This window comes from Aedes aegypti, chromosome 1 (genome assembly GCF_002204515.2).
Source record: "Aedes aegypti strain LVP_AGWG chromosome 1, AaegL5.0 Primary Assembly, whole genome shotgun sequence".
NCBI classification, from domain to species: domain Eukaryota; kingdom Metazoa; phylum Arthropoda; class Insecta; order Diptera; family Culicidae; genus Aedes; species Aedes aegypti.
In genome coordinates, this window is record NC_035107.1 from 257,532,001 (window position 1) to 257,820,358 (window position 288,358).

The 288,358-nt window shown below is 39.1% G+C and overlaps 3 protein-coding genes and 2 long non-coding RNA genes across 31 annotated transcripts; 4 read left to right on the forward strand and 1 right to left on the reverse strand.

Moving 5' to 3' along the window:
• Positions 1 to 1,751: 1,751 nt before the first annotated feature.
• On the reverse strand, positions 1,752 to 2,724 carry LOC110674091. Its single transcript, XR_002498637.1, has 2 exons — positions 2,509 to 2,724; positions 1,752 to 2,443 (listed from the first exon to the last, which is right to left on the reverse strand). It is a non-coding gene; the product is annotated as an uncharacterized LOC110674091 (long non-coding RNA).
• A 1,971-nt stretch (positions 2,725 to 4,695) lies between these two features.
• LOC5567294 (chloride channel protein 2) lies at positions 4,696 to 172,632 on the forward strand. 26 transcript variants are annotated; one of them, XR_002498647.1, is made up of 12 exons: positions 4,696 to 5,349; positions 15,202 to 15,463; positions 38,505 to 38,842; positions 151,937 to 152,044; positions 161,052 to 161,217; positions 161,289 to 161,919; positions 162,001 to 162,102; positions 162,176 to 162,410; positions 162,475 to 163,815; positions 163,874 to 163,970; positions 170,878 to 171,416; positions 171,714 to 172,632. XR_002498647.1 is itself a non-coding variant. In XM_021837639.1 (12 exons), exons 2-12 carry the CDS (start codon positions 86,667 to 86,669, stop codon positions 171,726 to 171,728), a joined length of 3,156 nt encoding a protein of 1,051 aa, XP_021693331.1. In that variant the 5' UTR covers positions 85,436 to 85,737; positions 86,550 to 86,666; the 3' UTR covers positions 171,729 to 172,632. The 26 variants fall into 26 exon arrangements, 1 of the variants encoding a protein (XP_021693331.1); XR_002498656.1 differs by having other exon boundaries at positions 15,230 to 15,463; positions 161,036 to 161,217; XR_002498646.1 differs by having other exon boundaries at positions 15,230 to 15,463.
• On the forward strand, positions 77,196 to 77,695 carry LOC110674092. Its single transcript, XR_002498663.1, has 2 exons — positions 77,196 to 77,299; positions 77,366 to 77,695. It is a non-coding gene; the product is annotated as an uncharacterized LOC110674092 (long non-coding RNA).
• Positions 172,633 to 188,145: 15,513 nt separating the features above from the next.
• Positions 188,146 to 202,201, forward strand: LOC5567287 (lipid storage droplets surface-binding protein 1). 2 transcript variants are annotated; one of them, XM_021837641.1, is made up of 7 exons: positions 188,146 to 188,328; positions 188,525 to 188,649; positions 188,724 to 188,921; positions 190,329 to 190,542; positions 200,823 to 201,268; positions 201,605 to 201,715; positions 201,867 to 202,201. In XM_021837641.1, the coding sequence occupies exons 1-7, from the start codon at positions 188,325 to 188,327 to the stop codon at positions 201,996 to 201,998; spliced, it is 1,230 nt and encodes a 409-aa protein (XP_021693333.1). In that variant the 5' UTR covers positions 188,146 to 188,324; the 3' UTR covers positions 201,999 to 202,201. The 2 variants fall into 2 exon arrangements, with proteins under 2 accessions (XP_021693333.1, XP_021693334.1); XM_021837642.1 differs by having other exon boundaries at positions 188,163 to 188,328; positions 188,724 to 188,909.
• A 12,841-nt stretch (positions 202,202 to 215,042) lies between these two features.
• Positions 215,043 to 234,374, forward strand: LOC5567286 (NADH dehydrogenase [ubiquinone] 1 subunit C2). The gene is made up of 3 exons (XM_001651667.2): positions 215,043 to 215,286; positions 215,354 to 215,497; positions 234,183 to 234,374. Exons 1-3 carry the CDS (start codon positions 215,136 to 215,138, stop codon positions 234,230 to 234,232), a joined length of 345 nt encoding a protein of 114 aa, XP_001651717.1. The 5' UTR covers positions 215,043 to 215,135; the 3' UTR covers positions 234,233 to 234,374.
• Positions 234,375 to 288,358: the final 53,984 nt, after the last annotated feature.

Below are 288,358 nucleotides of genomic sequence, written 5' to 3' on the forward strand. Positions count from 1 at the left end.
TCACAAGACTAATAAGAGCAACGATGGACGGTGTGCAGAATAGCGTGAATATTTCGGGTGAACATTCCAGTTCGTTCGAATCTCGCCGGGGACTTCGACAGGGTGATGGAATTTCGTGCCTGCTGTTCAACATCGCGCTAGAAGGTGTCATGCGGAGAGGCGGGTTCAATATCCGAGGTACGATTTTCACAAGATCCAGCCAATTTGTTTGCTTCGTGGATGATATGGATATTGTCGGCAGAACATTTGGAACGGTGGCAGACCTGTACACCCGCCTGAAACGTGAAGCGACAAAAGTCGGCCTGGTGGTGAATGCGTCAAAACCAAAGTACATGCTGATAGGCGGAACCGAGCGCGACAGAGCCCGCCTGGGAAGCAGTGTTACGATAGACGGGGATACATTTGAGGTGGTTGATGAGTTCGTCTACCTCGGATCCTTGTTAACGGCTGATAACAACGTTAGTCGTGAAATACGGAGACGCATCATCAGTGGAAGCCTACTATGGGCTCCAGAAGAAGCTGCGGTCGAGAGAGATTCACCCTCGCACCAAATGTACCATGTACAAAACGCTAATAAGACCGGTGGTCCTATATGGACATGAAGCATGGACCATACTGGAAGAGGACCTGCAAGCACTTGGAGTGTTCGAACGAAGGGTGCTTAGGACGATCCTTGGCGGAGTACAGGAAAACGGTGTGTGGCGGCGGAGAATGAACCACGAGCTCGCTAGGCTCTACGGTGAACCCAGTATCCAGAAGGTTGCGAAAGCCGGAAGGGTGCGCTGGGCAGGGCATGTTGCAAGACTACTGGACAACAATCCTGCAAAGATGGTGTTCGCGTCGAATCTGGTTGGCATAAGAAGGCGAGGAGCACAGCGAGCGAGGTGGCTTGATCAGGTGCAACAAGATCTGGAGAACGTGGGCCAAAATCGAAGTTGGAGAGACACAGCCATGGACCGAGTAAATTGGCGTAACATCGTTAACGATGTTTTATCAAATTAATTGATGTAACACCAACTAAATAAATAAATAATCACGCTCTGTCTAAGTTGTTCTGCACCATAAATACTAAGCAACCATGATCGATATCACTGCCAACCTAGCAAAGAAAATCAATCTTTGACATCGCCTTTCTTGTGAAAAATCTTACCGCGTTTGGTGTTCCCGCATTTCATATTTGCTTTTTAAACGCACACAGCAATATAATCCTTATCAAGTTTATTTGAATATTTTCTTATTTCTTCTCAATATGAACCTCTAATTGAACACCACAGCCGTGACTGCTCGAAAGTTAATACTTTGATCGCGTCGCTTGCTCCTGCGGGGGCGAGTTATAAACATATGTTCGTTGTACAATGCGATTATCAAATAATATAGCGAACCCAATTAGGCGTGAATACATCATGAATCCTATCCCCATCCTTTGGTAACTACTAGATACTTACTTTATTCTACTAACCAATTATCCTTTCCATTTCAACTGTGAAGATGCAGAAGATTCTTAGGTCTCTAGGAACAATGGATATCTAACTAACATTCCTTCCTTTCTCCGATGATCGTAGGGACGACGCCTTTATTGACTTTTTTCAGCTCTCGGTTTGTGCACATTAGATATGGTAAGCTAATCCGAAGTCCCATTCATTGAAACTCTGTGCAACCTCGATTGATCTGGTAAATCACGTAGTAGCAACTACGAATTGTACGATCATCTTATAGTAACGTAAATTTCGATATAAAGCGACAATTCGTGCTTTTCCATTTAAATTTTATGTATTCTTTATTGTTCATTTTGAATTGAATAGGTTGGATTTGACACTAATTGATCCATAACTGTGGGGTCATTATACATTATTTGAACCTTATTGAAAATTAATTACACTATATATTGATCATTGATATTCTGTTTCATTGCGTTGATTTTCGCATGAATATATGAAAAAAAAAACCCTAATGAATATTTATTGTAAATAGTACAAAGTTAACCTGTATCGATAATGATGTTGCCATTGCAATAAATCCATTCACGGTCGAGGCTCACCGCTGTTCAGCCAGTCGGAAAGTTTTGGTTGATCCGCGCGATTGAACGTCGGTCAACTGACTAATTCACGCCATCGTACCTAACAGAGCCAACCGCAGAGATCGTTGAATCGAGCCATGGAACGTCGCTGAAAATGAAATCAACTCTTAGCGGGTATGATGTCAGTAAACTTGAATCGCACGGAGCCTGCCAAGTGAGAGAGTCGACGTCACATCGATGACGACACGTAGCGATCTCTTCGAAACGGCAAATGCAGCTTTCGTTTCCTGATAAGATATGGTTGTGATGGTTGATTCGTTGAGAACAAGTGGAATGTTTTTTAGTCAATGTCCAAAACTTTTTTGCGAGTCCAGGAAGTTCGAATGAAATACAGGAGATTTCGTTGCGTTCAGACACGCAAACCAGCTGTGCAGAAAAAGAACGCCATTAGAAATAATACCTATTCTTTAAAATTTAATTTCGACACGAACATAGACTGCAGTCATCATCTACATGATCGGAAGAGGAATCTTTCAACTGGCATCACTCGGAACTGCAAGCACGTAACAAAAACCTCAAATAACTGACCCTACCTTATGTTTGGCTACCTAGCAATCACGGTCTTTGAGTTATCAGTCGTCAGCCAGCAGTAAAATAACAAGAAGTGGCGATCGTCGTCTTCAACGCCACGGATGAGCGAAATTTGATTGAATTAAGGGTATGCGATATTCGTTTTTTTCATGTCGATACGAAATGAAGCTATGCCTGATGATATGAAGGATGAGTTCCATGAGAGCCTAGATAAGGCGTACTGAGAGTGTCCAAAACATAAAACAAGAAACGGTCGTATTTTGAACCTTTTAAGGAAGTGATTTCGGTTTATGTACCAATTTGTTATTTGAACTGCGTATACTGGTTATGGCTTTAAGACATTTCGTCGAATGACATTTGGTCGAATGACGTTTGGTCGAATGACATTTGGTCGAAAGTACATTTGGTCGAAAGGACATTTGGTCGAATGGACATTTGGTCGAATTGCTTTGGAACATTTATTTTGGTCGAATGACGTTTAGTTAAACGGAAATTTGGTTGAAAGCTTATTTTTAAATGGTTTATTGAAAAATCATTTGATCATTATGCCAAAATCTAGGATTTCGTTTATTATTCAACTGAACTTGAACTTTTAGGAAGCAGTTTTTAGGTACATTGACTGAAATATTTAGCTCTAGTGAATTTATTATTCTTTGAAAATATCATCATTCTTCAAGCTTTTATATTATTACTCAACGATGTGAACATAATGTTTTCATTATTATTCTTTTGAAATGCCAACGTTCTTAATAATGAACTATTGATCTTCATTTGATGGAATAATTAAGAGAGAGTGCTCGGGATCTTTCTTTGAGTTCCGGGTTTTGCAGCTTACGGACGTGGGTAAGATTTTTGAATGCGGAAATCAAGATTAAAACGCCAGGAAAAAAATGCTTTAAGGAAAACCTTTATGACGAAGTAAATGCTAGGTGTCGGTAACTCTCCTTATGGCCAATTGGCTTATTGTGACTTGCAGCTTAATAACTTTCCTCAAGTAAATATATGGCTGTGCTGGCAGTATTGATGACCTCGGGTAAAAAACAGAGTTTGCTGTAGAAGGTATGTTTTATTAAAAATGAGAAAAAGGGCTAATTCTATGTATCGGGTAAGTGAATAATAGTTGACTGAGGAGACAAAAGTCGGCTTGAACACGCAGAACATGCCTGAACAAAAAAGCAACATGAATCATTAAAAACCCAAGAGCTTGATCAATATGTTGGAAGAGCGTCCATCAAATTGAATAAAAAATGTTACTAATCGCATAGAGATTGTTGGTAAAATAGCTGATACGGTTATTCAATCACTCTTGTATTAGCGCCAAAATGCTACTCTAGAAATATTCTATGCTTTCTGTTGCAACTAAACCTTTTCGACCAAATGTCCATTCGACGAAATGTCCGTTCGACCAAATGTACTTTCGACCAAACGTCATTCGACTAAATGTCATTCGACCAAATGTCTTTCGACCAAATGTCATAGATTCACTGGTTATAGCCAAGTCAATTAACATGCCAAAATGTAGAGAAAAACTTTGAGAGAAAAATGCTCACACGTCGAAAGTAATTCAGTTATAAGCACTGTTTTTCATTATTATGGACCTCTCAATACATTTTGGACACCCGGCATTTACATTTGATGGAAGACCAATTAACCGTAGGATCATTGTATCAAATAACACCAATTTACGGAATCATTCGAAATAGTGCATACCCTTATTGAGTACGGTGCGATCGCGTGTTTTCTGTAGAGAAAACGGGATTAAAAGAGAAATGGGAAACTGATCAAGACCCGAGCAAATGTAAACTTGATCTGTGGTTTACAGACCTTGCGAAACATTGAGAATTTCCAAAAATTAAAGATTTTTTCAAGCCGTACAATCAGGGGCTATTGATCTATCTAATGTATGATGGCCAAAGTCAATATTTGGACCTATTTCGCTTAAAGCTTAATCAGGCGATGCTTCCGCATAGACTAAAAATCAAAACGAACCTCCATTGGTCCTCAAAGTTTCTTGTTCGGGGTGACTCACACCACTTTTCCTGCCGCTGAGGTTGTGTTTGGTTTGGAAGGAATCACAATCGTCGTCACGTCGTCAGTCGCTGCACGGACGGACTTTGGATCGGTCGTAAAGGTGTAAACCCTTCTGCTTCTGTTAGCCCGAAAGCGCGCGTGTTTTCGTTACTTCGCCCTTCAAGTACACTAGCTACCGGTAGAACTATATCGTCGCCCATCATTCGCAAGGGTTTGTGGTATTGTGTGTATTTTGCTGAAATCGCTTGCCCATTATCACGTAGTGTCGCTTCGCTGCGGACGGTCCATTTCACGGTGGTTGCAATTTCACTGGATCAGCAATTTTCGAGAGACGAATTCAAGCGGCCTCCAGAACATTCCATCGGTTTCGCGCGCGCCCGAGTTTCGTTCTACTCTCGATCACTTCACGGTTGCATTCTTTGGAAAAATGGAAAGAAACTGAATCCATCGGGATCGAATTTCTAGGTTGCAAGCACTGTTTACAAAACAAAGCGCTAAGAAATGTGCTGTGGAAGCAGTCGAGTCTCAACTTCGTCGTAAACATAGTGTGAAAGTGAGCTGTTGGTCTGCAGCAGAGTGTTATCTCTTATCCGATGAGAATTCAGCGGTTGGATGCAGATTATATACAATCTGAAGTGAGGGACTAATAGGGTGTACCAGAAGAAAAAAACAATAATGGTTCGATAAGTCATGGTGCTCAATCCTAGAATGTAAGATATGCTTATTTACAGTCCTTTTCGTAAACATTCTAAGTCGCCACAATTTTCAGAAATTACACAACGATTTTCAAAAATTGCAAAATAATGGCGAATGCATTCCGATATGGTTTCTAATACCCTCGAGTGGTCTTTCACGAAATTGCAAAAAATGTTGTACGCAGCTCTTTGCAGAACTAGATTTTTACAGCACTCGCAATCGAATGGACGACTTACTGTAAAAATCATCATTCTGCGGCTTGTTCCGTAAACTACCATTACACAGTGTAACGAAAATCGTGTCTCAAGAATCATTCACGAGACGTGACGGCGACAAGACATAACACTTATCGTTCTTACAAATCGTCAAAAAGTTTTAAAAATTATCGACGAAAAGGTAATTTTTAAATTTTTTGACGATTTGTAAGAACGATAAGTGTTTTGTCTTGTCTCCGTCGCGTCTTGTGAATGTCGTGTAGTTCTTACGTTAGTGCAAACTATAAAAATGAGTAGTCTCAAGAATCAAATTATGTTTCTCTAGTAGATTTATCTGATCTGATGCCGTTCTCAGAAACGTTCCAACACGTCACAACTTTTAGTAACAGATCGCCAAAGTTGTACAACACACTGGTTTAATAATGTTTACATGAAATTAAAAGCACTTTTTGAAACCAAAAAAAAAAAAAACTGTTGAGCATTTAAAGTATTATGAACTTTATTAACAATAAATGTTATACACATGAAATTTTAAATCTGTAGCAAATTAAGCGACTAATAAGCGGTTTCTTCACCACCGCTTAGTCCCTAAACCCGGTTTAATCGTATGGGTAAACGTGGTTTATGGCTTAAGGTGAAACATCTCAAAATCCAAAGATGGCCGGCACAATGGCCGACTTGTGCCCCTACTCACGATTTCACAGGCACAAAACTGGAGAAATAGTTGGCACACGTTTCTGATCTTCTTATTTTAAGCTTTCTGCTAGTGCAATCTTAGAAGTTGATTCAAAACTGTTTCACCTTAAGCGAAGGTGAAGAAATCGGTCCTTAGTTACTTTCAAGCTGGCAATATTGCATGCAAGTTAGGCCGGAACAAATTAGAAATTTTACTTTTGTCTCCCCCCCTTCAAAATTTTCAAAAAGTCAGAAGGGGAAAATAAATAAATTTTCTTATTTTCAGTGTTGATTTTCATTATTTTTCGTGTTTTTTGCTAGTTTTGCAGTTTGTCTTTACTGTATTACATTGATTAGATAACAGGTGTTATTGGATTAAAAGTCCTCAATCTGTTTGTTTTACTGTACTGTAACAGTATGGCCTATGAAAATAGATTTTTTGCAATTCCGTTGTATATCATAACTTTTACTAACAAGAACTTGATCAACATTACGGCCTACTTTTCCAACCAAGAGAAACAGTGCTGAAATGTGCTACTTTTCAGCACTAAAAACGGTATCGAAAAGTAGCACTTTTCAGCACTGTTTTGGGAGATGTCAAATCAATATCTGATTGCCTTTATACGTCATTTATTGAACTGCTCTATATCTCTAAATAACTTTGTCAACTTGGTCTGGTTGAACATTCATTGTCATTATAAGCTCTATTCATGAGACTTTCAGCCCGTGGCTGGTTCGTCTCCGGTAAAAAAATTGTGCATCCGTTTGAAGATCCGAATTGAGTCGTATCGGATCGTCAAATGGATATAAAGTCAGGGGCTATTTGACTGTGATGGATTATGAGTTGGAATCTGTTGGAATAGTATCGTCTTGTGGACGATCACTTCATGCCGACGAGTTCATTCTTGCCAGGAGCTTAATGTGGCGGTTCGTGCAGGCAATTGAGCACAAAATAATAACTTTGATATTGAAGGAAAATTGTATGCAGCGTCTTACCTGAAAATGGAATCGGCAATGGACCAATGCACGCGTTCATTCTTTGACGTTTTAACGGTGCCGTGTTATTTATGTTACCATGGCAACGAATGAATTCGGCACCGCTCAAACGTCAAATTAGTGAACTCGTGCATCGGTCCATGGACCAATGCACGAGTTCACTACTTTGACATTTGAGCGGTGCCGAATTCACTGGTCTCCATGGTCACATAAATAACACGGCACCGCTAAAACGTCAAAAGATGAACGCGTGCATTGGTCCATGGAAGTGGGAAAATATGTGACAGTCATTCCACAGCCTACCTGAGCTTGAGCTTGAGCTTGATTGGCCGCCCGTGGATGCACTCCAGTATCGCCAGATCAGCTGCACTTACACAAGGAACCAACCGAATGACTGCTTGGGACTAACAGGCATCCTCAGTGTATAAGTGCTGGTGATCTTCTATTTTTAGGCAACAATGGCACCTGCCACGTCAGAATGCAGACCAATGAGGGGAAGGGGGAGGAATTGATGATGCATTGAACTGACTCCCACGTAGACCGTATATTCCACTGCATCCACGTCAGTTCATGCGGGAGTGTATGGATTGGAGGAAAAGGCATGGCAGAGAGGTTTGCTTTTGTGGTTAGCAGACTGCCTATGTATCAGGCGTAAGAAAGGCGTGCGCGTGGAAGTAGGAAGCGTTAGGGAAACGGTTTCTTGTCCGTCTCTGGTTCTAGCGTTTGCTATGAACGAATAGTATTTTTTTTTGGGTGTGATATATTTAGAATGGAAGATAGAAGCAAGTGAGAGATATACAACTACTAAAGTACGAGGAAAGGGAAAGAGACGGGCCTGGGATTGAACCCATGACCTTCTGCATATGAAGCAGAAGCGGTAGCCATCAGACCACCAACCCCGTCAGTCATTCCACAGCCTACCTGATTGAGGAAAAGTGTGATGTTACTACGCATGAAAGCTCATGTGGGTTTTCTTGAAATATGTTTATGATCCAAAAAATGATCTAACTATAACGGCTTGTTTCGTAATTGCAAAAAAGTTGTACACAACTCGTTTCAAAACTCGATTTTTTCAGCACTCTTCGTATTTGTCCAACTCGGCAAGCCTCGTTGGATAAACGTACGATATCATCATTTTGCAACTTGTTGCTTAAATAAATATTTTATGATTTATATGAATTCTTCTTCTTCTTGGCATTATGTCCCCACTGGGACAGAGCCGGCTTCTCAGCTTAGTGTTCTTATGAGCACTTCCACAGTTATTAACTGAGAGCTTTCTTTGCCAAAGTTGCCATTTTCACATTCGTATATCATGCGGCAGGTACGATAAAAAGACACGGACACCGTCTTCAGCCATTTAGCTGCACAGACTGTAATCTTAACACTAGACAACGGACAAGCATGCTCCAATGGTACAGCCGAGAAACATTCTTCACGAAAACTTTCAATGGCTGCAGCGGGAATCGAACCCACACCCCATGACACGATACGCTCATTGCCTGACGACACTAACCGCACGGCCACGAAGCCCACTTCGGCCTTTAATGCCCAGGGATGTACATGTTGGACCAAATTGAAACAATCTAAACATGATTTCAAATTGCATATAAGTGCAACATTTTCGCAGTCTTTTTGAAATTGTTAATAGCTAGAGTACAATTTGAAAACCGTTTTATGAAAAATGTTATGCGATCGATGTTAAGAACAATAATAAAAATATAGTGTTTATTACTAAAACATTTCGTTTTGACGGGTATATGTGGCAAAACATGGTTTTTCACCATATGAGAATAAAAAATGATAAATTTCCCTGAATTTCAATTTTATTATTTTTTGTCCCCCCCTTGACACATTTTGTTGGAAGGTGACAAAAGAAGATTTTAAGATTTGTTACGGCCTTAGCTGAAATAGTCAAATATTAAATTTGGATTCAGCAACCCTCAATTAAGTAAATACACGGATAAAAATCTGATCCCCACACCATGATTTACAAATCATGAAATTCATAAATTGGTTAGGTCATAATATCAGGATCACAAACCATGGTTCCTGGAGTCATAATCATGATTCCTCATTAGCGTAACATCCAGTGTGAAAACACTACGCGGCGCACTTTGCTTCATCTCATTCGTATCGATCACTCCAAATTCAAGATAACGAAGTAGTTGAGTGGTAGAGTACGTGGCTCACAATCGGAAGGTTCTTGACTCGAATCTTAATGTATGCTATTTTTACCTTTTTTTATTTTGTCGATCATAAACGGATGCGCGACTCAGCATTTTTGGCATTTGAATCATGATTCCGAGCAATCAGCTACAAAAACCTAACGCGTGTGTTGCGTTACGGCAATCTGACTCATGATAGGGTAACCAATATAATTTGGACCCCTATATATTTTGGACCCCCTTGGCCATTTTCCTGCAATTTTCCCAGTTTAAATCGAAAGACCAACTCAATTTGCATGCTATTTAGGAAGATAGAACATGTTCGTACTTGCATCAACCGTTTGTGCAAAGAAAATGTGTTTATTTTGTCTGAAATTAATTTAATTTAATCGGTGCATCCATGCAACCGTTACACCACGTTACACGCAGAAATTGAAGCCGTTAGATATTTTTCAAATGTAAACTAAATCTATTTCCAAATTTCTGGACAAACAGCGTAGAATTTCTTCGGTTTTCCATTGTCGTTCGATTGATTAGACTATGGGCAAGCATACTATACATCCAGTGTCATGGACTTTGTCGCCAAACGATAAAAAAATGCCGGGGGTCCAAAATATATACTTTGAGGGTCCAAAATGTATTGGTGTGTCCAAAATAATGAAAAACAGTGCTTCACAATTCAATTATTTTCGACGTTTTTTGGATCCTACATGTCCGTTTGGGTATTTTTCTCTCGTAGAGGAAGTTTTTCTCTACATTTTGACAAAAGAATATGATTTGGTTACGCTGTGCAATTAATTAATTGGGACACAATACTAAAATCACTTCCTTAGAGGGTCCAAAATACGACCGTTACCCTATCATGAGTCCAAATCATGGTGTATTTTTATAAGACGAAAACACGCTGGAATCACAGACAAACAGACGTCACACTCTCATCATTGTCCATCGACCACCTTTTAACGTTCGATTCAAAAATATGGTAGGTGGCCAATCCGCCACCTGCAGCGCTCGCATCGTTTTTGTTCGCGTTTGACGTTTATACACTACCGCCATCTGTTGGCCTGTCGGCCAAACACATTCATTTTAGAATTGGGCGTTCATGCCCTCGTGACTATGATTTTGATCAAGATTTGTTCTAAGTGTTACGTCTGTTTGTCTGTGCTGGAATCATGATATCATGAATCATAATCTTGTTTTTGGATTCTGATTTCAACCCGTGTAGCGGTATTTTGGTGCTTGAAACAAAAACGTGTTCCGCAGTGTTATACAACTATTTGCAGACATTGCAAAGTAAGAGTGAATGCATCCCGATAAGATTTTTGATACCCTTAAGTGGTCTCGTACGGAATCACAAAATAATGTTGTAAACAGTTTTAGGCTGACCATAAGCTAATTGGATAAAAACTGGAGAAATCAAGAACAAAAACGAGACAATCATAAAAGACGAAAAAATGCTCTCTTGGATAAATCTCTGCTTAATGATTTCTGGAAAATATCGAAAAGTAAAAATTTCACTATAAAATTTCATTCCAATGGGTTACATGCATGCCCTGATTTGCTACTCGCCACACCGTAACGCACATGTGCTAGTTTCTATGCAGGAAAAATCGTTAAAAGGTAACCCGAAAAATATGTGTATGGCGAAATGCATCTAATGAATTGTTTCTCAAAATTGGAAACTATTTTCGAAAAAATATTTGGTACCGGTTGTGCGTGATGATGATGGCTATCACGCCTACCAAATATTTTTTCGATTAAAGCTTTCATTCACAAAATATTTGAAGTTAGATGCCTTTTCCCATACAAAATAAAATGAGAAAACTCCTGCTGATCAACTGTGGGCACTAGCAAAGCAGGTAATCCATTTGCAACTCAAAAAAAAAGTGTATCCTGGATTGGCAGATTTTCTGTATTAGCAGACAAAATCTTCAGAGCGTGTCTTTGCTCCTACTTTGGCAAATTTTCCCGCTCAAATAACGGCTGTATTGTAGTTAAATTTTAAATTGAAAAAATGGTCGATTTGAGCATTGACACTTTTTATCATGTTTGACGTTCACTTCGTCGACAAATTTCCACTGGAGTTTTTCCTTTTGAAAAGTTCTAACACTAGGGTTGTTCTTATCTGACTGTTCAGGAGGGACAGGGAAATCAAAATATACACAAAATTTGAGTTTAAACCAAGGGCTGTGACGAAATCTAAAACAAATGTTCTTTTGGACTTAAACCAACGAAAAACATTCGAAAATTGAGTAAACATGTGTTTCTGGCCTAAACTTAAGCGTTTGGTACTAACATTGGAACAGGGTTTTAGGACCCTATTAAAATTCTGGTAGATATCGATATTTTTACAAAATTCAAGTCGAGAACAAAGAGCAAATGGTAGAGAACACTCAGCCGACCGGAGAAAACTGTCATGAGTATCAGGCTAATGGCATGAGCGGCGGTGAACGAAAAAGGGGAGGCGAAATCGAAGTCGAATTCGCAATCCACACCTAGAATTATATGAAAGACCGATCAATATACAGCGATTTTTTTTTTGTATTTGTATTATGTATAATTTTTTTTGTATTTGTATTATGTATAATAATGATTTTGAACTAATGGCTAATAAGAAGCCTTAATTAAATATGCATTTTCAAAAACTTTTCCTTGTGATTCACGCATTTTGGCGCCCTTCAGACTGGCACCCTCGGCGGGTACCAACCTGACTAGCCACACGCTACGGCTCTGAGTGTTTATAACAACGTTGTGAGTGACGCAGCTGAAAAAGTTAATAGCACTCCTTGAGCGTTTGTCTTCCAGAGATGGGACACAAGTATTTCCACCTTGTGTCCTAGTTAATAATCTTTGGATTAAGCGCCATTACTCACTCTCTGAAACAGGAAGATAAATTGACCCTAGCGTAGATTGCATTGAAAATCAGCAGTTGAATCGGAACAGACTCACTAAATCCGGTCATTTCTCTTAACACTGAATAGAAAAGCTGTCACCGCAAGAAGTTCCAATCGTTGAAAAGTGGAACGCACATCTATCATAATTAACGGCATGAGTCCATCATAGACTGGCTCTTGAACAACGCCCCCCCCCCCCCCCCTAGATATGTGGCTTAGGATAAGAAAAAGATCTCTCAAAATTTCAACTCAATTCGTTGCGCTACCAGCTGGCTCAGAATGCCAAGTACACTAGTTGACACCCTAATCAACATAATTGCAGAAGGGTGTTCTGGATTTAAGTTTATTTTCATTTACATTTCAGTTGTTGACAGTTAGGCTTAGATCAGAACTCCATGCATGTGCCTTGCGCAGCAACTCGCCCAGCTTCATAGGTGGCTATGATACGTCTAGTGGGAACCATCATGCTATGTTGAAGAAATATAAAATAGTATTGCAGATCTACTTCAGATTGGTAAACAAGATTCAACTTCTTATGAGCTTTTATTGGCTTTACTTGGTGAACGCGATAGTACTCAAAGTGGAAGGGAGCAAGGAAAGTAATGAAAGGATACGATGGATAGAATCGCAAGTGAGCGATAAGAGAAATTAATAGAAGTTGAAAATTAACAGAGGGCCATATGTGAACAACACAATCGAAACGACAAATTGTTACCTAACGTTCTGGTCTTGAACGGCTAGATGTTGTAGTGTTGGTCACTACTAACCAGAGCTGGGAAAAGTTCTGAAATTCACACTACCGTAAGCAAGCGTAGCAAATCACAGTCAGCGGAGCCAGTGAAACTCACGCGTTTCGCTGCTGTAGGTAAAATGCCTTGAAAATAGCAAAACACCCGTTGCTAAGGGCAACCCAAAACTACTATAGAAAAATATTCTATTTCCCGCATTTACAGCCTTCAATGACACTACTGATTTAGAAAATTCATGTACCCAACATAGTCTACTTGATGAAATTCACAATTTTGAACTACTGTATTAGAAGAGCCACGTGATTTTCGCAAAAACTCAAGCCTACTACTATTACCATTCCCAGCTCTGCTACTAACCCTAGACAGGCAAAAAATTGTCGCCTCGACCTGTGAATTATATTGTTCGGCCTAATTTACAGTTCTATCGATCTATGGCATATTTTCGAGGTGAAAGCCGCGTTACTTATTGGATTTTTCGCGCCTCGTCTCATATGCCCCTAAATCGCCTAAATAATCTTATGTGAATCCAAATAAAAACTATTTTTTTTGCCGATTTCTTGCAGAAATTTTCTACACCGATTCCCGTTTGAACTGCATACTGCGATCAGAAAAATGAGCCTTCTTGATCGATTCCTTGCAAAAATTTCCCATGCATCAAGATAGGCCAAGAAATTACTTTTCAGGCTTTTTTTGCTGTCTCTTCTGTCTGAGATTTTTAGCTCTGGGCTAGTTCATCTCGGGACCAACGGCTTACTTCCCTTCCGGCTACGAACGATCAAGTGCAAATTGATTAGAATTTTTTCCAATTATTCATCTGATAACCTTTTATGAAAATGCAAAAAAATGTTGTACGCAACTCGGTGCAGAACTTGATTTTTATAGCACTCGGCAAGCCTCGCTGGATCACACGATTCGTGCTGTAAAAATCTTCATTCTGCACCTTGTTGCGTAAACTACTATTTTGCAATTTCTCATCGTAATGGGCTGTTTTTCATCACGCCAATCTGTCATGAAACGGCCTATGCAGTATGCAGTGCGGGAATAGTCATTACGCAACTGAAACCAGTGCTGTAATGATTTATTACACTACGCTTTCTCATTACGCAACTGTTTGGAGTTGCGTAATGAATCATTACACAACGATTTTTCAGAAATTGTAAAATGATGGTGAATACATTCCGATATAATTTCTGATACCCTCAAGTGGTCTTTTACGAGATTGCAAAAACTGTTGTACGTAACTCGTTACAGAATTCGATTTTTACAGCACTCGTTGTAATTATCCTACTCGGCAGGCCTCGTAGGATAAATTTATGACTCGTGCTGTAAAAATCATCATTCTGCAATTTGTTCCGTAAACTACTATTTTGATGCTATAGAATAGTATTGTATGTGGGAATAAACATTGGACATACCTAATGAAGTGTGCATCAATTGGTTCTGTGTAGTATACAGAATTTGAACTAGTGCAGTAGTTGTTGAATTGCCTAGCTGTGAGTCAGCTGCTGGCAGTGAGAATAAAGTGGTTTCGTTTCGATCGCGTAATCCAATTTTATTGGTTGAAATTTCTGAAGACCTACATGTATTATATATAAGAAATTTTGTATGGATACTGTAGACATGTTGAAAAAATCGGTTTATATGATTTTTTTCTTGCAGTTCAAACCAACTTATATCGCAAATCAAAGTTTACGTCCTATTCTGCATACTTGGGGACTTGCATGAATAAGAAGACTTAAAATATTTATACAACCTTGGTGACCTGTAACTAAAAATTGTGACGTGTTGGAACATTTGTTGGAACGGCATCAGATTAAGGAACCCCACATTATTTGATCCTAGGTACACGCAAAAATGTTATATTTGTTACGCTGTGTTGTTGAAATCTAAAATTCTAATGCCTTAAGGCAGTGTGCAATGCTTATGAAATCGATTTTATATAGATTTTTGAAAGATCTGTACACAAAAAATTGAAGTTTTTATAAAACAAATATTAAAAAAAAATAATCAAGTTCGAAAACATCTGCACAAAACGTCAAAATATAACAATTATCATAAAAAAATCACTACATTTCAAGAACAAATTCTTCAAAAATGCTCTACTTGAATAAGTTTATTTTAAATTCTGTGGTTGAGCACTTTTTGTTCTTCCATATTTTTGACACACCCTAGTGACTACTGTTCTATGCTATATCTGCAGTGAAGTATCCTCGGTTTTGTGGGAGGTACAACTTATACTTCGATACCGAGTCAATTGATTAATGGGCAGTTTATCGCGAATTGGAAAATGTCATCGAGGCCAAGTTCAATGCGAGGAATTAATTACAGCCACTAAACAAGATTCCGCTAAGCGGCAATCAGGTGTGTGTAGTCGATGCATCGGTCGGCTGGTGGATTCCACTTGGTTTGCGGTTAGTGGCTTCGAGTGTTGAAGGTAAGTGGGGCGTTTGCCTGGGCATTTTTTTTCCGGGGAACGAAGGTGATTTATGCAACGTAGTAGCAAATGCAAATTGAGGAGGAATGGGTCAATAATGGGCAATATGGGTCAACTGATGAAGGGATTCTTGTAACTTTCTATATACAAATCAACTTGAATTCCTTCTTACTAGCTTTGAGATACGATTGAATAACATTCATTACAATATGATACTAGTCATAAACATGATCTGTAAAAAAAGCTTAAATTTCTTGAAAACACAAATTATGCCACGCTAAATCTTGACTTTTTCGACTGGGAGGGAGCCCATGTCACGCTTTTTATATGAGCAATCCAAATTTTTTGTAAAGTTTGTCACGCTATATGCCTGATCTTCCCCCCCTTGGGGCGTGACTTAACTTGAGTATGACCCCTTACCTCGTCGGGGCATATTACCCTGAGTTACCCTACCTATAAATGTAGCATTGATATGCCAAATAGATCTCAAGCTCATACATCGGTTGCACTAGACAATTATTTATACGATAATCTCTCCTTTCAACTACCTAGAATGGTTCCGCTAGTAGGCATAGGGAGGATGGGGGCAAAAAGGACACTTTATGATATATCGGATTGAATCATGGTTGATTTACACAATTTGATATAAGTAATTCAGTGTAAGTGCATGCTCACCTTTTGTTTTCAATGACCTATATTATGGGATTTAGCAAAATAAGGAACCAGGTTTGAGATTTTTTGATAATGTCTCATCTTATGAGGGTTTCTAGCGAGGCACGTACCGTAATATGTATTTATACAAACTTGAACCAGAGCTTAATTCAAATTAATCCTGGGTTAAATATAAGAAAATTGATTTGAACTTTGTGAAATTGGAGGTAGCAATTCTGCCCCGGTTGGCACACTTGTCCTAGGCTCCCCTACGTCAGTACAGCACCCATCGTTGCTTAGGTTTCACTTAATTTACCACGCGACAACGTTCTAGCAATTGCATTGATTAACGGTAGATAATGGCTTTAAATAACCTTGCCTATTCTACGGTGAAGTAGCATGCGACATGCGACGAGGGATGACGTTGTATCCAGTCTACAACGAAATTCTTCAAACGCTTCGTAGTTACCGATCTCTTAATGTCTGTGACGATGATCATTATCTTTATAGTTTCATTGGGATTTTCTTCTCGTACGAAATCTGATGCGTTAGCAATTTGTAGGTTGGTTGCATAAATAAAAACCTCTCAAAATCGAAGCGTATATGCATAGCAACAGTTTTAAATCGGTAGATAAACGTCGATCGATCATCGATAGCAAATCAACGGAAATAGAGTATCTCCATTCGATTACGTTACTTACGCTAGCTAACACCAACACGTCGATCAGTGACCAATATTGCAAGGTGCTAATCAGCTTAGCACCTCGGCGCGGCCATTACTGGAATATGACACTTCCATGCTATATAGTTTTGAATTCCGGGGGCAGTTTGAATTCGCACGTTCTCAAAACATCTGCCATACATACGTGCACTTCTGTTGCAATGTGTTTGTAGGGGAAAGTGGTACAAAATGCAGTATTGTCCCATCGTGCAATGCATGAACAGCCAATTCACACTAAGTTAAGATCAACTTGCCCAAAACTGAATTTTGATCATCTCTTTAATATTCTAAAATATCTACATAGCATCTTTTTCAAATATGTAGATATTTGAGAAGTGAACGTCATAACCCATAACTTTTATGTGTTACTCATTTATTTGAACAAACAAAAAACTCTACTTATTCTCACGGAAAATAACAATACAAAGCATTAAAATTTAATATTTTATGCATGGGGACCACTCTGTAATTAGAAAAGGATACGGTGTATTTTGCGCCAACTTCTCATATAATTCTGTCATACAGGCAGCACTCAAATGGTTTGAGCTGGAGATGACCGTAATGGCATATATGTAGTAGAACGAGGTTGTTGTTGATAATTACTCGAGTTCCGTGTGTAAACAAACGCTGCCCCTCCAACTGGTGATAACAGGCGGGTGGATGTGGGATGTTGATTTCGCGGATTTGTTCCAGGCCTGAAAGGCTCTATGTAGCAGTGATGCCGAATCAAATCTTCGAAAGAGATCACATTTTGATTAAAAATAAGTTTATTCTATCTTAAGTAATTGAACATCCCAATTGATTAGGTCGTTTTTAAGAGCCTGAAAATGCTGTAAATCAATTGAGTACTACAAAAGTTGAGCCGTTCAGCAATTTCAATGTCAGTGATACTATGACACCACCCCGAACGCCATTTTCACGAAAGCATACCATTTTTCAGATTGAATCGGATTAGAAATTAGGCAGAAATCATAATGTTTATGGAACCATATGATTTTTTTTTGTCATATGACTCATTTCTTCCTGGTCTTCTTATCCAGGAAAATATGATTTTGCTGTCTCATCAACAGTTTGTATCGTTCCACAGATGGAATTTTCCAAGTGTCTCACCTATTCTTCAATTCATTTGCTGATTTTATATAGCATGGGAGCACAGTCCAACGCGTGCGATGGGAAAGAAGTGCTTATCGCCGATTAATTGTATGCAATATTGCCTTATCAGTGGTAGGGTGTCGGGCTTGTTTTGGTTGGCCCGAGGCTTCCGCTACTCAAACGGTGAGTCCGCTAACCCTTTTCCGAAGAAACAAGTTTACTCTCCTATGCTGGAAAGTTTTTCATCCGTTTCAGCGGACAACGTCATTGTTTGTAAATCTTTTTTATCTCCAATTTTTCCAACTGCTACAGTGCTAATAAACTTATAAATGCCTGATACACGCTGAGGACCGAGTATATATGATACAATTAAACGAATATCAGCAGCAATATCACAGACAAAGCATTAATGCCATAATTGGTACCGTGTAAATCAACTAATACCGACACCTCCGAGCACGTGTTTACGCTGCCATAATCAATCATCTATTTGTCGTTTAAATAGGCGCAACAAACGACCAATACTAGGCTGCCGTTAGGTGCAATATTGTCCCATGTTCCAAAATGTAGAACCGACAATTAAATGTTTGAAAAAAATTAACGCCTTTATGCGTCGTATTGGCCAGGTTTGTGATAAATTTGAATAAATTCGTTGCAATAGTATGTTTGTTTTATTGTTTTGTATTATTTTTTCCTTATATATTCGTGGATAAATTTGATGACCCTGGAAGGATCGATTCCGCTTTCTTCTTTTTTTTTTGCTAGCCAACTGACGCGTTTTGGCATCAGTGTTGTAGTTTTACTTTCACTTATTTCTGGTACTCAGCCTTGTACTATCGGAGAATAAATAAACGCAATTACAATCCAAGAAGAGACTGAATATATTTCCTGACTATTTTAATTGAAACATTTTAAATAATCGTAATCCTTCTACACTAGGGTGGTTCAAAATTTAAAAATGTTTGAAAATCTAGTCTCCCATATCTTCTTTATCATCTCTACCATAAAAACAAAATTCAGTTTTTTCGGTGGTGATGTAAAGGTGGCCAAAAGACAATGTAGTTTTATATGGAAATTACTATTGAGAAATTTTGAAAAATGCCAAAAACTTGTAAGTACTATAATGTGAGTACAAACATCATCTCATGGTTAAAACTCATTCTTCAAATAATGAAGAAGGATCTTTCTGAAGATACAAATGCTTGAGGAGCTATTTCTTCGAGATTTTCGCAGAAGTTTGCAGGGTTGTAATCCTATATGGAGCTAAGTAATAGCAAATAAATTCATGAGTATCTCTTCTCCCATCCGTCGGATTGATTGTTCTCTTCAGTAACTTACGTTATTATAGTTTGAAAAATGAGTTTTCATCATGAGATGATAAGTTTGTACCTTCATTCTAGTACCAACGTGTTTGGAACATTTTTCAAAATTTCTGCATAGTTATTTCTATAGTAATCTACATTTTCTTTGGGCCGCCTTTGAATCACCACCGAAAACGCTGAAAATTTCACCGAACGCTACTTTTATGGTTAGTATGGTAAAGAAGATATGACTTTTTTTTAATTGTGAACTGCCCTACTCTACACACATGTAACGACTACTAGTCACCGATCCTACAAGCCAAAATACGAACGCCCAGGATGGCCACCACAACCTCAAATCATCAACATATGGGCAGAGACCAACGGCATTACTTCCATTCCGAAAGAAAGACGTGATCAGAGAATTCACCACAGAAAATCCCGACGGCATCGACGAGAATTGATACTCGACTGACTGGAGTGAGAGGCAATCACGTTCATCACTACACCACCGACGCTGCTGTTTCTAAATTTTACTGGTTAACGAGCAGAAAATTTCTGTCGTTCGACACGATATTGACTAAAAACAATACCACATTCTTCATACTGCAAACAAAACATTTGTTTTGATTGTCAGATTTTCAGGCGAATCCAGGCCTAACCCTTAGTTAATTATAGAATTTTATGTACTCAGTTTTTGAAACTTCTTCAGAATTTCTGACTTTTATAGGAATTTTATTCTGATTCCAAAATCTGTATCACCTTTGTGTGTAGAGTAGAGTGGGGCAAAAATTCGATTTCATCTAATCAGTTGATTCTAAATTATCGAGAATTTCATATACAAAGGGCTTATAACGTGTTCCTCGCCACATTATACAGCCAAACCTCTTTTTACGTTCACTTTTTTTTACGCTTCCTCTTTTTGCGCCCCTCCATATACGCTCTAAATTCCAACTTACGCTCCTGCCTGATAACAACCCACGAGATTCATGTAGTAATGTGTATCTCTGGAACGGGACATCGATTTCCGTCATCTACTCATCGGTCCCGTTTCAAAAATACCTATATTGCTTGGGTTTCAAGTGATTTTTCCAAACCGGAAGTCGCTATCTTGGATTCATAATGGCGTCAGATATCGACTTCCGTCATCTACCCATCGGTCCCTTTCCAAAATACCAATATTTCGTGGGTTTCAAGCTATTTTCACAAACCGGAAGTCGCCATATTGAATTCCAAAATGGCGTCAAACTTTGGTTTACATCATCCCTATTGATACTCTTGCGAATTACCACGGATAAACCCCACCTCTTCGCAAAACTTCTCGAGAAAAAAATGAAAAGCTATATAAGCCATTTTACGAGACGTTCGGATGACGTTTTCTGGCGGACCGCTTATTGTTATTCTATTAAAAACTAGCATGATATGTGAATGGCGCTGGTAACATACACTCCCGTGCATAAGTTTGGGTTCACCCCTTTAAAGACATGCAAAAGTGTTCTGTCCATATCTCTGTGATTACACGTCCAATTGAAACACTCTAAGCCGAATTCGAAAGGCAAAGAGTTATTCATACTTCGTATGTATTTTGTCAAAAACATTCTTTGAACTTTGTATACTAAATTTGAACTTAAAGTTGTGACATTTTTCAAAAAACGCACTGAAAAATCATATCTAATTTCCTCAGCATTGGATCGACCAAAATTTTAAATCAAAGTGTCATTAGAATCATAATCTTATATTCTTTGAAGAGACCTCATGAAATTATGGTGGAAAAATCTGGAAAGTGTTAAAAATCAATTAAACAGTCAGTCAAGTTATCGTGCAAAAGTTTGGGTTCATTCCTCAGTATGGTGTCCCGACCAGACGGAAGAAACAAGATTATAACAGGATGTGTTCCCTTGATATATTTTTTTTTATATCACCAGTTGTTATAAAACATGTACCGTTAGTAGTTAAAATAACAAAAATTCTAACAAAATTTGTACCAAAATAATCTAAAATATAACACATTTTGTTACAATTATATCAAAAATATTACTGAATGTGTTGCAAGGATGTTACAAAATAACAAAATTATTGCAAACTATGTTACTGTTTATGACATCGGATGTTATTTGCCACAAACTTATAAATGCGATGTCAAAAATATAACAAATCTTGTTATAAATGTGTTATTAAAATTATAACAAGTTGTGAACAAAGCCATCTTGATAACAAAGTTCTTTCAACTTCTGTTATTTTTAACTGTGGCTGATAGAAATGTGTTATAATCTTGTTATGCGGTTCTGGTCGGGGTATCGTGCAAAAGTTTGGGTACACCTGAACTTACTTAAATCTGTGAAATCTCAAACCAATGATGTACGCACCATTATATGCGCTCGAAAAAGCTATTGAAATCGGTTGAAAAATGGCAGAGATATTGACAAAAATGATGTGCGTGCGGCTCAGGTGAACCCAAACTTTTGCACGATTTGCATCATACTGAGGGGTGAACCCAAACTTTTGCACGATGACTTGACTGACTGTTTCATTGATTTTGAATACTTTCCAGATTTTTCCGACGAAATTTCGCGGGGTCTCTTCGAAGAATATAAGATTACGATTCTAATGACACTTTGATTTAAAATTTTGGTCGATCCAATGCTGAGGAAATTAGATAGGATTTTTCAGTGCGTTTTTTTGAAAAATGTAACAACTTTAAGGAAAAATTTAGTATACAAAATTCGAAAAATATTTTTGTAAAAATACATACGAAGTAAGAATAACTCTTCGCCTTTCAAATGCGCCTTAAAATGTTTCAATTGGACGTGTAATCACAGAGATATGGACAGAACACTTTTGTATGTTTTTTAGGGGGTGAACCCAAACTTATGCACGGGAGTGTATGTGTTGGTGATGACGTTTTCGTCTCTTTCTGTATTTTTGTTACCAGGTTACATGTTTGATGTTACCAGATAAAATAATTCTTCCCTGCCTGCTGATTTAAATTTTACGGGGGAAGATTAAAAGCTCGATGCAAGCCGTTATTGAATGAGCCCTCCCAAATGTGGCGCTAGAAGAAACGTAAATAAGTGGGCCCGCCAGCAAGTTTCAAAGCTGGTATACAAACAAAAAACATATGATTCGAAACGTCTCATAAATGGTTTATTGCGCTTCTAATTCTTTTTACGCTCAAAATTCGAACTTACGCTCCCTCTTTTTACGCTCCGAATTCAAACTTACGCTCCCTCCTTTTACGCTCCGATTCTTATTGCACTCCCCCAGTTAGGGGCGCAAAAAGAGGTTTGACTGTATTCTGAATTATCAGCACTCTCTTAGAATACAAATAATAAAATGAAATATGAAAATTCGTTTTTTTTTGTGCTGTTACATTTTCCCTTGGTACTATACGAAACAATAAAGGAATAATATTTTCGATAAGGTCCCATATTCACTTTTTTGTATTGTATAACGAATTCTCGATAGTTTAAAGTAAACTGATAAGATAAAATTGTTTTGCATATTGAGCTTCATTGAATTCAGAGAGAATTGTGGCTTTCACTAGTTTTGTTTTATTTGTAAATGTCACGCAATATAATTTAAATTAAGACGAGAAAATGCTTTTGTTAGAAACACTTATTTTCATTAAAAGTGCCCATATCGCAATGTATGGACTGGACAGTTTGTAGTTTAAACAATAATCTATCTTGAGACAAAATTTTATTACAATAAATAATGGCCATATTTTTAAATCGACTTTAAGTTTTGAAAACCATTGTTGTTTTTTTTTTCAAATCGGGCCACAAATGAGATAAATTTTATATGGAATTCTTAGTAAACTGATGAGACCTTACTGATTCGCATATTGAGCTCCATTGGCAGCTCCAAATTTGGTAGAAAAACATGTTTTCATATAAGCAAGAAAAATACCAGCACCGAAAAAACACTAGATCGGTATCTATTAAAAGTTGCTAAAGGCGTAAAGCATAGAATACATTGTGTAAAACTCATAAGGCCGGAACAAATCTCAAAATCTCCTTTTGTCACTTTCCATCAAAATGTGTCGAGGACCCCGATTGCAATAAATAATAAAATGGAATTTTACCTTTAAAAAGGTATCATTTTTTAATCTCATATGCTGCGAAACAATTATCACGTCATTTTTTTTTCATAACATTGGTTGTCATGTAACATTTTTCATAATTAGAATTTTCATAACAAAAATCTCCAGATTTCTTACCCATAATCTTGGGTTTTTATGAAGAAAATACTAAATTGATAAAATCAACATGAGCAACCTTCATATTGTATTCAAAATAGTTACAATATCAAAAAACACTGCGAAAATGTTGCACTTAGAACTAGAAATTGAATTTAGATTATTTCAATTAGATATAACATGTACCTTTCTTTTGATTGAAAAATATTTCACTAGTTTTGATTTAAATTGAAGAAAATTGACAATGTGAGATATATTGCCCTTCTACGCCCACTTATGCCATATTCTTGGCAAACCTGTCCTGAAAAGCAGCTTTAAAGGCAGAAGAAAAACGTTCAAGAAAAATCCCAAACCATTGGCATTTACAAACAGATTTAAGACTTATAAACCAAAAACACCTGTTATCTCATGTAATATCGTAAGGACGAAATACAAAACTAGCACAAAACACGAAAAGTAGTGAAAAAAATACTGAAATCAAAACATTTTATTTATTTCCCCCCTCTAACTTTTTGAAAATTTATAAGGGGGCAAAAGATAATTTAAAATTTGTTCCGGCCTAATGCGAAACCATAAAAGTGAAAATTTAAACTAAATTACAACATCTTTATAATCCCACTCTCATTTAGCCTCAGTATTGAGACTAGAGAGGGGCAGCCGATTTGATCCTCAAACATATTTTCAGGCCAGTCATGTAGCAATATGGACTATCTGTTGCACCAGGAAGAGAGCCTTGCAGAGGGTTCCCAATCAAATTTTGAAAATGATTCTGAAACTCCCTCCCTGGTATAGTACTAATGAGTTACATAGAATATCGAATGGAATTAGTATTGATTATGAACAAAAATCCTTGCAATCTTCTATTGCTACGATAAATACGTTATGTATATGTCTTAGGTTAAGTTAGTTTAAGTTGGTTGGTTGGTCTCTTATAAGCAGTTGAAATCAACTCATCTGTAGAAATTCTGAACTGCTACGGTAAATAATATGTAATATGTTGTTAACAAATGTTACTAAATGCTTAATTTAGTTTTACCAAATTAGGATAATAGTGATTTCTAATACAGAACACCTAGATATAAGAAATGAATGTAATGTTTGGAATGATACTAATGAAGAATTAAAAAGAAGGGCAGACGATTATTTCGAAGAAACACAAGGTCACTTGCACAAGGTCATTGCTCTGAGTAACGCAGGAAGGGCACAATACTCTGGAGGGCACCCTGGTACTCCACCCTAACCCCCTAAACATTCATTCTTAGGCACGGTAAGCTTGAAGCCGTATGAATTAGGGGTCACCTGTGAGGTGGACTTTTACCCACCGGAAAGGCAGTCCGTAGCGTTAATTCTTAGCCAATTGAAAAAATCTGACCGAGAAAAGTAGGTTAACATTGATGGTTAATTCCTGACGTGCCCAAAAAGCCAATAAGGAGTGATAAAATTCATTTTTTTAATACTGTTGGCAAATATTAAATATTTTTCATGGTCATTTAACTTTATTTTGTCAAAATATTGAAAGGTTGAAATATTGAAAATATGTGTTTTGTATCTCAATACCTCTCTAACTCGATAGTCTATCCAATATCATCATTACTGTATTAGCTACCAAAAATTCCAAATCGTCAAAATGTAACATGCGACAATTGCGCGTAAAACGGTAGTAGGCGCGAGTTGACTTAGCTCGCGTTTGATCGTCCGTAATATCGATAGCTTTTTTCACACCGGCTAGCGAATCCCTTAACAGACGTAGACGCGCTTAGTCCTACAGTGACTGCCCGTCTATCCGGTTGTTGGATCGTCGACGCATTTCGCAGTTCCGATCGTTCACGTTGCGGTTGCGGATCGGTTGTTGGGGGGTACATACGGTGTGTGTGTCGTCATTGCCGCCAGGTTCGCCGGTTTCTCACATAGCCGAGACGCGCGATACGCAGTAGTGTTACCTGTCATCACGCCGGTTGTAGTTCCAGTTTCAGCGACATTCCTCGCTCTTTTGGGTCAGTTAGCTTAGCGCTTGTAAGTAAGTAGCGCCTACTTCGAAGCAGCCAGACGGCGTTGAACAGCTGACTCAAGGGTGGCTTTGATTATATGGACTGTATGGCGGCGCGGTTTAGCGGTGAAGCGGATCAGTCAGTTGATCGACGTTCAATCGCGCGGATCAGCCTGAACTTTCCGATTCGATGAGCAACCAGTCGAGGCGCTTCGGTAGTGAATGGTCGATTTTTATTGCTGGAAGTGTTTCTGGCTGACTGTTAACGACTTTCGAGGGAATTGTAGATTGTAATTTAGTAGTGACAAACAAATGTTTTTCAGTGCAATAGAAGAGCCGACAAGTCTAGTCGAGAAGTTTGATCTTGTGTGCTAGTATTCAACGAGTGTTGTTTTTTTTTCAAATAGTTTTGATAGCGTTCTGTTCATCCAACAGCTGAGAGTAGCTGCTCATTAACACCAACAATAACAGTGACGGAACCAGTAAAAGCTACATCTGAGAGCAATTGGGTCGACGCAGTCGGAGTCTGTTGAATCAGTGATAAGAATAAGTAAGTCATCAACAGTGTTTCCTCATGGCTCAAGTTCACGCTACGATTCAGATACACGCGCGAATCGACGAACGAAGTATGTTTTTCTTCCACTCAATGGAAAAGCGGCTAGTGTAAGAAATTTTCTTCCAAGATTCCAAGGTCTATTAGCTGTCTTTTTATATCCCTTTATTTTTAGCATGTGCCGCTTTGGAGCATGGTTTGTATGTTGTGTGCGATGAGAATAGTTTTAAGAGGACCGCCCTGTCCATTTGTAACGTTCGTCCAATGTAAATTATTCGAAGCGAAGAACGTTACGCACTTTGTTTTCGATGATGTTTATTTTGAACCGGTTAATCTACAAAGGGACCCGATTTCTGGAAGAACATGACTGATGAATGTTGATCATAATTTACATATCTTGATTGTCAGAAGTAATTAGAGGTAAACATATAGTTCTCAGTTTATAAAAAATAGACAATTGATATGAATCAAAACACGTGAATTGTGCACATTTTGAGTATAGTATAGACACAGATATATCCTCCAATGTTTCAACAATGAATATTTTATGTGATTGTTTAGTAGTGGCTTCACCCAACTACCTCGAACGCCATTACCCCGAATATCACTACCCGTAACGCCACTACCCCGAATAGGTCATTACCCCGAAAGCCATTACCCCGAATGGGTCATGATCACTACCACGCCACTACGCCGAATGACCCATTACCTCGAATCGTTCTTTTTTTTTAGGTGCAGTAATTTGTTTTGCTAAAAATGTCAAGGATACTGTAATATGGGTATGATGATGGCTCGTATGTATGCTTCTCGAGAATTTCCCTTTCTTATGATAGCTGCTCTTTCGAGTTATACAGTTGATGATTATTATCTGCCTATTATTTGATTCAGAGATTTTTTTTTATTTGAATACAGGTCATTCCATCGATTCATGTTGTTATAATGATGATGTAATTCACACTTCTTTTAAAATAGGCTGTTCTTTTGAGTTATCGCTAAAAATACTATATGCGCATATTTTTTTTTTAAAGAACGTTTTAATTTTGTATGAAAACAGATTGTTCTCTAAGATTCTTGTTGTTTTGATGGTTTTGGCTATGTTATTATTTAGAGGTTGGCCTTCGTTGATATCGAAGCTGCTGTAATTTATAGAATAAATTTTCCCTTGTTTCAAATATGTTGATCTTGATGTTGATTTATGTTGTAACAGTCATGTCTCTTATGAAACAACTTACTAGTTTTTTCCAAAGAGAATTATTCCAATGTCTTGCGTTAAACAAAACTAAGCTTTTCCTTATTAGGTACTCTCCTCTTAGCTCAAGCCTGCCCAACGTACGGCCCGCCGAACCATTTTGTGCGGCCCGCGAAGAGCTTGAAGATTCTTCTTATATCTGGCCCCTTCATTGCTCTAGAAACTCTAAAACTAGATATTTGAAGATTTCAAGGATTATTTGAGTAGGCTGATTGTATTGAATATTTTATTTTGTAGATTCTCTACATTTTTTATCTATACACATTTGCTTGATTTCTTTATGTTGGAAAATGTTCCATTTAAAAAATACTAATTTTCATGAGGGTTAAATATGCACGAAGAATCTCGCCAATAGCATTCTTCACTATTATATGGACGAAACAGAATGTTCGAACATAAGATGTCGGCAAAAATATTAAGGCCGATCGCTATCTTTTTAAATTATAAGTTGGGTTTTTAAAAACACTTGAGCATGAATTTTAAACATGAGAAAGATTATTTCCAATATTAGGCAGATCCAGATGCAGGTTAACAGCTTTTAAAATTGAATAAAGGATTTTCAGACAAAATTCACGGACGACATAGACAGGATTCTCACAAAGAGATTGTCACAGAACCATAGTAGGATTTCACAGAATGATAGCAATGACCATCACCGAATACTGGATATTAGTATGCAAAATTAGCTTGAGCTATTCTTAGTGAATTTCTTACAGAATTCTGAGTAGGACAGAATTCTCCAGATTCTAGATCAGGATTTTATAATAACTTGAGATTCGGGTTCTGCGGAATATTAAGGACCATTTTCACAGAATCCTACCCTGGAGTATCGTAAAATCCAGAGTTTCAATCTTATATAAATCTGGTCAGGGTTTTTCAAACAACACAAGATGAGATTTTGGTAAAATCTGACGAAAATTTCTGTTAGTATTCTGATGATGATTTTTATAAAATGCTGAACAACATTCTCCCAGGATTGTGAAAAATTTCTAAAAGAATCCTGAGCTGGATTCAGGAGTAATCATAAGCATAATTCTCACAGAATTATCTAGATTACCGTAAAAGCAAATACTATTGATTTATTTCCAAAAGATTTTTTTGTTAATTTTATTTCAACCACATTTTTTTTAATTTCTGCATTAAAAATTCTTTGGCCCGCCACACAATATTGTTTCTGAGATACGGCCCGCGGTTCAAAAAGGTTGGGCAGGCCTGTCTTAGCTAGTGTACTACAAGTATTTTCACATATATTCACTGAGAACTTTATTTGTCAATTGACCACTTTTATATTTGTTAAGTTGAGTGACTAGCATGGTTTAGCTTAGCTTAGCTTAGACTGACTACACATATCAATGGTTGCTATTCCGTGATTGACCGAAGTCAGTGAAAATGCACAAAGAATCAACTAGAAGTTCAGCTGGGATTGGCCATAATCTTCTTCAGTGTGCATAATTCAGTGCCTCTATTTATACAAGGTCAATAACGGCGCCGGCCACGTCCTTGCAGTCAGGTGGGATTGGGGGAAGGAATGTTAGTGTGTAACCTTTGCTATTTGGAGACCGTGTTTGCCTCTGCATCTTTACAAAGGTTACTGGGAGGGATGTTTGTTAATGGGGAGGATCGTTGGGTCAAAGGATTCACTTTGATAAGCGATTAGACCATGATAAACAATGATTTGTGAGATATATACATGCTTATACGTAAATATAATTGTTCATATAATTTCTATGTAGAGGAAAATTATGCCGACACTTGAGGTGACGAACCATTCAAAGTTTGTTGAACAAATACCTAAATGTAACATTCCTACAGCTGACAGTACGAAAGCATGTGTTATTATATTTTACTCATTTGAAAAGAAACAAAAGACTCAATTGGTTGGGACATCATAGAACACTCTTATTCTTATGCCGACACTTACAGTGGCGAACCATCCAAAGTTTGTTGAATAAAGTGAACCTTTCGCAAGTCTGCACTTGTAGTGTCGAACCATTCAAAGTTTTTTTAATTACAAAAATAAAGGTATATAAGGGGTGTCCTGAAAAAAAAAAAATGTTAAACATAAATAAATCATGAATCAGAGTTTGTGACGACACTCACAGTGACGAACCATCCATAGTTTGTTGAAACATCATATTTACATCCCACCATTGTAACGATTAAATGTGCAGTCATACATATTTTATAGATTAGAAATAGTAGCATGAAACGAGCTCACCAATTGATCCGTTATCCTTGACTGAGCAGCCACAATCCACTTTCAGCTTCACTCGTTTGCTCGGCTAGCACTCAGAAAAAAAAAATAAATAAATAAAAATTTTTAACTTACTCCAACCGAACTCCCCGATCACGCCACTTTTTCACTTACGAGATCGACGCGCGACATGTTTGATCCTGCCCTCGTCGCTCGCTCCGGCAAAAGCAAGCGTCAAGGTCGAAAGATCAAACAGAACTAACCGATCGCGGCACTTTTTCACTTACTCTAAACGAACTCCCCGATCACGCCACTTTTTCACTTACTAGACCGACGCGCGACATGTTTGATCCTGCCCTCGTCGCTCGCTCCGGCAAAAGCAAGCGTCAAGGTCGAAAGATCAAACAGAACTCTAAGTTGAGTGACTAGCATGGTTTTGCCAGATTAACATCAAAATTCATCTAAAGGATCCCTAAATCAATGCGACTTCGTTGTGTCGGTTATAAGCACTGATAAGTTGTGTCGACGAATGCACAATATTACCAGCGTTTCTATATAACAGTGAAGCAATTTTTAACGGTTGGTTTAGTTAACTAACAAAAACGTAACTAATAAATATTACGTTACCCATTGAATGATTAACTATGGTAAACGCATAAAAATACTCAGAAACAATATATCCTACTCTTGAAACCTTATTATTACTGATTGCATTACCTATTAGGTACTATTAACTGTTAACTACTATTAACGAGCTGCGTGGAAGAGAGCTGCTTATAAGAGACGACATTAATGCGATTTCGAGTTTTTAGTAGCTTTAATTTTCATATGAGATTCACCCTTCTTTTTATAACAGACTGTTCTTTGATGCAATGTGTGTATGCGAACTCAAACTCAAACGTAGTGATTGATTGTGCAAAACTCAAATCATGCACTAAACTCTTAACAAAATCAAAGTTTGATGCCATCGTCTAACTCAGGCTTGCTCAACCTTTTTGGCTCTTTTTTCGAAATAAATGGTTGTGCATCCGAAATAACAGTTCGATCTGAAAAATGTTTACCTCAAAGGGATGGTACACAAATTATGTCACGCTAAATTTCGACTTTTTCGACCCCTTCCACCCCCCCCCCTTTGTCACGTTTTTTTGTATGAGTCCTTCGAAAATTTTATAAGGCTTGTCACGCTTGGCTTGACCTCCTCCCCCCCCCTTGGAGCGTGACGTAATTTGTGCATGAACCCAAATGAAATCTTAATAATATTAATCCATGTCTCTCTTTTTGTGATGCAGACAAAGACAAAAATCAGTCCGGCCGCATTAGTTTTTTTTTATTTAACTGCAGCATTAGTGAAAACTTTGATATAAATTCTAATTTTTGTAAATTCATTTGTCAGATATGGCTCCAGCCCATTACCCCGAACGCCATTACCCCGAACACCACTACCCTGAATGGGTCACCACTCCAAATGACACTACCCCGAATGGGGCATTATCCTGAACGTCTCTACCCCTGATGAGCCATTACCTCAAATAGTTCAGAATGGTTGAATTACGTTAGGCCGAAAGAGTCGTTAGGCCGAAATAGCATTTGATCATTTACTACTATTTCAAATGGCTAACACATGTTTTTTTCTTTCTTTTAATCAAAGGCTATTCTTTATAGTTATATTTTACAGCGGATATTGTGAGCTTGCCATTTTTGGCCTAATGACCCTTTCAGTCCTACAACCTTTTCGGCCTAACGGCATTCGGCCTAATGGGATTAGAGCTCGGCTCGCTAGTAACCGAGGGTGCGTAAAATACGATATTAAATTTTCTACTAATCCATATGATTATGGATGAGCTAGCCTTTAATGATTTCAAAAGAACTGTCGAAAAATAAAACATTTTAAATAAGTTAGGCTGATGAAGGGGAATTGATTGAAGGTATAAGCTGGGCTTTCTTTTTCAGTGATGCTTAAAAGGCCATAATTTTGATTTACATGTTCAATTTTTTTAATCATAGAGTTTTTGACAGGCTATATTGTAAAATTAAGGTGTTTTATGTTTAAATTGTTATTGGAATTCAGCTAAAGAATTCCACACACCAAATCGATTTTTTCGCCGTAATGTAGCTGGAAGGTCGTTGTGATTTCATCCTTGTGTCTCTACTTGCACATGAGTTCCAGCGCTTCTATACTACAACCCAGTGAATTTGGTCCAGTTGGTGTTCTAGATTGTCCCCAAGATCAGTGATTACAGCGGCAGAATCATGGTGACCATGCATTGCTGTTAATACAAAAAAAAATGTGGGCGAGAAAACTGGGTAGCAGTGGCGTATTGAGAACTTGATGAAATAGGGATTTCGGGTAATTTATAGCTTTTATTCTCATGAGTAATTTTACCTTCTTTTTTAAAATAGGCCCTTTTAGGGCTTTTCAAAAGAGGCCGGGTAGACATAGACATATTAAAATCATAATTGGTTGTACAAATTTTGGATCACACGCTGAAATCTCGACAAGATAAGCGTATAACGCTGGCAGCGGATCATTAAATGGATCAAATTTACGTGGAATATTCGATACACTCCCAATTCTTCCAATTGTTAGACACAGCAATAGCATCTTTGATATGTTTCTGACGTTACTTCCCCACTGAAACAAAAACTGCTTCATAGCCTAATATTATTATGAGCACTTCCACAGCTGTTAACTGAAAGCAATGTCAATTCATAATTTTTGCATATGTACGTTGTGTACTTCTACGTATATACTCTATGCCATGGAAACTCGATAATTTAAAATTTTGAATAATTCTAAACCGTCAGATTTGAACCTGTCATCCTCAGCATTATCTTATTGCGCGCTTAGCGCTATGGCTGTTCAGTCGTTGAACCAGCAAAATGACCTGAAAATGGACACTCTAGGGTGTACGGATTTCGATTCAAAACATGTCATTTTAAAACCCATCATTTAAGGTTTCTTCTCAACTGTAGGCTCATATAATATTAAACATATCTCAAAAATAAAAGTGAAAGTTATGAAAAACAACTGATTGGTTGCCTATTTTATATCCACATTTTGTTAGCAGAGGGTTTTATTCGACTTCGTGCTTAGGTTTACGGACTTCGGTCTCACACGGTATTTCATATTGGTAAAAAACATTACATGGTCGGTCTGGAAATTTTATGAAAATCAAAAACTCTATCTTAAGACAAAGTTCTGAATAACCTCAATATGTTCAATTCCAATTTATCGAAAGCCTTTACGATTTGTCTACTTGAAGATTTTAAATAAAGAGTTTTTGGCTTATGTGGGGATATTATAAGTTGAATTTTGGAAACTAGGACAATTCGTTTATTTTAACAAGTATGAAGAAATTATATCTTAACTTTTTTTTACAATCTACTACAGATGACACGCAAGCTTCGTCCTTGCTTCTTGTAAATTATTAACTATTCCTGTTGGAGCATATGGTAATGTTAGTGGCTATGAAATTGCGATTCCGAGTTCAAGTCTTAATTATACACAATTATTCATCACACAATTTCAATTTCAGCAGGACCACTTATGAGCAATTGTAATTTGCTAACGCAATTTAATATCCTCGATACTGTGAATATAGAATTTTTTTTTTTGAATAATTTTTGATTTATTGCTGAATGAAAGATGGTTAAGCGATTGTTAAGCTTGCTATGATTGCTTTTTCTTCTAAAAATAGATTTACCTACAACAAGCAGAGTTTTCTATAAACGCATATTCAGCCTTTTGAGGCACTTTAATTAAGCTGAAAGCTGAATAAAATCGTAAAAAATAGATATTTAGGAGCTGAATAAACGAATGTATAGGCTATGAACAGCTTTTGTTCAAACAAAGGCAAGCATGAAACGAGCTCACCAGTGGATAATCCATCCTTGACTGAAATTACAATCTCGGCTTCAACACGCAAAAGCTGGAATATAAAATCACTCTAACGACGCGCGAAAATGAATTATTAGGCTTGGCACTGCCCAGCAAAATGTGGAACCGAGAAAAAAAACTTCTACTTCAGCGCCGTAGAAAAAAATAAACCTACTTGTTTATGTTTTACGAAGCACACTGTCGACAACACGCAAAAACGAAAAAAAAACTTCCACTCTGGCGACGCAAAGTAAAAACGAACCTGCTTGCTTAGGTTCCACCAAACACACACACACACACACAGCCGACAAGACGCGAGAAGAGAAAAAAATCGAATCTGGCGACGCTCAACAAAAACAAAACCCGCTTGCTTTGGTTTTACCAGACGTACTTTACAGAAATCACTCGATTGTCATTAACATGCTGCAACAGATTGTACCCCGTTTGGCATAAAGTCGTTTGGCATAAGGTCGTTTGGCATAAAGCCGTTTGGCATAAAGTCGTTTGGCATAATGGTCGTTTGGCATAATGGTCGTTTGGCATAATGGCCGTTTGGCATAATGATTGAGTTAGAATGAATATCGGCATTTCGAAGCTTTTACCTTGATCACCACTGAGCCCATAGCAAAAATTTTTCGTAGTTTCTCAATAAGCGTGGTGGTCGTTCAGAGACAATCCAAGCTGGCAAAGAAAGTTCGCAGTTATTAATAAAGGGAACGCACATATTTTGCTGCAGATCAAGCTCTGTCTCAGTTTGTACGGAACACTTGATGAAAATTACTTAGTAGAAGAAGGAAAAATTTATTTGCAAAATATTAAAAGCTCTTATCCAAAGATCTATTATTGCAGCATAATGCAAAAATAGCCTATATACGAGAGCAGATTATTTTTCGTTTAAAATGTTTAAGGCTCTAACACTAAATATCTTCTCACAACATAACTCAAATGAACAACACATTTTTGAAAGAAAATATATCTGGTAAAACTTTTGAACGATTTGATATAAGTTTTAATTTTGAAAGTGTACACCAAAAACACTGTCTATTATCGAAAGAAGGGAAAATTTGTGATTGAAATAATATTTTTGCAGCATATCTTGAAAGGAGATCTTGTGTGTGCAAAAATATATGTTGAATATTTATAGGCTCTTAAAAAAATATTATTCTTCTAGCACATCTTGCAAGAATTGCGAAATATATAAATGGTAAACATTTAGCTTGACTAAATAATAAAATTTAAAACAGTATAAATACAAAGAACAGCCTATTTTTAGAAGAAAGCAAAATTTATGATTAAATCAAGGGAATATTGGACGCCATAAACTATTGCGGCATAATAAGCGTTAGCGTTAGCGTAAAACTATTAGCGTTAGCCAAAAACTATTAGCGTTAGCCAAAAACTATTGCGGCATAATAAAACGAAAAGACATCAAAAATTGCGTTCAGAATCATAGCTCTTGTCCTACTTTTCCCCGAATGTCGTTTCTCTGAATGTCGGTTCCCCGAATGCCAGTTCCTAGAATGACTCGTTTCCCCGAAAAGTGATGCAGTTTAAATAGGTGCTATAATAGTCTTTAGTGGCTGGAAGGTGAACGAGCAAGAACGATAAGCAATCAAAAGAAGCAGGTATTCTGTCATTCTTGGCTATACACATGTTGGCAAAAATATTGAGGACGGTAAAACTCGAAAGAACCGCCAATTAAATAAAGAAGGGTGCATATTAGATGGCCAGTTCGTTCACCACCCTGAAATGTTTAAAGTTACGACAAGTATGAGTGCCACTAACTTTTCGGGGAAGTGGTCTTTTTGTTGAAGCGGGATATTCGTGGAACTGGTATTCGGGATACTGGCGTTCGGGATAACGACATTCGGGGAACCGACATTACGAGAAAAGTAGCACAACCCATCAAAGTAACTGCAGTAATCGATTTCTCTTTTCGCTGATAGCTTGAGCAGATCAATGTTATCAACTGCCGCCATTATGTCAGTTGGGAACAACAAAATATCTAAAAAATAAAGAAATTTTAAAAGAACAGCCAATGTATAAAAGAAGGTGAAATTTGTTTCAATTTCAAATCAACAGTTTTTGTGCCTATAATTTGATTGCATCATATTTAAAAAAAATGTTTGAAAGAAGGGTAAATTAGTGCTAAATATATCAAAATCTTCAGCGCAAAAAATTATTCCAATAGCGAAACTCAAAAGAAAAATCAATATTTGAAAGAAGGGTAATTTCTGCATAAATTATAAAATATTTTTGACAATAACTTTCCTAATATGCTTTAGTTTATTGAAGATCATATGATTGTAGAATAAAGTGACATTCTGTATCAATATTGTCAATTATTGACTCCACAACAAGCCTGATGTCATCAGAAAGATTCAATTGAAACGTAAAAACGAATCTCATTTTAAGAAATTCTTGGTTTCAGACTCATTATGCCAAACGACTATTATGCCAAACGACCATTATGCCAAACGACCGTTATGCCAAACGACTTTATGCCAAATGACCATTATGCCAAACGCCTTTTGCCAAACGGCTTTATGCCAAACGGCTTTATGCCAAATGACCTACCACCGCTGCAACAAAGACATTGTCCTTTCCTATTCTTGTTGCAACAACAGTTTGTCACAAATTGAACGGAATATGACAGTGATCGCTCACTGCATGCATATCGATTTTCCACGCATTTCATCTCGATTTTCAAGAACTTTCTAAATGTTGGTAAATATTGCAACATTTTCGAATAACATTCATAAAACAAATTCGATTTTGTATTCAAAATAACAGATTAATCACAAGTTGGAAAGGTTGCAACAATGTTGCCCCATATGTTTGTCATGACAAATTTTCTTAAGATTATATCCCAATCCGTAAAAGTGGGACAAACGGTTGTGAGCGCGCTTGTTTTGTTATTTGTTTTGCATCTGTTTCAATGACAATTTCATTCACTGGTTGAAATTGAAGTGATGTCTGAAGTACAGTGGAAATATTATACAAATCAGTCCATACATAACTCAGCTCTAACTCTTTAAATATGCTTTTTTCAATAGAAAATCGAAAAAAAAGTATTATCCAATATTGTACATGAAAAAGTAGAATAATATTTCATTGTAATTTTATTCCATGCAATGAAGGTTCGACCGAAAATTATAATTGCTACGTCTAGAAACAAAAGAGAACTATTACTTTTCGAATCGTAATCAAATTCTATATTATTTTGGATGAAAATTTCTTACTTGAATAGCATTTGAACTACTGTGATATTTATAATTTTATACACATATTTTGCCCCTCTTTATCCGCGTTCGCGACTCTTAACTATAAATAAGTATCAGATTTTTCCTGCTTCCTTTTAGAATTCCCCATATTAAAAAGTGTGGGTGGTCGTACCATTATCAGAAGCAGTATAGATTAGTAAATCAGTTGTCACGCTAACTGGTATCACGCTAAATTGTTATGGTCAAGTTGCACCTCAATTGTCTACCGTAGGCATCGTATCATGGCCTGAGCCGATCTCAATCAAGCAACTCACAAAGTCTTTGATGGGTTCCATGGCGAAAAGTGTGATAAGCAAGAAGGAGTCGGTCACACTTATTGGTGGTATTGTGTCTGTGTATATCTTCCAGTTTTGCGGTTGCCCACCTGATAATGATGGGGATGATTGATGGACGACGAATGATACTTGGTATTCGATACACTGAAAATGATAATCCACATATCGTACGTTGAAGTAATTTAAAATATTTGGGTACCAAAATTGCTTTATAAGTTTATGTTAATAAATTTATTGATTTGGAATCGATCAATACTTTGAGATATGCACATGATTTGTTGGGCGCCAAATTAGAGGATTAGATTTGTTTTCAACTCAAGCTTTTTACTTGTATTCCAAGTGGTTTAGAAATTTGTATGCTGAATGCGAGTCGCAAAACTGTCTGGTAAACCAAAATATGCACAATTTGCATGGGAAACAATTGACTGTATGTTACATAATAATTTGTTGTATGTCTTTTGTGCTTGAAGGGTGCGATTGATTTACTTGTGCGAATAATTCGAAGGTTGCATATATAATGCACATGCGTAGCATAATACATCGCTTGCGCTGCTTTTGGGTTACTTTTCGTATTCGCTTGCTTGTCTTTCAGGTGCTTGTTTATTACTTTCCTCTCTTAGTTTTTTCAAGCTGATACCAAAGCAGAAGCAATTACGAATAACAATACGTTAAGTCTTCCTACCAATTTCAATCCGTTCAACAAGTGCTATCAGCAATCAATGTTATCGCCATAACTCGCATGTGTAATGATGATAGCGCTCGCATACACAGATTACTCGTCAAAGGCCTGTTGAACGGGATTTTTGAATGGCGCTGTCACATGTTGCAGCTAATTAGAAAATCGTACTTGACTTCCAGCTTAGCGAACTTTTGTGTGCTTTGCGTTGCCACCGTTTACCCCGTAAGCAATTGATTTATCGTATTATCATACGTCCGATTCCGATTCACGATTTACGAAGATTTACAAAACGGGTTATGGCATTTGAATGTATTTACATTAAAATCTTCTTATTTTGGCTTGCATCTCAATGAAATTTATCGACGGCATGTTCATAATTTTCAATTCAAATATATGCATTATTGATAACACTAGGCATCACTGGTTTCAGCAGTTTCACGGTTTGCAATGAATTCAATAGATTTTGGCCCGCTCACTTTTCGAAAAAGTGTTATTTTATCACAACATCTCGCTGATGGGATGTTATCATGTTATGACGATATCAAATTTAGTTATTTAAATGACATATCAAAATTATTTTATAATCTAAATTTGACATAATCATCCCAAAATATCATTTTTATTCAAACAGAGCTCACTATAAAAATATATATATATATACCATACATCCAAGTCCAAACTTAAGTCTCTAAGCTAATTTAATGGTCATTTTAAATGACAACATTTTGGCTATGATTGACCCAAATTTCTCCTGTAAGAAAATGGGCCAGAATTTATACAATTCATTGAAAATGGTCAAAATGCATAAATAAATTTAATTCTGTTGCCTAGTGTAATTGACGTTAAAGTGATGGGTCAGTCGCGTGATTCCCTGTCCGATGAACATACTTATTTTACAAATTTACATGCATCCATATAACATCACATCGCAAATTATATCAATAAATTATATAAAATTATTGTGTTTATCTCTTCCGCAGGAAAACGCCGTTGAATAATGGAGGTCGTCAGTTGAAGTGATTAAAGTTATGGTTCGAATACAGTATACTGCAGTATGTTCTAATACGTAAAAAAGTGTCATACCGTGATAAGTTGAAAGAAGTTGCCGCTCCGTGCTAACAACAAGTGTGAATATCAAGTGGATGTGATATTGCCGGAACCTCCGGCGTCCTTCAGCATGATGAACGGGAAGCCAACCACAGAGATGAGCCTGCTAACGGTTCCAACGAAGATCATCCCCACAAAACAGCCCCTCTCCAGTCGAGATGCCGTCGAAACGGACGACGAGGAAGATGGGCTGGGGTACACCCACACATTGGTAAGTGACCGGACAAATTTGCTCATTAAATTATTGCAGATTACATTGTAGTTCTGGATCATATCGCTAACGAGATCAAACCAATCAGACCCTGCGCCTAACAAGCCGACATAGATGGGCGCGTGACTATTTGTCGAATAGGGGAACATGGGGCAAAAGGGTCAGACCATTTTGAATCACGCCTAGAAGGATTCAATTTGTAATTTTTGCCAAATGATGTCAAAATATGATTTGCCACTTGAAACCTTGAAGATAAACTCATAGATTTTCTCTTATTTTCACGGTGAAATTCAATCAATTTTTAAATTTTTACGATTATAAGTTTCCACGCTACGGCGTAAACTCATGGAGAAGCTTGGTTGTTGATTATTTGTTCTCCATACTAAATGGTGCACTAATCCACCCATTGGGTCATTTTGATCGAGGCCCATTTTTCAACCAACTTTTTGACACGATTTAAAATCGTGCAAATGCTCAAATTTGGGAAATATTTTCATAGTGATAGCTAGAAAATATTTTATAGTTGCTACAACAACTTTGAACAATTTTAAGATGACCGTATCAGAGACGAGAAAAGGACACAAGTCAAGAAAGTGGCACTTCGAGAAACTTTGCCCTATTATTTGCCCCCTTCGATCGTGAGTTTGTCGTTCCTAGAGTTTGTACATTAACTTTGATCGTGTACCCGTGCGCCATTCACCGAACTGAATGCAAAACTGACACCAATTCGGTAATGAATGCTAATAAAATTAGGTAATTAGCATTGCTGGACACCAACAATTGGCCACATGTGTTGTGTAGGTGCTGTTGTTCGTCGGAATTCCCAGTTATTTATTTAGTCCTTGCCCCGATTTGCGACAATCTGGTAGATTAAGGTTTCTGTCCATATTTTGTTTTTGTTTCGTTTTTTTTAATAGGGAAATTTGACATATATGACACATTAGGGTGGGGCTTATATCCAAAAATCTTTCGTAGTCAGGATTTACAAAGTGGAAAATGATCATCGGTCCCAAAATAACATCCTGTGAAAAAATGAGAATTTTTGGTGAAGGTTTAGAGGTGGCGCAAAGGGCGTATGTGCAGTTTTCCCATTTTAGTGAACTCTGAAAAATTTTGGTATGCTTTTCAGCTTGTTTTGGTGATTTTAGGACCCTTAAGGGCAAAAAATCGCCTCAAAATTACGATATCTCCACTCATTTAGATGATATTTGACGAAATATATTTTATGCATGCGATTTTTGGCCCTTGAATAGGTTACAATGACTGATTACTATGAACCCGAATAAGAATAGCTGGGGAGGATTCCTATGCTAGTAGAATGGAACAAAGGGCAAAGAAGAGTGATAGAAAGAACAAAGAACACAGAAGAATGTAAGGTGGGGTGGGTTAAACTGCCCCCCCCCCCCCCGGTTTCTGATGATATTATATTAGAATCAACTATGGAGCCGTGAAAATATCTCGGTTGGATGTATGAGATGTGATTATATGCAAGTTTAACACTCATTTAGTATTTTAGAATGTCCGTTTGATATAACTCCAGCAATTGCTTTTATAATCTGAAAGAAATTACAGGGGCGCCCAAATCCATACAGGCTCAAAATCCGTACACTTCATACAAATAGAAGGAGTTTTATATGAAGTGAAAGGGTTTAGATTCATTTCTTAGGTGTTCGGATTTTGATCCAACACAATATATCCTTATTAGGTAAATTCATGAACGATTTTTGCTTTCCAGCAATAACACTTCTTGTTAGAATTTCCACAGGAATTTCTGGATGCCTTTTCAGCAATTAATTGCGTTTGGGGTTCCAATACTTCACTTTCGCCACAACACCTTCAACATAACTTCGGACAAACGAAAATGCAGATGAAGTTCAATACATCGTTCTACATCTGTATTTGAAATCGATGTGTATAAACAACAGCAGAAGGAAAAAAATCGGTACACGCAAAAAAAATTGTGCGGTAAAAACTACCATTCTAGGGGGTTAGCTTAAGCGCTCGCACCGGCAATTTTCAGCAGACCAGAAATGCGCTTGATTTTACCATGTCTGTAGTTGAAATCAGATTGTTGTAAATTATTTCTGTCAAATGTACAAGTAATGCGGTGGGGTATACCGTAAACATAGTATATTGGTCTGAATTTCCATGGCAGTTTTAAGAATGGGCGTAGTCAGCTAAAATAGTTATTTTTACCACAGATTTTTTTCCCGTGTAGTCAAAATTCAAATTGGTACACGAGCTTCTATAGGGTGCAAGAGATAAAGCACTTCAGGTTGAAAACCTCTCAAATAAAACCAAAATTAAGTCGTCACAGTTCTGAAACATAATTTTTAGGACAGAGCTACATGAAGGAATTTTCACAGGATGTCCTATGTATATATAAATAATTATATAAATTAGTTATGAATTTAATAGATACTGCGTGAGGCTGAATTTCCAGGATGTAAATTTTGCAACGGTCCCTTTCGATAAATTGCTATTATCATTCAGAAAAAAAAAACAACCAAACGATTATTGAACTAAAGCAGTAAAGTGACGTGCATTTATCTATATCCACCAGGAGAATAATGATGAAACTTCGCATGGAATTAAGCCGTTATTGAAATTTTTCCATAAAGTCCTATAAAGTTGCAATAAGTTCCAATAAAATCGTATACATGGGTCGAAAACTAGAGATGGTTAAAAAATTGGTGCTCTTCCCCTACTTGAAGAAAAATTGCTCGAAATATTTCTGAAGTAGGTAATATTAAATAGAAGTCAAGGGGTCGGACCTGGTGTAGTGGTTAGAACACACACCTTTCACGCTGAGGATCTGGGATCGAATCCCATCCTCGAGATAGTCACTAAAAATTTCAGTGGTGAAATCCTTCGGAAGGGAAGTAAACCCGTTGGTCCCGAGATGAACTAGCCCATAGCTAAAGAGCTAAAAATCTCGTTAATAAAGATTGAAAAAAAAAATGAAGTCAATAAATATAATCATCGTTTTCTTGATTCCTCAGTTACGCTCAAGACATCACTAGTTTCACCCTCCCACCTGTTTAACCCACCCCACCTTATTCTTCTGTGTTCTTTGTTCTTTCTCTCATTCTTCTTTGCTCTTTGTTCCATTCTACTAGCATAGGAATTCTCCCCAGCTATTCATATGCTTATTCGGGTTCATATTAATCAGTCAGCGTAACCTATTCAAGGGCCGAAAATCGCATGCATAAAATATATTTCGTCAAAAATCATCTGAATGAGTGGAGATATCGTAATTTTGAGGTGATTTTTTGCCCTTAAGGGTCCTAAAATCACCAAAACAAGCTGAAAAGCATACCAAAATTTTTCAGAGTTCACTAAAATGGGAAAACTGCACATACGCCCTTTGCGCCACCTCTAAACCTTCACCAAAAATTCTCATTTTTTCACAGGATGTTATTTTGGGACCGATGATCATTTTCCACTTTGTAAATCCTGACTACGGAAGATTTTTGGAAATAAGCCCCACCCTAATGACACATCTTCTATCATTAATGAATCACGACGACGCTGAAAACTTTTCAAGTTATGCTATTAAATTCGAAAAGCTCTAAGGCGGCATCCATAAATTACGTAACGCTCAAGGGGAGGGGGGAGTAGACTCAAGCGTAACGACTCATACAAAAAATAAATATTTTTTTCATACAAAAAGCGTTACGGAGTGGGGGGGAGGGGGTCAAAAATTTCCAATTTTAGCGTTATGTAATAAATGGACGATCCTAATGTTTCTCATGAGGGTTTGACAACTATTGAAGTTATTAAAGACAATTCGATATTTTTGATACTATTATTTTTTACCATTTGCGCCTCTTTTGAGTAAAAATAACGCTCTTATACCTGTTTACAGTTTGTCACTCTCGTAGGTGGATTCCTTATTCAGGTTCGACTAAGCTGGTTCAATGATAGATCACATTGATTTCTCAATTAGTTTTCTTGTGTTTTGAATCAATTCGGACTAGTAAATGAATGTTAACAGAAAAGGTTTTATGTAAACGGAGACGAACCAGCCACTGGCTGAAAGATAAAGATAAAATAATAAAAAAATAAGGTTTTATGTTGATTGGCTATGTAAAACGGTGTATAATCCACTATGGATACGTCTGGCGTATGGCCAAAACTAATGCTTCTACCCTACTAAATTTGACCATATATCGATATTCTAGCGTAGCAAATTTTTGCATTTACATAATGTTAGGTGTACCATATTTGGTTGTACATAGCTGTATTGCAGACCCATAAGGAATAGGTACCCTTAGCTATGACCTTGTACAGATGAGAATTCCAGTTTAAAATCTTATCTAAAGTAACTCCAACACATTAAGACAAACTTACACAGAATTTAGTACTTGATAGAATACAACAATGCACAATGGTCGGGACTAATTACACTGTGGAATACGTTTTTGTCTCAAGTACCAAATTACCGCTATTCACGGAATTGAAGACTGCTGAATCCATTGCCATCCCAAGTAACAATAGTAGCTGAATAATAGTTTATTCAGCTGAAGTATGCTCGAGAGTGATTTTGTAAACTCTTATTCAGCAGAATTGTTTGTTGGGATTGCCGCTTTCAAAAATATCATAGCACGTCTAGTTTTTTAGATATTGGCTACTGAAAATGCCAAAATTGTCTATTTCAGCCAACTTGCTGGCAAGTTTTCCAGCCTGTATGGCAATTTATTTTCTTTATTTGCCACAGAATTCAAATTTTGTGTATATACAGCTATTCCATGAAAAACCGATCTACTGGGTCACCGAATTCCGTGAAAATTTTCTATTTTGTTCCTTATCCGAAATAAGGATACACGTGTTTTTTTGGATTTTTTGATTAGGGTAACCATTTCCGAAACCAGAAAAATGCAAAATTTTTATTTTTAAAGAAATAATAACTTTTGAACCGCTTGGCCAATTTTAAATTTTCTTGGACGAAATGAAAGCTAAAGATTTTGACTTTTCAAGAAAAATAAAAAAATCACAAGAATTGTTTTTTTACATGAAAAATAAAATCAAAAATTTGCGTTTTTTCGTGTTTTGAAAACCTTGGGACAAAAGGAACTATTGCTGTTCCTCTTTTTTTTTTGAAAGTTCAGAAAGTTTTACGTTTACTGTCAAATTTTTAGCGATTTATGTTCTTTAGTTTTTAAGATATTTTTTTAAATAAAAAATCAGTCATTTTTATCGGCACACACTGTGGGTCTCAGCGCATAAGATTTTGTATTAAAAAAAAACATAACTTTTAAACAGATCAACCGATTTCCAATCTTTTTTTATGGAATGAAAGATTAAGATTTCAACTTTTCAGAAAAAATATAGAACTCTGCAAAAAAAATTACATAAAAAAAATATTAAAATTCATAGTTTTTAGGAAATTTTTATATTTTTTCATGGAATAATTCTTTTCTTCAGGGTTTTATATTTTTTCTGAAAAGTTGAAATCTTAAGCTTTAAAAATAAAAAATGTAATGCGCTGAAACCCACAGTGTGTGCCGATAAAAATGACTGTATATTTATTTTCAAAAAAAATAATATGTCTCAAAAACTAAAAAACATACATCGCCGAAAATTTGACAGTAAACGTAAAATTTTCTGAACTTTCAAGAAAAAATGAGAACTCTGCCAAAAAAATTACATAAAAAAATATTAAAATTCATAGTTTTTAGGAAAGTTTTATATTTTTTCATGGAATAATTCTTTTCTTCAGGGTTTTATATTTTTTCTGAAAAGTTGAAATCTTAAGCTTTAAAAATAAAAAATGTAATGCGATGAAACCCACAGTGTGTGCCGATAAAAATGACTGTATATTTATTTTCAAAAAAAATAATATGTCTCAAAAACTAAAAAACATACATCGCCGAAAATTTGACAGTAAACGTAAAATTTTCTGAACTTTCAAGAAAAAATGAGAACAACAATAGCCCTTTTTGTCCCAAGGTTTTCAAAACACGAAAAAACGGATTTTTCTTATTTATTTTTTCATGTAAAAAACAATTTTGTGAAATTTTATATTTCTTGAAAAGTCAAAGTCCTTACCTTTCATTTCGTCCAAGAAAATTGAAAATAGGTCAAGCGCACAGTGGGACGAAATAAAAAAAGTGGGACATGTGTGTTTGTGTTAAAACTATTGGGTTTAGCGTTTTGACATGCACTACAAAGTTTTATAATTTATTGGGTACTTCATTTAGACACTGAAAAAAAATTGACTTAAGGTGATATACACTGCGAAAAAAATTACTTTTTTATTTATTGTCAAATTGAAAACTGCATGAGGAGTGCGTCAAGAAAGCCCGAGCTGTCGTCCGTGTTTTTTTTTCGGGTCGCGCGCCTATTTTTTTTTTCTGAGTGCTAGCCGAGCAAACGAGTGAAGCTGAAAGTGGATTGTGGCTGCTCAGTCAAGGATAACGGATCAATTGGTGAGCTCGTTTCACGCTACTATTTCTAATCTATAAAATATGTATGACTGCACATTTAATCGCTACAATGGTGGGATGTAAATATGATGTTTCAACAAACTATGGATGGTTCGTCACTGTGAGTGTCGACACAAACTCTGATTCATGATTTATTTATGTTTAACATTTTTTTTTCAGAACACCCCTTATAAACCTTTATTTTTGTAATTAAAAAAAACTTTGAATGGTTCGACACTACAAGTGTAGACTTGCGAAAGGTTCACTTTATTCAACAAACTTTGGATGGTTCGCCACTGTAAGTGTCGGCATAAGAATAAGAGTGTTCTATGATGTCCCAAACAATTGAGTCTTTTGTTTCTTTTCAAATGAGTAAAATATAATAACACATGCTTTCGTACTGAAAGCTGTAGGAATGTTACATTTAGGTATTTGTTCAACAAACTTTGAATGGTTCGTCACCTCAAGTGTCGGCATAATTTTCCTCTACATAGAAATTATATGAACAATTATATTTACGTATAAGCATGTATATATCTCACAAATCATTGTTTATCATGGTCTAATCGTTTATCAAAGTGAATCCTTTGACCCAACGATCCTCCCCATTAACAAACATCACTCCCAGTAACCTTTGTGGAGATGCAGAGGCAAACACGGTCTCCAAATAGCAAAGGTTACACACTAACATTCCTTCCCTCAATCCCACCTGACTGCAAGGACGTGGCCGGCGCCGTTATTGACCTTGTATAAATAGAGGCACTGAATTATGCACACTGAAGAAGATTATGGCCAATCCCAGCTGAAATTCTAGTTGATTCTTTGTGCATTTTCACTGACTTCGGTCAATCACGGAATAGCAACCATTGATATGTGTAGTCAGTCTAAGCTAAGCTAAGCTAAGCTATTGTCAAATTGAAAACTGCATGAGGAAGTATTGTAAGCGCCATCATTTCATGAAAGTTTGTCGAAGACGGAAAAGCTCTACCTACACTGACGAAGTTAGAGGATAAAAATGATGGGTACCCCCTTAAAACTCATATTTTACCAATAACTTCTAAATTTGAATTTCTACATTTTTACAATGTTCTACAATGTTTAACTTGCTGTAAAAATACATATTTTCGCCGAACTCTTGTAAAATTGCAAGTAGTAGCAGCTAGTTTTTGCATACCTTTTTAATATATGCACAAATAATTGCGGGGTCTAGCGGGATCCATAGCAGTTTGTTTGATTAAAAATTGCATAGCAGCAGCTAGTCCGGATTAGATTAGATCTAAATATTGATTGATTTAAAAAATTAATAAATCATGCCTTGAATTTTATATAAACATCGTCAAATGTCATTTTTGTTACGCTGTGTTACCGGTAACAGTCGGCTGGCAGCAGATCAAGGATGACCCTAGGTATCCAACGCATGGCCAAAAATCAGTGCAAAAGTTTGATTCTGTCAGAAAATGAATCAATTATGTTTGATAAAGGGCTTGCTTTTGTTGAGTTAATTCTCTGAGAATGTTCTGAATAGAGGGACTTTTGTAACTTAATTGATTCCTTTAGATGTATCTGAGGAAACAAAACAAGAATTGTATCACAATCGATACTATATTGCCCCTTAATTACAATAAAATTATTCGACATACTTTACTCTAGGGATACTGGTAATGTCACAGTAGATCTAAAAACTAGTCGCTAACAAGCGTGACGATTAGGTTATTCACGTATGAATAAACTGATGAACACAAAATATTCAATTCAATGAAAGAATAAACGGGGACAACCGTATTAACCGTCTACCAGTTGAAAATGGGGGATTAGCTCTTATAGATGTAGAATCAAAAACAAAACCATTGTTCATTAAAAATTTAATTTTTGTACCAGGAGAACAACCGGTAGACAATTTTATGCTCTCTCAAAAAACAAACACGAAAGTTACACGTAATACTCGCGAGTGGATAATAATAGCAGAGGAAAAAAGACAATACGATCAGTCCAATACATGCAATCGTATATATAAAAGCTTGATAAACGATCTAAACATAACTCCTAAAATAGAATCAGAATTACCCAATCTCGATTGGGAAAACATATGGCAAAATATAAATAATGGATTTTTATCCACTGATGGTAAGCATGCTATGTTTATCACACTCAACGACATTGTACCATATAAAGATAAGTTGCTCCGTAATAATGTTCGTGGAACGGTTTCAAATTTATGTGAATCGTGCGGAGAAATAGATTCGTCCAAGCATCGTATCAAAGAATGCGTTACTTCGAAGAAAGTATGGACATGGGTAACGCAAGTAATGAACAACAGAATGCGATTAAAAATCAATGATCCGGAAGAAATGATATGTACAAAAATAAATAAAAAGGCACCAAATCAAAAAGCAGGGCTGTATCTGTGTACAGAAGCAATGGCTTACAATTTGTTACATTTCGGTTCTGGCTCACTTTACCATTTCCAAAGTATAATACGTGATAAAAGATGGAATAACAGAAAACTGTTCAAAACACATTTTGATAACTTTTTGAGCATTTGTTAAAATTAGTTGTAAGTATTGTAACGTTTTGAAATAGGTCTCAATAAATAAACAGATAAAAAAAAACCGTTTCAATTCAGGGTTATAGGTAAAATCGTTGGGAGTGGCAGTGCTAAGAAAGTTATTGCACACTCCATTGTTGTTCTTCTGGAATGGGACAGGGACATTTCTTTCCAATGGGCTGGCTCTAAGGCCTTGGTTTGAGCGCCATTGCTCGCTTTCTGCAACGAGATGAAAACTTATTTTGCCCCTCTCCCACCATATAGGGACCGCATACTGTTTTCCACAAATTTAAACACATTTGGGTAAAATAATAAACAGGATTTTAAAAATCATAGTATATAAATTTAGATTAAAAATTATAATATTGAGTGTAAAAAAACGATCTCACCGGATTTCAGTAGTGTACCAACGTTTGAGGTTTTTGTATTCGAGGCTCTGTCCCAGTGAGGACACTAGTGTTTGGATTTTGATCCGAATAAGCCGATCGAACCATATACAGAGAGTGTAACAGTTCGCGAACTATAAGAGTTCGTGACACATCGCATTCGGAGAGCTATATGAATGTAAACATTTACTCTCTCGTTTGGTACGGGGCACGAGAGCGTTCAAGAGCAGCAACTCTCACAGACTGCAACAGTATCGAGCCATTCGGGTGATTTATGTTTTGCATAAAACTGGTAATAACTTTCATCTTTTCTGGTAATGCAGCCTTGACCAACCTAATTATGATCGATTGCACCATTGAACACCTCTTTGGTTGCAAACATAGCACGGAAAATGGAAAATATTCGCCTCTGTTTCTGGATCAGAATGAGAGTGGTTCAGCGAATGTTACAAGTGTTGACACACAGTGTTCCGCCGTGGGTGATGTGTGTCTGTCTTGTTTTCGTTCATAGCTCGTTATCTTCCACGAACGATAAATGTCATGCGTGTTGTATGAATGCAGGTGGATCAATGGGATGAAATTATGGCTCGTGTGTCAATGATCGTTAAATTTTCCAAAGCCTGGAGGACACAATGTCAAGAAGAAGAAGAAGAACAATCTCGTCAAAAATCGTAGGGTAACTTTACTGAAACGGAATCTAACAACATCTCTTTTGAAATCCGATACTATCCACAGGGCCTTCCTTAGCCGAGTGGTTAGAGTCCGCGGCTACAAAGCAAAGCCATGCTGAAGGTGTCTGGGTTCGATTCCCGGACGGTCCAGGATCTTTTCGTAATGGAAATTTCCTTGACTTCCCTGGGCATAGAGTATCATCGTACCTGTCACACGATATACGAATGCAAAAATGACAACTTTGGCAAAGAAAGCTCTCAGTTAATAACTGTGGAAGTGCTCATTAGAACACTAAGCTGAGATGCAGGCTCTGTCCCAGTGCGGACGTTAATGCCAAGAAGAAGAAGACTATCCACAGGGAATTGAGCTGACAATTCCTAGGAAGATTTGCCAGATTTATCAAAGTTCTGCCGAAAATTTTGGGGAATGACATAATAGGGGGTTTTGGGAGTGAATATAATAATTAATATCCATACAATTTTAACTGTCCTCAATAGCATAACTGTCCTATATGAACATGCAATAGCTAGCGGGATTTGGGGCAAGTGTGCCACCTTAAGCAAATTGTTCTCTAACTTTATCTAAAGCTTAAAAAACCCACTAATTTAGCCTCCCGATGTTAGTTTAGCATGTTTTCATAAACACTATGTCATTTAAAATGAAAAAAAATTCAAAAAGTATTAGTTTTGGAGCATTTCAAAAATCATCCAAAATTACCTAATTTTCAACACTATGGGGCAAGTGTGCCACCCATATGGGGCAAGACGGCCAACGAATGAACATCGCATGTAATTCTACTTGTAATAAAAATTTCTTTATTTTATATTGATATTACTTACAAAGCAGAGACTTATTGATAATTTAAAAAATATTTTGAAGTTTACCGTCATAAGGGGATGATTTATAACAAGGGTCATTACATGCGGAACTCTCTACTAGTCAATTCGAATAGCTCAAATGGTTATATTTGTCTTCATTCAATACGATATATGAATTACCCTTTTATAACGGAGGATCTGTATAATATTACCCTGGTCACCCCTAAATAACGGTAAAATATTGATGAATATAAGTAAAACAGTTCTTAAAACGCCTAAAACCATGATATTATCGAATATTTGGAGAAAAAATCACTTTGGGAGCAAAAATATTCGCTATTCCCCTTCTACACTTCAGAAACTACTACTGGTGCCTCAATTTGGTTCATTGTTATGATTTTGTGGACGATGTTTACGATTTAATATGGAAGGTTTAGGAGAGGTTCAAATGTGACGTCCATCGTTTTTCAGGATTTCTAGATCCCCCTGTCCCCTCAGTCTCGCTTTTACCAATTCCTAATACATGTACTGTCACACTTTCATAGATCCACCCCCTTCCCAGACGATGGACGTCATATTTGGAGGCTTATGGACAAAACGTCGAAAGACAAAACGTCAAAAGGACAAAAAGTCGAAAAACAAAAGGTCGAACATTTTTGCTTGGTGGGAATTTCTTCCTTCTTTGAAAAAATATTTTCGACGTTTTGCCCTTTTCTTTTTTATTCTTCGACCTTTTGTCCTTTCGACCTTTTGTCATAGATTCTATTTTGATTACCGTAATCCGGGTAATATTGATCAGTTTTTAGAACATTTCTTAAATATTTAATTCAAAAATAGAAATGTTCTGAGTTATATATTTATAAAACAAGTACTGCCACCCATAGCTCGTGACTATATACTGTATTTTGTTTTTTTGAAAGATTTAAGCATGTCTACAAAAATGTTTAATGTGATTTTTTCATTTAGCTGATATGGGGTAACATTGATCATCCATGTAAACAACGTTCGGTAATATTGAAAATGTTGTTACTTACTTAAATCACGGCCCCTGAAGCCGAATATGATGTTCAAACGCTTACATCTCATTTACTTTTAGAGTTATATTAAAATTAAAAACATCTTGAACAGCGGAATACACCTAAGGGTAGGCAATTTCCTAAGGGAATTCTACATTCCTAACAGTAATTCGTTAATGTTGCCTAATTGAACATACTTATAAAAATTTTGACAGCGGAATTGTTTTTGGCGATGCCATTTTTAGTTAGAACCGCATTTTCCTTGCTCATATCGCTTGCAAAACCTATGTGAGACGTGAATCTTCGGTAGTGTCATCATTAACCATTGAAATCATTATTTCGCAAACTTGACAAATTTACGCATAAAGTTAACGTATTTTTTGCAAAAATCTTAATTTTTAATAGCTTATAAATATAAAAAAGAGAAGCAACATTCATGCTTTGGAAATGTTTCATCATTAAATGATTATACCAACTTATTACGAAACGAGTCATTGCGATCAATGTTACCCCACTGATCAATGATACCCCGGATTACGGTACCCCTTATCTGTAGCTCGAGTAGTGAAATTAAGTAGAACCCCAAGTAACACCAAATACATCTTTTTGTGCAGTATTAATGATATATTGTTATACTGAAGCTCTATTTGAGTATTATATAACATCTTGTGTTATATATGAGCTATAGTACAGTATTCGAAAAACATGTCATGCAAGATCATGAATTAGAAATAAAACAAAGGGTCTAGGTATTATTATAGCTTCATGAGCGTTAATATAACTTTTATCAGATTTAAACCGCACATGTTTACGTTATCAAAACGTATGCGCTAAAAAGTATTTTGAACTAGTTTTCAATAACATTCAAACACCATGAAGATGCATTAACATCAGGCAAGTTGTTCATATTGACCCGGGCCATTCTATCCCACTCCCGTACGACGATCAAAGTTTTGTATCTTAATTTTAAATGTGACAAAAAGACAATTTTCAGCTGGTATAAACTCTACAAACCATTTTACACCTATCAAAGTGGAGGCTATATAAACACTTCGCACGACTTTTCCACACTTTTACAATCAAACATACGATGCCACAAAAATTTGATGAAAATTTAAAAAAAAGTTTTCACCCGGTCTCGAACACGTGACCTTTGGATTCAAAAGTCAACACCTTATCACTACACCACCAAGTAATGCATAGTAGAGCTGAGATTGTTCACCAATATAAATGCAAGCATTTTATACAGTAGCACATGCTCTGTTATTCTTCGAAGTCCATCATCATCACAGCTGAGCTACAGCGATTGCATTCGATGCTGTTCGAGATTGACATATGATGTGTTACAACAGTATTATAATCCTATTGAAAAACATCTTGTGGTGGAATACAGTCATTGTAAGGTTTGATGATTACAAGTTGCCTCACAACGTTCAATCAAAAAAACATATGTTTCTGATGCGTATTGAATACGTTGATTATACAAGTATATGACTTACCTTTCTTGAAAATGAGATGCTAAGTAAAACGTCAGTAGCGCATTATGAACACCTGTTTGAGCCAACTTGATGGTTTGAGATTTATATATGTTATTTTTACGTCTCAAATACGTTGTTCAAACAAACTATACAAGCGCTTCAGTTGCCACGTGGCACGTACGAATGCAAAGTAAAAATTTGCCGGGGGCAACATTGACGGTCGAAAAAATTGCCACGGGACAGTATATAAAGTCGTTTGATTTATGCTGTCCGAATGTTAATTTGAGAAGTGAGCGCAATATTGTGATTATACACAAGTAGTGTATTATTCAGGGTAGTTCCGATTGATATTAATGCGGATGTTCTTAGTAACATGATTTTTATATAATAGTTTAGAATATTTAATCGATAAACATCCGAACTTTATTTGACGGCACTGCAGGCTTCGTGAGGAAGACACCATATTGTGTTTCTGACATTGGGAATTGATCCGCTGAAAAATTCTATGATGGCACACATATTTTAGGATAGTTTGTTTTGTTTTTCCATTTCATTGAGGCGCATGAATTTACAATTAATAAAATTGAACATTGCACGATAAATCAGGAGCCGCACACAGTTTGAGTACACTATTGGGAATCAACAGAAGAAAAGTTAATAATCACCATAAGCAATTCGTGAAGAGAAAATAAAAACATTCGCTTTCATTATTTTGATTTTGTTTTGAACTGGTGCTATCAAAACAAAAAAAGATGTAATTTGTAAAACAATACATCTTCTTAGCTTCAATATAACAAGTAAGTATTAGTGATGCTATTGAATACATCTTTATCACATAATTGTATGTTCTAATGATGTATTGGGAAACATCTTCTATGACACGAAAGATGTTTTATAAGCCGCCATTTTTTGCGCTGTTTCGGTGATATAAGTGTACAAAATAAAGTTATCCATATTCACCACAGAACCTACTGATTTGTGTGAGTGAAGTATTTTATTCATTTATAAAACAAGTTGTGTTATTTGGGACATCGGCAGCTGGTTCGTGTCATGCCTTCAATATTGTTTCCAGAATGCGTTACATGAACGGTCACAACCAAAGATAAGAATTCAAGTTCAACTTAAGCATGTTAATTTGAACAGTGATAGATTGGCTTCTAACAATGGTTCGTCAATCTCTTAGAAGTAAAATACCATATCTAGTGAACGAGCTTTGGGGAAGCGGCTTGACAAAAAAGTGGCTCCACAGTTTGTGTTTTCGTTTGCGAATGGAATATTGAATAGATAGAAAATGATCTATGTTACTCTGAGTTACGGTATTGTAAACTGGGGGTTAACATTGGTCAATATTTTAGACCTCTTTTTAATTGATTATTTGTAAATGCAAACATTGCATTTTTTTAACTAGAACTGCTATGCATAGTTTACATCAAGATATTGTATTTTTTATGTGAAAGTTTCAAACATGTTTGAGTATTTTATTTTTTATTTCACTGATTTGAGGTTAAACTTGGGGTGAAATTTATCCGGTTAAATTTGGGGTAACATGTATAGGTGTCTCAAGAATGCTCAGCAAGTTTTAAAATAGTGTTACTAACTAAATATTTTACTTCTAAATCCGTATACAGAAGCAAAATTCTTTCAAATCCTGTATTGTTCATTATTATTGTCATAGGTAAAATGTTTAAAAGTAACCTTCATTCCACTAGTATACACATTAAACTACATCAACTCATCTTATCATATGATGTAACCATTAAATAAATTGCGGAATGATTGATGAAATAATAAATAATCATGCGAATCAATTTTTTGAATGTTGATTTTTTGAAGTAGAATAAAAGTTTAATTTCTGCAAAAACTATGGTAACTAATAGTAATCAAAAACACCAGCCATAAATTAAAATGGTTCATTTGATAACATTTTTTGGACTGTTTCGTTGGTTGCTGACCACTGCCCCACAGTAATGACGTGAATGTAGACCTGCGATGCGATTTTGACGTCACTGTTTGCGTGTGCTTCGCTTATAATTCTTATCTTAGATAGTGGCTCTTGTTATTGGCCTAATTTTAGGCGCATTCGTTTCATTTTTACAGTCAGTAACATAATTTTATAACCAAGGCCTTTACTTAATTTTTTTTAAACGGGAAAAGAAGTATGTCCCGGGTATTTGATCATTGTAGCCAGTAGCAAAACTTGGAAATGATCTATTGACCAAAATCAAATTGGGATCTTATTTTCTTTCCTGGCAGTTTATGGACAAGGTAAAAACTGGAGTAACAGTTGTGTATCTCAATCGAACTTGCAATATTATTAGAGCTTCTTGAAGAAAGTTTTTCACATGCCTTCGGATTCTTTGTTTTTTTACAAGAAGCTCAATGCATGCAATTTCACATTAATTACTCGTCACATTTAATGACACCGGAACACGTCATATTTTTTTTAGCAACAAGTAATCCTTCAAAACCGGTGCTTCACCGGATAGAACCAATATTACCTTGATTATCCGGCTTTGCCGAGATTTCAAGCCAGGTCAACCTTCGTTAATAATTTTACAGTAATATGCATTCACTGGAACCGGAAAGTGCCAGTATCGGAAGAAAATCCCATCAAGGTGGGAATAAACATTGACACAACAGTTGCAGTTCATTTCCATCGCCACCACCCTCACCGTCCCAAATTACCCCGGCAAGTGTGAAGAAATTGACGTGACGCAATGCAATCGATGCACGTGATCGGTCTTACATCGGTCCGTCGCGTTGCACTGGGGGGACTGGAACGTTTCAAAACAAGATGAGCTCATCTTTTCGAGATACGACTAAGGGGAAGCCTCGTTCCCGTCGCTCGTTGCTGTTCCCCATCGGCGACATCGGCGAATCGGTTACAGATTTATCCCTCGATCGATCGAGATTAGATAGCAACCAGCCACGAGCAGGAATTTACCTTGCGCGACGACCGGTGGATATTTGATCGCGTCTAAGCATGGCTGGTAGCGGGTCTCTTTTGAGAAAGAACGATAGCGATTATAACAAAACTGGAGTTAATTTCATATGTTTTTTCTGCTTTTATGTACAGTATATTTCATAGAAATTCAAGGTAGAATTATTTCACACTAGCCTATTGGACTTCATTGGTGAATATGTGTTGATAGACGCTTCAATACTGATTCACTACAGATATTTTGACCCCACAGCACAGACAACGTAACTTGTTTTTTCGCACAGATAGAATGTTAAACACAAATATTTGAAAATATCTTGAGAAAATGCCAGGCTAAATTTTGTAGGATATGAGTTCTCTTAAGTTCTTATTTTTAGAACACTCAGTCTCCACCAGCTCTGGTCAAAGTAATGAACCCCTCGATTGAACCGCAATCGCTACTATGTGCCGCTTGGCGCGTGTAAAATGCAAGGCACGCAGTGGTCGGCATTTCCGTGAGACCTTTAATTTGCGCACTGAAATCGGTGATGCGCGGTGGCGGTCTTGTATGTGGTACTTGAAGGTATCCAATGGCACATGTTCGGCAATGGATTTTTGGCGAGCACGTTCAAATCAACAGCGGGGCGTCCGATCGAAGGTCCACGTGGCAATTTGATTTGGTCGCGATATGGCGTTGTGATTTTGTTTGTACAGATATGGCAAAAAGGGTTCTCTGAGTCGTCATTGCATTGTTTGCCAATCGCCTTAGCCAACATATGAGCCGAGCATATTAAATAACTATAATTTTCCATAGGCGGCTATCTTCGGTAGTATTCGTAGAATATGCAGCTGAAAAAAAACAGATTCTACTTGAGATTAGATGCATCCTCAATATGCAATTAACTTGTATTCTCGTTCTTATTATACCTGCACCCAAGTGCAGGTTAATGTGTGATCCTTCATATATGCCATTTTTCTAGATTGGTATTGGAAAACAATACAGTTGAACAAAGTCATCTTGGTTTTTAGTTTCGAAGAAAACGCTAACCAAAACTGCATCGATACCCCTGGTTTTTGTAAACACAAAAATGCACTGGACCGTCACTATCCACAATGGTTCGAATCGACAATTTAGCAGAATCCTTAATGTATGTTCTCGTTGATTTTGGACATATGATTCCTTCATATATGTTGTAGGTTGAAATTCTAAATAAAACATTTTATGAGAACGCTGTAGTTCAGCACTAAGTTTAGTCATAGGAGTGGGCAGTGGATAGTGGGCGATTATTGATTCAAACATATGATACTTAATTTATCATATTATTTTCATATTAAAATAAGTTTGAAGCATTGCAATGTGTTCCAATTCATAGTAAGCTATGATCAACAATGTCAACATTTAAATATAAAAGAAATAAAAATATGTGTGTTCAACCAACAGTCTTATATACAGTACTGGACAGAATGAAGTACGCATTTGCAGTTTTTACATACAAAACACAAGTTTTGAGGCTTGGATGTTGGCTTCTAGTGCTTAAATTGATATGAAATTTCCACCGCAGCTGGAAAGTTATTTTAAGTTCAGAGCTTTTCATTAACAAGTTTTTGAGTTAGAATAAATCGGCAATTTTCACAAAAATGATTGAATTATCAATTAGAAATAATTCTTAAATGGGAACACTAGAAACATTCCGTTCTGGAAAAATGTCAAATTTGATTAAAAATACAAGTTTGTAGAATAAGATTTTTCAGTAAAATTGATTGTTTTCAAAAGTATTTCAAAACATCTAATGCGTACTTTATTCTATCCAGTAATGTAGATTAGCAAAAGTTAAATTTAAGTAACGAGCTATTTATTGGGCCCAAAATATTTTTTTCAGTAAGTCTTAAAAAGAACATGCCCCGTGTAATACGGATATGATTAATATATTTAAATTTGTCCAGCTTTTTCAAAATAGTATGAATACATTCCTAGTGGGTGTTTCGTAGTCAAATAATGAGGTTATACAATAAACAATACAAAATTATTTTGAAAATATGTCTTGCACTTTGTACACATTTTGGGATAACAAAATGGAAGAAAAACCAACTGATTGAGTTAAACAAAAAAAAAAAGTTGAAAGCTTTCGACAATTCTCTTTACCTTACGCCTAAAGTTGAACGACTGAAAACCATTTGGACACCCAGAAGCTATTTTACGTGGAAACCTCCAACTCTAAGGAGGGACTAAACAAGCTTGAAGTTTGTATGGAGAAAATCGACCAAATATATTAAAAAGGGTCCAATTAAATTTTCGACCATACCGTGGTGAATCAAAATCCGGACGGGACCTATATCCGTACACTGGTGAAATTCAAATATTTCAATGTTAAATATCTTTCCAAACATAAGAATATTATTCCTACGATTAATGTCAACTTTTGTTGACCATTGTATCGTGAATTGTCATCAAGTTAGCCTTGTAAAATATTGATAAAAACAAAAACAAATGTTAGCTTCACTCGGACGTGTTGATTTGGAAAATTTACGAAAACCGGTGATACCTATTGTATTTAATGCATCACCACAATTCGACGATTCAAAACGCGTTTATTGAGTGCTAATCTTGTGTGCTGATGTTTTGAAGTGATTTGTTTGTTTTTTTTTCTTCCTGTTGAATTCAATAGTTTCGAAGAGTGTCCGGATACTGGTATGTGTGGTTTTGAATCCGGACGCAGTGCTTCAGCATCTAACTTTACAAGGCTCATCAAGAAATATTACATTATAATTTTTAGAAAATCTGGAAAAAATGGTGAAAGTGATATTGTTGTGATTTTAAGCAATAATAACTGAAAATGAGTGTAAATTAATTGTAATTGTCGGGGAGTATAATAACTGAAAATGAGTGTAAATTAATTGTTATTGTGAGGCGCATATTACAGTATCGTTTGAAGTCTTAAATTACAACCTTTTATGATGTTTCAGATCATACATCAGATGAAAAACATTGCAGAGTGTCGTATTTCTCATGTATACCTTAATGAGCTAGTGTGCCATGCGATATTTCATATCGCAGCTCACAGATTATTTGAGACACGAGATGCGGATACGTACAAAAAATATCCTAGTGAGCGAGTCTCATGAGACATCTCGTGAGACTCGTTACATGCGCTTACTAGGAGTATTTCATGCAGTTATGTTTGCCTAGTAAGGGAATCTGGGGTAACAAGCGCCCTTGAGGCAAAACGACCCAAGGTGCCCTTTTAGGGAATTTGTGCAGTAATTGAAAACAATTTTTCATCCGGGACTAATAGTAAAAGAAAAATTCGACGGAAGATGTCTAAATTTTTCCAAAATATTCATAGAAACCCCAAAAAGTCGTTTTGCCCCGCGGGTGCCTATTACCCCAGATACCCTTACAATAATCCCACGGAAGCATACGGCTTCGATCTATGACGATGCTTCCTCGGTGGTAAGCACAAGTGCTTTTTAGGGACGAATGACCTTCGGGTTAAAGTCCCTCTCAAACAACAACAACAGCACAAGTGCTCTAGAATCCCAACCGCGTTGAATGGAAATGTCAGCCTTTTAAACTGTTTGCGGGCAGTTTAATCCATGGTTTAATCAGGTTTAATCCCTTTTTCTTGCTTCTGAATCTTTCGTCTGTGAGTCTCTAATACGCTGTCACATTGAGACTTTCTCATGAAACGGCGCATCTGCATTGGCAGTAGAAGCATTAACCTCAGAATGCTAATGTCGCTGCTGTTCGTGTTACCAACATCTAGTTTGCCACGCGCTGACAGCTTGAGTACCGGTCCTCAAAGTGTCAAATAAATTTTAAAATCATCCACTACAACATGGCATCGACCAAACAATGAAAAGATACAGTTTAAAGTGATAATAAACTAATTCAGTTTTGTGAGAACACCGCCATTAGCGTTCTACTACTAATATTTCTATTGCATTGGTTCATGTGATCGTTTGAGCTAGTACATTGCCACATAAGATCTAAAAAAAAAAGTGTCTCACCATAGCACGTGCACAAGCGCGCGGATATTTTTGTGCGCTCATGGCAAGCTGTTCTCAAGCTCTTGATATGAAACGTGTATACATGATGTCTGCTGGTGTGGTGGGACACCTCTCACGCTGAGGTTCTGGGATCGAATCCTATCCCCGAGATAGTCACTTATGATGTAAAAGTTATAGTGGTGACTTCCTTCGGAAGGGAAGTAAAGCCGTTGGTCCCGAGATAAACTAGCCCATCTTGCAAATTCAAAAGTTAACTGGAGGAGATTTTTTGTTTCATGTCATACATATGTCAACTAAAAACGCATATATAATTGTATCCGACCAAATAAATACCTGGCCATTGTCATAGCGGTATCCGGCAATTTTGTCGTTTGACCGAACGCCATTCGGCCGAGCGGGTCGAACAAAAAAATCAAATTGTGTCAACGCTGATGAGTAGGATTCAAAAGTGTGTCCCAATAACTTAGCAGATCAGTTTGGTTTGTTGATCCGTTAATTTAGGACGAAGTTATTGTAGTGAACGAACGACGATAGAATAAAATTTACATCTATCCGTTACTGCAATGGTTACTAGAATGAATCGATACGCTTCAAATCAAGCCAACCGACTCGAGGCTGCACACACACAATCGCAACATCGATAAACACAATCACTCCCTCTCTCGCACCGCATCTTCCGACCACCGAACGATTTCCTTCGTTCAGTTTTCACGTCAGTTGCCTGTTTCCACTCCAATTCGTTTAGTGATGCTCAGTTAGTACACAGTTCGAACGAAACGTGTAAATTTCTGAGACATATAATGCACATAATTGGAGCGTGGTATATAATGGATATTTACATGATATGTCATGTAAACTTCAATTATATATCATGTAATCCAGCAGGATTCTGAGTGATTACATGACATATAACATAAATTTACATGATTCCTGACTTAAATTTACATGACGTCATGTTTACATCGCACAAATGAAGTTTACATGACGTGTAATCTTCATTATTTTTAACTGTGTAGGGTTAGTATGGTCAATAGCGTTAGCGTTAGCGTAGTTACGGTATACTTCGTAGATTGAATACTAACAATATTCATGTTTTTTTTTTTGATAATCTCATCCGGATTACTTTCAGAAGCAAGGTAGGGGAGTAAACCTTGCTTCAATCTTAAACAAGATAACCAAAAGCATGAATATCGCTATTCCCGGTCACGCCCATCTTTATCGTAACTTGGAACTCGGGGAGGAAATGTTGATGTAGCACTTACTTAGCGAGAGGCCACCGACTCAGCGACACCCTCATAAGTGCTACGGAGGTGGAGGTTGGGAGGGATAAAAGGTCATAGGATTCGCCTGAAAAGCTAGCGATCGACCCAAGGCATTGTTGTTTAAGTGTTTTGAAATTTATTCTTTTGAATGCTGGCAATCAAAAGATGGATTTTTTTTTTATTTTTTTTTATTTTAACAGTGTTTTGCGAAACAACCCAGTGAACGATACAATGATTTATGTAAGGCTATCCGCTCATTAACAAAAAAAGAGCGAAATCGATCCCTCCAGGGTCATTGGATCAACATAAAATGTATAAAAAAAAACAAAGAAAAAAAATGTTTTAAACACGACCGAGGTAGAGGTTCCATCTGTTTCCTATTTTGCAAAGCATGAGCTATCTATTTTGCGTCATCGCATCAAAAAAAAAATTAAAAATAAAAAACAATCGCGTTTTAACTAGAAAGCAAAGAAATATCCTGAACAAATTAAAAAAAAAAAGATCAATCCGTTCCGTGTTAATTCTAATTCCATATATTGTCGTGAGGAACGAACGCGCCGATTGAAAAAGGGTATATACAAAACAAAACAAAAACATCATCCAAAAGTAAATAATCGGAACAAACTCACCAAATCTTCTAATCCAATTTCGAGCAATATCTGCTTCCAGCACGCTTTTTTGTGTGACGTGAGACCAATCCAGAAACGGTTTTGGAACCTCCACGAACACTTCCCAAATTGCATTCCAACGAAATCACACATTTTGATGACAAAAATGCATCATAAACTTAAAACATTGAAACATTCCATCAAAATCCTTCAAAACACCGAAATTTTAAAATAACTAGTACCGCACATTTTTTCCAACACCCGGTGGCACCCGTCTGAGTCAGTATGGTTAGTATGGTCAATCATCACATACACGTACAAAGGGAAATCTACCAATTTAATTTCACTTTCCTATCATAACCACTACAGTTATGAACTCGCGTCAAGACCTGGTTGTTTCGTTTCTGGGTTACCAACGGTGTGCTAGGGTTTAGAGTGATTTTCATCCAAAATTTTTCTTTCTTCCAAACATAAGCTATTCTTTCGATTTATGCTGGTTCCGCAACAATTGGCGTTAAATTCCAACGAAGTTACGGTGTTTTATTTCACCGAACTGTTCAGCTGTTGAGATTACGGTGAAATTCACCGTAAGAGCTTAGTGTGTAGAACTATGAATTAATTTACTTAGTACGATTCGGAGCATTGAAGCAAACCGATGCTACAGAAGGACGAGTAAGTCGTAAACCATTTCAGTTACTATCAAAAGCTGACTACAAACGCTATGCGAAAATCTCTGCTCGCAGTTATCACCACTAGCAGATAAGTGAATAATTTCTTCTTCTTTCAGCATTGACTGTTCCTTGAACTAATACTAAAGAGCTGTATATCAATCATGATCTACCTTCTTTATAAATAAGCTGAATATGTTCTTTGAAATTCAGCTTGGAAATTCATTACAAATGCATGCTAACTGTAGTTCACTGATGTGTTCAATTTCGGCCAAACGACATTCGGCAGAATGACCCTTTCGCCCAAATGACGTTGGACCAAGTGGCATTCGTCCAAACGGCATTCGGCCAAATGGCATTCGGCAAAATGGCATTCGGCAAAATGGCATTCGGCAAAATGGCATTCGGCAAAATAGCATTCGGCCAAACAACCCGGAACCGAGCAAAGGAGTGCTTTTTTCATGATTTTTTATTTATGCGGTAAAGTGACGCAGGTTGTCAAACATTTTCTTTGGGGAGGAAAGGGGTCTTGAGAGGAAAAAAAAAATTGATCCGCATAGAACATAACAACTTCGAATACAGTTCAATTGTTACCTTCACTTTACCAGCCCCGCTAAACTAAGGGGTCGTCTATAAATTACATCATATCACTAATAGAGAGTAGAATTTATGGAAACGCGATAATCCATAAAAAATATCGTAGTATCCATACAAAATAGATTGGGTTTCCAATAGCAAAATTAAGCATGACGCAAATATGGACGCTCTTTTACGCAAAAAATGGGAATATAAACGTTTAAAATATCACTTTAAAACACTTCCTACATCTCATACCCTAAGTTCTCTTCTGAGACTTCCTCTTGCTACGTTATATTTGCTTAGATAATTGATCGTATATTCAAACACGTATTTTAGTTTTCTTTCAATATATATTTTTTATCGTTTTTTATCGATAATTAAGGTTGCTCTGGTTATACTGGAGTAGCGACCACGAGCGGCCAATCAAGTTCAAGCTCAATTGATGATTAAAGTGGAATATGTGGAGCAGCTCCTACTGCTGTCTCTAGCTTCACTCATGTTTCTTCAAATTATCATATTATGTTTGAAAAAAAATTTCATATTCATTTGTATTTAAGAGTTCAAATACCTACACCGCGTAAAATCGAGTCTCTTTTACTCTCTTTCAACTGGTTTAAGGACAAAATGTCGAAAGACAAAACGTTGAAAGTAATCAATTTTCAGCAGCGGTTTGGAATAGGTTTTCCACATCTTGTTTGATTAATTTTGCTATGAACAACGTTCAGCACATAGTGAATCATTTATTCTTTCGGGAGAGAATTATTCGTTTCCTAACAATTTTCTCCTTTTGATGTTTTGTGGCATTCGACGTTTTGTCTTTCGACATTTTGTCACCCAACCCTCCTACCTACGTCCTTTACTGCTAAAATAATCATATTTTTCATGATAATACTAAATTATCGTACAATTACTTGCTACTAACTAAACTAACTAACTAAAACAGAAATCGCGAATAACATACTCTGGATAAATGATTCTTAAACTCCGGATAATCGAGTCAAACCTGTATTTGTTTGTTGAGGATTTTTTTTTATTATCGGACAAATTGGGCCGGCGGCTCTCCGATTTGTATGAAATTTTCACCAGAGGTAGTGCTCGTGGATACATGAACAAAAGTGAAATTCAAAAAAATTATATACAGTGGCCTATTTTCCCGGAAAACTCTTGATGAATTTTCACGATTTCCCCATAAACCTCAAACTTTAAAAATTCATATCTCCTGAACTATGCATCGTAGAACAAAAGTATTTTAGTGAAATCGAAAGGAAATTTCTTCAGCAATACATTAAAAATATGAAAAGAAAAACATTTCTTGGAAAATTTTTCATCATGGAGAAAATTGTCGGAAAAATAGCGGAAAAACTATCTTCTGTATCATGAAAAATTTTCGAAAAAACGTTTTTTGTTTCATCAATCCATACTCTAACTTTCATCCATAGACGCCAAAATGGTATCTTTTACCGTTTAGGCGACAGAACTGAAAAAGCGATGACCACCCGCACGCTTCCCATAGGAAAATGTGTTCTATTGTGTGCCTCATAACCGTGCGCTAACGGTGGCAGTAATTAACACGCATGTAATGCAGTGAACCATCCTTTCCGTTCCAGTCAGAAGAAGTTTTTCGTCCATCGGAACACTCTCCATTGGACTGGAGTTCTGTTTGATCTTTCGACCTTGACGCTTGCTTCTGCGGGAGCGAGTGACGATTGCAGGATCAAACATGTCGCGCGTCGGTCGAGTGAAGTGAAAAAGCTCCGCGATCGGTTAGTTCTGTTTGATCTTCGACCTTGATAATAGCTCTTTGGCAGTGCGTCAAGAAAGCCCGAGCAGTCGTCAGTTGTTTTCCCTCTCGGGTCGTGCGCCTATTTTCTCTGAGTGCTTTTATAAAGCCGAGCAAACGAGTTAAGCTGAATGTGGATTGTTGCTGCTCAGTCCGTCATCCGATCAATTGGTGAGCTCGTTTCATGCTACTATTTCTAATCTATAAAATATGTATGACTGCACATTTAATCGATACAACGGTAGGACGTAAATATGATTTTTCAACAAACTATGAATGGTTCGTCACTGTGAGTGTCGACATAAACTCTAATTCATGAATTATTTATGTTTAACATTTTTTTGTTTTCAAAACACCCCTTTCTTTTTATCTTTATTTTTGTAATTATAAAAAAAAACTTTGAATGGTTCGACACTACAAGACTTGCGAAAGGTTCACTTTATTCAACAAACTTTGGATGGTTCGCCACTGTAAGTGTCGGCATAAGAATAAGAGTGTTCTATGATGTTCCAGCCAATCGAGTTTTTGTTTCTTTTCAAATAAGTAAAATATAATCGTCCTGATAGCTGTAGGAATGTTACATTTAAATATTTGTTCAACAAACTTTGAATGGTTCGTCACCTCAAGTGTCGGCATAATTTTCCTTTACATAGAAATTGTTCATATCAAATGAAAATATTATATTTTCATAAAAGCATGTTTATATTTGACAAAAAAAACTATTTATCATGGTCTAATCACTTATCAAAATGAATCCTTTGACCCAACGATCCTCCCCATTAACAAACATCCTTCCCAGTAACCATTGTGGAGATGCAGAGGCAAACACGGTCTCCAAATAGCAAAGGTTACATACTAACATTCCTTCCCCCAATCCCACCTGACTGCAAGGACGTGGCCGGCGCCGTTATTGACCCTGTATAAATAGAGGCACTGAATTATGCACACTGAAGAAGATTATGGCCAATCCCAGCCGAACTTCTAGTTGATTCTTTGTGCATTTTCACTGACTTCGGTCAATCACGGAATAGCAACCATTGATATGTGTAGTCAGTCTAAGCTAAGCTAAGCTAAGCTAAGCTAAGCTAAGCATCGGAACACTCTCCATTGGTCTATTGGGTGTTTTGTATGTTTTGTAGTGTAGTGGTTCTTAACAGGTTTCAATATAAAAAAATGTTTACTCAACTCCCCCTTACTCGATAATTCGTATCCTTGTTCGTATCTCGATAAATATTTAAATAACCATAGTAAAAGTTGGTTTCCATGGCTACCTGGATCGCAGTTGAACAGGATTTGTGCTTTGTAAGTCGACACCTCCCTCACTCGATGGTCATTTTAGTATCGCGCTATGGAGACTTGACTATATTGTTCGAATCGTAATCTAGGCTTAGAACGCCATTTTTGGATGGCTTTCTCAGTCTGGTTGTCGAAAAACAAATATGCACGTATATCGCCTCCATTTGTACGTATTAGGCCTTTTCGCGACATCTCATACGTGAAACTTTGAACATATAAGCATCGCACAACGCAAAAGGTGATTTCATTACACGTATATTCTGATTGTCTGGGTAGTACAGTGGTTACCAAACTGCGGTTCGCAAACGGATTTTGTAAAGCAATGTGATGTGGCCCGCAAGTTGTTGTTTTTTGATGACCAGAAGCATATTGTTTTGTTCTTGTCACTAAATTTTGAGCATTCGGTCATTGGCATGATTGTAAATTTGTCTACGTTCCTTCATGTTGTGTATTTTGATGTTTATCGGGAGTTGATTAGTGATGATGTTTTGAATGCACTCAGATGGCCCGCATAATCTGTTAGACCGAGAACCCCTGTTCTAGTATATTCATTTCGATATGTATCTAAGCAAAATAGTTAAAAGACTAAACTTCTCATTTTTAGAGTTACAAATTTCCTATGTATCATAACTCACCACCAGAGGCGACCGCTTGTTCTGGTATTTCGTGCCAGATGGTCACCAGTTGATAATTATGTGAAGTGGTCGATAGATTTTCAAGGAAACTATTCTAAATTTGTCTGTATATACTAAATAGTCAGGGATGTCGAAAAACTGTCCTTTTATGTTGAAATTTATAAAAAAATATTTGTAATTTTCAGAATAATTTTCAGTGAAATAATGTTCTCAAAAGTTTAATTTCAAACAATAAAATTCACTCCACTAGTTGATTCATTGTTTTCATAATATATACATATTAATGAATGTTTTGTCTATTCTTGCATTGTTTCATTACTAAGCTCCAAATATTGCAATAAGGTCCTAGGTAAGTTACCAACGGGTTATAAACCTTGATAGCGTACAGTGCTAATGTTTATGAACAAAAAATAGTTGAAACGAAAAATATTTGTATCTTAACAAATATTTTTCGAAACTGTAACTATTCCCGAAAAAATTAATGCCGTTAATACATAATGAAAATCATGCCTGCCAAATATGTTTTTGATGTTTTAGAGGCCTTTCCCCATTCAAAACAAAATAATTTAACTTCTGCTGACCAACTGTGGACATGAGCAAAGCAAGTAATCCATTGGAAGCCTTTGTCAACACAGATTTAGTATACTAAGAAATAAAAATACTATATGAATCATTGGAAATGCATAATTTGTATGGATGAACAAATTTAATTTCGGTAGCTGAGCAAATATTTTACACGCCAGTCAGACTTATCGCCAACCGCCCGCACACACCTTTGCCGGTAGCTACCAAAGTCCCTTTGTCTATGTGTCCAATTCGTCTTTCGCTTCCAATCTTTTTGATTTTATCAATACCATTCGAGATTTACTCCTACTGATACGACATGAAACGATTTCTGCAAATTGATATTTATTATTTTTGATATATCGGATAAGATTTTGCGGGTGTCGACGGTGCCGAACTCCCTCACAGTCATCGTCCGGTTATCGGTGGGCTCGTGCCGGGAGCTCTCCTTCGCATCTGATATATCGTGAAACGGTCGTCGATAGGATCTGCCCGCTGTAGTCCTCCTCTGGGTCGGTTCAATGTGATTCAAAAAAAAAAAAAGGCGTACGGTCGAAATTTCGGAGCGGGCCTTTCGATTCGGTTTGTGAGAGGCAACTTTCCGGTATTACTGAATTATGGGGCGCATCCAGTTGGAACGGCAGCAGTCCGGCAATGGCCGAAGCAAACGAGGCAAGTTGAGCCCAATCACGGAGCAGCTCTTGGCGGAGGTGGGCTATCAAGGACCCGGAGACGGAATGGATAGCAACGAAAATACAGTAGGTTTCAAATTTTGCAGCATAGGTGATCAAACGATCAACGCTTTGCACACTGTAGATTTGTATCGTTCGTTGTACAGCAGTGGTACCCAGTGGATACTAGGGGAAACTAATTTTTCAAAGAGAGAATTCATGATCCTCTCGTACTCTCACATAATATTCTCTGGGCCTTATCCACGGCACTAGATAGCAAAACAAACCGTAGGTCGAGACGATCATCTGTTCATTTTATATCCAACCAGCTGACGCAAAGCTGATGCGAGTTTCTGTGCACTCGATCAGCCGTGTTCGGCGTTACAGCCATTCGTTTCGACTTGCAACGGATAAAGTGGCAAATTAATGAGCTGTTTCGCCGTACCGTAGCCACGGGTACAATAGAATTGCAAACAATGACAAGTTTTACCATTAGAACAAGAAAGGCCTATTTGTTTTCCTATTCTAGAATCTCTTCTACGATAGATTTGGTTTTAACCGACTCTAGTCACCTTTGTGACCAACTGGTTACACACGCTGATTTTGATTCTGATTCTGATTGCAATACAAATATCACATGAAGAGATTCTCAATCCTGTCAGCTCCAACATCAATTATTTAATAGCCGGCTAGATAACATATGAAACTTACATTGAAAGAAATCTTGATCGATTTCGAACAATGCTCTCGGAAACATTAACAAATTCCATTGTTGAAAAGATCCTGGACCGACCGGGAATCGGACCCAGGCACCTTTAGCATGGCTTTGCTTTGTAGCTGCTGACTCTAACCACTCGGCAAAGGAAGGCCCCAATCCAATTCTGATACATCTCCTTCTTCTTCTTCTTCTTCTTCTTCTTCTTCTTCTTCTTCTTCTTCTTCTTGGTATTAACGTCCCCACTGGGACAGAGCCTGCTTCTCAGCTTAGTGTTTTTATCAGCACTTCCACAGTTATTAACCGAGAGCTTTCTTTGCCAAAATTGCCATTTTCGCATTCGTATATCGTGTGACAGGTACGATGATACTTCATGCCCAGGGAACCACTTGGATAAGGAAGGCCCCAATTATGAATAGATCTAATGTTCCAATACACCAGAAATGTTTCAAGACATGAATAGTTATTACTACCTATGCTATCAAACATTAAATTATCGTTCTGGTCATCAGACTGCCGATATCATACGACTTGTGACGATATCTGAAACGGAAATCGACCCTTTCTGTTGTTACATTACCTAGCCGATTCGCGCCAGACATCAAATGAGCATTTAATTTTTGCGTTGCAAAGGCAAACAAACGCTTGCCAGCGATAACGGAATGGAACTTGTCCCGACCCGATATAAAATTTATATCACGTCGATCGGCACTTACTAATCCCTTAGAATGTAAACCATGTGCCACCCGCTATAATTAGGTAGCTGGACAGCATCGTTAGCTTAGCGTTTGTTGCTATTTGTGATGGGACCATGCCTCGGTTGCGTATGTCTATGATTTGTTTATTATCTTGTTTGATTTTCGTACTAAACAAGTTGAAGCTTATATTTTTTTATGATAAACTAGTGGTCCCGGCAAACTTCGTCTTGCCATCAAGTAGGCTGTTGAAAAATGCTATGGATCGTCCCATACAAAATGAAAGTTCCGTTCACGCTTGTTTTTCCGACTATCCCGGTGAATATCCTGGGATTTCTATACACACAAACACGTCGGAACACTTGACGAACAAAACGGAAAAAAAATCATTCAAATCGGTTGACCCGTTCGGAAGCCATTTCGTGACATACAAACACCACTCCATTTTTATTTATATAGATTTAAAATTATATCTTCATCGATCATATTTGCATTGATTGTAAAAACAAGGCACTAACCAATAAACTTTATCAGTGGAGAGTCTAACATTCAATCATGCTTATCTGACTGCAGGTTGATAGGTATTACGCCCAATTATTGGAGAATTTTGATTTATTCGATTGTTGCCATGTTCGTTTGGAGTTAGGAAAAAATTTGCGGCGGTTGAGACTAATTTAATTAGAAAAATTGTAGCAACTTTAGTTCTTCTGTGGATTTACGCTATTTACAATGAGTTACAAAATAAAAACAAGAACTGTTTCCTAAAAAAAGAATTCAAATCATTCATGTTCGCAAATTTGGACAAAATTTAAAACCTAGGAAGGTGAAAGCGCTTCTCATCATCTGCATTGGTTATCACTTGGTCACATTATTGATATGTCGTCGAACTTTTATTCAGATTGTAAAATAAGAAACAAAAGTTAGTAAACAATTAGTAAGCATTCCTAGCGGAATTGATGGAAATATCACTTCATGAGCCATTGGAAAACTTTTCTTGAGTAATTTGTAGAATTATATTTAAGGGAATTCCTCAAAAATTAATGATGAAATCTCTGAAGTAATTTGTGGAATTCGATTTAAAAATATCCTGGTTCGATTCTTAAAGGAATCTTAAACAAAACTAATGAAAGCACGGTGTGCCAGAAATCGTTATAATTACAAAAACAATGTCCAAGAATTTGGCACCTACCATTTGAAAGTTATAGCATTCAAGCATGTTTTCCGTGAATTTGAAAATATTCTAACGAGGGAATCGAGAGTTATCGTGATTTGAAGGTTTTATGCTATTTTGCAAGGGATATCCACATTAGAGTGATGCAAATTTTGAAATTCTGGAAATGTTTGCTCCCCTATGCTTAAACGGTTTCTCTTATGGTAAATAGCATTCTCCCAAAGTTTCTAATTATTTGGAAGAAATTTGACTGTGCACAAGCCATTTTCAGTTTACATGGAGATTAATATGGAAAACGCCAACATTTTGTGTTCAGCCCTCTATCTCTTTATCATTATATTTTATGGAAAAGTGAACAAACTCTTCTTATGTGAAATCCTTCTAGCTACAACTCCGCCGAAGACCACATTTTGATTGGACGTCAGGATAAATTGTTATTCGCGATTACAAAGTGGGTTTGTTTTTTACATGCTTCATCAACTGGTCGGCGTTAAGTCAGAGTGGACCAAGTGACATTTTTGATATTTTGAGAAAAATGGGTTCAAAGTCTAACGCTCTGTAATTTTTGAACTCGTTTAAATTTTGGTTCAATATTTCTACACGTCTTTATGTTACTTTCAAACAATATAATGTGAAGTGATAATCATGAAAAATCATAATCCAAACCTGTAATAGAACGATTTTTTGATGGACTACGTGTACTTGGTCCACTCTGACTGAACTAAAGACCACCGTTCAGTGAGTTGGTTCACTCTGACTGAACAATTTCTTGGAAAATAACAATCATTTAATGCTTGCATGGTCAAATTGGGTGCATATCTCTAAGATAAACAAATTATCAAGACCCTTCGACACCAGTATAGTGAATTCCTAAATAAACCATATAGTAAATACCAAAATCAGTGACATTACGATAGCTTGAAAATTAAGGTTTCGCAGGATCAGGGCATTGAAGACCAGAAAAATTCGTATATGCGTTCAGTCAGAGGGGACCAAGTGAAAATCTTGAGTACCGACCAAAATATGCTGGTTCAACAAGCGGGTCCTAGGACATGCCATACATACACCATAGATCTACCGAAAACTTCTATCGGACTCTGAAATTGACTAAAAAAATGCAGTAATCAATCATTTTATTGCTTTTCAACACTTGGTCCACTCTGTCTGCACAGAATTTGTTGCAATTTCTGACCACCCATCCAAATATGGTAAATAGTCAAAAATAAAAATCAAATGCATCGAATTAAGTAATATTTATAAATTTCTATTGATGGATAAGTAAAAGAATGATTCGATGTCGAAAAATCTGACAAATCTCCTGAAATGTTTTTCATTTCCTCGCATTCCTCAGCGCGCTGATCATTTTCGCTGTTATGGTAATAAGCACTAGGTCCATTCTGACTCACACTTTTATTGATTTTTGTTGATCATTCAAAGTAAACTTATTACATATCTCTCGCAGTTTGCAGCATTCTTCAAATCTGATCAAAGTGTAACGGAGGAAAGGTAATTTCGCATCAAATGAGAGAATAATCCGATTTTCCCAAGTTTTGTACTTGGTCCCCTCTGACTTAACGGCGACCAACTGCTCGGCAGGCAATAGTGGAGCCACTGGTAGGAAGAATAGATCAAAGTAATCCATGCCACTATGTTCTACAGCAAAAAGGCAGTGTTGCTCTGAAAGTAATGAAATGATCATCTCAGCATGATTTAGACTTTGTTATCAATAATAACAAATTATCCTTACGTTCCTTCAAAATGTGGTCTTCGGCAAAGTTGTAGCTGGGAAAATTTCACATGAGAAGAGTTTGTTCACTTTTCCATAGATTATTATGACTAGCAGTTAGAGGACTGAACACAAGAAGTTTGCTTTTTCCATAGTAATTTCTATATAAACTTCAAATGGCGTGTGCACAATCAAATCTCTTCCAAATCATTCAAATTTTGGGAGAATGGGTTTCAACATAATTGACACTGTTTAAGCATAGGGGAGCAGAAACTCCAAAATTTGCATCAGTCTAATCCACATGCTTCAAAATATTCCCTAAAACATGTGATATCCAAGAATCTTCTCTGGAAATTTTGAATTTGAAATAATTTCGTCAAGAAAATCAGAAGTTACAGGAATGCTATGTCTTTCGAATGGCAGGTGCCAAATTCTTGGACATTTTTGTGTGTTAATAACGGTTGCTGGCACACCGTAAATGATCACCAAAAGATATTTGCTAAGCAATCAAAAAATGATTTCCTGAATAAATCTTTGAAGTAATACCGGAAGCAATCTTTGGGCAAACACTTGAATTACTTTCGGAAGTAAATACCGGAATAAATCTTAAGAAAATGCACTTGTCGTAATGTCACGAGTAATATTTGTTGCAATTCCTGTTTGGTCTCTTTTTGATCTCATTTCGGTCTGTTTTTGCTTTTTTTTAAGTATGAGGTCTCTAAAATAGACAGAGTTGGTGATCTGCTTTATAAGTAGAAAATCATGGGTTCAATGCCAGGCCCGTCCCTTTCCGCGTACTTTGTAATTGTTTCTTTCACTTGCTGATATCTTCCACTCTTAATCTTTCACACTTAACCTATTTGTTCTTTACGTTTTCATTTTTCCATCATTATTGTACGCCATTTCTTACGACTGATAGGCAGTCTGCTTACTTAAAGCAAGCCCTTCTGCCATTGTTGCGATGCGCAGCAAACCCCTCGTTCGGAAGGATCAAGGTAGTTACAACAGGGCATCTGTATAAGATAGGAATTGAGCCATTTTACGAAGCTGGTCAAATGACAGGATATCTGGGAGAATGCAATCATCGTCATCAGTTTTCGCGATGATGGTGGTTGATGACTGTGCGCATTTCTAGCATAACTTTTCATCCAGGCGAAAACATAAATGGAGAAAAAATTATTGAAATATTTCTGATCACAAAAGTGCCTTTTTATGTGCAATGGGTAACAAAGAGGTACCGTCAAACGGGGCTTCTTTTGACATTATTTCCACATTCTTCAACTTTGAGGATTTGTAGCTCTGTGAATAATGGATAGATTTCGATAATTCTTGCGCATATTTAAGTTGCATTTGTAAGTAACCAATGTGCAAAATATGAGGCAAATGCATCAATAAATAAAAAAGTTGCTTGAATAGCGAAAAAAATGTGTCCTTCAAGACAAAAAAGGGGCTACTTTGGACACTTTTAGAAATTAATATGTTTTGATAGTAAAATGATTTCTCATCATAAATTTCAAACTGATTCTATTAATTTTCGTTCATTATGGTGTTTTCGAATGTTTTTCAATGATATACATTATTTAGAAAATTGTAAAGCTTAAAAAACTACACATACCTATACAATACTTTTCACAAAAACATGCTATTCATAATTTTTAGTTTGCATGATAATATGTCAACTTTACTTCCTTTTAAATGTCAGCTAATAAATAGCGAATTATGCTTGATTGTTCAAGTTGATGCAAACGAATTGTGTAACTATCAAGTACTGCGATGAATAATTAGCTTTGTACAGAAATATTTGTTCTGATTCTTACTGTTATATGAACGATATGTAGAAGAATCTAACTAATTCCTGTAACTAAAAGTGATTTTTATTCCAAATACAAACCATGAAGTATAAGAATAATGATTCACAAGATCATAAACAATAAAAGTTTGCTTTTGTTAGATGCATTTTGGCTCTTAATAGTTTTGAGATGGCGTAGTTTATTTCAGCAGTTGAAGGATGCCATTGCTTTGTATAGCAGATTCATGTACAATATGACTGAATAATATTTTTTAAGGATTAGGTGTTGAGCTTACTGTTTATACGAGTTGAAATATATATGTTTTACAATTATTTACTTTTCTTAATCCTTTTGTTTATTTTTTATTGTGTTGTAAAATATAGAAACCAACACTTTATATTTAAATATGAGTCGTAAAATTAGGACATTTGATCATTTATTTTTCTGAAAAACAACTTTCAACATTAATTTATCACAAATTTCTTTGAATCATGACGATTCGATAGTTTTGTGATATTCCCAACAACTTTCCACGATATGTGGAAAATTCATACAATGTTTACATAGCAAATGTTTTGTAGCTTGTGAATATTTGTTTGGACTTTTTTGATATATTTTCTTGTTTATCCTGTTATTGTTGATGTTGTTCCAAAAAATATTCATGCCTGATTGTTGAACATAAATTGGTTAATAAAAGTGCTGAAGACACAAAATGGCTCAGATGAATATTTATGCTGGAAATAAGTCCAAAACGTGAGTGTCCAAAGTAGCCCCCGGAATCAAAAGTAGCCCCGTCTGACGGTAGCTGATACCGTAATTTCGGGTGAAATTGATCATTTTTCTCGTTTTTTTCTAGTCTGTTTTCTATAATGTTAACAAAACCAAACAACTAAATGCAGGAAAACAAGTACGAAGGTGAGCCTCATCGACTCATGTACCGAAATTTTCTAACAAATGTCATTTTAGTGTTAACAAATATCTCTAAAATAAAAAATCAGGGGATCTCATTTCGGGGTGAAATTGATCACTTGTCAATGCCATTATTATTAGTTTTCAAAACAACTCTTACCTGATAAATTTGAGCTCCCTGAATCCGAATATGCTTGTCATATTCTTAACAATGCAATATTTATATAAATAACGAATATTTAAATTCCAAGATTTACGCAGAAAACTCCTAAATCTATGCAATTTTCTAAGGAATTCAATGATATCTAACAGAAATTCAATTATTTCAACCATATGAGCTAATTGGTACGAGTTTAGAAGATGAAATCTGGTTTGGGGATATATCTCAAGCATCCTCACAAACTTTCAGGTTTATACCATGTTCAAATCCTTGTTTAGAAATAGAAGTTCTGAGGTGTTTGTCAATACTGCACCGTGCACGATTTTGAAATTTTACATTATTTTCATAGTAATAAACATTCTTCAACTTCAAAAAAACTTCACAACACATAATTCGACAATAGTTACGACAAACAACGTTCATTTACTGCAGCTTACATTGATATTCGTGCTCCATTACGAATAAATAAAATCGTGTGATACGATGATCAATTACACCCGATTTTACGGTACAATAACTAGGTGTAATGTTGCAGTAACGAACATTTTTGGATCTCTTTTTTGTCATTTTCTCCATGTCCCCGTTTGGTGAGGCGTTTTTGAAAATCACGCTGGATTCAATCCCAGGTCTCCTGTCAATTGACGCCGTGGCGGCGATCAGCTGTTCCGAAACGTGTCGTAAAATGGCCATAGCGTAACTATCCGAAACTGAGATGAGGAGAATTTGATCTGTCAAACGGGATGATAAGCAGAATAAGTATATTGAGTGATTGAGCTATTTCTTTATTAAATTATTTGGACTGGTATTGTTTTATGTTGAATTATATCTTTTTTATGCTCTTGAAAATAATACATTTGCATCTAGAATAAGACTGACTTTTTGCGTTGTGATGAGCTTAAGACTAGTCGCACTGAACGATAATATTGGCACTGTCGATCCGATCAGATCGTTATTGCCACTCATGTTACGAACATGACGTCGTGGATTCGATGGAAGCCTGCGATGCTTTCAAAAAATCATGGATGAGTTGACTCACCTTTTTGACTCATTGTCTCATATTTCCACAGTTTACTCACACACGGCAATAATTTCTTGTTAGTCTGTTAAAATTATAGTAATTCTTTCTAACGTAAACAACAACATTCGGGTTTCACGAGTTTTGACGGGTTTTGCGACTGAATCATTTTTACGGTTTGAGTTGATTGTGTGATTTTGCAACAAAATCTCAAACGTGAGATTTGTGAAGCAGATCTCTAATGAGTTTGCACTCACGGGAGAGCGTATTGATTGATATTTGAGTGTGAGTCTATCAACACTGGTCGAGCGTCAAGAAGCAAAGTCCAAAAGGAAATATTGCCATATCACTGGAATCGAGGAAACTAGTACGTTTTAGGTTCAGAATGCCCACACCGTCGAACGACGTCTGCTGCCAAAGCAATCCCGTATCGAGCGCTAGCTGAGCGATATCCTTAAGGCCCAAACGCAATGATAGCGGAACGGCAACGGAATGCGGAACCGGTTCGCCAGCAAGAATCACACCATCTCGACTGAGCTGTCAATGGATGAAAGTGAGCCAACACTGAATCGACAAGCAAAGTATAGTTCATGCTGGCGAACCGGTTCCGCTTTCCGTTGCCATTCCGCTATCATTGCGTTTAGGCCTTTACTTGCGTGGACTTCCAGTCGCCGACTGTGAACGCGCCGAGACTAAAATTCTCATCGGAATTGACAATTTGAGATTGTGCATTCCACTGAAAGTTCGTGAAAGACAAGGTAACGAACCCGTCGCCGCAAAATGTAGGCTGGATTGGCCGTTTTATGGGTATAGCGAGCGTACGTCATCACCAACAGTCTTAGTAAACCAGCTGCTCGAGATGTGGACCATGAATTAAATGAACAACTGAACGTTTTTTTTTCTCACTGGATCAGCTAGAATCAAAGTCTTTCTTCGATGTCCCGGAGTCAGTAGTGGACCAAAGTGCTCGCCAAAATATTAGCAGAAACAACGCGCAGAATTTCTAAGAGATTCGAAACCGGTCTTCTATGGAAATTCTCCAATATATAATTTCCAGACAGTTTTCCGATGGCAGTCAGAAAACTCGAATCGCTGGAAAAGAAATTATCCGAGTGCATCAAAAAATGAAAGAATATTTGGCTAAAAGATACTAGGGGTATTCACTTAACAGCGTAAACTGCTGCGTAAGTCCTGCTAAATTGATTATCTGAAATGTTTCAAGATATTGCGTAAATAAACAATGAAGCATTTCAGAATGTTGAAAATCAATCTAAGAATGCTTTGGTAATATCAGTATGACAGTTTTGAGTTCAGTACCGTTTTGTCTCAAATTCCGAACAGACTCATATTCCGAACACTCGCTTTTTGTATTGCTATTTGGTTGAAATGTTTCGCTGAAATATGTCACCAAATAACAAGGAAATGGCAGTCAATTGCAATTCAATTTTAACGTCTCTAATATAATTTATACCGCGGGAGTAGTGATGATTCTCTAGTTTGAGACCAGTAGAACGAGCTCAGATAAATAAATTTGCGAAATTATTCATTTGAATACGATTTATTCGTGCTGTTCGGAATTTGAATCAAGGTGTTCGGAATATGAGACAGACTGAACACAGTGTTCGGCATTTGAATCAAAATGTTGTTCCATACTTTCACGTGAAAACAATACTGAAACTAATTAATTCAACATTATTATTGGTACACCCAATAGCTAAGGGTTAGACTTTGCAAGGAAATTAAAATTTACAGAAATATCAGCCAATGTATGACAATCATATGCATTTGAAGTCACTCTTGGCCTTAAGTGTTCGGAATATGAGTCAAAACGGTATTTATCAGGATTCTAACGCGAAATTTTGTTTTTCTTTGGAAATAATTTGTATGTTTTCGTTTATCCATTTATTACTTGAGCTTAAAAAAAATGAACAATCTTTCCCAGGTAAGTTAATTTGTGTCTTCTCGTGTATCGTGTAAGTGAGACAAAGAAAGATTAAATCATTTATAGCTCAATGCGGGTGCCGATGTCCTGTGGATGTAACAAGCAAGAGAACCTTCAATTTGGAGAAAGCGTGCCTGAGGTTCCAAATGCAACAATACTATTGCCTTCGGATTTATTTGGCAGTCAGAAATAAATTAAGACTAGTGCATATCGAAGAAAGTGATTCGTGATTGATTTGTTATATTTTAGACAGACACCGGAAGCTACAGACCGAGAAGATCTTCGACAAACATTGCTAATGGTCACAGTAGCGTTGCTACCAAATGAGCTCCTAGGCAGTAATTTCCAATTACAAATAATTTTATGAAATAAAGTATTATATAATGTTGCCGTAAATAATATTTGCCTTATTTTTTTCCTTGAATTCAAACCCACAAACATTATTTTAGATTCGAATCATACCGCTTAATGTCCAGCTCTGTGGTAAAGCATTTTTTCAACTATCGCCGATTCCCGAAAACTTCAAACGGTTATGGTTGTTAGAGCCATATTGAATATGGTAAAATAATTACCATAAACCATTTTCCGTAGTGTTGTGGAAATATGCGGGCGAAAAAATGCTGAGAACTAAGGATTACCATTAAAGATGGTGTGGAGTTTTGTAAACGTAATTCAACTTTACAATTGTGTAAGAGGATAGGTTAGATTGACGCATCAAAAGCGTTTAAAGGCAAAACAATGCAGATCGGGCTGTCTCTCTCCCACAGATTACAAGAGCGAGTTGATGATCTGAAGCTAGCTGCAAGTACCCGACGAATTATTCCTGCAGTGCATTTGGCCAAATCATGCTGTACATCGAACTTGGTTGTTTCCTTTAAAATTTCTATAAGCCAACAGCTAATTATTCAAACTCAACCAGTTCGACTATAAAGTGTGATAAAGATGAGTAACTTGTATTTGAAAGATTTGATTTCCCAAATTGAATCTAAAACATTTTTTAGGCTTGAACAACAACTTGACTTTCTCAGCGGACGACTAGATCATTCATCTCACATTTGACATTTGGAAGGAATATTTCATGCGAAATATTTCATTCCTGAATATACGCAGAATTACGTTTTACGCAGTTTTAAGGGGACACGGGAGACCGTGTTATTTTCCCTATCTTTCGTCTCACTCTAACAATAATCATCAAAACTTTGTGGAAGCAAATCTCGAGTTTTAGTGAACCGATGAAGCTGAAAATCTATCGGGTTGTGCACTGCATATATAGAATCATCGTGATACATTTTTGCATCGATATATGGAGTGGTTCTTGGGATTTGCTTCTTGAAATGGATAGGCTGATTATGATGACGTCCCGTGCGGCCTTAAGTGAATACCCCTACTGTCATTGAGCAAGCCCGAAAGAACTCTGTCCATGTTAAGGAGAAGTAAGCCGTCATTGAAATTTGTATGCGTCGTTGATGATTGTTGCTAATTCATCGCACGATTCCTAATCAAAGAAAATCAGTTAGTTTTGAACTGACACAGTTGAAAAAGTATCAGCATACTTTATGCATGTAAGCGCATGCAGTGATACTTTTTCAAGTCAATATAAACGATCAAGACTGAGTTTTATCACTTTGAAATTGCAAGCTGAAAAGTAATCATTGCTGCCAAAACGAATGACGGGCTACTTAGCCTTAAACGGTTGTGGTGTCTCCCGTAGCGTAGTGGTCAACCCAAAAAAGCCGCACAAGGTGCGGATCGTCTGTGGTGCGTCAGCTGAAATCAACAAAGTATCGTTTAATTCGACTTTGCTTAAGGTGAAACATCTCGGAATCCAAAGATGGCCGGCACAATAGCAAACTGAAGAGAGAGTTAGCAAACGTTTCGGATCTTCTTATTTTACACTTTCTGCTAGTGCACAAGACCAACATAAAAAGTGCACTGCTGTTGGATGATTTTTTTCGCGAGATATATGCCTTTAAAGTTTTAGTGCAATCTTAGAAATTGATTCCAAACTGTTTCACCTTAAGAGGCCAGAACTTGTTGTGGTCCTGTACCACTTCCGAGAACACAGAATAGCAGTGACCGGTGATATAAAAGAGATGTTTCTCAGGCACCTCATTCGACCCCAGGATAGCCAATCGCAACGTCTCTTGTGGAGAGAAAGCTCTAGAGACGCGCCGTCATTATACATCATTGACGTTGCAACCTTTGGGTCAACTTGCTCCCCAAGTTCGGCTCAATTCATGAAAAACACAAACGCAAAAGAACATGGAAACGTTCCCTAGAGCGGCGACTGCGATCATCAAGCATCACTATGTAGATGATTATTTGGACAGCCTTGAGATGGAAGGAGAGGCAATCAAGTTAGTTAATCAGGTGAAATTCATCCATCCAACGAGAGGTTTCAATTCACGCAACTTTCTGTCCAACTCCGACGCCATTTTGTTAGGAATTGGTGGTGTCTCACAGGACGCTGCCAAGCAGTTAAGTCTTTCCAGAGCTGGTGGGGTCGAAGCCGTGCTTGGAATGGAATGGAATCTTTCCAGGGATGTTTTCGTCTAAACCTTAACTCCTGGTCAAGATTTCGTAAAAAATAATTCAACTACACTAGAAATGCTCAGGGGTCTTCCTTAGCCGAGTGGTTAGAGTCCGCGGCTACAAAGCAAAGCCATGCTGAAGGTGTCTGGGTTCGATTCCCGGTCGGTCCAGGATCTTTTCGTAATGGAAATTTCCTTGACTTCCCTGGGCATAGAGTATAATCGTACCTGCCACACGATATACGAATGCAAAAATGGCAACTTTGGCAAAGAAAGCTCTCAGTTAATAACTGTGGAAGTGCTTATAAGAACACTAAGCTGAGAAGCAGGCTATGTCCCAGTGAGGACGTTAATGCCAAGTAGAAGAAGAAGAAGAAATGCTCAAACTCGTCATGAGTCTCTTTGATCCTCTAGGATTCGTGACGTTCTACCTAATCCATGGGAGAACTATCATTCCAGACGTTGTCACAAGGATGGCGACAATGGATCAGCTTCCTACCGTTGTTGAATGATCTAAAAATCCCTCGATGCTATTTTTGAAGCCAAATGGATGAACTTAAACAATTGCACGTTTCCGTTGATGCCAGTGACACAGCCTAAGCTTGTGTAGCGTACCTACGGTCATCTGGAACGCAAGGGATAGAGTTAGCACTTGTGGGTTCTAAGAGTAAAGTGGCGCCACTAAAAGTCTTCTCCGTTCCTCGATTAGAGCTCATGTCAGCAGTGTTAGGTGCTCGTCTGGCGGAGTCTGTGGTTACCGCCCATTCTTCCAAGGTAGCAAAAACTTTTCTTTTGACGGATTCTGCCACTGTCCTAGCTTGGAATAACTCGGACCGCAGGAGACCATAAGTTTCTAGGAGTCAGCGTCGGAGAAATCCTATCTCTTACAAAAAGGAATCGATGGAGATGGGTGCCCAAAAAGCAGAATCCAGCAGATGAGGCAAAAAAGTGGGGTAACGGTCTGAAATTTGATCCTAGTAGTCGTTGGTTCAGCGGACCGCCCTTTCTCGCCCAGTCTGAAACAGAGTGGCGGCAAAAGCCATAAAATTACCTTACCCCCAATATCTTACCGCATGAACTGGCTTAGATGCAGGGGTATATCCGGTCTAATGTGGGCTAGTTTTAATGCAACATACATTCCTCCTTCTTCCCCTCATTGGTCTAAATTCTGACGTGGTAGGCGGTATGGTTGCCTTAAAATAGAAGATCACCAGCACTTATACACTGAGGGTGTCTGTTAGTCCCAAGCAGTCATCTTATTGGTTCCTTGTGTGAGTGCTGCTGATCTGGCGATATTGGAGTAGCAACCATGAGCGGTCAATCAAGCTCAAGCTCAAGCTCCAGCCCGACTCAATCTAATGCTCGAAAAGATCTTCGATCGGAAAAAAATCGAGCTCACCACTCTCAACAAGTTCTTGCTGAATAGACGTGCGTTTACTCCCTTTCATATATAGGTCAAGGATGAGTGATCTACATTCTACCATTCAGTATGGGTGTATCAACAGCTCAGATTATTTCGCTTCGCACAAACGTCTCTCTTGTACAGTCACTTCAACGCACGAATGGTTACATTTTTTCTGCGATTTTTACTTTACAAAAACAAATTTGATGTTATCGAAAATGAACGTCCGGTGTGTTCATCAGCTGGGAAACCCTTCAATCAAGGCCGTCCGTAAAATTCCGCCTTAGTCACATGCATGAACGCTATCTACCGGCATCATACCGAAAGGCACTCCGTGGAAGATTTGGGGGGACTCCAGCATGATTCTGTGTCACCATTACCGCGGGAGTAACAACAAATTGGCGCTGATCGTATCTCGCCAAATATTGATAGAGAAACGATGTCGAACACGCGCATTACCGCCACCTCGTTCGGCAACATCATCTCTGTCTAGTCTTGGTACACGGTCGGGAAGTTCGATTCGAACAGCGTAAACGGTAATTAACGGGCACAATTTTCAGAACCAATATTGACTTCACGATAAGAAGACCGCTCGCTAGTTAGCAAGTCCGGTTCTAATTTGTGTTCCGATACCCGAAGATCGCGATCTATAAAACAATTCCAGCGCCAACGATCATGTTTAGTAGTTATCCACCGGAATCGATTAGCTGGCACGGTAGCGGAATTTTGGAGTTGCCGTTGGAGTGTCTTCGACAACAGTATAAGCGACCGATCTGGGATCAGGATGGTTCGGATGGCCACGCTGAAGAAAGAACGCACCAGGCGTCACCATCCTTTGCTATGGGATAGCAAGTACTCCACCATCGAGGTTAGTTTCGCAGAACTGGTGGGAAGAACCAAGTCCGGTCACAGGGTTTTAGTGAGTGTGTACTGAAGAAATGCGAGTGGGCCGTAGGGTGGTCCGAAGAACAAAACACCTGATCTCCTAAGATATATTACAATATTTACGATAGAAAAGTGTGCTGTGAAATGTTTACAGTGGTGATTGAAAGGTACCCCAAAGACGAGATATGTTTATATGGGAATTACAGTAGATACATTTTGACTATTGTTCCAAACACGTTAGTACTGTAATGTTACTACAAACTTATCTCAAATTTTTACTTAATTCAAATTATTCAAACCATAATGAAGAAAGTTGTTGAAGAGAGCAATTATATCCATTACACTGAAGAAGTTGTTGCTCATCTTTGATTGAACGGTGTCAAATATGATAAAAATCGTTCTCCCAAAGTTTGAAGCGAGTTGAAAAAAAATTGGTTGTCCACACGGAATACTATGGAAAAGATCAACAATTTGTAAGCGCAAGCTGATGATTGCTGCTCCAGTATCGCCAGAAAACAAGTAGACTATCGAGGTATTGGATTGAGAAATATCCAGAAGAGCACCTATCAAAGAAAATTCTACATTGGAATTGCTTTTCGAATTACTCCATGAGTTATGCTTCGCATTCAAGTCACCAATGCCAAAAATTTTTGACTTTTTGAGGATCAATTTCCGGAAGTCTGAAAAATTTTCAAAAAAAATTGATTTCAAATTACTGGGTGACCAGTGCACCGGGAAATCGGGAAAACCGGGAAAAAGCCGGGAATTTTAAATCACCGTGAGAAAACCGGGAAATATACGGGAATTTCAATCAACACCGGGAAAATATAGCAATACCAAGTGATGTTTCAACCAGCACAATCTTTATATTTTTTGTAGATTTTTATTATAGTTTCTGGATTTGAATCTCAAGTTAATCAATAAAGTCAGGGCTAGTATTTGGAAACATACTCTTTATAGTAATGCTACCACTTGCTCTAATCCAGTTTATAATTAGCCAGTAATTTAAAACCAAGAAATGGAGAAACATTTTGCGAAAAGTGTTTTTTTTTAAAGTTCCATGAAGCATTTCATTTTACAAACTACAATTTTTGGATGTAATCAATTACGTTTCTCTAAGCAAGCTTGCAATTCTCTATGGTCAAACTAATTGAATTTACAACTTACTATGATTCTTAGTTAGTAGTCCCTCCAACCAATACTTTTTTATTGCTTAAGTTTAGTTGTAGGCATCCTTAGAAAAATATTATTCCAATCATTTATAAGAAACAACACCTGCTTTGAGAATTGAAAAAAAATATCTTACCGGATATATTTGAAATATTTGGTGAATTTTAAACCTATGTTCTACATTAATGATTTGCTATTCGTTTCTTGTTTGGGAATGGTATAAATAGTGTAAAACTCTCTACTTCATTCCAGAATTATAACTGCTATATTTTATCAGAACTTAAATTGCCCTGAGAAAAACCTCTAGGTTTGTGGGGGTGAACACAACAAAAAAAATTCTATGCTAATGAACATGGAACTAACTGTTGAACAATTTATAAATTTGTAATTAAGTCTACTAAGTGTGTGTGACCGTTTCAAATTTAAACTATGATTCATTCTAAGATTGACTCAATCACACCATATGAAATGGGTCAAACCTTTTTTTAACTAAACTTTCTCATAACAAATTCCACAAAATTAGCAGAATCAACATATGCCAAGAATGCGCAGCAAAATATCTTATTTCCGTCTGATAGGAATGTATTGGTGTATGACCAAAGAACTAGTAATCAAAGTCGTTTGGAATGGTAACAAAATTCGCAATTATATACATTTCTTAGCATAAAATTAAACCGGGAATATTTTTGAAATATCGGGAAAAAACCGGGAGAAAACCGGGAATCTGAAATTGACTTATCACTAGCCACCCTGTTAAATTACGAAAAAAGTTGATGTTTCATACGCATATGAATGATAAAAACAACTTTCCATAAGATAAGATGACCAAGTAAAAACAGGCTAAACAAAAAAGGTTGCCCTTTCCATATTATTTTCTATGCAAACTTCAAATGGCGTGTGTACAGCCATTTTTTTTTTTCAATTCAATTCAAACTTTGGGTGAACACTATTAACCATAATAGCCCTGTTCCAATTTTAATACCAAACGCTTAAGTTAAGGCCATAAACACATATTTACTAATTTTTTAAATGATTTTCGTTTGTTTAACGTCCAAAAAACATTTTTTACGGTTTTTGAGATTTTGTCACACCCTATGGTGTAAACTAAAATTCTGGGCATGTTTTGTTTTCCGCGTCTCTTTCGAAATGTCAGATAGGAACAACCCCAGTGTTAAAACTAAAAGCCCTGTGGCATTTTGTCGACAAAGTGAACGTCAAACATGATCAAAAGTGTCAAGGTTCATATTTGGAATCATTTTTAAAATTAAAGTTTATACATGTTAAATTCGTTATTTGAGCTGGAAAAAATGCTAAAGTAGTGGCAAGAATATACTATTTCATATTATGAAATAAAAACAAGAAATCATTACAAATTTTAGGACCCAGCCTTAAAGAGCCAAAACTTAAAAAATTGCATCAGTCTGACTGCCGTTTTACGTATATTTGTCCCACGGTCCAAAAGTTTTACATAGGCAGCTTATGTCCACCAATTATTTGTTTACTGTTACTTAGTTTCTTATGGGATTGAAGTCTAGTCAACTTCTCAAAATTAATTCGTTCCTTCAGAAACTTCCTTCATTATAACTTGAGTAGTGAGATTCGATAACTCATTCTAGCAACAGCTTAATTATGATAGTTTAACAATGTTAGAAGTATTATTTAAGTATCTTCGTCTAAATTTTCATATAAAACTTAAGCGACTTTGAACCACTTTTAAATCCTCATCAAAACAACAACATAACTCTTTTTCAATCATTATTATTCCAAAGAAGATATGGAAGGTGGAATTTTCAAACTTTTTTGCAATTTCAACCTCCCTAGTGAGTCGTTGATGGCGTGTATGAGTAAATCGTCGCGCTACCGCGTCGTCACTAATTTTCCTATTAAGATTCATCAATGGGATTGAGAATCGGGCCGGGTTGGTCCAAGGCGGAATGATCTCGTTGGCTGAGATGCAAGGTAGAGCTAGCAGCGATGGACGGGAGAAAGATCTGTTTGCACACTCTGAACTTGGCTGTACTTGGCTAGTGGATGGTGAATTCCAGCAAAATGAGAGTCAAATGATGCAGTGCTGATTTGGGTTCAAATAATTCGTAGTAGTTGATGAGATGGATACGGCTGAAAACTTAGCGTTTCTTGTTAGGTAGTCCTCCAGTCTTTCGGGATCCATTGTGGAGAATTGTCGCGAAGAATTTCAGTGCGGTCAGGAACATTTTAGAGGAACATAGTCTTTCTTTTGCGCAATAGGCGAAATAAGAAATGCGATGTAAGAAATTTTTTGGTGCTGTGGAGAAGAGATCTGTGCTATTTAGTGATGTGGTGTGACGTTGTAATCATTGGTATGGACTGGGAAAATGCAATATCCTATCGATTCTTTACGAAATATACCGAAGATATGTGTTATCTGTGAGACCAAAATGAAGATCAATTTGTGTTAGTTCAATAAACTGGTAATATGTGGAGAGATCATCGTCTTATTCTTGCTATTTTTCTTTCGGAAATTTGTTTAAACTTTTAGACAATTCATTGGAGACAAATAAAACTCCTCTTCCGAACTACTTCGAAAGTTTTTTCTACATCCACTCTGAACAAATTAAAAGTTTTCTTATCTTTATCCATTTTTCTATTAATCTTTTAAATTGAATAAAAAATTATTAGATTCAAAAGCATAACATATTTTTTATCTGAATTATTGATTTTATATCTTTCTAAAATTACGGTCCTTGATCGATTTTTCTTTTCAAAATTTGTCTAATGCCAAATCTTGTTTGACAATGGGCTCAATGAGGAAATCAAATTGAAAAATCTGTGCATTGAATTCTAATGGACTTATTCTGATATTCAAAAATTCGAACATCCGTTATGTTGAAACACACATTTGTTCAAGCTATTCCCTACCAGAATCTGTCTCGAGCAATTTTGAACTTGCTCAAGATAAAAGCTTCACGCATCCCACCTTAAATTGGAGAAAATTGCTCGAGATTATTAGGTTGCTCTCTGTTTTATTACCGCTTTACTGCAGGGCTGGTTGTTACCATGATGTCGTTAAGATAGCGTCTGAAGATTTTTGATTTAATATTTGTTCGGTATGATACGTTCAAATCTATTGAAGCGTGGGCAGCATAATTGATTCATCGTAGATTACTAGTAACGTTTGTAATACTATGCAAATAAAAAGAGTCTAAACTTAGCTCAAAGCTTACTCTGAACTCCATTCTCTTTGTGACAACTTTATGTAAGTGTGTTATACCTACCATCCTAGTGTCGATTCGATAAGATAATATGACAACATAGTTCTCGAAAGCATTCACAATCGAATGTAAGGGGATTTGCTCTAGAAGCCAAAGTAGTGCAGTGAACCAAGAAAGCTAGTGACAAAATGTGGCGAAAGAAATTCGACGCCCAGAAGGATCGCGGCCGAGGAGGCCGTGGTCCCAACAGTGGCGCGGATCGGTTGCGTGCCAACAGTGCGGACTACACGGAACGTGTCTTCCACGACGAGGAGTTTGGCGAGGAGAACGTCGAACTGGTGGACGAAGAATGGGCCAGCTTCGAGCGGGTTTTGAGGTAATTTGAGCCTTGAGAGGGGGGTGTTTCTAGAACTGGAATCATGCACTGGACGTATTCGCTCTGGATAAACTTTCAGGGACTTTCGTGAACGGCGCCTATTGAAAGCGTCCATGGATAACCTTCCGCAGAAGAAGAAATCCCGTCGTAAGCGAGCACAAGCCTTCTATCCGATGCCGATGCCTAGCATGTCGGACACGGAGGATCAGGATAGCATTTCCACGGTGACGAGCGATGACGAAGCATACGATACGGATGAGGACGGCTACATTACGACTCTCGTAAGTGGATAGCTCGGTACCACCTTGCATCCTCCGACGATGATACGTTCACGCTAATTCCTACCCACGACGATGCATGGCCGCCTTGGCAATGATGAAGAGTGACGACTCTGTCTGCTTCCCTAATGTAACAATAATTAGTGCAATAATTTCTCGTTGAGCTAAGCATGCCACTAGCTTCCTAACCTAGCAATGATTCGCAAAGCACTCGCCGTTTACTACATATTTACTTTTGTATGCATGCCAGTTTTGAAATGATTCTGTAGCAAGTGTTACTCGCATCATGTATCAAACTCAAATCTAGAAAGATTCGCGAATCAGGCGAAACTGACAAAATGTACACAATTTAAGAAAATATAGCGTTGAAATTGTAGCTCGATTGTCTATTCACTGCACTTGAACTTTTCCCCTATCGATAATTTAACTATTCAAAAAACGCAAATTTGTAGAAGACGAAACTTCACCTCATGCCAAACCACACACTTTATTGATTACGCCTGTGTTTTTGTTTAACAAAGTGATGGGCGCATCTGAAATCGAAATCAAAACACGGCGAGAGTAAACGGCGACACTGCAAACAAAAAATAAACAAGGCGTACATGGTGGGCTTACTTGGAACCAGAAGGTAAACACGGCGCAAAAGTAATGGGCGACACTGAAAATAATATCGATTACAGGCTCATAACATTGGGCGATACTGGAATTCTCGAGTACGTTTTAGGCGAAACCTTTAAAGATATTTTGAGTACGAAATAGCTAGGGGAATTGTAGGAGATGTGTGTGGTATTAATGAGGATTTTAAAACTAGGTTTATGAAATGTGTATTAAAGTGAAAAGGTTAAAGTTTGAGTATATTTTATCCAATTGGGATTTGAAATTGCACATGAGAATTTCATTGATCATTTTCTCATTGTTATTGATTTGTCAGATAGGCCCTTATCGCGAATCCCTCTCGAAATGATCGTACTTTGAGTAGGGTACCTAGTGTCTACTTCTACATTGTCTAGGGGAAAATGCTCCAAAACGAACCAATCTAGTGAAACGGACTCAAATGGAACATCTCGAACTACTGAGCTCAAACATTCTGTTTCAATTTTACAGGAACATTAAATGTTTATATTATTTAAAGTAAAGCACAAGATCTGTTTTTCGAGAAATATAAGTAGGCGCCATCTTTACTTCAAAGCAAACCCATGGAAACGCATGGTTGCGCTTTTTGGATATACTTTCAGAAATTTTCTAACAATGGTCGGTTTTCATGTTATCATATCGGAATTGTCGGAAAAGCATCATAGATGCGCATTGTAGCGTTTTCCCCCACTCGTTCACTAGCAAACATCAAACACTACGATGGTAGACGCTGCGCGCGTGAAGTTCACCGCCTGCGTCAGAGCCGACTTGGGTTGGGATGCGGCGCCTACTTCGGCGATTTTTGTTGCTTGCTTTTTGTGAAATAATACTAGAAGCCAACCATGATCGTGACATTGATTAAAATTCGTCGGATTGTTTACAGTTCTCCCTTCGGTAGCATTGTTAGATGACTACATTAATTTAAAATGTGATCTTTCGAAGGAGCAATTCTAAACTATATGCTTGAAACTTTTGTTTTGTCTACGTGACTAGTTTTTTCTTAATCCTGTGTGACAATTCGCTTCGTGACAAAGGCTGCCATTTACCGATACCCAAGTACAATCACAGTTCCTAAGGTATGCTAGATTTTCGATTTTGCACGCATACATTGGAAATATAGCCAACTCTCCCTTACTCGATATACCGTATCTCGATGTCGAGCTAGAGAACCACAGTAAAAGTTGGTTTTCATAGCTACTTGATGATCCTTGGATGGAAATTGCACTGCTTTTGTGTCCTGTAACTCGATACCTCCCTAACTTGATAATCCCTTTAATATCGAGTTATGGAGAGTAAACTGTAATTAAGACATCCAATTTTAACTCCGTGATAACTATTTCACCCATACTAGGGAGGAACCGTGATCGAAAATGTTCAAGTTTTGCGTAACGTAATAAATGGACGCTGCCTACATACACTTTTTTTTTTGTACTTATCATTTCTGTAAAACTAATACAAATGGGCCGGGACGAACGGCTCTCTTCGCTTCACGGATCAGGAGTTTTATATTTTGGACCAGTGTTCCCTCAACTTTTTCGACTTTCGCCCCCTTGAGGCCAACATTTTTTGTAATCGCTCTCTAATATATCGTTCATATACAAGTTCATATATTTGAATTGAACGCTCTACTGTGCTGAACGTATGATACATATTTTATCAAAAGCGCACCGATGAAATTAACAATATTACTACGAAACTGTTAAAAACATATGTACTTTGGAACACATATACACTCCAAAACATGTCCCCAACTCGCATATCCATAGATATAATTATAACTTATCGGTGGAATCCGGACAGTTTTAATGCGAGAAACCAAAATATCAAAAAGGGAACGGAACATTTTTTTGTGAAAAACTTGATATTAGCTGTCTAATCTTAAAGCTCTCTCATACAAAAAACTTTTAATATATGTAACTCTTAAAATACAAACTTTTTTTATAAAGATTGAGCATTCAGAATAGTTTTTTAAATTTCCAGATGCATGTTTTGTACTATATGAAAAATATGTTATGTGTTTTCCATGTGATCCGTAACTTAAAACCTGAGACGAGACTCACGAAGACGGTCTTCTTTTTCTGTGATTGCTGAGTTTTTTTCTTATTCCACTATGTGTTTATGCCAATAATGCGCAAGCCGTTCAAACCCTCACATGAACCTCGCAGCAAAAAATGGTTGCGTTTGCATCACAACGATTCATAAATAGCCTTTTGAGTGAAATTTCACACCAGCAAACGTAGCAGATGTTAGAAATAACTAATCTGGTGTTTAGATTTATTACCAACTTTGGAAAAAACTGCTCCGCCGATTGAGGTTTTAAATAGCAGATTATTTTGAATACAATACTTTTCACTTTTTCAGCCATAAAAATGGCGGGCTGCATTTGACGTTTCGTGACAGCGGAATCTGGGCTGCATATGACGTTGAAATGTTTCCTCTTCGCGAGTCTCTCTCAGCTTAAAACCATTCTGATTTTGAGAAAATCTCAAATCCCAAACATTCTTATAACTTACATTATATGAAAAAAACCTGAATGCATAACACAAGTATTTTGTTTTGAGTATCATCTCTATCTATATAATTTTAAATGACCATGCTCCGAGGGATGAGCGAACTAAGGCAGAATTTTTGGAAAAAGTTGAGCTTGAAATTAATTATCCTTCAGAAGCATTAGTATAAGTTTCTATTAACTTATGTATGCCCTTCAAACGTTATAAACAATTTTTCATCTGCTCCCATGCTAACTTTTTCGTCCCCTATACTGGATCTTTCGCCCCCCTAATTCTTGTTGACAATTTATCGCCCCCTTAGTTTCGAAAATCGCCCTAAGGTGGCGAATTCGCCCACTTTGGGAATCACTGTTTTAGAGAATCACAACGGCGTTGACGGGATTCGTTACCCAACCGACAGGGTAAGCGGCAATGTCGCTACTGCTACACTACCGATGCCACTAACAGAACTTATAAACTTGTGTTTTTAATAACAATTCAGAGGTCAATGAATGCAAACAAGAAGCTGACTTCCGTTTTTGCAAGTATTTCTTCTATGATGAGCGTTCCGAAGGCAGAAAGACTAAATGACTCTCGTCAATAAATTGAAATTTAATGCAATTTTTAGAAGAAATACTCATTATACTAAAATGTTCGAGAACTCAATCCTTTGGATTTAAAAAAAAAATAACTTTGCCTTAAAAATTACTCATGCTAATCATGTGGTTTTCCATATAGAAGGCTTGCATACGTTCCCAATAGTTGTTTTAAAAAGTCCAAAACGCAACCTTTTGGAAGAAGTCAAGAACGCAACATACAAACGTTTATATTCATAACTGATTGAAAGGTCCAGTTAAAAGCTTGAACCATTTCCAAATGAAAAAATGTATTGAATACGTAATGGCCAAAAGAATATCCAGATAAATTTCTTCAATAAATTCTCCATAAACATCTTGAGTTCCAAGAATCACTCCAGAGATAAATACTCATATTCGAGTAGGTGGAAAAAACTGAAAAATGTCATGATTTGTCATTCTATTCAAAGTAATTACTGACTATCATAATCAGGTATTGGTTTGCTGGAGATAAGAGATAAAATATCAAAATAATATCAAAAATAAGTATGGAGTTCAATGATTGTCCTACAAATAAATATCGAAATATGATCTGACAGATGGCGAAGAATATAAACAACTGAAAGACGATAACCATCATTGAGCCCTTCAGATTTATTCACCATTACTGACTATTCGACTATTCCTCACAGCTGGAAGACGAAGGAATAATACTAAAAAATTGTTCGTTTCTAGTTATGATTTTCTAATTTTCCCTTTATAATCTTTGAAGAAATTTCTTGGAATTTTCTCAGGAATCAGCTTAAAAAATATTGGTTTTTCCACTTGTCATTTAAAACAAATTAGTGATTCTGGAATGTTCATTATGAATTCCCCCAACAAATATTTCAAAGACTCCTAAAAGATATTTACAGGTATTATTCTAGGATTTCAACCAAACATTTTATTAAAAAAAAAACTCTCTTGCCTAAATGTTCCTAATTAAAAATGTCTGGAATTTTTTAAAGTATTTTGATTGATACCTTAGAATTCTCAATGTAATTCTTGAAGAAATGTGTGAGCAATTATGAGATTACTGAGATTATGGCAATGATTTAGGGATCTATAAATGAATCTACAGAGGTATCCCTGAACGTATCCAGTGTCAATTTCGAAGTTTCTTAATAACTCCTAATAAGAATTCTTACAGGAAACTCCAAGAAAAAATAATGGAGAAATTGTTGAAAGTGTTCTTAGTGCAAATTCGTGAATTTTTGGAGCTAGTTCAAGAAAACATCGTACAGAATTTCTGCAAATAATCTTGAAGAAACACTCGCTGTACAATGGAATGGAAGTTGTGTTACTTTTCTCAGAGTGTCAGTTCTCCGCATGTCATATTCCCAAATACCCCGCGTATTCCGGTACAATGCCGTATTCCGGTGACTAAATCATCCAAAAACTCTTGGAACGCAATTCACTCATGCAAAACGGTCAATAGGCAAAGAAAGCTCTCAGTTTATAACTATGGAATTAATAGACTACTGAGCAAGAAAGAGACTACACGATCCAAGCTCTGTTCCAGTTGGAAAGTAATGCCAAAAAGAATATGATAATGAAAATGAAGAGATTATTGGCTCTTAACGGAGAGGCAACCCCAGTACCGCAGTACATAGTAGAATAGATAATCTGGGCTACAAAAACTGGATGAATTTTTGGTAGATGTAGCAAAGTGGGGCAACAGTTCGTATGCGGCAAGATTTTCTTTTTTAAGATTTCTAGCTCAATTCAAAACAAAACTTATAAATACCATGGTTGTTCGAATGCTATTCAAGTAAGAGACTTTCACTACAAATATCATAAGAATCGATTGAGATTTGGAAAAGTTACGGCTATTTGTTGTTTTTTGACGAAAAAATTGTCATTTTTGGTCTATCTTTCAATGCATGGAACCATATGAAGGTAAAATTCTATTCAATTTATAATGCAAGGGCGTTTCAAGGCCTATCGTAAGGATACTGTGAATGGTATTAATTTTAACTTTAGTGCTTGGAATACAACTTTGGCCCATAGTGGGGCAAAAGTTGAAATCAGCGTTGCTAAAGTTAGATTCATACATAAACTCGCGGAAAAATTACAAAGTGCCAAAAATTCACATGTTATGTTCAAATTAAGCGAAATTTGCCTGATTGTGCAAAAAAAATCGCCAAAATTTCACATTTTCAATTAGTTTTGCGTAAAACTGTCTTCTTTTGATACATTACAATTAACCCTGTTTTGGGCAACTTTTTGATGAAAGTTTAGTGTGTAAACATAAGTTTATGGCTGGTATGAAGTACATCTGTCGTAAAAGTGTCGATGTTTTGTGTTTTGGCCAGCGAACTTTTGCCCCACACTAGATTCGAACTCTTGCCCCACCGGTGGGGTTAAGTTCGTTTAAGACAATCAATTTTGAAACTGTTATAACTAATAATGGGTAAATATTTTGACACAAGTTTGTTCAGCAAAATTATAGCCAATATGTCGAAGGTTCACTGTGTGGTGTTTATTTCTTTTTTATTGCTCTTGTTCATATGGAAATTTTGATTATACCACTAAGGTCGAACTTTTGCCCCACCTTACTCTGCTGAAAAATTGCCAAAAAAACAGCTAAGATACATTTTTCTTGTAGATAAAATTTTTGATCAAAATTGGCATCAAGTTGAGATCGAGAATACCTCTGCATCTCCACAATCACTAAGGGAAGGGTGTTGATTAGAGTAAGGAAGGAAAAAAATTTGGAAATCACCTTTGGCCTGTGATGCGATTCATGGATAAGGAGGAAAAATACTACTCTTACTGAACTTCCTTGAAGCATTTTTGTCTGGTGATGAAAATATGTTGATAGACATTCATAATGTCGAATTATTCAAAGTTTATGTTTAGTAATGACGAAAATGAAAGATGCGTGTATATTCAAATTATATGCAACAGGAATAAGGGTGTATGTCAACACCTGTAGTGACGAACCATCCACCCAGGTAACCAATAAGCCAGCCGTTGAATAGCACTATATAAGCCGTACGTACATATATTACATGAAACATGATGTTACCACGATAAAAACATGTTATCACAAGCATGAAACGAGCTCACCAGATGGCAATCCATCATCGACCGAACACTAATATATTTTACACTCGCACAACGTGAACCGGATACGATTGATCTTGATTCAGTCGCCCATTCCACAGGAGCATGTAACGGAATAGCATGTGATTTGATCTATATAAAAAAAGTGTTTAATAATAATTTTTGATGGTAAAAGTTTGACAAAATTCAAAAAATCTCTTGTAATTTTTTGAGTTTTATATTATAATGTATATGTTTGTGTGTATTATAGCATATATTTGACTTGACGTAAAAATTTGAGTACTTATAGTAGGAGACGTTTTAACCAAATTCCTTCAATTTGACACTTCTATATAAAAAGACTAGGAACTGTAATTAGATTGAATGTAAAAAACTAAGAGATAACAGCTGACTAAAGGGAATTTCAACTGAATTTCGAAAGGGGTCGAAAACCAGCCTTTATCCCTGTTGACACGTAATGCCAATAAATTCTTCTTGGCGTTCTGTGATCAGGGAAATTAGTTTTTAAATAACCTTCACACACAATTTGCATGTCATACAATTTTGTTTACTCAGTACGAACTTTTGCCTTCACTATAGGGCGAAAATTCGCATTTGATTTGTAATATTAGATGTTATATTTCTTGAATTAGAAATTAAATTTTACGAAATCTAGTAATAAGTTTTGGCATATATGTCGAGGTATAGTTTACCTGACAAACTGGATCGTAAATGCTTTTGTTTCAATAGATATCTTCCCCTGCATTAATCTATTACTTAACTCTTCCACCCGAGTGTTTTTGAAGCCAAGATGTTATATTTCTAAGATTTTCGCAATTTCAAGATCAAACATAATGCCAGTCGGCGAAACTCAAATATTTCAAATCTTGAAAATTTGAATTGTGCGCCCACGCACATTTTAAGGTGCGAATAGTCAAACTCAAGGAAGTTATTTTGGAGTTGGCTAGTAAGCAAGCATAGAACTATTAGAAGGTCTTGAAACAGAAAAAAATGGGATTTAGCTGTAGTATGTGGTTAACTAGCATCCACTCCAAAGTAGAAGCTATGCAGTTTTTTGTTTGTTATATACAGTGAGAGGCAAAATAAAGTGCCCACCTTACCAGTTTTCGAATTTCTCTCATTGATTTGGTTCAAATTAAAGTTAACACACCTAAATCTTTTGTGATATTTTATTTTTGATGTTCTTTTAAAGTTGCACTTACGAAATTTTGATTAAAAAAAGAATTTTACTTAAAGAAAAAGAAAATCAATTTGTATTGAAAAAAAAGTAGTGACAAAAATAAGTGCCCACTTCCTTCTTGGCCCCAGAAAAGATGATTTAAGAAAAATAAAAAGCAATTTAATAGTTAATGTGTCCTCCTTTGGCCTTAAGGACTTGCTGGAGGCTCTTCGGCATGCTTTTCACCAGGTTTTGTAGGTGTTGTGGATCTAGTTCTTCCCAGGCGCGCTCCAAGGCTTCAAAATAATTATTTTTGTTGGTAACACCAGTTTTTTCAACCCTAGCATCGAGAATCGCCCACAAATTCTCGATGGGGTTGAGGTCTGGGCTTTGTGGAGGCCATTCCAGCGGTTTAATCCGACAAGACCGGAAGAAAGACTTGGTCTTCTTTCCAGTATGCTTCGGGTCGTTGTTCTAGAGAAATATGAATTTCTCTTCAAGGCCCGTCTGGATCAGCGAAACCTCCAGATTTTCCAGCAAGATGTTAATGTAGGAATCTGCCGTCATTATTCCGTCGATTTTCACGACGCTTCCTACTCCACTCCATGAAAAACACCCCCAGACCATCACATTTCATCACATCACACTTCCATGCGTCACCGTTCCTTGGATGTGGCGCTCCTGAAGCTCGAGCTGTCTAACCGAGAGCGGCGGGCTCGTGTGTGATGCAGAGCACCACATCCAAGGAACGGTGAAGCATGGAGGAGGAAATGTGATGGTCTGGGGGTGTTTTTCATGGAGTGGAGTAGAAAACCTCGTGAAAATCGACGGAATAATGATGGCAGATTCCTACATTAACATCTTGCTGGAAAATCTGGAGGTTTCGCTGATCCAGACGGGCCTTGAAGAGAAATTCATATTTCTCTAGAACAACGACCCGAAGCATACTGGAAAGAAGACCAAGTCTTTTTTCCGGTCTTGTCGGATTAAACCGCTGGAATGGCCTCCACAAAGCCCAGACCTCAACCCCATCGAGAATTTGTGGGCGATTCTCGATGCCAGGGTTGAAAAAACTGGTGTTACCAACAAAAATAATTATTTTGAAGCCTTGGAGCGCGCCTGGGAAGAACTAGATCCACAACACCTACAAAACCTGGTGAAAAGCATGCCGAAGAGCCTCCAGCAAGTCCTTAAGGCCAAAGGAGGACACATTAACTATTAAATTGCTTTTTATTTTTCTTAAATCATCTTTTCTGGGGCCAAGAAGGAAGTGGGCACTTATTTTTGTCACTACTTTTTTTTCAATACAAATTGATTTTCTTTTTCTTTAAGTAAAATTCTTTTTTTTATCAAAATTTCGTAAGTGCAACTTTAAAAGAACATCAAAAATAAAATATCACAAAAGATTTAGGTGTGTTAACTTTAATTTGAACCAAATCAATGAGAGAAATTCGAAAACTGGTAAGGTGGGCACTTTATTTTGCCTCTCACTGTAGTATAGGAACTAAGATACGATAGGAAGACCAATACTCGTTGTGGTGAAAGGCAATACAGGAAACCATATCAGTAGAAAGAGAAGTTATAGACACTTCTATGTCGAATATAATGAAACCTTTTTTGGCAAAAAATAATCCACTTAGGCTTTTTATCCTAAACATGCTTTATTATCACACAATTCCACTGACATGTTGGTGAAGTTACATAATTATCCATTTTATTGCAATCAATTAATTCCCTCCCAACTCAGTTGCTGAGACCTGAGTGCTTGTAATCGGATCATAAATCCCCCGGTCATCATAATTCTGCATATTCAATGGAGTCCCGAAGATGAATGTGAGCAGATCTCTAGGGGCACAAGCACAAGTAGAAAATTGAGTTATATCTCTGAACTGTTGTGTGCATTATCGAGACTGACCAGCCATTGACGTCAGTGCAAGAGGAAGACAATTCTATTATATATAATTCTCGTTATCACTTCGAATTGATTTCATGATTGAGCTGTGGGAATGGCGTGGAGATATAGGATTTGATTGTTTAGTATTGAAATCGTATGATAACAGTGATTTGCTATTCATTTTCTCATGTAGTTAAAAATCTGCTATCATTATACTTCTCTATTAATGATTTACCATTATTTTTATTCGATCGTCAAATGGTGTTGAATAATAAATAAGCTATAACAATTTTGCATAACAGAAAGTGCCAAATAATCATTGATAAATAATTTATACCTTCCCATAGTTATGCAGTATAAACTATTGTCTTTGATAATCCCCTCTGCTAGTTTATTGCCGCCTATTTCTGTAATCATTAAACAAATGCGCTCCCGGCTGGCTTAGCCACGGTCTCCATACTAGTGCCGAAGAGAGTAAATATAGCAACGTGCAAATTACCAACAACCTCTTCCATTCACTTGCCGCAGCTTTGAAACATATGCACGCAGTTAGTTTACCAATTATAACCGACATTTAGCGCGCCACTCGAAAAGGATAAACATCCATAAAACCCCGCTTGGACGAACGACGAGGTTAGACGTTCTTATATGTCTCCCCCTGATACCCCCTTATGCATTGACTGCTCTTTAGGGCGGTTCAGATTACAAAAAAACTTTTGTAAATCTTTACGATTAAATAGTGTTTCGTGAAGTTTTCTGCATTTTTTTTTTTGTGATTCAAAGGTTGGTTTGTATATAAATTTCTATGGAGAAACTTTGAAAAATTGTTCAAGCACGATAGATTGAGCATAAGCGTATAAATTCAAATCGAAAATTCATACTTCAATCCGTAGTAAAGGGAGTTGTTAATGAAAGCAAATCAATCCGACGGATAGATGAAATGATATCGATCAATTTGTCTTCTATTATTTAGCTTAAAATAGGATTATAATCCTGTTAACTACTGTAAAAATCACAAACAACTCTCAGCAACTCTCTTAATTCAATATTGGATAACAAGGTTCTAAACGTAATACTACACAATTTAAAAAAATCATGTTTATTCACGTTATTTGTGCCCAACATGCTGCATCAACTTGAATCAATGATAATTCCACCGGTGTTAAAAACCATCAAAATCGATGAAAGCTTCACAGAATTTGTAAGAAGGTTATGAGACATGAAATTTAAGAACTTGTGTTTTTAATTTGAACCACCCTACTGCTCATACGCTCATACGTTGAGATGAAAATTCAATTAACTGATAACAGTGATACCAGCTCCGCACTGGCAGTTAGCCGGCTCAATTACCGGCACGAGACTACGTAACCGGTTAGAACCACTCGCGGTTCATTCTGAAAACCGCGCCGCCGACCGCCATTCAACCACCATATTCAATCATCGCTTTATGACTCTTGGTTAGCTTTTGGTTGTTTATTTGTATCACACGTTCTCTCTCCATCATATATCTAGCCCGGTAGTTCACTGTCTGGAAATCGATCAGTTTTTCGCCGCTGACTGTGGGACTATGGGCAATGAATCAGAATATAACGACAATATTCGACGCGCTTTTATTTTGAACAAAAATCAACTCAAAAGAATTAAATATACATGAAAAAAATAACGTGGTTGGAGTGAATAAGAATCATTTTCAATTGGAAATAATTGTATGGATTCATCAAAATGTCTTCATTTTTTTTTAATTCAAACTGACTTGAAATTGACAGAAATTAACTCGCAATATGCCATTTTTTTGTCATTGGTGACTTAATTGCAAAACATCGCTCATTGAATAATTCGCAAAGCAACTCCAAAGGTAGAGTTTTATTTGATCGGCGCTTTTCAGGATATTTCTCAATTCAATACCCTTATAGCTCTACTAGTTTTTCCTCTTCTAGAAACCCTTCTATGATTGAGTTGGATTTATCCGACTACAGTCACCTTTGTAGCCAATTGGTTACTCATACTGATTTTGAATCTGATCATGTCTCTGTTACATTTCAAATATCTCATAAAGCGATTCTCAATCCTATCAGTTATGCATTGTCGAGCCGACTGGAGTACTTAAATCGATAGTAAACTTGATTTTAACATTTATTTGCAAACAAAACTAAATTTTGAAAAAAAAAAATACCTTAAAAGCTAATTCCGGCAGTTTGAAAGACTTCCTGTTAGAACTGGTGTAAGGTAGCACCAATATTATGCAATATTTTCACATCTAACTCACCTGAGTTGGCTCAGATGACACAAGCCTCTCCGTCAAAGGACGAAGCCTGCATGTCATCTGTAGTTGATTGCAAAAAAGTTTGGATATTTTTTCTTCATACTTGCAAAAATGGAAGATTTATCATCATACTTATCTTGTCAATTTTTACCAAAAAATATATCAACCTCAAAACAAAGTTCAACTCCATAAAATTCAACGAAATTCTCCTATGAATTGAATAAACCTTTCAGTATACAACCACAATCATGAGATATTTATCGCATATAATTAATTTCACAAAAATAGGTTTTTGAATTTCTGTCGTGGAATTCTAATTTTTAACCCATAGTACAACGGCCGGTTATAAATCAATCGATCATCATCACCCACGCTTGCTCGTATCGGTCTCTCGGCCATCGTACCAAGTCTTTTTACTACCGCTCCGACATTGGCATTTGGCCACCTGTTGTTGGATGCCTGACGGTGAACTCAACAAGTGTAGGACTAGTGCGCTGCAGTGGATCATCGCTGAACTGCATTTGTACTTACTTGGAGAATGCTGTGAGATGAGAGTTCACTCAATGGCGGGGAATGTATCCGTTAATGAGACTGTTGATGTGTGGGCTTTTGTACGGAGATGTGGATCTTTTATGAATGAAAAACGTACTGGATGGAGTTTATTTACATGTGTCCGGTAACATAAACTTGTCCAGATTGTAAACATGTTGTATTTTTTTTTATTACAGTAAATGATAGTGTTTTGATTTCCAATGGAATCACTACGTCACACTAAAAACTGTTTCGGAAATAAGTTGGAAACATTTGAAGTAAATTGGGCGTTGCATACTTCTATCTCTAGGTGTTTAATGTTACATGGAAATTTCTGACTTTGATTACAAAAATGGCCCGATTAGTAAAAAATCTTCTTGCTAAGAGATTCAAGCCCGATATCAAATTCTACTATAACTAGGCTATATCGAGGATAAGTGACAACCTCTTTTTTATAAAGTGATCGAGAAACAGATTGTTTGTAAACGTTTCAAAATTGTCAAAAACTGATCAATTTTTATGTATTCATATGTACCAAGTGTCCTTGACTCAATGGAAAAAAGCTGTATCGTATAGTGTCATACCAAAGACTTTGTATCAATTTTGCTTAACTGATTACAAAAACTCAATACTTCGTTAAGTAAGTTACGTGTCCCATACTATCAAAGCTATCCACACTATCTAAGATGGGCTGCAAATCTCGTTTATAAAGATAATAATACTAATAACTACCGTATAATGGGATGAAGTTGATCACTTTTGTGAGATTCTGTTCTATAATTTCAAGTAGGATGCATGCATTATCATCCAAACATTTTTTATACCTGTACTGGTTGGATGTGTATCAAATTATACAAACGGAATTTTGACGAAATGTTGTCATAATAGACGAATTCCATTCAGAATGATTCGAACAAAATAAAAATCGTGCTCGATAGTCTTCGATTTGGATAAAATTTTGCACATGTTTTTGGTATGATAGAATAAGTCTTTTCCATAGAAAAATTGATCATTTTGACTCAAGAATAATTTTTGAAAATGGCATATGGATTTTTGCATGCAATTTATTTGAAAAATTCTAACTCCAAAACTGTTGATTTTAGAGAAAAATGTTCTATGGAGAAGTTGTAGTGAACCGTTTGAACTAAAAGAAAAAAATATACACTGAATAAATAATTTATTTATTTTCATAAAAAAAATCAGAAATAAACCTAAAAATTTTGATAGGCAAATTTAGAGCGCCACCATCATAGAGGTCGCTAGGGTAGAAGGAGAGAAATGTCATTGAAAATGTTTGTTTATGTCCAAAATTCAATGTTTCGACCCAAATATTAGGTCATAATCAATGAATTACTAAGCTATTTTCCATTGGCATAATCATTTTGATCCTTTATTCTTGCGATACGCGTGATTTCACAACAAATATAACCACAAACATAGAATCCGGAAGTTTATAACCTATGTAGCGAAATACCAATTTTCCAATTTTATCCCACTAATCGTACATGAGCACTGACCGGATCTGTACATCTTCGAAGGAAAAAAAGTTTATCATGTTTTTCAATGCTCTCTGATCGTCTACAACATAACTATTCCGAGAAAAAGTGCAATATGTGTGCTCCTTCCCATGCCGCACACGGTGCGTTCCCAACCCAACCTCTTTTATGACGGTTCTCCTACTAGCTACCAGATGTCGAAGTGATCTCGTTCAGCTTTGAAAATTTTAGCCTATTGCACAAAAACCCCATTTTTAATATTTTTTAAATTTTCACCATAGAATCTTTATAGTAAATAGATGTTTGAGACAAAGTTTCATGATGGATAAATTTTTAATAAAAAAGTTGTTCCAAAAACAGCTTTTGACCGATTTTTAAAATTTTGATTTTTTTTTTGTCAAAATTAATTTGTTTTTATGATACAATTAGAATCTTGAAATTGTTCTGAACCATAATGAGTATATGAATAATTTCTCTAGAAGGAGCCATTTTTTGAATTATATCGAGTTTATTGCAAAAAATGTTACTTAGATATTAAAATAGGTCATTTTCATTAGCTATTCGCGATTCTTCATCAAGGAAAATGAATAATTAGAAGGAAATAAGGTCTTCAATCTCGAAAACGTATTATTGTTGATGGAGAATCGGGAATAACTAATGAAAATGTCGTATTTTAATATATAAATAATATATTTTGCATAAAACTCGATATAAGGAGTGTATCGAAAAGTAGTCGCAAACTTTCAAAACATTCTCAAAAATAATGGGTTGAACCTACAAACAATTTTTTGATCAGAAATGCTTAACAATGTATTTAAAAAAGATGATGCGGTGACATTGTTTCAATAAAATGGCATTTTGCATGATTATTTTGCAAATCACTAACAGATGTCGTTGAAAATCTTGCACACCTCTGAAAAAAATGATATGTTAAACATGTGTCAAATTTTAAGAAAAAATGGTTTTTGTTCATGCTAATATATTCTGTGCCACAACTCTAATGACATAGTGTTAAAAATATTTTGAAAAATTCATTAATAAGCATTTGAGAGCAAATACAAAAATCGAAAAAAGTCGATTTTTAAGGACCTCGTTTTTTGATTTTTTCTTTCTACACGTTAATGGTAATATCGAACGATTGTAATGAATAAAAAAATGTTTTTTGATTGGAAAAGTTTCTATGCATATTTATAAAGTAACGTAAGCAAAAAATGTTACTCTATATAATTACCGCTGTATATGACAGAGCTTCAAAAGTTGATTAAACAAAAGTGACTTTCTAAAACCGACCTTGTTCCAATAATTGAGCTTTTTTAGAGCAATAGATTATTTTTTTGAATTTCTTTCTACGTGCTGTGTGAAGTAAACATATTTTCCTATAGAATAAGGTTTTCATCCTATTTTGTTTGATATACATTTTGTTCAATAGAATTCATCGAATCTTCAGAAGACACTTCAAAACTGTAATTTTGTCCAAGATTTTATTTTCCATGCTTTATAAACTTTGTTGTATTTATATTAAAACTTCATATTATTCAATATTTTTTTAGCTGCTTCAATATTTGATGACATGATGAAGATTTGCGTGAAAAAAGCTTTTAAAAAGATGAACTATGCTCTGAGATATACCGTTTTGAATGTTTGCGACTACTTTTCGATACACTCCTTAATTCGAAAATGGCTACTTCTAGATAAATTATTCATATAATCATTATGGTTCAGAATCATTTCAAGTTTTTTTTTGTATCATCAAAACGTAATAATTTTGACAAAAAATGAAATTTTAAAAATAGGCCAAAAGTTGTTCTTAGAAAAACTATTTTATTAAAAATTTCTCCATAATGAAACTTTGTCTCAAATATCTATTCTATGGTGAAAATTGAAAAAATATTAAAAATGGGGTTTTTGTGTAGTTAAAAATTTAAGTTTTATTTTTGATTTTTTTTTTTTGAAAATACATAAAATATTTTTTCTGTGTATATTTTTTTCTTGTAGACTTAACGGATCACTACAACTTTTTCATAGAACATTTTTCTTTAAAATAAACAGTTTCGGAGTTAGAATTTTTCAAATAAGTTGCATGCAAAAATGTATAGGCCATTTTCATAAGTTATTCTCGAGTCAAAATGATCTTTTTTCTATGGAAAACACTCATTGTATCATACCAAAAACATGTGCAAAATTTACTGCAAATCGAAGATGGTCGAGTTCAGTGACTGACCGATTTGACATGAAATTCGTCAATATCAATTTTTTTTTCTTTAAATAGACACCGACACGTTAATGCTTCCAGTGGACTTTAGTCCTTTGAAGGAAACACCACACTAGACAACAGACTAGCATGCAACGCCCAGTGGCACAGTCGAAAAACATTCCTCACGAAAAGTTTTCCGGCCTGCAGCGGGAATCGAACCCACACTCCTTAACACGATGCGGCTAAATGCCTGGTGACACTAACCGCACGGCTACGAAGCCCACTAGGCTTCATAAAATGAAGCAATACGCTATTCACTAAATTTTGTGGCACTATATCTGAATCAAATTTCAAAAATTTTACAACTTTTTGATAAATTGTTCAATTTTAGAATTAAATGTTGTTAATTACAGAATATGCGCCTCAAAGTATACATTTTTTTTTTTTTGAAATTAGTAACTCGCTCACTAAAAGAACATGTTTTTTCTCTGAAAATATTTTTTTATCCTTAATGCTAATCAAAAACTGGGATCACGGAACATATCTGGAATGTATGGAAATGTTTACTTAAATTGTATATTAATGTATCCCTGCCGAGTTGTGTTTGATCCATTGAATCTGTTGCATGCTCCTTTGAGGGCAAGCGACGGAATCCGGATCAATTGTGTCCGGTTCGCGTTTTTCGGAAGAAAAAAAAATGAAAACAAAGTGTGCGGGTTGAAAAAAAAATCGACGTGTCAGTTGTGTTTGATCCATTGAATCTGTTGCATGTTCCTTGGAGGGCGAGCGACGGAATCCGGATCAATTGTGTCCGGTTCGCGTTTTTCGGAAGAAGAAAACGAAAACAAAGTGTGCGGGTAAAAAAAAGAATCGACGCGTCAGTAGTTTTTGGTCCGTTGAATCTGTTGCATGCTCCACTGTGGGCGAGCGACGGAATTCGAATTGTGTCCGGTTCGCATAGTAACCTTACTATCGGTATCGATCATCCGTATCCACGTATTCATTTAAAATTATATCTTTATCGTTTACCAAAACGAATCCTTTCCCATATCCAAACTCCCAGTGTTTTCTTGTGGAAGTGCAGAGGACTCCTCGGCTTCCATAAAGCAAGTAACACGTCAACATTTCCCTCCCATTCCCAAATTGAAATGCATTCGGACGCAGCCAGCGCCGGTATTGTTTGTTATAATTATGAGCGCACCGAATTTAGGAACATGAAGTGCAGCTAGCAGGTAACGCGACATCTCATAAATTGTGATAATTTAAATCCGACCATAGCTCTCTTGACGGTTTATACATGAGGGTACGGGAATGATCAACTTCTCCCCACTGATCAACTACACCCCGAATTACGGTATCTAAGATCGTAAGTGAAAGTACCAATATTTCGAAGGAATTCATGAAGGAATTTCGGGATTTTCATGAAGTTTTTTGGATTCTGAAGGAGTATTCAGTAGGAATTATCTGGATGTCAATAGGATTGTCAAGATTGCAAACAACGCAGGTAACTATAAGCCGTATATCGGGCCCAATCCTCCTTACATACGGCTTATATAAAGCTATTGAACGCTTTATTTTGTCAATATACGGCTTATAATTTATCTGAAAAGTTTATAAAAATGCTACAAGTTTTTATTTTGGATTGTCAGGATTCTAAAGCGATTCTAGCGACTAAAAAGGATTACTCAGAACAAGGTCCCATAGAGACTCCAGATGGTTTCCGAGTAGATTCATTGAGGAGTTGTGAAATTCAATTCATAATAGTTCTTAAATCGACCACATTTGCCTCCAATAAAATTGATTCTGGCTGTTTAGCTATGTTAAGTCGATGTTGATACGTTTGCACAGCATTTTGTATTATTTGTACGACGTACCCTATGATCTAAGACAATCTACCATCTTACCCAATTGTTCATTTCTCATAAAAGGTTTTACGAAATTATTTCGTTACCGATACGCAGACCAATATCTGGTAGGGATAAGCACTGGGTATACTCCGTTTTACAAAGCCAATCAACATGAAACCTTTTGTGTTCAGTAGATCATATTCCAATGATACAGCTACATTCATTTACACGTCCGAATTGAATCAAAACATAAGAAAAAAAATCATTTTCCTTACAATTCACCTTATCTGGCCAGGGTACTCCTGGGTACTCCTAATTTGCCTACTCTCATAAGAAATCAATATAATTGACCAATTTAAGAAACCGAAGCTAATTCTCTAGCCGAAATTGGTACTGATGGCTTATATTATCCAACGAGATTTTCAAAGCGAAACCATGATTTCAGCTCAGTATCGACATGTTCCATACATGATATGGATTAAAAGCTTGCGTTTGACATATTTATAATATAAATTTGTCTTCTCATATAATTTTTAAAGGCATTTTATCTATGCATGGCCAAAACCGGTGCTTTCACCCTATATTGATTGCATGCATTAAATATTTCACCAATTTTAAAATCAACCATGCGTCTCCCTTGAATCGAACAACCATCGCAGTCCAATCCTATTTTGTCGCTTTCGTGCGTTGAATAACGCACCCTCCAATACGAAGTAAAATAAAATCTCTCATTCCACCGCTAAGCTCCATCATGCAATTGCCCAGCCCACTGATGCTAGTTTCGTTCGAATTGGGAAATATCCGCCAGCAAACGACTGCTCATCATCAGCCCTTAATATCAAATAGATTGTATGCCTTCCAGATATCGGAAAAGCGTCCGAGTTCATCGCTGCAACTGCTTCCACCCCTTATTTATATGTCATATGTGAGTGGCGTACAGGTACTTAGCTTTTTGCGCTTATGGCCAGTTGTATTAGTGAGTGCCCAACGTCATCAATAGGGGAGACCGGGGAGACTTTATCCCTTTTTCTTAATGTGACTGTAACTCTGTTGAAAATTGTTTTTTTAGTCGTTTCATTTATTTAAGGCTCAATCGCGTTTGACGCTTTACGGAGCCGAAATTCTTTTTTTTTGTATTTGTATACATTTTCATAACTTCTTACGTGCCAAAGTTAGTACGGGATGAAGTCAGGGTACTCGTGGCCAGTGATGCATTTTGAACTGAACGCGAGCCAAAAGTGAACGGATCCCAAGCCAAATTTGCGAGAGAAGGCAGTAGACAGGTATACGAGCACGAGCCTGCCGTTGCACAATGGTCGGAAAAAAACGAAGTTTGGCCAAAACTTGTTTTATCGCCTTAATCGATGAAATATGTATTCTGAATATGTTATTTGGCGTTTTTATTGTTCCAGAAGGGGTTGTTCACATATCACGTAACTTTTTTTAAAAAGTTTTTTTTTAATTAGAAATGCAATCAAACTTGGCTGAAAGCATAAATTATGTTTGTATTTTAACGAGTTTGATTGAATTATGTATAAAGAGTGGTTAAATATAATTTATAGCAACTTTGTATGAAAATTATCGTCAAAATGTATGAAAATATTGCATTATTCAAATAGCTCTAACTTGCAAATCAGCAAGTTTCTGCAAAAAATTTAAACGTTTTTTGTAAGATCTAAAGATGCACTTTAAAGTGCAATATTCGAAATGGCGGCGACATGACGCGACAAGAGTTGTTTTTCATGTTAAAAATCATCAAAATTACTAAAGTGTAATATTGAAAAGTAATCAAGCTTCAACCAAATATTTTTTTCCATCCTCATGCTCGATAAAAGAGTTGAACCATAAGCTTTCAGATAGTGTGTAACTTTGGGAAAATATTGCATTCCTTAAATATGATTTTTATACATTATTTTATTGTTACATTTTTCAATTTTTTGACTTCAGTCAGTTTGACGTCATAAAAGTCAAAGAAATTTAAATTTTAGTTCAATTTCAATTAAGAATCATAATAATATAATACATGAGGTATATTTTAAAATGATAAAATCCATAAAAATCTCAAAAAAGTGTTTTGGTAGTTTTGGCCGCTCCTTTATATGGAACCCGACCATTGTGCGTTGCTCAAGAACGGCCCGTTCAGTTGGCAATTAGGATCGTAGCTCTCACTTGGGATATCAATGAATGAATCAACGTAAACTTTTATGAACGAAAAAAAAAAACACAGCCCCTGATATTATGCGTATCGAAAACATAGTATTGACATAGATTTTTGTCGTATTTTTGAACTGCACAATGTTCAAGCTTACTTGATCGCTGCGTTAAACAAATTGAACTGCAACGCGAACTGCACGCGTTCAAATGCATCACTGCTCGCGGCAACTCGAAGTTTATGGTCACATATGTTTTTAAGGTAGGTCTGGGGTGGGAATGGGTATCGGGGTTCATTGTAGCTCATCCGAGAGATATCACGAGGCAACTCAATTGCCGTATTGTGGCATTATTACCAACTTCTTGTAGGGAATAAGACTGCTTGATGGCAGTTAACCCGTATCCGACCGGGTTAAGAAAAAAAATTCAAAAAATTCTCGTGAAGCTATTTTCTATCCGATTTGCAAACTTCTTTCACTATATGAAATCCAAACTCTTCTATTTTCCTATGCTGGAGAAAGTGGTCCAAAATTTTGCCTGTGGCCGGAGTTATTCCGGTGTCCTCCTGGGTCAAGTCGGGTGAAAAAATGATCAACTTCCTTTCCTGAACAGTTTTATAATACTAAACTGTCATTTAACTACTTAAGTTTTGTAGGAACAGTCAATCGTGCAACATGAAAGATATTCAAGTGATTTAAGGAGTCACTTTCATGGAAGTTTCCTTGAAAAACTGAAATATGCCTTCCGGAAGATCCGGAACATCCGTAAAAGTGGTCAAATCGTTAAAAATGACTTGGAAAGCCGCGGTTTTTTTTCAATCTCACTAGTTTTCAGCATACATGGACATAAACGATGCTTTGAGTGCATAAGACCCTGTATGGTCATTGGGGGGCTCACCGGAAGATCCGGAACATCCGGTAAAGTGGTCAAATCGTTGAAAAAAGACTTAGAAAGCCGCGGTTTTTTTCAATGTCGCTAGTTTTCAACATACATGGACATAAACGACGCTTTGAGTGCATAAGATCCTGTATGGCCATTGGCGGGCTCACCGGAAGATCCGGAACATCCGGTAAAGTGGTCAAATCGTTGAAAAAAGACTTAGAAAGCCGCGGTTTTTTTCAATGTCGCTAGTTTTCAACATACATGGACATAATCGATGCTTTGAGTGCATAAGATCCTGTATGGCCATTGAGGGGCTCACCGGAAGATCCGGAACATCCGGTAAAGTGGTCAAATCGTTAAAAATGACTTGGATAGCCGCGGTTTTTTTTTCAATCTCACTAGTTTTCAGCATACATGGACATAAACGATGCTTTGAGTGCATAAGACCCTGTATGGCCATTGGGGGCTCACCGGAAGATCCGGAACATCCGTAAAAGTGGTCAAATCGTTAAAAATGACTTGGAAAGCCGCGGTTTTTTCCAATCTCACTAGTTTTCAGCATACATGGACATAAACGATGCTTTGAGTGCATAAGTCCCTGTATGGCCATTGAGGGGCTCACCGGAAGATCCGGAACATCCGGTAAAGTGGTCAAATCGTTAAAAATGACTTAGAGGGCCGCGTTTTTTTTTTCAATGTCGCTAGTTTTCAACATACATGGACATAAACGACGCTTTGAGTGCATAAGATCCTGTATGGCCATTGGGGGGCTCACCGGAAGATCCGGAACATCCGGTAAAGTGGTCAAATCGTTGAAAAAAGACTTAGAAAGCCGCGGTTTTTTTCAATGTCGCTAGTTTTCAACATACATGGACATAAACGACGCTTTGAGTGCATAAGACCCTGTATGGCCATTGGGGGCTCACCGGAAGATCCGGAACATCCGTAAAAGTGGTCAAATCGTTAAAAATGACTTGGAAAGCCGCGGTTTTTTCCAATCTCACTAGTTTTCAGCATACATGGACATAAACGATGCTTTGAGTGCATAAGTCCCTGTATGGCCATTGAGGGGCTCACCGGAAGATCCGGAACATCCGGTAAAGTGGTCAAATCGTTAAAAATGACTTAGAGGGCCGCGTTTTTTTTTTCAATGTCGCTAGTTTTCAACATACATGGACATAAACGACGCTTTGAGTGCATAAGATCCTGTATGGCCATTGGGGGGCTCACCGGAAGATCCGGAACATCCGGTAAAGTGGTCAAATCGTTGAAAAAAGACTTAGAAAGCCGCGGTTTTTTTCAATGTCGCTAGTTTTCAACATACATGGACATAATCGATGCTTTGAGTGCATAAGATCCTGTATGGCCATTGAGGGGCTCACCGGAAGATCCGGAACATCCGGTAAAGTGGTCAAATCGTTAAAAATGACTTGGATAGCCGCGGTTTTTTTTTCAATCTCACTAGTTTTCAGCATACATGGACATAAACGATGCTTTGAGTGCATAAGACCCTGTATGGTCATTGGGGGGCTCACCGGAAGATCCGGAACATCCGGTAAAGTGGTCAAATCGTTGAAAAAAGACTTAGAAAGCCGCGGTTTTTTTCAATGTCGCTAGTTTTCAACATACATGGACATAAACGACGCTTTGAGTGCATAAGATCCTGTATGGCCATTGGGGGGCTCACCGGAAGATCCGGAACATCCGGTAAAGTGGTCAAATCGTTGAAAAAAGACTTAGAAAGCCGCGGTTTTTTTCAATGTCGCTAGTTTTCAACATACATGGACATAATCGATGCTTTGAGTGCATAAGATCCTGTATGGCCATTGAGGGGCTCACCGGAAGATCCGGAACATCCGGTAAAGTGGTCAAATCGTTAAAAATGACTTGGATAGCCGCGGATTTTTTTTCAATCTCACTAGTTTTCAGCATACATGGACATAAACGATGCTTTGAGTGCATAAGACCCTGTATGGTCATTGGGGGGCTCACCGGAAGATCCGGAACATCCGGTAAAGTGGTCAAATCGTTGAAAAAAGACTTAGAAAGCCGCGGTTTTTTTCAATGTCGCTAGTTTTCAACATACATGGACATAAACGACGCTTTGAGTGCATAAGACCCTGTATGGCCATTGGGGGCTCACCGGAAGATCCGGAACATCCGTAAAAGTGGTCAAATCGTTAAAAATGACTTGGAAAGCCGCGGTTTTTTCCAATCTCACTAGTTTTCAGCATACATGGACATAAACGATGCTTTGAGTGCATAAGTCCCTGTATGGCCATTGAGGGGCTCACCGGAAGATCCGGAACATCCGGTAAAGTGGTCAAATCGTTAAAAATGACTTAGAGGGCCGCGTTTTTTTTTTCAATGTCGCTAGTTTTCAACATACATGGACATAAACGACGCTTTGAGTGCATAAGACCCTGTATGGCCATTGGGGGGCTCACCGGAAGATCCGGAACATCCGGTAAAGTGGTCAAATCGTTAAAAATGACTTGGATAGCCGCAGTTTTGTTTTTCAATCTCACTAGTTTTCAGCATACATGGACATAAACGATGCTTTGAGTGCATAAGACCCTGTATGGTCATTGGGGGGCTCACCGGAAGATCCGGAACATCCGTTAAAGTGGTCAAATCGTTAAAAATGACTTGGAAAGCCGCGGTTTTTTTTTTCCAATCTCACTAGTTTTCAGCATACATGGACATAATCGATGCTTTGAGTGCATAAGATCCTGTATGGCCATTGGGGGGCTCACCGGAAGATCCGGAACATCCGGTAAAGTGGTCAAATCGTTAAAAATGACTTGGATAGCCGCGGTTTTTTTTTTCAATCTCACTAGTTTTCAGCATACATGGACATAAACGATGCTTTGAGTGCATAAGACCCTGTATGGTCATTGGGGGGCTCACCGGAAGATCCGGAACATCCGGTAAAGTGGTCAAATCGTTGAAAAAAGACTTAGAAAGCCGCGGTTTTTTTCAATGTCGCTAGTTTTCAACATACATGGACATAAACGACGCTTTGAGTGCATAAGATCCTGTATGGCCATTGGGGGGCTCACCGGAAGATCCGGAACATCCGGTAAAGTGGTCAAATCGTTGAAAAAAGACTTAGAAAGCCGCGGTTTTTTTCAATGTCGCTAGTTTTCAACATACATGGACATAAACGACGCTTTGAGTGCATAAGACCCTGTATGGCCATTGGGGGGCTCACCGGAAGATCCGGAACATCCGGTAAAGTGGTCAAATCGTTAAAAATGACTTGGAAAGCCGCGGTTTTTTTTTCAATCTCACTAGTTTTCAGCATACATGGACATAAACGATGCTTTGAGTGCATAAGACCCTGTATGGCCATTGGGGGGCTCACCGGAAGATCCGGAACATCCGTTAAAGTGGTCAAATCGTTAAAAATGACTTGGAAAGCCGCGGTTTTTTTTTTCAATCTCACTAGTTTTCAGCATACATGGACATAATCGATGCTTTGAGTGCATAAGATCCTGTATGGCCATTGAGGGGCTCACCGGAAGATCCGGAACATCCGGTAAAGTGGTCAAATCGTTAAAAATGACTTGGATAGCCGCGGTTTTTTTTTTCAATCTCACTAGTTTTCAGCATACATGGACATAAACGATGCTTTGAGTGCATAAGACCCTGTATGGTCATTGGGGGGCTCACCGGAAGATCCGGAACATCCGGTAAAGTGGTCAAATCGTTGAAAAAAGACTTAGAAAGCCGCGGTTTTTTTCAATGTCGCTAGTTTTCAACATACATGGACATAAACGACGCTTTGAGTGCATAAGACCCTGTATGGCCATTGGGGGCTCACCGGAAGATCCGGAACATCCGTAAAAGTGGTCAAATCGTTAAAAATGACTTGGAAAGCCGCGGTTTTTTTTCCAATCTCACTAGTTTTCAGCATACATGGACATAAACGATGCTTTGAGTGCATAAGTCCCTGTATGGCCATTGAGGGGCTCACCGGAAGATCCGGAACATCCGGTAAAGTGGTCAAATCGTTAAAAATGACTTAGAGGGCCGCGTTTTTTTTTCAATGTCGCTAGTTTTCAACATACATGGACATAAACGACGCTTTGAGTGCATAAGACCCTGTATGGCCATTGGGGGGCTCACCGGAAGATCCGGAACATCCGGTAAAGTGGTCAAATCGTTAAAAATGACTTGGAAAGCCGCGGTTTTTTTTCAATCTCACTAGTTTTCAGCATACATGGACATAAACGATGCTTTGAGTGCATAAGACCCTGTATGGCCATTGGGGGGCTCACCGGAAGATCCGGAACATCCGGTGAAGTGGTCAAATCGTTAAAAATGACTTGGAAAGCCGCGGTTTTTTTTCAATCTCACTAGTTTTCAACATACAAGGACATAAACGACGCTTTGAGTGCATAAGACCCTGTATGGCCATTGGGGGCTTACCGGAAGATCCGGAACATCCGGTGAAGTGGTCAAATCGTTAAAAATGACTTGGAAAGCCGCGGTTTTTTCCAATCTCACTAGTTTTCAGCATACATGGACATAAACGATGCTTTGAGTGCATAAGACCCTGTATGGCCATTGGGGGGCTCACCGGAAGATCCGGAACATCCGGTAAAGTGGTCAAATCGTTAAAAATGACTTGGATAGCCGCGGTTTTTTTTTCAATCTCACTAGTTTTCAGCATACATGGACATAAACGATGCTTTGAGTGCATAAGACCCTGTATGGTCATTGGGGGGCTCACCGGAAGATCCGGAACATCCGGTAAAGTGGTCAAATCGTTGAAAAAAGACTTAGAAAGCCGCGGTTTTTTTCAATGTTGCTAGTTTTCAACATACATGGACATAAACGACGCTTTGAGTGCATAAGACCCTGTATGGCCATTGGGGGCTCACCGGAAGATCGGAACATCCGTAAAAGTGGTCAAATCGTTAAAAATGACTTGGAAAGCCGCGGTTTTCTCCAATCTCACTAGTTTTCAGCATACATGGACATAAACGATGCTTTGAGTGCATAAGTCCCTGTATGGCCATTGAGGGGCTCACCGGAAGATCCGGAACATCCGGTAAAGTGGTCAAATCGTTAAAAATGACTTAGAGGGCCGCGTTTTTTTTTCAATGTCGCTAGTTTTCAACATACATGGACATTAACGACGCTTTGAGTGCATAAGACCCTGTATGGCCATTGGCGGCTCACCGGAAGATCCAGAACATCCGTAAATGTGATAAAATCGTTAAAAATGACTTGGAAAGCCGCGGTTTTTTTCAATTTCACTAGTTTTTAACATACATGGACATAACCAATGCTTTGAGTGCATAAGAGTGCAAAAACCCAGTATGGCCATTGGGGGGCTCATCGGAAGATCCGGAATATCCGGAAAAGTGGACCATTAACGTGACTTACCCTACAACACAACAAGTTTTTGAAGATTTATTGTTTTCAGTATTTAGGCCACCATGTTTCTCTAGTTGGCTACTGATTGGTGCCCCGAACGATCCGGAACATCCGTAAAACTGGCCTTATTATAGAAGATGTCTCGGAAATTCTCCTTGTTTTTTATTACACTAGTTTTCTACATTCAAGGACGAAACTAATAAAAAGAACGTTTAATGATCAGCTATGGCCACTTGGGGGGTTTCCATGTATGTTGAAAACTAGTGAGATTGAAAAAAAACCGCGGCTTTCCAAGTCATTTTTAACGATTTGACCACTTTTACGGATGTTGCGGATCTTCCGGTGAGCCTCCCAATGGCCACACAGGGTCTTATGCACTCAAAGCATCGTTTATGTCCATGTATGCTGAAAACTAGTGAGATTTAAAAAAACCGCGGCTTTCCAAGTCATTTTTAACGATTTGACCACTTTTACGGATGTTCCGGATCTTCCGGTGTGCCCCCAATGGCCATACAGGGTCTTATGCACTCAAAGCATCAAGGGGACGGACCTGGTGTAGTGGTTAGAACACACGCCTCTCACGCCGAGGACCTGGGATCGAATCCCATCCCCGAGATAGTCACTAAAACTTTCAGTGACGTCTTCCTTCGGAAGGGAAGTAAAGCCGTTGGTCCCGAGATGAACTAGCCCAGGGCTAAAAATCTCGTTAATAAAGATAGAAAAATAAACTCAAAGCATCGTTTATGTCCATGTATGCTGAAAACTAGTGAGATTGAAAAAAAACCGCGGCTTTCCAAGTCATTTTTAACGATTTGACCACTTTTACGGATGTTCCGGATCTTCCGGTGAGCCTCCCAATGGCCATACAGGGTCTTATGCACTCAAAGCATCGTTTATGTCCATGTATGCTGAAAACAAGTGAGATTGAAAAAAAAACCGCGGCTTTCTTAGTCATTTTTAACGATTTGACCACTTTTATGGATGTTCCGGATCTTCCGGTGAGCCCCCCAATGGCCATACAGGGTCTTATGCACTCAAAGCATTATTTATGTCCATGTATGCTGAAAACTAGTGAGATTGGAAAAAACCGCGGCTTTCTAAGTCATTTTTAACGATTTGACCACTTTTACGGATGTTCCGGATCTTCCGGTGAGCCCCTCAATGGCCATACAGGGACTTATGCACCCAAAGCATCGTTTATGTCCATGTATGCTGAAAACTAGTGAGATTGTAAAAAACCGCGGCTTTCCGAGTCATTTTTAACGATTTGACCACTTTACCGGATGTTCCGGATCTTCCGGTGAGCCCCTCAATGGCCATACAGGGTCTTATGCACCCAAAGCATCGTTTATGTCCATGTATGCTGAAAACTAGTGAGATTGTAAAAAACCGCGGCTTTCCGAGTCATTTTTAACGATTTGACCACTTTACCGGATGTTCCGGATCTTCCGGTGAGCCCCTCAATGGCCATACAGGGTCTTATGCACTCAAAGCATCGTTTATGTCAATGTATGTTGAAAACTAGTGACATTGAAAAAAAAACGCGGCTTTCCAAGTCATTTTTAACGATTTGACCACTTTTACGGATGTTCCGGATCTTCCGGAAGGCATATTTCAATTTTTCAAGGAAACTTCCATGAAAGTGACTCCTTAAATCTGTTCCTACAAAACTTAAGTAGTTAAATGACAGTTTAGTATTATAAAACTGTTCAGGAAAGGAAGTTGATCATTTTTTCACCCGACTTGACCCAGGAGGACACTGGAATAACTCCGGCCACAGGCAAAATTTTGGACCACTTTCTCCAGCATAGGAAAATAGAAGAGTTTGGATTTCATATAGTGAAAGAAGTTTGCAAATCGGATAAAAAATAGCTTCACGAGAATTTTTTGATTTTTTTTTTCTTAGCCCGGTCGGATACGGGTTAAAGAAAGTTAGATGACACTTAATCCACTTTTGAACAAGCACTATTCGATTCCTAGATATGTAAGTTGTTGAACCGCGAGATTGTGTCTTGTACAAGTTTTTCGTATCATGAACGAAATTGCGTTATATGTACGAAATCAAGTTTTGCACCAGAAGAAATAAAAAGTTTACAGTGTGGGAAAGTTCTCAAAGTAATTCCAATGACGAGAATTTGTTTGATTAGTGAAACTCTTCTTGAAACTCTTGTAGTCACTTTTTCCTGTGTTGGGTGTATTATCACTGTGACCATTTGTTTGATCTATTGTGATACACCTTTCATTTTAATGTATAGCCGTATATTAAAGTGATAGATTACTTTTAAATGTTATCCTCAACTCATGATTTTGGTTTTTCAAAATGGGGAACAATATGTTGTGTAAACCGAACTACTTTAGATGGAGCATAGGACCATATATCAGAGAGCTGTAGAAACCCTTGATCGATACACCTCAAACTCTCAGCGAATAGTGCAACGCAGCTACGCAGAAAGTGTTCAGAGGTTTCTGTTTCCTCACTACAAAAGTTACATCTTCAAATCTCTTTATTAATCTTAAATGATATTTAACCCAACAGTGTCCTGTAATTAGGTCTTTCTTCAACAGGGCGAGAAGTATTTGAGTATTTGAATAATTTTTATTTTTTAAGTTTTCTAGATTGGCGTGCTTCAAAAGCTTTTTTTTTTCTTTATTATTGAGATTTTCAGCCCTAGGCTGGTTCATCTCATCCAAAAGCTTTATTATTACTAGTATTTACCAGAGTTTTTTGCTAGTTCCTGAGTTCCATTTTAAGGGAGCATGGTGAGACTCCACCCAAGTAACAATTTAGATTCTAACTGGCTTTATTTATTTTTATGATAGTTTTATTGTACATTTGCATATTATTCTAGGTTTTATCATGAGAATCATGATCCGAGAGCATCATAAATTTCTCCTCCATCAATCAAAGCACTTATATGTATACATTATTGATTGTAGTATTATGAATCCTATCGTTTAAGGGGGCGCCTTGCATGGATTTTCGATTTGTTATTCACGGCAGTCGTTGTTGATTTCACGGTGCACAATTTACTAATAACGCGAACAATATTGTTAACCAGTTCCAGTGGTCTTTCTAACTTTGGCCATGATATAGGAGCGGAGCTGGACCACTGGACACCTCCTTGCAAGGTGGACTTCTGGATGTTATTAAATGTCCGATTGCTTTCCCTGCTCAACATCTGGGCCTTACTAAAAAGTTATACACAGCTGGAAATACTTACCTTTAGTCGTTTGGTAGCTTTAAATTTCATGCCGTAACAAAATCTAGCATGAGCGCTTTTCTCCAAAAACGAAAAATGTAAATAAACAAACGTCAAAATGCGTTTCTCTTGAATAAAACGAACGAATCTTATCAAGTTCTTCAAGAAGATCAGTTTGTCTTCATCAAGATCGCCTTAAGCCTAAGAACTCTCAAGCGGTATTTGTTACGCTTGCCCGAGTTCAGCAAAATTTATCATGGTTCTATGATGGTGTTGAGTAAAACTACCGCCATGATTGTAATTATCGATGCTTTGGCAAGGGAGCCATATGATGGGAAAATCCATGTATGCTGGATTGTTCAATATTTTCGGACACCAAATTGATGAAAATGTTTTTCTGAAAATGCAATATTGTCGAGACGCATTGTGCGTTTCGAGTGTTTTATGCATGATATTCACGATGTTATAAGCGTGACAACCGAAAACACAGGTAGGTATCGAAACAAAAAATACGAAAAGTTATCATCACAGATGTTTTGCATTTTGTTTTATTATTGATTGATAATTTTATGAACAAGAATTTATAAATTCGTTAGCCAAACCAACATGATAAACATATTGCGAGTTCAACTTGTCTTGAGAACTACTTGTGGAAGGTTTATTGAAGTGTTGAAGATTATCATAAGTGCATGATTACAAGTTTTAAGAGATATTTGACAGCTACTCTCCAACACCGTCTCTAGTATGGGCCACTTTAGTCTTATGAGAGGTTTATCGTTGGGTTAGTGTAGGTTTATAGAATTACTGGTTTTATTTCTAGTTTTATAGAATTGGTGTCAGAGAATACTTCAAGAATAGCATAAAATAAACTTTGCTACTGGGGCACTGAAAGGCTCTGGCCCTGGGGTTTTATACAGGGCGAATCTTGTTTCCGATTGCAAGTAACAGGACCTAAACTGGTTACGTAGTCCGTAAAAGGCGATGTTCGCAGCCACAACACGTCTTCTCACTCCACGGGAAACGTCGTTGTGCATGTCACAAGTGTTCCAAGGTAAACAATTTTTTCAACAACTTCAAACACATCGCTATCAAATACCCCCTCAGCACCTACACCACCAAGCCTGCCCCTATCTCTACCTGCAACCATGTACTTCGTTTTGGTAGAATTAATGGTCAGGCCTATCCTCGCTATCTCCCTCTTCAGAGGTACGAAGCACCCCTTCACTGACCTGCGATCGATTCCAATAAGGTCGAGGTGTGAGACCGTGTGACAATAGTGCCGTTTCTCTGCACGCCAGATCTCTTAATAGCACCCTCGAGTGCAATGTTGAACAGTAAACTCGAAAGCTCCCTGCTTCAATCCGTCGAACATCACGAACGAAGTTGACACCAAGTCTGCAATCCGAGTACTTGATTTCGAACCATCCAGTTTAGCACCTATCAGCCTAATTAATTTCGCCGGAAAACCATGTTCAGACATTATCTGCCACATCTCATTTTTTTACTGAGACGTGCGCCACCTTGAAAACAATAAACAGATAGTGAGTCTGCAAGACATACTCCTGGAATATATCTAGTATCCTACGCAAGGTAAACTTCTGGTCCGTTATCGAACGGCCATCACGAAAACCAGCTTGCTATTCGCCGACGAAGGAAATCTTGGGTGGTCTCAGTCTGTTAAACAGCATGCGCAACAGTATTTTTTTCGCCGAATTCAACAGGGTGATTCCTTTGTAATTGCACACTCCAATCTCTGCTATTTCTTCTAGATTGGGCGTATGAGGCCATCCAACCAGCCGGTGGGCATTTCTTTGTCCTCCCCATACCTTCAGAAGTACTCGGTGGATCGACTAGTGAGGCTGCTCACTTCCATGCTTGAGAAGCTCGACCGGGATCTCGTCCTTCCCAGCAGCCTTACAGTTCTTCAGCTCGCTGTCAGCCTTTTTAACCTCTCCTATGGTCGGTGGGTCCACATCTTGATCGTTATCATCAATTTTCATGCAGTTTCTCGCTACATTTCCATTTTCGCCGTTCAACTATTTCTGAACGTGCTCCTTCCAGCAAATTCCTTTCTCGATCATTGCACATGGCGGGCACTGATACCGTATTATGCCGCGCGTCATTGACTGTTCCGTAAAAATCTTCGAATATCGTTCCGGTTCATGTTGTTTTGTGCCTCAGCTACCACACTGTCTTCGTGTTGCCTTTTCGTTATGCGGGTTTCTGTTCTGTCGGGTACTGACCACAAGCATACGGCTTCTGGAGATATTCTTCATGTCTGTCACTCTCTGGCACTCTTCATCGAACCAGTCGTTTCGTCTTCGTCATTGACTATCAACCAGCACGTGGTCTATTCGGGAGCAAGCATCGCCACTCGAGTGTCGCCAGGTGTGTTTGCGAATATTCTTTCGTGCAAAACAGATAATGCTGATTGCCTTCCCTTTAGCAGCAGCGAAGGTTACTAGCCGCAGGACATTATCATTGGTAACGGAATGCGGGCTTTCCGTTCCAATGACGGGTCGGAAGAAATCATCTTTCCCTATCTGAGCGTACCGCCGATGACTATCTTGACATCTTGTTTTCGGCACTCTCTGCAGGCCTTATCTAGGCTCTCATAGAACTCGTCCTTCATGTCAACGGGCTTATCGTTTGTTGACGCATATATGCTGATCACGCTGTAGTTAAAGAACTTGCCCTTCATTCTCAATACCCAGATTCGGTCGCTTACGATTTCCACCGCATTACTCGCTTCATCTGCTTCCCAATCACTATGAAGCCAACTCCACGTTCTGGTCCGGTATATATGATCAGTCAGTCACGTTTGTATTTCCAATCATGTATATATCAACCAGAACTATATCCAAGTGAGCATCAAACTTCAATATGATGCTTCCGGTAAAATATTTAGAACCATGAGATGCCCTGATCACTCAATAGTAGGTTCTAGGTGCCCTGGGAGAAGTGGCCAATTAGGAACATGTGCGATACCGTACCAATATGGGTAACAAATTTTAAAAGTTTTGAAGATGATGCTTTCGAAAGCATTTCCAGAACCACTGGCTGTCATGACCACTCTATAGTAGGTTCGAAGTGTCCCGTGGGATGTGAACAATTTAAAATGTGTATGGAACCATATCCTTCCATAGGCCTTCCTTAGCCGAGTGGTTAGAGTCCGCGGCTACAAAGCAAAGCCATGCTGAAGGTGTCTGGGTTCAATTGCTGGTCGGTCCAGGAACTTTTCGTAATGGAAATTTCCTTGACTTTCCTGGGCATAAAGTATCATCGTACCTGCCACACGATATACGAGTGCAAAAATGGCAACTTAAGCTAAGTATGCTGTTCCGCTCAAGAAAAGTAAAAATTTCTGCCCAAGAAATGGTCAAGAAATTTCGTACAGTGAACTCCATTTGAATTGACATTTCTTTTCAACTGCGTACTGCGATCAAAGAAGAATGCTTTTCTTGAGCATTTCTTGCAAGAAATTTCCCACGCATTGAGATAGGCGATTACTTTTCTGTTGAAGTGCATACTTCGCTTTAGGCAAAGAAAGCTCTCTGTTAATAACTGTGGAAATGCTCATAAGAACACTAAGCTGAGATGCCGGCTCTGTCCCAGTGGGGACGTTAATGCCAAGAAGAAGAAGAAGCAGGAACCATATCAATAAGGGGAAAAACTTGAAGATTTTTAAACTGATGCTTCTAGAAGCATCGAGAATCACCGGCTGCTGTGATTAATCTATAGTAGGTTAGTGGTGCCCCTGAGAAAGTAACCGATTTCGAACTGCATCATCTCCAAAAGTCTTGACGTTTGATGCCTATATCGATATGGTTCCGTGCATGTTTTTTTTTTCGTCCATATTGACCACTTTTCCCGAAATGTCGTAGAAGTAGAAGCAAAATTCGTTTAAGCTGCCTCAAGACTGATAGAGCCAATAACACTTCAGAAATAAATTAGTCATCACAGTCGTAAGCATTCATCAAAATTTGAAATAATACTACAGTTAACTCTCCCTTACTCGATATTCCGTATCTCGATATCGAGTTAGAGAACCGTAGTAAAAGTTGGTTTTCATGGCTAACTCGATGGTCCCTTGGATCGCAGTTGCACTGGTTTTGTGTTCTGTAACTCGATACCTCCCTAACTCGATGGACCCTTCAATATCTAAAAAAAAAAAACTGTTTAAGATTCGGACAATAAAGAATTGGAACAAGCCAACCCAGTCTCCCCTAACCGTCAGAACACTGCGATTGTCGTTTGACTGACCGACTGGCAGCTGAGAGCTGGGGTGGAAGACCGATTTTCCACACAGAAAAAAAAAACACACAGCTGACAGCTTTTCGCCTTTTCCTTAGTGACCGGGAGGCGATCGCACCTATTGAGTGACCAACCGATTTCAGTCAGTCGCTGTGAACCACCCCGGACGAACGGGCAGACAATTCCCACCCGTGGGAAAAACTGTATCCCGAGGGTTGTTCTTCAATCGCTGATGCAACCAACTATATAAGTTCGCCTTTAGGTGAGAATCGGCTTCGATCAAAGTGGAAAAATCCGTTGAAGATCAATCGACAGCGGAAATTGCGTGTGAGAAGTGCAACCGATATCGTTGTGGAAAATCAAGCCCGTTCTCGAAGAAAATTTTGCAAGGAAGCTTAGCTGGTTGGCGCAACAAAAAAAAAGTGTGAATAACGTAAAACAAAAAATGAAGTATAAATAAATTTGGTCAAGCAAAGAAGACAAGCAAAAATAGCAAGTACAGTGTATGAGATAAGCGAGAGCGCGGGGAAAATTAATTGTTTTCCCACCATCTGTTGTGCCCGTCGATGTGTTGGTGAGCCTTCAGCTGTGGCGGTGGAAAATCGCGCCGAATTGGACACGATCGGTCAGAAAAGCGAGACGTAATCCATCATTTGTTGGCCTGGCTTGCGACTTCCGTTAATGAAAATCGAAAGTGCTTACGTTCTGGGCGATCGTCGCTACTTACTGGTGAGCTAACGGCGGCTGCCAATTTCGATTGATGGGCGACGGTTCGAATTTGGCGCGAATCGGATAACACAGTGCGACACACAAATGGAAACAAAATGTCGACTACTGATCATGAAAGTACATATCCATACTAACAAAACCCCGTTTGGGCTTTGATAATTTAGTTCAATTTATGTAGAATCACTTTCGCTTATGTAGAATCTAAGACCTATATTCCTAGACGTTCTTGAATGACTCAGAATATCTCTTAAATGTGACCCAACAATACAAGAAAAAAGCGACTCATAGTTCTGAACTTCTTTGCATATGCAAAAAAGTTTAGAAATTTTTGTTTAAAGGTTATCAGAATATTCAGAAAAGTGACATATTTTTGTAGTATACAGTCATGGTAATATATACACGGTTTATGTGAAAACTGTCAATATTTCAGAGCTTTTCAAACTAAAACACGACGCAAAAATGAAAATTCTGCCTTTTCACATTTTTTTTTCTTAGGATCAACATTTTGTCCGAAGGTTGCGTTTCCCACCAGTTTATGAGATTTAGACGTACAACGGAAATTCCGGAAAACAGGAAAGGACGTAACTCCAAATTTCAAAATAAAATATCAAAACCCAAATAATGTTTTGCTAGTATGGGTGTGTACTATCATGATCATAAGTCAGAATTTTGTTTACAATCGATGACTTCGAAAATGTCGCACTGTGTAGTCTATGACCACAGGCAACGAATATCCCAATAGAGCCGATTTACAAAAAAAAAAAAAACGAGAAGACAGTGACGACAATTGTATCCTTAGTTCATGCGCCATCGAATCTGGCGAGACGGACGACAACGACGACGACGACGACGACGATACTGAAGATTATGTGACGCCGATGATTTTGTGTGGTGGGAAATTTGTTGGCAGTGGCCGTGATTTTGGCGCACCGTTTGTCGACGCCGATATGCCACGATAGTGTCGAGTGTTGTGATGTGTCTTTTTTTTCAACAGAAAACAACAAACCAGAATGAAATAGTAAATTATCTGTGCGAGACGGAAAAGAAAGCAACCTAATCGTTCGATGCAGCTGCAGCAGGTGCCCGTGAAATTTGCAACACAGTGAAGAGAAAGCTTTTGGCAAATTATGCGACTAGTTTTATGTGAGTCACTCTACCGTTGACATGGCAGTGAAAATGATAATCGTTTGGGGTGTTCAGCAGGGTTTCCGTGTCAAAATGATAGTCATTAATGCTCGTCGTCTGGTGTGTGATAGGTTGTGCCTTGTAGATGTTGCGATCAACGTCGTTGTACATACTCTTCTACTATTTTAACAATATCTTCACCACTGTAGATCGTGTGCGCTAACGAAAATTATCACTGAAAATACTCATGGATGGTAACCAAAAGTGTGCAACAATGTGCTGTCTAACAAACTGCTCTCAAATAGGTACATTTATGGACATTTAAATGGCCATCCATTTGTGTAGCACGCACTACATCTTCGAGGTGTCTATATGGAACTGTCTCGAAAATGTTCATGCATGTACAGTGGTCCAATTTCATATTCGTACAGGATACTGTTTCCACATCAAGTTAGTAAAAAACTATTAAATGAAGTATTGAGCTACAAATACTTTATCCACATTGAAGGTAACAGGTGTCATCTATTGTTTGCCAATCACAAAATGTTTCCATTTACATTCATCTTTGGATTAATAGAAAAGTATTGAATTGATGTCTAAAATTCACCCAATCCCATATTCGTACACCTACCAAAATTCATACGCACAATGTTCAAAACTAAATTTAGAAGCTCTATTTGATTACTGGAATGCTTTATTATGATGTTCAGATGTAGTGAAATACATTTGGACAATTTATAAGTGGACATATATGAAATTAAGGTAAAGTTATGAGAAATGCCAATTTTCCAATGATTTTTGCTATTAAATCCTATAATTCGAACAATAACGTTTATTTTTGTCATTGGATCCAATCTATAGATTATACTCGTAAGCTCTGATAGAAATTTGGTTGAAATATATATAGTTTACAGAAATCATAAACAGTTTTTATCCCTTTTGAGTTCAGAAAATTGTTGTGCCATAAGTTCAAAACTCTTCTAAAATGATATTTTCAATCAATGTAAACCAAATTTTCATTCTAAACGACAGGTAAATGTTAATTTTGAATTTGTCTGTAAAAATAATTTGAACTACGAACTTCTTTTTACAATAAAGTACCCTAAACTGCGCTGTACATACTTCCACATAATTGATGTCATCGTAATATTCAATTATCTTTGAAATAATATTCAAATTATATTCAAAATAGCACCTTATTTTGCAATTTATTGATTTTATAAGAAAAATACAAAATAACTTGAATGAGCAGAGAGCATTGATATACTATTTAATAGAATATATCCTGTTGTTTTCATCATTTTAAAAAACGTTTGTGTTGCGGTTATGGCAATAATATTTATTCTTTAAATCTCTATAATCATGTTTGGTAGTAAAATGTAAATTAAAAATGATAATTACGCAATGTTTTGATAGGAACATTAACTATTGATTATGTATATACATTTAGGAGTAAAACATAAAGAAACTGACTTAAAATTTTGGTTTTGGATTTGTTATAAATGTTATACTACCTAAGATTCAAAAGTATAAGTTGTCGATATCCACTCCTAGCTACTCTCAAACTGATTATAATTTTTTGAAACTTGTGCAATATTCGCAGTTATTCTTCTTAAGGAAGTGATGTTGAAAAAAATGCAATTTATTGTTCGACTTACCGAAAATTTTAGCAAAAAACATGGGAAAACTGGTATTTTTCTTAAATTTACTTAAGTTTCAAATATTCCGCTTTTAAATTTTCCAAATGTATTCTACTGCATCTGAACAACACAACAAAGAGCTTAAGTAATCATCTGGTCCATTAAAAATTAGTTTTGAATGCTGTATATTTCTTTTTTGTTAGGTGTACGAATATGGAATTGGGTCAATTATATACACAATCTCAATACTTTTCCATTAATCCAAAGATTTAAGCAAATGAATACAGTTTGTCATTACCAAACAATAGATGACACCTATAACCTTCATTATTGATAAAGTATACCGAAGTCCATGCATCATTTAAAAGAGTTATACCAACTTGATATGAAAACAGTGCCCCGTACGAAAATGAGATTGAGCCACTGTATGTAGGACAGAGAACATGTGGCTTAAGCAATTAAGCCAACTGTTTCCCTTTACTTACATTTTGTGGTACCAAGTTTACCCAAGTAGCTCGCATACTATAATTGAGACAGAATAACAATTATATGACCAAATCTGGTCATCTATCCGTTGATATGCCTAATATATCTATAACATATGTGTTACTCGAGCAATAAATGCATTATGATTTTTGTCTATATGGTGACGTATTGTAACCAATCAGCAAAAATCCCATATACTACGGGTAGGGGAAGACGGGATAAGAGTGCCCGCCGAGATGTCGTTTTTCTTGTAAGTTTGACTAGTATTCTGCTTTCATCATTCCAGAGCATTTTTGTTTACATTCAATTTTTCATAAACAAATATAAAAAATCTAAGTTTGCTGGTCGATGTTGAATTTGATCTTAGTTCGTCAAATGCTTACTTGAGGATTCTACAACTTTTTTTTTTTATAAAAACACTACAACTATCCGTCCATGGTTCCATATAAACATATAAACAGTGCGTCCTTGCATTGCAATATTAGATACGTATGTTTAGCATTGAGAAAAGGCCTAGAAGATGATCAAAGCCCGATCACTTTGAACGGGATAAGACCGCCACACTTAATTTATCTGAATTAAAACATCCAAAACACAGTAATATATACAACATAGTTTAAGTGGATATGAGTAAGTGAAACTACAAGTGATAATCAAAATACGCGAAAAGATAAATAATACGGGCGAAACTTAAAAGGTACAGTAATCAAATCTGCGTTTTTGATTATCTTCATTAGTATTCTACCCAAAGGATTAGAATTCGTAATAAAGTCTTGAGTTTACTCGAGAAACAAAAAAACACAATTAGAAACGACTTATGGAACACCATTTATTCATTTATTTAGTTAACATCTAAACATAATCAACAATTTCATGCCACATCACTCGGTTCGTGGCCGCATCTCTCCGATTTTGCCTCACGCTGTGTGCATTTGATCCGCCCACCTAGCTTCACGCTCAACGCCTTTTTGTACCAACAGAGTTCGAAGCGAACACCATCAGCCGTCAGCAAGGATCCAAGGTAGACAAATTCGTCAACCACCTCGAACGTATCCCCGTCATCGTAACACTGCTTCCTAGGCGAGCCTTATCGCACTCGGCTTCACCTACTATCATGTAATTTTTCTTGAACGCATTCACCACCAGACCAATTTTTGCTGCCTCGCGTTTCAGGCGAGTGCACAGGTCTGCCACCTTTTCAAATGTTCGGCCGACAATGTCCATATCATCCGCGAAGCAAACAATAGACTGGATCTCGTAAAAATCATACCCGGCTGTTAAGCACGGTTCTTCGTATAACACCTTCTAGCGCAATACTGAACAACAGGCACGAAAGTCCTTCACCTTGTCGTAGTCCCCGGCGGGATTCAAACGACCGCCGATTACTCAAAACTATCACGCCGTTTTTTCCAGTATGTAAGGCGATCGTTCAAAAAGTGCATGACTCATTCAAAACTACATCATTCACATTTGTTGTTGTTTCATCTATAGAAGAAGTCGAGTCTAGTAACGCGTTACTGAAGACAGCCGTTGATGTCGAAATACGCATATCTGCCAAAGAAAACAAACTCTAGTAGAGTAAATATCGATTGATCTTCTGGAACCCTTATTTGCGTGCTTTAATAAAGCTTGATTAAATGTTTCTGCTTGATGGTAATTTACTTTGAATTTACTGTCGCATGGGGTATTAGCTTGCAACACTTTTCAACTTCAATGCTATGTGGATGAAAAATTTAAGGATTCAAATTAACCATAAACAATCTGGTATCCTAATCGCCACGTAAATAATGCCGCGCGGTATCTATTTTATTAAAATTTTATTACCTGGGATCAGGAGAGAATGAAAATATACATTTTTCATGCTACCCCTCATGTGGGACAGTGCTACCTCAAGTCAACTATCAAATACTTAACCAACACCGTGATCTTTTGATCATTCAACAACTTACTACAGTGAAAGTATGACAATAATTAGAAATAGCAGGCTATCTCTTTGAAAATTGATAATTGATAATCTCTTTGAAAACTGATAATAGTATAATTCTAAGTATCAAGCCTTTTCGATTGAAAAATTCATTTGTATTGTAAAGAGTGTCCAAACATGAAATCCCTGGCAAATCACAAGACTTAATAGCTAGTGGAAAACCATTTTAAAGTTTTAGTGCATTTTTTTCTACATATACCATAGTTTATTAGGTCATGCTGCATACAACTTATTATTTATACATATTTAAATTGAATCAACGTATCATATATTAATATGATACGTCTTAAAATGAGCTCTGTTGGTTTTTTGTTAAAGCTTACAACATATTTCTTGCAACAAGTGCACAATGGAAAATTCACGAATAAACTCTTAGTACAGATTTTTGAAATTTTTCTCATTTTTCAGGAAGAAAAAATAAATAATTGTAATGATAATGCGATCCTTGTAAATCTTCTAATGTTGTAACAAACGTGAATGAAATAATTAGGATAAAACATTTACAACAGAATTGTACCAATAACTATTCAGCTTTGTTCTCTCATGGTTTTTGGTAACAAACATCAAGAAATTTAGAGTGATTGTGAATAAAATTGTTATTGCAAGTTACCCTACGAAGGTAGTCAAAAGTTAGATTTTTTTTAGTGTTCAAGTGAGAAGTTAGTAAATCATCTATCTGGTGCTTTTGTATACTATTAAATACTGCAACTAATAGCAAATACCTTAAATGATATATTTTTACCGTTGTTGTGGCATTAGGTACGATGTTCGGTCTTGATTTTATAATAATAAAACTAATAAAAAAACAAACCTAAATTCTAGCCAAAATCTATTGTTTCATACATAAGGTCTATACCAGATGTAATAAATTAGAAGAAGTTTACTCAATGCTACAGAGAACGTCAAATCGGTTACATGTCAATGTGTTGCAAGTTTAACCCCTGTTCCAAGCTACCCCGTTTGACAGTACTTAAAAAACTGATGTCTATGGTGCTGTTGTGGATTTTGTTTTCCAAATATATTAAATATCTGCTCTGATGACAACCTGACGCTATGAAAATGTTTTTTAAATATATGTTTTTCTTTTTCTATAGCTAGAAGACAATATGCTATAAGTTAATTCACAAGCACTTCCTCAACGACTTTCGAGGCAAATTTATGTTTGATTTGAAACATATATTAAATAAATCAACTAATCTACCTACTCCTCAAATAAGTGTTAGAATAAGCATTTTCACAATTATTAACTGAGAGCTTTCATTGCTAATTAACAGTTTTCTCGAAACTAAAAATTTGTGTGCTCTTCTGAGTTCTGTGATTTATAAAGAGAAACCTCAAAGTATGAGCCAAAAATATCTAGCTTTACAGGTGACGTAAGCGACTTGAAAGTGAGTTTTCGAGTTACAATATATGACGTTCAGCGAATTTTCTAACCAATTTCAAAGTTTTTGACAACATCGAGTGCTATGGAAAGCTCAAGCAAGACGGTATGTTTTCAGCACGCCGAGAAGTTTCGCGGTTCGCGTTGTGTGAATGCGAAAAGATATTCGTGTTCTGTCGAGGATGGATTACCAACTGGTGAGCTCGTTTCAGGATCATGGTTACACATTTTTTCATGACAGCGTTACTTTTATGTAATATTCAAACAAACTTTGTATGGTTCGTGTCGACATTATGCCTGTTTTATACAATTTCAATATACATATATTTTTGTCTCTTTTTGACATTACTAAAACATACTTTGAATGGTTCGACATTATGGATTTTGACGTATTTTTTAAATCTTCTACTAAAAACTTCTCGAGACAAAAACTAGCTTTAAGTATAAGTCGTATTTTCCCTTCTTATCCATCTCCCTCACTAATAAACATAACATAGCCCTTCTCGTGGTGATTGTGGAGATGCAGAGGTATTCTTGGTTTCTAGAAGCAACAATCATTACACCCTAACATTCCTTTCCCATCCCAAATGACTGTAAGGACTTGGCCGGTCCAATTATTGATCAATAATATAAGATTTGCTAAAATTACACTTCGAAATTAAGTGGAAACTCCCATCCCTTATTCATTTGGATCGTGGTGCTGCAAAGTGCGATGAATGTATGGAGATGCGGGACAAAAATCAAAACTGGAAGATCAAGCAATTTTAGCACCTTGGTATTGAAGGGAAAGTTGTTTCTGGTCAAAAGAGCTATAATTTGCATAAATGACATATAATATATGCATCCTAATCGTCAATTTCATTATTTTGCGACCTCGCAATTTGTACTTTTATTGCTCATAATAATGCAACAAGTTATTTACAAATTCGTCTCTTTTCACTCGTCGCTGCAGAAGTGTATTATACGCATTTATGCAAAAAGAAATCGCATTTTTTAAGTTGTCAGTTTTAAATATAACATTTGCATGAAATCGTGAACACTACACTACAAAAAAAATGTTGTTTGAAGCTTAAACGTGCTCTGGTGTTATGTCTGGTTGAGCCGAGACCACATAGCGTTGCAAAATTTTCGAATTTTCGATCACAAACAACTCATTTTCATACTTGTGCAGGTAAATGAGTGTACCTAAAAAAGTCAAATATTTCGAAGAGTTGCAGGGAGTTGCAGCTGCATCTTTCAGATCTCTTAGAGGATACTCTAAGAAACATTTCTGTGAGTGATTTAGTGTGCAACTCGGTGGAACTTTTTTTGAATCCATAATAAAAGTCACATGTTAGTATTTCATAAGCATGATTTCATAGCCAACTCATCGTGCCGATTTCTCATATTCAAAGTTAAAATTGGTGTGCTGATCCCATCAAGTATACTATACCAACCTTTAGTCATGTGCTCTTTTAGATTTTGATTGAATAGATTGGTTTCAGCATTCTCCGTATTGGTTGAAAGGAATGCTGAAAACATGCGATAAAATTTAATTTTCTGCTACTCCGACATCTGTCACTTTCGACGCTTGTTGTAGTAGTTTTAGTGCTTTGTAAATCTTATCAATACTTGTTTCAATAGTGGATGCTATCTATGAGCACTAGTGGATACTTCTTCTTCTTCTTCTTCTTTCTGGCGTTACGTCCCCACTGGGACAAAGCCTGCTTCTCAGCTTAGTGTTCTTATGAGCACTTCCACAGTTATTAACTGAGAGCTCACTATGCCAATGACCTTTTTTTTGCATGCGTATATCGTGTGGCAGGTACAAAGATACTCTTTGCCCTGGGAATCGAGAAAATTTACTTTACGAAAAGATCCTCGACCAGCGGAATTCGAACCCACGACCCTCAGCATGGTCATGCTGAATAGCTGCGCATTTACCGCTACGGCTATCTGGGCCCTGGGCCCCTGGTGGATACTTATTATTGCCGAATAAAATAACTTGAAATTTGATTTTTGTCTATGATGTGTGCTAGTAAGTATTCCACTTCCGATCAATTACGGAGTAGCAACCATTGATATGTACAGTCAGTATGCTACGCTATGCTATGCTAATTTCAAACAACATCAAAATTGAAGGTATGAAAAGTTTGTAGAACATCAATTCTGTTTAAAAAAACTAGTCAACGTTAAAAATTGTTTTCCCCATTTTTTCTTCATAAAATTAATAAGTTTTCTTGACGTCAGTACACGTGTTTCGTGAATATGAGGGGTTTCTTTTGTAAATCGAGCAGATTCATATGACTCGGCTGAAGTCACTGTCGATCAAAGTAAGCATACATTCAAGCGTGCGCAAGAATAAGGGCGTAAGTCGCATGATCGATTTCTCTTCATCGATCCTCTCTTCTGTGAATAAAGATGACAAGATGCGAGTTTGTTAGCATTTTTTCAGTTCAGGACGCTAGGCAGCCATGCAATCTTGCATCCTGAGGTCATATTTCAGATGGCACCCGTCGACTCCCTAATAATCATAAAGTGGCGACTGTCGGAAAACTCGAGTGAAAGAGCCGTGTTGAGCGAATGTTTCGGTCGAGAGTGACTCTAGTCGATTCATTTTGATCAACTCGACTTATAAAATAGACCCTTTTGTTTTGTCCCTCAATTTTTCCCTATATGTGACTGGATTACTATGGCATTACCATCTGAAATATGCATGCTCACTTTGATCGACATTGACTATAGATTTTGCACAGTCATTCACTCCCTTGTAGTGTTTTATATCTGAACATACTAAGAATATTGTATGAGCTCCATTCGGACGTTAATTATACTTTCTGGTACCTTCCTAATGATGGCACTTTTGGTAGAAATTAAAGTTTGACCTAATTCAACATAGGTATGAGCTTTTGTCAAATAGTAATTTTAGGATTAAATAATTTCATGTTAAGCTAATCTGTACACTTCTTTCTGTTCTGACACATGGGAAACGTATTTTTTTTGAAAAGCTTTCAACCCGAATTGAAAAAAAATTTGACGCCGATCACGCCCCACCGCCGATCAAATTTGATTCAGCGCACACCTCTACACCCAATGGGCGGATAACGTGCCTTTGATACCTGATACCTGATATTGCTGAACAAGAGCACAAAACATATACCTACATACAGAACGTGATTCTCGAAAAAGAAACTTATAAAAAACTAGAAATTTCAGAACAAGTTCGAGTCGAAATTTTTCCCTTCTTTATGGTTTACTTCTATTGGAGCAACTTAGAAGAACTTTATGGTAACTGATCTGCAGATAATTACTGAAAAAGTGAGCTGCTTAAGTGAAAACATTCCGCTTTATTTGAATTTTTGATTGCTTGGGACGTATTTTCACTGCACGGGAAGCGTCATTGGCACAAGTAGTGTTTCAAGATAAACAAATTGATTAACAACTTCTAACCGATCCCCGTCACAAACTACCTCATCACCAAATACACTAGTTGTACCTCTATTTCTACCTGTAACCATATATTTTATTGTTGTAGAATTAATGACGAAACCTTTGTGGTATTAGGTTTTAAATTACAGAAATTTGAAAATTCCTAAGCCACGTGGTGAACATCAAAGTAATTGAAAGCTTTAAGTATTCTTAAAGGTGTTCAATGCGATATGCAAAAGGTCAAGTCGAGTGTAATTTAACTTAACATGACATATGTATACATTGCATTTACATGTAATAATGCAGCCACACTCATCGCAAAGATTAGGTTGTTTTTCATTAGAAAAATAAAGACTTGTAATATACTACAGTAATACCTCGATATAACGTAACCTCGATATAACGTAACCTCTTTATAACGTAACTCGATATAACGTAATTTTTACCTCGATATAACGTAACTTTTTTTGACCCCATTTATTTTTAAAAGTTTTATCAAAAACATGGTTTATGAACTGCTATGAACATTTTACAAGATTCAAACACCAACCAATATTAAATCAAAGCAATTCAAGCGTTTACCACAGACAAACAGACGTAACACTTATAACAAATAGCGACCAAAATCATAGTCGAGAGAGCATGTACGCCCAATGCTAAAATTAATGTATTTGGCCGGTAGACCAACAGATGGCGGTAGTGTGTAAACGTCAAACACGAACAAAAACTATGCATTTGAATCGACCGTTAAAAAGGTGGTCGATGGACAACGGTAAGAGTGTGACATCTATTTGTCTGTGCGTTTACTATCACTGAATACAGTCACAAATCGATATCGAAATTTCTCGACGGATTCTGAGGATGCCTCCAGATATTCCGACAATAATTGCTCCATGGACTTATCTTAAACTGTCCTGGTATTCATGTATAAACTTAAAAGCTATTCTTAAAATAATTCCGACAGGGATATTCCAGAAATTCTACAAGTTGACCCTCCAGATATTCATGTGTTATTTCTCCAGGATACAAAGTGGATTCAACTATGCATTCTACAAACAATTCCACATATGATACCTTATACTTTTCCGGAGTCTAGAAATTTATAAATTATTTCAGCATTTTTTCACGAATTCTTCCAGCGGCCTTTTTAAAAAACAATCCAGTGATGATTCTTGGAATGCTCTACAAATTATTTAAAAAACCGTACAGGTATTCGTCCAAAAACCGGAAGAACAATTTTCTTGGCATTTCTCCACCAATTTAATTATGATTTTCTGCAGAACTTTTAACAAATATTTATGCAGAAACCATTCTATATACAGGTCGGACTCGATTACTACTTTGGGTTCTTCAAGGATTCTATGTGAAATGAAATCTTTCATTGATTCCAACACGAATTTCTAAAGAAAGATTCCAATGATTTCATTGGGTTCTTCAAGTAATTCTTGAAGACGATAAGTCTAGAAATTTTTCTATGGATTTTTTTTTTATTACAAAAATATATTCAGGGATTCCAAAAACTGAGCATTCTCCTCCGGAGATCCTCCAGAAATCTCTCCTAAAATACTATCGAAAATTCACAACGTATTCGTTCAGAAACTTTCGCATGAAAAATTACTCGATGATAGTTCTTGTTTTTGACAGTTTTCTAGTGATTTCTTCATGAATTCTAAAAAAACATTTGTCAAAGAATTCTTGGGACATTCATTCCAAAATTCTGTCCAGAAATTACAAAAAGATTTGCTTTAAGAGTTTTACCACGAGTTCCTCATAACAAAATTCTTGAAATTCCATAACTGCTTGCTAGAAATGTTCATGGATTGCTCAACATTAACATTTTTAAAGATTTCTGAAAGATCTCATTTATGAATTTATTGTATAGTTTCTCCGAGTGTTCAAGGATTCCTCCAAAGTTTTTTCCTGAATATATTTCATTAGGAAATACTGAAATAAAAAGGTAAAGTAAAAAATAAAACAAAAAAAATATAAGAAAATTTCATACGGAAAAATATTTTAAAAAAATATGTGAGATAAACTGAAAATGCCTGCTAGTTCAATAATATCAATGTAAGACCCATTTTCTCACCAAACAATACATGATGAACGAAATTCAGAAAAAAAAATTTGCTTCGATATAACGTAACGAAAATAAAAATCTAGTTACGTTATATCGAGGTATTACTGTATTACATTAGCAGGTAATTGTGATACTTAGCTTATGAAACACGCTCGGATTAAAATGATAGGTATCCACTATAAAAAGTCAGCACGACGATGTTTGCGAACAAGCAAATGTCTTATTTGATTAGTCCTGTCGTGCTCATTACTGTGTACCACAATTAGTACAAAAACACGTTGTATGATGTCGTCATTAGTTCAAACCATATTTAAAACTGTGACCATTAAAATCGCCGAAAAACACGATATCATAAGAATGCATCAGTTGGATATGTGATTTCGGCTGGTTGTGAGGAAATTTCAACTCTTCTTTTGTTTCATGATCAGTATGATCTCTTGACAGAAAATTAATAACTTTCCCCAAAACCAGAGCTGCAACCATGATAAGACTCGAACCCATCGAGCATACAATCGCTACGAAAAGACTGTCCGAAAGCATTGCCAGTGTTGTCGCGACGAGACAATCCCACTAACGACCGGGGCCATAGATGCAATACCACGTCGAGGACGAGTATGTGCGGGATTTCTCGTTTGAGCCGGAAATCATCTTGAGACGCAAAGATTCGCTGCACATCCAGCGGGAAAAGTACCAACACCGGAAACGGCAGAAACGGCGGAAACAGTTCAAACAGCGGCAAATCGTTGCCATCTCGACAAACTACGACCCGTACGGGGCGGGACCCAGTAGTGGTGGCGGTTGCGGTAGCCTAAGTCCAAGTGACTTCGAGACAAGCTACTCGCAGGGGGACGTTTCGCCGGTCGATACCATTGAGTGGATCAACAGCGATGACCTGGATTCGGACGATAAGGAGGAAATCCAGCGCAGCCCGGTTGACATAGAATTAGAAGAGTTTTATTACGTAAGTTAGTCACATCGAAAAGAAGATCCGCTTATTGTGGCTGATTTTTGAGTTAACGCTTTCTGGGGTTGCAACTTATACAGTGGTCGACATTCGTTCCATTTTTTTAAGTTACTGGAACAAAAAACAAGATTTTGGTTCTACCGTTTAATTTTTTTAATTCATGACTATACTATATCTAATAGGTTTACATGATAGATAAATGAGAGAAACATCAATGTCAAAATTGGAACAGCGATGAACTGTCAAATCCATAAAATTCTCCACACGAAAAAAAATCTTCGGACGGTGGAATTCGAGCCCACGTTTACCGCTACGGCTGTCTGGGCCCCTTTATGTTCCGGGACAAACTTTATGTTCTCAAAATCATTTGTTAACATTTTTATAGACTTCTGTACCATCGTGTGACAGTTTTCCAAAATATAGATTGATCAGTTTTGTTTACCAGAGTTACACTTAAGTTCAGTTTTGAGAGTGTTTTTCTAGAATATGTCATAAAGTATCGATTTTTCAGGATCTTTCAATTTTGGTGTGCATTATAGATTTTATTTGTATTTGTATTTAGAGCAATTAAATAAAATATTCGCAGTTTTCGATCCTCTAAGTACTACTAGTAGATATAGTATAACCACGACAAATAAAAATTTCCCGGAAAAAATATTCTCTAGGTATTTTTGAACCATTATGGAAACTCACATGAATGAATGTCGACGACTGAAGTGGCATTTCCGATATTCAAAATTAAAATTCTTCAGTTGGGAAATGTTGACAAACATCGATATGCAAATTTTTAAAACATCGGAATTAACCCTGGTCCACAAGAAATGCTTCATTTATATAAAAAAGCACTGTTTATTTGAGCTTACTTCACACACCAAAGTAGCCCCCATTACAGTCCGCAAAAGCAAAGTCTCAACCCGATTCATATGAGTTCCCAGTCTGCGATCTTGATCATGACATTCTCCCATAGCTGCACCCGGGTGAAGGAAAAGCGGAAAACGACGACCGTTACCGTCGCTAGACTTTTTCCCACGCTTTCTCCCAACCATAATGTCACAGTTTTTCCGCACACGTTATTTTAACTGCTCGGGACTAAGTTGGACACAGCGGCAACCGACTGAGCATTGTGAAATGGTTTTTTCGCAATATTTCTTTCCGTTTTTTTTGCTTCTGTTTAATTGTTGTTGGTAACAAACATCCGCTAGATGTGCGCTTCTTACGTGTAGGTCGTTACAGATTGCCTTGCCATGGGGTCGCGTGTGCTGTTCTGTTTCATGAATGGTTTATATTTACAAATTTGTATCTGATTCTAGTTTAAGCACAGGTTGGGGATTAGGACGGTTCAAAATTAAAAAAAAAAATCAAAAATCCTATCCCCCATATCTTACTTACCATCATTACCATGGAAATGGTGTACAGTGGAATTTTAAGCTTTCTATGTGGTGGTTTAAAGGTGGTCCAAAAACGATTTATTTAAATACTATGGAGAAAGTTTAAAAAATGTTCCATACACGTTTGTACTGAAATGTAAGTACAGACTTATCATCCTTTAGAGAAAACTCATTCTTCAAACCCTTATAAATAAATTTGCTGAGGAGAGCAATTTAATCCGACGGATAAGAGAAGAGATATTCATGAGTTTGGTCGCTGTTATTTAGCTTCATATGCTATTATTTAGTTTCATTATAGCCCTGTAAACATCTACAAAAATCTAAAACAAAATCAGCTCAAAAGGGATTTTTTTTCTTCAGAAACATTCTTTATTAATGTTCGAAGAATGAGTTTTTACTATGGTAGGGTAATTCACCAAATGTTGAACGGTTAAGATAGACGTTTTTATGTTATTTGATTTTAATGGAAATTCTGATAGAAAGGTTGCTAAAAAAAAGCATTCAACACCGTAGGCGATTGTTTAACATTATTCCTGTTACACGTTTGGCACTGTAATGTCCATTTTGAAATAAAAAAATATATATTTAAAAAGATAGTTCTATGCCCAATTGTTGAACACATACGTAATCCATCTTATCCTAATGTTGAACGATTGTCGCTAAATATTGACCGCTTTACTCCCGCATTCATTCAACTTGCAAGTTTGCACTCCTCGTCGGTTGTGAGGACAGGGTAAGGTCCGCGAAGCACTTTCCCTGACCACTCTGGGCTGAGACGGAAGTGAATCGTCCCCTTCGGCACTCCATAGACTTTAGCGGCTTCTCCTAATGTATCGGCAGCCGATGCGTAATTTTAATCATGATGTAAACAAACAAACGGTGATGGCATTGATGCCAGAGTGGAGATAGTGGAATTCGAAAAAGATTCAGGATATAGCCAGGGATGCAATTAATTATACTTGCAACAGTCACTATTATAGGATTTTTTTTAATAATAATTATTCAACAGATATTTAACAACACTATATTGTGTAATACAATATTCCATTTCAATATAGGTGTTTGCTACGAAAATAAAAAATCTGGCAATACTGTTGATGAAACCAAGACTGTCATGTTACACTGGGAAAAATCTATACGTCAAGGTCGTGTGTTTTACTTATAGATTTGGGCAATGAGGAAAACCACATGATTTGAGTGTGGTAGCCATACGAATTTCATCATTGATTTCACGGTATAATAACATGTGTATCAACATTAGGTTGTCATGTGAAACAAACATGAATTTCCAAATATTAAATCATTAAAACCAACTGATTTGCTTATTGAATTCGAAATGTAGTAGCTTTAGATAATCATGTGTGATAGAACATAAATGTCATGGGACTGAAAGAAGAAATTTGGTAGAACAACTTTTGCTCCCCAAAATATGGATTCGAGGCTCCTCTGCTTGTCGCAAGCTCTCTTGATTTTTTTTCAAACCCGTGAGCCAGCAACAAGCGGGGCGCCGCAAATCCATAATTTGGGAAGCCAGGGATAAGCATATCCCATTTTTTTCGAAACTGAAAGCCAGGAAAATCTGTTAGTGGAATCCGATTTTTCTACTAAACTATACATTACAATCAATGTTTTCTTATAGAAAGGTGATCTATGCGTCCATAGGTTGACACATACGAATCTGAAGAGAAATCTTCGGGAACTTATGTGGAAAAAAAATGGAATCCCTGTTGTCGGTTGATGAATCAATCCATGAAGCAAAATAAAGGAATTTAATGTGTAACACACACGAAGTTTGCATGAAAATCATAGCAAATCGATATGGACGTTCATGAATCGATCCATAATTTTAAACACACAGATCGAGCGTGTTTTTTTTTTTTTTTTTTTTCATGCATCTCTAGGAGTTAAAAAATCTTCTCAAGACTGGCCTGTATTTGTTCATGCTCATGCCACAGTGTATGGTTTGGCACTGTGTGGGATTCGCAATGGGGCGCCTACCCACTAAAAAACAGTCTCCTAGGTACACCGTCACCGTAAAGAATTCTTCTCCGGCACCACCTTGCGGTATTACTTCGAAGAAGAGGCGACACATGCTACGCGCACCCTTCATTAAGCCCTTCGGCTCCATCATTAATTTGTTAGTTCCTAATCCATGCCATGCTGAGCCCTTCGGCTCCCATTAATAATTTGTTAGTATTCCTAGTTTGTGATCTAAACATGCCATATTCAGCCATTCGGCTCACGATACCATGGGTGCCAGAAACTCCCTGACGAAGGAAGTTCTCTCGGTGCTGGACGCATGCCATTTAGCACTCCAGGTTCTCGCGCACTATTCGGATAGTCCCCGGCGGTGAATCTACCCTACCCCGACGAAGACTTCCCCGGAGGTGGAAGTTCTTCCGGTACCGATGCTGCCCGGATAGGTGCCAAGGTCGATCCTGCGATTCCGGTTGGTGGATGACTTCCGGTTCACAGGTGCCCTGACGACCAATTTGGCAAGACAATTTACACCGTCTTCAGCTCAAGGCTGCACAGACTGAACAATCACAAACATTAGGCAACGGACAACACGAAACACCCAGTAGCCCAATGATGAATTTTTCGTTTGACGAAAAGTTTCCACCGACTGGAGTGGGAATCGAACCCACACTTCATGGCACAATATGCCTAAACGACTGACGCCGCTAACCGCACGGCCACGAAGCCTACAATTTCCGGGGCTTTTCCACGATCTACTCGGTCTTGTCCCCGACGGTGGATCAAGCTTACCTACCGGTTGGGTGCCGAGGTCGGTTCGGCGATTCCGGTTGGAGACTGACTTCCGGTTCACCGGCTTGTTCCTCCCTCCACTTCCGCTGAAGCAATGACATTATTTTCGTCACCGCCATGTTCACCGCGTTCCACATCACCTCATCGCTACACATTCTATCCACTACGTTGTCTACGGTTACGTCAGCACCGCAGACCGCTGTCATCTCGCTACGTTCCGCAGCAAAACGTGGACACTCGAAAATGACGTGTTCCGGCGACTCCTCTACGACTGGGCACTCAGCGCAGAGCGGCGACTCTGCGTGGCCGAACCTGTGCAGATATTTCTTGAAGCAGCCGTGACCTGACAAGAACTGCGTCAAGTGGAAGTTGACTTCTCCATGGGATCTGCTCACCCATTTCGCCAGATTTGGAATAAGGCGATAAGTCCACCTTCCCTTCTCAGCGGTATCCCACTCGCGTTGCCATTTCACCATCGTGTCGGCTCGGGCAATCTTCCGGGCTCCTCTAGTACTGCTAGCTTCGTAGCACTCCTTATCCTCTTCCAAAACGTAGCCGATAGGGACCATTCCGGCAATCACGCATACTGCCTCCGAAGATATGGTTCGGTAGGCACTCGCTACCCGCATGGCCATCAGCCTATACGTGCTGCTAAGCTTGACTCGGTTCCTCTTCGTCTTCATTGCGGTTCCCCACGCCGGGCTAGCGTACCTCAGGATCGACGTAGCCACGCTAGACAATAGCCTCCGCTTACTGCTGCAAATCGCCGAGTTATTCGGCATGATCCTGGACAGCGCCGTGACTGCCCTTGATGCTTTCTCGCACGCGTAATCGACATGGCAGTTGAAGTTCAGCCGATCGTCGATCATTACGCCGAGGTGTTTTAGCTCCCGCTTTGAGGCTATGGTGTGTTCTCCCACTGTAATCTCAGCCTTCTGCACCACTTTTCGGTTGCTGATAAGCAAAAGCTCCGTTTTTTGGTGGGCTATCACCAGTATCTTCTCGTACATCCAGTTTTCGACTGCGTCCACTGCTTCTGTAGCGAGAACCTCCACCCTTTCCAGTGAGTCACCAATGACCACAAGCGTGATGTCGTCTGCAAATCCAACGATTTTGACGCCTGTTGGCAGCCTAAGCGTCAGCACTCCGTCGTACATAGCATTCCACAACGTTGGACCCAGGATAGAGCCCTGTGGAACTCCCGCATTTACCGACCTCGTCTTCTGTCCTTCGCTAGTGCTGTAGCTCAAGACCCGGTTTTCAAAGTAGCTTCCTAGTATCTTGCACAGATAATCCGGAACCTTCATTTTATGTAACGCCACAGCAATGGCTTCCCAGCTTGCACTGTTAAAGGCGTTTCTCACATCTATCGTCACGACAGCACAGTAACGGTTACCTCTACGTTTTTTTGTCCTTGCTTTGTCGGCTGTGTCAATCACTGTTTTGATGGCATCTACCGTTGACTTTCCTTTCCGGAATCCATACTGCCACTCCGACAGTCCACGCTCTCCCTCAGTGAACGCCATCAGTCTATTGAGGATGATCCTCTCCAACAGCTTTCCGAGTGTGTCAAGCAAACATATCGGCCGAAACGAGCCTGGTTCACCGGGGGGCTTACCCGGTTTCGATAGCAGAACCAGTTTTTGCCTTTTCCACTGTGCTGGGAAATGTCCCTCATCTAAGCAGATCTGGAGTGATGTCCGGAACATATCTGGGTTGGCCGTGATAGCTGCTTTCAACGCTACGTTGGGGATACCATCAGGGCCAGGCGCTTTCTTCGGCTTCATTTTCTTGGCCGCCTCTATGAGCTCCTCATTGGTAATGATTGCTCTTTCTTCACCTTCCTGGCCATACGGTGTCGGTGGCCAGACCGTTGGCGCGTGTTGTGGGAACAACCCGTCGACGATAATCTGCAACTTCTCTGGGCATGTTTCAGCGGGTACGGCTGGACCACTGATCTTGGCCATCGCTACCCTGTATGCATCTCCCCACGGATTTGCATTGGCATCGCGACACAACTCCTTGAAGCACGTTCTCTTGCTCAGCGAAATTTCTCTTTTCAGATCGGCTTTCGCCGCCCTCAGTGTTACTCTACGCTCTTCCCTCTCACCATCGGTTTTGGCTCTTTGCATCCGTCTCCTGGCGTGGAGGCATCTTTTGCGGAGGTTGCCAAGTCTCTCATTCCACCAGTATACCGGACGACGTCTGTATTTCGGCCCGACCTTCCGTGGCATGGTAATGTCGCATGCTCGTACCAGCGCAGCCGTTAACTCCTCCGATCTCAAGTTCAGAACCTGCTCTTCTCTTCTGAGGGCTTCCACGAAAAGCTCTTCGTTGAAACGTTGCGTTTTCCACATCTGCTCGATCGAGCGTGTGGATTTTTATCAGTGTATGCTAGTGTTCAACAAATGGAAAATGTACGTGAAACGAAAGTGTAATTGAAAATGTGTTTATGTAATTAATAGGTACGAGTAAATTGTACTGATGTGTAGAAAATAACTAAAGTAGACTTTTACTGATATCGTGAAAAGGTGCTTAACCCAATATACGTAGTATGTTTTACTACATAGCTTATTTCATAGCAGCCCCAGCTTAAGTTTTTTTTTCTAAAAGAATTTAAATTTTCGTTTCACCTACAGATAAAAAATTTCAATAAATAGTTCGTTTAAGAAATTTATGTGCTAATTAAAATTATTGTGTCCAATAGTACAGCTAACTTACAAAATAATCTGTATAATTTATTGAAACTGTTTGAAAATGGTTCAATTCCCTGTTTAAACATGGTTTCTACAGATCGTTCAACATTTGGGTAGCGTTCAACAATTAGCGAATTACCCTATAATAATTTTGTACTTACATTACAGTACTAACGTGTTTGGAAAATTTCTCAATAGTAATTTCCATATACAGGGTGTCCGCAAATTATCCGAACAGCAAAATATTGGAAAGATGATCTCGCATTGAAAACAATGAAAAATCAATGTCCATATACCTTTTATAATACATCTATATGTTAACACAAAATGCAACTTTAAAAAAATTCAAAATGATTGCTTGTTACTGAGATAGTAAAATTTAAATTTTTCGGAGACGTTTTTCCTGAGGGCCGCTAGTCATACTGGAGATGATATCCAAATGTCCTATTATGATTTGAAGTAATCTACAGGTTAGTGGCTTCAAGTTAGACTGGAAATAGAAAATTGTACGGTTCAAATCCAGTGAGTTCTATGGATATTTCTCTTCCGTCGTAAAGCTCGGAAAATAGCTCTCTTGAAGACACCTCAATACATTTGGGTTGGATTTGCAATTATTTAAAATCGGAAATGTGTCAAACTTACTTCTTAAGAATATAATAATTCAATGTATAAAACCATGCAAGAATATTCAATTTATTATGCTTGATTGTATAGAGCCATGTCTTCAAAGTTTGTACGGATAATTTGCGGACACCTTGTAAGTCTACATTGTCTTTGGCCCACTTTTAAATCACCTCCGAAAAAGCTGACAATTTCACAGAGCACTATTGTTATGGTAAGGAAGATAAAGGAGATTGAATATTCAAATATTTTCAAACTTTGAATCGCCTTATTGGGCATTGAAGAAGAGTGCTGTTTGTTTCATTATTGTTAAAAAAAAGTCCAATTGAAATAGTTTATTCAGCCAAAATCCATTTTTCTTATAAAAGGTAATGATTACGATAAATATGGATTCAACTGGTGATCTTTAAACTAACGAAGGTATAGCAAAGGTTTTTCCTGAAGCTCTACGGATATGAGGGGCAGAGTTCAATGGGGAAAATGTGTATAAAACACGATTAAATGCAGTAACTCCCCGAATACTGAATGAAGCAAAATAAATTTGATACATATTTTATATATCCTCTTAAAATCGAAACTTACCTATAATTTTTCATGCATTACTTATAGCTGCATGTATGACGTTTTTTTTTCCACTATCCATCTCTTTTCAAAATGTTATGAAATTGAAGCTTATGCGGTTTCTAAAATATTCGATTTTATCTTCTTTCTTCTACACATTTTGAATTTTACCCATAGGTACTTTCCTGCTCAGGGTAGATCAAAATGAATTAATTAGAACCAATATCATGCACAATTTTCTTAAAAGTTGTATGGAAATAGTTTGGTTCACCTGACGGCTATCTGAACAGAGATATGGCTTATTTTACCCCATTCCCTATTCCTTCTTATTTTCCTCTTCTTCGCCTTACGTCCTTACTGAAACAGAGCCTGCCTCTCAGCTGTTGTATGAGCACTTCTATCTAGACTTCCACAGTTATTAAGGTGACTATAAAACGAAGCCAAACTTCGAATTTTCTAGTGCACAAGACTGAAGAATCAAACAACAGTTCGCGTTGAAAACCAATCAAATTACTTGCATGGTGATGACCGATTTGATAAATTTTCAACGGAAACGCTGTTTAGTTCTCAAGTCTTGTGCTCTTGAAAATTTGAGGTGTGGCTTCATTATATAATCACCTTAACTGAGAGCATTCTTTGCCAAATTTTTACATTCGTATATCGTGTGGCAGGTACGATGATGATGATACTCTATACCCAGGGAGAGGCCCGGATTTGGGGGGGGTGCCAAGAAGGCAATGTCTCGGACCCCCCGAGGAATCAAAATTAAGAACAAAAATATTTTGAAATACCTTGCAATATTTTTTTTTAGACATTTGGAGATATAATTCTACTGTTAAAGTCAGCTTTCCAATATTTTAGTTTTTTACCCAATATCTGAACCTCACATTAGGTTTGATCAATTATTGTCCTTCAATATATTACAAAAAATCATGAATATTAAGCCAAAATTTTCAAAGTTGTCCTCTAGTTAGTTTTCAAAAAAAAAAAAATGATTTCAAAATGCGCATGCGATCTTTAAAAATACGGCTAAACCGGTAAATAACTGCTCAATTCAAAGAGTTCATCTGGTTCCTATCAGAACTTAACAATTTAAACTTATTTGCAATTCTATCAGAAACTTTAAGTGTAAGGGTAGTCATTATTGTAAGTGACGCGGTAGTCATTATTTCTAAATACTTTTATATATTGTTTTACGTAGTTGATGAAGTTTTATTTAAATTCAGTAAAGGCTTACTTTTGCATAGAATATGATGATTCATTTGCAGATCTAATTTGAAGTTATTTCCAATATGCAGTTTAAATTTCAAGCCAATTGGCCTTGTGTATTCTTGTCAGTGCTGTAAATAGGGTAGCTGAACCAGTTATAGCTATAGTGGTTCTCTATTCGGCCATATGAATTATCGGAAACTTTCACATATTGAATACTTTTGAACGTTTTAACATGAAGATATAAATGATATCAAACTACTTAAACACCTAAAAAGATTGAAAATTTGAAAAGTATCGAATTATCCAGTATGGCGAAATTGGAAACCATTATATCCATAACTGGTACACCCACCCTACTTTGTTTTTTTTTTTCAGACAATGCGATAACCAGAAACAAACTGGAAACTTGTACTAATCGGAATCTCACATCCTCACAACCGATAATGTCACTTTGAATTTAGGCCCCTCATATGTTTGGACCGACCCACAGTGGCGCATGGCCGGACGAAATTTCAAAATGTTATGTCCTCAAAATCACTTGTTTTATATGTTTTTATAAGCTACTGTACTATTAAGTGACAATTTCCCAAAACTTGAGACTGATTAGTTTTGTTTTAGATTTTCGGCAGCATCGTAGGTGTGGAAAATGTCAGCAAAATTGGACTGCTTCAAATCAATTAACTATAGTTTACCAATCCATTTTTAAACAGCTGTATCTCAGCAAAATCATAAACGATTTGAGCTCAATAGGCTAAATTTAAAAACATAGTCTGAGGGCTTCGATTTGACGGCAACTTTTTTTTTTTTTGATACGATAGAATGTTACATGTAACAAAAAATGTTTTTAAAAATCTATTTTGAAAATTTGAGTTAGGTAGCGTGTTGTACCAAATACTTAGAGCCCCCTGATTAATAACCTCCCGAGGTTTAAAAAATAGTAAAACACTATTTATTGCGTTAAATTTTTCGGTCCCTTGAAAAATATTTTGAAATTATAACTATTCTCTATAGTGACAATTCCCTATTACGACGGTCCCTTGCGATGCCGTTATAACAAGCTTCGACTGTATTGATTAACGAAAACCATTAAGGTTATGTAAAAATCTTTGAAACTCTCCCGAATCAATATATAACAAACTGTCACAGCTTTCTGGAACAATAAAATAAAAAGAATAACTATTCAGATCAACTTTGTAAACTATGTTATTTTTCATCATATATGAAATAGGTTTTTGATGGACATCTTGCAAACTAAGTAAAACTGTAATTGTTCTTGCAAATGTTGCAAATGCATTAAGTTGGCTATGAAATACTATTTCTGAAGTAAAAACATTCAATGATGTACAAATTTACAGAAATCAAGCCATTTCCAGATTGTTTCCGGTATTGGAAGCCACCTTCTATGATTGTCCAATTTGTCACTAGACTAGGTCATCAAAATACAATGTCAAAATTCATATTTATATGTTCAAATTTATTTTTGCACGCTACAAAAATGATAACATTTATCATTAATGGGTAACAGGATCACATAAAACCAATATTTTTTTAATTAGTTGCTTAAGTGTCCGGTACTGGGGAATCTCCCTTTACTTTGTTTTTCAACTTCATATGAAAATCATGAAGAAGATATATGAGGACATGTTGAGGGGCCAGACCCTTTTGCCCCTGGTTCATACACTAAAGACTTTTTAACTCCAGCAAACCAACGTAATGCCAGTATGAAACAAGGCAATTACGCTCCTAACTAGTTCATTGGCATCGACATTCAAACTCATCGAACGACCTTCGTTGGCATTTGATCAAGCTTGGAGCCAAATCTCAACGGCCCTTCATGCGCTACCCCCACGCTGTCTGTTGGAAATCGGAAATCCCATATGCATTTTTTGTATTCATTAGAAAGCAATTAACAACCGTGTAATACAACTGCCACGCTCATCCGTTCAAATAGATCAGAGGCCGGTTGTTTATTTTGATCACTAATAATAAATCTCTACCGACGTTAATAGTGCACAGTGGTGCTACCCATAGACCAGAAATCGAAAATAAGTTTTCTCCTTTTACTCTTTCTTATCTTATCACAGATTATTCAAAATCTAAAATTGTAGAAATTACTTATAGTTAGGCCTTGAATGATAGAATAGGTAAACAGGTTATGAAATTACTAAACAATATTCAACGCTTGTTATAATCGACTAGTGACTTCTTCTTCTTCTTCTTGGCATAACGTCCCACTGAGACAAAGCCTGCTTCTCGGCTTAGTGAGCACTTCCACAGTTAGTAACTGAGAGCTTTCTTTGCAAATGTTGCCATTTTCGCATTCGTATATCGTGTGGCAGGTAAGATGATCAGGTATCAGAAGGCCGGCTCCAAAGGCACGTTCCCCACCAGTTGGGAGATTTGTGCCATCGCCATATTTGAGCCTATTTCATCATCTACCCGATGGGAGAGGAAAGGGAAGGGAAAGATGGGAGGAAATAGGAGTGGGGTCCCTTGAAGAGGGAAGATCGCATAAGCGAAATGAGAGCATGTAGCTCCATACCACAATGGGTTCGAACAGCGCCCTAAAAAGGGCACTGCAAAACGCATGAGCGTAAAGAGAGCCTATAGCTCATTACCACAGCGGGTTAAGAATAACAGAATGTCCTGAAGATTCAGGCTTCTGAATTCAGTTTCACTTAATAAGTGTTTACCAAGTAATTGGAATCGCATTTGCGCAAAAACTGGACAGTTACATATCAGGTGATACGAAGTTCCATAATCGGAGTCACAACTATCACACACAAATGAGTCAGCACGCTGAATATTTGCCATGTGATAGTTGAGTCGGCAGTGGCCTGTCAACGCTCTGACCAAGAGACTGCAATTCTGCTTTGACAGATTTGTTAAATACTTCGCCACCTTTGGAGATGGCTCAGTAATATACAATTTTGTTTGACGACACGACTCCAAACTATTCCAATATTGCTTGTGCTGAGTTGCCGCCCAAGAGTTTATCTGAAGCTTCACCCAGCACTTCGAAATTGGAATAGCCGGCTCAGGGCCAATGAAGTCATGCGATGCTCCATCGCGAGCTAGCTCATCAGCCAATTCATTTCCAGCGATGGAAGAATGGCCAGGTACCCATACAAGGTTTACAGAGTTGACTGAATTCAGTTCCTCAATTTGAGTTCGACATGCGATAACAAGCTTCGACCTTGAGTTGGCCGAAGCGAGAGCTTTTATAGCAGCCTGACTATCTGAACAGAAGTATATGACTTTACCCATTACGCGCTGTTGGAGTGCTGATTGCACTCCACACATAAGAGCAAATATTTCCGCCTGAAAAACGGTGCAGTTTCTACCAAGTGAGTAAAACTGATTCAGCCTTAGCTCACGAGAATATACTCCTGCACCAGCTCTACCTTCAAGAAGGGAGCCATCAGTGTAACATACTATATTGCTTGATATACTTCTTTCCAAATAGCCAGACGTCCACTCTTCCCGTGAAGGGAATTGTGTGGTAAATGTCCTGTAAGGAAAGTTACAAGCAATTGTGAGATCACTTGGAGCAAGGACAATTTTGTCCCAATTCACCAAAAGTGGAAACAACGAAGTGTGTGTAGATCTACGATTCACTGGATTTTTCTCCAGTAGATCCAGTACCCATAAACGGTAAGAGCAAGAAAGTGCTTCTTGTTTAAGATATATGTGTAGTGGCGCAACGTCGAAAAGGGCCTCGAGCGCTGCTGTGGGAGTTGTAGAGAACGCACCAGACATCGCCATCAAGCACATCCTTTGGAGATGGCCCAATTTTGATTGGATTGTTCTCACTTCGCCCTTTTGCCACCACACAAGACATCCATATGCCAATATTGGCCGAACAACTGTTGTGTAAATCCATTTGATATATTTGGGTTTGAGGCCCCAAGTTTTACCAAAGGTTCGCCGGCATTGACCGAAGGCCATGCAAGCTTTTTTGACTCTGAAATCAATGTGAGGTGTCCATGAAAGTTTGGAATCTAGAATGACTCCAACATACTTTACTTGATCAGTCACATTAATCTCAGTGCCAAAAAGACGTAAAGGTCGAATTCCATCGCGGTTTCGTCTTTCCGTAAAAAGAACAATAGATGTTTTATTCGGGTTAACCGAAAGGCCATATTGGCGACACCAACTCTCGACTACCTGAAGAGCACTTTGCATCAGGTCGAATAGGGTGCTTATGCACATACCAACTATCAGAGCTAGATAGTCGTCGGCAAATCCATAAGTTGGAAAACCGCAATTATTGAGTTGCCTCAATAGCGTATCTGCTACGAGATTCCACAAAAGTGGTGACAAGACTCCCCCTTGGGGGCATCCGCAAACACTCAATTTTCGAATCGCTGCTTGACGCAATGTCGAGAAGAGATGTCGGTTTTTGAGCATTTGATGAATCCAATTGGTAATCATTGTAGGTAGCCCATGGTTTCGTGCGGCTTCCAATATGGCATCGAAAGACACGTTATCAAAGGCACCCTCAATATCCAAGAAAACACCCAAGCAGGATTGCTTCTGAGCGAATGCTTTCTCGATATCGTATACAACTTTGTGTAAGAGAGTCACAGTGGACTTTCCAGATTGGTATGCATGTTGATTCACATGAAGAGGCATGTTTGCCAAATAAACATCACGGATGTGATGATCGATAATGCGTTCCAGACATTTCAGAAGAAAAGAGGTCAGACTGATTGGTCTAAAACTCTTCGCTTCCTCATACGACGCACGTCCTCCTTTTGGGATAAACTTTACAGTAATATCACGCCAGGATTTGGGAATGTACCCGGTAGCAAAACTGCTTACAAGTAGCTTTTTCAAAACATGTTTGATAGACTCAAATCCCTTTTGGAGCAGAACAGGATAAATCCCATCCGCTCCTGGAGATTTGAAAGGAGCAAAACTATTAAGTGCCCATTGAATCGATTCAGTAGTTACGATACTGCGAGCCGAGGCCAGAGACTCGTAACTACATGAAAAGACATTTGGTTTATCCGTAGATGCTATGTCCACACATCCGGGGAAGTGTGTATTGAATAAACATTCTAAAACTTCTTCATCGGAAGAAGTAAAGTCACCATTAGGTAAGCGAATTTCGTTCACTTGGAAATCCTTAGATTTTGCAAGAATTTTGTTCAACCGACTGACTTCACTCAAACTGGAAACATTTGTACAAAGGTTTTTCCAGCCGGATCGTTCAGCAGAACGAAGAGCCTTCTTGTAAGCCTTGCGAGCTGACTTGAACGACTCTGATCCAGCTGAACGGCGTCTGTTCCAACTCCTTCTACATTGTTTCCTGAGTCTAGTCAGATCGGAATTCCACCATGGGGTCCCTCTTGTAGTCTTTACAGACCGCAGAGGACATGCTTCTTCAAAAGCTTCCATAATGTAGGATGTTGTAGTATCAACGGCATCATCCAGATCACTTGGATTTTCAATGGACGGAGAATATCCATGAAATTTGGTCGCAACCAATTCAATGTAGAGTTCCCAGTTTGTTGACCGGGGATTCCTAAAACGCAAAGTCTGCGCAGTTACATTTGAATGTTCAAAGAAGATGTAGCGATGATCAGATGATTCCTCATCTGATACATGCCAATTCGTCAACTCGTGACTGATTCTATTCGAGCAGAGCGTTATGTCTAACACTTCTTCTCTATTAGAAACCATGAAGGTTGGGCGATTGCCTATGTTAAGTAATCCAAGGTCTGTACTACTTAAGTATTCCATCAGACTGGAGCCTCTCAAATTGATATCCGAGCTGCCCCAGATGATGTGATGAGCATTGGCATCACTGCCCACAATCAGCGGAAGGCCTTTTGTTACGCAGTGTACGACAACTCGTTTGAAGTCATCCGTTGGGGATGGTTCATCATGTGGTAAATATACCGAACAATAGACGTATTTCCTGTTGAGGTCACCAACAGAAACATCGATTGTGACAGCACATACATCTCTGGTAGTTAACTCAGAAATGAGTGTAGCAACGATTGCTTTATTAACGAGCACGCATGCGCGGGGCATGGAGCGCGAGTTTGCCATTTCAAGTTTGCTAAAAGTAGCAAAAACTGGGTCCACAAGGTTACCTAGATAGAAGTTCCCTCTACGAAAGTAGGGTTCTTGAACTAGCGCCACTTGGGCTGCACCATTTTGCATGAGTCTGCAAAGATTGATCGTTGCTGTTCTTTTATGCTGAAGATTGATCTGAGCTAACCTAACCGTAGCCACTACCCAAACTAGGCAGGATTAAGCTTTTTGCAATCTCAGCACGAAAAAGACCAGCAACGAAAAAACCAGATCGGTATCTATTTAAAGTCGCCAAAGGCGAAAGAGCACAGAATACACTGTGTAAAACGCATAATGCGAATCCATATAGGTGATAATTTAAATTAAATGTCAACATATTCATAATCCCACCCTTATTAAGCCTCAGGATAGAGACTGAAGAAGGGCAGCCGATTATCTCGGAGAAACACAAGGTCACCTGCACCATTGCTCCGGGTAGCACAGGAAGGACTCAATACTGTGGAGGGCGCCCTGGTACCCCACAGGCTCCGTTTGCGGTTAGGTTTTATTTAGACCCCCCTAACCATTCATTCTTAGGCACGGTACGCATCACACCATAAATTAGGGGTCACCTGTGAGGTGGACTTTTACCACCGGAACAGGCAGTCCGTAGTGTTAATTCTTAGCCAGTTGAAACAACCGCTACCGACACTACGCGGCTATCTAGGCTGCTCGGGAAAAGGAGGTTAATATTGATGATTAACTCCTGACGTGCCCAAGCCGCCTACAAAGCCTGCTTCTCGGCTTAGTGAGCACTTCCACAGTTAGTAACTGAGAGCTTTCTTTGCAAATGTTGCCATTTTCGCATTCGTATATCGTGTGGCAGGTAAGATGATACTCTATGCCCAGGAAAGTCAAGGAAATTTCCATTACGGAAAGATCCTGGACCGACCGGGAATCGTACCCAGACACCTTCAGCAGGATTTTGCTTTGAAGCCGCGGACACTAACCGCTCGGCTAAAGAAGGCCCCTTAGTGACTATGTATGGGATGATTTATGACCGCTTCGTGAAACAAATGGAACCATTGTGCATTGGCGGGGGAAACGATTCCATGGCGGAAAGGGTGGTGAAAACTTAGCGTATCTCTTCCCCCACCCCCAGTAATTCGCTCATAGTCCATCATCATTCTCATTAACTATTCCCCAGGGATTCGAACGCTGCGGTGGCAAATGGAAAATCTCGTCTAAATCTGGATCTTGCCACTCATATGATGGCTATTAGGTATCTGCTGAGCTTATTACAATGCTGTATTTTGCCACGACGGTAATTGTCTGGGCCGCTAAAAATACTTATAATCGACAGCGTGCACGTGATGACGTTGTTTGCAATTTGCACTAATGATCGTCGTCGATCAAAGACACTCGCGCGCCTCCCGATGCTCAGGCCGCCATCTTGGCAGTGTTGCCAGTTGGATTGCGCAAAGATTGGTTTGTGTTCTCGTGGCGATATGAATCCATTAGGTAATTGTTATAGTTGTATTTATTCAGTTGTAATGCATGACTTGCATGTTTGATTTTTTCTTTTTCTAATTACATACTGTATTGCATTGCATGCAACGCCTGTTATCGTGATTGTCACATTTTAATCCCGGCTATTTCATTCCATCACCTACAGATGTATGGTCGCTATACCAAAGACCTAGGAGAATACGCCAAAGATGAAGCGCGAAGACTCAGGCTTCTTGAACGAAGAAGAAAAAAAGACGATAAAGCAAGAAACAAGGTAAGTGCAAATGATCCACCATTATTCCATCTCATTTCGGTCCCACCGGTGAAACCACCCACAACACCTAGAGTTTTATCCTGCTAGCTGGAAGTGTCGAGTGAGAGTTCGGTATAAGAAATCTTTGTACATACCTTATGGTATTTGAGAAATTATATGTCCGAATATCTGGTTTTCTCATATTCCAGATCGAATAAGTAAGTTTTAGGTTCACAAGCCGTTTTCCCAAAACAGACTCAAAATATAGAACAAAACTATTTTTAATAGATACGATATACTTAAAGACATAAAAAATCAAATTTATGTTTTCAATATTCATCTAGAGCAGTTAATCAAAAAATTTACGGCATTTAATGCCATAATAAGATTAAAAAAAACCAAAGCAAGCGTGCTCACAATCGTTTGTCCCAAACGTCAAAACATATGCGGATTGGGATACAATATTAAACCAATAGGGCGATATTCAAAACTAATAAGACAATAGATGACTCTTTTTCAGGGGTAGTTTCCTGATGCAAGTAAAGCATCACACAAAAAGTTATATATCTACATTACGCTTGATTTCTAATAACTACTTGTTCGATTCAGTTTCCTAATTGCAAGTAATTTACGTTTTTATTAATTTCCCATACGTTTTGACAGTTCTCGACTACCATTCTTCCTTGCACTTGTGTTGAATATTTAAGAAATTTGAGAACCGAGCGTAACCTGAAACCTGATACAAACATCAATGTTGTCTGTACTATTAGGAAGGCTTGATAGAAATTCCTCTGCGATGCAAAGAGGAGGCGATTTTTCCATTTTCTGAGGAGAAAAAACTGAACTGAAAATTTTCAACACAGATCCTTAAGCGATTCGAGTGAGAGTGCAAAAAAATGCGAGTATTTTGCGGCGGGATGATGCTGAAGTTTGAATGTTCTAAATTTCCTCTCAGTTTTCCGTAAAAGAGAGAAATTACCACGGTTTGATATAACGCATTGCGCATATAATAAGTGCGGTTAGAAGTGAGATATTGCGAATAAAAGTGCCAGATTACGTCGTATCGGTCGGCTGCCTTTACCGAACTTATTCAGTTTGAAATGACGAATAAGTGCGGTGAAGACACCACTCCGATCTAACGTAATCCTGCACTTTTATTCAATATTCCGCAATATATAACACTGTTGAACTGAATGCGAATGTCGCAGTCTTTCAGTTTCGCTTGAAATTTGAGAACTGATATTATATCTTGTTGGCACTGATCTTGATGTAAAATGTCAGAAATTCTAAAGTATATTCCTTCAGGAGCTGCCCAGTCAAGAAAGAATTTCTTCAAAATATTCAGAAAAAGCATTCCCAAATTCGTTCAGGAGCATCTGCGATGGTTTTCCGATAAGTCCCCCATATTTTTTTTTTTTTTGAAAATCTTCAATCGGTTTGCCCTAGATTGTTCCCGAAAAACCTACCATACATTTTTCCAGGAGCTCTTGCAGCAAATTTCTCGATTATTTACTTAGAAAATTGCTCCGGGATGGATTCTCGTTCACAAAAAATTATAAAGATTTCAAAGATGATTTTTAAGTGATTTTTTACTAGGAATCTCTCTTCCTCCAGAATTTTCTTCAGTGATTTTTCTAGGAATTACTCCAGTAATTTCTAAGCAAATGCTCTAAAATTCTACCGAAATATATAAGGTACCGTGCGGTAAGTGGATACAGAAAAATCTATAGTCAACTTCATTGTTATGTACAGCTAATGAGAGTAATGTAATTCAAACTTTTTTCTATGGATAACAAATGGGGGACTAATATACTTCAAATCGTAACATATTTCGATTTTTCTGATTCTTATGTATTGAGTATGAAGGACTTGAAAATTTGCGCCAAATAATCCACTTGCCCCACCATGGTGGGGTAAGTGGATCACCATTAAAAAATATCTATTCTAAAAACAAATGTGGTGTAATTATGTATAGTAAGAATTATATTACTCACGTATTTCATTTTTAGATCTAGTTTTGTTGCATTTTGATGCTTTAAAAATTAAAAATTAGCTTAGTTTTATCAAAATATTATGGAAAAATTTTATTCATGCGCTCACACTAATTCGAACAAAAAAAAAACATTTAAACTAGAATAATTTGGAGAAAATTCATCCATTTATACATAAAAATTATACAGAAGTATAGTGGGATTATTCCTAACAATGTTTTCAAAAAATATTCGTTGTTTGAAAATATTAGTTACAATTACTTTTTTTAACAATCTGAAATCCTTTTATTTTATTTCATTTTATATGTGCATCATCTGTCTAGAACAGTTTATATGGTCAAATAAGGTACAATAATATGCTTTCAATTGGAAAATATGTATATTTTGCTCTTTTGAAACTCAGCTTAGATAAACCACGAAAAGTTTTGTTTGAATTTTGCAATATTCATTCGTTTATATATTTTTATACCAGAAAGATGAAAAAAACTTTTAGGTGGATTAATTCAAACTTTCTATAGTCAATTTGACAAATTTAAGCTAGGAATGAAAAAAGTTGAAGGGAAACAACATTTGCAGATATAAAAAGTTATTTAAATTCTCGTAAGCAGTCTGCCAATAAATGATAATGATAATTGATCCACTTACCCCACCCCATTAAAAAGTAGGGGTAAGTGTACCATGTCCAATATATCTGTATTTATTTATAAAAATCACATATTTTTCACTGTGATTCATTTAATTAGAACTGAAATGCTCACCATGTGTCGAAAAAACTAATAGAATTCTCGCGGAACATTACTAAAGGACCTATCTAACATTGAGAGGCTCTCTTTGTTTACTTTCTCTTTCATTAATAACTGAGTCACATTAATCTCTTCTGTTGCGTTTTTTTGTATGAAACGCTAGTCAAGGAAATTCGATCTATAGTGAAAAACTTCCCAAAATCTTTAGTATTTCACTGTTATAATCAAAAGAGAACGAGAGAGGAGAGAATCTCTCATATGTACATAGGTCCTTTAGTAATGTTCCGCGAGAATTCGATTTTAGACCGAGAAACAATGGATTTTTGATTGATGAAAAACAATTTTGAAATTAATTCATTTTTGCAGCTGAAATGTTTGATTGTGTTGGTGTACGTGTAGTACCAAGTTTGCAATAGTATCAGTGTGGACGTAAGAATATAACCTAAAACGAAGTAATGGTGCAAAAATATTCAACATATTCAAGTAATTATGCTTAATATGGACAAATGATCAACTTACCCCACTGATACACTTCCCCCACTGTACCTTACAAGAAATGCTTTTAAAAACCATTACTTGATTTTTCTCAGGACTTTATTTAAAAATCCATCAAGGAATTTTCTTTATGGAGGAATTCTTTCTTCGATTCATCAAGGGATTTCTCCAGGAGAACTTCCAGTATTTTTTCATTTTTTTTCTTACATTATTAACGCACAAAGATTACCTCCAGGATTTTTAATGGAACTCGTCCAACTTTTTCTTTTACGAGTTCCTTCGCTGTCCATAGTTGCATGTATAAAAGATTTGCATTTTTTATGTAATCCAATAAAGGTCACTTGAGGTTGAAAATGCCAATTGAGTTGTACTATAATTTTGTCCTAACTTTCCAAGAATATTTGAGTTTTTCAAAGAATGCAAAGGCTGTTTTTTTTTTGGAATTATTGCATGATTTTCTGGATGCGTCGCTTGAAGACAGGACGTTTGAAAAAAAAATCTCTGAAAGAACTCTTCCTGGTATCCCTGGTTAAATTTTGTAAACAAAACCCTAAATGGAGAAATTCCTTTAAAAAATCGTGGGAGTATCGCTAGAGGAACAGCTTTTCAATAAATTAACATATTTGTTTAAGAATCCTCAAAACTTGTTGAAGTATTTCTTAGAATAATCCTTCAAAGCATCCATAAGAGCAGAACGAAAGTATTGGGATTTCAATGATCGTACTAGAACCTTAAAAAAAAGTTTTCATTGAACTTGGGATCTCTCCTGTGAAATTTCTAGTGGGAAAGTTTCAAAAATTCTGAAGAGTTAGGTAGCTTTAAAAACTCTAAAGAATTGGAAAATTCCTGATTAGTTTTATAGAGTAATGTCCTGGATTTTTTTGTAAGAATCATCAAGTGAATTATAACGTGATTTTATGTGGTTTTTAATGAGAAAACCCCTAGTAGAATCACCAGAAGTAATTCGAAAAAAAAGAATTATAGGGTGCTGGGACATTAGGCCGAAGTATTTTAAGCCAAAATACGTTAGGTTGGATAGATCATTAGGTCGAATGAGCTGAAAATCGAAGATATACAGCTTTCATCAAAAATCGATCGTCATATGAAATATATTTTTTTATGATGACCGTAGGATCAAAATGACAGGGAGGGTTGCTGGATTAAGAAACTGACGCCAGTTTAATGATGTATGAAGTAAATTTATGTATCAATATTCACTGTAACAATACATATTGAAAGAATAGCATATACTAAAAATGAAGCAAAAATTGCTTATAAATTATGAGCATCTTTGATGCCAAACACTATTCATAAAAACAACATTTCTAGAATTAACATCCAATGTTTATATGAAAATTTTTCGTATAAATGTTTGCACATGGTATACCGGCAAATAGGCTTTGAAAAATAGCCAACGTACAAAAGAAGGAAAATATCTAATGACTGTGATTGTACTAATAACTTTAATAAACCACTCAAAAGAATGGCCAAGAAATAAAAAGAAAGAAAAAAAATCTGTATTGAAAACAAATCTATTTTTATTTAGGTAGGTAATTCTTGCAGATACAAAACCAAAATGCCAAAAACACTTAAAGGAATCATTGAAAGAACGGTTTTTGTAAATTATTGAAAGTTTCTGCTTGATGACCCATGCACTGCCGTTCTACACATATATATCCCGCGGTCCATAAGGTTTACTTAGTTAGAACATGGGACAAGTAGGCATAGAAGGGCAGTGCTGCCATACTAACTTCGCCTAACGTACTTCGTGCCATCGTACTTAGGCCTAATTATCTGACATCGAATTATTGGAGGTATAGTAAGATGAAACAGAAGGATGAATTTTTGATGGAATTAAAGTTATTCTTGAATAAATGCTTGGATGAAAATTTATATTTTATAATTCCTATAAGGTACAGTGGAGGAAGTGTATCAGTGGGGTAAGTGGATCATTCGTCAACATTAAGCATAAATACTTGAATATGTTGAATGTTTTCGCACCATTGCTTCCTTTTAGGCTATATTCTTACGCCCACACCAATACTATTGCAAAACTGGTAATACACGTACACTAACACAAACAAACTTGTTAGCTGCATATATTGATTTATTTGAAAATTGTTTTTCATCAACCAAAAATCCATTGTATTTCTGTCTAAAATCGAATACTATTATTTTTTTCAACACAAGGTGAGCATTTCAGTTCTAATTGAATGAATCACAATGAAAAATATGTCATTTTTATAAATAAATACAGATTTATTGTACATGGTACACTTACCCCTACTTTTTAATGGGGTGGGGTAAATGGATCAAGTATCTTTATCATTTATTGGCAGACTGCTTACGAGAATTTTAATAAGTTTCCATACCCGCAAATGTTGTTTTTCTTTTTTTTTCCATTCCCAGCTTAAATTTGTCAAGTTGACCATATAAAAATTGAAATTATCCACCTAAATGTTTTTTAACCTTTCTGGTTTGCAAACGAATAAAAAATAATAATAATTTCAAAACTCACATGAAACTTTTCATGGTTTATCTAAGCTGAGTTGCAAAAGAGCAAAATATACTAATTTTCCAATTGAACGCATAGTACCGTACCTTATTTGACCATATAAATTGTTCTAGACAGATGATACAAATATATTCATAATTAGAATAGAAGAATTTCAGTTTGTTATTCAAAAGTAAATGTAACTAATATTTTTAAATGACGAGTGTTTTTCGAAAACATCGTTAGGAATAATCCTACAATACTTTTGTATAACTTATGTGTATAAGTGGTTGCATTTTCTTCAAATTATTTCAGTTACAATGTTTTTTTTCTTATAATTAGTGTGAACTAATCCATACATATTTTTCATTATATTTTGATTAAATAAAGATACTTTCTTATTTCAAAGTATTTAAATGTAACATTACATTAGCACTAATAACAAGAACGAGAGCAATATCATTTCTACCATACACAATTACACCACATTTGTTTTGAGAACAGATTTTTTTTTTTATTGGTGATCCACTTACCCCACCATGGTGGGGCAAGTGGATCATTTGGCGCAATTTTTCAAGTGCCTCATACTCAATACATAGCAATCAAAAAAATCAAAATACATGTCGATTTGAAGTATATAAGACCATCATTTGTTATCCACAGAAAAAAGTTTGAATTACATTATTCACGTTAGCCGTACATAACAATGAAGGTGACTATTGATTTTTCTGTATCCACTTACCCCACGGTACCTTATAAATTGAAATGTATCATGAGAAGCATTCTTGAGCAAATACTTGTTGGCGTTCTCCATTCTTGTAGTAGGGAGGGATTTTCTTGTTTGCAAAATGAAATACCACCTAGGAAAAATCTAAGAGCAATCTTGGTAAAATCGTTGTGGATTGTCTTAAAAAATTCTTATAGGATTTATCTAATTCCACAAACGGTGTCTGGTGGATACCCTGAAGAAATAATTTTATGGTTCGCTAGATCATTTGAAGGAATTCCTACAAGAATATCAGGAGAAATATTTTCAGGAATCGCTAGACGCATTTTTAACTACAATCAATTTTGCTAAAATTGTTTATCTTCGCAAATTCAACAATTTTGCAGTAGAACACAATGCTCTTAACATTTTGATTAGAATCTTATTTACAATTTCGGTTCTATCCCGTTGGGCCGAATGCCGTTAGGCCGAATGTCGTTAGGCCGAATGCCGTTAGGACGAATGCCGTTAGGCCGAAAGGGTCGTTAGGCCGAAAGGGTCCTTAGGCCGAAAATGACCGATAGTTCTAAAGAACCGTGAGGTCTAATAGGTAACTAACAGGGATAGTTTAGGATAACTTGTATTATCCCTAGAAGCCGCCGAGTGAATTTTCAGGTCCAATGGATTGTTATTTGTTAGATCGGGATAATTCGCTTTACCTAGAAGGCCACAATATCCGTTGTGCAATATGACTAGAAAGAACAGCCCTTTAAGAAGGAAAAAAACACTAAGGAATGTGTTAGACATTTGAAATAGTAGTAAATGATCAAATGTTATTTCGGCCTGACGGCCCTTTCGGTCCAACGATCCTTTCAGCCTAACAGCATTCGGCCTAATGGCTTTCAGCCTAACGACATTCGGTCTAATGGCATTCGGCCTAACGACCTGCAGCCGTTTGTCTTCGCAAATTCAACAATTTTGCAGAAGAACAAAATGCTCTTAACATTTTGATTTAAAAATTATTTACAAGTTTATATATTTTGTCTAAATGGGAGATTAGCTGTAAATAAAAAGTTCATGAATTTCCGACTGAGAATAACTTGAAATATTTTCAAGTTGTGATAAAAATTTTAGGTCAATTGGAGCACTAGAAGCCGAGATACAGAACTCCGAACTAAGCATTTGTCATGTTGTCATACAAAATGCTCAAAGTATTAAAAATGCGTTCAACATTGAAGATGAAAAGTTGTGAACCGTTTAGAATGTAGCGGATGTGGCCACTCGGATGTAATGACATGAAGAATTGGCTATAGATTTGTTGGATACTAAACCGTTTAAATTCTCTAAAAGTATCAAGCATAGAAGAACAATTATAGATATTTCGATACAAAATGGCAACTAAATCGTTAATTTTAGGCACCCCGGGGCCCCCGAAAAGGGTCATTTGAAGGATCAAACAAATGCAAGACACGTGGTTATCCAATTCAATCCTTTCTCAAACGCTGATGCGTTTTTCTTAAAATTCCTTAATATAGTGGCCACATTATTGTGCATTCCACCCCATTGTGACTATCACGCAAGTTGTAGAACGCAGAAAACGTTTGATAAAAGTGCACGTTTGCCACTGTGTTGGATGATAATAAATCTTCGAGCTGTTTAGTAGAATACCTATAAGTAGATGAAAAACCGAATTTAGTACTATACCATTTAATTCCACTAGAGTTTGTATCCTTTGACAGATACGCGTATTTCGACCTCAACTGTAAGGCCGTCTTCAGTGTCGTGTACTAGACTCGACTTAAGTCGAGTGAACAGCGCCCAAAAAGTTGATTTTAGCTATATAGTTTGTTTGGAGAAGTTTCTTGGTATATTAAAGCGCATCTTTTGATTCAAAAAGTATTGTGAACAATCCACCTAGCAGTGAGATAGAAGAACTATTTTTTCATAACATTTAGATAGACATATGGTATTTATGGTAAAGTTGTAGAATTGGTCATTTGAAAGAACTTTGTCGAAGACACGATTTATCCATCTCTTATACTTTTTGAGATATATGCCGTTGTATGTGAATGACCCTTAGCTCATAAGTTCTTTTTTCTTGAAGGAATATGACACTATCCGAGTATATAAGTTTACTTATAGAGAAGATGACCAACAGCTCATCTTACTGGATATGTCATTAAATTCATTATTTTTGTTTACTTCGCAAGTAACTACTGTAGACTTCAAATCATCTACCCCGTTTTACGTAGAAGGTGCTTGCATAAACTTCACAAAATTACCTCAATCAGTTTTTTACATCTTCTGGACCTCACTCGACCCAATAGTTCACTAGTTCGCCATTCCACGTCACCCACGTTCCAATCATGATCGGTACCAATATGATATTTTCTTTTCTCTTCTTCTTTGATTTGTAAACCAATTACGACACGAATACCAACATCCTTTTGGCCCACACGCTACTACTTGTTCTACTATTTCTACTGAACGAATTTCCAACAATTAAAAAAATCTACACTCCAATCTCCATGCCCGTCTACGATTAAATTCTTCGCAAAAAAAAACTCAAAAATATAAAAATAGATGGAAATCGTTTCAGGAGCTGTTGGGAGTGCGGGATAACAAATTTTTCAAAGCCTCCTCATGGCTGTGGCGGAATACTTTCGCGCGGCTTGGCGAGGACTGGGTGTTCCTGGCCCTGCTCGGCATCATCATGGCCCTACTGTCCTACGTGATGGATAAAGGCATCTCGATGTGCACAAATTGTGAGTATGGAAGATTGCTTGTGGCTTCTGATTCGATAGAGTGATTTGAGTTTAACCCCTCTTTTTGCTAGCACGAGTATGGTTGTATCGAGATCTCACAAATCATCCCGTGGCACAGTACCTAGCGTGGGTGTCCTTGCCCGTGTGCCTGATCCTGTTCTCGGCCGGTTTCGTTCACTTGGTCGCACCGCAGAGCATAGGTTCCGGCATTCCGGAGATGAAAACCATCCTGCGGGGGGTGGCCCTGAAAGAGTATCTCACCTTCAAGACGCTGGTCGCCAAAGTGATAGGCCTGACGGCGACCCTGGGATCCGGAATGCCCCTTGGCAAGGAAGGTCCCTTTGTACATATAGCTAGTATAGTATCGCAGTTGTTAAGTAAAATCATCACGTCATTCCAATCGATCTACGAGAATGAATCCCGCAACACGGAGATGCTGGCCGCGGCATGTGCTGTCGGTGTGGGTGCCTGCTTTGCTGCACCAGTTGGTGGGGTCCTTTTCAGCATCGAGGTCACAACGACATATTTTGCCGTGCGAAATTACTGGCGGGGCTTCTTTGCGGCCGTATGTGGAGCGACCGTGTTCCGACTGTTGGCCGTGTGGTTTCAGAAGGCGGACACCGTGACGGCCCTGTTTGCCACCAACTTTACTGCCGACTTCCCATTTGATCCGCAGGAGCTGTTCGTGTTCGCGCTGATTGGGTGAGTATGATAATTTCTTGAGCTATCCCATGGAAATCATCGACTGATAATGTAAAATTAACATTGACTTTTGTATTGCAGCCTCGTTAGCGGCCTGGGAGGTGCATTGTATGTGTGGGTCCACCGGAAGTATGTCCTGTTTATGCGATCTAACAAGCGGATGAACAAATTCCTACAGAAAAAGTAAGTAGCTTGGTCACACGATACCAATCCCAAGAAAAATACTGACTCCTCCCAATACCAACTTTTTTTTCAGCCGATTCCTGTACCCTGGCATTGTGTCACTGATAGTGGCCACCCTTTCATTCCCTCTCGGTTTCGGTCAGTTCATTGCCGGCGAATTGAGCACACACGAGCAGGTCCACCAGCTCTTCTCCAACTTCACCTGGAGCAACACTGTGCACACCGTTGAGCAAGCAGCCATCGTGTCCAATTGGAAAGCGGGCAGTGGCGATGTACTAATCAATCTCATCGTTTATCTGTTGTTTACGGTAAGTCCATGATTCTATATAAACTATAAAGCTTTAGTCCTATAACATTATTCTTCTCGTTCAGTTCTTCTTTTCTATTGTTGCTTCGACCATTCCGGTTCCGTCTGGTATCTTTATTCCCGTGTTTAAAATTGGCGCCGCCTTCGGAAGGATAATTGGTGAAGCAATGCACATGTGGTTCCCAATGGGAGTTCGTTATGGTGGTAAGTTAGCCCCCATTATCCCGGGTGGCTATTCCGTGGTGGGAGCCGCTGCCTTCTCTGGAGCCGTTACACACACTGTATCAGTGGGCGTGATCGTGTTCGAAATGACAGGCCAAATTACTCACATAGTGCCGGTGATGATTGCTTCACTGGTTTCGAATGCAGTAGCTGCACTCCTCCAACCGTCCATGTACGATAGTATTATTCTGATCAAGAAGCTACCTTATCTGCCCGATTTGCTGCCAAGCGGATCAGGAATGTACAATATCTACGTCGAGGACTTTATGGTTCGTGATGTAAAATTCATTTGGAAGGGAATCTCGTATCAGAAGCTCAAAGAAATTCTCAAGGCGAACAAAGGCTTGAGAAGTTTACCTATCGTGGACAGTCCAGAGAGCCCTGTATTGCTCGGTAGCGTTCAACGATACGAGCTGATCAAAATGATCGATAAACACATTGGACGGGAGAAACGCTTAGAAGTGGCAGCCAAGTGGATGAAGGAAGCCGAGGAGAAGGCACGTGAAGAACAAGAACGACTCAGACGTGAAGCTGAGGAACTGCAGAAAACTCGTCGTCCATCGAGATTTGAAGTTAGCCCCGCTCCAGATATTCTCAAGCTCCGTGAACGAGCCAACAACGAAATGTTACCACCTCAAGCAAAGAAAGAAACTTCTTCCGGATTCAGTCCCGTGTTCGGATCGCAACCCAAAAAGTCCATTCTCAAGAAGACTAACTCATTCACATTGAAGGGATTCACGCCGCTCTCACCGCACAGCCCGACCCATACACCGTACACGACCATCACCGGAGGCACCGAGAGTCGAATTAGGTCTGCATTCGACATCATCTTCCGCAAGTCGGCCACACTCCAGGACGTTACTCCCGATCCAGAGATCGGTTCCATCGGTACACCTAGCATTTCTGGTACCGAAGGAATACCACTGACGCCCGGAATTTCCAAGAAGGTTCAACTGCCACGAGAACGTGTTATAGACATGTCGGCTGAAGACCAGAAAGCCTGGGAACTGGAAGAAATGGCCAAGCCAATTGACGTGGAAAATCTACACATTGACCCTGCGCCATTCCAGCTAGTGGAACGTACTTCCATTCTGAAGGTGCACTCGCTGTTCTCGATGGTGGGCATCAACCATGCTTATGTGACGAACGTTGGTAAGCTGGTAGGCGTGGTGGCCCTCAAAGAGGTGAGAATTTTTAGTATTGAAGGCGAATAGCGGAATCATATTTCATCTATTATTCCAGCTACGACAAGCCATCGAGAATGTCAACAGCGGGACGCTGACGCCGGAATCGGTGAAACAGAAACAGGAGGAGGAAGCAAAAGCGAAGGCCCAAAAAGGTAAGCCACATCCGAAGGTTACTTTTAAAGTTGATTACAATAAATATGAGACTATCAATTGACGCTGAATACCAGTTGCTAACTGACTTTGTGGACATTCCGAAGACGGACGAGACTCTTTGACGACCCGTAGCCAACGGCGTGTTCTAATTTCCTCGGTGCAAGGCTGAACTTCAATTTTACCTTGAAATAATTACTATAATTTTTTGTGTGTTGCTATTCTATTGGAATAGAATTTCGGGTTTTAAAATTATCAGAGAGAGATAAAAAAGGCTCATTATTCTATGACGCAAGTATTGCAAGATAAACAAATTGTTGAGCAACTTTAAATACATTCTCATCTAGTATTAAATATCTACCAACACAGTTAGGTCAGCCTCTATCTTCAGCTGCAACCATGTACTTCGTTTTATACAATACTTACTTTTTAAGACATGTCAAATATACATCTCATTTTAGCAAAAAAAAATCATTGGAAATATCGTTATAATGCTTGGAAACAGTAGAATTCCCTCAACTTCACTCGAAACCGACCAGAATGTCACTTACATTTCTTCACGTTTCAGCCTTTCAAACATAGTAACTTTCAATTTCCAGCCTAGGATTCCGAAGAATTAAAAATTTTCTTAGCTTCACTGTGCAAAAGTTTGTCCTACCCGTAGTTTCAAACGTGGACGCGCCATTGCTTCAAGGAGTTATATGATCTGCTTCCCCCCTTACGCTTTCACTGGTATCTGATGCGCCTCCTATAGAAAATCACTTCGAACGATTCTGGAACTCGATTCTCTCCACTTCATGCTTGATTCTCAAAATTTGGAGTATCTAATGAAACGTATCGACATTACGACCTATTGAGAATGTCGGAACATCCAAAAGAGATGGAAATCACAGTTCAATGAATGATATTATACTTCCAATGGAGTAATTTTAAGTATTTCCTATGACCCACTTTTGAAGTCTTATTCGCTATCGTATATTATTATTATTATTATTTATTAAGGAGGTTTTAACTACAAAGTCATTCGCCTCCAGAGAAAAAAAAAAGAAAAATAAACAGCTATCGGATATGAGTTTGTATCTACTGGGCAATTCCGTAGCTTTAACACGGGGTTAGTTGTTCTGGTTGCCTCATTAACAAATGTGGTACCCTCACTGGTCAGAAGAGGTAATCGTCAGGTCAGAAGTCCACCTCAGTGCTCCGTTGCAGTTGTGTAGGCTTCAAAAAAGCTAGTTTGATAATAAGATTCCACTATATGATGCAGCGGAAGGGCGGCGTTCGAATTACTGCGGGAGTATTTCAAGATTTAATCCTACGCCCGGTGACTCTATGATACTGCCCCGAACGCTACTACCGTAATCCGGGGTGACATTGATCATTTTTTGGGATATTTCTCAAAAAAAAAAATCTTTTGAAAATGCATATGTCGCAAGTTTTATATTTTTAAAACCACTACTGATACCCAATGCACGTGTCTATAAACTGTATTTCGTTTTCTGAAAGTTTAAAGCATGTTTAAAAATGTTTTAAGTGATTTTTTTAGCTGATTTTTGCTGACATTGATCACCGATGAAAACAACGATCGGTAATATGGAAAATATCATTACCTACTGAAATCATTATCCCTGAAGCCGAATATGAAGACCAAACACTTACAGGTCATTTACTTTTTAGTTATTTCAAAATTAAAAACGTCTTGAATTGTGAAACACTAAATGTAGGCAATTTCCTAAGTAATTTCTGCATTATTTATAATAATTTATGAATTATACTTAACTGAACATATTTATGGAAGTTTTGTCAAAGGAATCATTTTTAGGGATGTCATTTTTAGTAATAACTGCATTTATTTTGCTCATATCGTTTTCAGAACTCACGTGAGACACGATTCTTTGATTCTTTCATAATCATGAAAATCATTGTTTCCAATAGTTGAAAAAATTACTTATGAACACAATTTGTTTTTGCAAATACCTCAATGTTTATTAGCTGATGAACAGAAGGAAAGGAATCGCCATTTGTGCATTGAAAATATGTCATCCACAATTGTTGAATTGACCTTTTTACGAGGACGGTCATTGCGATCAATGTTGTCCCGCTAATCAATGATACCCCGGATTACGGTACCCACAGCCCTTTGAATCATCGGCAGTTCTTCCTAGTCATACTGATAGGGAGCCGGATCCTATTCTTGGCACTTTTGATTCACTTCGGCAGTAGGGTTTTTGAAAAGCTACAGAGCTCATTTTTTTTTTTTTAATTTCTTTATTAGTATCATTCCAAACATTACATTCATTTCTTATATCTAGGTGTTCTGTGTTATTAGACAACACTATCATCCTAATTTGGTAAAACAAATTTAAGATTTAATTAACATTTTGTTAACAACATATTACATTTCAGTTGCCGTAGCAGTTCAGTTTTTTTACAGGTGAGTTGATTTCACTTGCTTATAAGAGAAAAAAAAAGTTTTTAATATACTTAACCTAACTTAACCTAAACATATAACGCATTAATCGTGGCAATAGAAGATTGTAACGATTTTTGCCTGAAATTATTTATTATTTTATTTGACATTTGTTCCAATGTTTCAACATTGGATATTCTATGGCTACAGAGCTCATATTTGGCCACAATGTTCGACGTACTGAATCGCTTCTCATTGAAAAGTTTCAGACAATTCGGTTGACAAAAACCCTCCATGCCAAAGTGAATCATGGAAGTGCCCAAAAGGTTTGGCACCCTATAATAATTATTTGCATTACACTTGCTTGATTTTTTATAAGAGATTTTTCCTTCTTTTTATCATAGGCTGCTCTTTCATATTTAATTTCATAGATTATAAGAGTTATGGCTTATAAAACGCTCATAAAAAATCTTATGAGATAAATATTTTTAGCACAAAGGTAAACTTACAGTGACTCAGTTTCATTTTTGTACGGGGCACTGTTTTCATATGTTGATCTTCTTCTTCTTTCTGGCGTTACGTCCCAACTGGGACGAATATGGAATTGGGTTAATTTTAAACAAACATTCACTACTTTTTCATTAATCCAAAGATTTAAGCAAATGAATACAGTTTATGACTGCCAAACAATAGATGACACCTATGACCTCCGTTTTTGATGAAGGATATGGAAGTCCATGGATCATTTAATAGTTTTATATCAACATATGGGGCCCAGATAGCCGTAGCGGTAAACGCGCAGCTATTCAGCATGCCATGCTGAGGGTCGTGGGTTCGAATGCCGCTGGTCGAGGATCTTTTCGTAAAGAAATTTTTCTCGATTCCCAGGGCATAGAGTATCTTCGTACCTGCCACACGATATACACATGCAAAAATGGTCAATCGGTAAAAAAGCTCTCAGTTAATAACTGTGGAAGTGCTCATAAGGACACTAAGCTGAGAAGCAGGCTCTGTACCAGTGGGTACGTTAATGCCAAGAAGAAAAAGAAGGAGAGTATAATTTGAATATGAATTTAAAGTTAATTGAATATAACGATAGCATCAATTATGTGGAGATATGTACAGCGTAGTGTAGGGTAGTTTATCGTAAAATAAACTTCGTATTTCAAATTATTTTTTCAGACAAGTTCAAAATTAACCTTTACTTGTTGTTTAGAACAGAGTTGCACAATATAAGTCATATCAGCTGATGGGTGATGGACTAAAACTATCAATATCAGTTGCAAACTATAAATATCACTTTGATCTGACAACCAACAGCGGTGATGCGACATCGCACTCTAGATCACAATCACTGCAGAATGAGTGATCACGTGGTAATTAACCACACTATCAATGTTTTTCAGTGACCAACACATAGTTTCAATCCGTCTGCAGCACTATCAAGAATATCGTACTTTTAAATTGTCATTTTATTTGCTTAATTTAAGGTTAAACTTGACCCATCAGTGCTATCCATAGTCTATCGCTATCAATGCATTGGTGATGGAGTAGACAGCATGATATTGATGTGATATGGAATGATCCGAATTGTATCGTAGTCGGCCTGTACAAATCAGCAAATTATAAGCGTTGATAGTGACAGCAAGCAACTCTGGTTTAGAATGGAAATTTGGTTAATATTGATTACAAATATCTTTTGAGAAGTTTATTGAGGTTATGACATAACAATTTCTGAACTCAAAAGGGATAAAAACTGCTTATGATGTCTGGAAATTGAATCCATTTCAACCAAAATTCTATCAAAATTTACGAATATAATTTATAGATTGGATCCACCAATAGAGATTAACGTTGTTGTTAGAATTTTCGGATTTTATAGCAAAAATCATTGGAAAACTGGTATTTTTCATATTTTTTCCTAAGTTTCATATATGTCCGCTTATAAATTTTCCAAGTGTTCTTTACTGCATCTGAACATCATAATTAAGGACGATAGCAATCAAATAGAGCATTCAAATTAAGTTTTAAATGTTGTATGTTTGATTTTTGATAGGTGTACGAATATGGAATTGGGTGAATTTTAGACACAAATTTCTTACTTTTCCATTAATTCAAAGATGATTGTAAATGAAGTCATTGTATGATTGGCACTGCATAGATGAAACCTATGCCCTTCAATATGAATTAAGTAATTTAAACACAACACATCATTTAATTGGTTTTTTCTAACTTGTCCTGTACGAATATGAAATTAGGCCACTGTAGATGAGATGTCATTCTCCTCCAAGATTAGCTCTGTGCCGTTGCTAGAGTATATCAGTAAATCGAACGACTCTGTGAACACTTACGTCAAATAGGCTCACTGGTTCTCCGTTATGTACAGAAGAAGCCAAAACTCGTGGTTGCTAGAATTATGAGTTAATTTACTTAGTACGATTCGGAGCATTGAAGCAAACCGATGCTTCAACAGGACGAACAAATCGTAAACCATTTTAGTTACTGTCAAAAGCTGAATACAAACGCAATGCGAATACCTCTACTGGCATCTATTACCGCTAGCAGAGAAGTGAATAATTGCTTACACTTACGATGTTCTTCTTTAAGAATTGACTGTTTCTTGAACTAATACTAAAGAGCAGTATATCAATGATGAATTATCCTTCTCTAAGCATAAACTCTTCTTTGAAATTCACGCCAAATGCATGATAACTGTAGTTCATTATTGTTTTCAATTTCGATCAAACGGCGTGTGACCAAATGACATTCGGTCAAATTACTCTTTCGGCGAAATGGCGTTCGGCCAAACGGCATTTGGCTGAATGACCTGGAAGTGTAGTTTGTTACGGAAATAATTTGTATTGTTTTCATATATCTGGCATATTCATATATCAACTGAAATGCTTAAAAAAATCTTTTTTAATAAGACGGATGAATCATATTATAATGAAGGGCATAAAATGCTCCAAACCACTTTCAGGATAGGTGTCCTATAACCTTCCAGTCGTCGCGCGGTTTGCCACCGTCAGAACAACCACGCTGCTGTTGTTAACGAAAAGCGAGGTTTTTTTTTCAGCAATATTGTACAAAATACAACAGCGCGACGACTGAAGTGATAAGGATCTGCTTCTTCACCGACAGTTCCTCGGCTATCCTTTTACCGACACAAGAATATTTCAAACCAGAGTTGTTAATAGTCGCCGGATTTGACAGACTATCAGTAACAGTTTGGACTCTCGACTATCTGAAGAGCACTTTGCATCAGGTCTAATCACCCGAGCAACACACATATTATAATTGAGTATTATCAACTTTCTAATGACTAGTTTAGGTCATACATCAGATGAAAATATTCAATTATAAAAAGTGTGTTGCTGGGGAAGGTGCTTGCTTATGCCCATACATGCTAGATAGTCGTCGGCAAATCCATAAGTTTGTCTCAATAGCGTATCTGTTACGAGATTCCACAAAAGTGGTGATAAGACTCCCCCTTGGGGGCATCCACAAACACTCAATTTCCGAATCGCAGCTTGACACAATGTCGAGAAGAGATGTCGGTTTTCGAGCATTTGGTAAATCCAATTGGTGATATAGACAGCCCAAGGTTTCATGCAGCTTTCAATATGGCATCCAAAGACTTGTTATTGAAGGCACCCTCAATATCCCATATACATTTGTTCCAAGGGTTTTTTTTGGCTGGATCGCTCAGCAGAATGAAGAGCCTTGCCTTCTTGTATGCTTTGCGAGCTGACTTAATCGAATCTTATCCAGCTGAACGGCGTCTATTTCATCTCATTCTACATTGTTTCCTAAGTCTATATAGTTTGGAATCCCAACATGGGGTACCTCTTGTAGTCTTCAAAGACCACAGACGACATGCTTCTTCAAAAGCTTGTAGTGTGGATGTTTTAGTATCAACGGCATCATCCAAACAACTTGGATTTTCAATAAACGGAGAGTATCCATAAAATTTGGTCGCAACCAATTCAATATAAAGTACTCAATTGGTTGACCGGTGATTCCTAAAATGCAAAGTTTGCGAAGTTACATTCGGATGTTCAAAGAAGATGTAGCGATGATCAGATAATTATTCCTCATCTGACACATGCCAATTCGTTAGCTCGTGACTGAGTCTGTTCTAGCAGAGCGTTATCTCTAACACTTCTTCTCTAGTAAATACCATGCAAGTTTGGCGATTACTTATATTAAATAATCCAAGGTCTGTACTACTTAAGTATTCCATCAGACTGGAACCTGTCAAATTAATATATGAGCTGCTCCAAATGATGTGATGATCTTTTTTTTCGAAAATACCGACTTCTTCCTTTAAATTAGAATAACATGACATACTGACTAAACAGAACTGAATGACCTAGGCACAAAAAGGTAAGCTAAAAATAGTAAACCGGTAAATGAATGACAACATCCACTGTTTTCTGATTTAGCTCATAGTTACTTAAACTTCTATATCTTCTAACCTCCTTTCAAATCATACATTTCAGAAGCGGAAAACAACAACTCTTCCCCGGAGGAACCCCTGCTGCCCAAGGCAGACGCCTACAGTGATAAGAAAGTAAATAGCACTATAACATCTATGGATTCGGCACTGTCCTACTCGGACAACTGCTCCGATATCGAAGTAGATCACATTAGGTTCACAAATGATAAGAATAGCACTTCTACCATACACAGTAGCGACAACAGTAACGACGGCAACTGCAACAGCAATCAACAGTCGTAACAAAAGAATAACCATCTCTAACTTTAAAACTAGAATAACGTCCAATAATGGGGGAAAATGGAAGGCGTTTGTCTCAGAAAAAAAACAACTAAACTCGTTGGTATCTCTGAAATTCTGATTTGCTGTCATATTGACACGTACACACAAACACAAACGGTGTAGTGCACTCGAAATTACTCAATCACCCGAACTACACTTCCACATTCGACTTAACGGTCTTCGCACACTAATTGCACAACGAGAGGATATTTAAGTTTACATCACCTTTTAAGGCAAGAAGCCTTCGGATCATTGGATAAGGTATTTGGGAGGCGAAGCATGTTTCGGTTTGCTCTAATAGATTTTTGCTCATTAAAAAGTTCATTGACATTTATATATTCATAATAACAGAGAATATGGCATCAAGCATTAATTTTTAACTCGTTTTCATAATTAATTATTTAGCATCGATTGATAATAGTATTATCATAATACCATAATATTCTAACGATTTCAATTAATTCTTTGCATTTGGCATTTTTATGAAATATTATTTTGAATGAATATTCTATGACTGCATTTCCTGACTAAAATATGACGCTATTCTTTTTCGTACAGATATTCAAGGACTAGCGAACCAGCGGCATGCCATCATCACCCTGACCATGCGACGTAGGAACGCATAACGTACGATTTGTTTTAGTCAAGACATCCCGTGTACGCCCATCCAAGATGACCACGGATGATGCAGATGATGCGATACTTCCGAGAAAGTTGTGATTCTAATTTTAGTCCCATTCAGTTCTTCCCGTACCACCTCATCGTCTAGGACCTAAGGCCGCGTGGTTACCTTGTAACGACTCGTAACGAGCATGAGGCGCGACACGTCGTGCGATAAACTATTAAATTATTCTTGAAACAAGACGAGGTAGCTAAGCACATTTACCTACAAAGCTGTGAAGAAGAAAGTATCAAAACGAAAGTGCCTAGCAGAAACAAAAGTCACTTTGACCATTGAGAAAAAAAAACGCTTCGCCAGATTTTAAATTTAAGCCAAACCATGCCAAGTCCCACATCGATAGGAAATTATACATTTATTTTAATTATAGATAAAAAAAAATGTGAATGCTTCGAGTTGAGAAAAAAATATAAAACGAAATGTCTAGATCAATTACTAGAGGTGGGTTGTCCAAGGGAGGCCCACAACCATACACTGTAAATAGGTGCATCTGCTTAAACGGTAAGGATCACTGTTGAATAAAAGACATTTTATCTTTATTGTTAACTGTAAGTCGAGCGAAGCAAGTGTGATTCAGTTGATGACATGTGTTTGCAAGCATAACACACATGAAAGTCAAAGACTCGGATAAAATGCAACCCCAAAAATGATGATTTAGTTTTAAATAACTGTTTTTAAATGAACGCCATGGAAAACACAGCATTATTATCCTCAACTGACTGTTTTAGATAAATTGTTACAATAAAATCGTGGCATACGACCCACTATGGGAAATAAAGTCATTAGGGAAATTTTAAACTATTCTGGCTTTTCGTTATCCGAACGACATAAAATATTCTAGCAATAAGCTTCCCAAAAACAATTGTATGGTGCTCAAAGAGTATTGATGATGTTATTTAACAAAGGAAATGGCATATTGAGCTGTCCACAAACCACGTGGTATTATTTTTAGGTTTTCAGTTCAGGTGTACAGTCACCAAACAGTTATGGATAGCACACATATATGGATCAGAGTTGGATTTAACGAAGAACATCTCATCGAATAGAATTCCAATCATGCAGAAATCATTTTACTTACGTGAACCATAAACCTACACAACATTGCAGTCATTTATAATATGCTTAAGGTGATTATAGAACGAAGCCACACCTCAAATTTTCAAGAGCACGAGACTTGAGAACCAAACAGCGCTCCGCGTTGAAAAGTTATCCCATTGGTCAGCACCAGCAAGCAAGTAATTTGATTGATTTTCAACGCAAACTGTTGTCAGATTCTCCAGTCGTGTGCACTTGAAAATTCAAAGTTTGGCTTCGTTTTATAATCACCTTAATCTTTAAAGTGGGGGCCCAGATAGTCGTAGCGATAAACGCGCAATTATTCAGCAAGACCAAGCTGAGGGTCGTGGGTTCGAATCCCACCAGTCGAGCATCTTTTCGGGTTGGAAATTTTCTCGACTTCCCAGGGCATAGAGTATCTTCGTACCTGCCACACGATATACACATGCAAGAATGGTCAGTTGGCATAGGAAGCTCTCAGTTAATAACTGTGGAAGTGCTCATAAGAACACTAAGCTGAGAAGCAGACTTTGTATCAGTTGGGACGTAACGCCAGAAAGAAGAAGAAGAACCTTCAAAATCCCGAGATAATCCTTTAATTTTTAACTTGCCACGGACACCGGTAACTCAAATATTTTAAATTAATTTTGGAGTAAATGCGGTTAGTTGATCTTACAAATCTTGGGCGAGACATCTACCTAACCCGTCCCCATTTTCTAGGTAACAGAAAAAGCGTGGACACGAGAGGTCCAAAATTAACCTCAAGCGGATATCTAAACTTCCAAATGGGGTAGAAGGTTGGTGTCTTCGACAAAGCTGTTCAGCTTATCAACGACTATGTGCCGGTGACAAATCTGATCGAAACTTCATCATGGAAAAAGCGTGACAGAAGGGATAGAAACGATGGACGTCATATTTGAATCATCCCTTACGAAAAGATTTTGGACCGACCACGAATCGAACCCAGACACCTTCAGCATGGCTTTGCTTTGTAGCCGCGGACTCTAACCTCTCGGCTAAGGAGGGCCCCAATGTTAAATCATGCTTCAATCGTGCTAAATCATCATTCTGCAACTTGTTGCGCAAACTACTATTACCGAACTCTCACACTCTGTTTTAATTCAGTTGAAACCATAATGTACCCCTTCAGTTCCTCACAAATCTAATTTGTGTTACGCCTGGTAAACGACCCTATTCCGCTCCGTATCAATCACATGTTTGTTGTATGTAAGTGCACATCGCTCGCCGCTGATAATGCATCCGAGAGGGAGCTCCCAAACGACAAGCGGCTGGCTGGTTAATGTGGCCGTCCGCTTCCACCGCTGCGCTGCTGTCCGAAGGTCAAAACAAACCCGCATCGCCGTGATTCGTCATAACAGTAAATAAAATAGTTCAGCCAGCAGAAGCCTCCGAACCTATATATGTAGGTAAGTGTGAATGATAAGCGGCAGCGCGCTCAGCACCAGCCTAATCGGGGTTTCGACAGTTTCTTAATTCCTCCATCGTTTTTTTACATGTTAGAAATCAAACAACATTCATATAAAGGTGGTCCATTATTGTGGTTCCATATTTTAAAATATTTAAAAATCCAATCTCCAATATCTCCAATCCAATAACATCCTTACCATAAAAATAGTGTTCTGTGAAATTTTCAGCTATGGTGAGAAAGATAAGGGAGATTGGATTTTCAAACATTTTTAAATTTTGCACCGCCCTAGTAACCCATCTCATATGAAAAAATAATTAAATTTTTAAAATTCTAGGTTACTTCCTCCAAGTTTGTTCATCCTTCAGAAGCTACTTTGAAAGTTAAATCGGAATCCTTCAAAAAATGAAGTTTGACCAAAACTAGTTGTATACTCGGTGGGGAGACGAAATAAACTACAATTCTCGATTACTTTTTCAAATCGACGTAAGTAACTTTCATACGGTTTTGAGAAAACTAATTGAGAAGAATCACAACCTATCTTCTAAAACTGTTTTAAAATGAATCACCTTTTTAACATTTTTTCGCCGTGTACAATGCTCAAATTTTGCACACAATCAGATCGCGTTCAAAAACTATGTAGTTTCTATTATTTTCAGCAAGAATAATTATAACACAATGATAAGCCGTTTCATACAGTTACTTTCGACGTTTTTCTACCAGTGTAAAATCGGCTCAAGTAGTGTTTTGTTTTGATTCGTGGTTAAGTCACTTTGTCTCTCTATACAGCGGGGCGACGAAAGCAGTGGTTAGGTTGCGAAAGTTGAAAATCTTACTTTCGTCGTTTTGTAAATCCGGAAATTAAACGTTCTAAAAGTGAAAAATTTAGTTGGGTAGGAGCGGAACATGTGGAATTTCGTCTGCGAAACACGTAGGATCAATAAAGTAAGTTTATTCACTTTTTTGACTTGAGACTATTTGAATAATTTTTCGAGAATTCTTACATTCTAATGGGTGCGCCTTATATAGGCGCACAATACCGGCATACAATGGACCGATGCACGAGTTCACTATTGACGTTTGAGCGGTGCCGTGTTATTTACGTGACCATGGCAACGAGTGAATTCGGCACCGCTCAAACGTCAAATAGTGAACTCGTGCATCGGTCCATAATTGAACTATGGACCTTTGCACGAGTTCACTAGTTTGACGTTTGAGCAGTGCCGTATTCACTAGTTGCCATCAGGTATCAGAGTATTGGCTCAAACGGCACGTTCCCCTAATTTGGGAGATTTGTGCCTCGCAATCCATAGCCATTGTCATCACTTACCTGGTTCGCATCGTTTCCATATTGGTTTCAAAAAGATAGCTTAAAGGTTTCAAAACTCAAAAACAGTATCTACAAGCTTCCAGATGGTTTCCATATAGGTAAAACGAAAAAAAAGAAGAAAAATGCGTATTTAAACTTTTTAGTTTGGAATAACAATTTTCTTTCTTTTTATATTCTGTTTTTAAATTTCTTGCAGTTTGCTAATAAGTTAAACGAATCTGATTTAGTTCAAATTTATTTATTCAAGAAAATGTTATCCATATATGATTTTTCATGTAAATGTTGTGCGTACGATAAACATTTGTATTACATTATTGTTGCTTTGGGTAGAATTTTACGAAAATTTGAGACATTGCGTAAAAAATTTTGTTCTTTTGTGATTCTATTTTAGTTACTGAGTCTTCATCAACGCCAAGAATTACTGACTGTTTGCCGTTTGTTGGTTGCAACAAACGGAAAACACGCCAGTACTTGGTGTTGAGATTCTTATTTAGTTTTGAAATTAATTGCAATATTGTTTCCTGTGGATTCTTCCCAAGTTTGGGTATCAGTGGAATTGAAATGATCATTCTACGGAATGGATCAGGTGCTGACTGAGCAAATATCTCAAAGGGGGACACTATTTTGTTAACCAAAATGGTCGCCAAGGTCGCTTTCAGCCAGTCATAGCTGAATTGGTCTTTGGCGGTGAACCAAACTACTCCGAAGGAGATACCAGAACCGAGAAGCACTGGTTGCTGTTGGTCCAGAGGCATCGCTACTTGCCGCGTCACTAACTCAGACATCAGCTTATCATAAAAATCGCCGTCCACATCGTTCTCTGGTCTTTTTACAATCAGCCTCATACCATTGGGATCGTCCGTACGCCCTCTCTAGTCGGTGTTAGAAGCCGGAGAAGCCGCCGTACGCTTCGTCGTAGACGTAGAAGGCGTCGGCGGAACATCTCCCACCAGCGACAGCAACAAGAGGTCTTCTTCAAGTTCCATCATCCTAAAAGCAATAAATTCAATGTTGTTATAGAATGAACGAAATCAATCTGTAAAAAAAAAGAATGTGTGCCTACCTTACGATAAAAATAGACAATGCCAATAGAGGACACAGTGTGTTTGTTTGACAAATTGAAACATGAATTTGCGAAAAAATACGCGTTCTAGTGAGACTCGAACTCACGACTCCGTGTACGCTAGACCGGCGCTTTAACCAACTAAGCTACAGAACACCTTATGATTCTGCGGAATAGAAAGCCAAACTGAATCCGAGTACTAACTATGAACACATCTCTTTTCGCAAATCCATGTCTCTTTCGGACTTAGATGCCAAACCCCCAACACGCTCACGTTTGTATCTCCCGATCGCAAGTGAGAGCGAATTGTTTATGGATACTGAGTTCTTACGCTCTACAGCCGCATACCTATAAGCCGAATGCTTGCCGGCACGAAATTCAGTATGCGTTGAGCTCTCAGTGCGGTCGCACGCTCTACGACCAACTGGGCCAGGAGGACGCAACTCGGGATACATTAATGAATGTTTGCCCTTTACTGGCATACACCAGATTTACTGGTATGTCTGAAACATAGTATTTGGAAACTTGCAATCAGAAGACACAGTGTGTTTGTTTGACAAATTGAGACATGAATTTGCGAAAAAATACGCGTTCTAGTGAGACTCGAACTCACGACTCCGTGTACGCTAGACCGGCGCTTTAACCAACTAAGCTACAGAACACCTTATGATTCTGCGGAATAGAAAGCCAAACTGAATCCGAGTACTAACTATGAACACATCTCTTTTCGCAAATCCATGTCTCTTTCGGACTTAGATGCCAAACCCCCAACACGCTCACGTTTGTATCTCCCGATCGCAAGTGAGAGCGAATTGTTTATGGATACTGAGTTCTTACGCTCTACAGCCGCATACCTATTTGTCAAACAAACACACTGTGTCTTCTGATTGCAAGTTTCCAAATACTATGTTTCAGACATACCAGCAAATCTGGTGTATGCCAGTAAAGGGCAAACATTCATTAATGTATCCCGAGTTGCGTCCTCCTGGCGCAGTTGGTCGTAGAGCGTGCGACCGCACTGAGAGCTCAACGCATACTGAATTTCGTGCCGGCAAGCATTCGGCTTATAGGTATGCGGCTGTAGAGCGTAAGAACTCAGTATCCATAAACAATTCGCTCTCACTTGCGATCGGGAGATACAAACGTGAGCGTGTTGGGGGTTTGGCATCTAAGTCCGAAAGAGACATGGATTTGCGAAAAGAGATGTGTTCATAGTTAGTACTCGGATTCAGTTTGGCTTTCTATTCCGCAGAATCATAAGGTGTTCTGTAGCTTAGTTGGTTAAAGCGCCGGTCTAGCGTACACGGAGTCGTGAGTTCGAGTCTCACTAGAACGCGTATTTTTTCACAAATTCATGTCTCAATTTGTCAAACAAACACACTGTGTCTTCTGATTGCAAGTTTCCAAATACTATGTTTCAGACATACCAGCAAATCTGGTGTATGCCAGTAAAGGGCAAACATTCATTAATGTAATGCCAATAGACTCCACTGAAAAGTGCACTAAAGAATGTGATACACCCGGCGGATAGTTTCAAACTGCTGGATGCTGTTGAAAAGCTTAGCTTGCGAATCGACTTCGCGTATTGTGTCTGTATAGTAATTGGTGTATGGTGTACATGTAGGTATATATTTACAGTACTGACGTGATTTTATCACAACAGAATCGAAGAAACGTAATGTTCGTAATAATAAAAGCGCATGAAGATACTTTTAAATAGGGCACATGTTGTCATAATTTGTAAACCGTAAAAATATGAAATGCAACACTTAGCAGTGATTGAATTTTTATTTATTGTGTGAGATACAAATCGAAGTGCAAGTTGTATAAGGGGATAACTTTTTGAAAATAAATCTCTTGTTTCGACACGCCGTTGTAACTCTTTGTTTGTATGTAATAATAAAATGCAATCTGAGAATCTCATGGTAGTCAAACATTGTTTTAATACATTGTCCAAAGGTGCTTCACAAAGTACTAATACTTATCTGCAATAGAAATGCCGCCATAGTACCGTTGGTGATGGTAAAGTCAGAACCGGGAAAATAATTTTACTCGTTTCCACTTTTGAGTACCCGTTATCGGTCTGCATGCTGCACCTATCAAAAATTGATGCAATATATTTTCGTTTACACTTGGTTATATTATTTAAAACACTTTTGTTCACAAGAAAAACATCTAATAGATACGAACACAAATTTGTCACTGTATGGACCCGTGCACGAGTTCACTATTTGACGTTTGAGTGGTGCCGTGTTATTTACGTGACCATGGCAACGAGTGAATTCGGCACCGCTCAAACGTCATATTATTATATTCACTAGTTGCCATGGTCACATAAATAACACGGCACCGCTCAAACTAGAAATGGGCAAAAAGAATCGGAGCCGTTCAAAAGATCCGGATCACTCAAAAGAACGAGTGATCCGTGGCTCTTTTTTTGCGAGAGTCGGTTAATTTGATCAGCACGGATCAGACAAAAGGTGACCCGAGAAAAGAACGAACCGATTCTTTTCCCCAATTCTCCTTCGTTCGTTCCTCGGCTTTATTATAACGCTTGACATGCTTTGCTTTGCGCGCCATGCCACACATGCGAGCGAAGTTTTCTGTTGCTGCGTGCTCTCTGCGCTCTCAGTATAGACAGACAAATTTTCCCCGCCCATTTGCACACAGCAGATATAAGATGGAGAGAAAAAGTGTCCACTTGAGTGGTAAAGCACATTCTGCTTCTTTCTTTTGGTTCGGGTAGGGGAAATCAGCCGAGTATATCGTGAGTTTCTGGGGAAGAATGTACGAGCAATGAGAAAGCGAAAGATACGAAAGGTACGACACATGTCGCGAAACATGGAGTGAACCGTTTTTTTTTTCGTTAGCTCGGTGCAGTTCGCTCTTCCTTTGCGAACCACTGAGCTACTGAACCGTTCAAAAGATTCGGTTCACTAAAATGAGTGATTTGGATTGCATCCGTTCACTGAAATAAGCCGTTTTGCCCATCTCTAGCTCAAACGTCAAATAATGAACTCGTGCATTGGTCCATTGAGCAGAGCTGGGAATGGTAATAGTAGTAGGCTTGAGTTTTTGCGAAAATCATGTGGCTTTTCTAATACAGTAGTTCAAAATTGTGAATCTCATCAAGTAGTCTATGTTGGCTACATGAATTTCCTAAATCCGTAGTGTCATTGAAGGCTGTAAATGCGGGAAATGCAGCGGGAAATATACGATAATACTTGATCCACTAACCCTATCCCATCAAAAAGTGCGGGTACGTGTACCATGTCCAATATATCTATATTTATTTACAAAAAATCACAATTTTACATTGTGATCCATTTAATTAGAACTGAAATGTTCACCATGTGTTGGAAAAAACTAATAATATATGATTTTAGGCACAGATACAGTCAACTCTCCCTTACTCGATATTGAAGGGACCATCGAGTTAGGGAGGTATCGAGTTACAGAACACAAAAGCAGTGCAACTGCGTTCCAAGGTACCATCGAGTTAGCCATGAAAACCAACTTCTCTAACTCGATATCGAGATAGGGAATATCGAGTAAGGGAGAGTTAACTGTAATGTGGCATGTGCATCCCACATGTTAGCAAATCCCATTTCCAAACTTTAAGGGACCACTCTAGTGGCACCCCACAAAGAAAATAGCAAACGTTTTACAATGCCATCGAACTGATTTATGCGGCGAACGAATATGAGCCCATAAAGCAGTTCGATGACTTAAAGCCTGACCCGGCAAAAAATAGGCTGGGATCATATTACATTCTGAACACGCAAACAGCGTGTGGTCGTCAAGCGCAATTCGGTTTGGCGCAATTAGCCTTCTCCGTATCTCTCTCTCTCTGAGCATTCTCTTTTTCGGTGTCGATCACTGATTGGTGATCAAATACATAACAAAACATAAGTGCTTTCAAGTGTCTCCGAACTAAATAAGTGTCAGAATAATTTTGGATAACTGAATAAATCAATTCTGTCTTGACCCTCAAACCGAGAGGTTCGTTTGCCATTTTAATTATCGAGGATGATGACAACCAAAAAGGAGATTTTCTCTACATGGCGACCAAAGTGACAGGCTACCAAAGTGAAAAAGTGTGAAAAACAGTTGTGAAGATTTTGAAGTGAAGATTTTGCACCATGACGGTGACATCGATCTTAATTATAATGCTAGCATTAATTTTGATGTGCGCAACAGTGGCATTAATGCAGCAAATAATCACCGAGTGAGCTAAAGGAATGGAAAAGGCACAATTTGCCATATTAACGAACTAACTGAAGTGAAATAAAACGGACAAGGAGCGTTAGAACAGTGTAGTTTGAGTGAATCAGCAACATGGGCACTACGGAGTCCAAGAACACGGAAAATAAAGGTGACCCACAGGTCCAAGTACTCAATAGATTAGAAGTACACGAAAGTTTACACCAGAAAAACGATATTAAACTGAACATTATTCTAATACTAGTAGTACTACAACTACTAATCATGTTTTACCGCATGTATAAGGAACATTCACGGAAGCAAGCTTTAAAAGCTGCGAAGAGTGTGTCGGCTTTAAATAAACTAAGTGAGGTTTAAAAAAAAAAAAAAGTACAAACAGTGTCGAACTCGAAAAACGGTCAGTTTTTTTTTTCAGGCATCTATCTCGCCTCTAAGAGATAAACAGTGGGGCAGTAGCCCATAATAAAGAAAGTAGCCGAATCTAACATGATGAATGAACGCGAGACCCTTGCCTGAGGCCGGCAACAGTAGCAGCGAATAGCAGCAGAAAAGTGAATCATCATTAAAAGCGAGCGTAGAGGAGTGCGCCTCCGCCGCAAGGAACAGCAATCGAACCAGAATTCAGCGTCGAGGAGTGCGCCTCCGTTAAACGGGTGGAATGGTTGTAAGATAAGTAAAGGATTTGTTTTTACTTTTAATGTTTATAGATATAAGATTAGCAAAATATTAATGATACAGCTTGAAGAGGATGTTGGTCAGTTGATTAGACTTGCCAATAATCTAAAAAAGTCCATAAATACGAATTATAGAACCGAAACTCTTCAAGCAAAATTTAAATATGCTCATGAACTCTATGCCGATGTGGAACAAAGACTTATAGAGTTCGAAGAGGAAATATCGTTAACAAATTTAAACTTTCTGATTAAATCTTCAAGACAAGCATATTTTGAAATAACCGAAATAATAAAACGGAAAATAAAAGTAAACGACGCGAAATCAGGAGTCATAAATATCACGACAATGGCGACTCCTAAAGTCGATCTGAAATTGGGCACAGCCCTAGTGCAAATTTACGACGGCACATCAGAACATTTAACAACTTTTCTGGACGCAGTGAGGTTGTTTCACTCAAACGTAGAGGAAACATTTGCGGGGGCAACCCCTGCCCAGAAAAATGCTGCCGAAGCCACGGTGGTGCGGTTCGTAAGAACTCGTTTAACCGGCAAAGCTCGTCAGGCTGTGAATGAAAATCAAACCCTTAACGAAACTCTAGACGCTGTTAAAAATCACTGCATGTCAAAAATAACAGCAGAAAACCTCATAGCTAAACTCGCTGCAATTAAACAAACGGACAACGTGACTGACTTTTGTGAACATGTCGACAAAATTATCGCGTAGCTAAAATCGGTGTATTTGGGTGACAACATACCTGAAGCTACAGCACAGAAGATGGCCACTAAACATGGCGTAGATGCTCTCATCAGGGGCACTAAGAACAATGAAGCACGCATTGTTCTTAAAGCAGGCAATTTTACCAATATTAATGATGCAATTCAGAAATTGCAAGAAAATGCACAATCCAGCCCAATTACTGGAGAAACAAGTCAAAATATCACTCGAATAATGTGGACATCAAGAGATGGAGCTCGAGGTCGTGCTCGAGCCCACCAAACGCAAAATAATCGCGGCAGATGTCAACAGCACAACAGTGGAAATTTCCATCAGTACAACCATGGAAATTTTGGTCACAATCGCGGAAGTTTCCGTCAAAGCAGAGGATATCAGCGATATCCACATCAAAGAGGAGGTTGGTCAAGTCGTGGAAATTCATTTCCAAATCGTGGATTTCCTTTATCAAATCATGGAATATTTATTGCCCAAAGTGGAAATGAGGGATATCAACAACAACTGCCAAGTTTTCAGCAGCAAATACCCCCTTTAGTATCGCCCGTGAACTATCAGCAGCCACAACGCCCTTTAGGGGTACAATCAATACAGCAACACCCTTTAGGGGTAACGTTCGGGCAGCATACGCAATAAATGTAGCTGCCTCGAATTTCGTATGTCTTAATATTGATGCATCAGAAACACCGTGCATCTTCATGGTGGACAGTGGATCTGATATATCAGTCTTAAAAGCAAACAAAGTTAAACCAAGCCAAATTTATCGACCAACGAACAAATGCAACGTAATCGGTATAGGGAATGGAACAACATCCACTCTAGGAGACACTTTAGTGCAAATCAAAATTTATAACCAAAATTTAGCCCAAAATTTCCACATCGTGGACGAAAATTTCCCAATTCCTACCGATGGAATTCTCGGTAGAGATTTCCTTGCAGGTTGGAAATGCAATATTGATTATACTACCTGGATATTGTCAATCAGAACTTCAGAAAACACCCTCGAAATTCCTATAACCAATCACCTGAGAGGTAAATACTTTATTCCACCACGATGCGAAGTATTAAAACGACTGCATTTTGGCAATATTGAGGATAGCGTTACCATAGCACAGGAAATTCAACATGGAGTTTTCTGTGCTAATGGCATAATTAGCACAAATTACCCTTATGTTAAAATCATGAACACTTTAGATGAAACGGTGCAAATTCCAAATGATTTTATACCAAAACTAGTACCAATCTCAAATTACGAAGTATTTAATATAAATAAATCAGCAAACAATACTCACAGGAAGCAAGCACTATTAAATGAATTGAAATTGAACGTAACTGATACAAAACTCAAAGGCAAGCTCGAAAATCTTTTTGAAGAGTTCAGTGATGTTTTCGCATTGACCGACGACGAACTGACAGAAAATAATTTTTACAAGCAAACGATACATCTAAATGATCCGAGTCCCACGTATATTAAAAATTACAGGATTCCGGAAGCACAAAAGCATGAGATGGAAATTCAAGTCCGAAACATGCTGAAAAATAAAATAATTCAAAACTCAGTTTCCCCGTACAATAACCCAATACTTCTAGTACCGAAAAAGTCCGCTACGGGCGATAAAACTTGGCGCCTAGTAGTGGATTTTCGCCAATTAAATAAAAAAATAAGCCCAGATAAGTTTCCATTGCCAAGGATAGATGAAATCTTAGACCAACTAGGACGAGCGAAGTATTTTTCGACGCTCGACCTTAAATCTGGATTTCATCAAATCCCGTTAAGTGAAGAAAGCAAAAAATATACAGCTTTCTCATCGAATTCAGGGCACTATGAATTTAACCGATTGCCATTCGGGCTGAATATTAGCCCGAATAGCTTCCAAAGGATGATGACGATTGCATTAAGCGGTCTTCCTCCCGAAACTGCATTCCTATATATCGATGACATCATTGTCATCGGGTGCTCAATAAATCACCATATTGCCAATCTTAAAGAAGTTTTTCAACGTTTGAGGAAATACAACCTCAAACTTAACCCTCACAAGTGCAATTTTTTTAAAGCAGATGTTACCTATTTAGGCCATCATATATCCGCAAGCGGAATACAACCTGACAAAAATAAATACACAGTCATTAAGAATTTTCCTGTACCAACGAATACAGACGAAACTCGTCGATTCGTTGCTTTTTGTAATTATTATCGTCGTTTTATACCAAACTTTGCTCTTATTACAAACCCGCTCAATGTACTTCTAAGAAAAAACGTACCATTTCAGTGGAGTGATGCTTGTCAACAAGCATTTGACTCCCTTAAACGGTCTTTACTATCACCAAATATCCTAAAATTTCCCGACTTTAGAAAAGAATTTATTTTAACTACAGACGCCTCAAATGTAGCCTGTGGAGCAGTTCTTGCTCAGCTACATGATGGTGTTGAACTACCTATTTCATTCGCCAGTAAAGCTTTTACAAAAGGCGAATCCAACAAATCTACAATCGAACAGGAGTTGACCGCAATCCATTGGGCGGTTCAACATTTTCGACCATACCTTTACGGTCGTAAGTTTAAAATAAGAACGGACCATAGGCCTCTTGTTTACCTATTCTCAATGAAGGAACCTTCTTCCAAACTCACCCGAATGCGACTGGATTTGGAGGAATTTGACTTCGAAGTGGAATATATAAAAGGAAGGTCTAACGTAGTATCAGATGCCCTTTCGAGAATTCAAATTTGTACTGAATCTCTCAAACAGATGTATGTAGTAACACGATCCATACATAAAAGGCAAAACAGCGTTACACATCCTAACGTTCAGTCACAAAAGCCTGATCAACTTTTTGTGTACGAAACAGTTAGTAATGAGGAAGCTTTTGTTCTGCCGAAATTAAGTTTTGTACATAATATCGATAATTCGCTAGATATAGTAATTTTTAATAAAAATTATACTAAGGGAACGGCCTTCGGGCTGAAAATCCAAAGTAATAACGACAATATAAATAAAATAGTAACAATACAAACAATAATGAAGGAAATTGAAAAGGGGGCCCCAAAAATAACAAATAAAAGAAACAATTCATACATGCTAGCGATCGCAACAAACGATCTTATATTCAAATACATTGATATTCAAAAATTTAAACAAATCGGTAATGATATTCTAAGGAATACGACCATATTATTATTCGAAAAACCTAGGCTTTTGACAAGTCAAGAACAGGTAAATAATGTACTAAACAAGTTTCATAACTCGCCCACAGGAGGACACCTAGGTATTAACCGGTTATACCGAAAAGTGAAATCCATGTACACGTGGCAGAATATGAAAGAAACCATATCAAACTACGTCAAATCTTGCGTAGAATGTAAGCTTAATAAAAATTTTCCTTCAATTAAATCTAAATTAGTAATTACATCAACACCAGTCAAACCTTTCGATGTTCTGTCGATAGACACTGTCGGACCATTTTCACTTACTGAGAATGGAAATCGTTACGCTGTAACTATGCAGTGTGATTTTACTAAATTCGTAATAATCGTTCCGATACCAGATAAATCTTCATACACAATAGCGAAAGCAGTTGTCCAACATTGCATTTTAAACTTCGGACCCATGAAAAGTATAAAAACCGATCAAGGAACGGAGTATAAAGGAGTGTTTGACGAAATATGTAAGCTACTAAATATAAACCATACATGTTCTACCGCATATCATCCACAGACGATAGGAGCATTAGAAAGAAACCATAGGTGTTTAAACGAATACCTACGGATTTTCTCTAATGAATCCAAATCAGATTGGGATGAATGGATACCACATTACTGTTTTTCATATAATACTACACCGAGTGCAGACCATGAATACACACCCTTTGAGCTCATTTTTGGAAGAAAGTGCAATGACATACAATTTTTGGCAACCCAAAAAATTGATCCACTTTATAACCATGATTCATACAATCACGAACTAAGATATAGATTACAGATTGCTCATTCAAAAGTTTTGCAGAAAATAGTAAAAAGTAAAACACTAAGGACAAATCGAATGAACGAAAACATTAAAACTACACCAATAAATATAGGAGATTTAGTATTCTTAAAATCCGAAAACAACTACAAATTAGATCAGGTACATTCAGGACCTTATAAAATAATAAAGCTAACCGATTCAAACGCAATCATACAAAAAGATAAGAAAACAGTTGAGGTACATAAATCTAGGTTACTAAAATTATAAAAAAATATATGCTGAAGCTTTTCCAAAGGGGGAAGGGAAGGATTCATAGAAAACATACATACATATAGACATGAATACAACATACATTGATACATCCAAACAAATAGCGAAAAGTTACAATTTTATAAAATAGAGAGGACTCGATAAAAAGAGGAAATGAAAAATTATACATCCAATTTTGTGAGAGACACTTGAAATCATCTACAACCAATCACTTTCCGTTAGGGGGATGGTGTGGCATGTGCATCCCACATGTTAGCAAATCCCATTTCCAAACTTTAAGGGACCACTCTAGTGGCACCCCACAAAGAAAATAGCAAACGTTTTACAATGCCATCGAACTGATTTATGCGGCGAACGAATATGAGCCCATAAAGCAGTTCGATGACTTAAAGCCTGACCCGGCAAAAAATAGGCTGGGATCATATTACATTCTGAACACGCAAACAGCGTGTGGTCGTCAAGCGCAATTCGGTTTGGCGCAATTAGCCTTCTCCGTATCTCTCTCTCTCTGAGCATTCTCTTTTTCGGTGTCGATCACTGATTGGTGATCAAATACATAACAAAACATAAGTGCTTTCAAGTGTCTCCGAACTAAATAAGTGTCAGAATAATTTTGGATAACTGAATAAATCAATTCTGTCTTGACCCTCAAACCGAGAGGTTCGTTTGCCATTTTAATTATCGAGGATGATGACAACCAAAAAGGAGATTTTCTCTACAGTAAATAGATTTTTGATTGACAGTAAACAATTTTGAAATTAATTTATTTTTGCAGCTAACAAATTTTTTGTGTTAGTGCACCTGTAGTACCAGTTTTGCACTAGTATCAGTGTGAACGTGAGAATATATCCTAAACGAAGCAATCTTGTGAAAACACTCAAAATATTCAAGTATTTATGCTTAATATGGACAAATGATTCACTTACCCCACTGTACCTTACTAATTTATCTGAACACGGATTGAATTAGACCATGAATCACTGGAAAATGCAGTGAAACTGAAATGAACAAATTAAACTCGAAACAAATCGGGCCTGAATCACGTGAATACGAATTTATTCAGACCTGTATCGCTTGATGAAGAGAAACAGACCTGATGCACATGAATGTGCAATGAATCCGACATGAATCACTTTGATATGGAGCAAATCTAACATGAATCACTTTTCTGTGAAGTGAATCAGTCTTAATTCACTTGAATATAAAGTAAATCAGACTTTATTGCTTGTGTATGAAGTGAATCTAAACTGAACCACTGGAATATAAAGTTTGAATTTTCACATTTTTTAAGTAGAACTTAATTAAATGTTTTTTTTTTTCAAAACTGCAGAAAAATCGAAAATCCATTGAAATTGCGTGCAGTTATTACGATTAGAATTTGGGTTCAATTTTACCCCATCACACAGACAGAGGGTTAAATATGAAGCAAATCAGACCCGAACTATTACAAAAAGGATTGGATTGTAACTTACGATTCATGCAGTTTCATCATTATGGGCCACCCTAATCCATGGATGCACATAGTACATAATCGTCTGGAAGCGGTCGCCGCCACACGGGATCATCTCTCACGTAACCCATCGCGCCATGATCAGTCTGGAAGCTGCCGTTGCAGTGAACGGATCGTTTTCTTTTTTCCCGTGCGTTTGAGCACTCAAAGTTTCCAATCAAGAGTTGTGTTTTCTCGTGCGTGTTGTCCCAAACCAGCTAAGGGTCATCGTCATTGTTCAAACAGCCAATACCTACGCTGCAACAATGGGTTAGTTAGCTATTCCAACACACAAGTGTCATTGAAACCACGTGAGAGTGTGTCTTTGGGGATGAGTGCCTTCTGAAGCGTGTGCATGTGCTGGGTTGCAGTTGATCGTGTTGGCGATCCGACGCCACATGGGGAGCGATAATGATCATAGTTAAAACGACCGCTTACTATCTAACGGTTCACTTTCTTGTCACAGTGCATCAGAAGCTGAAGCGCCAAAATTCGGGACTCCCGCGGATGGAATCCATATCGCGGGTCGGTAGCATTCCGGTCGTGGAAACCGGACTGAAAACCGCCAACACGGTTTATCAGAAGATTAAGGTATGGGACTGATGATGATTTTGTTTTTCGGTTGTGAGTTGTGACTGAAATGATTGGTGATTTTAATGCTCTAGGAAAGTAATGGATTGTTTAACTGGGGACTCGAGACGGCTGAAGCAATCACATACGCCTTCGTGGATTCACTGCGTCCGGCTGCTAAGCTGATCGAAGGACCGCTGCATCGTTTGGATAATTTTATGTGTAAAAGCTTGGACTTTGTCGAACAGAAGGTCCCTTCAATGTATCTTCCTCCGGAGATGGTGAGTACTGTGGTAAGATTCGAACGCGATGTTCGATGATAGAGTGGGGTAGGTTATTTGTTAGGGTTACCATCCGTGCCTATAACATTTTTATTTCCTAACGAATACTGTCGGTTGTTACAGTATTTTCTCTATTGATATGAAAGTCTTCAAGTCACTAATTACTCTACGGTTAAAAATATAGTTGGAACTACGATTTTCCACATACAAACTTTAAACTCGTTTAGTTCTTTTTTTTTATAATTGACGAGTTCCACTCAATTTTTTGAACTAGCTTCCAAGGGATTCCAAATTAAAAAAAATCGGAAGATCTAACTTAAGACTTGAGAAATTTAATTATTATGGGTCATGAATGATGATAGCAACACTGGTGGTGTTCCATGCAGTCGATCATTACGATAAACAAATTCGGATCTCTTGAGTTTAAATCCAGATTTCGAATAAGTTTAAGTAATAAGTAAGTTAGAAAATTAAACAACTCGTCCTCTTTACCATTCAAATAACGATCGTTTCTATTCAAAATTAAACAAAAAATATTTGGATCTATTAGAGAAACGTAATCCAATAACAATTTTATTAGTAAACTGCTCCAGCCATAGTGGTGGTAGAACATTGCATCAATCATTTGATTCAATTGAAAAATCGAAAACTGAGGGAGACATGTCAGTAGAAGTAGGTACATTTTCTTTTTTTTTTCTTTGGCGGCATGGGCATGGGTGTTTACATTTGATTTGTAAAATGTTAACAGTTATCCGTAGAAAGAAAATTAGAAGCGGAGGAACTGGAATTACCTGCTACAACATTGGCATAGGAATTTGCTTGAATATTTCCATTCTAACGGCTACCGAACGGAAAAAGTAGCTTGTGAATGAGCATGATTTTAATTAACCTGATGGGTACGATAGTTAAGCAAACGTTCGTTAACTGAAAAATGAGAATTGTTGGAGATTCTGCCTTGGGAGTTCCAGCTGCGGAAAAATGTTGCCGTTCATCTTTCTGGTACGAGCCTCAACGATTCATTTACACGAAGTTCAATCCCAAAAGTTCGACTTATAATTGCCACTACAATTTGCGCATACAAACTTTTTGGTATCTTCCTTCACATGACAGACTCATTACCGTGAGAATACCTCCGCAAATCATGCATTTAGCATCCATACGACAATGTTTGGTACCATGACCCCACTTTTGGCACGCGATGACATTGAGTGGGGCTTTGGGGAATTTTTCTGGAGTTGTTGTTGCGATTTCTAAAGTGTTTATTTTCAGTACTGTGTACTCTTGTGTGCTCTTCTAAGATTTTTGAAGATGTACTCTTTTAGGTTCCGGTAAATATGGTAACCCTAGGTCTTTGTTCAACTTCCGACCTAATCTTTTGTAATATCCAAATCATTGAACAACATTTTTCTCAATGAACAGATGTACTGGAACACCAAGGAATACATGTCGGATCACCTGGTCAAGCCGGTGCTGAGCCGTGCCAACTCGATGAAGAACCTCGGTCATGTAGTGCTAGAGTCCCGAGTGTCGAACTACGCAGCGGATCGTCTGGATGGGGCTTTAAATGTGTGCGATAAATATGTGGATCGATACCTCCCTGCGGAGCCAGAACCCGCCGAAGATCAAACCGATTGTAAGTAGCACGCTTCTTTTCTTTCGAAACAAATGCATTTTCATTGAATAATAATAATCGCTCAAGTTTGGAATTGGCGCGGCACTCTGCTAGGTACAGTGCATTGCCGAATGACTGCTGATAGAGAATTGTTTATGTTTGGACGGAATCAGCCAAAGTTGAACTTTTGACTTGGCTGGTCAGTTGAGTGAATTGCGAGTGTATGGGTCGTGATCCGGACGATGTTTGGCACGTGTTATCTCTCCGGGCTGCGAAGAGGTTTCCTGGGCATGATAGTAGGTATTTTATAATGCACAGATATGTAAACGATGGAATAATATTCAGGGATGAAATTAACATTATTCGATTGAAATAAGATACAGTATTGGTTAATGCGCCAATCCTTTAGGAAATCACATGCAGAATCTTACGAATATTTGTCAAGAAAGGATTTTTTTTCCCAAAAATATCTTCATGGATTTTTATAGGAATTCCTCTAGTGATCTAATTGGAGACCTTCTAAGAATGGCTTTTGGAATTTATCGAATGATTCCTCCAAATAATCCTTATATAGTACAGCAGAAGCTCCCCCAGGTTAGCCCCAGGAAATTCCTTCCAGAAATATAAACAGATTCCTACAATAATTCCTTTGTACTCCTGCCAAACATTTCAAAAAAAAACTATTACTGATGTTTTTTCAGGATACCACCAGAAATATTCCAAAGATTTTTCAAATAACACCTCAAGGAATTCCTTCAAAAATTTTCCTTTTCCTTATTTGTTACATATATCTCTGAAAGAATTCCTTCGTAAATTTTTATAGAGATCGCTTCTAGAACATCTCATTTTGTTCCTTCGAAAATTTCTCAAAATTCACTACAGGATTGAAGCCTTCTATTTCAGGACTCAGGTCGAAAATTTCTCCAGGGATATTACCTGAAATTTTCCCAAGGACGCTTTCTAAGATGCTATAAGGATTTTTCAAGAATTCTGCGAGGAATATACATCCAGAAATTCCTACAAAGAATTCTTCTGGATAGTTTGAGTGTTGAAATAGTTTCGGATGGTCACAAGAACACGGAACAAATCACGGATTTACGGAACTCAATAAAACGTGTCGATATGTATTCAGGGTTATCTTATAATACTGATGTTTACCTTATACATCTTAGGTAGTAAAAAGAAGAGCACAGAAGGTGCACACTGTGAGAAATTAAAATGAGGGCTACTCACTGTCAGGGGTTGCAATTCTAACACCCCTGCTCAACCACTGAAGTTGGCCAGCCCAATGCTAGCACAATGCTTACGAAACGCTGCAACAGGAAGACTCTTCGTCATCATGTCTGCCTGCTGATCTACTGTTGTTACAAACTGAAGTACGATCTTCTTCTGCCGTACCAGGCCTCGGAGATAATGGAACTTAACGTCCACATGTTTAAGGCGTCCGAAATCCTTAGATTCTTCAGCAATGCGCATCGAAGACTGATTGTCCTCGAAAAATACGACTGGCTCTCCAGGATCATACCCAAAATCACGAATCAATCTCACTAGCCATTGCTCGTGACAAGCCGCTACACAAAGTGCCGCCAGTTCCGCTTCAGTTGATGAGAGAGACACAGTTTGTTGCTTTCGTGTAATCCACGCCGTAGTGCAACCAAACACTTTAAAAATAGCACCGCTTACAGAACGCCTGTCTGCAACATCGTTGGCCCAGTCTGCATCACAAAACACTTCCATCGTTACAGCACTCTGGTTCCTACGGTATATTGAGCCCACATCTAACGACCCCTTCACGTAGCGCAGTACTCTCTTCAAGTAAGCCCAATGAAGATCCGTCGGGCAGCTTTGATACTGGCTAAAACAGTTGACAGATGCTGCTAAATCCGGCCTGGTTGTTGTCGCTGCGTAGGTTAAACATCCAATTAGATCTCTGTATGGATGTGTGGTTCTGTCAATTTCTGCACCATACTGTAGCTTTAGCCGGTATTCCATGGGGGTGGAAATCGGCTTACAATCGTCCATCTTGAACCGCTTCAGCATGTCTACAAGATATTGCTTCTGGCTTATACGCATCACACCACTCTTCACATCACGGTCAATGCGCAATCCGAGGAAACACCTGATTTCCCCACCGTCTGTCATCTCGAACTCACTAGCTAAACAGCGCTTCACAGTCTTCACAAGCTTCAAGGACGAACCAGCAATCACTATGTCATCGACATATATCAGCATAAACACGATTCCTTTATCCGGCTTCCACACGTATAAACACTGGTCATTCCGGCTTCTCTCAAACTTCAGTCGTGTTTCTACCAAGTTGTGGAACCGCTGGTTCCAAGCTCGTGAAGCCTGCTTTAGTCCGTAGAGGCACTTTTTCAGTTGACACACCATATTCTCACCAGCTTCATACCCTTCCGGCTGCACCATGAAGATTTCCTCTGTTAGCTCGCCATTTAGGAAGGCCGTTTTCACGTCCATCTGATGAACAATCATGTTCTCCTGATTGGCAATCGCTAATACTGTCCGCAATGTGTCCAATTTATCGACTGGTGAATAAGTTTCACCATAGTCGAAACCTCTTCGTTGACTGAAACCACGTGCAACCAGACGAGCCTTATAACGGTCAGGTTTCCCATCAACGTCTCGCTTGACCCGGAATACCCATTTACAGGTGACTGGAGTACGATTCTTGGGTAACTTTGTCAATACCCAAGTGTTGTTCTTCCGGAGCGATGCCATCTCATCCTCTACAGCGTCTTTCCACTTTAGCCAGTCCGGTCTTTCCCGTGCTTCCGCTAAGGAATTTGGAACCTCGTCGACGAACCCCATGGCATTCAAGGCATATGCAGCGTATTCCATTTCAAAATCGTCATGCCATTTCGGCGGGCATCGTTGACGCTGTTGTCTTGGCTCATCCAAACGTACTTCGCTTGCTTCATCCTGTGCTTCTAACTCAACATCACTACTTGCTCGAAAACTGTCAAACTCGTCATCCGAATCGTCCAACACTTCATCGTCAGTAGCCAATCGTTCTTCCAATGACTTTTCAGGAACCGGGAATTGAAACACATCACTTGAACACACTCCTTTTTCTTCAGCGCTTCTTCCATCAACTTCAACGAAATCAACATCCCGTGCATGGACAATTCGTTGCGCTTTGGCATTCCACACACGATAGCCGTTATGAGCATAGCCTACGAAAATTCCCTTCCATGCTTTGGAATCCATCTTCTTCCGGAGATCTTTCGGTATATGCACATATGCACAGCAATCGAACGTACGTAAGTTTGAAATATTCGGCTTCTTGCTTTCCCACAATTCGAATGGAGTAATACCAGTATCAATCGCACTTGACGGGCTACGGTTCACGAGGTACGCCGCCGTCTGAATAGCCTGACCCCAAAATCGCTTGCTGATTCCCGAATCTAACATCATAGCTCGAGCTTTCTCAACGAGTGTGCGGTTCATCCGCTCGGCCACCCCGTTCTGCTCGGGAGTGTATGGTACAGTCCAATTCACTTCAATGCTTTTCTTCTTACAGAACCGCACGAACTCTTTGCAACGGTATTCACCGCCGTTATCACAACGCAGCCGGCTTATCTTCTTTCCGAACTTAGCTGTCACTAATGCTTCGAAGTTTCGGAATTGTTCAAACACTTCAGCCTTTGATTCAATCAAGTAAACCATCGTAAAGTGTGACCAGTCGTCTATGAATGTCACAAAATATTTAACTCCGTTTAGACCGACTGGTGTTACTGGTCCACATACGTTCGAGTGGATTACTTCAATCACTCGCGACGACCTTTTCGATTCACGCACAGGGAACGGTTTTCGCGTTTGCTTCCCCAAAACGCACGGCTCACACATGACAACGTTCTTACCATTCTCATCGAGGGGACAATTCACTCCAATGACCATTCCACTACGAAAAACCTGATCAAGACTCTTGGCGTTCAAATGTCCGTATCGACGGTGCCACAGTTCCATGGTTTTCGGTACACGACCACACGTTAGCAATGATTCACTTAAGCCTCGATTAGTTTTCCAAAAATCTAGCTGGTATAACTTTCCAGCACGCATTCCAGATGCAACAACCTCAGACCGATGGTAAATTTTTACTTTACCACCTTCGTACACAACACGCATACCTGCTTCGTCTATACGCATAACGGAAAATAAATTGCAACGAAGTTCTGGCACAAACAAAACGTTTTGAACAGTGCATACACTATCTTTACCACCCACACGCGAAACAACTTTCACAGTGCCGGAATACTTGGCAGTAATCGATTCGCCATCCTTGGCAATAGCAATTTCTATCGGATCACTCAACGGCCTCAGGTCTTCTAGAAGTGATTTATCGTTCACAAGGTGATCGGAACATCCAGAGTCAATATACCATCGTATTCGACTGGACTCATTCCGTCGCTCATCTCCCCTGCTCACGCCGACAAAACACACACCACTTTCACCAGCCATATGAGCTTTCGATTTGGTATCTCCGCCAAATTTCTTCTTCTTCTTGAATGGACATTCTGATAGGATGTGACCTTCCTTCTTACACCCAAAACACTTAATCTTCGTCTTCCTCTGAGACTGCTTCGATCAGCTAAAAGGTTGGTGTCTTTGGCAATGCTGATCAGCATATAAAGGGGTATCTGGCAGTGATTCAAAATTTTTGAGATACAGGCAATTGAAGAAAATGTGGTACTAGCTTCATTACGAGTAAATGGTTGAAACTGTTTGAAATCATGGTACGTATGTGATGCAAACGAAACATCTTGGAAGGTATTGCTTTTTGGTACCGACCGGATCAAATTTGACCCCGGATTACGGTAATATTGCATTAGTCCTACAGTAACAGGCCAATATACAGTACATTTGATTATACATTTAAAACCCTTTCGACGTTTCTTACAAGATGCCCAACTTTCTAGCTCCAGACCTGAGCAACTAATTTCGAAAAAACCATGGTTTCGCTCGATAAAACCACCATAATTGAACTCCGATCCTCAAGATCGGTAGTTGAGAGGCTTGACTTCGGGACTATATCACATATGTAATTGCTTGGAATCAAATGCGAATGTTGTTTGAAGCACGGCTGCATTGATTGCATTTGCTAGATGTTTGTTCCAATCATCATCCATCATTGAAAAACAAAACTACTTTGTTCAATTTTGTAACATATCAGTAATTGCGCCATTTGGCAGCAGCTCATAATGCCGGGAGGCACGGTAAACGGCTGGGCATGGCGTACCATTGGTACCATGCGTACCTACAGAAATAAAATAGACCCCATTGTGTGGTCCTTAGCCTCTTGCCAACTCCTATCCCTACCTCCTCGTGGTACTGACCGGGGTACGAGTAACCTTGGGGAAGATCGGATAACCAACCCCCGGTGGGAGCTTTGGTCGTATGCTGACAGGGACGGGGGGGTTTGCTTTTGCTCTTGCTTCTGCAAACCTTGAGCGTCTGTACTCCATGTTAGGAGCGGCTCACAACAGCGTCTGTTCCCCATGTCAGGGGCGGCTGATCATCGTCCGAGTGCCAGAGAAGGACTCTAAGCTAAACTGCGCACTATGGCCCTCCGAACATTGAGGGGGAATGGTCCTCCGGAAATCTAGGGGATTGGTGTTAGGCCGTGCAAGCCAGCCGTAAAAATACACCAGCACAGGAACGTCAACGAGAGAATACGGACCAGAACAATCGGCAAAGACCACAGCGACGAAAATGGACTAGCGATTGGAAACTCGGTACGTGGAACTGCAAATCTCTCATCGGAAGATCCGCGGTATCGTAGCGCTGCAGGAGGTGTGCTGAACAGGTTCGATGGTGCGAACGTTTAGAGGTAATCATACCATCTACCAGAGTTGCGGCAACACACGTGAGCTGGGAACAGCTTTTATAGTGATGGGTGACATGCAAAAGCGCGTGATCGGGTGGTGGCCGATCAACGAAAGAATGTGCAAGTTGAGGCTCAAAGGCCGGTTCTTCAACTTCAGCATCATAAACGTGCATAGCCCTCACTCCGGAAGCACGGATGATGACAAGGACGCATTTCACGCGCAGCTCGAACGCGAGTACGACCGCTGCCCAAGCCACGACGTCAAAATCATCATAGGAGATTTGAACGCTCAGGTTGGCCAAGAGGAGGAGTTCAGACCGACGATTGGAAAGTTCAGCGCCCACTGGCTGACGAACGAGAACGGGCTACGACTAATAGATGTTGCCGCCTCCAAGAACATGGCCATTCGCAGCACCTACTTCCAGCACAGTCTCCTGTATCGATACACCTGGAGATCATCACTGCAGACGGAATCACAAATCGACCACGTTTTGATCGAAAGCCGGCACTTCTCCGATATTACTGACGTCAGAACCTATCGTGGCGCTAACATTGACTCTGATCACTATCTAGTGATGGTGAAACTACGCCAAAAACTTTCCGTCATCAACAATGTGCGGTATCGACGCCCACCTCGGTATAACCTAACGCGACTGGCCCAACCAAACGTCGCCGCCGCATACGCGCAGCATCTCGAGGTAGCGTTGCCGGAAGAGGGCGAGCTTGACGCAAAAGGGCTGCTGGAGCAACATAAAAGCAGCCATCAGCAACGCAGTCGAGAGCATCGTCGGGTACGTGGAAAGAAGGACATGTAACGATCAGTTCGACGAAGAATGCAGGCAGGTTTTGGAGGAGAAGGATGCAGCGTGGGCTGTAATGCTGCAGCAAGGAACGCGATAAAACGTGGAGCGATATAAAAGAAAACGAAAGCAGCAAACCCGCCTATTCCGGAACAAAAAGCGCCGCCTGGAAGAAGCGGAATGTGAAGAAATGGAACAACTGCATCGTTCACAAGAAACGCGAAAGTTCTACGAGAAGCTTAACGCATCCCGAAAAGGCTTTGTGCCATGAGCTGAATAAGGGCGGTGTAATATGTGGAAAACCGGGTTTAAAGACTTTCGGTATTAACTGGTAAAGACGTGTGTTTCAGTTCGCAGTAAAATAACAACTGTTTATTCTTCTGATCATTTCCTCACAAGACCCTACTTTACACGCAGTGTACTCAGCTTAAGGCTGAGAACCCTTCAGCGGGTTCAGCGGTTTTACCGCATGGCTCATGCCATTACAGCTCCTTCCCCCTAAAGTAGAAACATGCTACAGTGTTATAAACGTATAATCAAATTCATTTTCAACCTTACTTGCTATTTTACAACATTCAGAATGCAAGATCAAATTCACAAATTGAAATTTAATGCTCAAAATGTCAACAAACGATTTTTAAAAATTAATGCTTAAGCAATCGAAAACTGAATGAACTCAGTAATAAACAAAATCTTGTAATCTTCGCTTCTTGTTCTTTCTCTTACTATGCCTATTCACTGTAGCACTTGAAGTGGGTCGAACATCCTCAGGGAAAGCTTCGATAGCCTGCTGATTAGAGGCCGTTGCAGGGTCCAACGATTCAACCACGATTCAACATTCTGATAGGATTTCCGATCCAACCGGGAAAACTCCTCGAATAAAAAGGAGTCGGCAGCGAAGCCGTAAAAGTCTGAATCGGAATCCTCAGACAAGTCTTCCTCATCTCTTTTTCGTTTGTTGCTGTTGCGTGACTCAATGTTGTTGCTTGGCTCTGTTGAGGGCTGTGTCGGACTCTCTCCATTCAAAACAAAACGACGGGCATGTGGACGGCGAGAGTCTTGAGGGATCTTTAGCTGGCGTTTATGCGCCGAAACGATCCGGCCGCTCAGTGAAATTTTTAATTTCTTCGACTGCTTCGTCCCTCGCTGCAACATCCGTCATGGCATTCACGCGTCGATTTGGCACCACCGGTCGAGAAAAGGTGTCTCTCCATCCACTGTAGAAGATATCCAACCAGCTGCGACCCATTAGCGGCACAAAGTCCTTGTCTCCATGCAGCACAATCAGATAAAGCTCCTCCGTGATACCGTTAAGCCGTACCGAGACCCTCGCTTTTCCCAGAATACTGAGTCTGTTACCATCGATAACGTATAGTCTCTGGCGACTATTCTCGATGGAACATTTGTTAAAATTTCGCAAGAAAAGAGCCTCGGATATCACGCTTTCAGCGGATCCACAGTCGATCTCCATAGTCAACCGCGTTTTCTGAACTAATGCCTCGACATAACATGGTTCATTCACTTTAATTCTGGCATTTATCATCATGCATGGTAAATCTTCATCTTCGGAATCGGAAGCCAAATCCTTCTTCAACCGTTTAAAAAGCCCCGAAGTTTGGGAAGGCAGAGGTTTAGGAGAACCAAAAAATTTTACAAAAGGTTTATTCTTCCTAGGAGTCTTCTTTGGACTCTTCCTCTTCAACCTAAAGCAGAATTTCTTAGTGTGTCCCGTTTTGTGGCAAAAGGAACACGTAAAAATTTTGTCCGGATCATGAATCTCATTTCTCCTACTACCGCTCCTGCTTCGGTTATAAAAAGAACGGTTTCTGTCAAAACTCCTACTCCTGCTACGGAAGGATTGCCTGGAAGGACCACGATCCAAACGCCTACCCAACCTGGCTACAACACTGACCCTCTTATCATCATCGCGGTTCACGAAACGAGTTCTGTCAGTAGACAGTTCTTGGTTAACGATCAATTTTTCCGCCTTGGCAGCAGTTAGATCGTCCTCGTCAAACAACCGCTTCTGTAACTGCCGATCATAAGTGCCTATTACAAGTGCATCACGGATGGCACGATCCTTAAAATCCTCGAAGCCACATAATTCAGCTAATTGCTTTACGGAGAGCACGAAATCTTCAGATTTCTCATGCTGTCTACGGGTCCAAAATTTGTACGTATGAATCACGTCGTTATCTTTTTTATCGTACCTCTTCTTAAGCTCGTCAGTAATCTGCTTATACGTCAAATCTCTAACATTCTGACCCGGAAATAAAAGCTTCATTTGGTTATAAACCTCGGTGCCACAAACGGCCAAAAAGGAAATTTTATATTTATCAGCTGAGTAGTTATTGTGCTCAAATAAAAACTCATGCTGCTCTAAATACTGGGAAAATGGGATCGTACCTGGCACATAGGGCTCAGTAGTCGTAGTCAAAGACATCCTGCTATGGCCGCAATGCAAAAACGGCAAACACTGCAATAAAAACGGCCCGAAAACAACAGCCCAGCAACAACAGCAAACTATTCAATGGCACACGGATCAAAAGCCAAACAGCAGCAACTTCACAAAGGCTCGGGTCAAAAGCCAACAGCAACAACAGCTCCTCAAAATGATTCAAAATGATCCCTCCAAGCATCTTGACGGACGGACGTGAGGTGATTGAAAGGTGGAAGCAGCACTACGATGAACACCTGAATGGCACGGAGAACACAGGCGCCGAGGGTCACGACAGCGGAGGAAGTGACTACGTCAGCACGGCGGATGAAGGAAACCAACCTGCTCCCATATTGCGGGAAGTTAAGGATGCCATCAATCAGCTCAAGAATAACAAGGCCGCTGGTAAGGATGGTATTGGAGCTCAACTCATCAAAATGGGCCCGGAGAGGTTGGTCGCCTGTCTGCACCGGCTGATTGTCAGAATCTGGGAAACGGAACAGCTGCCGGAGGAGTGGAAGCAAGGGGTCATATGCCCCATCTACAAGAAGGGCGACAAACTGAAATGTGAAAACTATCGTGCGATCACTATCCTGAATGCCGCCTACAAAGTGCTATCCCAGATTATCTTCCGTCGTCTATCACCAATAACAAATGAGTTTGTGGGAAGTTATCAAGCTGGTTTCATCAACGGCCGCTCGACGACGGATCAAATCTGCACTGTACGGCAAATCCTCCAGAAATGCCGTGAATACCAAGTCCCAACGCATCACCTGTTCATCGATTTTAAAGCGGTTTATGATATCATTGACCGCGAAGAGCTATGGAAAATCATGAACGAGTACAGCTTTCCCGGGAAGCTCACAAGACTAATAAGAGCAACGATGGACGGTGTGCACAATAGCGTGAAGATTTCGGGCGAACATTCCAGTTCGTTCGAATCCCGCCGGGGACTTCAACAGGGTGATGGACTTTCGTGCCTGCTGTTCAACATCGCGCTAGAAGTAGGGACGTTCCGATATATTGAATCAGTTACATCAACTAGTTCCTTTTTCCTGCTCGTGACTTCTTAAATCGATATGTTTGGCAGAACTAATATTTTAATCCAATAAAGTAATGAATAATGATCATCATAAGCGTTAAAAAAATATTAAAATAATTAACACCTACGTTATACGTATTTTTTCATCTCACGGTCACGATTATCACTTTTTTTCAGCACCTAATCCTTGCCAGCAGCAATCGGATGACTCTCATAAAACGCACGTTATCCAAACCATTCACCGGGGACAACTAATATCTCGCAAACTGACACGTCGATTAACGTTTCGCACCCGTCAGGAATTGACCGCCCTCAAGAAGCAGAGTACCGAAGCCGTACACGTGGTGTTCTACGCAGCCGAACTGATTGCCACCAACCCACGGCTGGCCATGCAGAAGGGCGTCGAACTGTGGCAATATCTTAGCGCTGACGAACCGGAAAACCAAGCCCGCCCCCAAACGCTAGAACAACTGGTGGTCCTACTGACGAGAGAATCCGTCCGTAAGGTTGTACATCTGATCAACTTCACCGCTGGAACAGTAACGAAGGTCCCCAAGACGATTCGTTCGCAAACGCGCGAATTGCTGCACCACATGATGTTTGCCACCGATCGATTGATAAAGGTATGATTCGAAATGAATAAGATGCTGTAACTGGGAGCGGGACATTGGGCATTAGGTCATTAGGCATAATGGTAATTTGGGATTACGATCATTTGGCATAATCAGGATTATAGCCCTAAAGATGCATGATATTGATAAAAAAAATGTTTTGCCAAATATCCATTATGCCAAATGACCTCTATTTCAAATGCCCAAACCCTCTATAACTGCCCCTATTCGCAAAATTATCTTTTCCTAAGGAACTTCTCTGGATGTTTTATATGCATGGGACACCTATGTGAATATGGGCAGATAAAAGCTTGTAGACAGTAAGCAACCAATTCTATGAAATTTCAGGCTGCCCACTTGGAAAACGCTAAGAAAGCAACGATTACCGAAGCGACTGGACTGATGCATCGAATTCAACACACCTATGAAGAACTGCAAAATCAAACCAATTTGGCTTTGGTAAGGTTGCATAGCATCTTAGTTGATTGATGAAACTGTGCATTAAACCATCATAAAAAATATAATTGCCAAAAGTGTCAATGCTAATGCATGTTAAATTAAAATTTATAAAACAAGCAATCTATAATCAATGCCTTTTTATGACCGTTAGGAACGTTTAGCAGTGTTTCTTTCCGGCCGCCTGGAAGCGGAGAAGATCACCACCACCGACAATCCCCGGCGACGGATCCAAAACCGAGCGCACCATAATCCAATGCATACTAGCATCAATGGCGTTTATTAGCGTACGAACGGCCGAGTTGCTGAACAGACGGATCCGCGAGGGCACCCCGCTCGAACCCGTACTCAACGTCGATGAGCGCCAATGGACCAATGGACGTGAATGAGATGTTTTTTTAAAATAAGTTCTGAAGCATAAAACATTTGTGGTGTAATAATGTTACTACTTGTTGATAAATAATAAATTTCATATGATGTACAAAACTAGTCTTAACTAATCTCAATTGATTGAGAAACTCTATCTCTTCTTCTTAATCATCGGTGTCCAAATGGGTGGTCCCCCCGAATCCGACGGTCGAGTAAGAAACACATTCGAAGCAAACTCCTCATCGATTTCGCTCGCATTTGCCAAATCGGAAATGTTCGTCACATCTTGGGATTCCGTTCCAGCAGAAGATTCCTCTGATTCCGCTTGCAAGGTCAGCTTCTCCAACGGAATTCCCACGGGTAGGTCTTCTTCGGCAATCTGGGGCATTTCTAAACCAAGATCGGCGTAAACCTCACTCAACCGGGTGTATATTTTATCGGCAGTTTCATCGGCTTCCGCCAGCAGACGTTTCAGCTGTTCAGTGTCCTGGACGAACTCCGCGCTTTTTGCCTCGATGTCCTTCAAGGAGTTTTGGTTGTCGGCGATGAAGCGTCCGGCTTGATCAAGTTTGTTGGGGTTTTGCTGCACGAAGCCACACGCGAATTGGGCAGTTTTTTTGCGTAGTAAGCCCAGCTTGGTGTCTACTTCGTAGGCATGTTCCTTAGCGGTACGGAACATTTTCAATCCCAGGAACAGAACTTAAAACGTGCGATCTGGATTTCACCGATTTCAACGTAAATGTTTTACTGGAACGATCAAATCCAAACTGCGCTATCAACAAAGTCCACTGTGGCAGTTTTGTTTTGCGCAGTATTGGGCACTTTGGTACGAAACATCAAATGCTCGATTACTTTTTCAAATCGACGTAAATGATTTTTAAACGGTTCTTGGAAAATTTATTTACTCTAAGTGTCAAATCTCGCATACTCTGAGATAACGCCCTAAAAGCCATTGGTAGCCAAGTGTGTAGCTCGTTGTTTATGAGCAAATGAAATAATAAGCATCCAAACCAACATTACGAAGATGTAGATAATGATCCTTTCTTCCCCATAGCATTGTTAAATAACATGAAAATCCATTCAAATGCTCAGAGACAACGAGCTACACACATGGTTACCAATGGCTTCTAGGGCGAGATCAGAAGTTATGCGAGAAATATTTGTTTGAGTCATCCATAAGTACTTGCCTGTTTTTGGAATCAAAATATTTGGTCAGTCACAGTTGTCTTTGTACTCGCGTGTTGTATTTGGTTGAAAATAAAATGAGCTGTGTTTGCATAAATCCAAAAGGTCTGAATCTGTCGTTCCTCAATAAGTGATAAATGTTTCTATAGGCAAATATAATGCGCCACCACAGAAAAACAGACGTCACACTCTCATCATTATCCATCGACCACGGTCGATTAAAAATAGGGTTAGTGGATAATCCGCCACCCGCAGCGCTCGCATCGTTTTTGTTCGCGTTTGACGTTTACATACTACCACAGACAAACAGACGTCACACTCTCACCGATGTCCATCGACCACCTTTTCAACGGCCGATTCAAATATATGGTAGGTGGCCAATCCACCACCCGCAGCGCTCGCATCGTTTTTGTTCGCGTTTGACGTTTACACACTACCGCCATCTGTTGGTCCATCGGCCAAACACACCGATTTTAGCATTGGGCGTACATGTCATCGTGACTATGATTTTGATCGGGATTTGTTCTAAGTGTTACGTCTGTTTGTCTGTGATACTACCGCCATCTGTTGGCCCGTCGGGCAATCAAACTAATATTAGCATTGGGCGTACATGTCCTCGAGACTATGATTTTGATCAAGATTTGTTCTAGGTGTTACGTCTGTTTGTCTGTGTTAGCGCGCTTGTCACGCTTGGCGCACTTTGGCGCTCTGAAGGCACAGCATGAAAAAAAATGCGCCGAGTTAGTTTCCCCACAGACAAACAGACGTCACACTCTCATCATTGTCCATCGACCACCTTTTTAACGGTTGATTCAAAAATATGGTAGGTGGCTAATACGCCACCCGCAGCGCTCGCATCGTTTTTGTTCGCGTTTGACGTTTACACACTAACGCCATCTGTTGGCTCGTCGGCCAAACACATCGAATTTAGCATTGGGCGTACATGGCCTCGTGACTATGATTTTGATCGCGATTTGTTCTAAGTGTTACGTCTGTTTGTCTGTGGTTTCCCCATACAAAATGAAACGAAGAAACTTCTGCTGATCAACTGTGGGCAAAAGCAAAGCAGGTAATCTATTGGGAACTATTTTCGAAAAAATATTTGGTATCGGTTGTGTACAATGATTATAGCACAGACAAACAGACGTAACACTTAGAACAAATCCCGATCAAAATCATAGTCACGATGACATGTACGCCCAATGCTAAAATCGGTGTGTTTGGCCGATGGACCAACAGATGGCGGTAGTGTGTAAACGTCAAACGCGAACAAAAACGATGCGAGCGCTGCGGGTGGTGGATTGGCCACCTACCATATATTTGAATCGGCCGTTGAAAAGGTGGTCGATGGACATCGGTGAGAGTGTGACGTCTGTTTGTCTGTGATTATAGCTTTCACGCCTACCAAATATTTTTTTTTCAATTAAAGCTTTCATTTACGAGATATTTGAAGTTGGATGCCTTTCCATATACAAAATCAAACGAGAAAACTTCTGCTGATCAACTGTGGACATGAGCAAAGCAGGTAATCTATTGATTTTTGGACTTTTTCCATTGTCGTAAGCATTTTGGCCTTTTATACTTGCGATATGCATGATTGCACAACAAATATAACCACTAGCAATAAATCCGGAAGTTCATAACCTATGTTTCCAAATACAGCGGGAATTCGCTGGTTGGAACACGACTGCCTTCTATCTAGCGAATCCGATCCGTTAGTTGGAACAACTGACAGCTGGTGAAAATACTCCACACTAACGCATCTGGAGAAAAAATCGTCACGAAACGCACATATACATACGCATTTGTTCTATATATGGAGACTGCAATGTGACGGTACTCAGACGTCAAAGTCAGTTTGACATTTTCTGTTGACATTTGAGTGCTTTTTAGTTGGAATATTTTCCAACCAGCGAGCATCCAACCATCGAGTCATTCCATGTAGCGGACCCCCAACGAGCGAATCCCCGCTGTACCAATTTTCCTATTTTCTCCCACTAAACGTACATGAGCACTGATCCGGTCCATATTCCAAGGAAAAAAATATTATCCAATTAGGCATTTCACGGCGAAATTGTCTCTCTTTCACTCTTCAACAAAACTTGAAAACAATGGTGCCAGTTCCTGTCAACTTTGACCGGTACTGGCACCGTTGTTTTCAGATTTCCCGAAGGAGGGAAAGAGTGCGATTTTCTGATGATGTCACCGTGCAATGGGCATGCTCTCGCATCGTCTACAAAATAACTACTCCGAGAAAAAGTGTAAATTGTGTGCACCTTCCTACACCCAAACAAATTTTGTTGTATAATCTACCGAATCTATGGTAGGATTCAGGCGTTGCAGAATTCGCTCTCAATTGAGAATGAAGCACGATCAAAGCAAGCAAAGAAAAACATCCCATCTGTTGCGGTCCACGATCGTCATTGTATCGCAAGGTGCAACAAGTCTGATAAATGGAAGCAGTGAGCGAGAGCCCCAACGAGAGAGCGATGATAAAATCCATTTTTCTCGCTTGTTTACCGTTGGGGATAGGTGTTTTTCTTCACTGGCACGATAAACAATCCACGAACTTCCAATAACAACAGTGTCCCCCAGGTTTGGAGCAAGTTTAGAGGGGTTTTATCATTCACTACTATCCCCCCAATCTGATCAAACTTGTAGCAGTATACGATAAACAGTCTCTCATAATGTGCAGCATGTTATGATAGTTACAGAGAGCGATACGTGAGAGATTCTCTCAATTTTCTCAGGATTCAATCCCTGGTAGGATTAAGAACTGCATCAACGATTTTCAACCAACTACAAAAATCGGTTAAGTTTACCATTATATGGTAAAAATCACTGAGCAGTGTAGTAAATGTGACCATGTCCATAGTAGCATCCACTATTTCAATCTGTGACACCCACCGAACAAGAAAGTGTGGTCAAAAGTATAATGCCAAACTTGTCAAATCAAGAGTGTTTCCAGTAATTAATACTGCAACTCTGGTTAAATATACCGAATATATGTTCTTGTGTAGTGATGTTGACTATGTTTTGGTAGAGTTAACAGATTAATGTAGTCGGTTGAAAATCGTTGGTACAGTTCTTAATTTTACAATGGATTCAGTAGTTTCCACAATAAAATTAATTTCAGTGTATGCTGCACACGGTGCGTTCTGAACTCAACCATTTATTCGGTGGTTCTCCTACTAGCCACCAGATGGCTAAGTGATCTTAAGCTTTGAATATATATGCCTATATCCACAACCACATGAACACACGAACAAGCTTAACACGATCAAGATACGACAATTATTTGAGATCAATGGTAGTTTTCAACGATATGCTTCATAACGATTGGAGGGGAATTCTCCCTGCTGTGGTTCAAAGCGTACAACGGTATTTTAGGAAGCAACGTACATGAAAACTGTGAACGAAAATGTGTATTGCCAGTTACTAAATGAGTTTTATTCGATTGGTTATTGGTGTTATCATAATTGTTCTATGGTTTTAGCAATATAAATATAATGGGAATTTAAATAAAATGTGACGCAAATAAACGTTGTTTCATTAAAGCCTGATTTGCTACTGAAAAGGAATCGCTAAAGAAATTTCTCGCCGATTCCTTGCAGAAATTTTCTACAGCGACTCCCATTTGAACTGACAGTTCTTTTCAACTGCATACTGTGATCAGAAAAAAGCGCATTCTTGATCGATTCCTTGCAGAAATTTCCCATGCATCAGGATAGGCCGAGAAATTACTTGTCAGCAGCGAATCAGGCTTAAAACGAAAATTGCTGAAACTGAAAATTATGTATACGTTAATCCGAACTGTCGGAAACTTATCTTAAGATATCTTTTTATTAATCTTCTTATTTGTTATGTCGGCTCGCATAAAACAAATGATAAAACTAGCACTTAGTCATAAGGTGCCCTGAGCACTTGCATTGTTTGCATGCGTTGGTCACACAATAGCTTCTCGAGAAAACAAATCCCGTTCAAATGAATGTATCGAAGTTCATCTTGTTATGTGAACTTTCCATTCTTTTTGACGATTTGGATAGCTCAGGCAATCCGTTCTTCTCACGTTTCTTTTCTCGTCTCATAAAAACAAAACAATCTCCTTGACACTCTGAGTACCGTTGAATCGCGTCAATAGGTTACATGCATGCCCTAATTCGCTACTCGCCACATAGTAACGCACATGCGCTAGTGTCTATGCACGAAAAATCGCTAAAAGGTAACGCGAAAAATATTTGTATGGCGAAAAGCATCTTCGCTATTACGCCTACCAAATATTTTTTCGATCAAATCTTCTATTAACAAGATATTTGAAGTTAGATGCCTTTCCTCATACAAAATGAAACGAGAAAACTCCTGCTGATCAACTGTGGGTAAGAGCAAAGTAGCAAATCAAGGCTACACGCAAACAAATTTTGTTGTATAATCTACCGAATCCATGGTAGAATTAAGAACTGCACCAACGATTTTCAACCGACTACAAAAATCTGTTAAGTTTACTATAATCTGGTGAAAATCACTGAGCAGTGCAGTAAATTTGACTATGTCCATAGTAGCATCCACTACAAAACATTGTATTTCAATCCTTGACACGCACCGTACAACACAGTGTGGTCAATAGTATGATGCTAAACTTCTCAAATCAATAATGTTTCTAGTCAAAAATACTACAACTCTGGTTAAGTCAACAGAAGAAATTTTCTTGTGTAGTAATTGTAGTGAATAAGAACACTAGCGATAAATTAATGTAATTACTCACCTGTTTCCAAATATATTTCGCTTCCTCACTTCGGACTTGTTTCTATTCCAATTAGAATATGTTGGTATTGGTTTCGAATGATCTGTCAAATGAATACACGGAAAAAGAAGTAGTGGGATAATCAATTTCGAAAAATCGAACACGGAAATTATTCTTGTTACACGCTAAGTTATTTCCACTCTTTGTGTTAACTTGAAAAATTGACGAGAATTGTGGAAAAATGTATTTGTGTATTACAGTATCTTGATTTCAGTAGAATTTGACTCATTAAAATAGAGTATTGTATATTGTAGTGCATTACAAGTGATGTGAATATATATTATTACAAACTTCATCATGAGGGTAAATATAAATTTGTTTGTTTGCGTTTTACTTGTATAATTTGTTGAGTGTATTCGGAAAACGCAAACTGTTAAGGGGGTTTGAAAGATATGGAACGCAGAGAGAAAAACGCAAACTATAAAACGCAAAAGTAGGTGAGAGGAAGTTGGAGGGAAACTGGACGCCAACGAATTGAGCGTCATTCTGTGAACTAATTTTGAAGCGTACAGTTGACTTTCTTTTGTAATCACGTTTTAATACTATTTTCGGCCTCGAGTGGAAAATTCAACCCGGAGATACTACATGGCGCAGTCGGCAGGTATGTATTGATCAAAATAAAGAAAATAACTTTCATTTGGGGCGAGTAGGACTCCATAAAAATGAATAAATACAGAGCGAGTAGGTCTCTGTGAGAAATGGTGCGAGTAGGTCTCCATTTCCGACCAAATGAAGTCCAGAGCGAGTAGGTCTCTGCGCTAAATGGAGCGAGTAGGCCTCCATAAAAAAAAAAATGAATGAATAAATACAGAGCGAGCAGGTCTCTGCGAGAAATGGTGCGAGTAGGTCTCCATTCCCGAAAAAAAAAAGAATACAGAGCGAGTAGGTCTCTGTTCGAAATGGTGCGAGTAGGTCTCCATTTCCGTCATAAAAAAAGTAGAGCGAATCTGCGTGAAACAGAGCATGAAGGTTCGCTAGTTAATTCTATGAGTTGATATTCGAGAAGTGACATGAAATGGATCAAGTGATCAAAGAGACTCCACATGTTTATGAAGATAGAGCGGACAGGACTCTACAAGTATGTTTTTTTTTCTTGTTTTGCCTACAGGGAAATATGTGCGAGCTCCAAAGGAAATGGATGCAACGGATTCAAGCGGATTGTCCAAAGAGCTTGAAGAAGAAAGAGCGATGAGTACGCATTTGGCGAGTGAGCTGGAAAAATCACGCAAGGAAAATGAGGAGTTGAAAGCGATTATGTATGCCAGGAGCAATGTCCGCGATCCATTGAGCCCAAGCGTGGATTTTGAAGCTGGAAATGGATTTTGCAGTACCAGACGAATGGCTCCCAATCCCATTTTGACGAATAGTATTGAAGAATCCAGATTCTTGTCTTCAATGAATCATTTATCATTGGCATCAATCAACGTTCCTGAGAGTACAGCGCCTGAGGGGGATGATATTCATCGCCAAATTTTCGAGCAGTGGAAGGATTTGTTACTTGATTCGATGAAGCTAGCTGGAATCGATGATGAAGCGACGATGTTTACAGTATTCAAGGTTAAGGCCGGATCGCGTCTGCTGGGAATTTTTCGGAATACGAAATCATCTACTGATGCACCGGATCCAGAGGCGCGGCCTTTTTCTAATGCTATGCATCGCTTGCGGTCTTATTTTGGCTCGGGTTCAGATGTTATGCTGATGAGACGCAGGCTTGCTCTTACCGTTCAAAAATCCGATGAAACTGACCTCAGTTTCATAACAAGAGTTGGATCCATTGCTCGATTGTGCGAATTCGGCGAGGATAAAGAATTTGAAGAAATTGTTGCGACGGTTGCCGAGCACGCCAGGAGCCGGGATGTGAGAACAACCGCACTTAAATTGCTCAGCCGTAAAGGCGGCTTCACGGACTTGGTTGATAAAGTTCGTGAATTAGAAGCGATTAGACTGAACGAAGAGTACGTGAACCAGAAGCTTGCGATGCAGCAACCGGCGTTGATTGCTCCAGTATCATCTTCTTTCCACTCCGTTGGAAATCGTCAGCATCGACAATACGTCGGTTTTCGTGGAAACACAACCCAGCGAGGATTACCATTCCGTCGTGGCGGCGGGCGTGTACCAAGAGGTAAAGAGCCGTACACTGGTGGAGCGTTCCGTAGCTCGGATGGCAACAGATGTTGGCGCTGTTACAGCATTTTTCATTCGGCGGACGACTGCAAAGCCAAGGATAAGTGGTGCAATCATTGTGGAGTTGTGGGACACTTTCTTCGAGCTTGCCCAAAACTCGTTTCCGGTTCATTTCGCGGCCAAATGAAACGCCCGCAAGTAGTGGACCATTCGGAAGTACCACCGTACAAGGTTGCTTTGGTTGATAAAGCAGAAGAGCCTAAGGCAGAAGAAGAAACGGTAAGTGTCAATCAGTCAGATGAGTGATTCGTTTATATTTTGTATGCGTAGAGAATATACGATACGATTGAAGAGAAGGAACAGATAAAGCTATAAAGCTATAATGTAATTTGAAGTTTCCGAATAAAATGTGCAATGAATAAGAATTAAAGAAAGACATCTGGTATTTTATTATGCAGGAAGCAAACGCAGGGGAAACCAAAGTTGATTCTCGCCAACTCCTCTCACGTAGTCCTGATTCGATATTGTTGGGCCAAGCAGAAACGGTTTCAATGCACTCAGAATTGTCATCAGCTATATCTTTGGTTGAGTCTTGCCAAGCAGGGGCGAGGAGTGATGACGTCATTGAAGCTGGAAGTATAAATATTGTAAGTACATTCTAGTCGAAGGTTGCTTATGATTAATAATTGATACATATATATAATTCTCCAGCTTGATCGTTCTACAACAAAGGTGTTTGGTGATGCGTCATACCCCATGCGGAAATCTGGAGAGGACGGCATAATTTTCGCTAAAGTAGCAGGACTGCCGTGTTCTTTCTTAATTGACTCGGGAGCGCAAGTTAATACTTTTACCGAGGAATTGTTCCGTAAGTTAATCTCGGATCCCAGGTACAGCAGTGAGGTATTCAACGTGCAGAACCAATCAGATAGATCGCTAAAGGGTTACGCTTCGAAGGGTGATATTGATGTCGTTGCTACTTTCCATGCGACTCTGTTTATCTCGGACGACAGACCAACGCTGCTCGAAAAATTTTACGTCGTTAAAGAAATTCGGGCTCTTCTAAGCAGATCGACAGCGTCCAGGTATAGTGTGTTGATGTTGGGATTGCAGGTTCCAATACAACAACGTGATGTAGAAGACAATCGATCGCTCTATGCTGGAGAGATTGCAGCTATTACAACTGATGTTGTATTTCCCAAATTCAACATTCCTCCGGTGAAAATTCACTATGACAAGTCAAAGCCGCCCTGCAGGAATATTTTCTTCAATATCCCTCTATCTGTTAAGCCTTTAGTAGAAGAAAGGATTCACGGGCTGGTTAGAGCGAAAATTATTGAACCAGTGGAGGAGGGAATGGATACATCATTCTGCTCTTCTATGCTCGTTGTGCCGAAGGGCAAGGAAGATATTCGGCTTGTCATAGATCTGAGGGGCCCGAATCGTTACATCTACCGAACACCGTTTGCGATGCCCACGTTGGAAAAGATATTGGCAGAGTTAAATGGTGCAGCATGGTTTTCCACAATTGATTTGTCAAATGCGTTCTTCCACATTGAGTTGGATGAAGAATCACGGCATTTAACAAATTTCTGCACTGAATTCGGTATGTTCCGGTGCGTACGAATGCCATTTGGATTGTGTAACGCGCCGGACGTGTTTCAAGAGACGCTTCAGAGGAAAATTCTTGGAGGCTGTAAAGGCTGCAGAAACTTTCAAGACGACATACTGGTGTACGGGTCGACTAAATCTGAACACGATGAAAATCTTGCTGCGGTCCTCTCTCGATTGTCTAGCCATAACGTTAAGCTTAACGTCGACAAATGCGTCTTTGGCAGCCAGCGCGTAAACTTTCTTGGCTTCGATCTAACGCCTGAAGGATGGTTGGTGGAGGATGAAAAGTTATCAGCTATACAGCAATTCAGGACGCCTAGCAGCTGTTCCGAAGTGAAAAGCTTTCTTGGATTGATAACATTCGTCGACAAGTTTATTCTGCACCGGGCAACTAAAACTGAGAATTTGCGACTATTGGCATCGTCCGATAGTTTCTACTGGACTGATAGTGAAGAAGAAGAGTTCGTATACCTAAAAAGCGAAGCGTTGAATACTATCAGGCGATTGGGTTATTACAGCCCGTCGGATCCTATCGAGCTCTTTGTCGATGCCTCTCCGACGGGGCTTGGAGCTGTACTAGCTCAATATAATAGTGATGGGAAACCCCGGATTAAGTTGGTGATGTGGTTTTGCTTGCCCAAGCAAAAAAATCCAAGACTGATCCGGTATTCTCTGCTGAACGCTTCAAGGTGGTAGCCAAGGATGGAGCAAAAGTTGTAGTGGTAAACCAATCGGGCGTTCAATATGCCAGAAACGTTCAGGAGATTAAGAAAGCTCCAGGATTTGTAATACAGCCAACTCAGCCTGTGCCTGCCGGAAAAGCGGCGAATAATCAAGCGGAAATTGCTGAGCCGGTTACTTCAGAGGAAAATGCTGCTTCTCCTTCGTCAGAAAACGCCGATCTAGTGATGCAACCTGATGGACATCGGTCACTCCGTCACAGAAAATTGATCGCTCGGCCAAGAAGATTTGATGATAATTTCCTCTATTATGTTTTCCAATAGTATCAGCAATGTTTGGCGGCGTACTTTACACTGGTGACACTGCTGGATGTTGACCAAATGTTTGTTCTTTACTATGGAAACCGGCAGAACAAAGGGGAATTTCCGACGTACTTTGATTTAAATTGCCTTATTTGCGCCCTCAAAGTTACCTGAAAACCGAAAAAAAATCATTCAAACAGAATAGAGAAGGGAAAAGATGTAGTGAATAAGAACACTAGCGATAAATTAATGTAATTACTCACCTGTTTCCAAATATATTTCGCTTCCTCACTTCGGACTTGTTTCTTTATTTGGTTTTGATTGCAATTGAAAATACGTAAATGTAAACAAGAATTCTTCAATTGGATTTGTATGCTATTCCAATTAGAATATGTTGGTATTGGTTTCGAATGATCTGTCAAATGAATACACGGAAAAAGAAGTAGTGGGATAATCAATTTCGAAAAATCGAACACGGAAATTATTCTTGTTACACGCTAAGTTATTTCCACTCTTTGTGTTAACTTGAAAAATTGACGAGAATTGTGGAAAAATGTATTTGTGTATTACAGTATCTTGATTTCAGTAGAATTTGACTCATTAAAATAGAGTATTGTATATTGTAGTGCATTACAAGTGATGTGAATATATATTATTACAAACTTCATCATGAGGGTAAATATAAATTTGTTTGTTTGCGTTTTACTTGTATAATTTGTTGAGTGTATTCGGAAAACGCAAACTGTTAAGGGGGTTTGAAAGATATGGAACGCAGAGAGAAAAACGCAAACTATAAAACGCAAAAGTAGGTGAGAGGAAGTTGGAGGGAAACTGGACGCCAACGAATTGAGCGTCATTCTGTGAACTAATTTTGAAGCGTACAGTTGACTTTCTTTTGTAATCACGTTTTAATACTATTTTCGGCCTCGAGTGGAAAATTCAACCCGGAGATACTACAGTAATGTTGACTATGTTTTGGTAGAGTTAACAGATTAATGTAGTCGGTTGAAAATCGTTGGTGCAGTTCTTAATTTTACCATGGATTTAGTAGTTTCTACAATAAAATCCATTTCAGTGTACTGTGGTCGATTCATTCTCATCACAACCATTATATGGAACTAACAGCGTCTCTAGCGTTCTAAATCTATTATTTCGATTATTTCTATTTTAAATACGCATCTTTTTACTATCCTTGATAAAAATTGAAATTAAAGCGAAGAGAAATAAGGCCCTTTTTCAAAATTTGTCCGGAAATATCGAAGGCACAACGAAACTTGTGATTTTCATCTTGCCTGCCCTGGGGCCCATTCACAAATTTCATAACGCCGAAGGGGGTGGGTGGGTGTCCTCATGGTGTTACGGTTCATACAAAATTTGTAAAATGTGCATACAAAAAGCGTTACCAGGGGGTGGGTGGGTGTCGTAAATGGCCATTTTTGGCATTATGAAATTTGTGAATAAACCCCTGATGGGGCCCATTCACAAATTTCATAACGCTAAAGGGGTGGGTGGGTGTCCTCGTGGTGTTACGGCTCATACAAAATTTGTAAAATATTCATACAAAAAGCGTTACGAGGGGGTGGGTGGGTGTCGAAAATGGCCATTTTTGGCGTTATGAAATTTGTGAATAAACCCATGGTCGTTGACGAGATGCGGAATTGGGTCCTAAAATTTGTAATGAAATCTTGTTTTTATTTCATAACACGAAAAAGCATGTTACTGTAATTACTTTAGCAATTTTTCCCGCTCCAATAATGGCTATATCATGTTTAAACTTTAATTTAAAAATTTGGCCCGTAAATGAACCTTGACACTTTTGATCATGTTTGACGTTCGCTTAGTCGACAAAAACACCACAGGGGTTTTAGTTCGACCACTGGGGTTGTTCCTATCTGACATTTCGTAAGGGACACGGAAAACAAAATACACCCAAAATTTGAGTTTAAGCCAAAAGATGTGACAAAATCTAATAAAAAATTTTTTGGGCTTAAACCAACGGAAAACATTAGAAAATTGAGTAAACATGTGTTTTTGACCTAAACTTAAGCGTTTGGCACTAAAATTGGGGCAGGGCTTTAGGACCCAATTATCTCGAAGTTCGGTATCGGTGTCTCCTCTCCATACCAGTTTTCCAGGTTTTCTGTGGTTTTACCTTAACCGCTACATTATTTATACGAGATCGCCCAATGCTAAAGGCAAATACAACTGTGACAAATTTGACGTTACCAAACGTCAAACTCCAAAAAACGGAGAACGACTGACGTTTCTTCGGAAAATCAAAACAGAGAAAAGGATTCTTTCACGCTTTGCTGTCGGGTGCCGAATCGCGGAACAATATTCTAGGAAAATGTACGGTGGAAAGTCGCCACTGGAGCTGCTGTCGGGAACCTCTTCCAAGTCGTGGCTGCACGACAAATGGGCCCCCGGCGCAGGTGGAGTTCTGGGCTTCATGGGTGCGTGCTACGTGAATTGGGGCTCCGGAAGGCCACTCTTCAGCGGTAAGTTGTGATTGGGGAGTGTGATGTAACAGCTGAATGATGATCTCGGATGATGGTCGGCTTTCAGGTATCCAGAAGCATGTCGTCGCTGCCGTGGGCCTTGGGGCACTGGCGTTGACCATGGACAAGTGGAGGACGCAGTATTTTGCCGAAAAGGACGCGACCCTTCGCCACTACGTTGAACTGCACCCGGAGGATTTCCCAACTCCCGGTATGTACGAAACAAGGCAGCATGAATACTACGAGAGAGTGGGGAGTTCTTGACCAGGTTTTGTTTTCGGGGCGTTAGTTGTAAAAAAAAGCAAAACAAGTTTTTAAATATTCCAAATCCAACTGGCTTGTTTTGTTTAGAAGGCAATTTTTGTTTTTTTTTTTTTTATTTTAAAAGGTTAATTTTCCCATTATTCTGGTATAAGAATTAAATCCTCATTATTCAATGAAAATTTTATTTTCTATGGATATTTGGCTATAATATTCACATAATAAACCAAACAAGTGCTTTCAAAATTAAACGATTTTGATCGTTGGAAGAACAGTCTAATTTTTTTTTCTTAATAAGGATCACTGAAACGGACAGTCAATGCCGTTTAAGTTTGTACCTTAGAACCATAGACGAGCTTGAATACAGTGGTAGATAATTAGGGATTAGTGTAGTTATTATTATCCCTTTCTATTTCTTCACCACGACTTGACAAGCTTTCCTAGGTTGGCTAATATTATAGGTACATAGCTGGTGTCAGTATTTAATGTAGGGAGATGCGGCTATTTCTTCGGTGGATACGAGTAACTGACACTGAAGAAGAAGTGGTAGTCGAAATATGCGTATCTGTCAAAGATAAGCAATTAGTGCGGAAAGTACGCAAATCCACTTTTTGATTCTCTTTACTGAAATTCTGCTCAGAGGGATAAAAGATAGTTGCAACACTTCGCATTGCAAAAATATTTTATTTCTGGACACTGATATACGATTTAAGTTTCAATACCGTGCAGGTCCTCCACAATAGAACGAACACCTTATCAACAACGTGGACAATATCTTCACCATAATGCTACAACTAGATAACTCGAAATTTCGATTTTTGGAGTTCAATTTGTCAAAACATAAAACATTGAAACATAAATTAAAACTGCCAAATAGATGCCTAATCACAGACCCTATCCATCACCTTGTGAAACGTTCAAACTTTCAATGTTGAATAATTCGAAATTTGGATTTTCGAGTTATCTAGTTGTAGCATCAAGGGGACGATATGAACATACGGGGCAATATGAGCCACCTTGGATTTGACCTCAAAAACAGTGTTTGATTGACTAGTGTCATTATGATCTGCTAGAGCCACCACAAAAAAAGCCATAAGAATATCCGTTTTATCCGAAATATTCAAAAAATGTACAAATGTGTCCTCTGTCATGAAAAGCTTTTAACTTTGGCAGTTTTCAATTAAGCCTATACGACAATTATATTTATTGTGGTAAATTTTACCAATTTCTTGAATTGTCTGATAATACTGATAAATTCGTGCGCGAAATTAGATTTGTTCGTTCATTGTACCTTCGTGCTGTGCGTACACGATTTCTCTCTGCTCTTGGAAGTTTTCTTAAAAACTACCTAAAGCAATAAAACAGTGCTTTTCAGTGCTAAAATTAAAAGCGGTACTTTTCAGTGCTACTAAAACAGTACTTTTCAGTACTATTTTTTCTACTATTGATCCCTTTACGATCCTTGTTTGGACCCGTTGGCGAAAGCTAGCGGTGGTAATCCTTCTTGGACACCGTCTTGGAAAAAAAAACCTCTTAGGTGGTCTCGTTTTCTCTCGTTTGTTCACTAAACATGCAACTACAAACAAATGTAAGGGTGAATCTCTGAATTCACAACTTCCTTCCAAAAAAGTGGGATTTAAAACTGTCATGGCAAGAATGGAAGAAAAAACGTTTCTCTGGAATGCGATCTTTCTTCCAAGGATGAAATGAATAATGTTGATAATTGTATCGAAATGAGCAATCAGTTCGATGCTCAAGACAAATTTTCCGAACACCAAATCGAAGCAGCCTCTAGCCCAGGCTCTTTGATTCAAGTGGGGAAGCAAAGAGTGTCGCCTATCGTGGTCAGTTGTCAGTTGGGGTATTTAGGCAGGAGATCTTGAGGGGAATCAAGGTTTCCTTCCAAATCGCAAAGAAAGGAGACTGTCGCGTATTGCCGGAAACTCTTAAAGATCGCGAATTTCTTCTCAAACATCTTGAAGAGAACAAGCACAATTTTTTTACTTATGACGACAAAACTGAACGTTTGTTCAAAGTTGTCTAGACCTTTCAAGACAGTGACTATAAGTCACCTGAAGAGATCAAAAATGGAATAAACGGTTTACTCGGATTTTCCCCCAGTCCAAGTAATCGTTATGAAAAAAAGAACCCAATCTGGCATTGTTCGGAAAGGGCTTTCTCAAGAATATTATTTAGTTCACGTTAACAAAAAAGAACTAAATAATATTAAAACTTTAGAAAAAGCTTATGTTCGACGTCCGTGTGACATGGGAACATTTCCAGAAACCTTTGAGGAAATTACCAGAACCCCACACAGTGCCGTCGGTGCCAAAAGTGGGATCATGGTACAAAAAATTGCCGCATGGATGCTAAATGCATGATTTGCGGAGGTTCTTCTCACGCTCAGGACGTCTGTCCAGTGAAGGAAGATGCCACCATGTTGAGGTAGAACTACGTCTTTCTTCTCTATACAGGAGTGAAATTGGAATTTCAAAACCAAGAGCGTTACGTTGGCATGAAATATTTTAAACGTTTATAACTTTTCACTGGCTTAACGAAATTTCTTGATTAGCACCTCAATCGAAAGACAATACATCAAAGGTGCATGTCGTTTACTTACTGAATCCCACATACCTGTCCAAAAAGTTTAATATCTGTTTTAAAAAAGAACATTGATTTCAAGCAAATCTATAAATCTCAGCAGGCAACAGATCGGCTTGCTCTGACCGGGCGTGCTTCTCAGGCACAGACATCGATAGCGAAGGACGCCCCCGTTTGTCTTGCTTCGTTCAAATCAAACTGTGGAGCGAGCGAGAGAAGATGCCGTCCGAAGCTAAAGCCATCACCGCTGCCGCCGCCAAGAAGAGGAAGAGGAAGCAGTCCACAGGAGAATGAGATGGTTGTGACCGCCATCGCAGTCCTTAACTGTGATTGTGGCTGGCATCCGAGAAGAAGGAGGAGAAAAAGAAGGCAGTTGCTAAGCAAAACCCCACCAAGTTTCAAAGACCACCGTGATGAAGAAGACCCCGAAGAAGCCAACACCGCAAACCTCATCGGGCGAGGAGGATTTCAACCAGTGCGCCAATCAATCAATGTGTCCGTGTGGAGAATTATAGCAATTTTAGTATCAAATTGAGCGGCATAATCAAATGCAAACGCATTCAGTTTCCGGTGATTAGTGCCTGTGCTTTTATTGTTCATAAGTCGTAAGGTGGAACTTTCCCCGAAGTCGTGTACGCCTATGACAAAAGCAAGGATCAGCAATTGGTATATGATGGTTTGTTGCGGGTTACTTTACTGCAAGGACTATTTTTGACAAACTCTACCAATTCTTTCAAGTTCCATAACGCCAAAGGCAGCAATTCTCCCAAGGCAGCGTCTATAAATGACGTAGCATTTTTTGACAATCTTCCGATCAATAACAACACAAAACAAGTATACTTACTAATTCATACACATGACAAATTATTAACAATCTTGCATTACACTCATACTCAAACTTCACTGTTATTCAAACATCATAATCAAATCAAATTCGTTTTAAAGTATTTTACTTTGAAATTTGAAATCCGAAGATTGTACCCCGTTTGGTATAAAGTCGTTTCGCATAAGGTCGTTAGGCATAAAGCCGTTTGGCATAAAGTCATTTGGCATAATGGCCGTTTGGCATAATGGCCTGAGAATGAATATCTATCCTAATGAATATATTAGGACTTAGAATGAATATCGGCATTTTCTAAGCTTTTACCGAGATCAACACCAACGAGCCCATAGCAAAAAAAAATCTTGGGTTCGCAATACGCGTCGTGGTTGTTCAGAGATATTGTAGTGACATTAGAGAGCATAACTAAACAAAACTCGTGACGGGTCTGGTGGAAGATCTTTTCGGAATAATAATTTCCTCCACATCCCAGAACATAGAGTATCTTTGAGCTTGTTGTGATATACATATTAGAAAATAGTAAATTGGCAAAAAATGTTTGCAGTTATTAATAAAGGGAAAGCTCGTAGAACATTTCGCGGCAGATCAAGCTCTGTCCCAGTTTGGAAGTAACATTTGATGAAAATTACTTGGAAAAAGAAGGGAAAATGTATTTGCAAAATATTAAAAGCTCTTATCCAAAGATCTTCTCACAGCTTACCTCAAATGAACAACACAGTTTTGAAGGAAAATATTTGTAGCAAAACTTTTGAACTATTCAATTTAAATTTTAATTTTTAAAGTGTTCATCAAAAGCACTGTATATCATCGAAAGAAGGAAACATTTGTGAATGAAATAATATTTTTCCAGCATATCTCGAAAAGAGATCATGTGTTTGCAAAATTAAAAAATAGGTTGAATATTGGCAGGATCTATAGTAATTATCATTCTAACAGCACGTCTTGCAAGAATTTATAAAACAGCTAAATATAAAAATGGTTAACTTAACTAAATAATAGCATAACTAAATAATAAAAATTTAAAACAGTATAAATATAAAGAACAGCCTATTTTTAAAAGAAGGCTAAATTTATGATTAAACCAATGTAAGATTGGACGCCAAAAATTATTGCAGCATAATAAAACGAATTGCGTTCAAAATCATCGAAGTTATTGTGCTACATTTCCCCGAATGTCGTTTCTCTTAATGTCGGTTCCCAAAATACCAGTTCCACGAATGACCGTTTTCCCCGAATGCCTTTTCTCCGAATTCCCCGAAAAGTGCTGCAGTTTTAATAGGTGCTGTATTAGTCTTCAGTGGCTGGATGGTGAACGAAAAAGACCGATAAGCAATCAAAAGAAGCAGGTATTCTGTCATTCTCGGCTATACACATGTTGGCAAAATGCTGAGCATGGTAAAATTCTAAAGAACCGCCAATGAAATAAAGAAGGATGCATATCAGATGGCCAGTTCATTCACCACCCTGCAATGTATAAAGTTACGATAATTATGAATGCCAAAAACTTTTCGGGGAAGTGGATTATTCGGGGAAGCGGGATATTCGGGGAACTGTCGAAAAAAATATTTAAAAATATAGCTCCAAAGAACAGCTTATGTATAAAAGAAGGTGTAATTCATTTAAATTTTAAATCAACTGTTCTATACCTATAATTATGTTTGCATCATATTTAGAAAAAAAACATAGAATGTTTGAATGAAGGGTAAATTTGTGCTAAATATATCAAAATCTTCAGTGCAAAAATTTATTCCAACAGTGTAACTCAAAAGAAGAATTAATATTTGAAAGAAGGGTAATTTCTGGATAGATAATAAATTACTATTGGCAATAACTTTCCTTATATGCTTTAGTTTATTCAAGAGCATATGATTGTTGAATAAAGTGACATTTTGTGCAAATTGACTCCACAACAAGCCTGTTATCATCAGAAAGGTTCAAAAGGAACGTAAAAACGAATGTCATCTTAAGAATTTTTTGGTTTCAGACTCATTATGCCAAACGACCATTATGCCAAACGACCATTATGCCAAACGACTTTATGCCAAACGGCTTTATGCCAAACGACTTTATGCCAAATGACCTACCACCATCATCAAACATCCTATCACCTGCAAAAAGCTACCGCACTGTTGTAAGAGTCTGACCCTGAATTGATCGAAGTTGTGTCCATAGTAGTTCTACGTCAACCCCGCGGTAATGTAACAGACATTACCCACCCCAATTTTTTTTATGCTCGAATTGCGGGGGCAATAATAAGTCCAATTTTTGGGATTGCCTTTCGCGAAAGAGAGTCGTCGAGGCTCGTGCCAGGCAGATGAAAGATAATATCCGTTACGATAACGGTCATTTCCGAAATTTTCCTGGTAGAGTATCGAAGAATACTCATTTTTCGGTTAACGATCGCTAGATTGGGAATCATACCCATCAAGAAGATCATAATCATACTCATTCACAAACTAATTTTAATCCTTCAGGTAGCCGTTCGAATCTTTTAATTTCGAATGTATCTACCCACGGAAAATCCTTTGTCAATATCGTAGCAGGTAATTTGAACTCCTCCCCTATTCGTACTATTTCAAATCAAATGAAAAAAAAACCCTGCCGCCACAGGTAACATCTACTCCGCCTCTTCGTCTACCGAAAATTCTAACGGAAAATCATCAAATGTACCCACTTCAAAAGATATGTCTGCCTCTGATTTTAATTTTCTAACTGTACAATTGAATCTAATGATTGATGCAATGTCCAAAGCCATTGTCATTGGTGGCTTTAATGCCAAACATCGGTCATGGAATAATTCTCAAAGTAATAACAGAATTTTATTTGATGAGTGTTCTTCATGATATTTCTCAATTCAATACCCTGATAGCCCTATATGTTTTTCTTCTTCTAGAAATTCATCTACGATTGACTTGGTCTTAACCGACTCTAGTCATCTTTGTAGCCAATTAGTTACTCATGCTGATTTTGATTCTGACCATGTCCCTGTTACATTTCAAATATCCCATGAAGCGATTCTTAATCCTATCAGCTCCACTTTCAATTATTTACGAGCCGACTGGAATATATATGAAACGTATGTTGACTCTAATCTTGATGTTAGCATTTCTTTAGAAACTAAACTTGATATTGACAATGCTCTTGAAACTTTAACAAATTCCATTGTTGAAGCCAGGAGCATTGCAATTCCAAAATGCAATTCCAAATTTGAATCCGTGATTATAGACGATGATCTTAAACTCTTGATCCGCCTTAAAAACGTGAGGAGAAGGCAATATCAACGCACTCGTGATACTGCTATGAAAATTATATGGCAGGATTTGCAGAAAGAAATCAAGAAACGTTTTGCAGATTTATGAAACAAAAATTTTGAAAATAAAATTTCTCAATTGGACCCTGGCTCTATGCCCTTTTGGAAATTATCTAAAATCATGAAAAAAAACCTCAGAAGCCAATACCGGCATTGAAAGAGGAAAACAAATTATTACTAACTAATTGTTGCGCAGTGCGCATCGTACCTTCGTGCTGTGCGTACACGAATTCTCTCTGCTCTTGGAAGTTTTCTTAAAAACTACCTAAAGCAATAAAACAGTACTTTTCAGTGCTACAAAAACAGTACTTTTCAGTGCTAAAATTAAAAAACGGTACTTTTCAGTGCTACTAAAACAGTACTTTTCAGTACTATTTTTTCTACTATTGATCCCTTTACGATCCTTGTTTGGACCCGTGCCTTCGATTTTTCGTTGGAGCCGTTGGCGAAAGCTAGCGGTGGTAATCCTTCTTGGACACCGTCTAGGGAAAAAACCTCTCGAAGGTCACGTCTTCTTTCGTTTATTAACTAAACATGGTATCAACAACAAACAAAAGGAAGGGTGAATCTCTGAATTCACTACTTCCTTCCACAAAAGCGGGTTTTAAAACTGTCACTACACGTGGCAAGAATGGAAGAAAGGACGCTTCCCCGGAATGCGAAGTTTCTTCCAAGGGTGAAATGAATAATTGTATCGAAATGAGCAATCAGTTCGATGCTCTAGACAAATTTTCCGAACACCAAATCGAAGCAGCCTCTAGCCCAGGCTCTTTGATTCAAGTGAGGAAGCAAAGAGTGCCGCCTATCGTGGTCAGTTGTTCCGAATTTGCGGGATTTAGGCAGGAGATCTTGAACTCCATTAGGGGAATCAAGGTTTCCTTCCAAATCGCAAAGAAAGGAGACGGTCGCGTTTTGCCGGAAACTTTTAAAGATCGTGAACTTCTTCTCAAACATCTTGAAGAGAAGAAGCACAATTTTTTTACTTATGACGACAAAACTGAACGTTTGTTCAAAGTTGTCTTGAAAGGTCTCTCAAGTGACTATAAATCACCTGAAGAGATCAAAAATGGAATAAATGATTTACTTGGATTTTCCCCAGTCCAAGTAATCATTATGAAAAAGAGAACTCAATCTGGCATTGTTCGGAAAGGGCTTTCTCAAGAATTTTATTTAGTTCACTTTAACAAAAAAGAACTAAATAATATTAAAGCATTAGAAAAAGCTTATGTTCGACGTCCGTGTGACATGGGAACATTTCCAGAAACCTTTGAGGAAATTACCAGAACCCCACTCAGTGCCGTCGGTGCCAAAAGTGGGGTCATGGTACAAAAAATTGTCGCATGGATGCTAAATGCATGATTTGCGGAGGTTCTTCTCACGCCAAGGACGTCTGTCCAGTGAAGGAAGATACCACCAAGTTCATATGCTGTAATTGCGGGGCTAACCATAAGTCCAATTTTTGGAATTGTCCTTCACGCAAAAGGGTCATTGAGGCTCGTGCCAGGCAGATGAAAGATAATATCCGTTACGATAACGGTCATTTCCGGAATTTGCCTGGTAGAGTATCGAACAATGCTCATTTTTCAGTTAACGATCACTTGATCATGAATCATAGCCATCAGGAAGATCATAATCATGCTCATTCACAAACAAATTTTAATCCGTCGGGTAGCCGTTCGAATCTTTCAATTTCGAATGTATCTACCCACGGTAAATCCTTTGCCGATATCGTAGCAGGTAATTTGAACTCTTCCCCCATTCGTTCCATGAGTACCCATTCTACTTGTTTCAAATCAAATGGAAAAAAAACCCTACCGCCACAGGTAACTCCTACCCCGCTTCTTCGTCTACCGAAAATTCCAATAGGAAATCATCAGATGATATGTCTGCCTCAGATTTTAATTTTCTAACTGAACAATTGAATCTAATGATTGATGCAATGTTCAAAGCCACCACTATGACTGAAGCAGTCCAAGTAGGTGTAAAATTTACAAATCAAATTGTTATTGGATTACGTTTTTCTAATGGATCCAAATAATAATTTAAATATTTTAAATTGGAATGCTCGTTCTCTAAATGGTAAAGAGGACGAGCTGTTTAATTTTCTTACGGTTAATAACGTGCATATAGCAGTTATTACCGAAACGTATTTAAAACCTGGATCTAAACTCAAAAGAGATCCTAACTTTTTTGTTTATCGTAATGATCGACTTGATGGGGCATGCGGGGGGAGTTGCAATCATCATTCATAGGCGTATAAAACATCAACTGTTTTCATCATTTGAAACTAAAGTTTTTGAAACTTTAGGTGTTTCTGTTGAAACACAGTTTGGTAAATATACTTTCATAGCTGCCTATTTGCCTTTTCAATGCTCTGGGCAGCAAGTTAATTTGCTCCAAACTGACTTGCGTAAATTGACTCGCAATAAGTCAAAATTTTTTGTCATTGGTGACTTTAATGCCAAACATCGGTCATGGAATAATTCTCAAAGTAATTCCAACGGCAGAATTTTATTTGATGAGTGCTCTTCAGGATATTTCTCAATTCAATACCCTGATAGCCTCACATGTTTTTCCTCTTCTAGAAATCCATCTACGATTGATTTGGTCTTAACCGACTCTAGTCATCTTTGTAGCCAACTGATTACTCATGCTGATTTTGATTCTGATCATGTCCCTGTTACATTTCAAATATCCCAAGAAGCGATTCTCAATCCTATCAGCTCCACTTTCAATTATTTACGAGCTGACTGGAATATATATATACAACGTATGTTGACTCTAATCTTGATGTTAACATTTCTTTAGAAACTAAACTTGATATTGACAATGCTCTTGAAACTTTAACAAATTCCATTGTTGAAGCCCGGAGCATTACGATTCCAAAATGTGAAGTAAAATTTGAATCCGTGATTATAGACGATGATCTTAAACTCTTGATCCGTCTTAAAAACGTGAGGAGAAGGCAATTTCAACGCACTCGCGATCCTGCTATGAAAATTATATGGCAGGATTTGCAGAAAGAAATCAAGAAACGTTTTGCTCAATTAAGAAACAAAAATTTTGAAAATAAAATTTCTCAATTGGACCCTGGCTCTAAACCCTTTTGGAAATTATCTAAAATCTTGAAAAAACCTCAGAAGCCAATACCGGCATTGAAAGAGGAAAACAAATTATTACTAACTAATTGCGAAAAAGCTCAAAAACTTGCTATGCAGTTTGAAAGTGCGCACAATTTTAATTTAGGACTTACTAGTCCAATTGAAAATGAAGTTACGCAGGAGTTCGAAAATATTCTCAATCAAGAGAACGTTTTCGAAAATGCCTGGGAGACTGATTTGGAAGAAGTGAGAACTATTATTAAAAAATTCAAAAACATGAAAGCTCTTGGCGATGATGGAATTTTCTACATCCTCATCAAGAAACTTCCAGAAAGTAGCTTATCATTTTTAGTTGATATATTTAACAAATGTTTTCAATTAGCATATTTTCCTGACAAATGGAAAAATGCTAAGGTTGTTCCAATTTTAAAACCAGACAAAAATCCTGCAGAAGCTTCTAGCTATCGTCCAATCAGTTTGCTTTCCTCCATCAGTAAACTTTTTGAAAAGGTTATTTTAAACAGAATGATGGCCCACATCAACGAAAATTCAATTTTTGCCAATGAACAGTTTGGATTCCGCCATGGACATTCGACCACTCATCAACTTTTACGTGTAACAAATTTGATCCGTTCCAACAAATCTGAAGATTATTCTACTGGTCTTGCTCTTCTAGACATAGAAAAAGCATTCGACAGTGTTTGGCATGAAGGTTTGATTGTAAAATTAAAAAACTTTAATTTTCCAACATACATTGTTAGAATAATTCAAAGTTATCTGTCAAATCGTACACTTCAGGTTAATTATCAGAACTCCAGATCTGAAAGACTTCCTGTAAGAGCTGGTGTTCCTCAAGGCAGCATATTGGGACCAATATTATACAATATTTTCACATCTGACTTACCTGAGCTACCTCAGGGATGTCAAAAATCTTTGTTTGCGGATGACACAGGCCTCTCCGCCAAAGGTCGAAGCCTGCGTGTCATCTGTAGTCGATTGCAAAAAAGTTTGGATATTTTTTCTTCATACTTGCAAAAATGGAAGATTTCTCCTAATGCTTCCAAAACTCAACTAATAATATTCCCACATAATCCAAAAGCTCTTTATTTGAAACCTTCAAGTAGACATGTTGTCACTATGAGAGGGGTTCCAATAAATTGGTCAGATGAAGTTAAGTATCTAGGGCTCATGCTAGATAAGAATTTAACTTTCAAAAATCACATTGAGGGTATTCAAGCCAAATGTAATAAATATGTGAATTGTCTCTATCCCCTAATAAATAGAAAATCAAAACTTTGTCTTAAGAACAAGCTTTTGATATTCAAACAAATTTTCAGGCCAGCCATGTTGTATGCTGTAGCAATATGGACTAGCTGTTGTAATACCAGGAAGAAAGCTCTGCAGAGAATTCAAAATAAAATTTTGAAAATGATTCTGAGGCTTCCTCCCTGGTATAGTACCAATGAGTAACATAGAATATCTAATGTTGAAACATTGGAACAAATGTCAAATACAATCATTAATAATTTCAGGCAAAAATCGTTACAATCTTCTATTGCCACGATTAATGCGTTATATGTTTAGGTTAAGTTAGGTTAAGTATATTAAAAACGTTTTTTTTTCTCTTATAAGCAGGTGAAATCAACTCACCTGTAAAAAAACTGAACTGCTACGGCAAATGAAATGTAATATGTTGTTAACAAAATGTTAATTAAATCTTAAATTTGTTTTACCAAATTAGGATGATAGTGTTGTCTAATAACACAGAACACCTAGATATAAGAAATGAATGTAATGTTTGGAATAATACTAATAAAGATATTAAAAAAAAAAAAAAAAATATCCATCGCACCAGTTTTCCTCGTATCCACTATTGAATTCGTTGAAATTCACTTCAACGACGTGTTGAATTAGGGGAACTTACGTATTGCCGGCAGCCTAAGCAGCTGAACTTTTAAGAAGGCAATTTTACGCAACAATGGAGCACAAAAATTAGCAGGAGACACCTGAACTACACTTGAGCACTCTTCGTTTATTAATTGTTATACATAAAACACTATTATGTTCTCTTAATCTTCTATTTTTCCTCACCAAAGTCACGAGGCACTTGTTCTTTTATCGGCAATGCAATTACTATTGTCGGCAACAAAAATGTTCACTTCGGCAATCCAAAACTGCGCAAAAACTAGTTTATGTATTGGTAACATTTCGTATTTGTTGACAATTCCTGAAATTAAACGTCACTCATTATGTTCTACTCGTTGAAAGGGCCAATGCAAAAAAATACAGACTACACTGAGCAAAGAATTGCAGTTAGAAATAAAATAGCGGAGATTCAAATTGAATACACAACGCCACTAAATTTATGCAGACTAAGGCGCCGTCCACATATTACGTAACGCTCTAGGGGGAGGGGGAGTAGGCTCAAACGTTGCGGCTCAAACACAATTTTTTTTGTTCATGCAAAGACCGTTGCGGAGGGGGAATGGTCGAAAATTGTACATTTTAACGTTATGTCATAAATGGACACTGCCTAATTTCATTTGCATTTATTTTATCGAATAAATTTTGTATTCAATCTCACTATGGCAGAATTTCGGCTTTAAAAATTGCCATGTCATGGTAATAAACTTGCAGCAGGTGCGAATCCAACCTAGAATTTGCAGCGTGACGTCATGGTTAATTGATTAATAATATTGTGCTCTGCAAGAAAAATCCACGGAACGCGATTATCGGATTACTTGAATTTCAGAGTTGCGTTTGAATGAGTTACATGCATGCTCCTATTTGCTATTCGCACATGCGCTACAGTCTATTTAGGGTGCGGCTTATTTTTCAAAAGTTCTCAAAACCAAAAATTCGTGTACTCTTCTGAATTCGAATCATATTAGTAGAGAAACCTCGAAGTTTGAGCCAAAAATATTAAAATTTAGAGGTGCAAGCGTCTTGGAGGTGAATTTTCAAGTTATAATAAATGGCCTTCAGTGAAGTCACCATAACTTCGGTGATATCAGCACCAAATTTTTTTTTTTTTTGAAAACTTTGTAGAACATCAAATTTGTGTAAAATCAAAACTAGTTTAAATAAAAAGTAGTTTACTCCATTTTTTTTTATTTTACTGAAAAAATATATTTGTTTGACCATAACTTCATGAATACTCAACCGATTCCAAAACTTTCTGCATGGTTTTGAAGCTTATTTAATTGTGTTCAAACTTTGCATACACCGCATTTTACTGTTTTGACCAAGTTATTCAACATTTTAATTTTTATCATTTTATGTTAAACAATATTCTTAAAGCTGAAACTGGTTTTCCTTATTTGTTAAACCTTTGAAAAGGACTTGGCAACATTTTTTAAATAAATTTGAAACAATGATATATTTGCACATGTTAAAAAAATACACTATTCAACTTGTAATGCTTTAGAAACATAAGTTTTATATGAAACAAAACTTAAATAATCCAAAGAAATTCGATTTTTTCTTTAAAAAAATCATGTTTTTGGGTAGTTTTTGTTACAAAACTAAGCAAGGTCCTTGGTTCGATTCCAGCTTGCCGCGAAAACTATTTTTGTTTTCAAATGTCGGTTCCATGACGTAAATTTATGAATTTCAATCCAATTTCTTGTAGCGAATTTTCATATGGGGTTCCTATGTTTATCGATAGTTCGTTTTCCTGAGTGTAGTTTGTTTGGCCCAATGTCACCTTCTCGAAGGGGTGAGTTTGGGCCAATTTTCAAATGATTCCTATTTTAAGGAAAATAATCAGATTTCAATTATTTGTTCAGCATTTGCAACGTAATCTCATATTTAACCGAACATATCAAGTCAAATTGCGAAAATTATTTAAAAATAAATGAGAACTTACGCATTTTTGGCCAAATCTCACCCCCAACGATGGTACTTGCATAGTTGTTTTCATTTTTTTTTTAATGTCAAGAATTTCACCGTGAATTGAACTATTCACTGACAAGCTGAATGGCTCGATATGGTTTTGGTCTGTAAAGGTTGCTGCTCTTGAACGCTCTATCACCAAGTTATTACCGAGAGAATGAATGGTATTACAGACCAACCTCTTTTTATGACCGTTTTTTTACCGACGGCTCGTTTTACGACCACTTTTTAACGACCGAAATTCAGATTAACGACCGTTTTTATAAATGACCAATATCTTACAAAGTATTCAAAATAGAGGATCATGATGTTCAGCAAAATTGTTCAGTAGTTCAAGGGCTAGCACCACCATCACTGAATTGCGGAATTCTACCACTAGGTGATGCTAGTGAGCATGAAACATTTGTTTTGCGGTTATCCTAGGATCCTGGCCACTTAGAAATATGGCGCCTTCTGCAAAGTTGTTCAGTAGCTCAAGGACTAACATTATAAAAGCTATGAGATTCAACATTTTGCCACCAGGCGGCGCTAGTGAGCATCAAAATTTTGTTTTGCGGATATATCAGGATCCTGACTACCTAGAAAGATGGAGTCTTCGATAAACTTGCTGAGAAGCTCAACTTTGCCCAAGACGCCATGTCTATGTAGTCAGGATCCAGCAAAACAAAAGTTTCATGCTCACTAGCGCCGTCAGGAGGCAAAATTTTGAATCGCATAGCTTTTATAATGATAGCGCTTGAGCTTCTGAACAACTTCGCCGAAGGCGTTATTTTTCTAAGTGGTCAGGATCCTGAGATATCCGCAAAACAAAAATTCTACGCTCATTAGCGTCGCCTGGTGGCCAAATCTCGAATCTCTTGGACAGACTAATGATAGTCCTTGAGCTACTGAATAACTTTGCCGAAGGCGCCATCTTTCTAAGTGGTCAGGATCCTGAGATATCCGCAAAACAAAAATTCTACGCTCACTAGCGCCAACTGGTGGCCAAATCTCGAATCTCTTGGACAGAATAATGATAGTCCTTGAGCTACTGAATAACTTTGTGGAAGACGCCATCTTTCTAAGTGGTCAGGATCCTGAGATATCCGCAAAACAAAAATTCTACGCTCATTAGCGCCGCCTGGTGGCCAAATCTCGAATCTCTTGGACAGACTAATGATAGTCCTTGAGCTACTGAATAACTTTGCCGAAGACGCCATCTTTCTAAGTGGTCAGGATCCTGAAATGTCCACAAAACAAAAATTCTACGCTCACTAGCGCCGCCTGGTGGCCAAATCTCGAATCTCTTGGACAGAATAATGATACTCCTTGAGCTCTTGAACAACTTTGCCGAAGACGCCATCTTTCTTAGTGGTCAGGATCCTGAGATATCCCCAAAACACAAATTATACGCTCACTAGCGCTGCCTGGTGGCCAAATCTCGAATCTCTTGGCCAGAATAATGATAGTCCTTGAGCTACTGAATAACTTTGCCGAAGACGCCATCTTTCTAAGTGGTCAGGATCCTGAGATATCCGCAAAACAAAAATTCTACGCTCACTAGCGCCGTCTGGTGGCAAAATTTTGAATCTCATAGCTTTAATAATGATAGCGCTTGAGCTAATGAACAACTTTGCCAAAGACGCCATCTTTCTAAGTGGTCAGGATCCTGAGATATCCGCAAAACAAAAGTTGCATGCACACTTGTACTGCCGGTGACGCAATTTCACTTAAGCAGTGTTGCCGGCTACGACAAAATTTTGAACTCTTCATGAAAAACTTGATTACAGTTGAAGAGTATTGCTATGTTGCTAAGCATTCTATTTTACTGTTCCGCTCAAGTTTTATGGTTTTGATCTTTTCTTTATTCTTCTTGAACAGTGCTGCCAGCCACATGAACATTTGTGATTCGGCCAACTGTATAGCACGCAACACTTCCTTCAACTTTGGTCAACATTCGGTACCGTCATCTTTGAAATTTTTTGGTATTTGCATATCACACCCCCATAAAATTGGCTCTTTTGATAACAATCGAGCAGTGTTGCCATCTATTACCAAAATATGAAAACTTGAACGGCCATTTTGGAAAGTTCTCAACCCACGCTTCAACTTTGCCGAATATCTCGAATCAGTATTTCCGCATATAGACGTTGCATTTTTCAAAAACATAATTATTACCCAGATTTTTTAAACGACCCCCCGATAACGGTCGTAAAAAGAGGTTGGGGTGTATTAAAAAAAGTCCGATTGCGATGTCCCAAGATATGGTTCGATCAGCTAATTCGGATCGAAATCCAAACCTTGCCAGTAATTTTTAAGGTTCATATTATTCTCAGTGTATGAGAAAATCAGAATAGACCCTTTTCAAATCTACTCACTTTTGATTTGACACAATTACATCATCCACTGATTGCCTGTAGAACAACAGGAGTGTTGCCAAAATAGTTAACCTATTGAAAGACGTATATTTTATATGTTTCTCAGTATTTTGAAGTTTATGCGCTACAATCTTCAAATAAGGAAGGCATTAAAAGACTCAATTATTACCCATGCATGCTTTGTTGCGTAATTCCAATATATTAATTAGTTGTGTTCGATCTTTTCTGTGAATTGAAATCGTGAATAATAATTACACCGCAATTGAATATGGTTTTCTGGCAACCTGGTGCAGTAATAAAAAGTGATTGCCGAGGAAAACAAAGTTCATTAATTTTTACTTGTGATTTGAAGCATAAAAATTAAGTATTTTCGAGTGCTTTATAGACCAATCAAAAGTTTAATTGTGCATAAGTGATCGGTGCGTAGATTTTGTGGAAAAATGGGCATTGGAGCGGAGAATTGGACCTTTCCAAGTGGTGAGTTTTTCCTAAGCTGTTCTTGTGTTGTTCTGTTCGGCAGCTCACGAATGACGATGATTTCGTAAGCATTTATTTCATTTAATAATAAAACCTATGTTATATAATATTTTCGTCAAGAATGTGATTTATATGGAAGATTATAGTTCAAGGAACATGTTGAGTACATTGAAGGTAACCCTTGTTCCGTAGATAAATTCTTACAAGGACGATAAGTTAGTGTTGCCGAAAATACCTTCAGGGTGCCGAAGCCATCATTTACCCTATATCTATTTATTAGAGATGGTCGTGTCTCGGATTTTCAAACCGACGGGATCGGGTTTGAAAATTTTCGAGTTCGGGTCGGGTGCGAATGACTACCAAGTTATCGGGGCTTGAAAAAGTTGGGTTTTGGTCGGGTTTGAAGATCATTGTGAACAGAGCAACAAACTAAAAGCTTCCTTATTCGTCCTATTAGGGTTTTTCAAACAACATTTTTCTGGGTTTGGGTCGGGTTATCAATTTTTCCTTAAGGTAGCTAAACTGCCCCACTTTCCCCTACATAATATTTAGTGAGAGCGAGTTGACTGTATATTTTATTTATTTATTTATTTACAGCCTTCGATTAAAAAAAATCGCTCAGACTAATTCTTAAAATCTAATTCTTGATTTGAAAGCTAGTTTACTTATTCTAAATTCATAATATTGATTCACATCGTTAAAAGATTGACATGTTTGGGACTATTCTGACCATACTGCGTTCTATGCGTGGAGCGTCGAAAGAATTCCGTTCTGCGAGTAGTTCTTGCTGGGACATTAAAACGAAGTCGCGTCAACAATTCAGGACAGTCGATGTTGTTTTCGAGGAGATCAAAGATGAAAAGTCGTTGTAAATAAGTTCTACGGGTTTTCAATGTGGGCAGGTTGATCAGTGCACACCGGTGTTCGTAGGGAGACAGATGAGGCCGATTCCTCCATGGAAGTCGTCGAAGCGCAAATCTGATAAACGCCTTCTGCACTCGTTCGATTCGCTCTATATGCACTGCGTGAAAAGGAGTCCATATAACTACACCCTACTCGAGAATACTGCGCACTAGTGATATGTACAGTGTTTTGAGGCAGTAAACGTCTTTAAATTCACGAGCATTGCGTTTTATGATGCCCAATACAGCGAACGGTTTGGCAACGACTGATGAAATGTGCTCGGTGAAACGTAGTTTACTGTCCAGCAGAATTCGAGTGTACGAAGGTACGGTGCTGCCATCTGGGAAAAGTTTGCTCGATGCGTGAAGCGTCGAAAATTTTACCCGGCAAGGTATAGGAAGCGAAATTTCAAATGCTCATATAAAATTAACTACAATAGTTATTTAAAATCTTTTCAGTATATGTTGATATACTTTTGATGGGCTACATTATAGGCATATAATTTTGAGTTTTATATTTTTTCTCAATATGCTGCTGATTCTATAGTTGATCAATAGTCTAACCCCGTACACTTGACAGAATTTAATTAACAAGTGTTTTGAATTTTTTAGAAGCATTTGAAAATTGACTCCCTATGCTTTGCCATGTAAAATAATCGGAGCTTCACGCATAGGGTCAACTGTGGTAATTACCTTCGTAGACGCGAATACCAAGATCCTTTACGAGTGAGACTCTGTTCAAAGAGCAATCCTTCACTGCGTAGCTGAAAACTATCGGAGAGCGAATGCGCGCGAAGGTGATTATGTTACATTTCTGTACATTCACCTCCATTCCGTTCCTTTCACACCATCTCAAAACGTGTTCGATGTCCTCTTGTAAATATATAATAATTATATAACAGTTATAATAGCAAAAAACCATATATTGGTTGGTCAGTATAAATTTATGAATTTATGAATAGACGGATTTAATAAACAAAATATCTGCAAGCACAAGCATTAATTAATTTTGTCATTGCTATTCTTAACATATAATACAAAGGTTATAGAACAATTTGTTTTTGAATTTGGTGTATATTTGTAAAAATATAGTTAATCTATCAAACACAAATCATTCAATAATGTCTTCAATGCATTATTTTTCAATTACAGAACGCAAAAAATTCGCTGACGTCTTCGAGTCCTGGCAGCCAATTCGTTAATCGACCTTATTTCGAGCAGATTTCGGCCCAAAGCCGCAACCTACTCAAAGTCTAGCCTAGTTTAAAACTCCATAATACCGTTACACCCATGTAACCCAGCAGCGGATGTGAATAAATGAACCCGATTGTAAAATAGTTTTAACCGTGCGTGGTCCATTCTTCCAATCCGAAAGGTCAACCCTATAAGCATACGAAGAGAGAGCGAAAAGAAAGAAACCTTTTGAGACGACGCACTGTCCGTCGAACCAAGATGCGTAGAACCGGATTGCGAATTAGGGTTCACTAGAAGAGAGTCAACAGTTACACGCACCGTCAGCGTTTGCCCAGCGGCGGGCCAGATTGAGCCCAACCGCGAAACTCCAAGGAACAAGCGCAGCACACTCCAACACCCTACGCGCGGTAAGTTCATCAACCCCGTCCTCCTCTTTCTATAGAGCTTTCGCGCGCCTATGAGCGGTTTTACGCGAATATAAGCTGAGAATAGTAGTAGAATGCAAAAAAAAGAGTAAGAATCACAACAAAGAAGCTTTAATCTAGTCACACGACTTCTTTGGTGCCTGCCCCTCCTTTGCAATAAACCAAGAAAGGATGATCACGCATAGAAAAGCCCTTATGGGGCCGGGGGCACGAGGTGTGAGGTGGTGCTCCGCTTTGGAGCGTCTTTTCAGAGTTTAATCAACTTTCCTGATCTTCTAACGTTATGTTTTGCTTATGCTGTGGCTGAGTAGCATAGAGCAAAGTGCTGGCGCGATGGCAGACAGCAACATGACCAATTGCTTTCTCTCGGCCGTTGCCTTCTTCTAGGTTTTCGCGTGTTTCTATGCTTCCTTGGGGCCAGACGACGGGAACTCAATCTCAGATCGATGGGCAATTCTGGGGAGGCATGAAGAGTAAGGCGTTGTGTATTAATGATTAATGATCATCTACAATAAACTGCCGCAACTTGGCAGCCACTCAAGCTTAGGAACGAATTGGAACTGTCGAAGACACGTTACCAGATGGTCGTAGAGAGGTACAAGATGATTAAAAAATCAACTCTGGGCCCTGTTTGAACGTCCGAATCACGCCTCGTGTTTCTCTTCATCTTCTAGATTACGCATCAGTTACGCTAATTTTCGTATCTCTCTCGCCTTCTTCGTAACTATCTCCTAGACTCGTCTTCTTTCTTTGCAGCTACTCATTCGTGCTCTTCTTTCGTTTTCATTTCGACCGTTTTCCGCAAGTCTTGGCTACTCGTAGTTTTTTTAATTCACTTCCCCAGAATAATTGCGGGAAATTAAATACGCTCCCCGCGGGTTTTAAAATTTAAAGATCGCGCAATTGCGATAGCCGAGAAAATAAAGAAAAGAGTCGAGTGCGATACCCTCCACTCTCATCGTCGTTTTCTTCTTTGCTCCCGGATGATGTCTGTCCAGGGATGTTGACCTTAATTTCTATGGTAGAAAGAAAAAAAAAATAGATTGTAATCACTATTGCAAACTACACTAACGTGCCGCGGTTCCCCCTTGGGCTGCAGCGGCCAGTTCTCGAGTTACACATCAAGCACGCGAGGTCACTCACAGACAAGCTTCATTCCTTTCATCGCAAGGCCTTGAGCGAAGAAGTAGCGGCGTGCTTCCTTCTGGGAGTAATTTTCCGGTTAAATGGAAACAATCATTCTGTTTGAGTTGGTAAACGGACCGTGGCCACCATTACCGGGGATTACTGGGAAACCTTTCTTGATGTAATTGCGGCGGGAGATAAAAATTGAGCGGAATGAAGTTTGTAGCGCTGAGCTTAAACACTCCGACCTCTTTTTACGCCTATTATTATAATAGGTAGTCAAAGTTGAATCGCGGTTCGGAAACTCTTTATAATGGATCTATTGTGGATATAAAATTATGTTATAAAATGTTGCCAGATAGCAACACAGCTCAAGATGAATCAATGATGATCAATATTTTAGATCTACTTGTATACATTAGAGTAAATTCTTTAGTTATTTTTCACTGAGACCGGTCCACTATTTGCACTTGGTTACAACTTTTTTTAGGCAACCCCTTTACAATGTTTTAAAAAGAGAAATAATAGGAGCTTCATTTGCAAAAATAAAAGTTACTGGCGGCCATAGTTTTACATAAAATGTGAAAGTAGGGTTCTTCCTTAGCCGAGTGATTAGAGTCCACGGCTACAAAGCAAAGCCATGCTGAAGGTGTCTGGGTTCGATTCCCAATCGGTCCAGGATCTTTTCGCAATGGAAATTTCTTTGACTTCCCTGGACATAGAATATCATCGTACTTGCCACATGATATACGAATGCGAAAATGACAATAGGGTCCTAAAGCCCTGTCCCAATTTTAGTGCCAAACGCTCAAGTTTAGGCCAAAAACGCATGTTTACTCAATTTTCTAATGTTTTCCGTTGGTTTAAGCCCAAAAAACATTTTTTTAGATTTTGTCACATCCTTTGGCTTAAACTCAAATTTTGGGTGTATTTTGTTTTCCGTGTCCCTTACGATAGGAACAACCCCAGTGGTCGAACAAAAACCCCTGTGGTGTTTTTGTCGACTAAGCGAACGTCAAACATGATCACAAGTGTCAAGGTTCATTTATGGACCAAATTTTTAAATTAAAGTTTAAACATGATATAGCCATTATTTGAGCGGGAAAAAATGCTAAAGTAGTTACAGTAACATGCTTTTTCGTGTTATTAAATAAAAACAAGATTTTATTAAAAATTTTAGGACCCAATTTTGGCAAAAAAAAAAAAGCTCGCAGTTACTAACTGTGGAAGTGCTCATTGAACACTAAGCTGAGAAGCAGGCTCTGTCCCAGTGAGGACGTAATGCCAAGAAGAAGAAGAAGAATAAGAAGAAGACATTTATAGAACAAGCTTTTGTAGACAATCAAAAGCAACACTTTACAAAATTTAACTGAAATTTATCACCTGGCTCACGATAATGTTCCCATGTTAAATAAACATAAACTTTGCTTTTTCCAAAACTTCCATATTATTAGATTACTTTTGTCAAAATGAACTGGAAAAATCTCAAGAAAGACTTTTTTAACGGTTGCCAGATTTGGTTCTCTTTTTCGTTAATTTTCCTTGGAATGGTAAATGTCCAAGCAAATAATTTGCTTCACTTTCGATCTTCTTAAAAGGTTTATTTATTTAGAGTAGTCGATTCAGTTGTACCGTAAAGACAGCATTTCAACATGTTACATTATGCCAAAATATGTTTTTTCAACATTTTACACAACTTTTTGCGTTACAGTACTGCCTCGATTGTGTCAACCCCTTTTCGCGAAGAACTTTTTGTTGTCACCGTTTCATTATCAAATTTTCTCTAAATCATTTTCAATCTTGTTCAAGTTACTATGACTAGGCATACCGTGATGGATCAAAACCCGGACGGGACCAATATCCGGACACTCTGTGGAATTTCATTATTTTAATGCTATCCGAAAACGAAAAAATATTGTTGCTAGGACAAATGTCAACTACCATTGACCACTGAACCGTGAAATAAATAAGTTAGGCTTGTAAAAAATTGTTAAAGACAAAAACAAAGTCAGTTTCACTTGGATGCGGATTACCAGAAACGGAAGAAATTCTACACAATGTGCCACCGCAGTACGGCGATTAATTACGCGTTTGTTACGTTTTATTTTTGCTGTAATTTGTATGAGTTTTCTTCTAGTTAAGTTGAATTCTACCCCATTACCCCGAATCCCATTACCCCGAATGCCATTAACCCGAACGCCAGTACCCCGAATTCCAAAACCCCGAACGACCCATCACCCCGAATGACATTACCCCGAATTCCACAATCATGGGGAAATGTCGATTCTATGACACTACCCCGAACGCCACTACCCCGAATGCCACTACCCCGAACGCCATTACCCCGAAAGCCATTACCCCGAATGGGTCATTACCCCGAACGCCACTACCCCGAATGGGTCACTACCCCGAACGCCATTACCCCGAATGCATAACACTTTGAGACTTATTCTAGTTAGAGAGTTGGGAGATAATTGTACGATTCCTTATGAGTATTTAACAAGTTTGGCTCAACAATGTGTTTTTCAAATTTTAGAAGATAAAAAAGCAGCTAGTTTTTCAGCAAATAAGTTTTACATACTTCATTTTTTTTGGATTTGTCCTCTAATATTGGTGAGATTCACACAGCCACATTGCAATGCTCTGAAGAACAGCCTATTTCAAAAAGAAGAGTGAATTTATTTTGGAAAGGATAGCTATGATATGCACAAAACTAGGATGTAGTAAAGTCTCTTATTGGACGTCGGTATACCCACTTCCTTTACTCACTTTTGTTGGTGTCGGGCAACTAGCTTTATGATCTTCTTAAAGATTTTGTTTCGTAAACGACGGTAATGGAAGGTCACCTTGAGATTGTCACTACAAATGTTGTTCTATGGAACCCGCTCAAAGACCAACCTGATAGACAACCATTCCGTTATAGCACTTGTACACTTGTACATGTTAGAAAAACGGCGGCCTCTGATTACCGCTACAGTAAAAACTCGTTGGTTTATGGTATCATTAATATGAATTTCGGTGAGATAACCACGAAAGATTTTTTTTATTCAAGACAATGAAGAAATGATGATGGCAGAAAAGTGATTAGCAAATCCATAAGAGACCTGCCTGTTTTAATCAAAAGAACAGCCTATTTAAGAAAGAAGGGCAAATTTTTGGTGAAATGTTTGCAGCTATGACGTGAATGATCACTGTAACAACGTGATACTATGGCACAACCTATATTCATAAGAATGGAAAATGTTTGCTTAAAAACTAAATTGAAATGTGAACACCACAAAGAAGTCCAAATACCGGTGATCACGCAGCTGTTCAGCAAGACCATATTGAGGGTTATGAGTTTGAATTCCTCCGGTGGCGGATCTTATGCATTGAACATTTCCTTGATGTTCCTGGGCATAGAGGCACATGTACAAGAATGATAAATTGACAAGGAAAACTCACAGTCAACAAAAGGCTTATTTTATTAAAAGCCCATTCCTAAATTTTTGTAACGCTGAAGGGGGTAAAAAATGTTGTAGGTGGTTGTCCTCAAAATGTTACAGCCCATTCAAAATATGTAGAATTTCCATACAAAAAATGGTACGACGGGGAGGTTAGGTGTCGAAAATGGCTATTTTTGGCGTTATGAAATTTGTGAATGAACCCCTGAACTGCGAAAGTACCCACTGAGCTGATAAACAATCACTATCTCAGGAAGAATGTAGAAGATAGTTGCCAACAAGATGTTTCGAAAAAATAGCTGTCATATGAAAGAAGGGAAAATATATGATGAACATTTTACAGACGAATTTTACGCGCCATTAATTACCAGTTTTCATGAGAGACGCATTTTGCCCGCAAAACAAGATACTGCATTGAATCTTATACTATTCGGGGTAATGGCTCATTCGGGGTAGTGGCGTTCGGGGTAATGACCCATTCGGGGTAATGGCTTTCGGGGTAGTGACCCATTCGGGGTAGTGGCGTTCGGGGTAGTGGCGTTCGGGGTAATGGCGTTCGGGGTAATGGGATGGAGCCGAAATGTCATCAATATCATCATGTCAATATAATTGTGAATTCGGGGAAATAGCATTCGGGGTGATGGAATTCGGGGTAATGGTACATTCGGGGTAATGGAATTCGGGGTGATGGGATTCAGGGAAATGGCATTCGGGGTAATGGGGTAGAATCATGTTTCTGTGTTAAAAAGATTGTCCGGATACTGGTACGAGTGGTTCTAAACCCGGACACAATGCTTGAGCATCAAATTTTAAAAGTTTCATCAATCGTGGCCGTGCTTTTCGACTGTGCCATTGGAACATGCTTGTCCGTTGTCTAGGGTCAAGTTACAGCCCAACTAACATTCACTCATTTAACAAACACCATTATGGCAGTTTTATCCAGCATCATGTTTTATAACATTTTAATAATTTCCATGGCCAACCTTTGTTAAAGCATTGTTCACACAAATTTGGAGAAACTTTAAAGCACGTCGTTGAATACCAACTTTATTTTTCAGCTTTAAAAACGTTTTACAAGCATTTAGTACAGCTTTTATACGGCTGGTCTAAAAATAATTAAAGACTAATAAAAACAAAAAAATACTTTTCTAGGCACTTTATAAATGTAGTGTGCACTATTGTTATGATAGTATAACAATCTTATTTAAAAATCGCCTGTATACTGGATTCGAACTCGAGACCTTCCAAACGTCAGCGGTATGCCTTGCCATCTGCGCCATCCAAGAATTGATGATTTTACCGTCCAGTGCAAAATATAAACTTCTCATAGCTGAATATTGACCATGTTCGAGCTTGTATTCGACAACGTCTAATCAACACATGGTACGCTAATCTACAACTGAACAAGCATATTATTCAGCTGCTGTTTAGTGCTGATCCAAGCTGAGTTCAGTCGGCTATTTTTAGCGCACAGTGAGAAAATTTATGTCGATGTTGGTCAAAATAATGTTTATTTACACATAGTAACAACAGTCTGAAATGATTAATCTAATTTCATAATAAGTTTTTGTTTGTTCAAAACTGATTAATTAACTTAAATAATTTTATAAATTATAACTTGATTATTTTTTTATTTGTATTGTAATCTCTGTATGAATATATTTGAATCATTTGAAGGGTTAGTCCTCAGAACCCACCTGAATAAAAAGATATTCGAATATTTAGATGCGATTTTTATTTTCGAAAATGGCCAAGTAAATAATTTTTCTTAGAGCGCAGTATTTATTTAGTTGTGAAGAAATGTCATTTCAAATGTAGCTGGCCATAGAAATTTATTTAATCAATTCTGTCAAAGAAATTTCCGTTTTTCTTGTACGGAAAAACATCCCTAGCAGGCGAAAAAAGGTTAGCAATAGAAAATATAATATGGATAGCTAAAAGTGATATTAACTTGATAGATATATGATATAAAATATCTGTAAATGATATCTAAAATAAACTACTAGAACAAAATTGGCATGTCATATTTAGATTCTGCAAGATTTTACCAATAGCTGCGAGCTATTTATTAGATCTGCGTACATCAAATTTTTCATAGGTTTAGAAGTTCCAGGAACAAAATTTTGATATTGTCTTCAAATATTTTATCTCTTATCTCAATCAAGTCAATGTCACGCTTTGTTTGTCAGTACTTTGCTCCTACTCGGAATACTTAGCTTAAATGTTTATTTTTGTTTTTCACAATAATTCTGCATTTCTGGAGACTGACCATGTTTATTTTCTGAACAGCTATTTCAAAAGTTTTAAGAAAGCATAATTTATGAGCTTTAAAATGCATTCGGAACTCAACACGAATTTCGGATATTTTGTCCATTTTATGAAATTTAGCTATAGTGTGATCGCTTTTACAAGGCTTATTTATTGCTGAACAATGTGTTTGTTAATCGTCATTTTGGCCTCTATTGGATCAACTGTTCTTATAATATACTGAAGCTGAATTAGGATTTTATAAGATACTTATTCAGCTCTTATTCATGCTTATGTTAAACATGTGGGAATAGCTGAAGTGCAACGCAAGTAAAACGTTAGTTCGTCTTCTAAATATACTTTTATACATATACATTTGTTTAGTGGAATATTGGCTTTTTAATTGGGGGAAACATGTCTTGTTCAGCTCGTTTGTAGAACAATCTTGATTAGTCGAATGAGAATCTTTGGAAACGTTTAATAAGTGGCGATTCAACTTTTGTTCATTCTAATGCATAACGTTGAATATTGATCTAAGTTTGTGTTAAAAAAGCACTTTCTCAGCTCTTTATAGAGCAAATTTTTTATTCAGCTGCCATTACCATTATTGAACAATAATTAAACATGCATGCTTGTTTGTGGCTCTGAATTGTTAGTTGGGAGTCTGTGCAGCTAAATAGCTGAAGATGGTGTCCGTGTCTTTTTTATTATACTTGTTGGAAATCATTGAAAGAATGAAAAAAAACCTGTAGTTCATAGATACAAAAGTCAATTTTGACAAATTGGGATGTAAAATTGTGAAAAATTATGGAATTGATCTGGTGGGATTCGACCCCACGACTCCCAGTACGCTAGACTGAGTGCGTGAATCAACTACGCCACAGAACGGTTAACGATTCTGCAACGCAATCGGCCAACCTGAAATTGAAGTAGCTACGTCACGACCTCATATTCTCCTTCACAACCCTACATCTCCTTCGGCTCTCTTAGATGCCTAAATCGACTCTCCTAAGCGTGCCTACGGACAACAGAGAGAGATTTTATTTTTAGCGTTGCACTGTTGCCTTGTTTGTACCACACTACCCAGGTAACCATAAGCCGTATATCGGACTCAATCTCCCATATTTATACGGCTTATATAGTGCTATTTATCGGCTTATTGCAGGGTGGCCACCGAACCGGGAAAACGGTAAAAGTGAGAAAAAGACGGGAATATGAATCCATCGGGAAAAAGACAGAAAAACCGGGAATTCGAGATGGTTACCGGGAAAATTATGTTGAACGAACATCTTCAAGCTCAAAATCTACAAACAACCAAAGATAAGTTGTAGAAAGTTGTTATGGCTGATGATATTGCCATTAAGCATTTGTTATTTTAGACAAATAACTTTTAATTATCATTTTATTTATTGATCAATGATTTAATTTAATTTAGAAATAGTATATTTCTCTACACTATACTTCTCAGTACCTTTCGTCATTGGTTAGCAATGTTTGGAAATATTTTATGATGTTTTTCTCTTACTGCCTATCAGGGCTTGATTTTTTTCACTTTTAAGATTCGGGGATCGCAGCAAGCCGTGCGCGCGTACGGCTGCGTTTGAATTTTCTGTCACGTTAATGTCGGTTTCGCGAATTTTCAGATCGAATAATGTGAAAATTGAATTGCCTGATGGTGCTATTTCAATTGCAAATGTTCTTACAAAAGTTTTGTTAAATGGTAGAAGTGTTTTGTTTGTGCGGAAATTGAATTCAAATATGACTTGTGGCGTTCTGTGTCTTAGATTTTTCCTAATTCCGCTGGTGGTTCGGCCGGTACTACGCCACCTGGATAGTTTTTTTTTCGTCAGCGAAAAGTGTGATTCTGATAAAGCATAGTTGTCATGGTTAGGAGATTTGATGATGTTGGTCAGTGCTTTCTCAAAATAAATGTTAAAAAAGTGACAAAACCGCATTTGATTACGATTATTGTGCTACGTAAAGTTAAAGAATATTTAAAACCATAAATGAAATGTCCAGTTTTGCTCTGTTCATTGTGTGAGCTTTATCGACGACGAACCTATGCTGTTAATTAAAATGCGGAATCAGCCAGAGGAGGTGGATTCGATTTTTCAATAAATCATTTTGTTGAAACTTTTTGCGGAGACTACTCCTATATTCGGCGTTAGGACAAACAAATGGCTTTGGTGAGTTCGTTCCGATTAAATTGCTTCTTTTCAATGCAATCTCAAGCTTCTCGTTTCAGAGAGCGAGTAATAGCGCTTAAACCGAAGCCAATTAGCTAGGACATCCCTGGAAAACAAGCGCGCATGGAGTGACATTAACTCTCTTAGCTACATCACCGGGAATTTGAGATGGTCACCGGGAAAATAATGTTGAACGAACATCTTCAATCTCAAAATCTACAAACAACCAAAAATAAGTTGTAGAAAGTTGTTATGGCTGATGATATTGCCATTAAGCATTTGTTATTTTGGACAAATAACTTTTAATTATCATTTTATTTATTGATTGATTTATTTAATGATTTAATTGAATTTAAAAATAGTATATTTTTCTACACTATACTTCTCAGAACCTTTCGTCACTGGTTAGCAATGTTTGGAAATATTTTATGATGTTTTTCTCTTACTATCAGGGCTTGAATTTTTCTCTAACTTATTTAGTTCGAAATTTTGAATCAGAGTTTCAAAACTTCTTCCTTCTGCAAGAAGTAAAACATATTGAATTTGAAGCTCTGAAACATATTTAATTTGAAATTTTCTTTTCTTTGAATATCATAATCAATAAATCCGAAAATAATCCTTTATAATCTAATGTGTATTCAGTTATCTATTTCAATGCCGATTATTCGATAGAATAAGTAAGGTGAGATATGAGACCTTCCTTAGTCGAGTGGTTAGAGTCCGCGGCTACAAAGCAAAGTGATGCTAAAGGTGTCTGGGTTCGATTCCCGGTCGGTCCAAGGTCTTTTCATAATGGACATTTCCTTGACTTCCCTGGGCATAGAGTAGCATCGTACCTGCCACACGTTGTACGAATGCGAAAATGGCAACTTTGGCAAAGAAAGCTCTCAGTTAATAACTGTGGAAGTGCTCATAACAATACTAAGCTGAGTAGCAGGCTCTGTCCCTTTGAGGACGTTAATGCCAAGAAGAAGAAGACGGTGAGATGCATATGTACTAGAGTGGTTCAAAAAATCGTTTTTGCTCCACACCGCTCATTCGATTCTAGATTAAATTCTGAGTGTCCTCCCAAAATTTGAGCTCATTCGGATGAAAACTGAGACTGCACAAGCCGTTTATAGTTTATATGGAAATAACTATGGGAAAACCAAGCAATTCATTCAATCGGTCATAGTGTTTGTCCATGTGCTTTTGGAGATGAGAACTACGTTGATACTGTGAGATATATTCATCAGCTACAACTTTGCCGAAGATCGTTTTTAAATTGGACGCCCCAGTAATTAGTTATTGATTTTTGAATGAGTTGTAAAACTTTGGCTGCAATTATTGGGCTGTTCTGCAGGCATCACTGGATATATGCAGTAAAACATAGTAGCCATGATTTGTACGTGCTATCTTTCGCGCCAGGTGCAGCAATGTTGCCTGTTAAGAAGTTAAATGAGCACTGCTGAAGAATTTGTGACTGGATATAATTCAATAACTAATTACTGAGGCGTCCGATTTGAAAACGGTCTTCGGCAAAGTTGTAGCTGATGAATGTATCTCACAGTATCAACGTAGCTCTAATCCCCAAGAGCACATGGGCAAACCCTATGACCGATTGAATGAATTTCTTGCTTTTCCCATAGTGATTCCCATATAAACTTTGAAGGGCTTGTGCAGTCTCAGTTTTCGTCGGAATGAGCTCAAATTTTGAGAGGACACCCAGAATTTGATCTAGAATCGAATGAGCGGTGTGTGTGTGTGTGTGTGTGTGTGTGTTTTTTTTTTTTTTTTTTTTTTTCATGCATCTCTAGGAGTTAAAAAAATCTTCTCAAGACTGGCCTGTATTTGTTCATGCTCATGCCACAGTGTATGGTTTGGCACTGTGTGGGATTCGCAATGGGGCGCCTACCCACTAAAAAACAGTCTCCTAGGTACACCGTCACCGTAAAGAATTCTTCTCCGGCACCACCTTGCGGTATTACTTCGAAGAAGAGGCGACACATGCTACGCGCACCCTTCATTAAGCCCTTCGGCTCCATCATTAATTTGTTAGTTCCTAATCCATGCCATGCTGAGCCCTTCGGCTCCCATTAATAATTTGTTAGTATTCCTAGTTTGTGATCTAAACATGCCATATTCAGCCATTCGGCTCACGATACCATGGGTGCCAGAAACTCCCTGACGAAGGAAGTTCTCTCGGTGCTGGACGCATGCCATTTAGCACTCCAGGTTCTCGCGCACTATTCGGATAGTCCCCGGCGGTGAATCTACCCTACCCCGACGAAGACTTCCCCGGAGGTGGAAGTTCTTCCGGTACCGATGCTGCCCGGATAGGTGCCAAGGTCGATCCTGCGATTCCGGTTGGTGGATGACTTCCGGTTCACAGGTGCCCTGACGACCAATTTGGCAAGACAATTTACACCGTCTTCAGCTCAAGGCTGCACAGACTGAACAATCACAAACATTAGGCAACGGACAACACGAAACACCCAGTAGCCCAATGATGAATTTTTCGTTTGACGAAAAGTTTCCACCGACTGGAGTGGGAATCGAACCCACACTTCATGGCACAATATGCCTAAACGACTGACGCCGCTAACCGCACGGCCACGAAGCCTACAATTTCCGGGGCTTTTCCACGATCTACTCGGTCTTGTCCCCGACGGTGGATCAAGCTTACCTACCGGTTGGGTGCCGAGGTCGGTTCGGCGATTCCGGTTGGAGACTGACTTCCGGTTCACCGGCTTGTTCCTCCCTCCACTTCCGCTGAAGCAATGACATTATTTTCGTCACCGCCATGTTCACCGCGTTCCACATCACCTCATCGCTACACATTCTTTCCACTACGTTGTCTACGGTTACGTCAGCACCGCAGACCGCTGTCATCTCGGTACGTTCCGCAGCAAAACGTGGACACTCGAAAATGACGTGTTCCGGCGACTCCTCTACGACTGGGCACTCAGCGCAGAGCGGCGACTCTGCGTGGCCGAACCTGTGCAGATATTTCTTGAAGCAGCCGTGACCTGACAAGAACTGCGTCAAGTGGAAGTTGACTTCTCCATGGGATCTGCTCACCCATTTCGCCAGATTTGGAATAAGGCGATAAGTCCACCTTCCCTTCTCAGCGGTATCCCACTCGCGTTGCCATTTCACCATCGTGTCGGCTCGGGCAATCTTCCGGGCTCCTCTAGTACTACTAGCTTCGTAGCACTCCTTATCCTCTTCCAAAACGTAGCCGATAGGGACCATTCCGGCAATCACGCATACTGCCTCCGAAGATATGGTTCGGTAGGCACTCGCTACCCGCATGGCCATCAGCCTATACGTGCTGCTAAGCTTGACTCGGTTCCTCTTCGTCTTCATTGCGGTTCCCCACGCCGGGCTAGCGTACCTCAGGATCGACGTAGCCACGCTAGACAATAGCCTCCGCTTACTGCTGCAAATCGCCGAGTTATTCGGCATGATCCTGGACAGCGCTGTGACTGCCCTTGCTGCTTTCTCGCACGCGTAATCGACATGGCAGTTGAAGTTCAGCCGATCGTCGATCATTACGCCGAGGTGTTTTAGCTCCCGCTTTGAGGCTATGGTGTGTTCTCCCACTGTAATCTCAGCCTTCTGCACCACTTTTCGATTGCTGATAAGCAACAGCTCCGTTTTTTGGTGGGCTATCACCAGTTTCTTCTCGTACATCCAGTTTTCGACTGCGTCCACTGCTTCTGTAGCGAGAACCTCCACCCTTTCCAGTGAGTCACCAATGACCACAAGCGTGATGTCGTCTGCAAATCCAACGATTTTGACGCCTGTTGGCAGCCTAAGCGTCAGCACTCCGTCGTACATAGCATTCCACAACGTTGGACCCAGGATAGAGCCCTGTGGAACTCCCGCATTTACCGACCTCGTCTTCTGTCCTTCGCTAGTGCTGTAGCTCAAGACCCGGTTTTCAAAGTAGCTTCCTAGTATCTTGCACAGATAATCCGGAACCTTCATTTTATGTAACGCCACAGCAATGGCTTCCCAGCTTGCACTGTTAAAGGCGTTTCTCACATCTATCGTCACGACAGCACAGTAACGGTTACCTCTACGTTTTTTTGTCCTTGCTTTGTCGGCTGTGTCAATCACTGTTTTGATGGCATCTACCGTTGACTTTCCTTTCCGGAATCCATACTGCCACTCCGACAGTCCACGCTCTCCCTCAGTGAACGCCATCAGTCTATTGAGGATGATCCTCTCCAACAGCTTTCCGAGTGTGTCAAGCAAACATATCGGCCGAAACGAGCCTGGTTCACCGGGGGGCTTACCCGGTTTCGGTAGCAGAACCAGTTTTTGCCTTTTCCACTGTGCTGGGAAATGTCCCTCATCTAAGCAGATCTGGAGTGATGTCCGGAACATATCTGGGTTGGCCGTGATAGCTGCTTTCAACGCTACGTTGGGGATACCATCAGGGCCAGGCGCTTTCTTCGGCTTCATTTTCTTGGCCGCCTCTATGAGCTCCTCATTGGTAATGATTGCTCTTTCTTCACCTTCCTGGCCATACGGTGTCGGTGGCCAGACCGTTGGCGCGTGTTGTGGGAACAACCCGTCGACGATAATCTGCAACTTCTCTGGGCATGTTTCAGCGGGTACGGCTGGACCACTGATCTTGGCCATCGCCACCCTGTATGCATCTCCCCACGGATTTGCATTGGCATCGCGACACAACTCCTTGAAGCACGTTCTCTTGCTCAGCGAAATTTCTCTTTTCAGATCGGCTTTCGCCGCCCTCAATGTTACTCTTCGCTCTTCCCTCTCACCATCGGTTTTGGCTCTTTGCATCCGTCTCCTGGCTTGGAGACATCTTTTGCGGAGGTTGCCAAGTGTCTCATTCCACCAGTATACCGGACGACGTCTGTATTTCGGCTCGACCTTCCGTGGCATGGCAATGTCGCATGCTCGTACCATCGCAGCCGTTAACTCCTCCGATCTCAAGTTCAGAACCTGCTCTTCTCTTCTGAGGGCTTCCACGAAAAGCTCTTCGTTAAAACGTTTCGTTTTCCACATCTGCTCATGAGGTGTACTCGCTCTCTGTGAGCATTGTGTTCTTCCACCAATTCTATACCGGACCTCCTGATGATCGCTATGAGTGTACCCATCGCAGACTCTCCAGTTCAGGCCTCCCGTCAACACAGGACTACAGAAAGTGATGTCGATTATTGATTCCCGGCCATCTCTACGGTAGGTGCTGGTTGTTCCTTCGTTACCCAAGTCTACGTCCAGCCTTGCCAGCGCTTCTAGTAGACTACGCCCTCTTGGGTTGGTGAGACGGCTGCCCCACTCAACTGCCCAAGCATTGAAGTCGCCAGCGATGACGACTGGTCTCCGGTCGGCTAGCTTATCGGTTAGCTCGTCCAGCATCTCGTTGAACTGGTCCAATGTCCAGCGGGGGGGTGCGTAGCAGCTACACACGTACACATCGTTAAGCTTTGCAATAACGAAGCCTTCGTCCGCCTGGAACACTATTTCCTGGATAGGATACCTCCCCATCGTCCAGATTGCCGCTGTCTTCGCCTTATCAGCGATCCAGTTACCGTTTCCAGCTGGTACTCGATACGGCTCGGCAAGGATAGCTACGTCGCACTTCGATTCCGATACGGACTTCCACAGCAGCTGTTGCGCTGTGTCACAGTGGTTGAGGTTTAGCTGAGTTACCTCCAATGCGGTTTAGAATTTCTCGCTTGCTTGAAGGCCGGGCACTTAGGGCCTCCCGTCGCGTGTCTGTTGCGACTTTTGTCCTTGCAGATCAGGCACCTTTGCTTATTGTTGCAATCTTGCGCCTTGTGACCTTCGTCGCCACACCATCTACAGAGCTTACTTCTGTCTGGTCCTTCGCAGTTTCGTGCCAGGTGGCCGTATTCCAGGCACCTGTAGCATCCCTCCGGTCTCTGGGAGATCTTCAGTGGACATACTGAACAACCGACCCGAATTTTCCCGACTTCCAGCGCTTTGTTGGTTGCGTCTACTGGGAGCTTTATCGACGCCGCCTGTGTTCCAAGCGGTGCTCTTCTTAGCCGTACTGTCATCTGCACCGTTTCCAGATCGCACTGCTCCTTTATGGCGGTCCTCACTTCCTCTTCGGTGGTGATCCAATCCAGATCCCGCAATTGGAGTGTCACTTCAGGGCACATGGCTTTCACCTGCACCTTTTCGCCCATGACTCTCTCGGTTAGCTCTTTGTATGTCGAGCTTTTGTTCACCGAGTCTTTTTTTAGCTCGATGAGCATGTCTCCCGTCTGGGTGCGTCTGATCTTCTGAACGTCGGCACCAAACTCCTTTAGTTGAGGGTCCGTCCTCATGGCCCGCAAGACTTCAGCATAAGTGTCCTCGCTAGTTTTGACGACAACAGCTTCGCATTTTGCCTTTTTCCTGATTGGCCTTTGCTTTCTGGCACTCTCCTGTTTGCCTCTCTTCTTCTTGTTCCGGACCTCTTGCCATGGGATATCGCCGGGTCCCCCACTGAGCACTTCATCCACCGGTTTTGGATTTGCATTTTTCGGTTTCTTGGGTACAGTCTGTCTTTCGTCTCCTGGTGACGACCTATGTCTTTTAGGGGTGAAACTTGGCGTAGTTCCTATTCCCGCTGACCTTTCTTTCCCCTTGCTATCTTTCCGAGGGGCTATGCCGGTTTTTTCCGGCTGCACTACCGCAGCTGCCAGGGCCTTTTTGGTCGCCGCTAACTCGGTTTCAACAGCATCAATTCTCTGCATCACTTTCCTCCAGTCCTTGACGGCGGATCCGAGGGTTCCTTGAATCCTTGCCACGAGGTCCTTAATGTCTTTGTGCACGTTGTGCCTCTTATCGACGAATTCCCGAAGCTCATCTACGACGGTTTTCGCCGCTTCCACCTTCGATTGGCTCGGGGGTAACTTCCACGCACTTTGCAGCTGATGTTGCTGCTGTCTCTCACGCTGCTCCTGCTCATTTGCGACTTATCCCGCCGCTCCTGTTCACGTGTTTGCTGCTCGTGCAGCTCATCTTCGCCCTGCTGGTGTTCCAGCTGCTGCTGTTCCAGCTCCTGCTGTTGGCATTGCTTCGGTGGCGACCTCGGCAAGCCACTTTTTGCGAACGGATTCGCTGTTTCACCTACGTTGATGTTATTCACTTCCATGCTTAAGGGTCCCCCCTCCAAGCCGCTATCTCCACCCGTCGTAAGTAGTCGTCCTTGTGATCCCGTGGGTATCTTTGCTTGCAGTGAGGTCCACGCGAGGGCTGACACGGTCCTTCATGGGGTACCGGGTTCAGAGCCAGATCGACGCTAGTCAGGAATATCCATCTGAGCCTACTTCCACCAGCAAAAGTGGCGAGCTTTGAACGTACTAGGAGGCCTGCCACGGTTTTAACGGGACGGGGGCAACCGTTCCATTAGCCCACCTGCCGTTTCAGAATAGTGTCACCCATTCTTACTAAGGAAGTGGAATAGAGCGATTGTCAGCTCTATAGCGTCGTGTTGATACAGTCCTTGACCTTGTCCTTGTCCTTGCAGCCAGTATGCCGTAATTAGGATCTTACTGGCATCGATCCTAATGTGCCGGTTGGCACTCCAAGGGTTGGGCTAAGGCACTTTGAAAGCGGTACCAGGTCGCTTGTTCAGGGTTACTTGCAGATATGTGGTTTTTTGTAGAGATTCACCAGAGCCCACTGATGAACCCCCGCCACATCCTAGGTAGACCGTGCTTGAGCCCCTGGTCAGATGGACCAGACGCTCGGCTACCTCCCGAAGGAAGTACCAAAGGTGGTATTCCATACGGCTGTATGTACAAGTTTCGCTTGGAAAGGGTAAAAATCCCAAGCTTCCACCTGGCACCTCCTCACTCTAGCTGATGTCAGAAGGACAACAGTGCCCAGGTTGCACTACCAGCTAAGTACGCAACCCTTTGCTGGCGGTCTTTGTCATCGTTAGACCCGTGGAAGCGTGAGGTAGGGGCTTGTGAGGACCAGAGCTATGTTGGACGCTCCTTCCTGGTTGTCGACTCACCATTTTGCAACCCATGTGTGTGTGTGTGTGTGTGTGTGTGTGTGTGTGTGTGTGTGTGTGTGTGTGTGTGTGTGTGTGTGTGTGTGTGTGTGTGTGTGTGTGTGTGTGTGTGTGTGTGTGTGTGTGTGTGTGTGTGTGTGTGTGTGTGTGTGTGTGTGTGTGTGTGTGTGTTTTTTTTTTTTTTCATGCAACTAGGAGTTTAAAAATCTTCATAGACTGGCCTGTATATGTTCATGCTCATGCCAGTGTAATTTTTGGCGCGGTGTGGGATCCACAAAGTGCTTTCCCCACTAAAAACACTCTCCTAGGTTTAGTACCATAACCCTCCGGAACCACCTTCCGGTATTACTTCGGAGGGGAGGCTAACGTGCTGAGCGCACCTCTTCAATTTGTTATTCTACATGCTGAGCCCTTCGGCTCCTGAGCCCTTCGGCTCCTGAGCCCTTTGGCTCCTGAGCCCTTTGGCTCCTGAGCCCTTCGGCTCCTGTTAGCAGTTTTAAAACCGTTCAACGTTGTGCCTCATGCTGAGCCCTTCGGCTCCTCCCGTTAGTAATTTGTTAGTACCTATTTTCGCCCATTGGCGACCCGTCAATTTGTTAGTACCTACATGCAACATTCTGAGCCCTTCGGCTCCAGTTTGTACACTACTCTGCACTCATTCAGAGCGCGTACTCACACAATTACGACGACCTTCTCCTTTTCTTTGTTCAGCTGGTAGGATGCCGGGGTCGGTCCAACGATTCCGGTTGAGCATAACTTCCGGTTCGTAGGCGCCTCGACTACCCATTACCAGCGTCCCGACGCACTCTACTCGACTAGTCCCCGACGGTGGACCTAGTCTACACCGACGAAGAATTCCCCGGCGGTGAAAATTCTCCCGAGACCGATTCTTCTTTTTCTACGTTTCGAGCCGACCGGAAGGGTGCCGAAGTCAGTCCAGCGATTCCGGTGGAGGCTAACTTCCGGTTCACTGGTGCTCCTACGACCCGGGACCGGTGCTACGTCGCGTCTACTCAGCTAGTCCCCGACGGTGGATCTAGCCTACTCCGGCGGAGAGTTCCCCGGCAAAGGAATATCTCCCGGAACCGAGCAGCCATTCTTCCCTTTCGTGCGTTCACTCTAGCTAGCAGATCGTTGGTCGCTACGCCACTTCCTCTGAAGCTCGGACATTATTCTCGATACCGTGCTATCGACAGCGTTCCAAATGCTTTCTTCTCGGCACATCTCTTCGACAACGTTATCGACAGTGACTCCTCGCATGTCCCTCCTCACTTCTTCGAACCTAGGACATTCGAAGACTACGTGCTCCGGTGTTTCCTCCACATTCTCGCAATCCGGGCAACAAGGTGAAGAAGCATGTCCGAACCGATGCAGATACTTCCGGAAACAGCCGTGTCCGGACAGAAACTGCGTCAGATGGAAGTTCACTTCTCCATGCTTCCTATTAACCCACAGTGACACATTTGGAATTAGACGGTAAGTCCACCTTCCCTTCTCCGCGTTGTTCCACTCTTGCTGCCACTTAGCCAACGAGTCCGTTCTAACGATCCTTCTCACATTTCTGGTGCCTCTTCGCTCATAACTCCACGTCCTCGGCCAGGGTGATGCAGATGGGCATCATGCCAGCGATAACGCATACTGCCTCCGATGAAATCGTCCTATAGGCGCTCGCTACTCGTATGGCCATGAGACGGAATGTGCTGTTCAACATCCTCCGATTACGCTTGGTCTTTACCGCTGCGGCCCAGACTGGGACTCCATACCTGAGAATAGAGACCGCTACACTCGCTAGGAGACGCCTCTTACTACTTCTCGGTCCTCCGACGTTCGGCATGATCCTCGCTATCGTGTTGACCGCCTTCGACGCCTTTTCGCAGGCGTAGTCCACGTGAGCGTTGAAGTTTAGACGGTCATCTACCATCACCCCCAGATGCTTCAAAGCACGTTTTGATGAAATATCTTGCCTACCGATGTTGATTTCAACCCTCTGAACAGCTTTGAGGTTGCTAACCAGCACTAGCTCCGTCTTATGATGAGCCAGCTGCAGTTTTGCTCCAGTCATCCACGCTTCAATCGTGTCAATCGCTTCCGTCGTCAGCATTTTGACCTCTTCCAACGTCTCGCCAGTCACCGTTAGAACGACATCATCTGCGAATCCAACAATTTCCACTCCGTTAGGTAGCACCAGCATTAATACTCCATCGTACATCGCGTTCCAAAGCGTTGGACCAAGGATTGAGCCTTGTGGCACTCCTGCCGTGATCCTGATCGACTTTTGACCCAACTCCGTTTCATATACCAGGACTCTGTTTTGGAAATAGCTTTTTAGCATACTGCACAAGTAGCCAGGAACTCGCATTCTATGCAGTGCTAAGGCTATAGCCTCCCAGCTGGCGCTGTTGAAAGCATTTTTGACGTCAATCGTCACTACGGCGCAGAACCGATTGCCTCTCCTCCTCTGTTTGGATGCCTTCTCCGCATTCTGTACAACTGTCCGGATTGCATCCACCGTCGAGACCCCTTTCCGGAATCCGAATTGTCTCTTCGATAAGCCACTCTCGCTCTCTGTGCATTGTGTCAGCCTGTTAAGGATGATCCTTTCCAGGAGCTTACCAAGTGTGTCCAGCAAACATATAGGTCTATACGATGCTGGGTCCCCTGGTGGCTTCCCTGGTTTTGGCACCAACACCAGCTTCTGAACCTTCCAACTGTCTGGGAAACAGCCTTCATCCAAGAGTTTCTGCAGCGTCGTCCTGAACAAATCCGGGAACGCCAATATCGCGGTTTTTAGTGCTACATTGGGGATCCCATCAGGACCAGGAGCTTTCTTCACCTTCAGACCCTTCGCCACTGCTAGTAGCTCTTCATTAGAGATTCGCACACCTCCGGGTTCTTCTTCCTCGTCTTCGTATGGCGTAGGCGGCCACACTGTTGGGTCATGATGCGGAAACAGACCTTCCACGATAATCCTCAACTTGTCTGGACATGTTTCGATTGGTGTCACCGGACCCTTAAACTTCGCCATCACAATACGGTAGGCGTTGCCCCAAGGGTTTTCTTCGGCTTCTCGACATAGCTCCTTGTAACAGCTGGACTTGCTCCGCTTAATCTCTTGTTTGAAAGCAGCTCTAGCTTCACGGAAAGCGATTCTCCGTTCCTCTCTCTCTACTTCGGTTCTTGCTCTCTGGACGCGTCTTCTGGCTCGGAAGCATGCAGCACGGAGGGTACTAAGCGTCTCATTCCACCAGTACGCTGGGCGCCTTCGGTTCCTAGGCTCCAACTTTCTCGGCATCGATGCATCACAAGCCGTTGCTACCACTTCTGTCAACTCTTCTGCGTCAAGGTTCGCCCTGCTGTATGTTCGAAGCGCCTCAATAAACACCTCCTTGTCGAAGTCCTTTGTCTTCCACTTCCGCTCGTATGTCCTCATTCTCATCGGCGCTGGGGAGATTCGCCGGCCGATGCTGTAGAGAATCGCCTGATGATCACTGTGGGAATATTCCTCACTCACCCTCCAATTCATGTCATCCAACAACAATGGGCTACAGAACGTAACATCGATGATGGACTCCCGACCGTCTTTACGGAATGTACTGACAGCCCCTTCGTTGCACAGCCTCACATCTAGCTTCGCCAGAGCTTCGAGTAAGCTGTACCCCCTGGCGTTGGTCAATCTGCTGCCCCACTCTACGGCCCAGGCGTTGAAATCTCCTCCTATGACTACCGGCGTTCTTCCCACCAGCGTATCTGTGAGCAAATCCAACATACTATTGTACTCTTCGTCTGTCCATCTCGGAGGCGCATAACAGCTGCATACGAAGACTCCGTTGACTTTGGCAATAACAAATCCGTCGTGTGAGCTATCGACTACTTCTTGAATGGGGAACCTGCCCATCACCTGTATTGCCACCATACCTGCTCTATCAGCCACCCAATTACCGTTTTCGAGGGGAACCCGATATGGCTCCGCAATTATTGCTACATCGCACTTGGTTTCTGTCGTGAACTGCCACAACAGTTGCTGTGCAGTGTCGCAATGATTGAGATTCACTTGCGTGATCTCCATCCTTATTGGCACGCCTTCGCTTTTTTATACGCCGGGCATTTGAAGCCTCCCGTCGGATGATCGTTTCCGTCCTCCGGCATGCATAGCAGGCACCTAGTCCGCTTTGTACAGTCCCGAGCAACGTGACCATTTCCGCCGCAATTCCAGCATAGGTCGGACCTGTCCGGGCCCTTACAGTTTCTTGACTGATGGCCGAATCCTCTGCATTTGAAGCATCTCTCCATTTGCTTGGCGACTCTAGGTACCAATCTCAGCGGGCACACCGACCAACCAACTTTGATCGTGCCTAGCGCCACCAGTTTGTTGGCAGCATCCACTGGCAACCGGATTGCCGCCGTCTGTGTGCCTCCATACGACTTCCTTAACCGCATAGACATCTGTCCTTCTAGGTTACACTGCTCGGCCAGTGCCCACTTCAGGTCTTCTTCCGTCGTGATCTCATCAAGATCTCTGCACTCGACCACTGCCTCCTGCGAAAGAGCTCTTACGTTGGCCTCGTCGCCCAAGGATTTGGCGATGAGCTCCTTGTACGCCGTGCTCTTGACAGAGGGGTCTTTCTTCAGAACGAAGATCATGTCGCCCTTCTGCGTGCGCCGCGTTTTGACAACGTTTTCGCCCAGTTCCTTTAGCTCCGGATCTTCCTTCACTCTTTTGAGGAGCGCAGCGTACGTTGTTTTGTCGTTCGCTTCCACGACCAGAGCATCACCCTTGTACCTCAGCCTAGGAGGTTGACGTGTTTCTTTCTTCTTCTGTTCCGGCTTCTTTCCTTCCTTCACTTTCCGGTTTTTCTTCTTCTTCTGCTGACTTCCGACGATACGCCATTCACCTTCACTTCCAGCATCTCTCTGGTTGTTGACGCCTTTCTTCTCGTTTTTGTGCTTCTTTGCATCCTCTTGTTCTCCAGGTGATTCCCTGAACCTTTTCTCCGAGCGGGTATTTTGGTGACTTCTCGGCGTCTCCTGAACATCCGTCGTAGGTCGTTCCGCTGCTTCCTTAAGAGCCTTCTCAGCCGTTTCCGCTCGCATTCTGAGCGCATTCTGCTCACGCTCAGCTGCTGATACGGCGGACCTAATGCTCGTCACCATGTGCTTAATTTTCAAGTGCACATTATTTCTCTCCTTCACGAACTCGTAGAGCTCGTTAACCTTCCTCCTAATGTCTGCCAAACTCGACTTCTCCAGTCGCGACTCGTTGTGGGTAGTGCTGCTACTCGAATTGGGTGTGAACACGCGGTTTAGCAACGTCCTCTCCTGCTGTGTTGCTTGTGGCTCACTATGTACTTGGCTAGTACTCGCTACGGTGTCCAGTGGTGTAACTGGTGATCTCGCAACCCTACCACTTCTTGCGAACGCGTTCGCGTCTTCTCCAACTGCCTTGGTGTCATCAATACTCTCCATTTTAGTGGGTCCCCCCTCCGAGCCGCTATCTTCATCCGTCGTACATAGTCGCCTTTGCGATCCCATGGTTATCTCATACCTATGAGCGTTGTAGGCAGTGAGGCCATGCGTGGGTTGACACGGACCCTTATGGGGGCCGGGTACAGTGCCAGATCGGCGTAGATCGGGGATGCTACATCCGAACCTATGTACTCATCACGCTTGATGAACAGACGTCGAACGTACTTGAAGGCCTGCCACGGTTTTAACGGGACGGGGGCAACCGCACTATTGGCCCACCCGCCGTTTCAGGGAAGTGTCACCCATCCTTACTAAGGGAGTAGAATAGTGCGGCTGTCAGCTCTGTAGCGTAGATATGTCGTGTTCCTTGTTCCAGTTCCTCAGTCCATGCCGCCAGTATGCCGTAATTAAGATCTTACTGGCGTCGATCCTAATGTGCCGGTTGGCACTCCAGATGATGGGCTAAGGCACTTTGAAAGCGGTACCAGGTCGCTTGTTCAGGGCTACTTGCAGATCTGTGGTTTTTTGTAGAGATTCACCAGAGCCCACTGATGAACCCCCGCCACATCCTAGGTAGACCATGCTTGAGCCCCTAGTCAGAAGGACCAGACGCTCGGCCACTTCCCAAGGGAAGTACTAAAGGTGGTATTCCATACGGCTGTATGTACTAGTTTCGCTTGGAAAAGGTAAGAATCCCAAGCTCCCACCTGGCACCCCCTCACTCTAGCTGATGTCAGAAGGACAACAGTGCCCAGGTTGCACTACCAGCTAAGTACGCAACCCTTAGCTGGCGGTCTTTGTCATCGTTAGACCCGTGGAAGCGTGAGGTAGGGGCTTGTGAGGACCAGAGCTATGTTGGTCGCTCCTTCCTAGTTGTCGACTCACCATTTTGCAACCCCGTGTGTGTGTGTGTGTGTGTGTGTGTGTGTGTGTGTGTGTGTGTGTGTGTGTGTGTGTGTGTGTGTTTTTTTTTTTTTTTTTTTTTTTTTTTCATGCAACTAGGAGTTTAAAAATCTTCATAGACTGGCCTGTATATGTTCATGCTCATGCCAGTGTAATTTTTGGCGCGGTGTGGGATCCACTTAGTGCCTTCCCCACTAAAAACACTCTCCTAGGTTTAGTACCATCACCATCACCCTCCGGAACTACCTTCCGGTATTACTTCGAAGGGGAGGACAACGTGCTGAGCGCACCACTTCAATTTGTTATTCTACATGCTGAGCCCTTCGGCTCCTGAGCCCTTCGGCTCCTGAGCCCTTTGGCTCCTGAGCCCTTCGACTCCTGTTAGCAGTTTTAAAACCGTTCAACGACGTGCCTCATGCTGAGCCCTTCGGCTCCACTCGTTAGTAATTTGTTAATACCTATTTTCGCCCTTTGGCGACCCGTCAATTTGTTAGTACCTACATGCAACATTCTGAGCCCTTCGGCTCCAGTTTGTGCACCACTCTGAGCTCATACAAAGCCCGCACTCGTACGGTTACGACGACCATCTCCTTTCCATAGTTCAGCTGGTAAAATGCCGAGGTCGGTCCAACGATTCCGGTTGAGCATAACTTCCGGTTCGTAGGCGCCCCGACTATTCAATACCAGCGTTCCGACGTATTCTACTCGACCAGTCCCCGACGGTGGACCTAATCTACACCGACGGAGAGTTCCCCGGCGGTGGAATTTCTCCCGACACCGATTCTTCTACTTCTACGATACGAGCCGACCGGAGGGGTGCCGAAGTCAGTCCAGCGATTCCGGTGGAGCCTAGCTTCCGGTTCACTGGTGCCCCGACGACCCTCAACCGTCGCTATGATACGTCTACTCAACTAGTCCTCGGCGGTGAACCTAGCCTACACCGACGAAGAATTCCCCGGCGATGGAAGTTCTTCCGATACCGATTCTTCTTCTCTGCTGTGTGTGTGTGTGTGTGTGTGTGTGTGTGTGTGTGTGTGTGTGTGTGTGTGTGTGTGTGTGTGTGTGTGTGTGTGTGTGTGTGTGTGTGTGTGTGTGTGTGTGTGTGTGTGTGTGTGTGTGTGTGTGTGTGTGTGTGTGTGTGTGTGTGTGTGTGTGTGTGTGTGTGTGTGTGTGTGTGTGTGTGTGTGTGTGTGTGTGTGTGTGTGTGTGTGTTTTTTTTTTTTTTTTTTTTTTTTTTTTTTTTTTTTCATGCATCTCTAGGAGTTAAAAAATCATCTCAAGACTGGCCTGTATTTGTTCATGCTCATGCCACAGTGTATGGTTTGGCACTGTGTGGGATTCGCAATGGGGCGCTATACCCACTAAAAAACAGTCTCCTAGGTACACCGTCACCGTAAAGAATTCTTCTCCGGCACCATTGCGGTATTACTTCGAAGAAGAGACGACACATGCTACGCGCACCCTTCATTAAGCCCTTCGGCTCCATCATTAATTTGTTAGTTCCTAATCCATGCCATGCTGAGCCCTTCGGCTCCCATTAATAATTTGTTAGTATTCCTAGTTTGTGATCTAAACATGCCATATTCAGCCATTCGGCTCCCGATACCATGGGTGCCAGAAACTCCCTGACGAAGGAAGTTCTCTCGGTGCTGGACGCATGCCATTTAGCACTCCAGGTTCTCGCGCACTATTCGGATAGTCCCCGGCGGTGAATCTACCCTACCCCGACGAAGACTTCCCCGGAGGTGGAAGTTCTTCCGGTACCGATGCTGCCCGGATAGGTGCCAAGGTCGATCCTGCGATTCCGGTTGGTGGATGACTTCCGGTTCACAGGTGCCCTGACGACCAATTTGGCAAGACAATTTACACCGTCTTCAGCTCAAGGCTGCACAGACTGAACAATCACAAACATTAGGCAACGGACAACACGAAACACCCAGTAGCCCAATGATGAATTTTTCGTTTGACGAAAAGTTTCCACCGACTGGAGTGGGAATCGAACCCACACTTCATGGCACAATATGCCTAAACGACTGACGCCGCTAACCGCACGGCCACGAAGCCTACAATTTCCGGGGCTTTTCCACGATCTACTCGGTCTTGTCCCCGACGGTGGATCAAGCTTACCTACCGGTTGGGTGCCGAGGTCGGTTCGGCGATTCCGGTTGGAGACTGACTTCCGGTTCACCGGCTTGTTCCTCCCTCCACTTCCGCTGAAGCAATGACATTATTTTCGTCACCGCCATGTTCACCGCGTTCCACATCACCTCATCGCTACACATTCTATCCACTACGTTGTCTACGGTTACGTCAGCACCGCAGACCGCTGTCATCTCGCTACGTTCCGCAGCAAAACGTGGACACTCGAAAATGACGTGTTCCGGCGACTCCTCTACGACTGGGCACTCAGCGCAGAGCGGCGACTCTGCGTGGCCGAACCTGTGCAGATATTTCTTGAAGCAGCCGTGACCTGACAAGAACTGCGTCAAGTGGAAGTTGACTTCTCCATGGGATCTGCTCACCCATTTCGCCAGATTTGGAATAAGGCGATAAGTCCACCTTCCCTTCTCAGCGGTATCCCACTCGCGTTGCCATTTCACCATCGTGTCGGCTCGGGCAATCTTCCGGGCTCCTCTAGTACTACTAGCTTCGTAGCACTCCTTATCCTCTTCCAAAACGTAGCCGATAGGGACCATTCCGGCAATCACGCATACTGCCTCCGAAGATATGGTTCGGTAGGCACTCGCTACCCGCATGGCCATCAGCCTATACGTGCTGCTAAGCTTGACTAGGTTCCTCTTCGTCTTCATTGCGGTTCCCCACGCCGGGCTAGCGTACCTCAGGATCGACGTAGCCACGCTAGACAATAGCCTCCGCTTACTGCTGCAAATCGCCGAGTTATTCGGCATGATCCTGGACAGCGCCGTGACTGCCCTTGCTGCTTTCTCGCACGCGTAATCGACATGGCAGTTGAAGTTCAGCCGATCGTCGATCATTACGCCGAGGTGTTTTAGCTCCCGCTTTGAGGCTATGGTGTGTTCTCCCACTGTAATCTCAGCCTTCTGCACCACTTTTCGGTTGCTGATAAGCAACAGCTCCGTTTTTTGGTGGGCTATCACCAGTTTCTTCTCGTACATCCAGTTTTCGACTGCGTCCACTGCTTCTGTAGCGAGAACCTCCACCCTTTCCAGTGAGTCACCAATGACCACAAGCGTGATGTCGTCTGCAAATCCAACGATTTTGACGCCTGTTGGCAGCCTAAGCGTCAGCACTCCGTCGTACATAGCATTCCACAACGTTGGACCCAGGATAGAGCCCTGTGGAACTCCCGCATTTACCGACCTCGTCTTCTGTCCTTCGCTAGTGCTGTAGCTCAAGACCCGGTTTTCAAAGTAGCTTCCTAGTATCTTGCACAGATAATCCGGAACCTTCATTTTATGTAACGCCACAGCAATGGCTTCCCAGCTTGCACTGTTAAAGGCGTTTCTCACATCTATCGTCACGACAGCACAGTAACGGTTACCTCTACGTTTTTTTGTCCTTGCTTTGTCGGCTGTGTCAATCACTGTTTTGATGGCATCTACCGTTGACTTTCCTTTCCGGAATCCATACTGCCACTCCGACAGTCCACGCTCTCCCTCAGTGAACGCCATCAGTCTATTGAGGATGATCCTCTCCAACAGCTTTCCGAGTGTGTCAAGCAAACATATCGGCCGAAACGAGCCTGGTTCACCGGGGGGCTTACCCGGTTTCGGTAGCAGAACCAGTTTTTGCCTTTTCCACTGTGCTGGGAAATGTCCCTCATCTAAGCAGATCTGGAGTGATGTCCGGAACATATCTGGGTTGGCCGTGATAGCAGCTTTCAACGCTACGTTGGGGATACCATCAGGGCCAGGCGCTTTCTTCGGCTTCATTTTCTTGGCCGCCTCTATGAGCTCCTCATTGGTAATGATTGCTCTTTCTTCACCTTCCTGGCCATACGGTGTCGGTGGCCAGACCGTTGGCGCGTGTTGTGGGAACAACCCGTCGACGATAATCTGCAACTTCTCTGGGCATGTTTCAGCGGGTACGGCTGGACCACTGATCTTGGCCATCGCCACCCTGTATGCATCTCCCCACGGATTTGCATTGGCATCGCGACACAACTCCTTGAAGCACGTTCTCTTGCTCAGCGAAATTTCTCTTTTCAGATCGGCTTTCGCCACCCTCAATGTTACTCTTCGCTCTTCCCTCTCACCATCGGTTTTGGCTCTTTGCATCCGTCTCCTGGCTTGGAGACATCTTTTGCGGAGGTTGCCAAGTGTCTCATTCCACCAGTATACCGGACGACGTCTGTATTTCGGCTCGACCTTCCGTGGCATGGCAATGTCGCATGCTCGTACCATCGCAGCCGTTAACTCCTCCGATCTCAAGTTCAGAACCTGCTCTTCTCTTCTGAGGGCTTCCACGAAAAGCTCTTCGTTAAAACGTTTCGTTTTCCACATCTGCTCATGAGGTGTACTCGCTCTCTGTGAGCATTGTGTTCTTCCACCAATTCTATACCGGACCTCCTGATGATCGCTATGAGTGTACCCATCGCAGACTCTCCAGTTCAGGCCTCCCGTCAACACAGGACTACAGAAAGTGATGTCGATTATTGATTCCCGGCCATCTCTACGGTAGGTGCTGGTTGTTCCTTCGTTACCCAAGTCTACGTCCAGCCTTGCCAGCGCTTCTAGTAGACTACGCCCTCTTGGGTTGGTGAGACGGCTGCCCCACTCAACTGCCCAAGCATTGAAGTCGCCAGCGATGACGACTGGTCTCCGGTCGGCTAGCTTATCGGTTAGCTCGTCCAGCATCTCGTTGAACTGGTCCAATGTCCAGCGGGGGGGTGCGTAGCAGCTACACACGTACACATCGTTAAGCTTTGCAATAACGAAGCCTTCGTCCGCCTGGAACACTATTTCCTGGATAGGATACCTCCCCATCGTCCAGATTGCCGCTGTCTTCGCCTTATCAGCGATCCAGTTACCGTTTCCAGCTGGTACTCGATACGGCTCGGCAAGGATAGCTACGTCGCACTTCGATTCCGATACGGACTTCCACAGCAGCTGTTGCGCTGTGACACAGTGGTTGAGGTTTAGCTGAGTTACCTCCACTGCGGTTTAGAATTTCTCGCTTGCTTGAAGGCCGGACACTTAGGGCCTCCCGTCGCGTGTCTGTTGCGACTTTTGTCCTTGCAGATCAGGCACCTTTGCTTATTGTTGCAATCTTGCGCCTTGTGACCTTCGTCGCCACACCATCTACAGAGCTTACTTCTGTCTGGTCCTTCGCAGTTCCGTGCCAGGTGGCCGTATTCCAGGCACCTGTAGCATCCCTCCGGTCTCTGGGAGATCTTCAATGGACATACTGAACAACCGACTCGAATTTTCCCGACTTCCAGCGCTTTGTTGGCTGCGTCTACTGGGAGCTTTATGGACGCCGCCTGTGTACCAAGCGGTGCTCTTCTTAGCCGTACTGTCATCTGCACCGTTTCCAGATCGCACTGCTCCTTTATGGCGGTCCTCACTTCCTCTTCGGTGGTGATCCAATCCAGATCCCGCAATTGGAGTGTCACTTCAGGGCACATGGCTTTCACCTGCACCTTTTCGCCCATGACTCTCTCGGTTAGCTCTTTGTATGTCGAGCTTTTGTTCACCGAGTCTTTTTTTAGCTCGATGAGCATGTCTCCCGTCTGGGTGCGTCTGATCTTCTGAACGTCGGCACTAAACTCCTTTAGTTGAGGGTCCGTCCTCATGGCCCGCAAGACTTCAGCATAAGTGTCCTCGCTAGTTTTGACGACAACAGCTTCGCATTTTGCCTTCTTCCTGATTGGCCTTTGCTTTCTGGCACTCTCCTGTTTGCCTCTCTTCTTCTTGTTCCGGACCTCTTGCCATGGGATATCGCCAGGTCCCCCTCTGAGCACTTCATCCGCCGGTTTTGGATTTACGTTTTTCGGCTTCTTGGATACAGCCTGTCTTTCGTCTCCTGGTGACGACCTATGTCTTTTGGGGGTGAAACTTGGCGTAGTTCCTATTCCCGCTGACCTTTCTTTCCCCTTGCTGTCTTTCCGAGGGGCTATGCCGGTTTTTTCCGGCTGCACTACCGCAGCTGCCAGGGCCTTTTTGGTCGCCGCTAACTCGGTTTCAACAGCTTCAATCCTCTGCATCACTTTCCTCCAGTCCTTGACGGCGGATCCGAGGGTTCCTTGAATCCTTGCCACGAGGTCCTTAATGTCTTTGTGCACGTTGTGCCTCTTATCGACGAATTCCCGAAGCTCATCTACGACGGTTTTCGCCGCTTCCACCTTCGATTGCCTCGGGGGTAACTTCCACGCACTTTGCAGCTGATGTTGCTGCTGTCTCTCACGCTGCTCCTGCTCACTTTGCGACTTATCCCGCCGCTCCTGTTCACGTGTTCGCTGCTCGTGCAGTTCATCTTCGCTCTGCTGGTGTTCCAGCTGCTGCTGTTCCAGCTCCTGCTGTTGGCATTGCTTCGGTGGCGACCTCGGCAAGCCACTTTTTGCGAACGGATTCGCTGTTTCACCTACGTTGATGTTGTTAACTTCCATGCTTAAGGGTCCCCCCTCCAAGCCGCTATCTCCACCCGTCGTAAGTAGTCGTCCTTGTGATCCCATGGGTACCTTTGCTTGCAGTGAGGTCCACGCGAGGGCTGACACGGTCCTTCATGGGGTACCGGGTTCAGAGCCAGATCGACGCTAGTCAGGAATATCCATCTGAGCCTACTTCCACCAGCTAAGGTGGCGAGCTTTGAACGTACTAGGAGGCCTGCCACGGTTTTAACGGGACGGGGGCAACCGTTCCATTAGCCCACCTGCCGTTTCAGAATAGTGTCACCCATTCTTACTAAGGAAGTGGAATAGAGCGATTGTCAGCTCTATAACGTCGTGTTGATACAGTCCTTGACCTTGTCCTTGTCCTTGCAGCCAGTATGCCGTAATTAGGATCTTACTGGCATCGATCCTAATGTGCCGGTTGGCACTCCAATGGTTGGGCTAAGGCACTTTGAAAGCGGTACCTGGTCGCTTGTTCAGGGTTACTTACAGATATGTGGTTTTTTGTAGAGATTCACCAGAGCCCACTGATGAACCCCCGCCACATCCTAGGTAGACCATGCTTGAGCCCCTGGTCAGATGGACCAGACGCTCGGCCACCTCCCGAAGGAAGTACCAAAGGTGGTATTCCATACGGCTGTATGTATGAGTTTCGCTTGGAAAGGGTAAAAATCCCAAGCTTCCACCTGGCACCTCCTCACTCTAGCTGATGTCAGAAGGACAACAGTGCCCAGGTTGCACTACCAGCTAAGTACGCAACCCTTAGCTGGCGGTCTTTGTCATCGTTAGACCCGTGGAAGCGTGAGGTAGGGGCTTGTGAGGACCAGAGCTATGTTGGACGCTCCTTCCTGGTTGTCGACTCACCATTTTGCAACCCTGTGTGTGTGTGTGTGTGTTTGTGTGTGTGTGTGTGTGTGTATACAATCCACCTCCCACTGACCGGCAGTGCTTTTATGGAAGAAAATTGTATGCATGTATTTATTGATACCCTTCGATATCTTCATATCTGCAGACAATTTTAGCCCAGGAGATGAAAGGTGATAGCTCTACTGAAATTCCAACGACCCATTTCAAGAATGGCAGTAAATACACACACATTCTGAGGTCATTTTCATATACAGTAAGCCCCGCATAAAAACACCCAGATATCAAATGGATATCTGAAATATTTTTACACTTCCCGAATCGAAAATTTAAATGTTCGACCCTGGCACGTATTTAGTTTCATATGGAAATAGGGAGGTAAATAATAATAAAGAATGATTTTACCAGGATGTAATGCTGTTTCTTCCGTCGCAGCACTGTGCTTACCGCAAAATACAACGCACTTTTTCACTGCACTGCGCGTGAAACACGATTAATCCTGCTTGACCGCTTCACCCGCCCCCGCAGGAGCAAGCGGCACGGTCAAAGGATCACACACTACTCATCTAGAATCGAATGAGCGGTGTGGAGTAAAAACGATTTTTTGAACCACTCTAATATGTACTTTACCATGTGTGACTTTGTTTCGTCCTTATCTTAAACTTATTTGCGAAAATTTGGAAAAAAGCGGGAATTACAAAATGGATTTTTAGTGGCAACCCTGTTATTGACATTATATCAGCCGTAAATCAACATTTTGGCCCAGATTCTACCCTATTACACCGAATGCCATTCATCCGAATGCACTTAATTCGAATGCCATTACCCCGAGTTCCAAATCCCCGAACGACCCATAACCCCGAATGACATTACCCTGAATTCCAATATCATGTGGAAATGTTATCAGGCTCCACCCCATTACCCCGAACGCCACGGTTTAGGGACAAAATGTCGAAAGACAAAACGTCGAAAGCCAAAACGTCGAATGCCTAAACGTTGAAAGCGGCGTATTTTCAAAATTGTTTGCCAGACTTATTTTTTTCACATCGGGGTCAATTAAAAAAACTATGAGAAACGTTTGGCACATAAGGAATTATTTATTCTTTCGGAAGAAAATCATTCTTCCGCAAATTTTCGTTTCCTTCAATTTTTCACTTTTTGAAGTTTTGTCTTTTCGATGTTTTGTCCTTTCGACGTTTTGGCATTCGACGTTTTGTCTTTCGATGTTTTGTCATCCAACCAACGCCACTACCCCGAAACCCAATACCCCGAATGGGTCATAACCCAAAACGCCACTACCCCGAATGAGCCATTAACCTGAATAGTATTAGATACAATGCAGTATCTTGTTTGCGGGCAAAAATGTCGATCATACTACAAATAAATATAAACCATTTATGTATGCGTCTCTAATGTGATCTTAATGATACGTATAATTTGTCGGTAAAATTTTCATCATACATTTTTCCTTCTTTCACATGTCAGCTTCTTCTTCTTCTTCTTTGTGGCGTTACGTCCCAACTGGGACAAAGCCTGCTTCTCAGATAAGTGTTCTTATGAGCACTTCCACAGTTATTACCTGAGAGCTTTCTTTGCCGATTGACCATTTTTGCATGTGTATATCGTGTGGCAGGTGTGGCAGATACTCTATGCCCTGGGAATCGAGAAAATTTCCTTTACGAAAAGATCCTCGACCAGCGGGATTGGAACCCACGACCCTCAGCATGGTAATGCTGAATAGCTGCGCGTTTACCGCTACGGCGTCACATGTCAGATATTCTTTCGAAATATCCTGTTGGCAACCATCTACTTCTTCTTTTTTTCTGATACAGTGCATGGTTCTTAGCTCAGTCAGCACTCATCAAATTCAAGGGTTTATTCACAATACTCATAACACCAAAAATGGCCATTTTCAACACCATCCACCTTCCTGTAACACTTTTTGTATGGAAATTCTACAAATTTTGTATGAGCTGTAACATTTAGACAACCACCCACCCCCTTTATCCTTATGAAATTTGTGAATGGGCTTTTAATAAAATAAGCCTTCTATTTACTGAGATCTTTCCTTGCTAATTTACCATGTTTGTACATGTGCCTCTGTGCCCAGGGAAGTCAAAGAAATTGTCAATGCAATCAATGTCCTCGGTCACCGAAGGAATTCGAACCCATAACCCTCAATATAATCATACTGAACAGCTGCTTGCTCACCGGTATTTGGACTCCTTGGTGGTGTTCATATTTCAATTATGTTTTTAAACAAAGATTTCCCTTACTTATGAATATAGATAGTACCATAGAATCACGTAGTTAAAGTGATTTTTCACGTCATAGCTGCAAGCATTCTACCAGAAATTCGCCCTTCTTTCTTAAAAAGGCTGTTCTTTCAAGTTTTTTTTTGATAAGCTAGTCATCAATATTTTCGTATGGAACAGCTAAGTTAATTTAGTTAAGTCAATACTAGCGGTCCCGGCAAACTTTGCCTTGCCGTCAAGTAGGCTGTTGAAAACGCTATGGATCGTCACATAAAAAATTACAGTTCCGTTCACTCTCGTTTTTCCGACTTTCCAGGTGAATATCCTGGGATTTTTAACCCACAAACACGTCGGAACTCTTGATGAACAAAACGGAGAAACAATCATTCAAATCTGTTGACCCGTTCCTAAGCTATTTCGTGACATACTAACACCATTCCATTTTTATTTATGTAGATAGATAGATATCCTTAAGGCATTCATTATAGGTAATCCTGCTTAATTTTAATGCTCTCATGCCAGTTTAAACTTTTCATGCTAATAGACCGAGAACTAAACAATATTAGTGAAGGATGTGGGTAGCAGCGAGGAGACTTTGCTACATCCTAATTTTGTGCATAATATAGCTATCCTTTTCATAATAAATTCACCTTTCTTTTTGAAATAGGCTGTTCTTCAGAGCATTTCAGTGTGGCTGTGTGAATCTCATCAAAATTAGATGACAAATGCATACGAAATTTAGTATGTACAAATTATTTGCTGAAAAGCTAAGCTCTTTTTTATCTCCTAATATTTGAAAAATACATTGTTAAGCCAAACTCATTTATTACTCCGTACAATTATCTCCCCACCTTCTAATTAGATTTAATCTCAAAATGTTATGCATTCGAGGTAATGGCGTTCGGGGTAGTGTCATAGAGTCATGTCATCAATATCATCATGCCAAGATAATTGTAAATTCGTGAAAATAGCATTCGGTGTAATGGAATTCGGGGTGATGGCATTCGGGGAAATGTAATTCGGGGTAATGGGGTAGAATATCTGGCCCAATATACGACTTATTGGTTACCTGGGTACTCATAAGCCGACGTTGGCTCAATGAGATGGTTAGAATGGATCCGGCTTTCGACGTGGTCGTATCTCGGTTTCCGTATAAAAACAATCCATATGTGTACGTATGCAGGAAATAGAAAGGTGAAACGTCAGATTGTCTTATTCTGTCATCACGCTTTGCTTTCGTCTGATATTGCCCATTGCATCGTGACGTCATAAAAAAATCGCTCTCTTTCTCTCCTTTGAGAAATCTGAAAACAACTGTGCCAGTACCTGTCAAAGTTGACTGGTACTGGCACCGTTGTTTTCAAGTTTTGTTTAGCCTTATAATACCCAATCTACGATCTTAACATCATTTTTCGTAATCTAAAATCGTTATAAACAAATTTTGGGCAATGATTATGTATATTTGCGTATTTGTGCATTTTGGTTTTTGATTTGTATAATTTTTATTTTTGAACTTCCCTAGTCTTTTTCCTTTTTGTCTTAAAGCCTCTTCTGGTTACTGATTTTTGGCAAAAATAAAAAAATAGTGATATGGTGCTTTTGTAAATATTAAATTTTTATTTTTTTTTCTGGAGAATATTTTATTTTTCGTGTAACTAATAAGAAAACAGGTTTGAGATTATTTTAATATCACCAGGCTCTTCTTCTGAGATAGGTTGATTGTAGAAAAATATAAAAGGTACGATTTACACATTAAATGAACCCCAGGCATTTGATGATTAAAAAAAATACAATTTTTCGAACATTTTTCAAAAATACAAAAAAGTTTCAAAAGCCATAACCAACTTTCCTTATATGCGTGTTTTGAGTCAAGGTTTAGCCCAAAAAAGGCCATTTTGATTTCCAGAGTTACGAAAATTACACAAATGTGTATTAAAGTGTTAAGAGCGGAAGAGAGAAAAAATTGACAGGAAGTGAACTATATAGGCAGTCTGCTAATCATGCAGCAAGCCTCTCTGCCTCTGATCTTTGATCAAGCTCAAGAAAAAGTTGAAATGTGAAAAATGTATATTTAATAGCGCCAAATAATATGTATAACAATGATACAGGTTCAGGGTGCCACTCACCGCTCATCCTAAGTATGAGACTCTATAACATAAGACGAGTTGGAATTAATTTGAATAAGCCCATTTGCTTCTAATCCACTAATTTCCATGCCAGTCGTTACCACAAGACTAAGAAAGCTTTTCGTATACAGGATTTTTCATTGGATCATTTTTGTAATCATTCATATTGAAAAAATATGTCCATTAACTGTATTGAATAATATGTTTATAAAAATTAATAATGTTTATGTAATTTTTCTAAATATTACTAAATGTCATTAAAATACACTTCAAAGTATTATGTAATCCCTTTTTGCATAGCTGATTCAATCCATTCTTTGCAGTATATTTTCAAATCTTCACACCGTTCACGGTCGATGGTTGGGCTCTCGTTTATCTTTGTATTTTTGGCCGTATCCCCGTGTCCCAGAACGCTCCTTGATTACGCACTCGAGATAATCAACTATCGTCTTCGTCGTGTCCGTAAAAGCAGCCCAAGCAGCGGCAACACGTACGACTCTGAACCGACCACAGTACACAAGACTTTGCTCTCAAATCAGGTATTGTAAGTCCTGCTGTTTGAAAAACTCAGAGCACAGAACACTTTTAGAACCTTAAAACCATCCTCATCTGGTGAGCATGTTGAACAAAATATCGCGATCGGCTCAGAGCCTTGCCGATGAAGAATTATTCCCTTGGTTTTTCGTTGGATGGCAGAGCGGCGGTTACGCGCGCGCGGTGATAAAATTTAGATATGCTCGATCTTTTGGACAGCCCATGCCCCATGTAGACTGCTACTGGAAACCGGCGAATGTCAAGATGCACAGATCGGTTAAATGATACCTTCTTCTTTGCATGGCTACATACCTACCTTTATTCTCAGTCCAGTCCTCATTCGATTCCACTGGATACATGTACATTAGGGTGGTCGATAATGATCAAGCTATAAAAATCATTAGTTTCACCCCCCAAATTTGTAAATTATTTTGGACCTCTAGGAAGCTACTGTGGAAATTAGAGAGAAATCCATGGACTCTAAGGGGACCTAACAAACTTGAACATATTTTCGATCATAGATAACGCTTTAGCCGATGATTTATTTTTTTCATTATTGATGTAACGATTCCCCTATTGATATAGGAGAAACTGCAACAAACCGGAAGGATTCTGCTAAAATTTTCACAGTAGCTTCTGCGGGCCCAAATTTGGGTGATGTAACCTAAGATTTTTAAAGTTTGATTTTTTTCATATAAGAATGGGCCACCCTAATGGAAATATATCAAAAAGGTGACCAAAACGACGAAGTAAAGCTCGTAATTTTCGCGTGCGATAAATGACCCCATGACATTCGGCATGTGCGTCGTCTCCGTTCAAGAGGGTCTTAGGTCGGAAGCTTGCTTTTAGTTGATTGTAGCCGTTGAAAAAAAAAAGTTGGTGTGAGTTTGTAATAATCATATTTTTTTCCGTTAAGTCCTGGTTGTTCGAAATACTGAGACTATGTCAATTTGAATATTTTAAAGACTGTGTCGAACTTAATTAGAGTAATTTTCCATGAAACCAGACCGCCATTAGCATATATCATTGGATTTCAATTGCTTGACACTGTTCACTAGAGAATGCCAAAACTAGATAAGAAGCGTGCTATTTAAAATGCTTATGCCGAATTTTATCTGAGTAAATTTTAACAAACTGCTACTAAAACATTATTCTCTATACCCTTCTCAGTGCCGAATGCCCAAAACCGTGAAATTTTTTTTTCTGAAGCTTGCAGAACCGTGATTTTATTTGTATGATGTCTTCGGATGAATGTTTCCAAAGAATATGGCGCATTTGATGACCAGAACATATAGTTCGGAATCCCACCACAAGTGGCGCTAGAGAAACTCTGAATGATGAACAAATCCGCAATGCTGCCAACAATGTACCAGTTCATCCACCAGTCGGCAACCATCCAATAGTTGATCCTGAAGAAATTGGCAAGATTTGCTTCTCCATGAAATCATCGACAAGCTCCGGACCTGATGGCATTCCTGCATATATTTTGAAGAAATGCTCCATAAGTTTATCTACGCTTCTTTCTCGTCTCTTCAATCTATCTCTGCAAGTTGGATCATTTCCAGTCCAATGGAAACGAAGCTATGTATACCCAGTATTCAAAAAAGGGAACAAACGTGAAGTCTGCAATTATCGTGGAATAGCTGCTCTTTGTGCCGTTTCGAAGTTGTTCGAAAAAGTTGTTTACAACTTTTTGTTTCATCACTGTCATCATTACATTTCGGAGTACCAACATGGTTTCATGCCGAAACGCTCAACTAATACAAATTTGGTGGTATATACAACTTTCATCGCTAAAGCTCTACAGAAAGGCAAGCAAGTAGATTCTATCTACACCGATTTCTCGGCCGCGTTTGATAAAATCAATCATCAGATAGCTATTGTAAAATTCGAACGTCTCGGTTTCTCCGGATATTTTCTTAGTTGGCTATACTCCTACTTGAACGACCGAGAAATGGCCATTAAATTAGGTGATGCTGTTTCATCCTACTTCCACGTTTCATCCGGGGTACCACAAGGAAGTCATCTAGGACCGTTGATATTTCTCGTGTATCTCTTTGGTAAGGTCTATTCTTGAATATTCGTCAGTTGTTTGGGCACCGTACTATCAAATTAACATATTCCGTATTGAAGCAATTCAACGAAAATTTCTGCGCTTTGCTCTGCGACATCTCCCATGGAACGATCCAATTAACTTGCCCAGTTATGAAGATCGTTGCAAGTTAATCGGCTTAGAGTTGTTGAGCGTTCGCCGTGAAGTTTCAAAAAGTCTCTTTGTTTCCGACCTTCTCCAATCGAGAATAGATTGCGCTCAACTATTATCTCTCCTCAATATAAATGTTCTTTCCCGTTCAACTCTTCGTAAAAAATTCCATCTGGTTCTGGCAAGCTAGGTTTAAATTAGTCATAGTTATTAAGTAGATTTAAGTAATCTTTGTATCAGTTGGAAACAAATGTAATAGTCTGTTGATACGAAAAGAAGAGGAGGTTTTGCGCCCATTTGAGAAAGAGCTCAATATTGCTCAGCTCAAATGGGCTTTTCCCTGCTCCAAATAAACAATAAACATAAACATAGAATTCTAACTTGTTTTATTTGACGATTGTAAAATATGTTGTCTTTGACAACATTGTAAATTAATGAAGTGGGTTGCATAAAAAAACCGCACTATATCTTTCGGATATTAAAAAAAATATGTTTTTTATGTTAACAATGTTCTACAAAATGACGTAAATAGTCAAAATACACATTTTTGTTGAAGTGAATAGGGTTCTAAAATGCAAATAAGAAAAGTTATGGTTAGTTTTTGGTAAAAAAGCCATTTTCTTATGGTTTTGTTGTTATCAAGGAGTTGCCAATTCAATTTAACTTTGTCAAAGACACCATATTTAAAAATCGTCATATAAAAAAATAAAAATTTGCAACGTCACCTGTGGCGAAATTCCGAACTAAATATTCTAGTCACCCGATACGCCATATTAGACGAGTTTACGTATTCTCGTCAGTCTAAGACGATGCCGCGCTTCTTTTGCAATTTTCTCGGACATCAGCAGACAAATTAAGAGTTTGTCTGTTCATATTTATGCGCTGGTCATACCTCTATCGATTTATATGGACATAATTGTTGTATTGAATAATATGTTTATCAAAATTAATAATGTTTATGTAATTTTTCTAAATATTACTAAATGTCATTAAAATACACTACAAAGTATTATGTAAACCCTTTTTGCATATCTGATTCAATCCATTCTTTGCAGTATATTTTTCAAATCTTCACACCGTTCACGGTCGATGGTCGGGCTCTCGTTTATCTTTGTATTTTTGGCCGTATCCTCGTGTCCCAGAATGCTCCTTGATTACGCACTCGAGATTATCAACTATCGTCTTCCTCGTGTCCGTAAAAGCAGCCTCGTTAAAAGCTTAAAAGCTTTTTGGGAACGTTTTAAAAACGCTTCGAACAGGTCTTGCCAGTGTGACTATTGTCGGCAGCCTCGTTTTCTTCGGCAGCTTTCCCGTAAAAACTACAGGCGAATCTCTTCGGCAGCTCCGAATCAGCCGCGTTTTGAGACGAATTCGTTTGAATTGATCACATCTTTGGCGAAATTGTTTGGTCAGTCACGGAAATCTCATCAGTGGGAAGCTGGCAGAACTAAGAATCATCTGATTGATTTCATTGATGTGTTTGATAAACAAATACTGTGTATTTGGCGTTTGGAATTTGATTGCCGATAATAGTCAAATGGTGCCGAAGCCGTAAATTATCCTATTTGAAAATGTTCATCCCAGACTTCAGACCGATAAAAGCACGTTTAAACACGAACAGAAAATTGTTCACGATTTTGGGCATTCGTTCCACTGTGCATCTGATTGTGTTCCAGCTTTTACATTCACCCCTGGGATCGAGTCTACCCAGTCTCCCCTAGTGAATTTTGAATACATATCTGTTCTAAAATAAATCTCTTGATGATAACTTGAAAGCATCCATGGTGAGATGTATAGAAAAATCCTAGGATAAAATCGTTCAGATATATCATTTTAAAAATTTGTTGGAAAATAGCTAGAAGTATCGATAGTTGAGAAATTTTGAATATTCCTGAAGAAAGCAATTCAGAAATTTCTAAAGAAATTTATAGATAATTCTCATAAGATATTATAGGAGGAATGCAATGTTACGTTATCAACGATCTCAATTTAATAGGGCCCTAAAGCCATATCCCCATTTTAGTACCAAACGCTTAGGTTAAGGCCAGAAACACATGTTCACTCAATTTTTAAATGTTTTTCGTTGGTTTAAGTCCAAAATTTTTTTACGGTTTTTGAGATTTTGTCATACCTCTTGGTTTAATTTTTTTTTGTGTATTTTGTTTTCAGTGTCCCCTCCGAAATGTCAGATAGGAATAACCCCAGTGTTAAAAAATTATCGTCTGTGGCGTTTTTGAGGACTAAGTGAACGTCCAACATGATAAAATTTCAAATTTTAACCCATTTTTAATGTTAGAGTTGAAATATGATGTAGCCGTTATTTAAGCGTGAAAATTTGCCAAAGTAGTAGTAAGAAAATGCTCTGTCGTGTTATTTCATAAAAACAAATTTATAACAAAAATGTTAGTACCCTATTGATCATTGAATTATTTGGTAATCCTAATAGCAATATATGTAAGTCGATCAGTCTAGAGCACATTTTTGTTGTTAAGAAATAGGCACTCAACCCATCATCCACTTTGTCCAAATAATCTCGATTTCCTCGAACACTCCAATATGGAAGCAACACGCTATATGGAAGCAACAATGTTGTCAGCTTAAGATAATCATCTTTTAACAATCTGCTACCAACTGCCTTCGCTGAAGTAAGATGAAAAGAATAAAAAAATACCAAATTCGAAGGGGTAGCCATGGCAAACCGAATGGAACTTGCAATCTACCTACTCGAAAAAGAAATCGACAAAAAAAAAATCCTACAACAAGAATAAACCACCAAAACGCAGTGGGACAACCCACTGATGATTAATTGAGTGTTTCGCTAAACAAAGTATCATTAGTTATTCATGCCCATGCAAGCCACCACACCATCAGATGCTCGGGAGGATGCGATCCGATTGCAGGTTTTTTTTTCGAGGATTTTTCTTGTTTGATCTGATATTGTCACTGACTGTTCGGATCATCGTCTCTCAGCGCTTCTGAGATGACATGGGTTTCGTTTCTTTTGACACCTTTTGGAAAGTTTTGCGTTTTTCTCCGAAATTTGTCTCAATTAGGTGTTACTTATGACATGGGCAGCTCTTTGTTTCAAAGTCTAAAAAAATGGGGTTTCCAAGAAGAGTTGTGTAAACATAGTCACTTCTGGAATTTCGACAAATAGTTAGCTCCCATATTGACCTTCTTCCAGCTAAAATACCTTTCACGTGCTGAAAACGGTCCTCTTTTCCCACCAAGAAAATAAGTACTGAATAGTGCTATTTTTCAGCACTGTTTCAGAAAGGTATACACTGAGAAAAATCCACACGTTTGATCCGTGTGCTTAAAATTATGGATCGATTCATGAACGTCTATATCGATTTGTTGTGATTTTCTTACAAACCTCGTGTGTGTTACACATTCAATTCTTTAGTTTTGCTTCATGGACCGATTCATCAACCGACAACATGAATTCCATTATTTTCCACATAAGTTCCTGAAGCTTTCCATTTCATATTCGTGTGTGTCAACCTACACACCAAATTTTCTATCCACCTTTCAGCAATAGAGTTTGCTGAAATCATTCCAGCAATACATAGTTTTGCTGATATACAGTACTTTTGGATTTGTTTGCTGAAATTCAGCAATATTATTTGCTGGATACTTGTCAACGCTTTCAGTTTTGCTGATTTTCAGTAATTTATTTGACAGATTTGGAAATTCGCCGTAAATCAGTAAACTCAATTGCTGAACTTACATCAGCAATCATGTTTTTGCTGTAAACCAGCAAACTGTTCGATCTGTCAAACGAGAATCTTCACAAACAATAAAGATTTTCTCATCCGTTAAATCTGCTCGTCTAGATCTGTCGGAAGTGTGGAAAGTTAATGTTTTGTGATTTATTTGAATAAGTTTGTGTTGTGATGGATAATGCAATTTAAGGAGCTTTCTAGTAAGTACAAAACTTTAATTTATTGCTTAATTTTTAATTGCGATTGTATTCCAGGATGACGACAGAATCGGAAGGACGAATGCTGGTATTGCTCTGTCTCTTTACTCCAGAACACGGCTTGATTTTTTTTATTTTTGATTTAAGTGTTCAATTATTTTCCGAAAATAAAAGTGTATTACATGTGTAAAATAATATCTTGTCTTAATTTTCAAAGTGATAATCACTAACATCTGCTATTTTAATACAATATGCAATTGCTTGAAAGCAGTAAGATTTGCCAAATCCCCATTACTGATCAATCAGCAAATTGAAAAATAATTTGCTGAATGTTCAACATAACAGCTGTCACTTTTATCAAAATTCACTTTGCTGAATGATCAGTAATTTATAATTTTGCTGGATGGATTGCTGGACTTACAGCACAAAAAAAATCAGCAAAAATTTGCTGATTTACAGCAATGAAAATTTGGTGTGTATGGGTGCATATATCATCATCCAACACGGATTCAGTGTGTTTAACTTATGGTTATCTTGTGTCATGCTCATCATGTTCAAGTTGGTCGATTTGAAATCGATGAGCTTGCTGTCGATTTCCGTGTTCCAAATTTCTAAATTGTTAGTGATCAACCCATAGTGAACTAAATTGCGGTCGGACCTCGTGTCGAACGACAGTCATCATCATGTTCCAAAGAGAAGAAGCAAATTCTGAAGCTGAAAGTGTTAGAGGAAAATTTGCGGATTCGTTTTTCTTTCAATTAGTGAAGATATCCGAGTGAAGATGATGAGTTCATTCTAATTTTCTATAAATGAAATGCATTACTTCCAGCATTGGATATATTGTATGGTGTTAGAGAATCGAAATCCACTAACAGATTTTCCTTGCTTTCAGCTTCGAATAAAATGAAATATGCTAATCCCGGGCTTCCCAAAATATGGATTTGCGGCGCCGCGCTTGTTGCTGACTCACTTACTTGAAAAAAAAAAACCATTCAAGTGAGCTTGCGACAAGCAGAGGAGCCTCGAATCCATATTTTGGGGAGCAAGAGTTATTCTACCAAATTTCTTCTTTCAGTCTCATGACATTCATGTTCTATCACACATAACTATCTAAAGCCACTACATTTCGAATTCAATAAGCAAATCAGTTGCTTTTCATGATTTAATATTTAGACATTCATGTTTGTTTCACATGACAACCAAATGTTGATACACATGTTATTATACCGTGAAGTCAATTACGAAATCCATATGGCTACCACACTCAAGTCATGTGGTTTTCCTCTTTGCGCAAATCTATAAGTAAAACACACGATCTTGACGTGTAGATTTTTCTCAGTGTTCTGAAAAGTACACAGCCAAAAAAATGTTGTAAATTTAGGTATATTTTCATGCACATATTTGGAGCATCGAAATAAACCTAAATGCAACGACCAATCCATTATTTTTCAATCGAATTCACTTTAAATTTACACAATCATGTAATATTCAAGCATTTTTGATTGAAAATTGAATGTATATTCATTTAAGTTCACATGATGCTGTAACAACACACGAATTTGATTTGTTTTTACGGTAGACTTCAGTTCACACTACATTGAAATTTAAATATTTTTTTCTGTGTAGTTCTTCTCAGTTCAGTTTCGGGAGTTGATCCTCCACGACGATCCCTTCAGTATCGAGTTGGGAAAAGTTGACTGTAATTTTAATTTCAAACTCGTTTTCACAAGATTTGTTATTAGTCAACATCATTGTGTCATTGTTCAGACAACCTAGTGTTCATCCTCGCATAATGGCATCATTTGCAATTCGTAAACAAATTGTGCATGATCAACCGAAACCACTCAAAAATTAATAATAATTAATGGTAAAAAGCTGTCAATAGGTTATCCGTTTTTTTAACTTGTGATTTTTATTGATTTCTCACGATGAAGAAGTGCAAAAATCTGAAAAACATACTGTCGTGCTCAGAAAACTTTAAGCTACCAAGTGGAAATAATATTTGACAACTTTTAGAAAAAATCAAGAACCCAATTCCGCGAAAATCGAAACAAATATCATACCATGATAGCTCTGCACTTGAAATGAACGCATTTCCATCTAACGCAAGATATTGGGTATTTCTTTCACCACTGAACTGCGAAGTGCGGCATCATAAGTGCGAAAGTGTGAATAAAAGTGCAGGATTGCATCGGATCACGTTGGTGTCTTCAGAGCACTTATTCTCTGATTTACAAAGAATAAGTCCCCCGAAGACACCTTTCCGATTTGATGCCATTGCGCACTTTTATTGGCGATTCCGCACTTGTAAAAACTTCGGCGATAGTCCGGTGGTGAAAGAAATGCGCAATATATTTCGAATCAAAATCATATAATTTCACTTCTTATTCTGGGAAGCCCCAACTCAGCCCCAAAGTAAGCACTGAAGAAGAAAACTCTCCGAAACCGCAGCAAGCGGGCAACATGACGCCCAAATTTGGAGCTACTCAACCCGGGCAACCTGAGATTGATCGGTGGTTACGACGGACTTTTGGCGCGAGCGAGCGTTATTGTCTCCCTCGACCCGGTCGATTATTTACAATTCATCAAATTCAACAAGCTTTCGATCGCGATCGGTAGCCAGCACGTAGTGAGGGCGAGAGAGAGAGAGACAGAGAGACGAGAATCAAAAGATCGAGTCGAGATAGAAAGCCGTATGCATTTGAATGGGAGAGGAGAACGCGCGCGAACACGAGCCGGGGATGATAGCCATAAAAGAGCTACGCGGGTGCCTGTGCCCGGAGTAAATATACGAGCAGATCAATTTCGCCATTCGATCCTTTTTGGGCGCACGAGACTGATTGTGGCTTGTGCTGCGGTTTTGTGTTTTCTCTTCTTATTTTTGCTTGCGTGCCTGGAAGAGTAGCCACGCATCTATACCGGTTGGCCGCACGATGGGTCCGTATGGGGATTCCGGTGGCGAAAATGGAGAATTCTCGCGTTCAGCATCATGACGCACGAGCAGAAATTTTGCAAAGACCATTGCAAAATTCCTTTGATAAGGTGATGTGCTAATATCCATCTTATTAAGCTTAGATCTGTGAGAATCTGCAATTTTGTAAGTATCGCAATGAATAATGGTTATAGAAACTGACGCCAAACTGTTCTTTCCTTAGAAGGCTTTCGCATTGTGTAGTAAAGTTTTGATAAATCTTGATCGTTTATTGGCAATGATGCAATGAAATTATTACTTACCGTTGCCTATATTCGTCGTATCCATTTACATATTGGTCGTTATCAGTTTTGATTCGTCTCATAACTAACCGCTCACTGTGATATAGTGGGTAGTCAAAATACATCACGTCATCGTTATAATAAAATGTTCAACTAGATTATTTAGATCCTTACGCATCCCTCTCCATTCCCACAGTATGATGAAATATGTGGATTTTCCTTAAAATTCATTGGCCCCATCAATAACATTTTAAGCCAACAAATGCATTCCAGCTCACAGTGCAGTGAAAACAATAACAATCAAAGGAATCATTTTTCTACGCCGAACATCACGCATACATTGATGCGCACAAACTTTTTTCTTAGTCTGGACGGATGAAAAACTTTGTTTACGTTCTTAATTATTGGCGATCGTTGAGGGAAATTCTTAAAATTTCGTGAATTATACAAGTTTTTTGGTGTGTGATTGGAATGAAATCCTTCAGTGAATATGTACGTAGGTTTTCCATAGTGTAAGTGAAGGAAGTCACACAGGGGGTGGAAAAAAATGGAATCGTACGGAAAAAAATGGAATCGTAAGGAAAAAAATGGAATCGTAATGTGGTCTGGCTCAGTCGATCGCTAATCAGATTTCGCTCGGTACGTCTTCATCCATGCGATTTCGGTGAAAAGTGTAAAATGGATAGTTGAACCACAGACAAACAGACGTAACACTGAGCACATTTTTTTTTTTCAAAATCCTTCGCTTAGTTTACACCCTCACCCTGGTGAGCATTTAGCACGAAATACTGGATGGAAATTTCGTCAGTTACTGTTGCAAGTTGTAGTTTTAAGTATTTGTGTTCGTATATTGCAAATTTTAGTTCACAATTCTTCCACAAATTGTTTTCCAAAAGGAAAATTCTCGCAATATTTTTCTTTTTCTCCTACTCGTTTCGAAACCGCAATCTCATAGATGCTGACATTTCACTACTCATTGAAGTTTCTCGCATGACGAATCACCTTGCACGCCCAGTGATATTTTACGACCAAAACGAGCCGAGAGGTACTCGTCACAGCTGGAAATGTGCATCCTGTGAACTTCCTATTGATCTGAACACCTATCAACCCCAAATTGGTGTGACGGAACCAAACAAGAAAGGTGTGAAACCGAAAGTGCCGGTAGTATAACCGGAGAGTTTAGCTGTTCCGTCGAAGAAGCTGGTGGCGAAGTCATTATCCGGCAGCAAAGTCAGCCGCAAGTCGAAGAAGGGTGAGGTTAGTACTACATCGTGTGCCCGGATTTGACTAGAATTGGACTTAGGGTCGTTGAAGAACAGCAGCGAATAAAAGAAGAAGAACTGGCAGCGGAGAATGAACTTCAGGACCTCGAACGGAAGCTTGAGGAGGAATTTGCGGGAGAAGGAGTTGGCAATCGAGGCGAAAAGGATCGCTGATGTCAAGGCCGCTCTGGAGGAGAAGATGGAAGGGGGACACGAGTACAGGAAACAGCAGATGGCGATATAAAGGCAGTCATAGGAGGAGAAGGTAAAGTTAATCCGGATGGAAAATGGAGGATTGGCTAATGAAGTCGACGCAACAGAGGGCGGGACAATTAACAGAGTTCACGTCAGCAGTTGATCCTAGTAATGATCCGAAGCAGGTATTTGTCGAACAAAAAACTAACCATCAAGCTGCAATCCATATAAGGGACGATAGAAGTTTAGACCAATAACCTCTAACCGCGTCTAATAAAGTTGTCGCCCCTCGTATTTCCGCCCACAAAAACTGGAGTCGATCAGAAATACGAGACAATCTTCTGCACGTTCTGGAGGAGTCCCATATTCCAACGAAATGAGAAGTCTTCAAATACCGTTCTAGCTTGGATTCGATCAGATCAGAGGCGATACCATCAATATGTGGGCTCCAGGATCGGTGAAATTCTCTCGATGACGGATGTCAGCGAGAAGCGTAAGGTACCAACAAAAGAAAATGTAGCTGATGACGCAACCAAATGGGGAACCGGACCAGATTATAAATCAGAAAGTCATTTCTTAAACAGCCAGAAGATTCATGGTCAGGAAAAGACGAGCAGATTGATACTCCGGAGGTGATGTGTAATCTTCATGACACATTGGACCGTTACTGGTGGATGTCACAAGGTTCAGTAAATGGGAGAAACTACATCGGTACATCGATTCAACGAAAACATCCTACAATCCCAATGAAACGATGAGCGTATACAGGGAACTTTGACGCAGGAAGTTGGTGATTGCATAGAGATCGTTGTGGATTCAAGCGCAAGCTGAGTCCTTTGCATTGTAGCTCCAGCAGTTAGAGAAGACGAAAGGGAGGCCGTATGACATTCATTCAAATCCAGTAGAATATACAAGTTGTACCCGTTTATGGATAAGACTGGTGTTATGCGCAATCGGAGCCGCCTGGGAAATGCTGGTTGGATACCGTACCACACCAAATATTCAGTAATCTTGTCCCAACCAACAACGAGTTTCACTCACGGGACTGCTAAACAGTTGCAACAGTTACGTCTGTTTGTCTGTGGTTGAACTGAATCTAGTTATTTATCGAAATACAGTAGTTTTATTGCATTTTTGGTAAACAAGTGGACGTACCATAACAGTGTTTGTGAAATTACAATTGGAAAATGAATCTTTATTGTAAGTAAATTTTGAATATTCGGCGTAGTCAAACATTTTAAGTTTTATACGATGAATTATAGCGCTTGCGACGAAGTAGATCGCCCTGATGTAAATATTTAATTTCATATGCTCAGAATATGAGTCCTGTTCGCAAATTGGGACAAAACAGTATCTAGGACTCATGCTAGTTAAAAAAATAACTTCTAAAAATTGCACTCAGGCCAAATGTTACGAATCTAGAATTATAATGTTTCAAATATAAAACTAGGGAAGGAAACATTTTACCTTAAACATGACATCGTCATCGAAAAGCTTTATAACTCGTATGAAATAAAAAGTATATTTTTACCAACTGTTTGAACGAAACTTTTCCATAGTGATTTAGGTTGGCTTGAGGAATTGCTGCACACGCCAAAGTCAAACCGCAGCAAAGATGACGATGACTATCGCAAAATTTTAGCAAACGAGCGCGAAACCCAAATCCCAACGCAAGTTCGCGCGCGCTTTCTGCCAAAATTTGAAATGTTGCCCACTGCTGCCGTTGTTGTTGTTGTTGTTGCTGCGAAAGGTCGAGAAGGGAGCAGCGATTATTATCCTGCGCGCTGCTGTCTGGTCTGGTCCCGAAGCGAAGACGCGACAACCGTAGATTGCGAAAAGCGCGCCAAATCACAAACTCACCTAACAACTACCTTCCCAAGTTTGGCGAAGGCGCGCAGTGGTCGAGATTAAGGCAATCTTTGCGAAATTTCTGTATTCTTAATATTTTATTATTTTGGCTAAGAAACGCGTTCTGGGAAGTGATATTAAAAAAAGTTAAAAGATCTCTTCTAACTTCTTGCTTCTAGCTTGTAGCTTGTGGCTTCTAGTTTCTAGCTTGTAGCTTATTGCTTATAGCTTCCAGCTTGTAGCTTCTAGCTTCTAGCTTATAGCTTCTTGATTCTAGCTTCTAACTTCTAGCTTCATGCTTCTAACTTGTAGCTTCTAGCTCCTAGCTTCTAGCTTCTAGCTTCTAGCTTCTAGCTTCTAGCTTCTAGCTTCTTACTTCTAGCTTCTTGCTTCTAGCTTCTTGCTTCCAGCTTCTAACTTCTAGCTTCTTGCTTCCAGCTCGTAGCTTATAGCTTATGGTTCCTTAATTCTAGCTTCTAGCTTCTAACTTCTTGCTCGTAGCTTCTAGCTTGTAGCTTATTGCTTATATCTTCCAGCTTGTAGCTTCTAGCTTCTAGCTTATAGCTTCTTGATTATAGTTTCTAACTTCTAGCTTCTTGCTTCTAGCTTGTAGCTTCTAGCTCCTAGCTTCTAACTTGTAGCTTCTAGCTTCTAGCTTCTAGCTTCTTGCTTCTAGCTTCTTGCTTCTTGCTTCTTGCTTCTTGCTTCTTGCTTCTTGCTTCTTGCTTCTTGCTTCTAGCTTCTAGCTTCTTGCTTCTTGCTCGTAGCTTCTAGCTTCTAGCTCCTTAATTCTAGCTTCTAACTTCTTGCTTCTTGCTTCTAGCTTATAGCTTCTTGATTCTAGCTTCTAACTTCTAGCTTCTAGCTTCTTGCTTCTTGCTTCCAGCTCGTAGCTTCTAGCTTCTAGCTTCTTGCTTCCAGCTTGTAGCTTCTAGCTTCTAGCTTATAGCTTCTTGATTCTAGCTTCTAACTTCTAGCTTCATGCTTCTAACTTGTAGCTTCTAGCTCCTAGCTTCTAGCTTCTAGCTTCTAGCTTCTTACTTCTAGCTTCTTGCTTCTAGCTTCTTGCTTCCAGCTTCTAACTTCTAGCTTCTTGCTTCCAGCTCGTGGCTTATAGCTTATGGTTCCTTAATTCTTGCTTCTAGCTTCTAACTTCTTTTTATTGCTTCTAGCTTGTAACTTGTGGATTCTAGCTTCTAGCTTGTAGCTTATTGCTTCTAGCTTCTAGCTTCTAGCTCCTAGCTTCTTGATTCTAGCTTCTTGATTCTAGCTTCTAGCTCCTGCTTCTAGCTTGTAGCTTCTAGTTTCTTGCTTCTAGCTTCTAGCTTCTAGCTTGTAGTTTGTTGCTTCTAGCTTCTAGCTTCTAACTTCTAGTTTGTAGCTTCTAGCTTCTAGTTTCTTGCTTCTAGCTTGTAGCTTTTTGCTTCTAGCTTCTATCTTGTAGCTTCTTGCTTCTAGCTTCTAGCTTCTAGCTTCTAGCTTCCATCTCCTGTCTATCTATCTTTTAAATAAAGATGGAATGCACAAAAATAGTGCACAATTGTGTAGGATAATCTCCGGTACAGTCGAAAAACGAATTGTTTTTCAAACTAAATCTATGTTAGAAAATTCGTGTTTCCCCAGCTTTTTGAAAAATTGGACTTCTGTGTGCGGTACAGGGATTGCATTACGTAGGACGTTCAACGAGCGGATGGGTCGGTGGGTAGTTGTGGACTGCCTGTGGAGGAGGGCCGGCCGGGACCCAGAAGATCTGCGCAACGAAACCTGGCTGTGCTGCGGTGCAGGCAGCGCAGTGAAGGTAGACCACGGCTGGAAAAAGAAGGAGTCGTCAGTCTCGAGCGATTATCGTCGCAATAAATAATAATTAGCATATAACCTTGACAGGCTTCAGATGGGGCGATCGAGAACTTTGATGAGTTTGTTGAAAATGTTAGATAGAGACAGGCTTGAAGAATTGGGAAACGACGCTGAATAATGCATTTTTGGCAATTGAAAACGTAACGCCAAGCGGGCACGTATGATTTTGGTGTATGCATCGAACAAAATTTGATTTTTACTCTAGTTTTCGATACTAAAAGTTGAAGAATAGGCATAGGCTGTAGTGCGCCAAATTATTTGTCTGAAAAATGGTTGCGGGAAAATAAAAATTTGGACCCCTACACATTTTGAACCCTTTGAGCCATTTACCTATAAATTTAAAAATAAAACCTCTGTGGCGTTTTTGTCGACTAAGTAAACGTCAAATATGATCAAAAGAGTCAAGGTTCAAATTTGGCATCATTTTTATAATTGAAGTTTAAGTATGATATAGCCGTTATTTGAGTGGAAAAAATTACCAAAGTAGTAGCAAGAAGATGCTCTTTCGTGTTATTTGATAAAAACAATGTTTTATCAAAGATTCTAGGACCCTATTAATGAAAATTGGTTTTGAGATTGTATTATCTGCCTAATATCAGATGCAAATTGCATCAACAAATTAGAGACTTTGGAGATTGCTGAAAATTGAGACTTACATTAGAAAATGACCATCTCCATAAAGAGACCCAGTTAGTTAGTTATCTTTATTAGGAAGATTTTCAGCCCTTGGCTGGTTCATCTCCGTAAAAGAGACCCACTACCAGCCCTGAATAAGAATTGTTAGAATATTGTTACTAATTGTCGCATTGCAAACGATCCCATAATATTTATTAGTTTTACTCTAAATGTTCAGCGTACACACTCGCAACTTCACACCTTTCGTCCGTTAATTATTGGTTAAACCCCTTCCCACCCTATATGAAAAATATTGCATCCAATTCCCATTAGCATTCATTTTCGCATGCAATTTACATAAAAATTTGTTTATGTTAATTCAAAAGTCATTTTTTACGCCATATGCAATTTGTGAGCGTGAGTATCCGTTCTCCACAGCCAACCCCCGTTGTTGCGACCAATATACTCCTTGGAGAGGAGCCTGGCTTTCGAGCACGGTCAATTAAAACCGTCGCGTTGCGAACCCAGATGTAGGGCTTTCGGTACCGACCCTCTTTTTTAGAGTACCGGTTCTACGGTAATGCAGCGGTCAGTATTGGAAGTACTGGTAAAATACCGGTAATGACCGGTACTGACTTCGTTTGTTGGTTGGGCACGTCAATATTGAACCTCCTTTTCCCGATCAGCCTAGATATCTGCGCAATTCTGGTAGCGATTGTTTCAATTGGCTAAGAAATAACATTATGGACTGCGTGTTCCGGTGGTAAAAATCCACCTCACAGGTGACCCCTAATTCATGGTGTGATGCGTACCATGCCTAGGAATGAATGGTTATGGAGGTCTAAATAAAACGAAACCCAATTTTATTAGGTGGTGAAAATTGAGCAAGCCATTTTAAAATCAGTAAGCATCGAAGCGTCCTGTATTCTACCTAGCTTCTCTACTGGAGAAGGGTTGGCTCAAAGCTTTGAGCTTTGCTACCAACACAGGCAAAATACGGGAGGCTTCAATGTGCTTTTATACTAACGGCAATCCACCGAACGGTTCGATCGATCGATGACTGATATTGGGATTTACACGCAGTCAGAGAATTTGTCTCTATCATGTGTGCTCTTCCCGTCAGTCAACACATGATCCAGTTAGAACAGCATTTCTTATTAGCCAAATTTTTAGGAGAAGGTACCGACCGTGATTGTTTTAAGTGTAAGACGTACTGGATCTAGACCAGTGGTTCTCAACATTTTTGCAGCTGCGACCCATTTTGAGTTCTACAAACATTCCGTGGACCCTTAAAATGGAGGGTCTCGAAATAAAAGTTCATGGAAGCCTTCCAAAGATCTCATTATGAACTAGCAGATATACCTAAAAGTCACGTAAATAAAAACAGCATTGAAACTGAATATTTCTCTTAAATTCATAAGTGGTACATTTATAGACTATCCCCTGATTTTCACACAAGATTGATATAACAACGTACTTGCAGAAGTTATCACCGACTTAAAGGATATGCAGATAATTCTACAAATTCTAATACGGTTGGATAAACTACCCATTTTCAATGGCTTCGCGGACCCCTTGAGAAGTTTTCATGGCCCCCTAGGGGTTCGCGGATAACCGGTTGAGAAACCCTGATATATACAGTGTATTACTTTCAGTCCGGAAGTTGACCAGAAGGGACTAAAAGTGAACTTCGTGAAGTCCAGTTGGTCGGGGTTCAGACAGATACATTATCAAATAGATAAGTTCCATTATTACAGCAAATGATGCAAAAAATTAGATATTTCGAATGACTGGCGGAAGTTTTTTCTGAAGCCCTGAAAAAGCACTTGGTTCAGTCTGTCTGAAAACCGACCAGTTGTCCAAATTGTTAATCATAGCGGAAATGTATAAGCTGTATCGTACACGTATATGGCAACCCCAATCCCTCCTAATGGATTTGACAGTAGTCAAGATCAAATGAGTATCCGTATTGAAATGCATTTGAGTATCCACCGGTTGCTAAGAACATGTTGGATTCGAAAAGATGGCGGCGGCGCATACTGTTGGTATCGTAGCATAGCTGCAAGCTTCAAAGGCTGCTAAAGGTTTGGTGAATAGGGGTAACCGCCAGAAACTGCAGCTGTGCATCCTGTTGAGGAGGAATGCCGCTAAGACGAAGAATTTTATGACTGTATTGATAAGGGAAACCGATGATAAGTGTTACATCGTGAATAGACTTTGTAAACTTTGTGGACTTTGTGGTATACTACAGCGGGGATTCGCTGGTTGGAACACGAATACCTTCCATCTAGCGAATCCGACCCGTTAGTAGGAACGACTGATGAAAATGCTCCAGACTAACGTATTTGGAGAGAAAATCGTCACGATTCGCACATATACATACTCATTTGTTCTATACATGGAGACTTAAATGCGACGGTACTCAGACGTCAAACTCAGTTTGCAATCTTCTCTTGACATTCAAGTGCTTTTTAGTCGTTTTTTTCAATCAGCGAACATCCAACCATCGAGTCATTCCATGTAGCGGACCCCCACTGTAGCCGAATCGGGATTATTTGGTGCAAGAGGAAGACCTTTTTGTATATTGTGCTGTCCAATAAGAGCAGGAGTGTTGTAATTTTGGACCAGTCTAGTATATGTTTTCGATAACATTTGCCTTGCGCTAACCCTGTGATTCGTATGTGTGTTATGTCAAATGGTCCAAAATGCCATTTAAGGATTTGTGTCGTTTTCTCCTAATGAGATCGTCATTTTAACGCCATTCGAAGTTCTAACAGTAACTTAACAATATTTGCTAATTACCACCATGAAAACATTTCCCAAATTTACGGTATTCAATCGTGTCGAAAAGTTGGTTGAATAA

What these genes read in the sequence shown, in the direction of transcription:
- LOC5567287 (XM_021837641.1), top strand. An exon ending in CGCCGAAGATCAAACCGATT is followed by an intron (nt 190,543 to 200,822) that starts GTAAGTAGCACG and finishes ACTTTTTTTCAG; the next exon opens with CACCTAATCCTTGCCAGCAG. An exon ending in CCACCGATCGATTGATAAAG is followed by an intron (nt 201,269 to 201,604) that starts GTATGATTCGAA and finishes ATGAAATTTCAG; the next exon opens with GCTGCCCACTTGGAAAACGC.
- LOC5567286 (XM_001651667.2), top strand. Translation starts at nt 215,136, where the DNA reads ATGTACGGTGGAAAGTCGCCACTGGAGCTGCTGTCGGGAACCTCTTCC. An exon ending in CGGAAGGCCACTCTTCAGCG is followed by an intron (nt 215,287 to 215,353) that starts GTAAGTTGTGAT and finishes GTCGGCTTTCAG; the next exon opens with GTATCCAGAAGCATGTCGTC. An exon ending in GGAGGATTTCCCAACTCCCG is followed by an intron (nt 215,498 to 234,182) that starts GTATGTACGAAA and finishes TTTCAATTACAG; the next exon opens with AACGCAAAAAATTCGCTGAC.
- LOC5567294 (XM_021837639.1), top strand. Translation starts at nt 86,667, where the DNA reads ATGTGGCGAAAGAAATTCGACGCCCAGAAGGATCGCGGCCGAGGAGGC. An exon ending in TTCGTGTTCGCGCTGATTGG is followed by an intron (nt 161,920 to 162,000) that starts GTGAGTATGATA and finishes TTTGTATTGCAG; the next exon opens with CCTCGTTAGCGGCCTGGGAG. An exon ending in GCGTGGTGGCCCTCAAAGAG is followed by an intron (nt 163,816 to 163,873) that starts GTGAGAATTTTT and finishes CTATTATTCCAG; the next exon opens with CTACGACAAGCCATCGAGAA.